The 288,358-nt window shown below is 44.2% G+C and overlaps 1 protein-coding gene, 4 long non-coding RNA genes, 1 other non-coding gene and 1 pseudogene across 14 annotated transcripts; 6 read left to right on the forward strand and 1 right to left on the reverse strand.

Annotated features, from left to right (window-relative positions):
- Window positions 1-7,068: 7,068 nt before the first annotated feature.
- Window positions 7,069-8,202, forward strand: LOC105466748 (H/ACA ribonucleoprotein complex subunit 1 pseudogene; annotated as a pseudogene).
- Window positions 8,203-18,560: 10,358 nt separating this feature from the next.
- On the forward strand, window positions 18,561-86,050 carry LOC105466580 (uncharacterized). 4 transcript variants are annotated; one of them, XR_011620761.1, is made up of 4 exons: window positions 18,561-18,713; window positions 33,935-34,088; window positions 35,358-35,459; window positions 84,939-86,050. It is a non-coding gene; the product is annotated as an uncharacterized lncRNA (long non-coding RNA). The 4 variants fall into 4 exon arrangements; XR_011620759.1 differs by lacking the exon at window positions 18,561-18,713 and adding an exon at window positions 29,434-29,526; XR_011620760.1 differs by lacking the exon at window positions 18,561-18,713 and adding an exon at window positions 29,535-33,608.
- On the forward strand, window positions 52,776-61,318 carry LOC105466579 (uncharacterized). Its single transcript, XR_011620763.1, has 3 exons — window positions 52,776-56,101; window positions 57,738-60,148; window positions 60,326-61,318. It is a non-coding gene; the product is annotated as an uncharacterized lncRNA (long non-coding RNA).
- Window positions 86,051-86,116: 66 nt separating the features above from the next.
- On the forward strand, window positions 86,117-172,822 carry LOC105466581 (interferon regulatory factor 2). 6 transcript variants are annotated; one of them, XM_071092782.1, is made up of 11 exons: window positions 86,117-86,315; window positions 104,297-104,398; window positions 131,891-131,983; window positions 141,442-141,541; window positions 142,302-142,478; window positions 142,797-142,843; window positions 152,746-152,863; window positions 161,858-162,022; window positions 169,032-169,308; window positions 169,834-169,880; window positions 171,492-171,673. In XM_071092782.1, the coding sequence occupies exons 2-10, from the start codon at window positions 104,363-104,365 to the stop codon at window positions 169,847-169,849; spliced, it is 1,029 nt and encodes a 342-aa protein (XP_070948883.1). In that variant the 5' UTR covers window positions 86,117-86,315; window positions 104,297-104,362; the 3' UTR covers window positions 169,850-169,880; window positions 171,492-171,673. The 6 variants fall into 6 exon arrangements, with proteins under 6 accessions (XP_070948883.1, XP_011713938.1, XP_070948881.1 ...); XM_011715636.3 differs by lacking the exon at window positions 169,032-169,308 and having other exon boundaries at window positions 86,120-86,315; window positions 161,864-162,022; window positions 171,492-172,822; XM_071092780.1 differs by lacking the exons at window positions 104,297-104,398; window positions 169,032-169,308 and adding an exon at window positions 86,437-86,584 and having other exon boundaries at window positions 86,122-86,315; window positions 171,492-172,822.
- Window positions 128,951-129,034, reverse strand: LOC112424047 (small nucleolar RNA SNORD79). Its single transcript, XR_003014695.2, has one exon. It is a non-coding gene; the product is annotated as a small nucleolar RNA SNORD79 (small nucleolar RNA).
- Window positions 172,823-200,685: 27,863 nt separating the features above from the next.
- On the forward strand, window positions 200,686-205,833 carry LOC139362141 (uncharacterized). The gene is made up of 3 exons (XR_011620470.1): window positions 200,686-201,966; window positions 203,965-204,069; window positions 205,737-205,833. It is a non-coding gene; the product is annotated as an uncharacterized lncRNA (long non-coding RNA).
- A 44,723-nt stretch (window positions 205,834-250,556) lies between these two features.
- LOC105466583 (uncharacterized) lies at window positions 250,557-252,076 on the forward strand. The gene is made up of 3 exons (XR_978287.2): window positions 250,557-250,722; window positions 251,458-251,740; window positions 251,843-252,076. It is a non-coding gene; the product is annotated as an uncharacterized lncRNA (long non-coding RNA).
- The last annotated feature ends 36,282 nt before the right edge of the window (window positions 252,077-288,358 follow it).

Genomic DNA, 288,358 nt, shown 5'->3' on the forward strand with positions numbered 1-288,358 from the left:
GCACACCATAGTTATTATCTGATTATCTGAGGAATTGGAAAGGAGCAAACCAGAAGTGACTTTATTTTCCCCCATGGACTCCGTTGGACTAATTTTTAAGTCTTGATTGGAAATCACTGAGTAGGTTCATACTGTGCATGACAGAAATAAGCTTTATAGTGGTTTACCTTCATTTAGTTTTGGAAGTTTACCTTTGCCTTAGTTTTGGAAGTTACTTCTAGTTTGTCGTTCTTATTTGTGATGAACACGTTAAAGACTAGATTTAAAAATTGCCTTCAAGATCGTTCTTACTTATAAGACTTGCCCCTACTTCTATATGCTGAAAATTCTCTCCACCTGGAGAGAATACTATAAGATCATGAGTTAGCTGGAAAATGATCAGATTAATAAATGTGTATGGGTAGTTGAATTTAGCAAATAAATAGAGATAATCATGATTATACCTTTATTTTTACAGGGAGAGATGATGTTACTAGAGTATGTGCCTATGTGCCTACAGGAGTAATAATGGTTTCCAAAGACTATTTATTTATTTATTTTGAGATGGAGTCTCACTCTGTTGCCCAGGCTGGAGTGCAGTGGTGCAATCTCGGCTCGTTGCAACCTCTGCCTCCTGGGTTCAAGCAATTCTTCTGCCTCAGCCTCCTGAGTAGCTGGGATTGCAGGCATGTGCCACTACACCCAGCTAATTCTTGTAGTTTTTTTTTTTTTTTTTGAGACAGAGTCTTGCTGTGTTGCCCAGGCTGGAGTGCAGTGGCGGGATCTCGGCTCACTGCAAGCTCCACCTCCCAGGTTCACGCCATTCTCCTGCTTCAGCCTCACAAGCTGCTGGGACTACAGGCGCCTGCCACCACATCCGGCTAATTTTTTTGTAATTTTCCGTAGAGACGGAGTTTCACTGTGTTAGCCAGGATGGTCTTGATCTCCTGACCTCGTGATCCGTCTGCCTCAGCCTCCCAAAGTGCTGGGATTACAGACGTGAGCCACCGCGCCTGGCCTATAGAGTTTGTTTTTTTTTTTTGAGACAGAGTTTCACTCTTTTTTTTTTTTTTTTTTGAGATGGAGTCTGGCTCTGTCGCCCAGGCTGGAGTGCGGTGGCCGGATCTCAGCTCACTGCAAGCTCCGCCTCCCGGGTTCCCGCCATTCTCCTGCCTCAGCCTCCCGAGTAGCTGGGACTACAGGCGCTCGCCACCTCGCCCGGCTAGTTTTTTTTGTATTTTTTAGTAGAGACGGGGTTTCACCGTGTCAGCCAGGATGGTCTCGATCTCCTGACCTCGTGATCCGCCCGTCTCGGCCTCCCAAAGTGCTGGGATTACAGGCTTGAGCCACGGCGCCCGGCCCAGAGTTTCACTCTTGCTGCCCAGGCTGGAGTGCAATGGTGTGATCTCAGCTCACTGCAACCTCCATCTCCTGGGTTCAAGTGATGCTCCTGCCTCAGCCTCACAAGTAGCTGGGATTACAGGCATGTGCCACCGTGCCTGGCTAATTTTGTATTTTTAGTAGAGACGGGGTTTCTCCATGTTGGTCAGGCTGGTCTTGAACTCCCAACCTCAGGTGATCCTCCCGCCTCAGCCTCCCAGAGTGTTGGGATTACAGGCATGAGCCACCGTTCCCAGCTAAGGAGTATTTTTTAAAGGAACAAAATGAGCATGAATTAACTCTTCAATATAAGCTATAAAGGAATAGTTGGTTGTGAATTTAAATGGCACCAGCTAGCACCTCTATGTTTTAACGGTCTTCCAATGTTTCTAGAATAAGCCCTTATTTTCAAGGGTTTATTACAGACATAAAACTTCTTGTCCTGGCAAAAGTTGCTATGAAAAAAAAGCCTTAGCTTGGGAAGATAGATTTTTTTCCCTCCAATTACAAAATCTATGTATTTTGGCCCTTCATTTTGGAGGAGTGCAAAAGTTGGAAGTAAGAAGTTTTATTTTAAATACTTTCAGTGCTCAAAAAAGTGCAATCACGGTGTTGTGTATAATAGTTCATAGGTCGATCACTCGTAATAATTGACTCTAAGGTTTTTATTAAGAAAACAGCAGAAAGATTAAATCGTGAACTAAGTCTGGGAGGGAAATGGCCACTGTGCAGCTGGAGTTTTAGAGTAATAACGAAATTCTACCTAGAATGCAAAATTGGGTCTATGAATTACATAGCATGTGGTTGGGATTTTTTTTTTTTTTTTTTTTTTTTTGACAGAATCTCGCTCTGTTACCCAGGCTGGAGTGCAGTGGTGTGATCTCGGCTCACTGCAGCTCCCAGCTCCCAGGTTCAAGTGATTCTCCTGCCTCAGGAGAATCCCTGAATAGTTGGGATTACAGGCACGTGCCACTATGTCTGGCTAATTTTTGTATTTTTAGTAGAGATGGGGTTTCGCCATGTTGGCCAGGCTGGTCTCATACTCCTGACCTCAGGTGATCCTCGTGCCTTGGCCTCCCAAAGTTCTGGGATTACAGACGTGACCCACTGCAAGCGACCAGGATTTTTTTTTTTTTTTTAAATGTACAGAAGATCAAAGCTACTCGGAAGGAGTGCCCGTAATTTGTCAGTAAGCCACAGATTAAGATTGCATCTTATATACCAGCAGAGTAGCCTTAGCTTAGGGGGAGGGTAGGAAGTTTGAGGGGCTTTGAAGATTTAGGGGGACCTTGATAGAGAATTTTATAAGCTTCTTTCTCTTTAATTAAGACTTGTCTTATATATTGCTGTAATTAAAGGCAGTTGTTTCTAGAATTTCAATCACTTAAGTACACCCACAAGAGTAGGGAGATCTTCTTTTCCCTTCGACTTTAATTTGCCCAGTTATACCTCGGTGTTGTAACAGTACTATGATACCTGGCACAGAGATTTAATCTCGTGATACCCTCTGTACTGACCGGAAAGAGACCTAAGAGTCCCTTCTCTTTTTGAGTTTGAATCATAGGCTTGATGCGGTCTCTTGTTTTATGTCCTTGTTCCTAATGTAAAAGTGCTTAACTGCTTCTTGCTTGTATTGGGTAGCACTGGGAGCAGATTTTAACTGGGTATTCTTGAATTGCTTTTACAATAAACCAAGTCTATAATATTAAAAAAAAAAAAAAGAAAAAGAAAACAAAGCCTTATTGCTGGTCTGGAGAAAGTTTAAGTGGTCTGGAGAGAAGACCAAGCCAACCACAACATTCCCTTAAGCCAAAGCCTAATCCATAGCAAGACCCTAATTCTCTTCAATTTTATGAAGGCCGAGAGAGGTGAGGAAGCTACAGAAGAAAAGTCTGAAGTTAGCATAGGTTGGTTCATGAGGTTTAAGGAAGGAAATCACGTCTATGATACAACAGCACAAGATGAAGCTGCAAGTTCTGATGTAGAAGCTTCAGCAAGTTATCCAGAAGATCTGGCTAAGATCATCGATGAAAGTGGCTATACTGAATAATGGATTGTCAAGGTAGGTGAAACAGCCTTCTATTGGAAGAAGATGCCATCTAGGACTTTGGATAGAGAGGATAAGTCCATGCCTGGCTTCAAAGCTTCAAAGGGGCCAGCCACAGTGGCTCATGCCTATAATCCCAGCACTCTGGAAGGCCGAGGTGGGAGAATTGCTTGAGCTTAGGAGTTTGAGACCAGCCTGGGCTGGTAGGAAGGCACTAGACTCAAAATATCTATGAGCCAATGGACATGAATGACTGAAAGCGGGAGGATTATTACCTGAAGGGGTGGAGGGTTGGACCTCAGGATATGACCTGTGAGATCCTTCCTGCTGGCTCAGTGCTGGCTGAACGTGGGGTCAGAGAGTGCCAGGAACAACATATATCTGGGACAGAAGGAAATTCGGGGAGGAAGGCAAAGAGAAACAGGCCCTTTTTTGTTTTCATTGATACATGACAATTGTACATATTTCTAGGGTACACATGATATTTTGATACATGCATAAAATGTGTAGTGATCAAATCAGGATAATTTGCATATCCATTACCTCAAATATTTATCATTTATTTGTGTTGGGAACATTCCAAATCTTTCTTCTAGCCATTTTGAAATATATAATAAGTTATTGTTAACGATCGTTGCCCTCCTGTGCTGTTGAACACCAGAACTTCTTCTGTTCTTTCCATCTAACTGTATTTTTGTGCCCATTAACCAACTTCTGGGAAGGGTAAGGGGGTAGGGGGATGAAAAGGGCCGTTTTTAAGGCAGAGATAATCTTACCAGAAGGGAAGAAAGTTTAGGAGAAAGAAAAAAGGTGGACCATGAACTTAAAGTGGGGACTACAGAAATTGAATGGCAAAGAGAAAAAAACAACTTAGCAATGTGAAACTACATCTCAGTGTCATTCCTTTCACAGGTCCAATGTCTGATATTCTTTTGAGAAGCTGGATATGAAGTAGGAATCTTTCTTTGAGTCAATGTATTTTTATGATTATGATTATGATTATTGAACGGTAGCTGACAATTATTGAGGACAACAGCGCTTTGACGAGCTCTCTTCAAAGGCCTTTACATATGTTTTCTCCACTTCTCATTGTTAGTTATTCTTATCGTTCCCATTTTGTAGATGAGGGATGCACAGGCGTCAAGCCTATGTAGCAGGCAGAGAGCAGCTAGGTAACCTGACCATGGCCCAACAGCAAACAAATGATGGGGCCCACGTGCAAATCCAGGCAGAGCCCTTCTATTATGTGAAGCTCAATGTTTTCTTGTTTTCATCTTGTTGTGAATACACCTATTTGCAAATGGGTTTTGAAGCTACTTTAAAACTTTCTGTGGCCAGGCGCCGTGGCTGACCCCTGTAATCCCAGCATTTTGGGAGGCTGAGGTGGGCGGACCACCTGAGCTCAGGAGTTTGAGACCAGCCTGGCCAACATGGTGAAACTCTGTCTCTACTAAAAACACAAAAAATTAGCCAGGCATGGTGGCATGCACCTGTAATCCCAGCTACCCAGGAGGCTGAGGCAGGAGAATCGCTTGAACCCGGGAGAGGAAGGTTGCTGTGAGCCGAGATCGCGTCACTGCACTCCAGCCTGGGCAACAGAGTGAGACTCTGTCTCTAAATAAATAAATAAATAAACTTTTGGTCTACTTTTAAGATTTCAGAGCTTAGCTGTTGAAAAAGGGGTGAGAGAATTCAGCAAGCATTTGGTGAGGACCCACAGTCTGTTGGCACTGGGGGACACTTAAGGACAACACAAGGAACAGGCAGGAGTTTATGTATATCTAAGTCACTGGACAGATTATAACGTAAGGCAGAGAGTGACAAGGGATTTAAGAGAAGAGGTACAAAGTGCTGTGGAAACTCTAAAGTGGGGAAGATTATATCCTGGGGTTGTGGGAGGATCAGAGGAGTTCCAGGGGAAAATGTTGCATTGCACTATGGGTCTTGAAAGATGGATATGGTTTTAAATGTTGAAGACTGGATTTTGAGCTCTGATCATGTCTGTAGATTGGATTCATACGTATTTTTATGTCTACTATGATTTATTCTTAGTGCATTTTTTTTTCGAGATGGAGTCTCGCTTTGTTGCCCAGGCTGGAGTTCAGTGGTGCGATCTTGGTTCACTGCAACCTCTGCCTCCCAGGTTCAAGCGATTCTCCTGCCTCAGCCCCTGAGTAGCTGGGATTACAGGCACCTGCCACCATGCCTGACTAATTTTTTGTATTTTTAATACAGATGGGCTTTCACCATGTTAGCCAGGATGGTCTCGATCTCCTGATCTCATGATCCGCCCACCTTGGCCTCCCAAAGTGCTTGGATTACAGGCCTAAGCTACTGCATCTGGCCCGGGCATTTTTTAAGGTAAAGTATTTATTGAGCATCTACTGTGTATCATGTGCTGAGATAGGCACCAGGGGTGCAGGGAACATATGGCACAGTCTCTGCCCTCAATAACTTTCACTTTCACACATATGTATTAGGAAATCAGTATGTATGTGGATATAAGATAGTATGATAGACATTGCAGTATGATAGACATTGCAACAAATAATTATATGCTGTAAACCTATTTCATAGGATTTTAGACTTAAAGTACTTTCATCCTATTTCCAAAAAATCCTACTGCATAACCTTAAAGGGATTCTCAGTTTGAAATCATCATATAAACTGCAGTAGCATCTGCTGGTGAAATACCACTTTGTATCTTTTAGAATAGTCCAAACAATAGGGAGAGAAGTGCATTATAAGAGCTGTAAAAGATATTGTCCAGAAATCTTTGAAAAGAAGAGGAAGTTCTATGGCAGGTGAATAAGATGACATCTAAACTGTTCTCTTAAAGCTACTGAAGTTCCACGAATATCTCACAGCACAAAGCTCAAGTGTGTGCCAACAACTCCTCATGCCACAAGATGTGACATCCTTTCAACCCCTTTTTGCAAAAGTTTCCAATTCTGTCTCTTATAAGACTACTTTTCATACCCACATATTCCGGATTTTGTAGTGCAAGCAAAGACAAGATGGGAAGGGGCTTCCATTTGTTGATGCCAGCTGCTGTATGGACCAGGCCCTGCCCATGCATCCGTACTGGTTCTCTTTTATCCCCATGTCAGCCATAACATGTAAGCATTAACCTCCATTGTACAGATGAGGAAACTGAAACTCTAAGAGAATATGCAATCTACCCAGAGTCACGCAGCTTGCATATGTAAGAGCTGGAATGAAAATCCAATCTGTGTGAGTCCCAAGTCCCCTTCTACCATACGGTTTCCATTTCATTTTGCAATCATCCTGGCTGGGATATGTCTGCCCTAAAAGATAGTAAGGAGGAATACTTGTCTCTGTTCCTTAACCTAAATCCATGGGTTTGCTTTTTGTCTTTGGAGGTGTCATAACATTACAATAATTTGATTTTATTTGAATAGTGAGTATTATACTACTCAGTCTAGAGATTTGTGACATTCCAGTCTAAACTGGATGATAGCAATGAGGCTTCTTCAAGGTGACCAGTATGATTAATAAAAGTAGAAATAAGTGGAATTGCTATGGAGTTGCTACTCCTGAATTTAAAGCTAGTTGAGATTAAGCACATGTTCAACAAGATCTCTAGGGGTGTGTGTTCAAGACCAGGGCAAGAGGTGCATGTGGGATCGGGAAGAGAGAGAATGTCTTTTCAGGGCAGGGATCGTGGAGGCTTTGATCCAGGTGGTGGAAGTGGCGGTTTCCACCGCGGTGGCAGCAGCAACCGCTTCTGAGGTGGAGGCGGCGGAAATATCAGAGGTGGCGACAGGGGAGGATTTGGACGAGGGGGTGGCCGCAGAGGCTTTACCAGAGGCCAAGACCAAGGACCGCCAGAACGTGTAGTCTTATTAGGAGAGTTCCTGCATCCCTGGGGAGATGACATAGTTTGTAAACGTACTACAGAAGAAAATAAGGTGCCTTATTTCAATGCTCCTTTTTACTTAGAAAAGAAAGAACAAATTGGAAAAGTGGATGAAATATTTGGACAACTTAGAGATTTTTATTTTTCAGTTAAAATGTCAGAAAATGGGAAGGCGTCATCCTTTAAGAAACTATAGAAGTTTTATGTAGACCCATATAAGCTGCTGCCACTGCAGAGGTTTTTACCTCGACCTCCAGGTGAGAAAGGACCTCCAAGATGTGGTGGCAGGGGAGGCCGAGGACGAAGAAGGGGAGGTGGCAGAGGTGGTGGCAGAAGTGGTGGTTTTAGAGGAGGAAGAGGAGGCGGAGGTGGGGGCTTCAGAGGTGGAGGAGGAGGCGGAGGTGGGGGCTTCAGAGGAGGAGGAGGAGGCGGAGGTGGGGGCTTCAGAGGAGGAGGAGGCGGAGGTGGGGGCTTCAGAGGAGGAGGAGGAGGCGGAGGTGGGGGCTTCAGAGGAGGAGGAGGAGGCGGAGGTGGGGGCTTCAGAGGAGGAGGAGGAGGCGGAGGTGGGGGCTTCAGAGGAGGAGGAGGAGGCGGAGGTGGGGGCTTCAGAGGAGGAGGAGGAGGCGGAGGTGGGGGCTTCAGAGGAGGAGGAGGAGGCGGAGGTGGGGGCTTCAGAGGAGGAGGAGGAGGAGGCGGAGGTGGGGGCTTCAGAGGAGGAGGAGGAGGCGGAGGTGGGGGCTTCAGAGGAGGAGGAGGAGGCGGAGGTGGGGGCTTCAGAGGAGGAGGAGGAGGCGGAGGTGGGGGCTTCAGAGGAGGAGGAGGAGGCGGAGGTGGGGGCTTCAGAGGTGGAGGAGGAGGCGGAGGTTTCAGAGGGAGAGGACATGAAGTGAAACAGTTGACAGACATCACCAGTTGACTTCTGCATGAACCTGCATGATCTGTGTCTACTATGGATTGGAAACTTGTTTCTCGAGCAAGTCTTGAAGATCTTGGTCATTTTATGACAATGGATCTAAAATGTCAGCATCATGCAAAGTGCCATGGAATAGTGATTTTTGCTCTAAAAGAGCACTAACAAGTCTTTCTGATATTTTGTACAGTGCCTGGCACTCTGTGGGTGCTTAATAAATGGACAGGAGTTTTCATTAGAAGCATATTTGAATTTTTAAAATAAAGTGTTTTATTACCTTAAAAAAGGATCTCTATAATCTTCACTTGAATAATACAAACTTTTTTTTTTTTACATATTTGTTTATGGAACATAGTTGTAATTTTAAAACAGAATTTTTGCAAATTGTATTAAAATATATTAAAAACATACTACATTATGATCCAATGGAGTTTTTCACAGTAACTCAGTGTTAGTTTAAAATGTGAAATTCAATCAATATAATTCACCATATAATACGGTATGTATGTCAGTATAATGTATATTGAAATTGGAAAGAAGTAAATTTATCTTTGTTTTTTAATAAGATGAAATGAAAATTTTAATTAATTCTAGCCAGGCACAGTGGTTCACGCCTGTAATCCCAGCACTTTGGGAGGCTGAGGCAGGCAGATCACGAGGTCAGGAGTTCAAGACCAGCCTGGCCAATATGGCATACCCTGTCTCTACTGAAAATACAAAAATTAGCCGGGCGTGGTGGCATGAGCCTGTAATTCCAGCTACTCGGGAGGGAGAGGCAGGAGAATCGCTTGAACCTGGGAGGCAGAGGTTGCAGTCAGCTGAGATTGCGCCATTGCACTCTAGCCTGGGCGACAAGAGCAAGACTCTGTCTCAAAAAAAAAAAAAAAAAAATTAATTAATTTCAATGTTTATTTTAGATTCGGGAGGGTACCTATGCAGATTTATTACATTGGTGTATTGTGTGATGCTGAGAGTTGGGGTACGAATGACCCCATCGCCCAGGTAGTGGGCATAGCACCCAATAGTTTTTAAATCCCTGTCCCCCTCTCCCTCCCTTCCCCTCTAGTAGTCCCGGGTGTCTATTGTTGCTAACTTTATGTCCATGAGTACCCACTCATAAGTGAGAACAAGCAGTATTTGGTTTTCTTTTCCTGTGTTAGTTCACTTAGGATGGTGTCCTCTAGCTGCACCCATGTTGCCACAAAGGACATGATTCTGTTCTTTTTATGGTTGCATAGCATTCCATGGTGTATACGTACCACATTTTCTTTTCCCAGTCCACTGTTGATGGTATTTAGGTTGATTTCATGCCTTTGCTGTTGTGAATAGTGCTGCAATGAACATACCAGTGCATCTGTCTTTTTGGCAGAATAGTTTATTTTCCTTTGGATATATATGCAGTAACGGGATTGCTGAGTCAAATGGGAGTTCTGTTTTGAGTTCTTTGGAAAGTCTGAAAACAGCTTTCCATAGTGGCTGAACTAATTTACCATTCCTACCAGCAGTGCATAAGCGTTCCCCTTTCTCTTCAGCCTCACCAGCCTCTCTTACTTTTTGAATTTTTTTTTTTTTTTTTTTTTTTTTGAGACGGAGTCTCACTCTGTCACCCAGGCTGGAGTGCAGTGGCATGATCTCGGCTCATTGCAACCTCTGTCTCCCGGGTTCAAGTGATTCTCCTGCCTCAGTCTCCCAAGTTGCTGGGACTACAGGTGCACGCCACCACGCCTGGCTAATTTTTTGAATTTGTAGTAGAGACAGGGTTTCACTGTGTTAGCCAGGATGGTCTTGGTCTTTTGACCTCATGATCCACCCGCCTCCACCTCCCAAAGTGCTGGGATTACAGGTGTGTGAGCCAGCGCGCCCGGCCTATTTTTTGACTTTTTAATAATAGCTGTTGTGACTGGTGTGAGATGGTATCTCACTGTAGTTTGGATTTGCGTGTCTCTGATGGCTGGTGATATGGAGCACTTCCATGTGTTTGTTGGCTTCTTGTATGTCTTCTTTTGAGAAGTGTCTCCGCATGTCTTTCGCCTTTAATGGCGTTTCACTTTTTAATGGCATCGTTTTTTGCTTGTTGAATTTAGTTCCCTATAGATTTAGATATTAGACTTTCATCAGATGCATAGTTTGTGAATATTTTCTCCCATTCTGTAGGTTGTCTGTTTACTCTGTTGATAGTTTCTCTTGCTGTGCAGAAGCTCTTTAGTTAGGTCCTGGCCGGGCATGGTGGCTTATGCCTGTAATCCCAGCACTTTGGAAGGCAGAGGTGAGGGGACTGCTTGAGCCTAGGAGTCTGGGACCTGCCTAGGCAACATAGTGAAACCTTGTCTCTAAAAAGAAAAAAAATTACCCAGGCATGCTGGTGTGCACCTGTAGGGGGGCAAATCACTTGAGCCCAGGAGGCAGAGGTTGCAGTGAGCTAAGATTGTACCATTGCACTTCAGCCTGGGAGACAGCATGAGACTCTACCCTGCCCAAAAAATTTTAATTAGGTCCCACTTATCAATTTTTGTTTTTGTGGCAATTGCTTTTGAGGACTTAGTCATACATTCCTTCCCAAGGCTGATGTCCAGGATGGTATTTCCTAGGTTTTCTTGAATTCTTATAGTTTGAGGTTTACATTTAAATAATTAATCCATTTTGAGTTGATTTTTTAATATAGTGAAAGGTAGCGGTCCTGTTTCATTCTTCTGCATATGACTGGCCAGTTATCCCAGCACCATTTATTGAATAGGGAGTCCTTTCCTCAATGCTTATTTTTGTTGACTTTGTCAAAGATCAGATGGCTGTAGGTGTGTGGATTTATTTCTGGGCTCTTCATTCTGTTCCACTGGTCTCTGTACCAGTACCATGCTGTTTCGGGTACTGTAGGCTTATAGTATAGTTTGAAGTCAAGTAATGTAATGCTTCTAGCTTTGTTCCTTTTGCTTAGGATTGTTTTGGCTAGTTGGGCTCTTTTTTGGTTCCATATGAATTTTAGAATAGCTTATGCTAACTCTGTGAAAAATGACATTGGTAGTTTGATAGAAATAGCACTGAATTTGTAAATTGCTTTGGGCAGTATGACCATTTTAATGATATTGATCTTTCCAATCCATGAGCATGGCATGCTTTTTTGTTTGGCAAACATTTTTTACATCAAACGATGTGTGATATAGATGTTTACATATGAGCAAATAAAACCCACCCTAAAATGCTAAGGTCATTTTCTCTGCTATCTCTTGAGAAAAAAAATGATATTGAATAGCAACTGTAGGTATTAGGCAACCAGTATCATGTTTCAGGGAAACTAACTGACTTAAACAAGTAGATAAGATTTTCAAAGATGAATCAACCATAAACCTGCCTACAGCACAGACTAGCAATTAGTCTATTTAAACTCATCTACTTTTTTTTTTTGAGACAGGGTCTTACTCTGTTGCCCAGGCTGGAGTGTAGTGGCATGATCATGGCTCACTGCAACCTCAACCTCTCAGGCTCTAGTGATCTTCCTGCCTTAGCCTTCCGAGTAGCTGGGACTACAGCTCCAGAGACCAGAATGCCTGACGGTCTAAAATGAGCTGCAGTATCACTTAGGGTTCATGTCTTAAGTAAATTTCAGAAAGGGGTCAAACCCTTGTTTAAAGATAAATGTAAGCTGGATGTGGAGGCACATGTCTGTAGTCCCAGTTACTCAGGAGGCTGAGGCAGGAGGATCCCTTGAGCTCAGGAGTTTAAGACCAGCCTGGCCACCACCATGCCTGGCTAATTAAAAAATTTGTTTTTTTGTAGAGACAGAGTCTTCTTATGTTGCCCAGGCCAGTGCATCTCCATTTTGACACAAAGACTGAGGACTATGTAAAAGGACTAGCGTTTTGAACTGAATCTGATCTGGAAGTCCGAAGACTCAAGTTCCAGGAACAGTTTGTTTATTCTCCATATTCTTCCCCAAAATACCCAATATGATACTGCTCAATTTGTTTTTAACAGTGTGACTTTGGGGAAAAAGTTATACATCTTAGGTTTTCTATCTGTAAAATAAAAATCACAGTCCCGTACTTATTTTTTTCTTTCCTAAAAATATTGTAAATGAAGCAAAAATTCCTGGTAGACTCACTTGCATGCAATATGATTTATTATTTTTGTTGTTGTTTGTTTGCTTTTTGTCGTAACCATACGGCCAACCTTCATGCTTTTCTCCCTTCTCATGCTTTATTATTGCCTTCTCGAGAGGGCTTGACTCTGATTAAAGAAAAACAGACACCAGTTGAATTTGTATAGGATAGAGGAGCTGTGGGAAAGAAACAGGTAGGAGGGATATGGGGTTAAAAGCAGGGTCAGGAGAAGAGAGGTCAGAGGTTTGGATTTTGACTCTCTATAAAGGCTAAAACTCTCAACTAGAAACTTGTATGGTTTACTAGGCTGGTACCACCTCCCTCAGTTCCCATCATGCTGGCTACAAGGAAGTTTTGCTAGAAGGAAAAAACAAAAATCAAATTATAAAATTGCAAATCACAGATGATCTGCAACAGATTGATTTTAGTGAAGTTCATGGCTTCCAGGTGTCCTCACTTAAATACCGTGATGAATGCTTTTCATACCAAGCATCTCACTCTCCCTGCCACTCAGTATCCCCACCACCACCACTTCTGCCCAGGTGGCCGCATTGCAGTTCCCGGCTCATCACAGAGCCTGGCGCCCTCCACTGGTGAAGCCGCCTCTCTCCTGGTCTGGGCTTTGGAGCGGAAGCTGTTAGGAGCACCCAACCCATGAGCAGATCTGAGCAGCAGGCAGACGGCCCTTCTGAACCAGGTTGGAGACTTAACTTGCAATAAGCTCACGTCAGGCAGTGCATCCTGTCCTTAGTGGAAACATTTCTCATCTCTCCAGGAGACTGGCCAGGTAATAAAGCCATGAGAGGCAATGATCAACTTATTTAGAGACCCTCAGAGGGGAACAGAAATCACTGATGATTTTCCTGCCATCTCCTATCCCAGGTGAAACTGTGTGATTGTGAAGCAGCAAAAAGTCTAGGCACCTTGGGAGCAGGCTTCACTTCTCCAAGGTCAGCACAGGGAGGGGGTAGTCTGGTCAGCAGAAATGACCAGGAGATATGGAGTGAAGGGACCAGACACTAGGGGAGACATGTCTTTGATGACTGTCTACCCAGCATCCGTGTCTTCACATAGGGAGGGCACAGGGCTGGGAAGAAATTCAGCGATTCAGCCCCAGGAGGAGGCCTTGCTCTGTCCTAGGCCCCAAGAGGGCCAGATTTGCCCTGTTGAATCTCCGGAGAAGTTGGTAGGAAGGTATGAGTGCCTCTCTTGAACTTGTACCCAGAGCAACCTCCCCTGATCAGCAGAGGGTTAACAAACTTGAATTACACTTGAATTTCTTAGGAGATCAGGTCACAAAGGGCAAATAGTGGTCCAGAGACCAAAGTGTCTGATGGTCTAAAATAAGCCTGCAATATCACTAGGATTCATGTCTTAACATAAACAAATTTCAGAAAGAGGTCAAACCCTTGTTTAAAGATAAATGTAAGCTGGGTGTGGAGGCACATGTCTGTAGTCCCAGCTACTCAGGAGGCTGAGACGGGAAGATCCCTTTAGCTCAGGAGTTCAAGACCAGCCTGGGCAACATAGGAAGATCCCATCTCAATTTTTTTTTAAAGGATAAACTTAAGCGTATTAGAATTTTAAAGAGTTTATTTGAACAAACAGAGATTCATGGATCAGGCAGCTCCAAAGTGAAAGTGGTTGGAGGACGCACTGGAGGTGTTTGTAGGGAAGGCTTTTATAGGGTGAATGTAGAAGTAGAGTAGAGAAACTATTTGGTGAAAATTTGGGCAGTTGTATTATTTGAACTATCCTGGTGGAAGGCCTCTCATTACACAGGTAATACTCAGCTGGACACTTGTGACTGGCTAAGCTTGTTTCATTTTGTCTGTGTAGGAACCCAGGCCATGGGAGCTATCTCAGCCTAACGGTCTTCCATTAAGTTATTTTACACCTTCTCTGTGTGTCAGGACAAGCAGAGGTCTTCCCCGCGAGGGTTCTTACCATCCTGTTTCCCTCAGCAAAGTGAAACTGTCCCTTTTGCCTCTGTAGGCAACCTTCTGAACAAAGTCTTTCCTAATATTCTTATCTCATCTTATTTTATTGTATCCTCTTCTCTGTACCTTGTTTACATGCTTCTGGAACACTTGTGTGTCTTGCACCCATCCCCTGCATTATTTAGGCAATCCTAAAAGAAGACTTCCAGGATGGATTGGTAGAGAACTGCTAGCATATTGAACCTTCTCTCTTTGTATCTGGAACTTTCATAATTACCTTAGTTCTCCATGCCAATTTTGCAATTATCTTTGTTCTCCACTTCAAAATACATGTACCTCTGACAGAAGCTGAGCACATAAAAGGGACCTTTTCCAGTGGTACATATGAGGCAGGAAACATGATATATTTAAAATTATAAACTAAAAACTTTCTGACACCAAAAACATGGGCAACAAAATAAAAAGATAAGCAAATTGGACTTCATCAAAATTTAAAACTTTCGTGCAATCAAAGGACAACCTGCAGAATGGAAGAAAATATTTCAAATAATATATTTGATAAGGGATCAATATCCAGAATATATAAAGCAATGGATAAACAACTCAATTAAAAAATATTCAAAGGACTTACATAGACATTTTCCCAAAGAAGATATACAAATGGCCATCAAGCACATAAAAGACACTCAACATCACTGATTAGTAAGGAAATCAAAACCACAATAAGATACCGCTTCATACCCATTAAGATGGCAATTATTAAAAAAAAAACCGGGAAATAATAAGTTTTGGTGAGGATGTAGCCAAATTGGAGCTCCTGTGCGTTGCTGGTGGACTCCACAATGTTATAGTCATGGTGGAAAAGAGTACAGTGGCTCCTTAAAAAAATGGAACATAGAATTACCCTATGAGTCATCAAGTCCACTTCTGGGTTTAAACCCACAAGAATTGAAAGCAGGGACTTTAACAGATATTTACAAATTCATTTGCATAGCAGCATTATTCATGATACCAAAATGGTGGAAGCAGTCACTGACAGAGGAATGGATAAACAAAATGTGATACAGACATACAGTGGAGTATTAGCCTTAAAAAGAGACATTCTGACGCATGCTACGACATGGATGAGCCTTGACATAAGGCTAAGTGAAAGAAGCTGGATACAAAAAACACTGCATGATTCCACTTATATGAGGTCTCTAGAACGTCATTTTCATAGAAACCAAAAGTAGAATGATGGTTCCCAGGTACTGGGAGGAGAGAGTAATGAAGGGCTATTGTTTAAGGGGTACAGAGTTTCAGTTTGGGAAGTTGAATGAGAAAAAGCTCTAGAGATGATGGATGGTGGTGATGGTTGTACAATCAGGTGATTGTATTTAGTGACACTGAACTATGCACTTAGAAATGATTAAAATGGCAAATTTTATGCTATGTATATTTTGCCACAATAAAAATTAAAAGCTTTTTTAAAATTAAAAGCTTTAGAAGAATTAAGATAAAAGTGATTAAAGCTATTTTAAAATTAAAGCTAAAATGAATTCTCCCTCAACCCCAATAACTATGTGCCAAAAGTGCTATTTCTGCTCTGATTATTCTACCTACTGTGAATATCCATGTGTGACTTTTTGGCTAGTTCATAAAATAAACTTGAATGAGCATTAATTTTTTCTAATACTCTTCCTCTATCCACAAGCTACATTCTACACCCCACAACTTGCAGACCACACCTGATACAGATGAATCATTTTTCTGCTCCCTCTCCCAATTCCCTCCAGTACTGGTGTTTTATATACTACCTCCTGCTGCTCTAGGTCCAATCTCTGTGCAGTTTGATGTCTTGGTATCGGTAACTCTTGACCTGGATAAGCAAAAAACACAGTGAAATTGATGTTTTGTCTTTGAAGATTACCTTGGAATAGGAGAATCTTTGGGTGGTCCGTCCATCTTCATTCATTCCTATTAACAATGTTAACAAGCATTTACTGGCTTAGGACTTTAAAGAAGGAGAATTGTATTAATTTATCAGCTGAATCAGCATTACAGCGGCTTAGGAAGCATTTGTCATTGTTTGGGGTTACAGTGAGGATAACATGAAACACTTAATGAAAAACTTTCACAAAACTTTGTCTCTTTCCAACAGCTTAGCTATGTGAGAAGAGCTTTTGTAACATGACAACTCTAAAAATAAAACCGTTTTCAAGTTAAACTGTCCTTCCAGTTGCTGTTTCAAACTTTATCCCAAGAACTGAGGTGCCATTCAGTAAAAGGCAACTACAGGCTTCTCAACCATAAGGCTAAGTACTTGTTTTATGTTTTCTGGTGATGAATTTATTTCTTGTCTTTGAGTTTACAATATCAGCTATAAAAGTGATTGTCAGTAATATTTGTATAATTTAATTTCTAATAGAGTGAGTTTTCTATGTATGTGTTAGAGCTACGATAATCTTATTTTTATTTTTTTTACTATTGTTATTTTTTTGAGATGGAGTCTCACACACCCTGTCACCTCGGCTCAATGCAACCTCCACCTCCCGGGCTCAAATGGTTCTCCTGGCTCAGCCTCCCAAGTAGCTGGGATTACAGGCACCCACCACCACACCCATCTAATTTGTGTATTTTTAATAGAGACAGAGTTCCACCATGTTGGCCAGGCTGGTCTCAAACTCCTGACTTCGTGATTTGCGTGCCTCAGCCTCCCAAAGTGTTGGGATTACAGGCGTGAGCCACCGCACCTGGCTGTAATTCTTCTGCCTCAGCTTCCTGAGTAGCTGGAATTGCAGGTGTGTACTACCACACCCAGCTAATTTTTGTATTTTTAGTGGAGATGGGGTTTCACCATGTTGAGCAGGATGGTCTCTATCTCTTGATGTCATGATCTGCCTGCCTCGGCCTCCCAAAGTGCTGGGATTACAGGCGTGAGCCACCGCGCCTGGCTGATATTCTTAATACCAGAATTTGTTTTGTGCTGTATGATGATGATACTAGTGAACTGTATTCTCAGCAATATTTTGCAATCTTCACACTGTTACTACACTTATTTGTGTTTTTAGCTGGGTGTGGCGGCTCACACCTGTCATCTCAGCACTTTTGCAGTCTGAGACAGGTGGATCACTCAAGCTCAGGAGATCGAGACCAGCCTGAGCAACATGGTGAAAGCCCATCTCTACTAAAAATACAAAAATTAGCCAGGTGCGGTGGTGCACGCCTGTAGTCCCAGCTACTTGGGAGGCTGAGGTGGGAGGATCGCTTGAGCCTGGAGGTGGAGGCTGCAGTGAACCGAGATTGCGCCCCTGCACTCCAGCCTGGGCAACAGAGTTGGACCCTGTCTCAGAAAAGAAAAAAACAAAAAAACAAAAAAACAAAAAAACATCAACGATGTGCCATGCACTGGGAAGACAAAAAGAAACAAAATCACTCCTGCATTTAAGAGGCTCACCTCTCTCCGAGGGAAAAGATAGAAACGATGAGAGGTAATGACTATGGACAATGGGAGTGAGACAGGCCTGTGCACCGGGGTGGACCCTCGGCAAGTTCACGCCCTTCGCACTGGGGAGGGGCTCGGCCCCATCTCTTTCTGGGTGGAATGTGGGATTCAAATTGGCAGACAGGAAGGGCACGAGCAGGGACTCTGGTTTCGCAGAGGGTTCCTTTTCCTCCCTTTTCCCTTTTCACCCATTAAAACCCTGCTTTACTCATCCTTCAAGCCTCCGTTTTCGTGGCTGTGGGCCGGGCAAGGAGCCCGTCGTCAGCTGAACTAAGGGAAAGTTCTGTAACAGGAGCACGGAGGGAGGTCTCTGCTGAGGGTCCGGAGATCTTGCAGCTGAACTAAGGGAAAGTCTGTAACAGGAGCATGGAAGGAGGTCTCTGCTGAGGGTCCGGAGATCTTGCAGCTGAACTAAGGGAAAGTCTGTAACAGGAGCATGGAAGGAGGTCTCTGCTGAGGGTCCGGAGATCTTGCAGCTGAACTAAGGGAAAGTCTGTAACAGGAGCATGGAAGGAGGTCTCTGCTGAGGGTCCGGAGATCTTGCAGCTGAACTAAGGGAAAGTCTGTAACAGGAGCACGGAGGGAGGTCTCTGCTGAGGGTCCGGAGATCTTGCAGAAGAGGCAGGGCTTCAGGACAGACCTGTAGCATGAGTAGGTGATGGGCAGGGCGTGGGAGTGGGGAAGGGAGCATTCCAGGAAGTGGAAACAGCCTGGACCCAGGAAAGAGGCAGAGGGCAAATGGTGGGAAAAGGCACATCATTCCCTAGGGCTGGAGGGAGAAGACCAGCACACAAGAGGTGGAGAGTACAAATGGGAGGCGAAACGTGTGCTGGATCCTGGTCATAAAGGAACTGCTATTCCCTTCCAAGGAGGGGACACTACCCTGAAAAGCTACTGAGGGATTTCAAGCAGAGAAGAGCTGCAACCCGATGTGTCAATCTGAAGAGCACTCTTTGTCATTTATGAATAAGGAAACGTTGGAACTTTAAGAGACACAGAGTGAGTCTGCATACTTCCTTTTCTATGACAACTTCCTGTATTAAGGGTGAGAAACACCCTTAATACAGATTCTCATGATTATGTGTATTGTGGGGTGGTGTTGGGGTTCTCAAAGGAGATGGTTATTCCTGGTTGTTAGTTGTTTCTTAAATTTTCGTTTCTTTTAACATGATTTGTTTTGGGGCCGGGTGCGGTGACTGTAATCCCAGCACTTTGGGAGGCCGAGGCGGGCGGATCACGAGGTCAGGAGATCGAGACCATCCTGGCTAACACGGTGAAACCCCGTCTCTACTAAAAACACAAAAAATTAGCCGGGCGAGGTGGCGGCGCCTGTAGTCCCAGCTACTCGGGAGGCTGAGATAGGAGAATGGCGTGAACCCGGGAGGCGGAGCTTGCAGTGAGCTGAGATGGCGCCACTGCACTCCAGCCTGGGTGACAGAGCGAGATTCCGTCTCAAAAAAAAAAAAAATTTGTTTTGGTTTTTCTGTTTTTTGTTTGTTGCTGGTTTTTTAGACATGGGGGTCTCACTGTGTTGCCCAGGCTGGTCTGGAACTCGTGGGCTCAAGCCATCCTCCCCGCTCAGACTCCCGAGTAGCTGGGCCCATAGGCCACACCATCGCTCGTGGTTTTGGTGCTGCTTTTTATTATGGAGATTTTCAAGTGTATACAAAATCAGACAAAATTGAGTAATGTACACTTACGTGCCCCTCACCACTCCCAACAACCAGCATCCTCTGGCCTTTACACTGGAAACTGTAAAGATAAAGTCTCCTCGGCAATGCTTAGAATTATGACAGGTGAAGTCTCTCAGGCAGTTCCCCGGGAATCAGATAGAATAAACTCTGCATTTCCCTCGTAATCAGATGACCACCCCCTGCTACCAACAGCCCCACCCAGCTACTACTTCCTAGAGTGCTATACTTGCCCTGGGATAGGCAAAGCCAGGCTTCCAGAGCCCATCAAAACTTCCTCAGACACCACAGACTTCCTCAGAAATGCTCTGTGTTCTGTCTTGACCTTTCACATTTGTTGTTTCCTCTCAACATGAACATTTGCTTTGGTCAGGGGTGAATAAACCATGGGTGAATTCAGGCCTCAAACTCCTTGGGAGGAAGCAGAGTTCACACCAGACGGAGAGGAGGCAGGAGTTTCCCCAGTTCAAGGTGCACACAGCAGGGACCTGGGGTACAGGGCACCTCCCTGGCTCCTTCTCTGCCGTCTCCGCAGTCGGACCTGGCCAAGAGGCTCTGCCACTGGACTCTGCACTCTGCACTCAGCCTCCTGATTCCAACCTCCACACCAGGGAGTGGCCACCACAGCTTGATTACTGTCTATTGAGTGTTCATCATATGCCAGGTATTGTGTCAATGCTATCAATCCTCATAATTGCCCTTTGAGTTAAGTTTTCTTAACACCTTTACATGGATGAGGAAACTGAGGCTTTAGAGTTTAAGCAGTTTGTACCAAGCTACATAGACTGTAAGTGGCAGAGCTGGAATTTGAACTCAGGTCTGACTGATTTCAAAGCCCAATACCTCTCTGGTGGATAGAAACAAGAGGAGAGGTTCATTGGCCAGGCATGGTGGCTCACGCCTGTATTCCCAGCACTTTGGGAGGCTGAGGCGGGCAGATGATGAGGCCAGGAGATTGAGACCATCCTGGCTAACGTGGCGAAACCCCATCTCTACTAAAAATACAAAAATTAGCCAGGCGTGGTGGCACGCACCTGTAGTCACAGCTACTCGGGAGGCCGAGGCAGGAGAATTGCTTGAACCCGGGAGGTGGAGGTTGCAGTGAGCAGAGATTGTGCCACTGCACTCCAGCCTGGGCAACAGAGCAAGACTGTCTCAACAAAAAAAAAAAAAAAAAAAAAAAAAGGAGGAGTGCAGTCTGTTGCCCAGCCTGGAGTGCAGTGGTGCAATCTTGGCTCACTGCAAGCTCCACCTCCCAGGTTCATGCCATTCTCCTGCTTCAGCCTCCTGAGTAGCTGGGACTACAGGCGCCGCCACCACGCCCGGCTAATTTTGTTTGTATTTTTTTAGTTGAGACAGGGTTTCACCGTGTTAGCCAGGATGGTCTCGATCTCCTGACCTCGTGATCCGCCCGCCTCTGCCTCCCAAAGTGCTGGGATTACAGGCTTGAGCCACCGCACCCGGCGCGTGAAACCAAGTTTTTACAAAATTATTTTACTTTTGTAGATTTGGGGGCTACAACTGTAGTTACCTTACGTGGCTATATAGCATACTGGTGAAGTGTGGGCCCTTAGAGAAACCCTCACTAGAACAGTGCATGTTGTCCCTACAGGTAATTTTTCATCTCTCACCCCTGCCCACCCTCCTACCTTTTTGAGTCTCTGATGTCTATTGTCCCACTCTCTATGTCCATGTGTACATGTTATTTAGCTGGCACTTAGAAGTGAGAAAATGTGATACTTGACTTTCTGTTTCTGTTATATTTCACTTAAGATAGCGGCCTCCAGTTCCATGCATGCTGCTGCAAAAGACATGACTTCATTCTTTTTTATGGCTGACTAGTATTCCATGGAGTATACACATTTTCATCACTCGGTCCTCCACTGATGAACACTTAGGTTGATTCTCCATGTTTGCTGTTGTGCATTGATTGCATTTTGACTGCTACCCATCCCATGAAGGCGGTGTGATTTTCCCCTTGTGTCATGTTGACACTCAAAAAAGGTTTCAGATTCTGGAAGATTTTGGATTTTGGATGTTTGGACTAGAGATACTCAACCTCTATTTACACCATGTGTATTAGTTTCCTAGGCTGCCATGGCAAAGTACCACAAAGTGTGTGGTTTAAAACAATAGAAATGTATTCTCTTCTTGTTCTGGAGGCCAGAAATCTGGAACCAAGGTTAGCCGGGCTATGTTTCCTCTGAGATCCTGGGTAGAAGTCTTCTTTACCTCTTCCTAGCTTCTGGTGGGGGCGTCAATCCCTGCCACTCCCTGGTTCGCAGACGCTGCTCTAATCTCTGCCCCCAGAGTCACATGGCATTCCTGGTGGGTGTGTCAGTCTGCGTCTCTTCTCCTCCTCTTATAAGGACACTAGTTGTATTGAATTAAGGACCCATCCCACTACAGTGTGACCTCATTTTAACTAATTGTATCTGCAGTGACCCTATTTCCAAATAAGGCCACATTCGGAGCTTCTGGGAGTTAGGATTTCAACATATCTTTTTGAGGACACAATTCAAATTATAACACTATGGAAATCAGCAAATACTACAAATCAGGGCTTTTAAAAAAAAAAAAGAATTAAAATGTAAAATTTTTTAGAATTGGTTTCTAGCACATCAGTGTGTTGGTCTGTCACATGACATCACGACAGGGCCACTCACCTGAAATATCACTTTTCCATGGGGATTTTTCATCAGAAATTTCCACATACTCCAAATGGACTATATGCTCTCTGTCAGAGTAAGAATTAAAGGTGACAGCATGCTAGTTAGGATTTACCAGTCATTTTTTAGCCTTTTAAACATTTCTTATATGTATTTCCATTATAGAAAACTTTAAAAATATGGGAGAGTAGAAAGAGAAGTTTAAAAAAAATCATTCATAGTTCCAGCATCCAAAGAGACAGCTCTTAATAATCCCTGAAAAATTTTCTTCAAAAATATTTTTGGAACTTTTTCTCACTTTTTCTTTTGCCATTTATATTTTTTCTCTTGTGTTGAACCTGTTAGAGAACTTTGGGTTTTTTTTCCTAATGCTTTTTATTTTATATATATGTTTTAAATGTGTGAGCAATACATCAATACACTTTCAGTTAAAACAGTAAGATGAGCAAAATCCATCTTGACCACCGCCTCAATCCCAGTCTTTCCCCCTGGACGTAGACACTGTTGTTAGTTTCAGGTGGATCCTTCCAGACCCTTTTCAATGAATTTTATGCATTAATATTTTTGTTCATACATAAACCATATCATATGATATATTTCTATCCCATAGTTTACTCCTTCCCCCACCCAATAAATTGTATGTCCTTGACAGCTTTTCATATTAGATTTAACTTGTTCTCTTTAACTGCTGCAACATATTTCATCCTATAAATAAGTCATATTTTATGTCATTGTTCTCCTGTTGCTGCTTTTTAGATTGGTTTTGATCTTTCATGATTGCAATTATGAAGCAATGAATGTCCTTTTACATGCCTCTTTGTGCCCATGTACAAGCGTTTCTCTAGGATAAATAAGAAGCAGAATTTTTAACTTGAAGAGTATTTATAATTTTAATATCATGCTAAATCTCCTTTAAAAGAATACCAATAAACCTTCCCACTGTATCCATTTCTCCGCATCCCAACCAATACAAATATTCTTTTAAAAGTTTGTTGACTGATAGGAAAACCATGGCATTTTTCTGTTGTTTTGGTTTGCATTTTTAAGAGATTGCTAGTGAGGTTTATTGGCTACTTAGTATCTCTCTCAGTTTGGTCAATTTCAGTGGGTCTTCATGCATGTAGAACCCATCAGCCCCTCTTAATGGTCTAATCTGCAGTAGGTTTAAAGCTCAGGCTCTTGAAAGAAAACTTCATATGTTTAATAATGGGTGCATTATGGAAATAAAGCTAGTGTTTCATCTGAATTCAGATGGTCTCTCAGTTTATTAATGAATCCATTTCTATCACTGATGCTCTTTTAAGGAAGTGTGATAATGTCTCAGGATTTGAAAAAGTACGATTGCATTTTTAAAAAATCTGTTAACTTAGAATTCACCCCGGAAAAAATTTCTGCAAAGTCAACTAGAGAATCAAAAATTGAGCAAATCATCCAATATAGTCATCAGCTTCGCTGCCTAATCCAGGGGGAATTTCAATCCTAATTTCTAAATTCCTGAAGATTATTTTCAGTTATGTCAAAGAAGACAGCAGAAGCTCTCTTCTGTGATTTACATTAGTAGGTAGTTGTATAATTATAAGAGTTAGTAAAAGCGGAGAGTTGAAAAATAGAAACAAATGTTAAACATTGTAACTGAAAATAAAAATACACTCATTTATCCATCTTTTATAGGCAGGGGCCGAGGTGTTTTCCCTTTGTATAGATCTGCTGACCTCATTTCGATGTAGTCTTTTTTTTTTTTTGAGACAGAGTTTTGCTCTTGTTGCCCAGGCTGGAGTGCAGTGGTGTGATCTCGGCTCACTGCCCGCATCTTCTGCCTCCTGGGTTCAAGCGATTCTCCTGCCTCAGCCTCTCGAGTAGCTGGGATTACAGGCATGTGCCACAATGCCCGGTTAATTTTTTTGTGTGTGTGCGCACGGCTGTTTTTTTTTTTTTTTTTTTTTTTGGTATTTTTAGTAGAGACGGAGTTTCCCCGTGTTGGCCAGGCTGATCTCGAACTCCTGGCCTCAAGGTGATCCGCCCACTTTGGCTTCCCAAAGTGCTGGATTACAGGCGTGAGCCACCATGCCTGGCCCTATGAAGTCTTTCTTGCGTAAATCACCCCCATATGTATCATCTCCAATTTCCAGGGTCTGTTTCTTTAAAGTGGATCAAAAACTTTAATTTTTTTTTTTTTTTTTTTTTTTTTTTTGAGACGGAGTCTCGCTCTGTCACCCAGGCTGGAGTGAGTGACGCGATCTTGGCTCACTGCAAGCTCCGCCTCCCGGGTTCCTCCTGCCTCAGCCTCCCGAGTGGCTGGGACTACAGGCGCCCGGCTAGTTTTTTGTATTTTTAATAGAGACAGGGTTTCACTGTGTTAGCCAGGATGGTCTCGATCTCCTGACCTCGTGATCCACCCGCCTCGGCCTCTCAAAGTGCTGGGATTACAGGCGTGAGCCACTGCGCCCGGCCACTTTAATGTATTTGAAAAGTATTCTGTGTATAGTCTAATTAAACAGTATTTCTCAGCCACTTAGCTTTCTTGCCTTTCCTCAAAGCACTCAATGATTATCATTGAAATAGCAAGTCACTTTTGTTTTGGACTCATAGCTCCTTACCTCGCAGGCAGCTTAATTAAATTACATGTTAACAGTAAGTACAAATGGTGCCAGTGGGTTTGAAGACAACAAGTAACTCTGGAAAACTAACATCTCAACTAATGGAAGAAAAAGGAAGCTGGCCTATTGGAGAAAAGCCTCCGTGCGCCAACAGCACTAGTCAGATACATTATTACTGAGGTTGTGGGTAGTACAGGTCAACTGGAGAGCCCACGAAATGGAAATCTTTTAAGCAGGGTTCACTCTGTTACAAAACACACTAAAGTAAATGTCTCAGTGCACAATTAGTTTCGAAAAACTCGAACTGAGAAAAGATAAAATTGAACTAGGCACAGAAAAACGGATTGGGTAACGTGGTCAAAGTGCTTTGATTTCTTGGGTAAAAAAGATAACCATGAGGTAAGACATTGAATAGTTTAGCGGGAGAAAGGAAAACTAGACTTAAGTTAGTAGAACTGAGCCTTAGTATGTTATTGGGAGATTATTTAGTTACACTGGAAAAATACAATTATTTAACCTATTTGTGCCTCGGTTTCCTCTTGTTAAATTTGAAAAATCATTCCTAATTTACTTAATAGCATCATTATGATAATCAGAATATATATTAGTGGATGATGGGCTCCCAAAGGCAGAGACCACGCCCTGTTCATTTTTTGTGATCCATGGCATTTGTGAGGTGATGACCCCTTCAAAAATAAAATGTGAACAAGATAATACTTGTCTTTGAAGTATCCACTGACTGGGAAAATCAACCCATGCCTAGGAGGGTTCTCAGGGCTCCCTGCAGTGGTGCCTCACCCATGAGGTGTGAGCTGCACTGGTTGGGAGTTGCATTTTCTTGGCACTCAGCACACAACCCCTTTCTGTAGTACACATTTCGCAAGTGTTTGCTGCTGAACTTTCAAAGGCAAAGGCACCATAGCAGTAGAAATTTTTTCTTTTTTTTTGAAACCCAGGCTGGAGTGCAGTGGCATGATCTCCGCTCACTGCAACCTCCACCTCCCAGGTTCAAGCAATTCTTGTGCCTCGGCCTTCTAAGAAGCTGGGATTATAGGTCCACACCACCATCCCCAGCTAATTTTTGTATTTTTAGTAGAGATGGAGTTTTGTCATGTTGGCCAGGCTGGTCTCGAGCTCCTGGGCCTCAAGCAGCCTGCCTCGGCCTCCCAAAGTGCTGGGATTACAGACATGAGCTGCCATGCCTGGTTATAGTAGTAATATTTATATTAGACCCAAACTTTGCTGTTGATATACTCAAAACAGAACTGTTTTTATTTGAAGTTTCTTTTTCACTATATATACATATTTTGAGAGGGAGTCTCACTCTATCTCCCAGGCTGGAGTGTGCAGTGGCATGATCTCAGCTCACTGCAACCTCTGCCTCCTCCTGGGTTCAAGTGATTCTCCTGCCTCAGCATCCCAAGTAGCTGGGACTACAGGCGCGTGCCACCACGCCCGGCTAATTTTTGTATTTTTAGTAGAGATGGGGTTTCACTACGTTGGTCAGGCTGGTCTCGAACTCCTGACCTCATGATTTGCCCACCTCGGCTTCCCAAAGTGCTGGGATTACAGGTATAAGCCACCGCACCCGGCGTTTCACTAGATATTTTATTTGTGATGGAAACTATCTCAGCAGTTCAGATGCCTGACTGACAGCTGGGTCAGGATTGAGGTGCCATTGCCACTAAAAGCAAGGACCATGACTTTCACCCAGCTAGAGGGATTAAAGCTCTTAATGATTTGTACTCGGCCTTCCCCTCCTTTAGTACAGAAAACTGAGAATTGACTGTTACTATTTTATGTCTTTGTTACCTTTTATGTAGTATTATTTGTTATTTATTACGTAGTATTACATAGTATTATTATCTTAATCAATATAATACTCAAATAAATCCAAATAAAACAAATAATAGTATAAAGATAGTATCAATAATATAAATACTACTAACAGTCAAATCTTAAGTAATTGAAGAAATAGAAATCACAAAAAAAGATGCTGTATGCTGGACTCCATATTTGCTTATTTATACCTAACTTTTAGAAAATTCCAGCTTTCCCTCCTCTGAATTTCCTGGGTTCTATCTAAGTTCTCTGATTAATAACCTCATCTTTTGGCTCCAACTATAGATTCCTTGATTGTAGATTTAAATTCCCAAGTGGTTGTCTCACTCCCCTCCCCTAAAAGGAGCTGATTAATTAGGTTAAAGCACAGTCCCAATAACTAATTTAACTATGTTCTATTTAAGTAGTAGCTCTCTCTCTCTCTCTTTCTCTCTTGTGAGATCCTTCTATTTAATGTAAAGAAAAAAGGCCTTCTTGTCAAAATTTATTAAGACGTTACATATACCATATAATCTTCAACCTCCTAGTTCTGCTCTGATATGTATTATTTCTTTCCTTCTACTATTTCTGGGTTTGATTTATTCTTGCTGTTGTAGTCCTTGAGGTGCATCATTAAGTTGTGTATTTGACATATTTTTCTACTTTTCTGATGTAGGCATTTATTGCTATAAACTTCCCTCTTAGCATTGCTTCTGCTGTATCCCACAGGTTTTTGTATGTTGTTTATATTTTCATTTAAGAAATTAAAAAATTTTTTCTTAATGGTTGTTCAGAAGCAGGTTGTTCGATCTCCACGTATTTGTAGTTTCTGAAGTTTCTCTTTTTATTGATTTCTAGTTTGATTTCATTGTAGTCTGATAAGATACTTGATATGATTTTGATTTAAAAAATTTGTTGAGCTGGGCATGGTGACTCACGCCTGTAATCCCATCACTTTGGGAAGCTGAGGCAAGCAGATTACTTGAGCCCAGAAGTTTGAGACCAGCCTGGGCAACATGGTGAAACCCTGTCCCTACAAAAATATACAAAAAATTAGCCAGCCATGCTGGTGTGTGCCTGTAGTCCCAGCTATTTGGGAGACTGAGATGGGAGGATCACCTTAACCCCGGGGAGGTTGAGGCTGCAGTGAGCCATGAGTGCCACTGCACTCCAGTTCTGAGCGACAGAGTGAGACCCTGTCTCAAAAAACAAAAACACACAGACACATGCATAAATACTCTGCAGAATCTGTGTAAGTATGTATGCATTTCCCTGCAGAGGACAAAGGGCTACATAAGGGACACTATTTGTAAAGTGTGTTTGTGTGTGTGTTTGAGATGGAGATTTTCTGAGACTGGCTATCTGGCCAATTTCAAAATTCCAGAAGGATGAAAATTAGGTGGCAGGCATTTGACTTGCATAGTTATGCATTTTATTTGGTTACCCAGGTCTTCCACACAACCCATTTCATTAGTCATTAGTCAAATTCTTTTTTTTTTTTCTTTTTGAGACAGAGTCTTGCTCTGTCACCCAGGCTGGAGTGCAGTGGCACAATTTCAGCTCACAGCAACCTCTGTCTCCCGGGTTCAAGCTATTCTTCTGCCTCAGCCTCCCGAGTAGCTGGGAACACAGGTGCGTGCCACCACACCCAGCTAATTTTTGTATTTTTAGTAGAGACAGGGTTTCACCATGTTGGCCAGGCTGGTCTTGAACTCCTGAGTTTGTGATCTACCCGCCTCCGCCTCCCAAAGTGCTGGGATTACAGGTATGAGCCACTGTGCATGGCCATAAAGGTTTTTTTCTGTAATTTTTTTGGTTTTATTTTCTTTTCTAGAAAGAAATAGGGAGGAAGGAAGAGAGGAAGGATCTGAAGTAAATCTGATAAAACAGCAGATACCAAGGTGTTTAAAAATTGCTATGTGTTTTTCTTTATACTTAAAATATTTCAAACCAAAAAAGTATTTCATCCTTGTAAACAATGGGGAAAATACACGTAAGTTTTATAAAATGCAACCCTCTCATCCAAAGAAGATTAATTTTAACATTTTGATGTATATGATTCCAGACTGTGCCATACTTTCATTTGCCTACAAGTCCTATATATAATATGGGTTGGTGCTTTTTGTTGTTTTTTTTTGGGGGGGGGGATATTTTTTGAAGAAGCCAACATTTAAAAAAAAATTCTGTTTATAAGTGGATGACTTTGAGGTTTGTTCTTTCTCTGAGTCTGCGTTGGCTGACCTTCCTTGATTTATGACGTTTTGTCACAGTTCCACAGTCCTGTTTGCAGATGTTGTGGGTTATTCTTCACCCCACTCTGTCCACTTGGGGGCTATCTCAGTCCATTTCAGATCTGAGACTGGACGGAGGCCGACACCCGTTTCCAAGCCAAGTCTCCCTGTGCGGCCGACGTTCACCAGATCACCCTCCCTCTGTGAAACGAGGTCTCCTAACGGCATCCCCTGACTTTCTGCCACCCTTCATACATTTGTCCCTTAGTATCCACAGTATTCCCCACCGGTGGATTCAATCAACCAGAAATCGAAAATAGCCTTTAATCAATTGCATCTGTACTGAACACGTACAGACTTTTTTCCTTATCATTATTCCCTAAACAACACAGTATAACAATTATTTACATTGCATTAGGTATTAGAAATAATCCAGAGAAGATTTAAAGTACACGGAGGATGTGCGTAGGCGATATGCAAATATTACGCCATTTTATATTAGGGACTTGAGCATTCCGGATTTGGTATCAGCAGAGGTCCTGGAACCAATTCCCCCAGGCATGTGGAAGGAGGATTGTGTCATTCAGGAAAAAGTACAGTCCTCTGTGGTGCTGCCCCCAGCTCCCCGCCTTCACCACTGCGCCTGCGCCTCCGAGAGTGGACTACAACTCCCAGGATGCACAGCGCCCGCCACCGCCCTGGCAGCCCGACTTCCTGCCGGGCGTTTCCTGTGACTTAGGGCTCCGCCCAGTATGGGGAAAGTTTAAGGTGGAAGGGCGGTTGTTTGTCGGCTGCTTGGGAAGGTATTGGGAACAGCTTATGTTTTTCTTTCACAAAAAAGCAGCAGGCACCACAGAGAGAGTCGGCTGTCTGGGTTTTTGATGTGCACAGACCTTGCTTCTCCGAACCGGGAGAGAGATGTTTGCCCCTCACTGCGGGGGCCCAGCACAGGTGGTTCCTGCTGGCTCCTGTCCTCGGTCATCTCGTCCTTGGAGTTGTGGGAATCCCTCCTAGAGTGTGGGATAGGCTGACAATCCTGCATGTTATTGTTGTGGTGAATGTTTTCTCTTTAAGGGATTTCAGTGAGAAATTTAGAGGAACGTAGAGGAGGCTGTTGGGTATTTTACCCTGCGTGCTTCCTTTAGAGGCTGTTCTGAGCTATGGACTTTGTAATCCTTGAACCCGGGATTCTTACCATGTCCTTTTCAACTGGTTTTTTGTTACTGTGTTTGTTCTGAAGACAGTGTCCTGGGGGAATGAGACTTCTCCTTAACGCGCCGCTTGACTGACAGACACCCTTAATGTATGTAATTCATGGAAAACTACAGTCCCCACTTCACCCACCCCAAATAAGCAAAACTTCCGAGTTAGGGGTATGTCAGATTGAGATACAACAGGTTGAAGAGTGAATGGTGGCTGGAAGGTGAGCAGTTGGAAATGATTGTGAATTCCTTTCCAGTATATTGTTAAGAAGGATAGGATGGTGGCTTGACACCCATCCCTGCTATTTATTAATTGTTATCTCTTACGGGTTAGTTTCCCTCTTTGAGTCTCAGTTTCTTGTCTGTAAAATAAGGGTGATATTGCCTGTCCTCCCTGCTTGACAGTTTTTGTGAAGGCAGTTCAAAATAAAGTATGTCAACATAGTTCCTAAATGCCACAGACTCCCAAAAGTCAGTAAGTTGGTAATCAGTAAAGTGTCCAGTGTAATGAAAGGCCAGGGCCGCTAGAAATGCCGTTCAAAAACAGACCACATCTACAAAATACCTTCACAGTAACACCTAGATTAGTGTTTGATTAAATAATTGAATTAATAATAATAATTAATAATAGCCTAGGCAAATTGACACATAAAACTAACCCTCATACCCCAGAAAGTCTTTGCTCAAATATTATGTTTTCATAACATTTAAAATTGCAGTCCTACACACGTGCACACCTTCCCTAATATTCTCTCTCCCCCTTCCCCTATCTTGTTTTCCTTTAGCATTTGTTATCTTTGAGCCATCCCTGTATTTCTTATCTCTGTGTTTATTTTCTCTGCCTTCTCTGGAATGTGAGCTCCACATGGGTGGGGAATTTTTGTCAATGTTGTGGACTGATGAATCCTCAGCACCCAGCACAGTATCTGGCACACAGTGGGCTCTTAAGAAACCTTTGCAGATGACCGAATGAAGCATTAATGTGAGCACTCAGTAAATATTTTTTTGAATGAATTTAGAGCTGGAGTTCATCATGAGATATTCCTGAACAGCCTCAGTAGAAGAGAAGTAGGAAAAGGGTAGAAAGATGGCAGATTATAGGAAAAAAGAGAAAAATTTCAGAGTTTGATATCTAAGAAGTCGAAGAATTAGCAAAGAAGGAGCACAGACTTAGGTGTCAGTTCCCTTTACCCCTTACTTAGCTGTGTAACTTTGGACAGGTTGGCTGATCTCTTTGAACCTCAGTTTCTTCGTCTGTAAACTGGGAATAGTAATACTTAGCATGTAGGGTTGTACCAGTGGTGAAAAATTGATGCATATAATGGGCTTAGCATAGGGCCTGGCCCATAGTGAGTATTTATTTAAAGAGGTGGCTGTTACCATCATCGTCATTATTCAATATCAAAGTGGGGAAATTTATAAGAAATCATAGAAGTGTACTAAAAGTAAAATTTTTGTTTTTGTTTTGTTTTGTTTTTTGTTTTGAGATGGAGTCTCGCTCTGTCACCCAGGCTGGAGTGCAGTGGCGCAGTCTCGGCTCACTGCAAGCTCCACCTCCCGGGTTTACGCCATTCTCCCGCCTCAGCCTCCCGAGTAGCTGGGACTACAGGCCCACACCACCACACCCGGCTAATTTTTTGTATTTTTAGTAGAGACAGGGTTTCACCGTGTTAGCCAGGATGGTCTCGATCTCCTGACCTCGTGATCCACCTGCCTCAGCCTCCCAAAGTGCTGGGATTACAGGTAAAAGTTAAATTTTTGAATTTAAGTCTAGCCTGTGAAGTTGGGATGTTAAAACCTGAAACAATGTTAATACACAAGTTTGGATTGTACAGCGTCAGGGCATAGTCACTTTCCTGCCGGGTCCTTTTATTTTGTTTCAAAACAGAATGAAAATCTTTTCAGCATATATAGCCCATAAAACAGAGTAATTGACATCAAATCCTTCAGTTTGCCCCAAGCTGCCACTTAAAGTGCAGGGTTAGTTGGTTCCAGGTCAGAGGTGCCATTCATTTGCTTTCAACTGATACATGAGCGAAAAAGTACACTCTTCGCTGCTGATGTTCTGCTCACCAGGATTTTTGAGATTGTTGCTTTGGACAACAAGAGAGATGTTAGGTTCCTGCAAAGTTCCATAAAGACACTGACTCAACTCCACCATAAGTCTAACCTGTCACCATAAGTAAAGCTGAAAGTATAAACCTTCTCACCATACTATATACTATAGTATATACCTTATCACCATAAGTATAGCTCAAAGGTTTCCTAAAAGATCCAAAGGAATATACACTCACACAGAACCCTCGATATGTCATGTTGCTTGCATATCAATACAATTTCTGGTGTTCTAACAGAACTTTTAGGATTGGTCCCCTCTGATAAATGGTAATTTTCCTGATAATGTGGGTTGTGTGTTTATGTGAAAAATGCAAATTCTGAAAAAGTGTGAACCTGGTCATTCTGCACTGCATTATGCCCAATTTTAACTTCTTGCAAGGAGGCATTTGCAGTTAGGAAGAAAAGTAGATTTCATGTAGAGGAAAGATGAAGGACGGATGTTTGAGGTTTTTCTTCTGGTCTTTCTGTTTCCTGTAGTATCTGAATATAGCTAGTTACAATATTTCATGTTTATTTAAGAAGTGGGCAGATTGTGAAAAAATAGCTGCAGTGTTCTGAGTTATGATCTTGTTTCTTGGTTTCTGTTTTGCTCTGTTGTTATGAGAAATAAACGGGAGGGAGAGCCATAGTTTAAGAACGATAGATTCTTCCAGCAGTTCTTTTGTGACTCAAGGCCATTTCCTCACAGAGGGCTGTGGAATGTGTAGTAACATTCTTTGAGTGTCATTCAATCTCAGGATGGATGGACTTTGGTGGAGGACAGCGGTCACCTCAACCTTACTTCAAGAGTACAAGATATTTTCTTACCTAAATGTTACTGATGGAATCGTGAAAGTACCACTATTTTGTACTCTGTTTCTCAAATGGAAAAAATACTGATTTAAACTGAATTAGTCCTTGTTCTTCTGTGTATTTAGGTTTAGGCATGCTTATAATAAAGAATTAAAACAATACTTTCACATTTATTATTTATTTATTTATTTATTTTTTGAGGCAGAGTCTCACTTTGTCACCCAGGCTGGAGTGCAATGGTGTGATCATGACTTACTTCAGCCTTGACCTCTGGGCTTAAGTAATCCTCCTGTTTCAACCTCCCAAGTAGCTGGGACCCACAGGTGTGTGCCCCCATGCCTAGCTGATTTTTAATTTTTATCTTTTGTAGAGGTGGAGTCTTGCTATATTGCCCAGGTTAATCTTGAACTCCTGACCTCAAGTGATCCTCCCACCCTGGCCTCCCAAAGTGCTGGGATTGCAGGCATGGGCCACTGTGCTCAGCCCAAATTTATTGTTTTCAAATTAAAGATGTACCTAATTGATGTCCTGTCCAAAGCATTAACATATCTTGATAAATCCTTTCAGGAGCAGTCCAGGATAAAACTGGGTATGACTCTACCCCTCGCTCTTTTTGTTTTGAAGGTAGCATGTCCAAGTCTACGTTCTTTCTGATAATGAATGCATCTGGCAGAGATGGAAGCCTCATCTTCTGTTATTAACATTGTTTCACTGCACAACTCCAGGGGGGCCTACACATCAAATCGTGATTTTTTTCAAGGAAGAGGCCATGAGTATGTATTCTCACCAGGTTCTTTTTTTTTTTTTGAGACGGAGTCTCCCTCTGTCACCCAGGCTGGAGTGCAGTGGCCGGATCTCAGCTCACTGCAAGCTCTGCCTCCCGGGTTCACGCCATTCTCCTGCCTCAGCCTCCCGAGTAGCTGGGACTACAGGTGCTCGCCACCTCGCCCGGCTAGTTTTTTTGTATTTTTTAGTAGAGATGGGGTTTCACCGTGTTAGCCAGGATGGTCTCAATCTCCTGATCTCGTCTCACCAGGTTCTTAATAGGAGAGGGGGATAATTCAGGTTCTATTTAAACATTGCTCTTTTTGTTCCTGAGGTATGTCAGCTGAGGTCACTTTGTAAGGAAAATTGAGATTGTGTTCCCAAGATTCCAGCCACTTCCCAGGGACACTGGCTCGGTTCTTGTTCTTACCCAGTTCACTGTCTCAGCTTCCAGAGGACAGAACCTTACCTCACCGGATCCTTAACAGGTATCTTTTTCTCCAACTCTAGCTTCCTCCCACATTGCTTAGTTTCCCCATTTTTTCCCAACTCGTCCGGAGTCCCGATTTTTTTTTTTTTTCTTTTTTTGAGGCATGGTCTCACTCTTGCCCAGGCTGGAGTGCAGTGGCATGATCTCGACTCACTACAAACTTCGCCTCCTGGGTACCAGTGATTCTCCCGCCTCAGGCTCCCAAGTAGCTGGGTCTACAGGCGTGTGACACCACGCTTGGCTAATTTTTGTATTTTTAGTAGAGATGGGGTTTCACCATGTTACCCAGGCTGGCCTCAAACTCCTGAGCTCAGGTAATCTGCCTGCTTCGACCTCCCAGAGTGCTGGGATTACAGGCATGAGCCATGGCAATCATAGATACAGGTATAGATTGAAGGTCTTTTTTTTCATTCAGCAAATGGATATCTAATTGTTTCAGAATCATTGGCTGAAAAGATTATTTTTTCTTCAGGATTTCTGCAGGATTTCCTTTGTCAAAAATTAGTCATCCACGTATGTGGAAATAATTCTGTTCTCGCTGTTTCATTAGCCTATTTGCCTACCTCTATGCCAAGATAACACTGTCCTGATTACTATACCTTTATAATAAACCTTCAAATCAGGTAGTGTTAGCTCTTCAACTTCATTCTCCATTTTAAAAGTTGTTTGGGCTGTTCCAAGTCCTTTCATTTCCCTGTGAATTTTAGAATTAGCTTTTCAATTTATATTAAAAACCTTGCTAAGATTGTAATTGAGATTCTCTTAAATCTGTAGATCAGTAGATTTAATTGACATATCAACAATATTGAGTCATATACATGCATGCCCATGAATAAAGTGTATTTCTCCATTCATTTAGGTCTTTAATTTCTCTGGTAAAAATTTCTTCACTAGGACATCAAAAGCACTATGCATAAAAAGAGTATTGATAAATTGGACTCACCCAAATTAAAAATTCTGCTGTTAATTTTTTAAATTAACTTTTTATTACTAATATTATTTTTGATGGACAAATCATAATTTTATACATTTATGGGGTGCAATGTGATACCTTGTATGTGTATACAATATGAAATGATTAAATCAAGCTAATTAAACATGTCCATCACCTTGCTTACTGTCATTTTTTTAGGGTGAGACATTTGAAATTTACCGTGTTATTCTGAAAAATATAATACATTATTATGACGATGATTACCTTGCTGTGCAATAGATCTCAAAGTCTATTCCCCATCTCTATCTGAAACTTGTGCGTTTTGATCAACAGCTCCTCATTCCCTGCCTCCTCACCACCCTACCACCTCAGCTGCTGGAAACCATCATTCTATTCTCTATGTCTATGAATTCAACTTATTAGATCCACAAAGAGGTAAGATTATTCAATATTTGTCTTTCTGTGCTTGTTAATTTCACTTAGCATAATGTCCTTCAGATTAATATATTTTGCTGTAAACAACAATATTTTGGGGCTAAATAATATTCCATTGTGTGTATATATATATACACACACACACACACGTATATATGTATGTATATATGTATATATATGTGTGTATATATACATATATATATCTCACTTAAAGAGACACTCTCAAGAGAATAAAAAGACTGGGAGGTAATATTTGAAAATCATATCTGTTAAAGGATTGGTATCTATGATATTAAGAAAACTCTCAAAAGTCAACAATAAGAAAGCAAACAACTCAATTAAAAAATGAGCAAAAGATTTGAACAGACACTTGTTCAAAGAAAGCTTCTGGATGGCAAATAAGCACATGAAAAGATGCTCAGGCCGGGCGCGGTGGCTCACGCCTGTAATCCCAGCACTTTGGGAGGCCGAGGCGGGCGGATCACAAGGTCAGGAGATCGAGACCACGGTGAAACCCCGTCTCTACTAAAAATACAAAAAATTAGCCGGGCGCGGTTGTGGGCGCCTGTAGTCCCAGCTACTCGGGAGGCTGAGGCAGGAGAATGGCGTGAACCCGGGAGGCGGAGCTTGCAGTGAGCCGAGATCGCGCCACTGCACTCCAGCCTGGGCTGGGCGACAGAGCGAGACTCCGTCTCAAAAAAAAAAAAAAAAAAAAAAAAAAAGAAAAGATGCTCAACTTCATTAGTCAGTAGAAAAATGCAAAATTTTTTATGTGTATACAATTACAGGCACAAATGCAATTTTGTTATATGCATTGATTGCATAGCAGTGAAGTAAAGGCTTTTACAGTAACCATCCCCGAATAATGTATATTGTACCTATTAAGTAATTTCTTAGGGAAATGCAAATTAAAACCACAATGAGAAACCACACCTACTGGAATGATGAAATAAAAAAATCTGACTATATGCCAAGTGTTGTTTGGATATGGAGGATCTGGAACTCATACACTGCTGGTGGGAATATAAAATTGTGCAAATACTCTGCAAAACAGTATTGCAGTTTCTTAAAAATTTAAATGTACACCTGTCATCTGATCTGGATATTCTGTTCTCATATTTAGCCCAGACAAATGAAAGCATGTGTCTATACAAAGACGTGTACCTGAATGTTCATAGAAGCTTTATTTGTAATAGCCCCAAGCTGGAAATAACCCAAATGTCCATCAGCAGGTGAATGGATAAACGAACTGTGGTATATTTAAATAGTACTCAGCAAAAACAGGGAGGGAACTATTGGGGCATGCTGCAACATGGATGAATCTCAAAATTATTATGCTGTGTGAGATGAGCAAGGCAAATAAAAACATACATATTGTATGATTTCACTTATACAGATTCTACAGAATGCAAATGCATGTATAACAACAGAAAGGTGCTCGGGAAAGGAGGGGCAAGAGGGAGGGATTTCAAAGGGACCCTAGACAGCTTCCAAGGGTGATAGATATGTTCATTATTTTGAATGCGATGATGGTTTTACAAGCATCTTCATGTGCCAATACTTATTAAATTGTACATATGATATACTTTCATCCCTCAGTACCCATGGGGGATTGATTTCAGGACCCTCAAAGATACCATTTGCATATAACCTACACACATCCTCCCATATACTTTAAATCATCTCAAGATTACCGTATTAGTCCATTTTCATGCTACTGATAAAGATATACTCAAGACTGGGTAATTTATAAAGAAAACAAAAAGTTTAATGGACTCACAGTTCCATGTGGCCTGGGAGGCCTCACAATCATGGTGGAAGGTGAAAGGCATGTCTTACATGGTGGCAGACAAGAGAGAATCAGAATCAAGCAGAAGAGGAAACCCCTTATAAAATCGTCAGATCTTGTGAGACTTATTCACTACCACAAGAACAGTATGTGGGAAACTGCCCCCATGATTCAATTAACTCCCACCAGGTCCCTCCCACAACATGTGGGAATTATGGGAGCTACAATTCAATATGAGATTTGGGTGGGGACACAGCCAAACCATATCAATTACTTATAGTACCAAATACAGTGTAAATGCTGTGTTACAATACTGGATTGTTTTGGGAATAATGACAAGGGAAAAAATCTGCACATAATCAGTATAGATACAACCATCCATTTTTTTTTTCAAATACTTTTGATCTAAATTGGTTGAATCCATGGATACAGAACCTATGGATATGGAGGCCAATTGTATTTAGTTTATTGTATGTCAATTACAGCTCAATAGTCTTTCTAAATTAAAAAATGTAGCAAGAATAATATACATCTTCCCATCACCCAGCTTCAATACTTTTCAGCATCCTGCTATTCTCTTTCAAGGAGTTTTTGTGTAAAGGGGAATGGAGAGATGGTCTGTATCTAGAAAGAGATGTGGAATCACGCAATAATTTTTGTTTTTTATTAAGGTGGGAGACATGACAGCACATCTATATGCTGAGGAAGGGTGAGGACAAATTGATGTAAGAGTAAGAGGAACTTCTGAGAGTCCTTGTGTGGGCAGGACCAGCAGGGATGGTGTCCTGTGTGCAAAGGCAGGAAGGGCCTGGGGGGAGAGGACAGCTCATCCAGACCAGCAGAGAAGACAAAGACCTGAATAGCGTTTTCTTAGTATCCCACACAGACTCTTTGTTAATGATGGTGATAATATCAATGACTACAACCATAGAATAGTTAATAGGCCTTTGTATTCATTCACAAGATGAGTCACACAAATCCAGCAGTACTTGAGTTTCTTGGATGAAGTTCTCAACAAGGACACTGGGAGGATCTTGTAGGTACAAATTTCTCTGTATCTCGAGCTAGGAAGGAGTGATGGACCCCCAACCCAACTCTCCTTTGAAGCAATGCTCACTTGGTCTGAATTGGAGTGATCAATTGGTAGAGATGATAGAAAGTCCTCTGTCTGTGTGTTCAGTAGAAAATTATACTGCCATTCTATTTTTTTTCAGTGTTAATGGTATTCTCATAAACAAAAGCTTCCATTCCCTGTCCCCTTGTTGGTACCACCACCATCACTCTAGTTACCATTACCTATGCAACAAAAATAGCAGTAACTACCGTTTAATAAGTGGTGCTGACTGAGGCCAGGAAGTCGAGGCTGCAGTGAGCCACCACAGCACTCCAGCTGGGTGACAGAGTGAGACCCTGTCTCAAAAGAAAAAAAAAAAGGAGAGCTGGGCTCCACCATCTCACTTCTCTTCACAACAGCCCTGTGTGGTAGTGTATGACTGTATCAGCCCCTGTTAACAGTTGTGGAAAATTAGGCTTACAGAATTAGGCTACTTCCTATTGTCACATCTCAGAAGCATCAGAGCCAGAATTGAAATCTAAGTCCAGGTGACTCCAAAGTCCTTGCCCTTAACAATAATTTTCTATCATACCACTTCCCTTTCTGAGTGAGAATTTTTCCTGGCAAGAGTGGATATATGCATGTTTTCCTTCCAATTCTCGTTTATTATGAAGACCACGGTTTGACAATAATAAAGGAACTCAGAAGAATGAAAATAATTCACAGTTCCAACATCCTGTTGCAGCGACTGTTTTCATTTTTCTCCCTTTCCTTTTGACCCTTATCAGTTCATACATCGTTTACATAGTTGTAAATGCAATTTTATTTTCTGCTTTTATGCTTAATGTTATACCAAACATTTTTCTTGTTGCTATTTAGTCTTTGATAGATGAACAATATTCCATTTTGTTAATGTGCCACAATTTATACAATCACCCACGATGGACGACATTCGTTTCCAGTTTCTTAGTTTTTAAATGATGCTGCAACGAACCATTTTGTTTTCCTCTCATCTTTTGTCAGTTTTTTCTTAGAATAAATTCCCAGGAGTGAGATTACCAAACAAGAATTTGAACATGTTTATGGATTTAATACTTTAAAAGGCAGTGAAATTAGGAGAGTTTGTATCTTTGATCACAGTGGATAAATTTCGCCGCTGGCAAGAACAGATTAACTACATGAATTATTGTTTAGGTGGACAAAATTAAAGACGAATGGGGAGTGACTGCTAATGGGGACAGGGCTTCTTTTCGAGGTGATGAAATGTTCTGGAATAAGATAGCGATCATGGTTGCACGACTTTGGCAATGTGCTAAGAACACTGAATTGTATGTATACTTTAAAAGGATGGGTTTTGTGGTATGTGAATTATATCTCAATAAGCTGTTATTGAAAATTAAAGAAAAAATTTCAGACACTCCTAGTAATAGTTTTAACCATTGCTATAGGAGAGTTCTAGATTTGTTTATATATTTGGAGGCAGCGTATCAATAGTGTTTAAGAGCATAAAACCATCAGTTTGAATTGTGGGGTTATGACTTGTCTGCTGTGTGGCCCTTGGCAAGTGCTATAGGTTGGGTCCTCCTAAAGCCAGTGCTGAGACAAAGTTTTGGGTGCAGGGTGTTTGTTACGGATCAACACAGGGCAGGCCAATGGCAGAAGCAGGACCGGGCAGAGAAATGGGGTGGAAATGAGATGCAGGCCCAATGCAGCTGGGCCAGCCCTGCAGGAGCTCCAGACAGTCAGCGCTCCTGCACTGGACCGAAATGGCCAGACCTTTATACACTGGCCTGGCTCTGAAGCCTGCTGTGGTGTGGCCTGGGAAGGGCGTTAATGAGGGACACTGTATCTAGGGCTGACCTGAACAGCTGGCAGCAGAAGGCCCACTGCGTTGGTCCCCTCCCCACAGCCAGGCAACAAGGCCAGGTCTGACCAGGGTCCTGGGTGGCACTTCTTTGTGTCTACCACAGCAAGTTGCTTTCACAGCTTTTGCCTCAGTTTCCTCACCTGCAACATTGAGATGATAACAGTATCTACCACTTAAGATTGTTAGAAAATTAAATGCAATAACACACATGAAGTACTTAGAGCAGTGCTTGTCATATAATAAATATTCAAAACATACTAGCTATTGTTGTTTTACTTTATTCATATTTATTTATTTATTTATTTTGAGATGGAGTCTTGCTCTGTTCCCCAGGTTGGAGTGCAGTGGCATGATCTTAGCTCACTGCAACCTCCACCTCCTGGGTACAAGCGGTTCTCCTGCCTCAGCCTCCCTAGTAGCTGGGACTACAGGTGCCCACCACCACGCCCGGCTAATTTTTGTAGTTTTAGTAGAGATGGGGTTTCACCATATTGACCAGGCTGGTCTCGCACTCCTGACCTTCTGATATGCCTGCCTGGGCCTCCCAAAGTGCTGTGATTACAGGCGTGAGCCACCACACCCAGCCTGCTATTATTACTTTATTATTACTCTACTGAATAATATAGTCAGCTTTGCCCTGTCTATGCTAAAGAATTACCATGCAGCATATATACTGAGAAGTCTGTGAAGACTTAAACAAAAAGGCTTTATTTTTTGAAGCAGTTTAAATGCACAGCAAAATTGAGCCCTTGCTCCCACATGTGCACAGCCTCCTTCACTCTTCTGAAGACTTTTAAGAAAAGGAGTGACAGCTCTCTGAGATGGCTTATGTGTATGTTGAGGCCAGAATTGGCAGGACCTACAAGGAACGAGGTGAATGATGTTGTGAAAGCTTCCCTTCCTCCAATTCTCCATGATCTGCCTATTCCCGACAGATATTTCTGTCCCATTCAATTATTCTTGGTTATTGACAGCTTTACATGGTGAGGATGGGTTTATTGAACTCTTCCTACTGTCACAATTAACTGAGAGCAGAACCTCATGTTGAGGAAGTGAGTTTTGATAAATAGATTAGGGTTCTAGAATGGGAGGAGCTGCCTAGTGCAGGGATTAGGGGCAGTGGGCCCAGGGGCAGTGGGCCTGGATGTCACAAAGAACAGAGCATGTGCATTTATGGTGAAGGCAGCATGGACCCATGCATGCCCTGTCTGCAGAGCTGTGTGGGAGGATCCAGAGAGGAAGGGGATGCTCAGAAAGGGTGTTGGCAGGTAGTGAGGGGCCTTTACTTAGTCACAGCTTTGCCTAGGGATGACCGAATACAGTTCTAGAGAAGAAAAGATAGCCTAGATTTTTACTTTTAAGTTTTTGGGTCAATTTCAATGTCATCCACATTGGATAGCAGAAAATTTTTCTGTTGAAGCAGCTGTTTTTTAAGAAAATACTGCAAAATGGATTTTTCATGGGGGTGTGCTTTCTATGAATTTTAATACATGTGTAAGTTCATCCCCACAAATGGGATACAGAACAATTCCAGTACCAGAAAAAATTCCGTTCCCTATCCTTTTGGACACACTAACCTTTCATAACCATGGATCTCTTCTCCATCACTACAGCTCAAGTCAGCTCTGCTTTTAATAATCTTGCCTTTTATCTTGATGGAGTTTGCAAAAAAGAAATGTGGGCTTTGTCCCCAAACAACAGAATATACATTTTTCTCATTGCCACATGGCACTTACTCTAAAATTGATCATATAATTGGAAGTAAAACACTCCTCAGCAAATGCAAAAGAACTGAAATCATAACAAACAGTCTCTCAGACCATAGCACAATCAGATTAGAACTCAAGATTAAGAAATTCACTCAAAACCACACAACTGCATGGAAACTGAACAATCTGCTCCTGAATGACTCTTGGGTAAATGGTGAAATTAAGGCAGAAATCAAGTTATTTGAAACTAGTGAGAACAAAGATAGAACATACCAGAATCTCTGGGATGCAGCTAAAGCAGTGTTAAGAGGGAAATTTATAGTACTAAATGCCTACATCAAAAAGCTAGAAAGATCTCAAGTTAACAACATAACATTACAACTAAAAGGACTAGAGAAACAAGAGCAAACAAACCCCAAAGCTAGCAGAAGACAAGAAATAACCAAGATCAGAGCTGAACTGAAGGAGATAGAGACACAAAAATCCCTTCAAAAATTAACAAATCCAGGATCTGATTTTTTGGAAAAATTAATAAAATAGACCACTAGCTAGACTAATAAAGAAGAAAAGAGATAAGATTCAAATACACATAATCAGAAATGATAAAGGGGATATCACCACTGATTCCACAGAAATACAATTATCAGAAAATACTATAAGCACCTTTATGCACATAAACTAGACAATCTAGAAGAAATGGATAAATTCTGGACACATACACCTGCTCAAGACTCAACCAGGAAGAAATTGAATCCCCAAATAGACCAATAACAAGTTCTGAAATTGAGGCAGTAATAAATAGCCTACCAACCAAAAAAAGCCTAGGACCAGACAGATTCACAGCTGAGAATTCTCCCAGAGGTACAAAGAAGAGCTGGCCCATTTCTAGTGAAACTATTCCAAAAAATTGAAAAAGAAGGATTCCTCTTTAACTCATTCTGTGAGACCAGCATCATCCTGATACCAAAACCTGGCCGAGATGTAACACAAAAAGAATACTTCAGGCCAATATCCTTGATGAACATCGATGCAAAAATCCTTAATAAAATACTGGCAAACCAAATCCAGCAGCATGTAAAAAGGCTTACCCACCACAATCAAGTAGGCTTCATCCCTGGAATGCAAGGTTGGTTCAGCATATGCAAATCAATAACTGTGATTCATCACATAAACAGAACTAAAGGCAAAAACCACATGATTATCTCAATAGATGCAGAAAAGGCCTTTGATAAAATTCAACATCTCCTCATGTTAAAAACTCTTAATAAGCTAGGTATTGAAGGAACATACCTCAAAATAATAAGAGCCATAGATGACAAAACCACAGCCAATATCATGCTGAATGGGCAAAAACTAGATGCATTCCCCTTGAAAACTGACACAAGATAAGGATGCTCTTTCTCACCACTCCTATTCAACATAGCATTGGAAGTTCTGGATAAGGCATTCAGGCAAGAGAAAGAAATAAAACATATTCAACTAGGAAGAGAGGAAGTCAAACTATCTCTGTTTGCAGATGACATGATTGTGTATTTAGAAAACCGCTTTGTTTCAGCCCAAAACCTCCTTAAACTGATAAGCAACTTCAGCAAACTTTCAGGATACAAAATGTATGTGCAGAAATCACTAGCATTCCTACACACCAACAACAGGCAAGCAGAGAGACAAATCATGAATGAACTCCCATTCACAATTGCCACAAAAAGAATAAAATACCCAGGAATACAGCTAACAAGGGAAGTGGAGGACCTCTTCTAGGAGAACTATAAACCACTGCTCAAAGAAATCAGGGAGGACAGAAACAAAAGGAAAAAATTCCATGCCCATGGATAAGAAGAATCAATATCATGAAAATGGCCATACTGCCCAAAGCAATTTATAGATTCAATGCTATCCCCATTAAACTATCTTTGACATTCTTCACAGAATTAGAAAAAAGCTATTTTAAAATTCACATGGAACCAAAAAAGAGCCTGAATAGCCAGGACAATCCTAAGCAAAAATAACAAAGCTGGAGGCACCATGCTACCTGATTCCAAACTATACTGAAGACTACAGTAACCAAAACAGAATGGTACTGGTATAAGAATAGATACATAGACCAATGGAATAGAGAACCCAGAAATAAAACTGCACACCTACAATCATCTGATCTTCAGCAAACCTGACCAAAACAAGCAGTGGGGAAAGGAATCCCTATTTAATAAGTGGTGCTGGGAGAACTGGCTAGCCGTATGCAGAAAATTGAAACTGGACCCCTTGCTTACACCATATAAAAAATCCACTCAAGATGGATTAAAGATTTAAATGTAAAATTCCAAAACTATAAAAACCCTGGAAAAAATCTAGGTAATACCATTCAGCACATAGGCACAAGCAAAGATTTCATGATGAAGATGTCAAAAGCAATTGTAACAAAAGCAAAAATTGACAAATGGAATCTAATTAAACTAAAGAGCTTCTGCATAGCAAAAGAAACTGTCATCAGAGTCAACAGATAACCTGTGGAATGGGAGAAAATTTTTGAAATCTATCCATTTGCCAAAGGTCTAACATCCAACATATACTAGGTACTTAAATAAATTTACAAGAAAAAAACAACTTAATTAAAAAGTGAGCAAAGAACATGAACAGACATTTCTCAAAAGAAGACATACATGCAGCCAACAAACATATGAAAAAAAGCCCAACATCACTGATCATTAGAGAAATCCAAATCAAAATTAAAAAATCAAATCAAAATTCTCACTGGTGTGAGATGGTATCTCACACCAGTCAGAATGGCTATCATTACAAAGTAAAACAAAACAAAACAAAAAAACCCCACAACAGATGCTGGTAAGGTTGTGGAGAAAAAAGAATGCTTTTTACACTGTTGGTGGGAGTGTAAAATAGTTCATCCATTGTGGAAGACAATGTGGTGATTCCTCAAATACCTAAAGGCAGAAACACCCAGCAATTGACCCGGCAATCTCATTACTAAGTATATACTCAAATAAATATAAATCATTCTATTATAAAGATACATGCCTGTGTATGTTCATTGCAGCACTATTCACAATAGCAAAGACATGGAATCAACCTAAATGCCCATCAATGATAGACTGGATAAAGAAAATGTGGTACATGTACACCATGGTATACTATGCAGTCATAAAGAGCAATGAGATCATGGCCTTTGCAGGGACATGGATGGAGCTGGAAGCCATCATCCTCAGCAAACTAACACAGGAACAGAAAACCAAATACTGCATGTTCTCACTTACAAGTGGGAGCTGAATGATGAGAACACATGGACACATGGGGTAGGGGAAACAACACACACTGGGGCTAATCAGGAAGAATAACTAATGGGTACTGGGCATAATACCTAGGTGATGGGATGATCTGTGCAGGTAATCACCATGGCACATGTTTACCTATGTAACAAACCTGCACATCCTGCACATGTACCCTTGAACTTAAAAGTTGGAAGAAACAAAAATATGAGCTTTGGAGTTGGAAAAGAAGTACTCCCTCCTCCCCTGCTATGTATGTGTATGTGATTCTGGGAGATTAACTTAATGAGAAGTGGAAAGAAAAGGTAACATATGCATAGGGTCTCCTCTTCTGAGGGTAAGTCTGTCTTCGCCATCTTGCTAACTGGGATTTGCTCAGCAGATCATGGTAAGGCTAAGGAGGTGGGAGGCGGTTAGACTAGTGTGCTTTACAATGGAAGGAGCCCAATATTACTTGGAGAAAGAAAATGAAAAAATTTTACAGGTGAAATGAGAGAGGCAAAGTGAAAAAGAGCCATCATAGGCTGAGTAACTTTCCTAAGGTTATACAGATATGCACTAGCAAATGGAGGCCGGGTGCCGTGGCTCACAGCTGTAATCCCAGCACTTTGGGCCGCTGAGGTGGGCGGATCACGAGGTCAGGAGATCGAGACCATCCTGGCTAACATGGTGAAACCCTGTCTCTACTAAAAATACAAAAAAATTAGCTGGGTGTGGTGGGGCGGGCTTGTAGTCCCAGCTACTCAGGAGGCTGAGGCAGGAGAATGGCATGAACCCAGGAGGCGGCGCTTGCAGTGAGCTGAGATCCCGCCACTGTACTCCAGCCTGGGTGACAGAGCAAGACTCTGTCTCAAAAAAAAAAAAAACCAAAACAACAACAACAACAACAAAACAAATGGATAGCAAATAAGCACATGAAATAGATGTTCCACATGATTAGTCATTAGGGAAATGCAAATAGGAATCGTAGGGGGATACTACTATATACATATTAGCCTGGCTAAAATTAAAAAGACTATCAATACTAAGTGTTGGTAAGGATGTAGAGCAACTAGAACTCTCTTTCGTAGCTGGTTGGTATGCAAACTTATATAGCCACTTGGAAAACAGTTTGACAGATTCTTATAAAGTTAAGCATACACATACATTTTCTATACAACCTATGTCCCATTCCTGTGTATTTATTTACCCAAAAGAAAGAGAAATGTGTTTATATTAAGACTTGTATGTGAATGTTTCTAGTAGCTTTATTCATAGTAGCCCCAAACTGGAAATAACTCATATGTCCTTCATGTGATGGATGGATAAACAAATGGTAATACATCCATGCAAAGGAATACTACTCAGCAATAAAAAGGACCCAACTATTGACACTCACAACAATATGGACAAAATCAAAAGCTCCCTGCTAAGGGACAGTAGCCAGACACCAAAGGTTCTGTATTGTATGATTCATTTACATTTCATTATCTGAAAGGAAAAAGTAGGGAAAGAAAAATAAGATTAGTGATTACCACAGTCAGGAACCAGGGAAGGGGATTGACTGTAAAGGATCATGAAGAACTTTTTGGGGTGATAGAAAAGTTCTATATCTTTTTTTTTTTTTTTTTTTTTTGAGACGGAGTCTCGCTCTGTCGCCCAGGCTGGAGTGCAGTGGCGCGATCTCGGCTCACTGCAAGCTCCGCCTCCCAGGTTCACGCCATTCTCCTGCCTCAGCCTCCCGAGTAGCTGGGACTACAGGCGCCCACAACCGTGCCCGGCTAATTTTTTGTATTTTTTAGTAGAGACGGAGTTTCACCGTGGTCTCGATCTCCTGACCTTGTGATCCGCCCGCCTCGGCCTCCCAAAGTGCTGGGATTACAGGCGTGAGCCACCGCGCCCGGCGAAAAGTTCTATATCTTGATCATCGTGGTAGTTACACAACCATATACATTTGTCAAAACTTGTCGAACTATACTTAAAAGGAGTGAATTTTACTTTTGTATATTATACCCACATAAACTTGACTTTAAAAAACATAATAGGCCGGGCGTGGTGGCTCAAGCCTGTAATCCCACCACTTTGGGAGGCCGAGACGGGCGGATCATGAGGTCAGGAGATCGAGACCATCCTGGCTAACCCAGTGAAACCCCGTCTCTACTAAAAAATACAAAAAACTAGCCGGGCGAGGTGGCAGGCGCCTGTAGTCCCAGCTACTCGGGAGGCTGAGGCAGGAGAATGGTGTGAACCCGGGAGGCGGAGCTTGCAGTGAGCTGAGATCCAGCCACTGCACTCCAGCCTGGGCGACAGAGTGAGACTCCGTCTCAAAAAAAATAAATAAATAAAAAATAATAATAAAAAAAAAAACATAATAAATGGGCCAGGCGAGGTGGCTCATGCCTGTAATCCCAGCACTTTGGGAGGCCGAGGTGGGCAGATCACAACATCAGGAGATCAAGACCATCCTGGCCAATATAGTGAAACCCATCTCTACTAAAATATAAAAAATTAGCTGGGCATAGTGGCATGTGCCTGTAGTCCCAGCTACTCGGGAGGCTGAGGCAGGAGAATCACTTGAACCTCGGAGGCGGAGCTTGCAGTGAGCCAAGATTGTGCCGCTGCACTCCAGCCTGGCGACAGAGTGAGACTCTGGCTCAAAACAAAAACAAAACATTATAAATGTTGAAAAGCCACTAAAAAAAGTGAAGGCAGCGGGCAGAGGAACCAGTAAGGAGACTGGAGAAAGAATGAGGTTTACATTAGGGCAGTGATTGCTGAATTAGAGACGCAGCGCTTCAAAATCCTCCTCTTTAAATTCAGAAAGACTTGAGCTTGATTTTTATTATTTCTTTCTTTCTTTCTTTCTTTCTTTCTTTCTTTCTTTCTTGCTTTCTTGCTTTCTTGCTTTCTTGCTTTCTTGCTTTCTCTTTCTTTCTTTCTCTTTCTTTCTTTCTCTCTTTCTCTCTCTCTTTCTCTCTCTCTATCTCTCTCTTTCTCTCTCTCTCTCTTTCTCTCTCTCTCTCTTTCTCTTTTTCTCTCTTTCTCTCTCTCTTTCTCTCTTTCTCTCTCTCTCTTTCTCTCTTTCTCTCTCTCTCTTTCCTTCTTTCCTTCTTTCTTTCCTTCTTTCTTCCTTTCTTCCTTCCTTTCTTCCTGTCTTCCTGTCTGTCTTCCTGTCTTTCCTTCCTTCCTTCCTTCCTTCCTTCCTTCCTTCCTTCCTTCCTTTCTTGCTTTCTTGCTTTCTTGCTTTCTCTTTCTTTCTTTCTTTCTTTCTCTCTTTCTTTCTTTCTCTCTTTCTCTCTCTCTTTCTCTCTCTCTATCTCTCTCTTTCTCTCTCTCTCTTTCTCTCTCTCTTTCTCTTTTTCTCTCTTTCTCTCTCTCTTTCTCTCTTTCTCTCTCTCTTTCTCTCTCTCTCTCTCTCTCTTTCCTTCTTTCTTTCCTTCTTTCTTCCTTTCTTCCTTCCTTTCTTCCTGTCTTCCTGTCTGTCTTCCTGTCTTTCCTTCCTTCCTTCCTTCCTTCCTTCCTTCCTTCCTTCCTTCCTTCCTTCCTTCCTTCCTTCCTTCCTTTCTTGCTTTCTTGCTTTCTCTTTCTTTCTTTCTCTCTTTCTTTCTTTCTCTCTTTCTCTCTCTCTTTCTCTCTCTCTATCTCTCTCTCTCTTTCTCTCTCTCTCTCTTTCTCTCTCTTTCTCTTTTTCTCTCTTTCTCTCTCTCTTTCTCTCTTTCTCTCTCTCTCTTTCTCTCTTTCTCTCTCTCTCTCTTTCCTTCTTTCCTTCTTTCTTTCCTTCTTTCTTCCTTCCTTTCTTCCTGTCTTCCTGTCTGTCTTCCTGTCTTTCTTTCCTTCCTTCCTTCCTTCCTTCCTTCCTTCCTTCCTTCCTTCCTTCCTTCCTTCCTTCCTTCCTTCCTTCCTTCCTGTCTTTCTGTCTTTCTGTCTTTCTGTCTTTCTGTCTTTCTTTTCTTGATGGAGTTTCCCTCTTGTTGCCCAGGCTGGAGTCTAGTGGTGCAATCTCAGCTCACTGTAATCTCTGTCTCCCTGGTTCAGGCGATTCTCCTGCCTTAACCTCCCTAGTAGCTGGGATAACAGGCATGCACCACCATGCCTGGCTCATTTTTGTATTTTCAGTAGAGATGGGATTTCACTATGTTGGTCAGGCTGGTGTTGAATTCCTGACCTCACGTGATCTACCCACCTCGGCCTCCCAAAGTGCTGGGATTACAGGCATGAGCCACTGTGCCCAGCCAAGCTTGATTTTTAGCTTTGCCATATACAGATTGTGTGATCTTAGGGAAGTTATTTAACCCCTGCAGCCATGTTTATTCGCCTGTAAAATGAGGATGATAGCAATAGTATCCATCTGTGTTGTGCCTACTACAGCGTCTACAGAAGAGACTATTATATTGTTTGAGTTGTGTCTACGGGGTAAAAGTGATATGATGTGCTGATTGATTGGATCTTGAGTGTAACGGAGTAGAAAGGGGCAAGGGTGATTCACAGGTCCTGATTTGGGTGATTGAGTGCCACCAACTGACATATAGATTTGGAGGGAAGACAATGAGTTCATGTGTAAACATGCTGAAGTGAAAGAGCTGCTCTGAGAGTTGCATGGAGATGTCCAGAGCTGAGTTTAAAGTGAAAGGCCTATTATACATTTTAAAAATCACAATATAGAAAATTAGTTGTATTTTTAATTCAGGATCGTGTTGAATATGTCTCTCAGGGGTTCCCAAAGATAGTCCAATGGTTAATTCTATTGGGCTGATATCCATGCCAATTATTAGTGACTGGAATGTGGTAGGCACTGAACAAATATTGGCTGAATGACTCTGTTGAATATTTCCTATTTTCAAAGTTTTGGAAATTCTGGATTCCCTGGACTCTGGCTGGGAATTCAAGACAATATCTTATTGACAATATCTTAGGTGGGCTTAAGATGCAAACTCTGTGAAATGACTGCATGACTGGAGACCACTTTAAATTAATGGTGTCTGATGGGAGGATGGGAGGAGTTGGTGCTACTTGCTTCAGTGACTTTGCACCAGGCTGCTGGTTCTTTGTGTCCATTCTTCAGAAAGTTTCTCCGAAATCCAGCTGCAATCCTCCTTCTGCAGTCATTGCGTTTTTATATCACACAAGTAGTTGGAACCATGCAGGAAAGCTCTAAACCTTCTCTGAAAATTGGTTTCTTGAGCTTCTTTTGTGACTTTGCCACAGGGCCGGGAAGAGTCATGGGGAGAATAAGCTTGAGCTTCTCTGCCTCATGGCAGGAAGCCATTTCAGCTCATTGTTACCAGCTCAATCTGGCCTGGGCACCAAAGTATTATGTTCCTAATCATGCAGAAGCCTGTGCATTCAATTAAAATGTTGTGTGGCTTTCTGAAAACCACCAGTTAGGATGACTGCATTCCCTTAACTCAATTGGGCCTGATGGCACATGTCCTAAAACTTGCTGTTGTCTCTTATTAGCAGTTATTTCTCATCACCCAGCATCCCAGAAAACAGTTCTCACTCTGGCCATTATTCCTTCTGTGAACCCTTAATTCTCACTGTGTGTTTTCACAGCATCCTGTGCATGGAGCATGTTGGGTTTGAATGTCATAGTTATTGAGCAAATTTGAAAATAAGTGGGTTTGTAGGAGTCAGAGCGAGAGGAGTAGGTCTAGTGACAGGAGTGGGAAGTTAACGGACTGTAGGAGGGATGAGTCATAGCTGCTCTGAGCTTCAGAAACAGCTCAGCCTGGCCAGCTGCAGGCACTCACTTCGCCATTTCAGCAAGCGAATCTGTCCACACTCCTTCTAGTGGGGTGGTACAGGAATGACTTGGGAAGTCCTGACTAGAAAATTCCACATTTAGAAAATGTACCTTAATATATCAGTTACACTCAGGGACAATCTTTGAGGACTAGTCGTTAGGCTGAGCTCACAGGGGGACCTGGGAAGGAGCTACCAAGACGGCGGAGGCATGCATGCACAAAATCACACCCTTTTTTGGGAGAGTTGCACAGAAGGATGTGCTGATATTGCATATTCAAAACTAGGACATTCCTGATGCTTTGTCATTTTCTCAATTCAAACAAGCAAAAGTTCACATGTACACTTTTGCACCGCCCCCTTAAATGTGTTAGGAGGAAAGGGTTCATAATAAAAAGAAGCTAAAAAAAGAGGCATAAGCAATGTGGTTGGGTTTCATCTGTACCACCCTAAGATGAGTGATGTCACTGGAAAGAAGCTCAGAGACGTCAGAGATGAAGGGAAGGGAAGGGAAGGGAAGGGAAGGGAAGGGAAGGGAAGGGAAGAAGTGTCAGATTGGAGCAACCATTCAGTGTATCAAGGACATCTTTAGGCAGGAGTTGTGCAGAGAGACTCCTGGGTGTCACAGCTGCCTGAAGGACTCTGTGGTCTGTGATTTGGGTGAGGCTGTCTGGTTAGGTTCAAAGGAGGAGAGTGGATGGAGGAATGTTCTCTTCCCCTTCTCCATGGCTGTTCCTGCTTCCTTTATCTTCTTAGTGTACCTTACAAGGGTTTTAAATGATCACTCCCTTCCTGTTTGAAGGGCTTTATTGTAAAAGTCCCTTCAGCTCTTGGGCAAATGCAGCGAGATGCGGATTCCCTACAGATGCCTCCAAGTTACAGCTCCGAGTTAAGACATTTACTGTTGGGGTCCTGACGTCCAACTCTGGGAAACTGTAGGCTTCAATCCCACCTTGTCTCTAAGCTGCTCCACACACCAGAAAGACACGCTATCGAACACCTACGTGACAGTTGGCTTTGTCAGGCATACAGCGTGTTACCTGTAGAAATTCCACTATGACAAACCACAGAACCTCAGGTTTGAAACAAGGAGAGGAAGGGAGTCAGATGCAGCACCTCTATGCACCAAATCCTCTTGTGTAACCTTGTGTCCTAGACCCCAAAGGTCACCCCTGTCAAGGACCTCTTGGTTCTGTGGAAAGTATTTTGCTGAAAGTTGCCACCTTGCCACCTGAGTCTCATCTGGGAAGGGAAAAATTAAATGACTATATATGACAGCCAACTGGCATAAAGCAAGATCTTGACACTTTGCTTCTAGTCCATCTCTGACAGAAACAAAAGCAAGACAAAAGAGGTTGAATACATAACAGAAGACAATGGCAATCATGCCATGACTACTTTTTCTATAGATTTCCCAAGAACCTAGAATCCCGACTCAAATATTCCTCTGGAACACAACTAAATACCACGATTTGACATTTGGTGTTACAGATAATTGGTGCAAGTATTTGAGATGTGGCTAACTTGCTGTGGTCAATTCCAAATAATTTGAAAAGAAGAAAAAGTGATAGCTGGGCAATAAACCAGTGTTTGGCCAATAACTGTTCCTGAAGTGCATGAATAGAAGAGGTCACGGGATCTAAGGAAAGCCCGCCAGGATCTCTCATCCCATTAAGTGCCAAGTCTCATCCCAGTAAGTGCCAGGTTTGGTGCAGCTAACCTGCCAGGTAGACTTCCAGGTGAGCCTACCCCTTCTCCCTCCATCTGTCTACAGGTGTGAGTTGTGCTACAACTTTGCAGCCATGTAGTTTTAGAATTGTAAAGAACAGCTTGAACTCAGGCTGATGGAGTTTTGTAAAGAAAATCTCCTTTAAATCTAAAGTGTTATGCGTTATGCATTTTGTGGTATTCATTGACTCATTCCTTCAATAACATTTATTGCCTACTGACCACTTACACTGCTTGTGAGTTAGGCATTCAGTTCTTCTGGATGTTCAGCATTAGATAACAACCCTGACAAATCCAAACTATTCTCTCTCCTTTTGCCTAGAGGGAGTGAGGGCTTTGCAGTCCTCCTGAAAGCAGGTGTTTTCTTGTTCAGAAAGAGGACCGAAGGCTGCTCTGAAGAGAGCTTTGTCTTCTCAAGAACAGCTTTTCAAAGAGCAACTCTGCTAACTTGCTGCCCCTTTCTTCTCATATTCAAAGTGGACTCTGTAGGTATGGAGCTTAATTGGAGAAATATTTTAAATTCCTCTGATAGGTGGCCTTCACCAGTTCTTGGAAGCAGAAAATATTTTGCTTTTGGTCTAAAGCAGCTCCAGGGACAATGCACAACATTCAGCCTCTTGCACAGAGTGGCCAAACAGCTGCAGGTTCTTACGGAAGCTGGAGCACATTCTGTATTTAAAATGAAATCCCTACACCTTATAGCAGCTGCAGAAGCATCCTTGCTGTGGAGAAAAGCGGCTCTCATGAGCTCGGGCCTTTGAAATGTTACACACCAGGACAAAGCCCTTCTGCTGCAAGGCAGGGGAAATTTGCCTGCATCTCACAATCATCTCATGTGAGATCGCTAATTAAATTTACTTATTTGGGTTTCCAAATTTCCTTCTCCAGGGACTTGCATGACATCCACATCCTCTTGCTTTTGAGAAGGCCGGTCATGTGATGAGCCATAACTATTAATGAAGATGCTTATGAAATAAAGTACTAGATACTTAGAATTTCATCCTTGCTGAACTTTTCTTCATTAGCATCAAAATGGCTGAAAGAATACAAAGCCATAACAATTCCAGATAAGGCTTTAATTGTGGAGCACAGGAAAACCAAATTAACTATATGCCCAAGGCACTTGAGGGCATATTTTTCTTGCCCAGCAAAAACAAAACCCTGATCCCTAAGAATTCTACACCTGACATTTCTCTTGATTTAATTAGATGCAAGAAAGGAACAAAGGCCGCATTCGAATGAATGAAAGTGAATGCCTAATTATTTTTGTAGGAAATTATCTGCATGTTTTCCTGGCATTTGTGTGGCTTGCCAAGCCTTTCACAGTGTTCTCACCCACATGATCTTATTTGAATCTCATGGTAATTTTGGGAAGAAAACAGGTGACAATAGTGACTGTTGCCATTTTGCAGATGAGGAAACTGAGGCTCCAAGAGGTCACATATCTGAGAACTGACAGTAAGTTCTGCACCAAAAGTAAGGATTTAATCATTGCTGCTTCCCTAAAAGAACTGAAGCAGTTTGTCAGCACAGCTTGTACTTGTGTGAGAGTGCCATGGTATAAGCGTGAGGGGATTTAAAAAGGAGAAAAAGGAACAGAAAATTGAATAAAAGGGTGAAACTGACCCTATAAACTTTATTTTTACTTTATTTTATTTATTTATTTTGAGATGGAGTCACGCTCTATCGCCTAGGCTGGAGTGCAGTGGCGTGATCATGGCTCACTGCAACCTGTGCCTCCCGGGTTCAAGCGATTCTCCTGCCTCAGCCTCCCGAGTAGCTGGAACTACAGGTGCATGCCACCACACCCGGCTAATTTTTTGTATTTTTAGTAGAGATGGGGTTTCACCATGTCAACCAGGATCGTCTTGATTTCTTGACCTTGTGATCCGCCCACCTCGGCCTCCCAAAGTGCTGGAATTACAAGTGTGAGCCACTGCGCCTGGCCCAACCCTATAAACTTTATAAAATTAATCAGATAATATGAAAGAGGGAGACATGAAAATAAACCCAGCTTGCATCACCTTCAGCATTGATCTTGAGGTCAGCCAGCTCAAATCTGCTTCCTCAGAGTTGTTTGAGGAACAACTATTGTTGTCCTAGGATCATGAAGACCCTGTTACAAGATTATACTTCCCCTTAACTACTCTATAGAAAACAACTTGAGAATTATGAAACATTATGTTTTCCCTTTGAGCTATTCCTTCATTTCCTGCATACCGATGAAACTACTGACTCAACCCGTCCACAGGACCCCACAAGAGCCTGGCTCACCAAAGAATGCAGTTTTCACATCCTGATGATTTCATCCCCCTACCCTGACCAATCAAGGACCCCAGTTATCCAGCCTCTTCCCCTTCATGATCCCCTTAAAAGCCCCAGCCACGAATTCCTTGGGGAGATGGATTTGAGGGTCTCTTCCCATCTCCTTGCTCGGCACCTTGAGATTCTTAAACTTTCTCTGCTGCGAACCCTGCTCTCTCTGTGGAATGGATCTGTTACTGCACAGTGAGCACATGAACCTGTTGGTCCTATAACAAGGGACTGAGAGTAACCCAAGGGGTTATGCCAAAGTGTGGCTCAGTGCAGCCAATCAGCCCCATGTTCCTCAGAATGAAAATATTAGATGAACAACTACGTGTGCTAAACTTCATCGTTTCTCAAAATATGGTACATGAGCACCCTTTGTTCAGCACCCAAACAAGTCATTAGGCATTGCTTTCGGTGGATAGGTGGGAGTGACCATGTATATCAGTCCGTGGGATAACACTAAGACAATCACAATTTGGAGATAAGTTAACCTCTCAGACTGCAATGAAGAATAAAAAGGTAATGGGCGAAGTCAGACTAATGAATAATCAGTAAACTACTGACTGAGGAGTGGTGCCCCTCATGAATCAATGTGGTGTTTTTATCAGGACATCTATAGTAACATCTGTGACACTGAACGTAGTAAGTATATTAACCTGGAAGAAGATGAATCTGTTGTGTTTGCTTTACCTGGGAAAGAATGACTATTAATAGCAGGAGATGGTTGGACATAAACCCTCTCCAGCAGGAATGAGAGAGCGAGCATTGGGGGTGGGGTGGGGAAGGGAAATGACAGTCACTGGTGGACACAGCTTGGGGCAGAAGCTTCAGTAGGTGTCACCAGGCCTGTGGGTCTCTGCGCTCTATTTTCCTATTCATCCAGTAGCCTCGAAGGGACCTGGATACCTGGAAGGGGCTGCCGAGGATGGAGTAAGTAGTCTTTGGAAAGACCTAATCTTTCTTGTAAAGTAATATATTGGCTTCCTGGTTTACAGTTCGGGTCTTTGGGGATAGTTATATACCTATTCCTTTATAACAAACAATCGCAACTTTAGTGGCATGAAAGAACAAAAATCATTCATTCTTATTATCTCCTACAGTCTGGGGATTACTGGGGCTAGGACTTCAGCTGGGGCTTCACCATGTGGTCTGGGCTTCCTGACAGCATGGCCACTGGGTTCCAGGAGTGAGTATCCTGAGAAAAAGCCGGTAGGAAACAGCATTGCCTTTTATAATCTAGTCTTAGAGTTACAGAGTGTCACTTCTCCTGTCCTCTATTGGTTAAAGCAGGCACAAAAGCCCTCCCAGGTTCAAGGGGAAGGGATGTAGACTTCACCTCTTGATGGGAGATGACAAGATCACATTATGAAACCAGCCTGTGGGCCGAGGGGTGCTCCTACACCATCTTTGGATCATGTAGTCCACCAGCCTGTCCTCTGGCAACAATAGCTCACACCCTTCCCACATGCAAAATATACTCATCCCCTCCCCAAAGACCCCTAAGTCTTACTCTTTTATGGCATCAGGACAGGTCGGGATGGAATAAAGCCAGGTTTCCCTGACTCGCTGTGCCATGCAGGGACCCCGTTCCTATTCCATTGATTGCAAAGAGAGAATTTCTCTTGAAATGTTTCCTGTCCCTGCCACTTAAGCAGTTCTGGGTTTGGCCGCCCTGAATCTATGTCAAGAGACATGGAAGGGGAAGAAGAGGAAACTCACCACCTTACTCATTTTTCTTGGAGTTTGGCTCTCCCTCTCCAAGCCACCTGCTATTATTTCCTTGCAGAGTCCCTATTAAGTTGCTTTATGTGTCCACTCTGGGGTTCTTAGAAGTAACCCATTGGGGAGCTCCCATGGCGTCGGCTCCCTCCATCTTAACTGGAACCAGATCCACAAGCCATTTCTTAATTTTTTGAGGTGTTTGCCATTTGGAGAGGCTGGGAATGATAAAACATTTTTCTTTTCTTTTTTCAAATCTTGCAAGTCCTGCCACCATTGGTTCCTTAACTCATCTCCATTCTCTCTTATTTTTTATTTTATTTATTTATTTTTTTGAGATGGAGTCTCACTCTGTTGCCCAGGCTGGAGTGCAGTGGCGCGATCTCAGCTCGCTGCAAGCTCCCCCTCCCAGGTTCACGCCATTCTCCTGCCTCAGCCTCCTGAGTAGCTGAGACTACAGGCACCGCCACCACTCCCGGCTAATATTTTTTGTATTTTTAGTAGAGACGGGGTTTCACCGTGTTAGCCAGGATGGTCTCAATCTCCTGACCTGGTGATCCACCCGCCTTGGCCTCCCAAAGTGCCGGGATTACAGGTGTGAGCCATTGCGCCTGGCCTATTTATTTTTATTTTTTATTTTAATTTCTTTTTTTTTTTTTTTCGAGACGGAGTCTTGCTCTGTCGCCCAGGCTGGAGTGCAGTGGCACGATCTCGGCTCACTGCAAGCTCTGACTCCTGGGTTCAAGCAGTTCTCCTGCCTAAGCCTCCCAAGTAGCTGGGACTACAGGCGTCCGCCACCAGGCCCTGCTAATTTTTGTATTTTTAGTAGAAATGGGGTTTCTCCACATTGGCCAGGTTGGTCTTGAACTCCTGACCTCATGATCTGCCCACCTCAGCCTCCCAAAGCATTGGGATTACAAGTATGATCGGCCCATTCTCTCTTATTTTATTGTGGCAGCTAGAAGTTAGGTGGCCCGTGTGCCTGTCAGTTCCCTCCACTCTGTCATGTAGTTCATTGAAACATTTTCTATTTTCCAAGTTATCCTGGGTTTCAGTGTTGCTAAACTTCCCACCACTACACAAACCTGTCTTCCCTCTTCCAGGTTTCAACAATATTTTCGTCATGTTTATTGAAGCCCTCACTGACAGACTTCTCAGGGCCCGTCTGCCTTCTATTCACTGCCTGGCCCCAAAGCCAGTGCCACACAGTTTAGGTTTTTACTGCAGCAGCACCTACAAGGGTTCCAAACTCTGTATCATTAAAGTTTGATCAGAGAAGCGAAACCACCTTGAGCAAAACGAGGCATTTATTGACCATATTAGGATAAACATTGTTATGAGAGCTGCAGCCTGCTGCCCCGTGTCCAGAAGTCAGCAGGGCTGGCAAATGGATGTGAAGTGGGAGAGGGTAAGCGTGAGCTGCACTTGCAGGGAGGAGATGGAACTCCTGTGGATGGACTGAAACTGATGTCTTCCACATCAGCCTCTTGGGTCTCCAACACTCCAGCTCTGATGCTGAAGATGACCTGTAGAAGAGCTAGTGCACTTCACCATGGAATTGCTCACAAACCCAAGGTTCAGTGAAGCTGAAGCAGCAGTTCTGGTGGGAGCTGGAGGAACTGCAGGCACGGCTGCTGCCCTGTACCAATAAATTGAGCCAGTGGGTGCATGGCATTGTGTGTGAGCCACCATAGTGCTGGGCCCTACACAGACTCTGACTGTAAATATTACTGCTGTTTTACTTCTGCCTTCCAGATTTTGCTCCGATTTTCTGAGAAACATAGTTCCAGCTTAGGCACATTGACACAGTACAAAGCCACCGCAATGGCTGGCCAGGGAGGGATTATGAATGCAGGCCGAGAATGCATAGGAAGCGTTTGTCTATTTGTAGAGTAGGTACCATTCAAGGATTTATGTGAATCAGGTGCAAAGAACTCACACAAAGGTGGGGAAAGTTAGTGCTTAGAAATCAGTGATACTAGATAACCAATAAATACAAATAAACACATAGAAAAGCTTTAATAAAATAGTATTGGGCCGGGTGCAGTGGCTCATGCCTGTAATCCTAGCACTTTGGGAGGCTGAGGCGAGCCGATCACCGGAGGTCAGGAGTTCCAGACCAGCCTGGACAACATGGTGAAACTAAAAAAAACACAAAAATTAGCTGGGCATGGTGGTGCATGCCTGTAATCCTAGTTCCTCGGGAAGCTGAGGCAGGAGAATTGCTTGAACCCAGGAGGTGGAGAGTGCAGTGAGCCGAGGTTGCAGTGAGCCGAGATAGCGCCATTGCACCCCAGCCTGGGTGACAGAGCAAGACTCTATCTCAAAAAAATAAAATTAAAAATAAATAAGTAAAATAGTATTGGAATGATGAATAATACTATTTCAGCACATCTTAAACTGATCGTGCAGATAGTCAGAGGTTTTCTGCATGAGTTTGCTAGGGCTGCCATAACAAAATACCATGGACCGGGAGCTTTAACAACAGTAATTGATTTCTCACGGTCCTGGAGGCAGAATGTTCAGGACCAAGGTATTGGTAGACTTGGTTTCTCTGAATCCTCTCTCCTCGGCTTGCAGGGGGCTCTTTTCTTTTCTTTTCTCTTTCTTTGAGACCAAGTCTTGCTCTGTCACCCAGGCTGGAGTGCAGTGGCACAATCTCAGCTCACTGCAACCTCTGCCTCCCGGGTTCAAGCAATTCTCCTGCTTCCACCTCCTGAGTACCTGGGATTATAGGCGCCTGCCACACCTGGCTAATTTTTGTATTTTTAGTAGAGATGGGGTTTCACCATGTTGATCAGGCTGATCTTGAACTCCGGACTTCGTGATCCACCTGCTTCGGCCTCCCAAAGTGCTGGGATTACAGGTGTGAGTCACCACGCCCGGCAGCTTGCAGGTGGCTGCTTTCTTGCTGTGTGTTCACATGGTCATTCAGGACACCAGTGATACTGGATTAGGGCCCACTTTCATGACCCCGTTTTACCTTAATTCCCATTTTCAAAGCCTTATCTTCAAACACAGTCATATTCTAAGGTACTGGGGGTTAGAGCTTCAATATATGAGTTTTAGGGAGACACAGTTGAGCTCATAACACTTTCTATAGAACAATCAAGTTTGAGACATGCCACATGCTATATTTTCTTCTTGGAAATTTGCAAAGTATATATGCATATGAATGACTATGCAAAGTTCTGGAAAACATCCAGTATTCATCTTTCACACTCTCACTGTTTGAGCCATTATTTATTGATAACCTTCCACTGGCTTCCTTTATGCATTGGCTGAGCGCATTGAGCTGCCGCGTGGAAATAGGATCTGCTGGCTGCCGCTGGCAGTCAGGAAGGGAAGGTGGACATGGGGAGAGCAAGCAAAAGCTGGAGTCTCAAGGAGATGAAGTGGAACCCGGGGCTGTATCTCATTAGAGCACATGTTGGCCTCTCATCACTTCCAGGCCTCCGGCTTTGAAGATGCTCAGGGAGTTGCTCTGGAGGGCTACGTGGAGAGAATGGGATTGGTAAGTGGGCAAGAGGGTTGGCTCTTGCCAGATGGAATTGCCTCTTCCATCTGTTCCAAGGGGACTTCTGGATTGCCGGGGGCCTGTCCTGTCCTGCCTCACCCATACGTGCTGGCCAGGGTGAGTGGCCTCTCACCTGGCCTAACCTTGCTACCCTCTTTGTTTTGCTCTTTGCAGGCGAGGAAAAGAGCAGAGCTGTAGATACCACTGGAGCGTGGCCAGACTGGGTGAGGACCCACACAGAAAGGTGTGGGCAGGCATGGTGGGTGGGGGCGGGGGATAAGACATGCGCCCTGGGTAGTCAGCCAGTACCCCCGTCACGCCCTGGCTGCAGGTGTCCAGCATCAGCCGAGTGCACATCCCACCTTGCAGGCCTCTCCTGGCTCATGGCCCACTTTCTGCATGCTACTCCTACCTCTCTGACCTCCTGCTGAGCTCAGCTATCCTAGCTCAGAGTTTCGCCTTTCTTCTTGAATACAATCAGGGTTCTCTCTGTTGACCCTGGACCCCCATTCTGAACAATTCCCATGGTGCTGGCCTTCTCTCAATTATCTGAATTAAACCCCAGAGTCACTGCAAGTCTTCAGCCAAGTGAAGACTTCCGGTGGCCTCTGCCACCCTGGCACTCGAGGAAGCAGATGTTTCTCTCTCTTCCTATAGTGCTCTTGTCATGAATCATCTCCAGGTCCTCCCAACAGGAGCAGTCAGCTCCTCATCTCGGCTGTGCTGTAACACTGGTATCTCTGCAGCCTGGGGAAGATGACGGTGTTTTAATGGAGCGTACATCTCTACAGTAACTGGCCTGGCACATGAGAGCAGGAACAGCAGCTTCCTTTCCTGCAGGGTATGGTGCAGATTGCTTTCCACGCATTATTTCTGCTCCTCGCACCACCCTCCCCAACCCGAAAGATAGAGCATATTGTCCTAATTTTACGGAGCAGAAAACTGGCTCCCAGAGAGCAGCTCTGCTCAGCTAGGGCATGTCAGAGCACTGCCTGGGACCCACATCTCCTGACCCCAGGGCCAGGGCACCTCCGGGCCCTCACACGGGTCTTAATAGAGATACATTTTATATTTAAACCAGCCCTTGGGCCAAGCATCGTCCTCAGTCTCTCAGAACTTACTGCATTTTTTTCTAAATCCCAATTCAAAATTCCTTTAGCATGGTGGTTCACGCCTGTAATCCCAGTGGGAGGCTGAAGTGGGGGGACTGCTTGAAGCCAGGAGTTTGAGAACGGCCTGGGTAACAAAGTGAGACCCCATCTGTAAAAAATAAAAGAAATGAAAAATTAGCTGGGCGTGGAGGTGCACCCCTGTAGTCCCAGCTACTCCAAAGGCTGAGGCAGGAGAATTTTTTAAGCCCAAGAGTTTGAGGCTGCAATAAGTCATGATTGTACCATAGCACTCCAGCCTGGGTGACAGAGAGAGACCCTGTCTCTAAAAAACAAAATAAATAAAAAACTAGCTGAGCATGGTGGCACATACCTGTAGTCCCAGCTCCTTGGGAGGCTGAGGCAGGAGAATTGCTTGAGCCTAGGAGGTCAAGGCTGCAGTGAGCCATGACCGTACCACTGCACTCCAGCCTGGGTGACAGAGCAAGACTGTCTCAAAAAAAAAAAAAAAAAAAAAAAAAAAGTCCCTCAGTGGTCTCTGTCATAATACTCCCCTTGGTATTCACTGCACTCGGTAACCCTGAAACAATTCCTACAGTGAACCCCATTCACTGAATTGCTTTGGGAAACATACACTTTCTAAATTAAAGCTGGCATATCAATGTGAGAGTTATGCTTACCCAGGAGGTCTGGACGCGTTTCTCTCCTGGTTTGGCCTTGATCTGTTATCTTGGCAGCTTCCTTTTTCAGAATTTCTCTCTCTCGTCTCTGCCTCCACGGTCGGCCCCCACCCCACATCTCACAGAATGTATTTGCATTCTAAGCAACACCCCTTCAAACCTCACACATATCTTTTTCTCCTATATATATTTAAAAGTAATACATTTAAGGACGTGACAACTTAATACTCTTGAGATACTCACAAAATCATGGAAGTTGTCCATGGTGGTATTTTCTTTTTTTCTTTTCTTTTCTTTCTTTCTTTTTTTTTTTGAAATGGAGTCTAGCTCTGTCGCCCAGGCTAGAGTACAATGGTACGATCTTGGCTCACTGCAACCTCTGCCTCCCGGGTTCAAGGGATTCTCTTGCCTCAGCCTCCCGAGTAGCTGGGATTACAGGCGCCCCCCACCACACCCAGCTAATTTTTGTATTTTTGGTAGAGATGGAGTTTCACCATATTGGCCAGGCTGGTCTGGAACTCCTGACCTCAGGTGATCCACCTGCTGCAGCCTCCCAAAGTGCTGGGATTATAGGTGTGAGCCACCGTGCCCAGCCCCATGGTGGCACTTCTTAAGCAGAATTTTCTGTTCATGCTATCGAGAAAGGGCTAGTAAAATATTTTGTATTTCTTTAAGACTTAGCTTAAAAAGCATTGTAAAAATATTTTCTCACCAGATCCTTAAACAGTCTCTAAGAGGATTAGGCCGGTTGGTATTTTACAGACGAGGAAACAGGCTCAGAGTGGGTGGGTGACTTGCAGCACCCCACAGCTGATGTGGAGAGAGGTCTTCTGAGCTAAGGTCCATGCACATCGTCTGTACCACACCACACTACACGGGCTGTAGACAACGTGTACTGACTTTAGCTCAGAAGACCTCTCTCCCCATCACGGATAAATGTAGCTTTTATCCAGAGGGTCTATGGACGCCCTCTTTGGTGGACCAGTGCCCTGTAATAAAAAGCACACCTTATCCTCTGTTGGAAGTTCCATGTCCACAATTCCGTTAAGAATTCTGGCCTGTTCTTGCTCCCTTGCTGGCTGTAATGTGATGGAGATGTGGCTGAAACGACCATGGGGAGAGTTTCAGCAACATCTCGTTTGTTCCCCCAAGTCTGGGATACAGAACAGTCTCTTCCTTTAGCTTCTTAGTCTCCTGGGTGCGAGAGGGGAGGGACATCCATTTACATCAGGGTGTCCAATCTTTTGGCTTCTTCTTCCTTGGGAAGAAGAAGAATTGTCTTGGGTCACACATAAAACACACTAGCGATAGCTGATGAGCTAAAAAACAATCACACACACACACAATCTCATGATGTTCTGAGAAAGTTTACGAATTTGTGTTGGGCCACATTCAAAGCTGTCCTGGGCCTCTCGCAGCCCATGGGCTGTGAGGTTGGACAAGCTTGATTTACACCAATTGCAGGAGAAATCACTAGGTTGATGGAGTTCAGAACCAATCGTGGCCTCAAGAAAGCTTCCCGTTCCCTCGCTACTGCCAGATAAAAATGAGAGAATTTGAAACCAAATCTCTCTCTATGCAGGGTTTGGAAACTGGTCATTATGGAAGGAGATACAGTCTGATAGTATATGACCTTCTGCTGGTTTTGTCCAAGTTAAGCCAGACTTTATGAGAACAAACCAGTCACGTGAAAAGCTAGAGAAGAACATACCAGGAATAGAGACTAGGAAACAGGGAGCCCTGAGGAAGGAATGCACAGAGTGAGTTTCAGTGGCAGAAAGGTCTTCAGTGTGGCTAAAGCAGAAGTTGGCAAACCTCTTTTGTAGTGGGCCAGCTAGCGAATATCTCAAGCTTTGTGGGCCATTTAGCCGTGGCTGCAACAGCTGAGCTCCAAAAAATAAGAGCTGCTGCTTTAGCCTAAAAGCAACCCTGGACAATGCCCTATGTTGCCACAAAACTTTATTTATCAACACTGGAATTTGAATTGCATCTCATTTTCATGTGTCACAAAATACTGCTTTTCTGTTTTCTTTTTTCTAGCCATTTAAAAATGTAAAGATCATTCTTGGTTCAGCGGCTGTACAAAAACAGGCAGGAGACTGGCTTTTGCCTGTGGGCTGTCGTGTGGAGACCTCTATGCTAAGCATTGTGAGCAGGGAAAAGAATAGTTGCAGATGAAATTAGAAAGTTAGGCAAAGGCCAGACCATATGCCGAGAGAGGTTTGTAAGCCATTGAAGGGAGTGTGAATTTTATTCTAATTGCTGTGGGAAATGTGTGAAGAACTTTAGGCAGGAAAGTGACATGATATATTTGAATCTGCTCTGGTGCCTCTGAGCAGACTGAACTATTGGGAAAAAAAAAGTAGAAGCAGAGATACTGATGAGGAGTCTGCTCCAGCAGACCAGGCAAAAATGATAAAACATGACACTGGGAATTCCATCCCCAGCCTCAAAAGGGATGACGTCTTGGGGTGAGAGAGTGTTTTTAAGTATCCAAGAGTGCCTGGCATATACTTTATACTCAGAATGTTAGCACCATGTGCTTTTTTTTTTTCCTTTCTTTGGTGGAAAAAGCTAAGGATACTTGGCTTTGTCCAAATCTCTAAAATGGGTCATTGTACTTAAAACTGGTGAGATAATGTCATTACAAACAAGTAGACATATGTTTAAGTTCTATTAATGACTCTGTGACAGAATTCAGGCACACATGCACACACACACACACACACACACACATGCATATGTATGTTAATTTTAGGTGTCAGTGACTGGGCTAAGGGATACCCAGATAGCTGGTAAAACATTACTTTTGGGTGTGTCTGTGACTGTATTTTAGGAAGAGGTTAGCATTTGAGTCTGTACGCTGAAAAAAGAAGATCTTCCCTCATCCATGTGGGCAGGCATCATCCATTCTTTTGAGGAAGTGCCAGAATAGAACATAAAGCCAAAGGAAAGGTGGTCAAACATTCTCTGTTTGAATGAGAACATCCATCTTCTCCTGCCCTTAGACATCAGTGCTCCTGGTCCTTGGACCTTCAGACTTGAACCAAGACTTACATCACCAGCTCTCCTGGTTGTCAGGCCTTCAGACTTGAACTGAATTATACCACTGGCTTGCCTGCTTCTCCAGCTTACACATGGTGGTGGGACTCCTTGGCCTCCATAAACGCATGGGCCAATTCCTGTAATAAATTGCTGTCTCTCTCTCATAAATATATGGGGTGTGTGTGTGTGTGTGTGTGTGTACACAGACACACATACCTATTGATATATGGTATTAGGGTTCTCTACAGAAATAGAACCAATAGTTTAAATACCCCTGAGGGTCATGGGAATCTAACCATGTCAATTGAGTCTTTTTTTAACACTATTAACTGAAGAAAAATGGGTGCCCTTTAATGATTTTTAAGATTATGGAACAAAAATAAGTCTGAAGGAGTCACATCAGGACTGTAAGGTGGATGCCTGATGATTCCCGTTTAAACTCTTGCAAAAATGCCCTTGTTGGATGAGCAGAATGAGCAGGAGCATTGTCTGGGTGGAGAAGGAGTCTCTGGTGAAGCTGTCCTGGCAATTTTCTGCTAAAGCTTTGGCTGACTTTCTCAAAATATAATAAGCAGATGTTATTGTTCTTTGGGAATCCACAAGGTCAACAAGCAAAATGCCTAGAGCATTCCCCGAAACAGTCACCTTTGCTCTTAACCAGTCCTCTTTTGCTCTGACTGGACCACTTCCACCTCTTGGTAGCCATGGCTTTGATTGTGCTTTGTCTTCAGGATTGTACTGGTAAGGCCATGTTTCCTCTCCTGTTACAATTCTTTGAAGAAATGCTTCAGATTCTTGATCCCTCTTGTTTAAAGTTTCCATAGAAAGCTCTGCTCTTCTTTGCAGCTGATCTTGGAGCAACAGTTTTGGCACCCATTAAGGGGAAAGTTCGCTCAACTTCATTTTTTAGTCAGAATTGTGTAAGCTGAACCAATTGTGATGTCTGTAGTGTTGGCTATTGTTTTTGCTGTTAATTGTCAGTCCCCTTTAATCAGGGCATGAACAAGATTTTTTTTTCTTTGCAAATTAATGTGAATGGTCTGCTGCTGTGGGCTTCATCTTCAGCATTGTCTCATCCCTTCTTGAAACAATTTTTTGGGGCTCCTGGAGGCAGCAGAGGCTGAGGCCTGGAGGCAGCAGAGGCTGAGGCCTGGAGCCAGGTGGCCCTAGGAGGTGTCTTAGCCACAGCAGGTGTCCTTCGGGGGCCACAGGCCGCCCACCTCCCTCAGGCCCTCGGCCACCCCTCCCCTCCCTGCACCCCGTCCCCAGTCGTGCCAGAGAAGCCACGCTACTGCCTGGTGGGAATGGGGGGAAGGGAAGTCGAGAAGAAGGTCCTGGGGAAGAGCTTGGGCCTGCTGCCCACACAGACTGCCGTGGCTGAGGAAGTAGGATCCTGGCCATCCCTGTACCTGTCTTCTTGGAAGGAGCAGGGCTGGAGTGCAGGGGCGCCTTGTAGCTGTGCCTGGGAGGAGCAGGATTCCGCCGCAGGCCCTCAGCCAGCAGCTGCAGGCTCTAGGTTGTTGTTTTCACACCAGTGACAAATGACATGGCCAGACACACTGCAATGTCTGAAGAAACCTCTGTAGAAGAGCAGGATGCTTTGGACGCGCTGTGGCCCACACGGAGGCTGCCAAGCAGATGGAACCTGCACCCGGCCGGTTTGGCCAAAGAAGCCCCCATACTCTCCGTGAAGGAGTTCCAGCCAGAAGCTGTTGTGTCAGTAACAGTCAAACAACAACAACAACAACAAAAAACACACACCCACCAACACTAAAGATGAGTTTTGAGTCTGGTTTGGAAGCTGGGATCCAGTTCTGCAGAGGCGTTGAAAGGGTCAGACGCCACCCTAATAGCTGGACCTGCAGGTCCCTCCATCATGCCGGGGAGAATGTGCTCCGTTCACCATTCCTCAGCTTCTGGTTCTGGTTTCCGAGTTCTCTCTGTATTGCAGGGGTGTTAAAGCTAGAGGGGACTTTACCCACTTCCTCTTATGCCTAGATCTGAATATGGAGGTCAAGAGGGGAAACTGACATGTCCTAAGTCCGAGTAGAGGGAACACCCTGCAGAGAGGCCTGGCCTGCTCGCTCATCAGACTCTGGGACTCGTGCTGCGAATTCTTTACCCCTTTATAGGTTCCTTTTTTTTTTTTTTTTTTTTTGAGATGGAGTCTCGCTCTGTCTCCCAGGCTGGAGTGCAGTGGCGCGATCTCGGCTCACTGCAAGCTCTGCTTCCCAGGTTCATGCCATTCTCCTGCCTCAGCCTCCCGAGTAGCTGGGACTACAGGCGCCCGCCACCATGCCTGGCTAATTTTTTGCATTTTTTTTTTTTTTTTAGTAGAGACCGGGTTTCACCGTGTTAGCCAGGATGGTCTCGATCTCCTGACCTCATGATCAGCCCATCTCGGCCTCCCAAAGTGCTGGGATTACAGGCGTGAGCCACCGTGCCCGGCCTACCCCTTTATAGGTTCTATACCTACTTCATTTTGTGTACTTACAAAGATAAAAGCATTTAATCATTAGTTATTAATGTTAAGTACACAGCAAAAGCATAAATACGACCTTTATTCTTGGCTTCAAACCTGATCCGACTTACTGAATTTCTTATGGGGTCACAGATTCGGGGAGATTCAGGGTGAATGACTGATTGTATTTGTTTTCTAGGGCTGCTGTAAAAGATTACCACAAATTTGGTGGTTTAAGAAAAAAAAACAAACAGGAATTTATTCTCTCACCGTTCTGGAGACCAGAAATCTGAAATCAGGGTGCCATTAAGGCCCAAATCCTTGCAAAGGTTCTAGGGAGAATGCTTCCTTGCCTCGTCCAGCTTCTGGTGGCTCTTGCAGTTCCTTGGCTTGTGGCTGCATCACTCCAATCCCTGCCTCCATCTTTACATGGACTTCTCCTCTGGGTATGCCTCTTCTCTTCTATCTCTTATAAGGACACTTGTCCTTAGATTTAGGGCCCCACCCAGGTAATCCAGGATGATCTTCTCATCTTAACATCCTTAATTGAATTATATCTGCAAAGACATTTTTTTTTTCCCATAGAAGTTCACAGGTTTTGGGTGTTAGGACATGGACATATATTTTGAGGGGATCACCATTCAACCTGCTACAACTATAGACTTTGTCTTGGACAAAAGGTTACTTTAGGAAATGAGCAGCATAATTTGTCTACATATAAGATGCAAGTTGATGCATTGCCCTGGAATCATTTCCTAATTGTTTCCAGTATGCAAATCTTACCTCTTTGATTAAGTTCTAAGTTCTATGTCCAGGGCTTTTAAAATTGAATTCCTTAATCTAATTATGAACTAGTATCATCCCATTGTCTTGGCTTACAAGATTCTGATAAGTTTTCTGTTAACTTTATTTTTATTCCTTGTATATAATATGTTCTCTTCTTCTCTGGCTGCTGTAAAAATTTTTCTCTTTATCATGAGTTTTCAGAAATTATGATATGCCTTATTGTGTTTTTTATTTGTCTGATTACCTTGCTTAGGGTTTGTTGAGCTTCTTGGATCTGTGATCTTAATACTTTCATCAGACTTGGAAAAATTTTATTCATTATTTCTTCAAATATTTTTCTCTGGCCTCCGTTTCTCATTCTGAGACTTCAGTTATATGTTTTTTTCAGACAGCTTTGCATTGTCCTGAGAATCACTCAGTCTCTGTGCCTTTTTTCTTTCAGTCTTTTAAAAAAAGTTTTGTGCTACCTGTGTGACCACAAGGTAAGCATCTGGATATTAGATATTGTCTTTGTTAGTTTTCACCAGATGTTTGGTGTTATGGAATAGACACACAGGCAGAACACCTGTGCACTAAAGTAGTATTCTACTTATTTTCTTATATCTTATATGAGATTACCTTCTGTATGAGTCTGTTTTCACATTGCCATAAATAACTGCCTGAGACTGGGTAATTTAAGAATGAAAGAATTTTATTTGGCTCACAGTTATGCATGGCTGGGGAGGCCTCAGGAAACTTATAATTATGGCAGAAGGTGATGAGGAAGCAAGGCAGGCCTTACATGGCAGCAGGAGAGAGAGAGAACAAAGGGAGAAGTGCCACCCCACCCTTTCAAACCATCAGATCTCGTGAGAACACCATCACTATCGCGAGAACAGCATGTGGGAAACCACCCCCATGATCTAATCACCTCCCACCAAGTCCCTCCCTCGACACGTAGGGGTTAAAATTTGAGATGAGATATGGGTGGGGACACAGAGCCAAACCATATCATCTTCCAATTGTTCTATTGAATTTTAAATTTCTATCATATTTTTATTTCTAAGAGCTTTTCTTTGTTCTCTTATTCATTTTTATATTAGTTTGCTCTTCACAGATGCAATATGTTCTTTCACATCACTAATGATATTAATTAAAGTTTTTTTCAGTCTTTTTCCTTGTATCATCTTGCTTTTTTCTGGTTCTTCTATTCTGTTTGTTTTCATCTTGGTCATGTAAGAGTTTTTCCTTGAGTGTCTCTTCACCTGGCGGGGGTTCACTTTTTAAAAGTAGAGCACCAAGGGCCAGTGCAGTGGCTTATGCCTATAAACCCAGCAATTTGGGAGGCTGAGGTGGGAGGATTGCTGGAGCCCAGGAGGTTGGGGCTGCAGTGAGCTGTGGTCGTGCCACTGCACTCTAGCCTGGGTGACAGAGTAAGACCCTGTCTCAATAATAATAATAATAATAATAATAATAATAATAATAATACATCAAAAAGGCTGACCAGAAAGCTCTGTGTACATGTGCTGGGCTTATGACGCTGGTGGCCTTCGCTGAGGAAAATTGAGGGATCAACTCCACTGAGGAAAATTGAGGGTCTCCAAATATTATGAGTTTGCAAGTATTTTCTCTGGGATAGCATCCTGCAATTTCTTTTCTGAGGATTTTCCTCTGGTGGCTTTTCTGGGTCTGAGCAGCGGGAGGGGGATGGAGATACCTCAGTATTTACTAAGCTGACTGTTCCTCAATTCTTTTGCCTAGAAAGAACTCCATTTCTGTCCTCTTCAGTATCTGCAGGGAGAGGAGTCAACCAGCCACTTGAGAACTGGATGGAGGCTGAGAATTGGAGTGATCTAACTGTTCCTTGTTAGGCTTTAGCTTAATCCTGCTGTCCTTCTGTTTAGTTTCCCCTATTCCCGTGCCTTTTGCCTTTGAAGGTTCTATATGGAAAATTAACTCACTTCCCATAGAAAGCCCTTCAGCTCCCTTTGTGGGGAATAAGGTTTGACTTTCTTTCTCTCTGCTAAATCATTTGTCATTCCTTTTTCCAAATTCTTTTTTTCTCATTGACACATAATAGATGTACATATTTTGGGGGGTACATGTGATAATTTGTTGCATTCATACATTGTGTAAAGACCAAATCAGAGTAACTGGGATATCCATGACCTTAAATATTTAACTTTCTTCCAAAATTCTGTCTTCGCATTTCATGTTTATAGATATTTCTTGGTTTCCTAAGGATGGGGTGTATTTCTGTGACTTGTTCTCCTTGCTGTTTCTGAGTTATTTTTGAGAGAAGGCAGCCAGTGACTATGTCTTTACTCTGCCATTCTGAAACCAGGTCTCTTACATTTTTATAGCAGAAAACATGGCCCACCCTGTCATGGATTTCTATAGTTCCTTTGTTTTTTAAAGTTTAAAGCCTAAAGTTAGAGATAAACAAACTTTTAATCTAATTTGGGCTTACATTGGCTAACTGGAAGAGATGAATTCTATAGAGAAAAGGCTATGGACACATACCACCAAGCATCGGGGTAGAATACTACTTCAGTGCACAGGTGTTCTGCCTGTGTGACCACAAGGTAAGCATCTGGATATTAGATATTGTCTTTGTTAGTTTTCGCCAGATGTTTGGTGTTATGGAATAGACATAGCCATGTAATTAAATTAACTCATGAGTGAAACACTGAGTTAACAAATAACTTGAAGCTACTCTTCTGTACATCCTGTGTGTGACCATGAATGAGTGAGCCTCTCATTACGTCAGCCCATCCACTGATGAATGCTGTAAGAGGGGCCAAGAAATTCATGTCTGCGGGCACTGATCTGGTAACTGTAACTTTTCAATTCTCTTTCATTCCTAAGGAATCTGTTAAAGTATCACAAGGAGATGGTTTCCATCTATGCTTTCAGAGGCTGAAGAGCTGCCTTAGAGAACTGATTAAATGCACATATTTCTTCTATATATTGGATGTAGGATTCCTCCTACCATCCCTAATTTAACTGGGAAACAACTCTTCTTTTATAACTCTACTGATATCTTGAATATATAATTCAGCAAAATCCCCTTGGCTTGAAAACTGAGCTGGATTGGACTAGAGGACTGAATACATTTGTCAGATTGGTGCTCTTGGTGGAGTGAGATGTTTAAGTCTGAAGGCTATGTCAAGGCTTTTTAAGGCTGGATATGAGCAACAGATACATATACACACATAAATCGATTTTCAATTACTCTGCTCTTTATTTTCAACCTGTTTTGTAAGGTAGACCTCAAATCCCACTCCCTGGGGGAAGCTTTCTGCACCTTTCCTTGGGTGTCCTCACTGGCTTCCTTGTTTACGATTGGCAGTTGGTCAGCTCTGTGCTTGACTGATGCCAGTGTCACCTTGAAATGAGGGACCTCTATCTCCTGTACCTCAGAAGGGTACAGTGGAAACTGGATGAAGACACGTGCTCTTCCCGAAGCCTCTGAGCTGGCGCTGTGGGCTTAGAGTAGTGTTGAGCAGAAATGTACATAGCACTTTGTTCTCCATGCACACTCAGTGCACCCGGCCCCACCAGCGGCTTCCTTCCTGGGGATGCATCCAGCCGGCCTGGAAGGTGCCAGGTCAGTTCTCTAAGGTGATGTAGGCGAACTCCATGGTATAAGGCAAAGGACTTCCAGAGCAGGTGCAGGACTCAGGCCAGCATGAGAGGAATGTCCCTTCACTCCTCACAGTTCTACACGTTAGGAAATTCTCATCCTTTAGACAGCAGAGATACACAGGAAGGGCTAAGATGGGCCGCTGTCACAGGGAGAGCCGGCAGCCTCAGAGAGAACCGAGATGATTGCTGGTTAAAAGTCTCCGTGTGGATCTACTGGGTGGCTTTGGGTAAAAGGACTCCTGCAGCCGGGCACGGTGGCTCACACCTGTAATCCCAGCACTTTGGGAGGCCGAGGTGGGTGATGACTTGAGCTCAGGAGTTTGAGACCAGCCTAGGCAACATGGTGAAACTCTGTCTCTATGAAAAATACAAAAAATTAGCCAGATGTGGTGGCACACGCCTGTGGTCCCAGCTGCTCAGGAGGCTGAAGTGGGAGGATCACTTCAGCCTGGGAAGTCGAGGCTGCAGTGACCTCAGACTGCGCCACTGAACTCCAGCCTGAGCAACAGAGTCAGGCTTTGTCTCGAAAAAACAAGCAAAAAAAGGAACTTCTGCCAGAAGGCCCTTGGAGTGATATAAACATAGTTGGCAGTAAAAAAATATTTATAATTAATTACCCAGGGCAGGTCACACACACAAATACACACACACACACACACACACACAACCTAATAAAACAGAAATCAGAAACTAGTGATTTTATCTTTTTAATTTTTTCATTTTCACATTTTCATTTTGTTTTAAAAATTTCACTTTTTTCAATATAAAAAGAATAACTGACCTATCGTCAAGGTAACCAATATTAATAGCTTGGCATGTCCACCTTTTTATCTTTTCTTAATTCAAACTTTTTGGGGGGTGTCACTGTTGCTTTTGCAAAAAGGAGATTATAATATGAACATTTATTTGCATCTTGACTTTCATTCTTTACACTACATCCTGTCCTCTTTCTAGATCAACAGATTTTTTTTTCTTTTTTGAGACAGAATCTCACTCTGTCACATAAGCCAAAGGGCAATAGTGCATTCTTGGCTTACTGTAACCTCTGCTTCCCGGGTTCAAGTGATCCTCCCAACTCAGCCTCCTAAGTAGTTGGGACTACAGGTGCACACCACCAACACAGCTAATTTTATTTATTTATTTTATTTTTTATTTTTGTAGAGACGGGATTTCACTATGTTGCCCAGGCTGGTCTCAAACTCCTGAGCTCAAGCCATCCACCCACCTTGGCCTCCCAAAGTGCTGGGATTACAGGTGTAAGTCACCGCACGCAGTCAACACATAGTCTCAATTTGTTCATTTTTGTTGGTGCATAACATTCCAGAGAATGGATCAACCACAGTTAATTCAATTATTTAGTTACAAACAGACATTCAAGTTTTTTCCAGTGATTTTATCATTACAAATAAGTCTGTAGTGCTCTAATGTTCTACTATAATTATGTATTATTTATTTTAGAAAAACATTTAAAATATATTGATGAAAAAGAGATGAAAAGAAAGATAATTATACTATGAAGCTGGGAAACACCATACTATGTAATGCTGTAAAGTCAATGATTTGGAATGAATACATAGAAGAATGCATTAAAATGTTACCTGGGAATGAGCTCCATGCCACTTCTCTCTTGCAATAATGATCTTTTCATTGCAGTGTATGTCTCCCAATGCACACTGCAAACACCTTAAGGTCATAAACCAGGCCTTTCTTCCTTGGCTCCTCCAAAGCTCTGAGCATAGCCTTGCCAAAGGCAAACAGTCCCAGGCCCACACATCCCACGGTGCCCTAACAGTTTCTTCTAAAAAAATAGCAGTTTAGACTTCAGAATGAAAATTTCCCAAGTATACAATGTTATAAACTGGTATAGTCTCATGCCAGCCCACAAACCCTTCTTTTAACCCATAATGAAGCTGAACTATGTACTTATAATATTATAGTTTCTTATTATTTCTGTGGGAAAAAAATGTTCTGAATTCCAAATGAGGATCTGGGCAGAGGAGCCCTACTCTGTGTGTGTGTGTGTGTGTGTATATGCGTGTGTGTGTCTCGTGTGTGTCTGTGTGTGTGTGTCTGCGTGTGTGTGAGAGACAGAGAAGGGGAAAGTCCTTTCCCTCACTGCCCTCAAACAAGATGTTCTTGTCTTTCCTCTTCTGCCGATCTGATTGGGTATGGACATGGAGCGAGTGAAATAGACAATATGATAAGTAAACATGAAAATGCCAGAAAGAAAGCCAAAGAGCAAATTTAACATAGATGTCTGATATTTTTCTTTGAGTCCTCATTCATTTTTGAGATTTAAGAATTTGAATTTGATTGCTAAGAATATAGTAATTGAAATTTAATGTCAGTGAAATGAAATTTACAGTTAGAAAAGACATTTAGTTGTTACAGATTTCTTGGAATTCTTAAGCATATTTAAAACATGATAGTCATCAAAACAAAATATTATTTAGATATTGATGATGAGCATGGGATGTATCATTTCTTAATAGCTATTGAGCTGGTCACACGTTAATTGATACATTATTTTTATACTTTGGGAGCACTGAATCCCAGCAAGTTTGTTCTTATATGTTATCATAAGTTCCTTCGGAGAGTCAATATTTGAACTGCTAAGATAAAAACAAATGCTTCTAAAAAGGAAGTATCTTGATGAAATGAAAGACTGGGAGAAACTATACAGCACTTGTAGAAAAAAATTTTCATCTATGTAACTTGAATACACACATAGATTTAAAAATTCTTAAAAGATGTGTTAATCAGTGCTTTCTGGTTTGAAGCATGGTAGAAAAACCAGCTAAGCATTACAGACAGATAATATAAAAAATCGTAAGCGTATCAGGAAATAGGTTCTGAAATCACCTATAAAATTATGTAATTTTTTTTTTTTTTTTTTTTTTTGAGACCAAGTCTTGCACTGTCGCCAAGGCTGGAGTGCGGTGGTGCAATCTCGGCTCCCTGCAACCTCCACCTCCCAGGTTCAAGTGATTCTCCTGCCTCAGCCTCCCAAGCAGCTGGGATTACAGACACCCACCACTATGCCCAGCTAATTTTTTGTATTTTTGTATTTTTAGTAGAGATGGGGTTTCACTGTTGGCCAGGCTGGTCTCAAACTCCTGACCTCGTGATCTGCCCTCCTTGGCCTCCCAAAGTGCTGGGACTGCAGGCATGAGCTACTGTGCCCGGCCAGCATTTTGTCTTAACAAAAGTCAAATCTATTCTCAAAAATATTAACTTTTCAATAGGAACAAGAACCACCCATAGCCCATCACTCGGAGACACCCACTGTTCATGTTTTGATGTACTTCCCTGTGGTTTCATGTATGTGCCCATCTTTACGGTGGTCATACTCTTCTCCTCTTACTCTCAATGTATAGCAGAAATATTTCCAACTAACATGCTTAAGCTCATAATCAGCAAAAGTATCAACAAATGAAAATGTTATCTATGTGGTAAGATATTTCTAAGCATTGTGAGAGATGATAGAATGAGAGATAACGTTCCTCTAATTTCTCCATCAGCAAAAAAGGTTTGTCAGAAACTGTCTTAACAGTGTGACACAAGTGGCCATAATGCTGTTGGTTCTGTGGAGTCTGGATAAGTAAGCAACGAGGAAGGGGCCCCATGGGGGGTGGGGGCTCATGTCGGGGAGGGCCCTAAGTGGGGAAGAACAATGAACAGTTGTAAGAGATGGCTAATCACAAACATCTGTGGGCACAACGACCTCTGTTTTGCACGTAGCCCCTCCAGCACGACCCTATTAGATTTCCCTCCAGCCCGTTTCTTTGCAGACAGCCCCTTCTCTGCTGTGCTGCCTGTTGCAACCTTGCAACGTATTTTCACACTTTCTCTAATCAATCTGCCTTTTTTTTTTTTCCTACAACTATCTTGGTAAATCCTTTACCAACTGTGAAGCCTGCCCTGGTAGTAGCACCCATGACACATTCTGCATCATCAGAAAGACCAAAAGATCTTATCAAGATAGGAAATAAAACTAAAGAAAACTGGAGGCATTTTGAGCATAATTTGACGATGATGGCCCTGTAATGTGGGTATCTCACAAGTGACTGCCTCTGCCTGGCTGCCCAACACGAACTTGCTAACTAAGGTGATGCTGGCCAAGCCGTCTGCTGTTTGCAGTACTGTTTCTTCTCTCCTTCAGTCTTACAGCATTTCAGTCATGTTTGGCTGTGTTTTCTTTCTTCTCTCTATTTGAAATGAAGTAAAACTAATAGTTGATATTAATGATTTTGATTTTTTTCCTATTTTTTTAAGAAACATTATCTTTTTCCTAAATGACAGTCTACCCAGAACTTCAATATGTAAGACAGAAAAAAGCAGACCTTTGTTTGGAAAGGAGCGGTGCCTAAAGCCAGGATCCACAGTTTTAGGTTGAGAAAATACATGATGGGCTGTTGAAACCAGTATTTTCTTTCAAATTTCAGCGCATTCAAATTTTACTTATGCTGATTGTTTTGCCAACAAAAATTCAGTTTTGCATAAACCATTTATCACACAAAGAGTTTCTGATGGAAATATCTGAAAATTTTTAGAAATCAAAAAAGTGAATACATTTGAAAAGTTTGAAATGAATGTTGGTTTTGTGGTGACACAATCTCTGAAAATTATTACTGTTCATTCAAGATGGAATGAGGAAAACTGTGTGTGCCTGAAATCCACAGTTGAATATACTTCTTCTTATTTTTTTTTGACACAAGATCTTGCTCTGTTGCCCAGGCTAGAGTACTGTGACACCATTGAAACTGACCCAATAGTCCCATAGACAGTTTTTTTTTTTTTTTTCTTGGAAAACCATATACATTGATCCTTCTGTTCTTAAAGCTTGAAATTTATATTTGTTTTATCTGAGCTTCTTCCTCAGGAAAGGACCTCTAGTTCTGGCAAAAAGTACCTAAGAACTGAAACTTACCAGATAATCGTATCCAGACAATGAGATGCCAGGCCCTCATTCATCATGATTGCTTCCTTGCTCCTCCCTAGTTTCTGCTTTCTTACACATTATTATGCTTCTTCCCTGCCACATAAACCCCTGATTTTGGTGGTCAGGGAGATGGATTTAAGACTGATCTCCCATCTCCTCGGCTGCAACACCCCATGAAAACCTTCTTTCTTGGCAATAATTGTTGTCTAGTGATTAGCTTTCTGTGAGGTGAGCAGCGGGACCTAGACTGAACCCCTGGCATTTTGGGGACATGGTCATGGCTCACTGCAGCTTTGAACTCCTGGGCTCAATAAATCCTCCCATCTAAGCCTCCCAAGTAGCTGAGACCACAGGCTCGAGCCACCATGCCCAGCTAATTTTTGTATTTTTTTTTTTTTTTTTTTTTTTGGTAAAGACAGGGTCTGTTTGTGTTGCTCAGGCTGGTCTCGAACTCCTGGGCTCAAGCGATCCTCTTGCCTTGGCCTCCCAAGTACTAGGATTATACACGCGAACCACCACACACACCTGGCCTAGCTTTTTTTTTTCTTTTTAAAGTTGTTGTGTATTTGTGTGGGTGTGTTTCGTAAAATAACATTAATTAACTTTATTTGTGGAAATGGAAATTGGAGAGAAAGTTAAAGGGGAATAAATATTTTGAGTTAGGAATTCAAAAATAGAATTAAAAAGACTGAATTATTTTAGAGTGTTATAAATGTGTCATGCAACAGACTGAGAGGGCAATAAAGAACAGTTGGAAATTCCTCTAAGAAATCAATGATTTGTCAGGTGCAGTGGCTCATACCTGTAATCCCAACATCTTGGGAGGCTGATGCAGGAGGATCATTTAAGGCCAGAAGTCTGAAACCAGCCTGGACAACATAATGAGACCCTGTCTCTACAACAATTATCAAGGCCTGGTGGTGCGCACCTGTGGTTCCAGCTACTCAGGTGGTTGAGGCAGGAGGATTGCTTGAACCCAGGAGTTCAAGGCCGCAGTGAGCCGTGACTGTGCCATTGCACTCCAGCCTGGGTGACAGGGAAAGACCCCAACTCTAAAAAACTTAAAAAAAATCACAACTGAAGAAATCCTTGCATTTCATTGATGTTGGAGAGACAATTGGGAAATATAGTGTCAATTTTTAAAACCACAAGTTGATCTTATTTAGAACCCTTCAAAATCTTCCTGTTGCTCTTAAAATAAAATGCAAACCCCTTATTCTGGTCTCTTCCACCTATTCACCACATCCCTGTCCTCTTTCTGTCACATAACTCTGAAGTCAGTCATTTCCTGTCTGTTCTCAGAATATTGCCAGGCCCTCTTGCTTCCCAGACCTCTGTCCCCACTCTTTCCTCTGCTTGGGTGCAGTTGGTATCTGTGGAGGGTCGAATTGTGTTCTCCTCCTGCAAATTCATATGCTGAAGTCCTAACTCCCAGTACCTCAGAACATGGCCTTATTTGGACATAGGGTATTTGGAGATATAATTAGTTAAAATGAGGTCCTGTGGGAGTAGGGTGGGCTCCGTATCCAATATGATCAATATAAGTGTCCCTATAAAAAAAGGAAATGTGGACACAGACACATGTGCAGGGAGAACACCCCATAACCATCAAGACAGAGAGCGGGGTGATGCATTTACAAGCCAAAGCAAGCCCAAGCTTGCTGGCAAACCACCAGAAGCCAGGAGGTGTGGAAGTCTCCCCCAGAGCCTTGAGAAGGAACCAACTCTGTGGATGCCTTGTTCTCAGACTTCCAGCCTCCATAACTGTAAGACAATACATTTTGGTTATTTAGGCCACTCAGTTGTGGGGCTTTCTTATGGCAGCCTTGGCAAACTAATACAGGACCACATCATTCTTCACGTCTTGACTTAAATCTCATTTCCTCAGAGTGAGCTTCTTGACCACCTGGTTGGCACAGTATTTTCTACCAAAGCTCCTGTTGATTTCCTTCAGAGCACTGAGACAACCTGTGACTATTGTGTTGGTTTGCTTGTTTATTTGTCTGTTGCCTTCACCTTCACTAGAGCATCAGGGGCATGGGCGTAGAGGTCTTGTCTAGCTCTTGCTGTCTTCACAGCAGCTCTCAGAGTGCCTGGAGCATCCCAATGCTCACTAAACATGGATGGTAAATGACGCCAAGATGAATCAAAGGTTAAGGAGACTGTGCCAAGAGTTGTGCATGTGAATTGCCATGCACATTTGGTATTTAGCAGAGATAAAGTTCTTTAAGGAAGTGAGAACTTTTAAAATGTTCTCAATCCTTTGTTTTATGACACTCTTCTGTCTTTCTGATTGGCAAATTTCCAAACATTTTCAAATAGAATAAAGGTGTATTATTCAGAATGCTATGAAGTTTGGGAAGGAAGAGAACACACTGAACATCATCACGCTTCATATGCTGAGACCAAAGGCTTACAGAGAAATAGTAAACGTTGTAGCACATGAACAAAGAACCTGAATAGACATTTTCCATACAAGACATACAAATGGCCAACAGGTGTATGCAAAAGTGCTCAACATCATGAATCATCAGAGAAATGCAAATCAAAATCACAAAGAGATATACCTCCCTCCTGTTAGAAGGGCTATAAAAGGGAACCTTTGCACACTTGGTGGGAATATAGAGAGTTGCAGCCATTATGGAAACCAGTATGGAGGTTCCTCAAAAAATTAACATGGAATTACCATTTGTATGACAGTACCAAATGAAACCACCATGCAATCCAGCAATCCCACTTCTGGGTACATATCAAAACGCAATCAAACCAACATCATGCGGAGATGTCTGCTCCCTTGTGTTCACTGCAGCGCTATTTCCAGTGGCCAAGATGTGGAAACAACCGGGTGTCCACCAATAGATGAACAGATAACAAATTGTGGTTCATATATACGATGGAATATTATTCAACCATAAAAAAGAGAAAGAAATCCTATCTCATCTGCAACATGGATGAACTTGGAAGACATTATGCTAAGTAAAATAAGCCAGACACAGAAAGACAAATATTGTGTGGTTTCACTTACATGTGGAATTTATAAATGTTAAACTCATAGAAGCAGAAAGTAGAATGGTGGTTGCCAGGGATTGGAAGTGGAATGGAGAGATGTTAGCCAAAAGATAAAAAACTTAGTTATGTATAATATCGTAAGTTCTGGGAAGCTAATCACAGCAGGGGGTTCGCGGATGTTTTAATTCATTTGTGGTAATTGTTACACAATATATGTATCTCAAATAATCATGTTTACTTTGAATATGTTCAATCTTTATTTGACAATTACATACTTTATTTTTACTTACTTAAAATATTTATTTATTTATTTATTTATTTATTTATTTATAGACAGGGCCTCCTTCTGTCACCCAGTCTGGAGTTCAGTGGCATGATTACAGCTCACTGCAGACTTGAACACCTGGTCTCAAGGGAGCCTCCTGCCTCAGCCTTTCAAGTAGCTAGGACTGTAGGTGCACGCTACCACACCCTCCTAATTGTGTGTGTGTGTGTGTGTGTGTGTGTGTGGAGACTGTCTCGCTATATTTCCCAGGCTGGTTTTGAAATCCTGTCCTCAAGTCATCCTCCTGCCTTGACCTCCCAAAGCTCTGAGATTACAGGAATGAGCCACCATGCCTGGGCGACAAATATTTTAAAATAAGAAAACAAACATAAACACTATTAAAAATTTCTTCAAATATACAGATGACCAGTGAACCAAGTAGTCTCCTAAATTTAGGTTACAAATTTGAAATGTATTCTTTAAACTATCTTTAATACCCGAAACTATTCTAGTAATTGCTCCGCAGGACGTCAAGGCAAAGCTAGAGACACTGTGTCCCTCTGTCTTTAAAGGTAAAAGGACTACTTTATAGTTTGTCACCAGAGAGAAATAATGAATATTTCACATATTTCACAGCCATTTGGGAAATTATGCCAAAAAACACTTCAGGAAGTTTTCAAAGTTGAAAGCCTTCCTTTGGGGAGGGAAAAATGCACGCACGCACGCACGCGCACACGCACACACACAGACACACAGACACAGACACACACACAGAAATCCAGGCAATTTTAGAGAATGTGTTTTCCCTTCAGGGCAGAATGAGTATTACCCAAAACTGGGCAATATATTACTCAATGTAAACTCATGATTTTCAGAAAACAGTTGCAACGAAATGACCCCACTTCCCGGTTTCTTATAAAATGGAAGGAACTATTACATAAAGTAATAGTCAAACATGCTCAAGAATGGTTCGACTTGAGGCCAATGACCTTTGAACTTTGACTGATGGTTCTTTCAATCCCATCACTGTTCTACTGTCACACAAAATTTAACTTGACTTTGTGTTTATTCAACTTGGACTTCACAATAATGTTCTTTGCAAGGCAGGACTGTTATCTGTGGCTTTTGTATTGGCGACTGCTCTGGCAAGCGTGGAACTCTCGTTTTCCATGACTTTCTAATCCCCTGAATTGCAGCACCTCGGAGGGGAGCCCCAGTGGCCAAGACAGAAGTGGTCCTAGTGATCCTGGGGAGAAAACTGAGCATCAGCTTGCAGACCTAAAAGTTCCTGATTTAATCATAGTTATAAATACTTAGGTTTTCACGCATATGCCTTCACGTTACGCATTCCTAGGTTGAATGTACAGTTCTAAAGTCTGTGATTATAGGTGGAGATGATGTTGGTGCCATTACTCGGATGCTACGGTGGAAATCAACATGTCAACCTACCAGACTGTAAGCAAACGGCTTAGAAGGTTGGGACTTTCATTCATTTCGTTCACTGCTGTATCCCTAGTGCTGGGAAATGTTCCTGAGCGCTCAACAAATATGACTTGAATGATTATTTTCTGAAACTTTGTTTCAATTTTAGGAAGCTAAATTAAAAACCCATTTGAAAGGGGTCAACTTTGAAGTGTCTTTACATTTCTTCCTTAGTTAAGATCTAGTCGGAGAGATCCGGCACTATTGTGCTCAAGTAATACTGTCCTTACCCGACTCCGCTGAAAACAAATGAGTCCTAAGGCAGCCAGGCAGATCTTTTAGGATGTTCCATCCCACAAGTGAAATAGAAACATGCTTCACCCAGGAGATGACTCTAGTTTCACTATACAAGACCCTTCAACTTTTTTCACATTAGACTGAAGTGTTAGGTCAGATTTCCTCAGTATGGCAAAGGTGACTCTTTGTTTTGAGACGGAGTCTTGCTCTGGCTCTGTCGCCCGGGCTGGAGTGCAGTGGCACAATCTGGCTCACGGCAAGCTCCGCCTCCCAGGCTCACATCATTCTCCTGCCTCAGCTTCCTGAGTAGCTGGGACTATAGGTGCCTGCCACCACGCCCGGCTAAGTTTTTGTATTTTTAGTAGAGATGGGGTTTCACCGTGTTAGCTGGGATGGTCTCGATCTCCTGACCTCGTGATCTGCCCGCCTCAGCCTCCCAAAGTGCTGGCATTACAGGCATGAGCCACCGTGCCTACTTTTTTACACAGGCTTCCAGAAAGGCTGTAGTTTCCACAGAGATTCATTATTATATGCATCTCATCAAAGGGCTAAGAAATACTTCTTGACTATATCAGTACCATGCGGCTGTTTTGGTTCATTGGTACATATTTGGTTTGCAGTGATATGTCATCAAGGGCCTAAGAACAGAAATTCATTCTATCTTATGTTTTATGAGTTTAGGGGCCTGGAAAATTGCAAGCAACACCCATGCTTCAGGGAGGCCCCGGGACTAAGGAAAGGGGGCAGTCTGTGAGTCCTCCAGTTTCCCAGCTAATCAATGAAGTGAACAGTGCAAGGTTGTGGAAAAGATGTTCTCTCTGATTTGGGACATATATAATTTGTTGCGCCTGAGGCATGTGTAGGAGTTAATGTGTCCAGAGCTCAGAAGTTACAGATTTTGGAGTCATCAGCAAATAGTGATATCTGAAGCCCTGGGCGTGGAGGAGAGCACCCAAAGATAAAGCATGTAGAATGAGAAAATAAGAGGGTTGAGGATAGAATGCCTGGAAACACCATAATTTAGGGGGCTGGCAGCAGACGAGGAGCCGGCCAAGAACTAGAATAGGACAGCAGGCTGTCACATGGGCATCGCGGAGAGCAGGCTGCACAGTCAGCATTCTTAAATCCTACACAGAGACGGAGGAGATGAGGATTGGAAATGGTCCCTTAGAAAGATCACTAGAAGGAAATACATAAAAATATCCACAGGTCTATTCCTGACTAGTGAGATGTCAGGTGGCTTATGTTCTTCTTTCACCATTCTTGCATCTTCCAAATTCTGTACAAAAAAAATTTGTTACATTTATATTAAAAAGCTATTAAAATATAATACAAGGCTCTGATCAAGTCTGAAATATTTTATGAGAGCATGATGAAAAGAGCAAGTACTTATTAATTCACAAGTATTTCGGTGCCTGTGTGCCGGGCACCATGCTAAGGATAAAACAATGAACAAGAGGACAGCTCTGTTGTTTGACAAAAAGGAAGGGAGGCTCGTTTGGCAACGGAGGGATGCAGGGCTTGTGGGGCACAGTGGCAGGAGATGAGGCTGGAAAGGTCGTTTGGTGCCAGATTACAATGGACTTTATGTGTCTTGTCAAATAATATGGCCTTTATTCTGAAGGTTACAGAGAGGCTTTTGAGGGGGCAGTGTTAGGTTTGGAATTGTGCTTTACCTGAAGTTAATTTTCTACTGAATTTTGGCAGTAGTGTGGCTGCTGACCTGAGGGAGTCCAAACAGGAGACCAGGAGCACAGGCAGCAGGCAAGTGCAATAACTGAATGAAGGCAGTGCCCTGGGCATAGGCCAGGCCCAGAGATATTTAGGGGTAGTGTCAATAGGATATGACTGATTGGATGTATGTTGCACAAAGTAGGACATTAAGAAAAAAAAGGAGTAACAAACTTCTTCCTGCTTATCAAAGACCATAATTAAGGCAATTGCCTTTCCTGAAACATGTTCCTTTGGAAGTCAAGCATGAGCATCACAGAAGCTATCTGTACCCAGCAAGTGAGTTTCCAGTTAGCCTCATGCATGGATAAGTGGTTAGGATGCAGGATACAGGTTCATGGCCCCAGCTCCGTCTGGCTCCCCTGAAATCACACCACAGAGACAGCTGCCTTTTATAAACACAAGGCAGGCGGTGTTAGCTGGTCCAACTAGAACTCTATTTCTTTCACCTGGGGCCTGTGCATGGAGGCTGATGACATGAGAGTGGAATAAGTTCAAAGTGACACCTTGCATTCCTCCCTTCCTCTCAACTCTCCTCTTCCCGCTCCAGGGCAAATAAAGGAAGATGATTGTTTTGGTACAGAAAAAAAAAAAAAAAAAAAAAAAATACTAGGTTTTTAACTTGTGTCCCCGGGTTGGGTAAAGAATGACAACTATTCTACAGTTTGTATAGACTTTACCTTAGTGATCATTGCTATATGACATAAGGCAGTCAGTGGCTGGGCCAGGCGCTGTTGCAGGCCTGTAGTCCCAGCTACTTGGGAGGTTGAGGCAGGAGGATTGCTTGAGGCCAGGAGTTCAAGGTTACAGTAAGCTATGATATAGCACAGCCTGGGTGACAGAGCAAGACCATCTCTCTCTCTCTTCTTTTTTTATTTGTTTTTGAGACAGAGTTTCCCTTTTATTGCCCAGGCTGGAGTGTAATGGCACCATCTCGGCTCACCACAACCTCTGCCTCCTGGGTTCAAGCAATTCTCCTGCCTCAGCCTCCCCGAGTAGCTGGGATTACAGGCATGCACCACCATGTCTGGCTAATTTTGTATTTTTAGTAGAGATAGGGTTTCTCCATGTTGGTCAGGCTGGTTTCGAACTCCTGATCTCAGGTGATCCTCCTGCCTCGGCCTCCCAAAGTGTTGGGATTACAGGCGTGAGCCACCACGCCCAGCCTACCCTGTCTCTTAGAAAAAAAAAAAAAGTGAATATTACAATAGAGGGGATAAGGAATAATGTGTATGTGAGGTCTGTTTCTGAGACCAGAGTCACAAAACAGAATCCTGAACCCTTAGCTATTTCCTTACCACACAGGTGTTGGATACTTCCATTTTTCCAGTCTATATAATTCAATACTTTTGTGACAGAGAGGTGTTGGAGTTTTTTTCTCATTTTTTTTTTTTTTTTTTTTTTTTTTTTTAGGCAACTGTTTACATACAAACAGCTATGGTCTCCCAGGAAGGAACTTTCTCTGTTGAATACAGAAGTCTGGGAAAAGACTGATGAAACTGCATGCGAGGAAGAAACAGGTCTAACTAAATGTGAATGTATACTTTTTTTAAAGCAAGGAACCACAAAGGGTAGGTCCCAAGGAAGCTGCATTGCTTGCTGCACCTGTCACGCGGGCTGTACCTTCTTCTCTCATTTATTTCCATTTACAGCCTTGAAAACTGAGGCCTTAGGCTTTGGTTGAAAACCGAGGCTAAGGGTGCCCAGCCGGTGAGTTAAGGAGGCCCAAGCTGAATTTTGCTGGAAGTGCTCCAGTATAAAGCCTCTCTCAGAACCAGCCGCCACCAAGACGTCTTGAAGTCAAAGTAACTCACACCCTTGTCCACCTCGCCCTGCAATGAAGAAACTTCGGTCGCACAGGCTCCATAACTCATCTTGGCGTGAGCTGTGACTTACTGGGGGATGGGCCTCCTTTTCGTTCTAGCTACCAAGTGGAGCGGAGTGCCAGGTGGTGTCAGAGGGCGGGGCGGCCCCTCCAATGGTGGCACCCTCAACCACGGATAAGGTTCCAATTAGGTAAGGACGCAAGCAATGCTGTCGTTTCGGTTGACTGCTCCTTTCATTCCTTGGAAGTGGTCAGCGTCACAAAACGAATTTTCATTCGCTCTAAGCTGTCACACCAGCCTTGCTAACCGGATGGTCGGAGCCCCGTGCTTTCGCCGGACGCCCTCTTGGAACCTTCAGGCCACCCTGAGGATGGGCAGTCGGGTGCCCGCCCTCCTCCCCTACCGCCGCGGGCCTGCGCCCCCCACCCCGGACCGCGACTCGGGCGCTCTAGCGGCGCGTGCAGGCGCCCCTGGGTGCGAGCCACCGACTCACGAGCCGCTGCTTGTTGCTCCCGCCGCCGCGACCTGGGGAAGCGAAAATGAAATTGACTTTTCCGAGAAATGATGAAAGCGGCGCTGCCCGCCAATGAGCTGCGGCGGCGAACTTCCGCACCTCCCGGCCGGGCCGCTCGCGCCCTCCCTCCGCCTCCACCTCCTGGTTGCACAAGCTTGAAACAAACACTGGGGAGGAAGGGCGGAGGGAGGAGGGCGGAGAGGGGAGGCGAGGGAGGGAGCGCGGCCGGAGGAGGGCGGGGGGTGGGGGGATTTCCAGCCGCGGCTCTTCGCAGTTTCCTCTCCTTGTTTTGCTTTCGATCTGGACTGTTCTCAGGCAAGCCGGGGAGTAACTTTTAGTTTTGCTCCTGCGATTATTCAACTGACGGGCTTTCATTTCCATTTCACACACCCTAGCAACACTTATACCTTGCGGAATTGTATTGGTAGCGTGAAAAAAGCACACTGAGAGGTAACATTTTTCAAATAATAGTTGTGACTGTGCGTGTGTTTCTCTCGAGGGCATGTTTCTGGGGACTGTGGGGGGCCGTGTGTGTATGCGTGTCCTGATGCCTTGACACGATGTTTTGCAGACGGAAAATGCCGGGGTTCATAAATATTAATACCGATTTTTGGAGGAACAGTCGGCGCAATTATGGATCGCCTGATTTTAGGGGAAGCAGGTTCTGCTGCTGTTGCTGCTGCTACTGGGGCTGCTGAGGCTGCGAGGAGGAGGAGGAGGTAGAGAGGGAGGAGGAGGAGGAGGAGGAGGAGGTTGGTGGAGGTTTAATTTCACTTTTGGATTTGCAGATGCGGAGAGGTGGCTCCATGGACACAGACCTGCTGTGTGTGCTTCTGCGCCCCAGGTGTTGTGTGTGGGGGTGCAGGTCCGCTGGAGTCGGGCCTCATTTAAAACAAAATTGTGTGTATGTGCGTGTTTGTGTGTGCGCGTGTGTGTGTGCAGCCACCGCCGTCAGCGGATCCGAAGGAGGGGAGCGGGTCCTTCTCGGTGCCCGCGGCGGCGTCTCTCCAGGCTGCCTCCAGCGTAAATAAGCAGGCACCGCCGCCCGCCCGGCTGCCCGCGCCCGCGCCCCGGCCGGGAGGAGCGCCTCCAGCCACGGCCAGAGGAAACTTGCTGGGGCGCCCCGCGGCGGTCCCGGGGCTCGCCTGCCTGCCGGGCTCGGAGTCGGGTCGCAGGCGTCGGGTGCCAGCGGCCCGGGCGGGACGGCGGGCTCCGAGCCGGGCCGGGCGCCGGGCCTGGCCGACGCGCCCTGCTTCCTGGGGGCTGGGCCGCCGCCGCCGCCGCTCGGAAGGGACGCCGCGTCCTCCTTCCCGCCGGCCAGCGCCCGGTCGGGCCCTGGGGCTTTGTCATTGCACTTGTCCCGGCGCGCGAGGGGCTCGGGCGGCGCGTCCCGGGAGGGCACCGCGCCGAGGGGTCAGCCGCCCGGGCCGCGGCCTAGCGCCGTGCGCCCCCGGGTCCCCGCAGGCGCCCCCGGCCGGCCTCGCGCGCTGGGCCTGACCCGCCTCGGCTACGGAGCGGGCGAGGTGGGGGCGGGGAGCCTCCGGGGACCGAGCGGCGCCGTGGGGGCCAGCGTCCCCTCGGGGTCCCGGGGCGCGGGCCGCGGCGGGGTGGGGACGCGAGTGCCCGCCCCGTGCCCTCCGACCCGGCTCCGGGCGCCGGGTGACATTCGCCCGCTGGCCGAACATGGTTGGTGCAAAGCCGCGGCGGCCGCCACTTCCTTTCCGCCTCGCCGGTAGGGCTCGCCCACCGAGTGAAGCCGGCTGCGGCCAATCGCGGCGCCCGCCTGCTTCCAGTGGCACCGTCTGGGGGCCAGCGCCCGCCAGGGCTGGGGAAGCCGTTCCAAGTTCCAAGGGTCGCGGGTGTAACTCATGCCCCTCCCAGCACGCGCCGGCGTCTCCCCTTGGCCCCCGGTCTGGGTGCGTTTGCCACCGTCTCCTCCTTGTTCCCTAAGAAGCGGGGGAGGGGAAGGAGGCTGGCAGCCTGGGCCGGGCGCCAGGGCCGTGGTCGGGCACCAGGTGAAACGCCCGGGTCAGTCTGTGTAGGCCGGACCCTTGGCGATCGGCTGCGGATGTGATCCCGGGGACTGGCAGCCGAGGTAGCTCAGAAGAGCGAGGTGGCTTTCGCTCGTTTCTAACCCGCTACTGTCTGAAACTTGGGGACATATTACCCGCCCCCTCCCTCTTCAACCACCTCCCTCCCGTTGCTCCTTGTCCTTGGTTATGGAAGGAGAAAACTCAGTTCTAAATGAGGAAAAGTGGTGCTGGCATTTCGTCTTCAGCCACCGGCCTCCCTATGGCTGTGACTCGTCTGCTTTTGATGAATGGCCAGGAGGGATGGAGGATCGTTAGATTTCCTGTTGTGGATTTTCAGGAATCACCGAGACTGCTGTCGAGCCTGCAGTCAGTTACTAGTTTTCCTATCTACTGTAGGTTCTCTTCGAGCAGTTCAGTTTTTGGTGCTTAAGGGCAGGTGCACAAGGGGGTCTGGGGTTAGACCAGGCGGTGGATAACCTTGATGCCAGGCAGATGCAGTTATCCCCACCAGGCCCAGAGGGTGACTCTTTAACTTCACCGGGCACGAAGATTCAGGATTCTCTGATTTCCCCAACTTTCCTTTATTCTTCTTTTAGGGGGAGAAGGGGCAAAAATAGAAACCTAAAAAACCCTGGGAAAAGGAGCCTTTTCTGAGGAAACTTCTGCAGATGAAATATTTAAGACTTGAACTGGGATCTCTAGGGGGAACGTTGGAACATCTATTGATTGATGTGTCAAAGTCCGGAATTTCACGTAATTAGTGAACGATTATAACTTGTAACTTTGTTGTGTAAGAAATTACATTTTGGTCTCTTAGATCCAAGAGTTCTTGTCTGTTACGATTTGTAACTGCTTGTTAAAATTAAACATTTACATATTTCATTCTCAGTGAGTTGTCATTTTTTTGTTAGAGAAAGTTCCAGTTATTTCAGATTTACTTACCTGTAAAAATGTCATCATAATCAAAAGCAAGGATTTGTAGTCAAACTGGAAGCAAATTATGGCAAACACATGTGTGCCATGAAGTTCTGACAGCCCTATGAACAATGGTCCCACCTTTATCCCACTTTCTGAAACACTTTATTAGGCAAATAGCGCACCAGAGCGAAAGATGTTTAAACTTACTGGAAAAATAGAAACTTTGGATACTCCACATTTGATGTGCATCAATTTTCTCATGTTACCAACGATGTTATGTTTTTATTCTTAACCTCATCTCGTACAAAACTCTGTTGTTTTCAGAGCATTTTCACATAATATGCTTTTGATAGTGAAAAACCACTGTACTCTATCTAAATTGAGTATCTGGGTTATAGTTCCCTTATCTACCTTATACCAAAAAGGGCTTAACACAGACGAGATAATTTAGGTAGACACTCAATAAATATCCTTAGCACATCTATTAAAAGCCAGACACAGTGCTAGCCTCTGTGTACTCAACTGACAGCGAGAAAGACAGTATCTTTACGCTAGGTTGTGTTCTGGTTAGTGAGCTGATCATTAACAACAAAAAATACATACAGTTATTACCTTTTGGGGTTACCTGTAAGGAGGGTAATAATAATTCTTAACTATGTCTCATAGTGTTGCTTTCATGCACAATTGAGATACTGTATATGAAAGAACATTGCATAAATTATGGCAGTCTACAAATGTGTAAGGCGTTAACTTTCAAAATTCTATCAGGTTATTCTTAATGTAAAAGGGCCAGATAATCATGACTGGATTAGACACTGTCTTTCTCATGGAATTTCCAGCAAGGAGGGATTTTACTTCTGAGCGTATATAAATAATGATAAAAGATTAAACATGGAATAACTGTTTTATGTAAAGTATCAAAAAATATTTAACAGTGAAACCTGATATTGTCAGTGAATTTCTTCCTTTCAGAAGAAAAGTTAGGTGGTATCCATGGAGACCAAATGATATGGAAATAATAGTGATTGGACCAATGTATTTTCCCTCTTTCTATCAGATAAGAAAATCTTCCCAAGCCTCTCTGTGGTTTAGTCTGAATCTTCTTCACTCTCGTGTCAGCTTCTTCATTATCTGCCATTGCAGGTGTGCACTGGGCTGATTTTAGTATTTTGCTTTTACCATCTTTTTTTTTTTTTTTTTTTTTTTTTGAGATAGCGTCTTGCTCTGTCGCCCAGACTAGAGTGCAGTGGCACAATTTCAGCTCACTGCAGAACTCTGCTTCCAGGTTCAAGCAATTCCTGTGCCTCAGCTTCCTGCGTAGTTGGGATTACAGGCGTGTGCTACCATGCCTGGCTAATTTTTGTATTTTTAGTAGAGACAGGGTTTCAGCATGCTGGCCAGGCTTGTCTCGAACTCCTCACCTCAGGTGATCTGCCCACTTCAGCCTCCTGAAGTGCTGGGATTACAGGTATAAGCCCCCGCACCGGCCTGCTTTACCATCTTGGCTCATGTGCATTTATTGAATGCTTACTGTGTGCCCAACACTGTATATGTGACAACATACATGAAAGTAAATATAACTGATAGTATATATTTATAACCTATATTAAAATACATAATATATGCAAATAAACAAAACTGTGGTGAAATGTCAGTTATTAGTAAAAATTAGTTCTTCTTTTCATCTGTATGGGACATGATGTTCCTTTCTGCACAGGCATAGGAGGTCAGGACCTTCCGTCTCTGCCTGCCCCGTTGGCCCCCTGTGTTTGGCCTGAGTGTAATCAGTGGTCGGTGCACGATGCCAGCTTAATGCATAGTGTGCTGAATTGAGGAGTGGCTCTGGTGGCAGGAATGACTGATGGAAAAGTGGGTGAGGAGGTTCCATCAAACTTTTATCACCAAAGAACAAAGAATGATGAATAACATATAGGGTCCAGATTTGAACATGAAGCCAGTATTTTTTATAGAGTACCAAGGAAAACACACAAGCAGGAAACCCAGCTCACAGGTCCCCTTTGTCCCTGGGACTCCATCTGGGGCTCTTTGGATTCAGAGCAAGCAGCAGGCCTGAAGTCTTGGCATTGACCTTCAAAGATCCCCTCAAAATAACCTTTCCCCTCAGAAGCTCCATCTTATGACAAACTGTCTCTAAAACAAATTGTGTTTATTTAAGAAGACTTCATGTACCCTTTTTCTTTTATTAGAGTCAAAGTGTCACTCTGTCGGCCAGGCTGGAGTGCAGTGGCTCGATCATAGCTCACTGCAGGCTCAAACTCCTGGGCACAAGTGATCCTCCTGCCTCAGTCTCCTGAGTAGCTGCGACAACAGGCATGTGCCACCCCAAAGCCCGACATACATTTTTGTGTAGAGACAGGGTCTTGCTATGTTGCCCAGACTGGTCTCAAACCCTTGGCCTCAAATGATCCTCCCTCCTTAGCATCCCAAAGTGCTGGGATTATAGGCGTGAGCTACTGCACCTGGCCCTTGTGCCCATTTTTATTCCTCAGAAACACATATGACTTTCAGTCAGAACTCCTGAATGCCTTGAGAAAAACGGGTGTTATCAAATCTAGTTGATCTTGTTTAGCCAAATGTAGAGACCCGTGGTGTGTTGGACAGGCTGGCCAGCTCTGTGTAGAGAAACTCACCATCCCGTGAGGCTTTCTGAGGCACTGAGACTAGCTGGGGCCATCCATCAATAACTTGAGGTCTGCTTGGGGATCCAGGGACCCCAAGCAATTATTTTAAATGAATGATTGATTTTGTTAAACATAGTAACACATTCAACAGTTTTCTTAAATGCAGACATTGTGTTATTATTTCATTTGTTTATTAACTATTTGTTGACAGCCAGCAGTGTACAAGGCTCTGTGGTGGAAGGTGCATGAACTCAGATGCCTAGAGTGGCCTTTTAGTAATCCAATCACTTCCCCCTTTGGAAGTTTTCACTCTGTAAAACGTGGCTGGATAGTTCTGTCTTCCTTAGGAGACAACCTATGTGTGTAATGAAAATTGCCTGGGGAGGGGACTTTTAGAAATTACACAGGACCCTTTAGATTTGAGATTATCTATAGCCCCCTTTCCCCTCCTTCCCCTTCCTGCCCTGAATAGCGAGCCTCTTATTCACCATTGGATCCCTGTTCCCTAGTCTCCCTCAGGTGTGTGGCCAGAGCAAAAATGGAAAGCCGCCGAATCAAGGGTCTCTTCCCAGGGCCAAATAGTTGGTCTCTTCCTTGGCTCAGATTAAACCTCTTTCCACATTTTAAAGAGCTCTTTGGACAGGGGCCTGTGGTCACTGTGTTGGCTCTGCCCACTCGACCTTGCTTGCCCTACAGAAATGGGACTCATGTTAAGTTTGTGATACATTGAATTTTCCTTTTTTTTTCTTTTTTGAGACAGAGTCTTGATCTTGTCTCCTGGGCTGGAGTGCAGTGGTGTGATCTCGGCTCACTGCAACCTCTGCTTCCTGGGTTATACTGATTCTCCTGCCTCAGCCTCCTGAGTAGCTGGGATTACAGGTGCCCCACCACGCCCAGCTAATTTTTGTATTTTTAGTAGAGACAGGGTTTCGCCATGTTGACCAGTCTGGTCTCAAACTCTTGACCTCAGGTCATCTGTCTGCCTCGGCCTCCCAAAGTACTGGGATTACAGGTATGAGCCACCACGCCCAGCTGAATTTTCCATTTTGAAGAGGCAAGAAGGACTTTATTTTATTTTATGTATTTGCCTCTTTGTCCAGGAAGGCCATGGATAATTAGGTGTTTGGTTTGGTTTTGCTTCTGTTTTGGTTTATAACTCCTTTATCAGTTTAGTGTTCCCTTCTGATAAGCAAGAAAGAGCAGAGTTGACAGAGAATGGCTGCGGATGAGAAGCAGGTATGTGTGGTTCTTTCTGATTATGGATTCTAAGTATTTTTATCCCAGAGGCAAGACTAGTTCAGCAAAATACCTTAATTTAGGATTTTGTGTGATAAAAGCCTGTCCTGTTTTCATTAAATGAAGATTTTTTGAGAATTAACTACTTTCTGTGTAATTTTCATAAATAATTTCGTTTGGGCATACTTAACACTCTGTTGCTATCTGCTGAAGGCATTTGATACTCGCACACCTAATGCCATCAAAGGAGAGATGAGCATACATTTTAATTTGTTCTTATTGAGCGTACATTTTAATTGTTCTTATGAATGTCAGATTTTGGGAAGATCCAAAGAAGTACTCTGTAGATAGAATATGCTGTCCTGGCCCCCTAACCTTACAATCCTACCGATTTTCCCATTTCATGAGATTGACCTTTCAGATGAGGAGGAACTGCATACAAATTGCTTTATTTCAAGTAATATCTACCTTGTTATTTTTGAAAGAGTTCTTTTGTCCTTTTATCCTAGATCTATTGGAGAAGATGAGAAAAATTACAGTGGTGATAAGAGAGCGTCTTAACACCTAGATATGATGGGTGTGTTGGGTGGTGATAGGAATGGGAGGCTGTTGGAAAGTGAGAGTTGGGGGATGGGGTGATGAAAAGGAAACGGGTGACTAGTGCCTCCTGGATTCTTGAATGGGAGAGAGTGAAGAGAGAATCAGGCAGGAAGATTTTCTGCACAAATGTCACTGAAAGAGTGTTAGAGGTCGGAGGGGTGAGTTGAAGTTGGTTAGGTAATTAGTAATAACCCAAGGACCAGTCAAAAGACTGGAGGACCGTCTACTGCTGACTTTGGGGTTAGACCCTTTTATCCTGGGGATGATAAAGGCTGATGGGAAAACTGCTAGGCAGCTGCTGACATTATTCTACAAGGAAACATGAAGTTGTGAGTAGCTGTCACTTGGAGACGTGGTTGAAGTCACCTTAGGGGTACAGTTATGTTGCTGCATCATGACATTTAGGTCAACAGTGGACCACATGCATGACTATGGCCCCATAAGGTTATAATATCAGACTTCTACTCTACCTTTTTCTATGTTTAGATACACAAATACTTGCCATTGTGCTACAGTTGCCTATAGGCCTCAGTACAGTAACCTGCAGTACATGTTTGCAACGTGGAAGCCATAGGCCATACCATAAGCCTGGGTGTGTAGGAGGTTACACCATCTAGGTTTGTGTAAGTACGCTCTGTGATGTTCACACAATGACAAAATTGCTTAATGGTGCACATCTCAGAATGTATAACTGTGCCGGTGTTGATGCATTGTTTGAGGATGGGGAAATTGATACTCACTATGTGAGGCCCCAAACTCAATCTAAAGTTGCCTTTGGAGGCATCCACGGAAATACCGTAATGGCTCTCTTAGGCCCTTCTCCCCCCATACCAATCTTCCTTGGTACTGTTTTTATTTTATTTTTAAATCCTTGAAAGAATACATAATAGATGTACATATTTTCAGGGCACATGTAATAATTTAATGCATTCATATTTGTAGTTTGTAATGATAAATCAATGTAATTGTGCCATTCCGATTATGGGAGTTAAATATGGAATCAGGGACATAGAATGGGCTGATAATGTGTTTTCCTAAAGAACAGATGGGACAAGTTAAAACTGAACTGTGAATTCCATAACTGGGTAGTGTGGGTCACTGAGTTGGGCACTCGGTACTCCACAGTGACTGTAGTCGGGATTCTACATTGAAATAAACTTTCTGGAATTTACCTTGGTGCTATATACTTAAAGTCTTAAAAATATTAAGCTCTCTGTTCCAGTAATTCTGCTTCTTGGAACCTACTTACGTGAAGTAACCAGAGATGGGAACAAAGATTTATGTACAAGGATGTTTATTGAATTAGCTTCTGTTATATAAAAACTTGGAAACAACTTAAATATCCAACAGTAGGGATACATTTGAACGAATTACGAATTACGGCACATCCAGACAGAGTATAGGTAACTTACAAAGCTCGTGTTTTCGAGCAGCATTTAGTGACGGGAAAATATTTATGATCTATGTTGGTTGGGTGGGGAAAAAGAATGTGAAATTGTGCTTCTAATTTTATTTTAAAAACATGTGTGTATATTGGTGTATTTAAAAAAACCTGGAAGGAAACATACCTTTTTGATGGTGGAATTGTGAGTGTTTAGCTTTTTTTTCCTCCTTGAAACATTTTTGTATTTTCCAAATTTAAAACAGCAAGCACAATTACCAATTACCCTTTTAACCAGAAAATATTCTCAAGACAGTGCTCATAGGGCATCTCTGCCCTGACCTCTGGTCCACGATAGGTTAGGAAGAACACACTGGGTGCTGCTGAGGAGGAGGCTGTGCAGGGACGGGCCATTCTCGAGCCTTTCTGCCTCCACGTGTGGACCAGGCTCTAGAGCCAGGGCTTTCCTAGCGGGGCTGTTGGAAGCCCTTGTCCTCAGACAGCTGTGGCTACTTGGAGACACTTAGATGGGTGGCTTTTTGGTGAAGTTGGGACATAATGTTTTGTCAGTAACTGTGAAGGGCTTGAGATATGATCTCACTTTACAGTTAACATTCTTTATACATATGAATACTACAGAAACACAAAACACCTGGGTAGGAGAAGAGAGTGCCTTGTTGATATTTACAACTGGGGCAGCAGTCTCAGTGACACTGCTGTGTCAGGCCCCTAAACCTGGACCCTTAGGTGACACTGAAAACTGATGGAATGTACATGTGGGCTGCACTCTGTTGACAGGGACAGAGCAGCTGTCCCTCTCCCGTCCCAAAAGGAGAGAGAGAGAAAAGAAAGAAAAAGAAAAAGGAAAAACAAACAAACAAAAAACACCTTAGCTCCCCTGACATGGGATGAAAAGGTTCCAGGGGTCTTATCCTGACCTTTTAGAATGTGAGACACTTACAACCTGGGGATGTCTCCAAGGTCTGTTTTTCATTCCTTTTGAAACACACATGCCTAGGGAGATAGGTCTTCCTAGCACCTTGGGAACCAGTCCAGGCTGAAACTATTTGGTCCTCTTGAGGAGATTAGAGGTTTTATTATCCTTTTGGAAAAGAGCATTTAATGTACACAAATGGCTACAGATCTAATTCTCATGGTAAGTGAAGTATCAAATGTTTGTAGGGGAAGTGAGAGTGAACTTTCCCTATCTTCACATCCTATACTTTCCCTGTCTTCATGTCCTATATAGTCCCTATCTTCATGTTCTGTACATTCCCTGTCTTCATATGCTATACAGTCGCTATCTTCATATCCTATATGGTTCCTATATTCATATCCCATACATTCCCTATCCTATACATTCCCTACCTTCATGTCATATATGTTCCTACCTTCAGACCCTTTATGGTCCCCGTCTTCCTACCCTATACATTCCTTATTTTCATGTCCTAAACAGTCCCCATCTTCATATCCTATACATTCCCTATCTTCATTTCCTAAACATTCCCCATCTTCATATCCTATATAGTCCCCATCTGCATGTCCTATACATTCCCTATCTTCATATCCTATACATTCCCTACCATCATGTCCTAAATGGTCCCTGTCTTCATATCCTGTACCTTCTCTATCTTCATGTCCTATGTAGTCCCTACCTTCATGTCCTATACGGTCCCCATCTTCATGTCCTAAACGGTCCCTATCTTTGTATCATATGCATTCCCTAGCTTCATGTCCTATACGTTCTTTCCCTTTGTATTGTATTCATTTCTGTATCTTAGGAGGTGAAGGCATTTTATAGGAACTCTGAGGAGTCTGGAAAGAAGCCTGGGAAGCTTTATTTTCCCCTCACACCTGCCTTTAAAAGACCTCTGTTGGAGAATGACAGTAGAACTTAATCAGAGTGTGACCTCTGACTCTTCACAACTGAAGACCTCAAATCTCCAATTTTTATCTGAAAAAAATATTAGAATAGTTTCACTCTCTTTATGAATGTGGAGACGTTTTTAGATTGCTATGGAAGTAGGATTGGGCGTGACCATTATGAGTTCAGAGGCTGAATGCCGTAGCATAGCCCATCAAAATACATATATATACACACATATATATACACACACATTACACATATGTACATATATACACATATGTATACATATATATACACACACATTGTCCAATACGAATATAATGTGAGCCACATGTATAGTTTTAATTTTCTAGTAGCCACTCAGAGAAGTAAAAAGTATGTAAAATTAATTGTAATATTTCTCATTTAACTCATTTTATCTAAAATATTTCAGTATGTCATTAATGTAAAAATATTAATGAGATATTTTACATTCTTCTTTCATACTGAGTATTTAAAATCCTATGTGTCCTTTACACCCATAGCCTGTCTTACTTCAGCCCAGCCACATTCCAAGTGCACAGTAGACCCATCTGGCTGGTGGCTACCATCTTGGTTGGTGCAGCATAAGGAAATGAATCAAGGTGTGAAGAGAATACAGGGGGAAAGTTTTAGTGCAGTCCTGAAAGGACTGAAGGAAAGGAGAGTTGGAGTGGTTGTTTTGATCACAACTGTTTGAATCTCCTTGTGCGTCTCCCCACAAACCGTACCTGATCTCTTTAGCCTGAAACAATGAAATGCTCTGAATTTCTGTAGAAGCAGCATACTATACGTCCCATTCCTAGGGTAGTTAGCTATCTGCATCTTGATGAGATGAATGTTTTCTAGACTCTTGAACTGTTAAGAACATCTTTGATTATTTGGATTTTTCCATTTGTATCACCTATGTGGTAAGTTATTTGAGAGCCGGGATCCAGTCCAATTTATTTGCATTCCTCACCAGTGTTTGACACCTTTAAGACCTAGATAAATATTAGTTTATTTGATTTTCAGCTGTAAAGCAAAGGTTAGCTTGAAAGGCTGAATTCCAGCTCAGGAAGGATGGCATCTAGTTTGTACTGGAAACCTAATGGTATATGAATTGAACACATAAACATTAGGATTTGTCACTTTGCATTAGGATTTGTCACTTTGTATTAGGGGTTCCATACCCAGAAGGTGAAAAATTGTTTGGTTTTTCTCCTTTGTATCCAGACCTTTAAAAAATCTTATCAGTTTATTCCTTTGATATTTAAGTTCCAATGATGATACTAGTACCTTCTTGTAAGTATAAATAAGCTATATTTGGTGATGAACCAGAGATAAACATTTGGAAGCTGCAACTTTTTCCATGGGTTCTTTGTTAACAATAACTTTGTTATTAACAAACACAGCCCATGACATCTACGCCATGAAATTCTTTTGAAATCAAGTATAGTATTTTACAGTTGCCTTCATTTGTTCTCTTTGACTGTAATTGTTGGGTTGAAGCAACAGACTTACCAGAGAGCCAAGGCAATTTATTTTTACTGAAGACTACCTAAGAACTGCTTAGGTAGCTTTTCTCTGCAAGATTAAATGCAACCTTCATGGAATCATGTTAGCAGGGCCAGCAGCTAGAAAAATAAAGACTAAACCAAACCTTCAGCAACGAAATTCCCAGCTGCTCAGTGGCTCAGAGCTTTCCTGATTGCTTTCTTCCAATGAAAACACTGTAGATTAGTTTTAAGTGAATTCTAGTAGGTTTGGGGATTTGCAACTGACAGAAGAACAGCAAAGCATAATCTCACTTTAAAATAATAGTCCTGAAGGTAAATCTTTATTGGCTTTTTCTTGGGATGCTGGGATTTTTGTTCATATGGGAAAACTTAACTCATACACACTGTTTAGCTGACCTTTGAAGGTAAGGCCCTAGAAGGCAGACAGAGGCTGGACACCTGGGGATGTGCGTCAGGACTGCTGCTCCTCTTTCTTCTCTCCATTGTAGAGGCTGGAAACTTGCGGAGCCTGCGAGGAAGGCCCCTGTAGGGAATGTAGATGACCTGCTCTTTCCACTTTTGGGTGCCGTCATCCTGACGATTGGTGAAGTCAGGGCGAATTGAAAATGTTATAGGAGAGGATTTACTTAACTTACAGGTGCTTTTAATGCATTACGATTTTTTTTTTTTCTTGAAAGTCGTTGCAGTTTGGGAGATGGGGTAGAGGAGAGTGCTCAACTGAAACAGTTGACTATTTTGATCATGCATCCATTCAGTCATTTATTTAGCGGGTGTTTATTCCGTGCTAACTGTATGTAGAGGGAGATATAAAACGAAAGAAAAGTAATCCTTTTGGATTTGAGGTAGCCAGGTAGGTAGATGGTCTGCATTCCTTAGAGTGAGGAGCCTAATTTATCCAGATAGAGAAAACACAATGAGGCAAGTAAGATGACAGTTCCAGAAACGATTTTACTTCTCTGTGAATCCCTTTTAGAGTTCTTCCATGGGCCCTGTGGGGTTGTTTCAGATTGTAGGGGAAGCCACAGTGCTAATGTGACAGATTTTTTGCCAAGTGTATACATTTTATTTTATTTTATTTTAAGAACAGATTCTTAATAGACTGTAAAATAGGCATAAAACAATGTATTGTTTTGTTGTTCTTTCTGTTTTCCACAATTGTCTCACATTGAGTTTGGAACGTGGAACTATGGTCTGGTGTCTTTTGTCATTAAGGAAAACTGATGCGGTTAAATCCTGATAATTATCTCCCCTCTCTACTTCCCCTTCCCTTGTGGGGAGACGCTGTAACCAGCAGAGCTGCAGAATCAGTACTCCTGCCCCCCACGGTAAACTGAAGGAAGCTGATGAAAGATATCCAGGAACTCTTGGCACTATTTTTGAAATTTTTATGTGGATTTGAAATAATTTCAAAATAAAAAGATTTTTTTAAGGCTTCCCATTAGTGCTCTAGAGTTACTGTTGCTTATTTAAAATAACAGCCTAATAGAGTATATTTGTAAGTTCCTTTGTTTGCTTCCCCACATGGATCTAGAAGGGATTTTATGTAGCTCTTTTTCTAGGTAGGTCCTACTTTCACCTTGAAGGGAAAAGTGGCCCTTACTTCATTTTGAAAATGCCTTATTTTCTCTCTTTGCGTGTGTGTGTGCGCGTGCGTGTGTGTGTTTGACCATAGTGAATATTTAAGTTGCCTGAAATTAAGGAATAATTGTCATCCATAAAAGGACTGAAGGAAACAGTGGCAGCAAGTAGGGAAGTCATAAATGCATGTTGAAGCATTCTTTTTTAAACTGTGGTAAAATTTACATAACAAGATTTACCATTATAATCATCTTAAAGTGTATAATTTGGTGACGTTAATGACATACACAAGGTTGCCTAACCATCACCACCATCCATTTCCAAAACTTTTTCAGTATCTGGATCAGAATCTCTATACCCATTAAACAATAACTCTGCTTCCTGCAACCCCTGGCAGCCAGCATTCTACTTTCTGTCTGTGAGTAAGTGGAATCATACAGTCTTTGTCTTTTCATGTCTGGCTTATTTCGCTCTGCAGAATGTTTTCCAGGTCCATCCATGTTGTGGCACGCATCAGAACTTCATTCCTCTTTAAGACTGAGTAATATTCCCACATTGTGTTCGTCCATTCATCTGTTGATAGACACTGGGGTTCTTATTAATTTGGCTATTGTGAGTAAGGCTGCTGTGATCATTGGTATAAAAGTATCTGTTTGAGTCCCTGCTTTCAGTTATTTCAATCTGTAGAATGGCTGGGTCATACGGTAATCCTATGTTGACCGTTTGAAGAGCCACCAAATTGTTTTCCATAGCTGTACCATTTTGCATCCCCACCAGCAATGCACACAGGTTCCAGCTTCTCCACACCTATTGCAAACATTTGTTATTATTATCTTTTTTTTTTTTTTTTGGATAGGGTCACCCTAATAGGTATGAAGTGGTAGCTCATGAAGGTTTTGATTTGCATTTCCCCGGTAACTAATGATGCTGAGCACCTTTTCATGCGCTCCTAGCCATTTGTCCATCTTCTTAGGAGGAGTGTCTCAAGGGCTTTCTTCATTTTTGATTTTCTTGTTGTTGTTGAGCTGTAGGTTTGAGTCATTCCTTTTGTGGTTTTGAAAATGACACACTAGTAAGTCTGAGAAACTAAGATTCTCCCCATTACAATATATGTAGCATGTGGCAAAAAGTTCTGTTTTAGAATTTTGAGATGCTGTAAAGCTGATGAAGCACAGTGTGGGGAATTCACTTATGCTGGAGTGAAGTAAATCGGAGCGCATGGGTAAGCGAGAATCCGATAGAAAGTACCTTCCCTTCTTGCACCATGCTGCAATTGGGAGTTTCCGTAGCAACGATTGCCAGCCCCTTCCCTTCATTTTTTCAGCTGCAGAAATCAAGTAACCTGCTCAGTGTATTGTGACCAGGTTAAGTACTCAGTATGTTTTGTCGAACTGTGCAGTAAATAATTTTTTTTCTGTTGTATTTTGAATCCAGAAATGTCTTGTGAGAGGAAAAATAGCAGTGCTTGAATATGGTAGTGAATTTATTGTCGCGGCTGCCCTTGTGGTAACCGCTCTGCTTGGGACTCATGAAAAAGGCCTTAGGGTTCTTCACTTCTGTGGTATTTCAAGATAAAAATTAGTAAAAGCAGCCTCAGAATAACATTTGGAGGCTTAAGAATTTAAATATAATCCATTCAATAATGGTTCAATAGTATTACTGAGTAGATGAAAAAAAATTGCCATAATGACAGATCTGTTAAGTAAAATGAATAAAAGCATTTGTGTATTTATTGTGAATTGTTCACAGCATGAGAAGCCATTCATTTGTTCTTACAAGAGCTATAGTAGATAAAGAAATTCAGTGAAATATCACAACTGTAAGGAAGCAAATTCATTGTTGGTTTAGTTTTATGTCCTGTGGAAATTTTTCATTTTACTCAATCCTTTTGAAAAGTTGAACTTTATTGAATAATATAACCCGGCAAGGTCATGTGTGGATTATAACTGAGTTGTAAATAATTGGAAGAAGATGCATAATATATGTGTTTTGAAGCAGAGTGGTAAGAGGAGTTGCAAAAATTTTTGTTCTCTTTAGGTTTGGGGCAAAGATTTTAAAAATCCTTAAAATTAGTTTTAAGTACTGTGAAAACAAACATGATAATGATGAAATTAAATTGAAGACTCTCTTCTGCAAACAAATATCTTAAATAAAACCCTCAGAGGAATTCATTCCTTCAGCAGACATTTTTGAACAGCTGTGTGTGAAGCCCTATGCTGTGAAGATGTAAAGCTGAAAATTTCGGATCCATGCTTTCAAAGAGCTTATCGTTTGGTTAGAGAGACAAGCAGGTAAATAAGCATTCCTGGTCGTGAAAAGAATGAAAGATGGGCTTCATGGAAGCATAGCAAGCCAAAGGCTAAGGGAGAGAAGAGGAAGAAGCTGTATCTTCTTTTTATTCTTTTTAATTTACTGGAGTTACCCATCATGAACTAAGAGCTATCTCTTTGACCAGAGAAACTGGGGCGTGCCTCACCACTGACTTCTGACTGGCCGGAAGGAGGGAGGCGATGTCATCTGGTGGCCAGTGGGTGAACAGGGCATTTTTGGTTGAAAGAACAGCAAGAGCAAAGACATGAAGGGTTGACAGTTCCTTCCGCTCCTGGTGCATGGACTGCTCTCCAGGGTGGCTGGGACAAACAGATGAAGGAGGGAGTGTCAGAGCCAGTTCCTGGTGGCTGCAAATATCTCACTCAGGGCATGTGTTCTTGTTTCCCAGTAAGAAACGGTTTTGTTCCGAGGATACAGCCAGCTTTTTTCTTTTTTCTTTTGGAAGGTTATTGAGGATTTGGAACATTTTCCCCTGTGCATTTCAGAAAATGATAGCTAATGACTGCGAGCAGCAGGGCGTGTCGCAGCTGTGCACCTGCAGTGTTGGAGAGGAGCTCTAAGGCGTGTGCATTTGTAGTCTGTGGTCCATTGCGGGAAGGACTGGGTCGTGCCTTTGATAATAGCCAGGCCTGTCTTTGAGGTGCTTTTATATAAGTTTCTAAGAGGAAATGATGAATAGGTACAAAAATATTTTTTGTACTATCTTTTGTTTGGTTTGAATCGGTTTGTGAAGAGAGTGTTTATGGATAAGTTTATAATCCCCAAGTGAGGAGGAATTCAAGACAGTGGGCTCCAATTCAGGTAAGAAACCCAAGTTAGAGAATCAAAGATAATGGCAAGACCCCCCAGAAACAATGCCTTCATTGGGCAGAAGTTAAGACAGGTCTTCCTATCCGCCCAGAGTGTCCCCAGGTCCTCCGAGTGACGCCACGCCAGGCCATGGAAGGGCTGGGAGAACACCTAAGGTGCAAACGTTAGCCAGCGGGACTCAGGAGCTGGAGGGAGCCCCGGAGCTGGCCATGCCATACTGAGGCTTCTTCCCTGCATTGTGACCACATGGATGATCCAGGAAAATTCACCTCTGTCAAGGTCAACAGACAACCTTTAAATCGACTGCCTCCTTCATTCCCATTTGTCACATAACACAGTCTGTTCACAGGTCGCAGAGGCTAGCATGTGGTATACTTGGGATGCATTATTCCACCTGCATCGTGTTTTAACCAAACCACCTCACACTCTTCATCCCACGCAGCTACAGAGTGGCTGGGGAGGTGTGACCATCAGGTGCCGAGGCCCTCACAGCTGGGGTGACTGGCTGCGGTGATGGCATTGATTGGACGTTTGCCAGACTCTTCACTTCCCTGGGGGGATAAATTGGAAGGTGTTATTCAAAGGCCTAGATATTTCTGTGGTTTATTTCGGTATTTCACCGTCTCCCCTCTATTGTCAGTAACTGCCTGTTTTGAACCGGTTATGTGTTGTGGAGGGCTGAGCCACATGACTCGCGTGGACTCGGTACCCTCATACGCCTTAGCTGAATTCAGTTGCAGTGATTGACTCGGTCCTCCTACTGTTATTTCCTGTCCAGACACAAAGACGCCTGCAGGACATTGGTGCCTCTGGGCTCAGGCACTGGTGTTTCCCGGTAGGGAAGGCGGACCGGGCAGCAGGAGGAAAGCGCGGTCAGCGGGTGTGTGCCCTGGCTGGACTGGGGGATTTCCTCCACTTAGTCGGCAGGGACCCTCGCTAAGGTGCAAGGACACATGGCTGACTGTGAACTAGCAGCTTGCAGGGAAACCTTCCAGCATTTTCTCCACCGCGGCTCTCATGTTCCCTGTGGAGCAGCTTCTTTGTATCACCAATGGCTCAAACATGTGGTCGTCCCCGGTCATTTGCCCTTGTCGTTGTTCTTCCTTTTGTTGGGAATGTTCTTTCTTCTCTTCCACCTGACGATCCCTCGGCTTCCAGGCCCAGTTCAGATGTCCCCTCTTCTAGGAAGCCTTCCAGAGTCCTCTCTTTCTTCTGGGTTTTTACATAAAATATTAAAACTCCCCCATAGGCCTTTGAAAAAATTCATCTATTTAAAGTGCAGAGTCACGTTATTGTGAGGCGAATGAACCAGTGGGGGTGAGTCTGATGCAGAGAGGGAACCCAAACCGAATGTGTCAGACGCCCGTAATCAGTGTGAGCAGTGGCGGTGGGTGCGTGGCCGCAGGGCAGCCGCCCGCTCCAGTGTGCTCATCCCGGGGGCTTCGACTCACCTCCAGGACACCACGTCTTGCTTGAAAGCTTGCTTTAATGCTGACGTGCCTGCCTTCGTCTTTGCAGGGTAAGCCCTTGGAGGCCAGAGATCATGTCTTCATCATCTTTGCATACTCCACACAGCTTTAGATAATGCTTGGCACACAGCGATTTTCATGTGGTTGGCTGGTAAGGTTTTTGGAATGAAAAGTTGAACCAACGTAATTCAAAAGTGTATTAACATCCTTAGCTGGATTCACCCGGAAAATGGCATGTACATAGTAAAATTGTTTTTTCAGTTGCATGCTTTTTGTAGTCATTTTGTTTTCCTTGATTATCATTTGTTCATAAATTTATCCATCACAACATATAGTTAATATCATCTGCTTTATCCTCCTCAGTCCTTGCCCTCAGTGAGTTTTCCCAAGAGGAATTCATCCACTTTCTTATCAGTGAGTGATTACTACATGTCATTATGTGCAAGCTACTGTACTTGATGTTTTGGGATGAATGAGATGGGATTCCTCCTTACAGGACTTTATACAGAGATAAGCCTGTTGCCAAGTACGTGGAGCTGTAAGCTTTGGTTGCATCAGAAGGTGGAAGGAGGCTGAGTGCAGTGGCTCATGCCTGCAATCCCAGCACTTTGGGAGGCTGAGATGGGAGGATCACTTGTGGCCAGGAGTTCGAGACCAGCTTGGGCAACATGAGGAGACTCCTTTCTCTACAAAAAAAAAAAAGGGAAAGAAAAAGAACAAAAAGAAGAAGGAGGGGAGGGGGAGGGGGAGAAGGAAGAAGAAAGGAATCAGTGGGATAAGGGGTTAGAAGAAAAAGGTGGAGGGAATCAGTGGGATAAGAGGCTAGAAAGGTGGGATGGGGATGAATTATGGTGGCCAGGAGTCTGTATTTTATTCAGTGGGCATTGTGGAACCATGGAAGGATTTTCTGCAAGGTGAGGAGCCATTTGGGGAGATTAATCTGGCCAACAATGTGCAGGGTGGAGAATATGCTTCTATTACAGAAGGTGGACCCTGGACATTGTCTTGTTCCTTGTGGAACACTCTGGCTTAGTCAATGCTGTTAGGTGGAGCACGGGCCCTACTGTTTGAAATTTCTTTGAGGAAGTCTTAGGGGAGACCAAGGAAATCTCACCTCATACTTTTCCTCCTAACATAAACTATCCTTTATCTATTTCTTCTCACGGTAGCTCTGCTAAGTTGCTATTAAGATCTCTGTTTAGCGACGAGGAAACTATGGCTTGGACAAGTTAAAGGTTATGAGCAGTGAGGTTCCAGTTCAGGTGGGCTTGAAGCCAAATCTGAGCTCCCACCACCGTATTATGCTTTAACAAGGAGAGGGAAAGAAAAGAAACCACTGTGGTCCTGGGAGGGGTTGGCAGAGAGGGGAAATAGTGACCATCCGATGGATGCTGAATCCGACCCTCCAACCTCTGGCCACCATTCGGAAACTGGTGAGAGGCAGTGGGTATCTTCCAAAAATATTCGAAGACAGTTCTGCAGCTTGCAGGGGAGACGTGCATTCTTGCTTCTGAGGTATTCCTGTACTTAGAGTGGGTAGCAGTTTTGGCTCTTTTTCCAGTTGGAATTCATTGGTGATTGGGATGGTTTATCCCATGAATAGAATCAAACTATCGGAAACTGTAGTGCGTGAGTTTATAGTTTGTGTGCTGGAGCTTGACCAGATTTGAACATAAAGAGTTAAATTGGATATCTCCATAATAATTAATAGTGATCATAGCACCAAAAATAGCTGGTAACCGTTATGGAGAGCTTCCTGGCAGAGGGGACAGCTCAAAGGAAATCCTCAGAGGAAAAGTGGTAGCAAGAAGCAGACCGTCAGGGCCAGCCTGTGCATGTGGAGTGTGGGAGGAAATCATTTTTTGTCATCCAGGGGAAAAGATAGTGCCCTTCAAAATCAACCTTTCAGAACAAGTTATTTTCAGGCAGCTGGTTTTTGGGAAGGTGTTGGTTTTCAAGGTAGTCTGCTAGTGATGTGATTGAAATCAAGAAAGCAGCAATTTTGTTGCTCAGGTTCCGGTTCCAGTATGCTGGCTCTTTGAGTTTCTGTTATTTGACTTTTCACAAATACTGACCACACTGACATCTCCTCTCTCTTGTCCCCTTGTCTTTTCTGTGTTCCTGAAGGGGCAAAACACACCTTTTGAGGTCTGTGGAGCTTAAAAATGAAGTCAAAGGTGACTGGGTGACATAAACAGCTCAGGTAATTCAGGTCCTGCTGCTTCTGCCATGCTCCTCCTCCTCAAGCCAGCATGGCTCAGTTATCCACTTTGATGTCTACCCTTTTCCCACGTGCCTCCTCCTATTGAACTTGTTCTGTATACTGTTACCTCTCCAGTGTCTGCACTAGAGGACGGAGCGGTCTTTTCCGGCTTGCATACTGCAGGCTGACACAGTCTTAAAGGAACTCCCCACCGCACTCCGAGGAGGAGGAGCTGAGCCTTCCCGAGGTCACGTTACTTCTCCTGTACTGCAAAGGCAGTGCTCAGAGGACGTGCTGATTAAGGGAAATATAGGATCACTTCTTTTCCCATTTTCCATATGGAAAGAAGCTTTGAAAATGCAGTATGTGTTCGAGTCCATATGCTTCGAAATCTGTGCATGATTCTTGCTTTGCTGAATTGCAGAGGCTGATGCCATCTAGATGCTGCGATCCAGGGCCAGACACACCTAAGGGTCCCAGCATGAGTTTACATTTATGAAAACTTTTAAAAGTCAGTCTACCCTTTTAGGTCTTAATGGCCTTGCATAAATTTTTCTAGAAAATGCTCTTTAAAAAAATGATGGAGTAAAAAAGACTCTTAGATTTTCATAATTTAAATGTATCTGGAAGGTAATTTATCTGCAATTCACAGTTCTCTCGTTATCTGTTTTTTTACAGAAAAGAATATTACATTTGTATCTGCATCAAATTTCATGATCCTTGTAGATTTTTTTTTTTTAATTTTAAGACAGCATGTTTCACACATGATTAGATTACTTGGGAAGCATTCCTAGAAGTGATATGGCTGGGTCCAAAGGTGTGTTTTTAAAAGTTTTGATACCTATGGCCTAGCTGCTGTTTGGAAATTTTGTACCTATTTTATACTCCCACCCATAGTGCATGTAAGATGCAAAACACTATTCTAGATATTTCATATGTTTATTTGCTTTTTTCTTTTCTTCTCTCTCTATTTCTTTCTTCTCTCTCTCTCTCTTTTTTTTTTTTTTTTTTTTTTTTGAGACAGGGTCCTGCTCTGTTGCCCACGCTGGAGTGTAGTGGCATGATCATAGCTCACTGCAGCCTCTACCTCCTGGGCTCAAGTGATCCTCCAAAGTGCTGGGATTACAGGTGTGAGCCACCGCATTGCCTTATTTTACATGCTTCTTCATTTAATCCTCACAAAGCCTGATGAGAACAGAGAAGGTCAGTAACCTGCCCAAAGTCACAGCTAAATGATAGAGCTGGGGGTGAAAGCAGGCAGTGCAGCAGAGCTCCACGGTCCATGTTGTTGCCCACTCTGCACTTCTATGGCAGCAGACATGAGAACATGAGCAAAGAGAGGCTGTGATGAGACGCCTTCCTTTTGGGAGCCCTTAGATATGGATATGGCCTCGACTTTCACTCTCCTTGATTCATCAGATAGGACAGGTGCAGAATGCTTTTCCTGGGCCAAAGCCTATGGTCTTCACATTCTGTGTGCAGCGGTGTAATTTGGAAAGAAGCAATGGTCACTTTGGAGAGCCAGCCCCTTTCCTCAGCTCTCCTGTGCCCCTGTGCTGCTGTCATTGCCCCGTCACCTCTGCTGGCATCATTTCCCATGACTGCAGTGCTGGGGGGGACTTGGGCCTGGCCTAGGGTCTCTACATCACCTGAGGAGGGTCTCCAAATAGAATTGTGAAGGTTTCACAGTGTTTCTGTAGGGATTGCAGGCGTTAGACCCATGCTTGTCTCTGCTGCTGCATTTGGTGTGATGGATTTTGCAAAAAATGTGCTTGTTTTCATCGGGGCAGCGTAGGGTCATATTGGGTCAAAAGGCTTCCTCTTTTAGGAAAAGTCCCAGACAGCTGCTCACTTATCTTCTTGTTCCCTCCCTGCTTGTGGGGGATTTGTATTTTTAATTGTCTTTCATTCCGAACAAAGACTGAGCAAGCAGAAAGTGTTGAGAAGGGCCCCAGGGAACATTCTGGCTTTGTGTTTTCTTTCTGATCTGCCGGCCTGGCCTGCGGGACTTCAGTGCTCACGTTCCTCAGAGGAGGCGACAACCTGGGGACTAGTGTGGTGTCCAAGGCCAGCTGGGGAAGCACACCAGTTTCCTAGCAGTTCTGTTTGAGGATCAACGGCACATGTAGAAAAATACTGTTTCCCAGGGGTTTTATATTGCCAAGAATACCCCTGAAGATGAAGCCCATTTTTGGATCCTCAGTTCTCATGATAATGGAGTTTGATGACCTAGAATCAGCTTTGGCATGGGCTAAGCCAGAGCACCCTTTTAAAATGAGGATAGTAATGAGACCAACCCCATCGGGTTACTGTGAGGGTTACATGAGATAATGTATAGAGTTTAATGCTGGGTGCACCATGGGTGCTCGGTAAATAGTCATTGCTGTCATGATCCCCACCACCACTGTTATCTCCTAGACATCAGGAGAACATTTTTGTGAAGCCACTTTGGACTTTTGCATGTAATAAATAATTCAGTGCCTGCAAATGTAGACGCTGATTTAAGTACCTTGGCCGTTATGGTAGGAAGGTCTCGGGGCTCCTTCACCTTGACCCTCAATACCTTTAGTGTTTTTTCTTTCTTCACACTTTCATGGGGAAGTATGTGCCTCTCTGAACTGAGTTTTTGGCCGTTATGGTAGGAAGGTCTCGGGGCTCCTTCACCTTGACCCTCATTACCTTTAGTGTTTTTTCTTTCTTCACACTTTCATGGGGAAGTATGTGCCTCTCTGAACTGAGTTTTTCCCAAGCACCACAGAACCTAAACAGTTCAGTGCTTTTTATACTTCTCACGTTGCATGATATTTGTCGTTTGATTCAACATTACGTGATAAAAGAAATGGAGGAGGTAAACTTGCCAGACAATTCCTGTGTATGGTTTTGCATTTGTGCCTCTGGGTATTGAGTCTTTTCGGTTTGCACCGAGGCTTCCGCGGAGGAGTAGGGCATGTTAAATGGAGCAGTTGCTTATGTGCTCATCTCAGTGGATGACGTGGATGTCATTCATAGTGCACGCACAGCAACCAACAAATAAACAAATGTCATTTAACTTGATACTTGGAAGGGTATTTTTACAATAACTTTAGTTTTTTTTTTTTTTTTTTTTTTTTTTTTTTGAGACGGAGCCTCGCTCTGTAGCCCAGGCTGGAGTGCAGTGGCCCAGGCTGGAGTGCAGTGGCCGGATCTCGGCTCACTGCAAGCTCCGCCTCCCGGGTTCCCGCCATTCTCCTGCCTCAGCCTCCCGAGTAGCTGGGACTACAGGCGCCGCCACCACGCCCAGCTAATTTTTTGTATTTTTAGTAGAGATGGGGTTTCGCCGTGTTAGCCAGGATGGGCTCGATCTCCTGACCTCGTGATCCGCCCGTCTCGGCCTCCCAAAGTGCTGGGATTACAGGCATGAGCCACCGCGCCCGGCCCTAAATAACTAGTTTTTAAATCAAATATTTAGAATGTCATGGAGAAAGAACAATGATATTACAAATGCCATCATAAAGGAACCTTAGGGAGACTATTTCAAAGAAATTTTGAATCTAAATATTTAAAGCTTTTCTTATTTTATAAGTAAATATTTTATGTATTTGATTGGTAAGCTAAAGCACATACACATTGTTAGGTAAACCTGATTTAAAGGAAATAATACTTGTAAATGGCTGCTTAAGATATCAAATTTTATAAAAATGTTCAGGAAAAGTATTTTTCCACTTTCTAATAAGCAGAAATAGTTTGCATTACACTTTTTTTATTTCAGAACTAAACAGTGCTATTATTCACTACATTAAGCATAGTGTGTGCCAGATTAATTTGTAATATAAATACAGTTTAAGGAAAATGATGCTGATTTTTCTGTATAGCATGATAACAATAATATATTCCAAGGATTGAAATAACTTGAAATCTACTGCAAGCCCCAAATCCCTTATTTGCAATCCAAAACGCTGTGAAACTGAAAGTGATTATCGTGACTCATTTGGCAGGGTAGTCTGCCCTGAGTTGACATGAAGCTATTCATAGCTTTTATTTATCCCAATCAATGTGAATGTTCGTGTTTCGCTGCAGAAATATTAACTGTGTTGGATTAAGGGGTTCCGCCCTAGATAGTTTCCGGGGTGTTATGTTCCTTGGGGTATATGGTATATGTGCTGCATTATGTTGCTAACATCCACACACTTCTGAATTCTGAAGACTTTATCTGGCCCCAAGATTTTGAATAGAAGATGGCGAGCCTGCGTCAGTACACCTGGCCCCTACAACTAGAGGCTTCTCACATCCTGGTGTTTCCAGGAACAGTCGCTCTTTATATCTGTTTCAGGTGTTAGTATTAATGAGACCCCATTCACGGTCAGAAGTGCTGCATTTTGGCTTGGTCACCATACTGACCACATACCATAGTTCTTGGTAACGGCCAACGCGGTGTTGGTGAACATCAGTACGTTTCTAATGAATTCCCATGTATAAAATAAACAAGATCTACATAAACAAGATTCCAGATTGTATCTTGAAAACCTAAAATAATTTAAAGCATTATTGATAAGGTATCCCCGACTGCCTGTCTAGACAGCATTTCCCATGCATTGGTGCATGCTTCCTTTGATGGCAGTTCATCCTTCTCCTCACTGTGATTGCCTGTGTCCCTGTCTTCTCTTTCTAGGCTGCAAGCTCCTTCTCCCATTGCATATCACTATGCTGGGCGTGTATAGCAAGTTCATTATTTAGTCAACTAATATTTATTGAGCATTGGCCTCTGCCGTACTCTGAGCGCTAGGAATAGCATGCTGAACAAAACAGAATTGGCTTTGGTTCTCATGGAGATTCTTTTTTTTTTTTTTTTTTTTTGAGACGGAGTCTCGCTCTGTCGCCCAGGCTGGAGTGCAGTGGCCTGATCTCAGCTCACTGCAAGCTCCGCCTCCCGGGTTCACGCCATTCTTCTCATGGAGATTCTTGTCTACAGATTTGGGGGCCTGGCCTGGCGAGATGGAGAAGGCTTGCTGTCGAGTGACTTTGAAGCCAAATCTGAAAAATGAGTAAGAGGTAGCCTGTGAGAGGGGATGCTGTTGAGGCTGAGGGGTGACAGACGCAGAGCCTTGGGACAGACCCCTCGCTGGAGGCTTGTGGGGTAAGGAAAGGCTTTAGGCTTGTGGAATGACGAGAGTCTGTTTTTGCTTTTGGAAGGGTGTTCCGGCTGCAGGGCAGAGCTGGGTTGGGGTTGGCGGCCGAGGAGAGCAGTCTGAATGGCTGCCTGGTCCAGGCTTTGTGGAAGGAAGGAGCGGTTCTTCACCCCTGGTTTCGGTTTCTGTTCTGAGTGTGGTAGCTGTTCTTGGACAGTGCTGTGTGCTCTTCTCCGGAGTCTGAGGCCAGGGGAGTGACTGCAGTGTTCAGCCAAGTACGAGCCAGTGGAACTGCTGGTTATTCAGGCTTCCGTCTTGCACACGTCGAGGAAACGTTGTAAACAAGAAACTAAAAGCAAAGCCCTCACTCATAGTAGGTCTTCTCCGAGCCAGGTGCTTGAAAAGCTGTGGGAGTGGGAACTGTTGTCGTGACAGTGAATGAAACTAAGCTGGGAATGCCAGCTTTGGGGCGCTGGGAACCCTGAAGTGTCCTGCAGAGAACTGGGGGTGGAGGGGCCTCTGGAGGATAAACATCTAAAATTTGCAAATCTATCAGTGACCAGCGATGGCACTTCTGGCGCTTTTCTTCCACCTTAACTTTGAGGTGAGGCAGTGTGACTTGGAAACCAATTCTGGGCTTTAAAATATAAAATATAAATAACGTCTATTGAATTCGCACAGAAGTTTGACGCCTAAATCTGAGCGCTTTCTCTCAAATACGCAGGAGAGCTCTTCGGTGGTCTTGTTTTTCCTCTTCTACACAAGCGAACAATTTAAATGAATTATGGACCATCACTCCTCGTCTTCCCCAGGAAATGAAGCTTAGAGGCTCCTTGTTCAGCTAATTGTTGCTTGATGAAGCTGCCCCTTATGGACGGATAAAGTGATTGATGCATGTGCTTATTAATACCGTCCTGGTGCGCGGATGGAGAATAAACCGCCAGCAGCTTAATTTAAGCACCACAGAGGGGGTTTCTAGAGTTTGTTGTATTTGCAGAAAGGCTGTGGTCTTTCCCTCTGTACTGGAAATTACTTCCCTACCTGGCACTGTCTTTCTCGCCAAGTCGTTTTCTTTTGAGCTAATTTCAGACTTCCACCACGGTTCAACAACAGTACCAAAAATTATTTTTCTGCACCTTTGGAGAGTAACTTGCCAGTACTGATACCCCATCACTCCCGAGTACTTCCATGTATCTTTGCTGTGACAAAGACACTCTCCACTGAGAACCAGGCATGGCCATCAGAATCAGGAAACCAGCACCACTGCGTGAGCCACCCCCCACCTGCAGATCCCGTTCCTGTTGGAATGTCTCAGTCACGTCCCTTGTAGCAGGAGAATCTGATGCAGGGCTAGGGGTTGAATTTTGGTGCCCTGCCTCCTTCATTATTCCTTGACTTCCATGAACTTGACACTTTTGACAATGATAAGGCAATTATCTTAGAGAATGTCTATCCGTTTGGGCCTGCTGACGTTTCAGGTTATGCATTTCTCACAAGAATATCACGGCGGTGAGGCGTTCATCTTCTTGCATCCTTATAGGTGACACATGCCTTTGATTTGTCCCTTAATTGGTAACGTTCATTTGATCTTTTAATTAAGGAGCCATCAGTCAGGCTTCTCCATGATAAAGTTAGTCTTTTTCCCTTTGTTGTAAAAAATATTTTGTGGGACGTATTTTTGAGGCTATGTAAGTATCCCATTTTTCACCAACCTTTTACCCACTGGTTAGCATCCACTGGTATTTCTTGGCTGAGTATACTTTGATAGCTACCAAATGTCGACCTTCTAAGTCCATCATTCTTCCTGTGTTTATTCGTTTGCATTCTACTTGATGGGAAACTTTCTCATCCCCCTGTATTTATTCATAGATTCCAATTTTGTTCAATGACAAATACATTTCAGTGATGTGTTTAGGTGCTCAGATTTTCTTAGGTGTGGCCAGTGGGAGCCCCATCAGGTTGGCTTCTGTGTCTCTTTTCCTTATGTTGCTATTATCTTTTGAGCCCTTCCTTGTTTTCTGGCCCGGTCTTATCTTTTGCTTTCCCTGCCCCAGCTCTGGAGTCAGCCGTTTCTCCAAGGACCCTTGATTCCTTTTGGTGGAGGATGGTGTTTGGAAACCAAGATTTGGACACTGCCTGTGCTTGTTGCTGTTGGGGTCTTGCTGTTCCCAGGCCCTTTTAGTGGCAAGATTAAAGAATATGTGTATTAGTTACATACATACTTACACATATGCATGCTTTTTTTTTTTTTTTTGAGACGGAGTCTTGCTCTGTTGCCCAGGCTGGAGTGCAATGGCACGATCTTGGCTTTCTGCAAGCTCCACCTCCCGGGTTCAAGCAATTCTCCCTGCCTCAGCCTCCTCAGTAGCTGGGACTACAGGCGCGTGCCACCACGCCTGGCTAATTTTTTTTTGTATTTTTAGTAGAGATGCGGTTTCACCATGTTAGCCAGGAAGGTCTCGATCTCCTGACCTCGTGATCCGCCTGCCTCCTATGCATGCTTTTTTTACCTCTGTATTTATTTCTGTGTTTATTGAGATAAATGAAAAAGCACAAATTCCAATGAAGTCCTCCTCTTCTAGTGCCACAGCCTGGGTTATTATAGTTTTCTTTCTTTCTGTATTTGTAGCTTCCTTCTCCAGTAGTCAAAAGTCTGGCTTCCATTACCCTGGTATATAATATAATTTACTCAGTTGCCTGTGTGTATGTGGTCTTGTGTCCCCACTGCTGCCCCACCACAGTGATGATGCCCTCCTCACCTCCCTGCTCTGGCTCCCAGCCCCTGCACAGGGCTGTGGTCTCCCTCCTATGTCTATCCTCACTGCCCACATGGGCTTTCATATTCTGTGTGCTGGGTGGCTGCTGCCCCAGCCACCCTAACAGGTGCCCTCTTTCTGCCAATACCTACCCTGGCTGCACCTGCCCCTCCACCCCTAGTGTCTGTTAGTTTCCTGTGGCTGCCATAACAAATTACCACAAACTGGGAAGCATGAAACAACCGAAATTTATTCCCTCACAGTTTTGAAGGCCAAAAGTTGGCAATTAAGGTATGGACAAGGCTGGTTCCTATTGGGGACCCTGAGCGGGCACCTGCCCCAAGCCTCTCTCCCAGCTTCTGGTGGCTGCTAGCAATCCTTGGCCTTCTTTGGCTTATGGAGGAGTCACTCTAATGCCTGCCTCTGTCTTCATTAAACATTCTCCTTTCTACTATGTGTGTCTGTGTCCAAGTTTCCCTCTTCTTATAAGGACGCCAGTCATATTGGATTTAGGGCCCATTCTAATCTGATATGACCTCATTTAATTTGATTACATCTGCACAGACTCCATATGCAGAAAAGGTCACACTCACAGGCTCCAGGTGGACACGAATGTTGGGGGGCCACTGTTCAACCCAGTATATCTTTGCTGTGTTGCATCGAATGGACTTTTGGAGTAAATCATTCATAAAGGAAGGGTGGAGGAAGGAAGGGTAGAAGGAAACTCAGTTGTTTTGAGAAGAATGTTCTCTATTACTATATTGTTCTTCTTCTTCTTCTTTTTTTTTTTGTGATGGAGTCTTGCTCTGTTGCCCAGGCTGGAGTACAGTGGCATGATCTCAGCTCACTGTAACCTCTGCCTCCAGGGTTCAAGTGATTCTCCTGACTCAGCCTCTCAAGTAGCTGAGATTACAGGCACGCACCACCATGCCTGGCTAATTTATATATATTTTAGTAGAGACGGGCTTTCACCATGTTGGCCAAGCTGGTGTCGACCTCTTGAGGTCACGTGATCCACCTGCCTCGGCCTTCCGAAGTACTGGGATTATAGGCGTGAAATACTGTGCTGGCCTATTGTTCTTATTTTCTCATCTAAAATTAGGGCACCCTGCTGACATCAGGACAGTCTTAGAAAACTCAGGACTTAAGAGTGAGCACAGGATGGCACTTAGTGTGATGACATTGGGCTGTTCAGGAGACATGTTCACCTTCTGTTCTGTGCCATCCTGGCGTTGGGGCACACCCCCGACTCCCGACCCCCAAAGGCCCAGTTCCAGGTCAAACAGCTGTCTCTTGGTGCATGTTGTCAGCCCGGTGCAGGCTCTGAGTTCTGTAAGTGTGAGTGAACGGGGAACTCTGACTGTCGTTGGTGCTGTGGGGGAAGAGAGCAGTGTATCAGCACGTGGACTCAGCCGTGGGGAAACCACCATGGTGTGGAGGGCCTGGAAGTTTGTGCGTAGTCCTTGATTGCCCTGATGGTTAAAACCACCTGCTTCCCTACTTTTTTTCACATGATGTTCTGTGCATTCCTGCACAAATTAAATATTCTAGAGGGTAGTTCTCCCTTATCTGTGGTTTTGCTTTTAGTGGTTACAGTTATTCATGGTCAACTGAGGTCTGAAAATATTAAATGGGAAATTCCAGAAATAAACAATTCGTAAGTTTTAAATTGTGCACTGTTGCAAGTAGCATGATGGAATGTAACATCCCACCTTTTCCTGCCCAGGACATAAATCATCCCTTTATTGAGATAACGGGATCTGCTGTAGCCCCCATACTCCATTATTTGACTCTATTACATTTTCTTTCCACATCTTCCTACTGTCTGGTATTTGGGTTAGTCTTGCTATTATAAATAATGCTCTTTGAGCATCATTGACTATAAATTTGTGTCTGCAGAAACTATTATTTGTTAAATATTGACTATTGATGGATCAGGTACCAGGCTAGGCACGTCACACATCTTATTTAATCCTTACCACAAACTGTGTGGAAGTTATCCCGTTTTACAGAGGAGAAAACTGAGGCATAAGGGTCTTGGGTTCTGTTACCTTCTGCATTTGGTTCCTGAAGCAGTTCCCTGGGAAGTGGCTATGGTTGCCAGATGGAGACCTGAATGGCTTCTACAGATGTGGAGACGGCGACTAATACTAGGGGATTTCTGAAGCTTTAGGGCAATGGCTTGTTGATTTCTCATTTAAGGTCTCATTTTTATCACTACACTGTACATGAGATAAGGATAGGGACCTTATCTCATGTACAGTGTAGTGATAAAAAAGCGTCACTAGCCAAGGCTGGCTCCTGCCCACTTGTCATGGATGCAGGAGCCGCTGAGGTCTTCCCTGTTCTCTGCCCTGCCCTTAGGTGGCTGTGCTGTCCTGAAGTCATGTGGCTGTCAGACCTCGGGTGCCATCCTGCATCCTGCATTGCAGCTGCCATCCTACTCCATGATGAATAAGGATAGGCCTGTGAAGGGCCTAATCAACTCATTGGGAAGTTGCATGTTGCCAAATTAATGAGCTAAGGGTCAGACATGATTGATCATTAATTTGGCAACATGCAACTTCCCAGTGAGTGATTAGGCCCTTCACAGGCCTATCCTTATTCATCATGGAGTAGGATGGCAGCTGCAACAAACCATTTCCTAGGGCTGTCATCTGAGCAGGAGTTGTGGTCATAGACGAGTCTACACTGGCTAGGGAAAGCTTTCTGGGATGGGTAGATTTAAAACTGTCTCCTGGATTTCTCAAAGAACTAAAAATAGAACTGCCATTCAACCCAGCAATTCCATTCCTGGGTATATACCCAAAGGAAAAGAAATCATTCTAGCAAAAGATACCTGTACTTTTATGTTAATTGCAACATTGTTCACAATAGCAAAGATACGGGCTTAACCTAGGTCCTCATCAGCAGTGGACTGGAAAAAGAAAATATGGTATATATACACTATGGAATACTATGCAGCCATAAAAAGAATGAAATCATTCACAATAACAAGCATGGAGCTGGAGGCCATTATCTTAAATGAATTAACACAGAATCAGAAAACCAAATACTAGCACATGTTCTCACTTATAAGAAGGAGCTAAACACTGAGTACACATGGACATGAAGATGGGAACAAGAAACTGAGGATTCCAGAAGGGGAGAGAGAGGAAGTAGAAGTGGGGCAAGGGTTGAAAAACTACTTGTTGGGTACTATGTTCACTACTTGGACAGCAGGATCATTAGGAGCCAAAACCCTGGCCAGTATCATGCAATACACCCATATAACAAACCTGCTCATGTACCCCCTGAATTTAAAACTAAAAGCAAAAACAAAAACAACCTGTAATCCCAGCACTTTGAGAGGCTGAGGTGGGTGGATCACCTGAGGTCAGGAGTTCGAGACCAGCCTGGCCAACATGGTGAAACCCCATCTCTACTAAAAATGCAAAACTTAGCCGGGCATGGTGGTTGTGCATGCCTGTAATCCCAGCTACTCAGGAGGCTAAGGCAAGAGAATCGCTTAAACCTGGGAGGCGGAGGTTGCAGTGAGCCGAGATCACGCCCCTGCACTCCAGCCTGGGCGACAGAGCCAGACTCCATCTTAAACAAAACAAAACAACACAACCTCCTCCCCACCAACACACACACACACACACACACACACACAGTTATCTTCTGAAGACCAAGAGAGAAGTACTTGGTATCAAGTGGTAAAAAACAAACAGGGCTGAGAGATTTAAGTAGGTTGGAGAAAGGAGTTTTGGGGCACAGGGGTTTTGTACTTCTTAGAGGTCTTGATACTAAAAATGAGGTCATTTTTAGAGTGGGAAGCAAAATGGCCCCATAACGAAGTGTTTGCTCTTCATATGCGCTGAAATGGCAGGAGGTGGAAACTGACAAATACTGAAGATGCTTATTAGTACTTCAGTGGTTTTCAGCACCTTAAATAAATGCCCGTGTGACATTAACATTAAGATAGTGGAGTGTTTGCCTTCTGTGGGACTTACTTGTGCTTCTGAAATAGTTCTTCAAGTTAATCAGGTATGGGCTGGGCAGGGCACACTTTCCTCCCCTTCTGCCTTCAAAAGACCCTGTAAGCACCCAGGTGACCCTGCTTTATGGCAGACGCAGCAACTAACATGAAACAACTGGAGAATACACCCAGGTGATGCAAAGCTAGGAAAAAGCAGTTCTCTCTTGTTTTCTTAAAGACAGCGTGGAGGGGAAGGGGTGGCGAGAGGGCGAGTGTCTTTGTTCTGGAGTATGGGAGTGTTTTCCTGGTCCGGACGACAAGAGGAAAGCCCGGGTTGGCCACAGGAAACGCAGCATGTGTTGTTGATGCCAACTCGCCAGGGAAGTATTGAACGGGGAAGGAAGTGTGACTTTAGAAGGGGTTGCATAAAGGAGGCTGGGAAACTGCTTCCTGTGCACCAGGGCCAGCTCAGGGGCTGGAACGGTGCTTGCCAGGCTGTGGGGATCTTGCGGCCCTGGCTGTGTCCCCTTCCACACAGGCTCCCAGTGCAGATGCCAGGTCAGACGGAGGTATGGGGCCCTCTCTGCCTCTTGATGTGAAGCCCGGTTTGGCCTGCCTGTGCGAGCCTCATATCCAAAGGCTAAGTAAGGGCCTAGGACTCCAGTTCAAATACAAGTTCTGCCATTCAGTAGCTCTGTGACCTTGGGAAGTTACTTAACCTTATGTGCCTCAGTTTCTTCATCTATAAAATGGGGACCACAGTGGTACCCACGTTCTTGGGACGCTGTGAATCAGGCGAGCTTATCCTCTTAACGTGCTTAGAACGTGCCTAACACTGTTCAGCGTTTAATACTTCTTAGCTATTGCTAGTACCCTCATGGTGGAGGTTACTGACAATATCCTGGCAAGTGGGACACTCCCTTCTGGCCAGCTGGTATCATTTCCAAGGGTTTGCAGGTCTAGACCTGGATCAGGCAGTTACTCACACACACGCTCCCTTGCTTACCAACAGGTTGTGTTCCAAAGGTGATGAAGTTTGCAGAGTGTGCATCAGGCTTTTTAAAACGAAGCTTTTCTCAAAACAAAGCAGTTTCAGTGTCAGGCGCTCTACGGGGGTGTCCCCAGCAGGTATTTTCTTTCCACCGGACACCTGACCACTCCCTATGATTTGGAAAGATTGGAACTGGCCTGGAAACTATGTTTCCATCTTTGATGACAAAGCTTTCCTCATCATGCTAGCCACGTTTCAGGCATTCAGGAGCCACCTTGTTGACTGCCCTGATAGGTAACAAGCCAATTGTTGCAAAACGTCTACTGGAGAGTGCTGGTCTACACTCACTGGGTGTTTGCTGGGTGCAGAGTACAAGGCCTGTTTAGGCCTAAGGAGCGTTGGTCTCAGTGGATTAAAGCACATAACAATGAACCGGTGACTTGAGGGCAGTGTGAGATGCGTGCTAACTCACTGTTAGAGGCAGTGAGTTTTCTGACTTCAAGGGAAAGGGGCATATATGTGTCTTGTGCTGGCCAGGCCAGGTGATGTGGAAAAGATGACGTTTGAACAATCTTTCAAGGTATGGCTGGACGTTTCCAAGCTGGGCCTTTCTCCTGAGCTCCAGCCTCGCACAGCTAATAGCGCAGCCACCACCTCTTTTTGGGAATCCCAAAGATCTCCAACTCAGTAGTCCCCAAACCACTCTCAGTATCTCTCCTCAAACATTCCGCATCTTCTCTTGCGGAGTGGCACTCCCACGCGTTATAGTCTAAGAAAGGGAAAAAGGTCACACCCAGATGCGTGTAAAGAGGGAGGGGAGGCAGACATTCAGAAAGGAGAGCCTCGCAGATCTCTTTTCTCTGTGAAGCTGGCGGCAGGGAGGGATCTGAAATTGCACCTGTGGAAAACGGGAACCGCACCTGAGGAGAGGAAAGCGGGAAGATCTGCAGAGACTCTGAGAGCTCAGATGAGGCGATCAACCGTCCATCTGTTTTAAGGTGCTCCAGCCTATCACAAATGTTTGCAGTGTGAGCAAACAAGACGGAGGCGTGAGGCCCGTTTGTGGTGGGAAAGTGGTCAGGCCACTGTGTGGGAAGCAGAATGGGGCCAGGGCATGGGCATTCTAGGGAGCAGGGCAGGAGGCCTCTGTAGCTGGAATCCATGTTAACATTGCTGCCCGTGTTAATATATGGGCCTACATAGTCTGAGTAAGTATAGGCCTCCACTGTGTGGAATGTGGAAGGGGATTGCAGGGAGGGTGGCCAGGACAGGGATGCTGCAGCAGCTCGGGGCAGAGTGGAGCAGCCCCTGAACAGGCTGCAGTGGGAGCATGGAAGAAGGCCATGGGTAACAGGGATGGTCCAGTGGATGGAGACTGCACCCCTTGGTGGCTGACATGGCAATGGGTGGGGGGGCCAGGGAAGTGGCTGCTGAGCCAGGGAAAGTCAAGAGAGTGTCAGCAGAGAGGTCTGGCTGCTTTCCCATTCGTGTTCTTGCGCTGTGTTTCTTATATCTGCCTAGGGAACTGCCTTTTGAGAGTTTGTGGGGGCCTTTCTCAGAAGAGCACACATCTGGGTGAACGTAACACATTGCATGTATTTTCAAGGCTTGATCTCTGGATGAAGATCTGCTGTTCTTGTTAGTCTGCATTGAGAACTGTTCTCTAGAGTGACCACTGGGTCGTCTGCAGAACCAAGAGCCAGTGATAGGCAGGTGACTTTTGTGCACACACACATAGGGGCCCCAAGTCAGTTGGCTCGATTGGGGTTGTGATGCAGCCCACATTTCAGGTACCAGAGGAGTTTGTGGTCAGAGACAAGGTAAATTTTAGAAAGTAGCTATGGGAATAGCTTCCAAAAGGATATAGAAAACGCACCTTATAGGAAACTTGTGCATAGAATGGCAAATATGTAAAACTATGATCTGGATGATTTTCAGCCTGGAAAACTAGTTTTGTGGTATTTAAAAGCATTTTAGACTTTTAATTTCATATACATTTATATTTCATTAATGATGAAATCTATTCACCACTGGCCTCCTGTTTTCCCATGACTCAGCTGGAGATGTTTATTAAACATCTGGAATCTGGAAGTCCATTGGGTTAATGGATACTAAATAACAGTGAATTGCTTATCAAAATCACTCTAGGATAATAAAAAAAATCCGGTTCTTATTTCATTAGAGTGGGGTCAGGGACTTATTTTTCCCCCCTGCCTTTTTTTTTTTTTTTTTTTTTTTAAAGTTTTAAGGTGATAGCGTTGCAAGACAGTTTTGGGCTAGTGGTATGACCAGAACAGAAAAGAATAAAGGTGGGTTATGATGTATTTGGAGAGCAGTCCTGCCCCATCATTCATCCTGAGAAATCTACAGAGTAGGAGAATTCGTGGTTGAATTGCTTAAAACCTTCTGAGGAAGACTGGCTGGAGACTCCCGTTCTTAAATGAATCTATGACTTTCTAAAGTTCAACAAAACTTATAAAAATCAGTTTTGCGTTGGTGCAGATCATATGTACACTGAGAGGCATGCTTTTTACCGTATCTGGCCCTCCATCTAAACGTTAAACGTCTTTCTGATTTCAGGACTGGCAATGGCTGACTTCAGCCTTCAGGGTTCCATCAGAGTCTGGAGAGTGATTTGAAAGTCACAGGCAGAGCAGGATTAAGCATGGCCACATAGGAAGGTCTCAGGCTACCTCTCTAATATACAGGTCCTATTATCTTTGCTCTGAACATGCTATTTTCATGCCATGAAGTTCTCGTCCGTTTTATTTCTACCTCTTAGCACTCAGTACAGCTCTTAGGGTCTGCTTCTCCTTGTTTTCACATATCCTGTTTTCCTGCATCCTACTTCCCACAGCGTCCCCTCCCTGTCTGCACCATCCACGTGCTTACACACACCTGCACACACACCCTCGGGAGGCAGTCCAGCCTACTTCAATGTTTTTATACCCCTTTGACCCCAGGACCAGTGTAATATAATGTGATGTGACATTAAATGGAAGCAAATGTTTTGTAGAACAATGCTTACTTCACTTTGTTTGGGGTGCTCCCTCATTTTCCATTCTATCATATTGTAGATTAAAATTAAATTAAAAGTGCTGATCTTAATGCAATAAACGATCCCATGACCCTCTGATGGGTTGTTAACAGAGACTTGCAAAGCACTGGTCTAGAGGTTTCTGGCATATTCTTTGAAGTCAGACGGATCTAGATTTGAATGTTTGCTTTACCACTTAATGGCTGTAAGTGGAGCTTTGTAAGTAGCTTCATTTCCTCATCTGTAGAATGGAGAGTAGCTACTCTGCCTTATGTAGCTTGTTGGAAGATTAAATGAAATAATGCATGAAAGGCATTTGGGCTGAGGGTCAGGCTCCTAGTAAGGGCTGGAATGGTATTAGTGATGGGGATGACGATGATGATGTTCAATTTCTAACTCCAGCTTTCTCTCAATTTACATAACTTTCATGGAAATTCTTACTTTTGCTGAAGAAGCACACAGAAGTCATTGTGAGGGACTTGCAAGAAGAACTTGCATTTGGGAAAAGACTGTTGTGTGCCCAGGAAAAATTACTACTAAACACTGCTGTTAGATTCCTATACGCGCGTCATCGCGTGTTTTTTTTTTTTTTTTTTTTTTTTTGTACATTTCCATAGCCATTGTCCTGACCTGGAGCAGTAGTTTCTAGCTCCCCTCCTTCCCTCCATTTGGCTCTGTATAGAGTGCTGGATGGCTCATGAAACTAAGCATGGTTTTTCCCAAGTCACGCACTCAGAAGCTGTTAGCTGCCTGCATAAACAAGCTCAGACTCTAGCTGGGCGTCCAAGACCCTCCTGAGGTTCAAATCCTGGCTCCTAATCTAGAGGCGTGGGTGTCTTGGACATTTTCTTTTCTTTCTGACTTCTTCTTTTTTGTGGGGGCTGCCTTTTTGGTTATGCTTTTCCTCATCTCTAAAATGAGGATAATAGGCTGGGCATGGTGGCTTATGCCTTTAACCTTAGCACTTTGGGAGGTTGAAGTAGGAGGATCGCTTGAGGCCAGGAGTTTGAACCACCTGAGGCAACATAGGTAGTGAAACCCCTGTTTCTACAAAAATATTTTAAAAATTAGGCCAGGCACAGTGGCTCACACCTTTAATCCCAGGACTTTGGGAGGCCAAGGCAGGTGGATCATCAGGTCAGGAGTTCAAAACCAGCCTCACCAACATGGTGAAAACCCGTCTCGACTAAAAATACAAAAACATCAGCCGGATGTGGTGGTGGGTGCCTGTAATCTCAGCTACTCAGGAGGCTGAGGCAGGAGAATTGCTTGAACCTGAGAGGCAGAGGTTGCAGTGAGCCGAGATTGCACCACTATACTCTAGCCTGGGTGACAGAGCGAGACTCCGTCTCAAAACACAAAAACAAAAACAAAAAATTAGCTGGGCATGGTGCATGCACCTGTAGTCCTGGGTACTTGAGAGACTGAGGTGAGAGGATCTCTTGAGCCCAGGAAGTCAAGACTGCAGCGAGCCAGGATTGCACCACTACACTCTCGTGTGGGTGACAGAGTGAGACCCTGTCTCAAAAACAAAATGAAAAAATAAAATGGGGATACTAGTATTTAACTGGTTAGAGCTGTTATGAGAGTTAAAAATGATTGATGTGAAATACCCAGCGCTTGCTTCTCACACACCAGTGACTCTTATATAGAAGACACACATGTTGGTTCATAAGACAGTTGCTCTGCTCACATCAGCAAACACATCTTCAGTCCTGCTTTGGCCGCCGATACCAACCTTTTACCTCCCCTGGCTTGCCTGCCACCTTCTCCCTGCCTAGACAGCACCTCCCCATCCATTAAGGTCTTCCTTTGCCATAAAGCTTTCCCTTACCATAAAGCTTTCTCTTACAAGCCCATTTAACAATGATTTATGTATTCCTTATGAACTAGCTAACTTAGCTGGCAATTAATAATACACTACCTTCTGATCTTTATTGCATAGTCTTTGATTATTATAATTATAGGATTATTAGTTAGCTTTGTGTGATTTATCTCTCATATCCTTAGTTAACTTATTTGTTCCTTGAGGGTAGTGATCATATCTCACCCATCTTTGAATCCCCCACAGCACTCAGCACAGTTCCTTGTGACAATGTGTGTTTAATGAATTTTTGCTGATCCACTGGGTGACTGGGTACCAAGAAAAGGCGTTCCATGGCCGGGCACGGTGGCTCACGCCTGTAATCCCAGCACTTTGGGAGGCCGAGACGGGCGGATCACGAGGTCGGGAGATCGAGACCATCCTGGCTAACACGGTGAAACCCCGTCTCTACTAAAAAAAATACAAAAAACTAGCCGGGCGACGTGGCGGGCGCCTGTAGTCCCAGCTACTCGGGAGGCTGAGGCAGGAGAATGGCGTAAACCCGGGAGGCGGAGCTTGCAGTGAGCTGAGATCCGGCCACTGCACTCTAGCCTGGGCAGCAGAGTGAGACTCCGTCTCAAAAAAAAAAAAAAAAAAAAAAAAAGAGAAAGAAAAGCTCCAGAGATAATATGAATCCTAGGATAATGTTATGTTCCTCAAGATTTGATTTATATTTGCTTTTGGTAGTTCCAGGTCATTTTCATTTGATCAGGGATTGAGATGATTCAAAACTGGGTTTCAGCCTTTGATATTAGTTTATTTCTACTTAGTTGTATTACTTACAAAGCTTGTGGGGGTGTTTCCAGGAACCCCTTTTCCTAGCTGGGTCCTGTCTTCGATTTTTGTCTCCTTAGTCACCTGAGTGTGTCAGACGCTCTGCTCAGTTTCAAAGCCCCGCAGCCTCCTCTTCAGAAATGAGCAGCTGTCCCCGCGCTAGGATTACAGCAGCCCTGAATGTCAGGTTCACCGTCCTGGGGTTCTTTTTCTCCCAGATTTTGCCCCCCTAATTTTTAACTACCTTGTTAGCTCTCTGATGCATGTAAATGGATTTTAAAAATATATTTTGTCCATGTTTCTTAGCTAGTCAGCCTGAGAGTCAGGTCTGAATTACCTATTGCACCATTACCAGAAGCACCACCCCCGTCTCAGCTAAGGAATTTATTACCTTAAGTCCAGCAGGCACATTTAGAAGTCTCTGGAACAGAGAATTAACATGATTAAATGGTATTTTAGGAAGATGACTGTCAGTGGTATGCAAGACAGAGAGGAGTTTGGGAAGTCTCAGTAAGTAGAACAATTAAGAGGTCATCATAACTCAGTGCTTTCTAAAGTAAGATGAAGGCAGAGGTTAGAGTGGATAAGCCTGAGCTTTTCATGTTAGACAGGCCTGAATTTAAATGAGAGTCTTGGCTCTCTACTTACTAGCAGGTGGGAAAGGATAATAAAGTCCCTACGTCCTAGGGTTGTAAGGGTTAAATGACAAAACTTGTAGAAAAGCCTAGGTTTTTTATTTTTAGAAAGGGGCTCTTTCTGCCACCCAGGCTGGAATGCGGTGGTGTGATCATGGCTCACTGCAGCCTTGAACTCCTGGGTTCAAGTGACTGTCCCACCTCAGACTCCCAAGTAGCTGAAACGACAGGAGTATCCCACCATACCTAGCAAGAAAACCCTAGTTTTAATGCCTAGCACATAGTTAAGTGCTCTATAAGTGGTCACCGTTGCTCTTACTATTCCAAGAACCAAAATTCAGTTATTTGGGTGAAAATTCAACTTCATTGTTAATAGCACTAATCATGGCCATAGTACTGTCAACTTCATGGAGGATCAGTCGTGACTTACGAATCACAACGAATAGCTTGCATGCCTTATATAGCAGGCTTGGCACCAGTGATATTCTCAGTACCCACCGTGGGCTGAATTGACTTATGGCCAGATGCCACGGTTTTGAAACCAGTCCCAACCTCAAATCTCAAAGGTGATTTTTTTTTTTTTTTTTTTTTGAGACGGAGTCTTGCTCTGCCACCCAGGCTGGAGTGCAGTGGCCAGATCTCGGCTCACTGCAAGCTCCACATCCCGGGTTCACGCCATTCTCCTGCCTCAGCCTCCCGAGTATCTGGGACTACAGGCGCCCGCCACTTCGCCCGGCTAGTTTTTTGTATTTTTTAGTAGAGACGGGGTTTCACCGTGTCAGCCAGGATGGTCTCGATCTCCTGACCTCATGATCCGCCCGTCTCGGCCTCCCAAAGTGCTGGGATTACAGGCTTGAGCCACCGCGCCCGGCCTCAAAGGTGATTTTATAGATTGCCTCTCGTCAGGCTCCAGGGTAGATGCTTCAACTCTTTTACCTACTTTGAAGTACAGGTTGCTCATATATTAGGTTTGTAGGACCATAAAATTTTAGCATTTTACTTCTAAAAACAACCTGATGTACAAGAAGAGAAGCTTACAAAAAAAAATATCAAATTATGATTCATCGTATCATGGATAACCCCAGGAATCATCTGTTTAAAACGTCCCATTTTTCTAGATGATCAAAGTGTGGACAGAAAGATGGAGTGATTAGCCCAAGGACACACACCAGCAATGGCAGAGTCAGGGCCGTGGCACAACTGTCCTGACTTCTGTGCATTTGGTTCTTAGACAAACATAGCCGCTCTGTGTCATCTCCACTGAGTTACCTGCCTGCTCTAACTCGGTTCGAGGTTCACATGGCCTGGCTGTTAGTGCCTGTGGGAGGCTTGCCTTACAGAAAGACCAGCACGTCACCCTGACTTTCAGTAATGGAAGCTGGATGATACCTACCGAGTAAGCATCTTGCTTTCCAGTCCTCAGTCCCCTGACCCTCTGTGCCTGTCATCTCAGTCTTTTAATCTCTGGAAGCATAATTAATCTATTTTTAGTGTCCAACTAAATGATCCGTTTCTGGTGCTAGGCTTGAGGTAGATTCTGCCTTTGCTGTTTTTCACAGAAGTAAAGATGTATGCTCACCCTCTGCTAGTCTAGAGAAACCTATGTCAAATGGCAACCTTTATAACCTCTCGCATGCCAAGCGCACTGGTAATGCACTACCTTCCTAGGGTGGGAGATGAGTCAGGGGAGAAAAAAATCAAGTCACAAAGGAGAAGGGCCTCCATGTGACTGGGTGAGCTTTTCATTGCGTCTCATTGGAGATATCCTACCAACAAACAAACACAAACAAAACCTGAAATAAGTACAGACCTTTTTAAGTTTTTTTTTTTTTTTTACTCTGATAAAATACTTGTTTGATTTTTTGCCTTTTCTAAAAGTTACTTATAATTAATAACAGTCCTGATTTAAGATTATGAACTTTTCCAATAAGCTTGAGGTTTGGCGGAGCTGCATCCTTACTAGACAGGCACACTGCGCAAGTGAGGAGCGGACCCAGCCGGTGGATGACAAGCCCGGCAAGCCGACCAGCGGAGGAGTCTATCAGAATAGCCAAAATGACCACACGGCAGGAGCATGGGAGATCCAGGCCATTAAGCATGGAAAACAAGGGGACTCTGGAGCTTTGCTTTCAGAGTGTGACCCAAGGACCTAGGGGCTTGTCAGAGATGCAGACCACAGGGGTTGCCTGGAATCCACTGACTTGGGATTCCTGTGTGCATTCAAGTTGGTGAAGCGCTGGTCTGGATTTGACAGTCAGCTCTTCCCTTTACTATTGGCCAAACTGACCCTATCATTCTTTTGCTAAAATCCTTCGGTTTCCTCTTTAGTCTTAGGTCATGGTCATGACCAAAATCCTAGGCATGGTCTTCTGGGTGAGCTGGGTCTCTGGGCCCTCCCTGTCACTGACTGCCGTTCACAGGGGCCACCTTGCCTCGGGGCCTTTGCAGCTCTCCCTTCTGTGTTAGTTGCTCAGGGCTGCCATAACAGATGGTTTTCACACAACAGAAATGTATTCCATCACAATTCTGGAGGCCGGAAGTCTCAGATCGAGGCATCAGTAGGGCCCTGCTCTGCCTCACGGCTCTCAGGAGAATCCTTCCTTGCCCGTTCCAGCTTCCAGGCATGGCGGGCTGCAGCAGCCTCACTGCAGTCTCTGCCTTTGGCTTCATGTGCCCATCCTCCCTGTGTCTGTGTCTTCACGCGTCATTCTTCTGTGTGTCCGTGTCCACACTTCCCTCTTCTTATGAGGACATTCGGTTCCTGCGAGCTACTGGTCACAATATTTTGTCAGCTGATCATTGTATATAACCTTGTCTTACGTGTTTCTGTTTGAAGATACCCTCTGTAATATTTACTGTTGATTGATGAGCACTGAACTCACAGCACTATTAATGCATGCCTGAGAAAGCTTATCTAATATACATATTTTCCCTGTAAAGCACATCATAGCCTTCTGGTTCTTAGGAACCTGGGAAGGCATTTCAGCACAATGCTTGGGGGCCATTTGAAACAACAAAGTCACCAACAAAAAGCACAAAGATGCAAAAATGTCGCACTCCGTAGCCTGTGAAAAGGACACTTGTTTGCCATAGGAGAGCAAGAGCAGGAAGGCAGAGTGTGGCCTTGTCCAGCTTCAGCTGGGAACACGTGCGTCAGATGACTTGAATTCAGCACACGTCCGCAAGTGACCACAAACGCACCAAGTATTGATTTGGGGGTTGCGGAGATGTTTTAGTGAGTAGGCAAATTCACAGATACAGAATCTGCGAACGGCGTGGATCGAATGTGTCTTCACACACAGGCTTTAGTTTTAAAGACAGAAAGTTGGTTTTTTTGTCTTGGTGCTTTGCTTTACCTGACAATTGGACTTTTCAACTACTGTTTCCGTTTCAAACTGATCTTCATTGTCTTTCAGAGAGATTCTCGTCTGTGTGAACTTTGAAAGCCATCACTAACATGAGAACAGGAACCACCGTGGGCTGGTGGGGGCACCTGAGAGGAACCATACCATATGGCTTTTTGAACTATTTCAGATGGGACTTCCCCCCCCACCCCCCGCCCCCTGCCCAACTGGGTTATTTGTGAGAAAGATAATGGAGGAAATGTGATATTATTCTGAGTACTAGCTGGAAGCAGGGCCACTTCCACACTCCGCTCATGTTTCCATATTGCTAGGCTCAGGCTCAGCCGCAGTGCCAGGGACCACACACAGCGCTTCTGCACATCGGGCTGCCAGGAGAACTGGCATCTGTTGCTCTCCACTCGTGACCACTGTACCTACCCCTATCCTGTAACTACTCTTCCCTCGCTCTTCCCTCTACTTTCTTGACTGCTCTGGATTTAGTGGTTTCCAATCTGTGTCTTGAGGTCTTTTCCAGAGGGAGGATCAGGCTGGGCTGGTGGTCACCACCCTGGCTGGCAGAGCTCTTGCAGGGTAAGCCTCTGAGGGGTCGCCAGTGCACTCCTCTGTGCACAGCTTTCCCCAGCACTCCCCAGACTTTTCTGAAACTCTTTATCATCTTGTAGCCAGGAGTCTTCGTGGAGCATGGTACCTCCCTTCTTTCCAGTGTCCTGTTAGATCGGGAGTTCCTAGACGGTAGGGAATGTCATCTTTCCCCGTTCCTGGAGCATCATTCTCAATACATGATCTTTGAATGAGTGGGTGAACAAATGAATGAATGGAACAAATGAATGAATGGAACAAATGAATGAATGAGACCAAGAGCAGCAGTATCTGCAACTCCTTGCGGCCATTCCATGTCCTCGTGAAGTGTCTCTAAGGTTCCTGTTTGTGTCTCAAAGATTGGTGGCTGGAGCCTCCATATGAGTGGATGAGGCCAGCCTCTGACGGCACCCCACCTAGGCTGTCATAGCGATCTTCAGAGCTGGCCTGAGCCTTGTAGTGAGTGTTTCCTGTGGCAACATTTGGGCTTTGTAGGACTAGTAAAAGACCTAGAAGAAGGCGGAGCATGGGAGCTCATGTCTGTAATCTCAGCACTTTGGGAGGCCAAGGTGGGAGAATTGCTTGAGCCCAGGAGTTGAGACCCCATCTCTACAAAAATTTAAAAATAATTAGCTGGGCGTGGTGGCTCACACCTGTGGTCCCAGCTGCTCGGGAGGCTGAGGTGGGAAAATCGCTTGGACCCAGGAGGTTGAGGCTGCAGTGAGCCGTGATCATGCCACTGCACTCCCATCTGGGTGACAGAGTGAGACCCAGCCTCCAGAACAAAAGAAGGTGATGTTCTTGCTATGTAGAACTTAAATTTGGTTAGGAAAAGAGAGTGGAGTGTACACAGCTGAGAAGTATATAGGTAAAGCAAGGGATAAGATGAAAGACTTCACTTAAAACAACTGCCCTAAAGCAATGTTTGATTTTTCAGAGGAGCAGTGTAGGATTAGTGAGTATCGTAGGAGCTGGAGGCAGAGGGACTGCTTTAGGCAGGAGTGGTCTCGGAAACCCCTGTGGAGGAGGAGGCTGGGTCTTAGAGGGCGGATAAGGACCTGCAAGGCCAGGGAATGAAGAGCAGAGGGCATGGGATGAGCACGGAGCAGGAGGTGTCTGCAGTATTCAGTGGGCCCGACTGCGGGAGGCGTACAAGGAAAAGGCTGTGGACTCCTGCAGGCCCGGGGTGAGGCCGGGGGGGTCATGGAAGGATGCTTATAACTCTGGCATGTTCAGGGCACAGGGAATAGAGGAGAGAGGAAGTTCATGGCAAGCTGGAAAGGAGAGTTATTGAGACATCAGCCCAAATGCCAATGAATAGAATTTTCAGAGCTCAGTTTTGGAGGAAATGAACCAAAGAAGGAAGGGACGCATCAGGATCGAGAAGAGGATTACAGTGTCACACTGTCCGTGAGGTCCTATAGAATGGAGGCTTGCACCGGAACCGTCTTCACTTTTGGACCCCAGATTAGAAGTAAATGCAGGCATAGATAGGGTGAAGATGGGTGGGGGGCAGTGTGGAAGGTACTTTGTTAGTGATTCCCCTCTGGATCTATTCCGATGGACAAGGGGAAGTCTATCTTAGAAAGGCATCTGGAAGCAGCGGGGGGCATTGTGTGGGCTGGCGGAGGAATGGCGGTCAGACTAGGAGAATGATTTTCAAAGGGAAAGTAAGTTAAAGGAAAAGGGGGTGATGTCAGGTCAGAGGGGAGGCTGGCATTGAAGAAAGACACTTGGGTGAGAGATTGCACTCGGGTAAAAGCAAAACCAAAGGAGATACCTGTGCAGGGTGCCGGGGGCTCTGGAAATAAAGTTGGGAGGGATGGGTAATTGGTGGAAAACTTTGGGAAAGCCAAATTAACTGATTCCTTTCGAGCTTTAAATGTTAATATTGGGGGTTGAAAGCGTTTGTATAACCCAGATTCTCAAAAGGAATGGCTTGACTGTCAGTGCTTTCCCACAACTGCTTTGCTCTGCCCACCCCTGGCTCTTGGAAGGATAATCCCCAAAGGCATTGGGGCCTCCGAGCAACTGAAGCCTCAAAATACGGCCAGGGTAGTGGGGATAAAGCCCCCCTCGAGGCAAAGTCCCGGGGAGGAGTGCCGGTCCTCGTCTCCAATGTCCATAGGACCTTCCCAGTGGAGGGCAGGCCTGGACCGCCCTGTGTCCCCAGATAGCCTCCTGGCCAGCACGAGGGCTGGGCTTGCACAGGTGGCTCTAGGACACAGCCCCTGAGTACACCAACCCCCCAGTTCGCCAGTCCCCACCCCAGGAAAGGAGAGAAGGAAAGGGTCAGGCGGGGTGTAGAACTCTGCAGCGCGGACACCACACTGAGTGGCACCAACGCCTGACGCTGTGTTTCTCTCCCGCAAGGGCACCATGCCGGTGGAAAGGATGCGCATGCGCCCGTGGCTGGAGGAGCAGATAAACTCCAACACGATCCCAGGGCTCAAGTGGCTTAACAAGGTGAGTGGATCAGGATGGGTGTATGTGTGAGAGAGGTCCTGGCTGAAGCACGCCCAAGCAGACTGCCGAAAGTAAAATTGTTTGTGTTCAAAATCTTAGGCTCATTCATGACAAAAAACAGCCAATGCAAAATGATCATAAAACATCAAGTTATCATCTCAAAGGCTTTTTTTCTTTTAGAGACAGGGTCTCACTATATTGCCCACGCTGGAGTGCAGTGGTGCGATTGCGACTCACTGCAGCCTCGACCTCTTGGGTTCGAGTCATCCTCCCACCTCAGCCTCCAGAGTAGCTGGAACTACAGGTAAACGCCACCACACCTGGCTAATTTTTGTATTTTTTTTTGTAGAGCTGAGGTCTCACCATGTTGCCCAGGATGGTCTTGAACTCCTGGGCTAAAGTGATCCTCCCACTTCAGCCTCCCAAAGTGTGGGGATTACAGGCATGAGCCACTGAACCCGGTCGCAAAAGGATTTGTATCCTCTCCGACTATAGCCTCAGCCTGGAGTCTCCAGTGTCTGCTCACCTTTGGTGTCTTGGCTGACTGCCTATGGAAAGCTCCTTGCTGTGTTGTTCTTTGAGGATTCTTACCCTCTTCCTTCTCCAAATTCCTTTTTTTTGCTTCTCCTGGCCTTTTAGGACTAGAGGACATGGGAACTCCAGGGTTTTATATTAGGAATGGAGCATTTCCTTTTCAATGTTCTCTATTTAAAGAAAGCTTGTTTTTGTCTTTAAGAAAAAACCTTCTTTTTACCTCTGTAATGAAGCCCATCTGTGTGCCCACCTTTCCTGAAAAAGCAGCCAGTCCTTTACAACCTGCCCCTTCCATGCACAAACCCTCCCTTACTTTGCTAACCTAAACACTCTGAATTTAATTGATCCTAGCTATTAGGGGTGAATCAGAAAGAGATAATGTAGGTAAAAATGAAAAACTTCTAGAACTATATAATCTAGAAAAACAACTAAATATATATCATGCCTTCTTTAAGGAGGCCCAGGAGAGAAGTTCCTCTCCTACCAGGGACACTTCTGAGTAAATGCCTTTTTCCTCTTCTCCACTCCCTCCCCTTTTCTTTTTTAATCTTAAGGACACAATGAATAATTTAGCTGGCCAGGCTTTATCTTTGTATCAGGTGCAAGAGCTTAGAGCCAGATTGCAGTTTGTAGCTTGCTTCCAACAAGGGAACAGGATATTGCAGTATAATTTTTTTTAACTAATATCATTCCTGGCCTTATTGGGTCTTTTCAGATATCTTTTAAATCTTATTTCTTTTTGTCCTTTTCCTTTTATCCACTTATTTAGATTTTTTTTTTTTTTCTTTAAACAAGGTCTCCCTCTGTCGCCTAGGCTGGAGTGCAGTGGCACGATCTCAGCTCACTGTAACCTCTGCCTCCGGGCTCAAGCAGTCCTCCCACCTTTGTCTCCCAAGTAGCTGGGACCACAGGTGCACTCCTGGATAATTTTTGAATTTTTTTTGTAGAGATGGGGTTTCACTATGTTGCCCAGACTGGTCTGGAACTCCAGGACTCAAGTGATCTGCCTGCCTTGGCCTTCCAAAGTGCTGGGATTACAGGCATGAGCCACAGTGCCCAGCCTTATTTTGAATTTAATGTTACTGTGTTGAATAGCTCTGTTTGAGCCTTTCTGAAACAAGGTGGGGCACTAAGTAAATAGAAATGAAGAAACCATATGCTTATTCCCTGTGACCTGTCACATATCTCAAGGTCTTAACGCAAACAATGTATTTTTCTAGAGTTGCTCTATCTATAGTGTTTTAGATTTACATATGTAATCAGCTTCTTCCAAAGAAACAAGAAATGGAGGTGCTCCTTGGTCAGCTCAGTTAGCAGGGGTGCCATGGAGGTATAAGGAAGCGGGGACCAGAGTAAAGGGGAGCTGGGGAGCCAGGGTAGCAAATGACACTGAATGAAAGCTGACGAGTACTCAGCACTTACTGTGTGCCAGGCACCCTTCTAAGCAAGGTACATGCATTAACTCACCTTCTGCCACCATGGGGTAGGTACAGTTAATATTTTCCATTTTACAGACAAGGAAACTGAGGCACAGAGAGGTTAGGTAGGATTCTGTCTTGAGGAACAGGTAGCATCACTGTTTGATGTGGAGTGGAAGAGGAAAGCCTATGCTGCTGTGTTCTAAAGAGAAGTAAGTTGTCTGTTTTTGCTTTTCCTTTTTTAAAAATACCTGCACCAGTTTTGGTTGGCTTGATGCAGTGGAGAACAGACAGTGTCTCACACCAATCGTGTTGCACAGGTGCCTGGTATGTTGACCTCTGTGATTGGTTTAGACTAACCATTAGTCCCTTCTTGGTGCGGTAGTGGATGGAACTGTGGCTCCCCGAGAAGATATGTCCACATCCTCACCCCCAGAACCTGTGGATGTCACCTCATTTGGAAAAAGGGTTTTTGCAGATATGGTGAAAGACCTTGACATGAGATCATCCTGGATTTTCTGGGTGGGCCCTAACTCCAATGAGGAGTGCCTTTATAACACACGGAAGAGGAGAAGGCACACACAGAGGAGAGGGGCGTGAGGACTGAGGCAGAGACTAGAAATAGGCAGCCACAGCCGAAGGAATCCAAAAAGAGGCGAGGAAGGAATCTTCCCAGAGCCTCTGAAAGGAGTGAGCCCTGGCTGGGCACGGTGGCTCACGCCTGTAATCCCAGCACTTTGGAAGGCCAAGGTGGGCAGATCACCTGAGGTCAGGAGTTTGAGACCAGCCTGACCAACATGGTGAAACTCCATCTCTACAAACACAAAAATTAGCTGGGTGTGGTGGGGGGTGCGTATAATCCCAGCTACTTGGGAGGCTGAGGCAAGAGAATCGCTTGAACCCAGGCGGTTGAGGTTGCAGTGAGCTGAGATTGTGCCACTGCACTCCAACCTGGGCAACAGAGCAAGACTCCGTCTCAAAAATAAATAAATAAATAAATAAAAGGAGTGAGCCCTGCAGACACCTTGATTTTGGACTTCTGGCCTTCAGGACTGTGATGGAATACATTGCTGCTGCTGTAAGCCACCCATTTTGTGTAATTTTTCACGACAGTCTTAGGAGATTGATGCACCCTCTAAGGGTCACCTCCTTACTGGGACTCTCGGTTGAGATGCCTTCTCTTCCATCTATTTTGTCCATGTTTTTCTGGTACAGGACCAGAAGGCAAATGGATTTCTCTTTGTGCAAATGAACACTTGGCTCCTTTCAGGCAGCCCTTCCCTGCGGAGCGTCGCTCATCTGACTCTTGGCTCGAGAGTTCTCTTCCCGAGGCAGGGAAGGAAAGGAGACCTCTGTCATCTCACTGGGCTCCTCCGCTAGAGCTGGACGTGAGCCAGGCTGATGAAGAAGAGCGTGCCCGTGGCTGCCGGCCCGTGCTGCCTCTCAGCACCGCCCTGGCACAGAGGCCAAGGCCTGCACTGTGGCCCCGAGGCCCTGTCAAGCTGCATCCTGCTGAGGCCTAGCCAGAGTGGGCACGTGTGCTGCTCGTGCACATGGGCACTGCCATCACTGTCACTGCAGACCTCGGCTGGGGTCAGGATCTCTTCTCTCCATACCTACACTCCCACAGGGCGTCTTTTTATAGGTTTCCGCTAACTTAGGCTTGTTGGCATTCATCCGTCCATATAAATACTTAACGGAGAGCCTAATGTTCTTCCCTCCCATTCACAAGCTTTCTGCCTGGAAATCCTTGTTTATATTTTGAGTGGTTTGAGATCATTCCAAGATACCTTTTGCCACTGAAGACTGTTGTGACTGTTAGAAAACACTGTCCCTGGGGCTGTGGGACTCACTTCTGCTTCAGTCGGCATTCAGGATGTGTTCGTGTTTACCGTGAAGTGCTCCAGGCTGGAAGCCGCATGCACTGGTGCCTTGGCCGTCTTTATCGTGTCTACGTGCTCAGGGCCAGGCCTAGTGCCTGGTAAGTGGGAGGCCCTCTGTCAAAATTGTTCTGGGAATACGCAGATGAATGTCGTGGTCTTGAAGGGGAGCAACGTTGGTGGTATTTTTGTTCTGTTAAGATAATCAGATTTATGGACACTGGGTTGGCAGTTGTCACATGGCTCTCAGAAAGTCCGTTCAACCTACTCCATTTTTAGTACGAGAGAAAGAGTTGGTTCGTTAACGCCTTACATTTGTTTCCATCCCCTATTGTCTTAGTCTGTTCCCTGTTGCTTATAACAGAATACCTGACTCTGGATAGTTTGTAAAGAAAAGGAATTTATTTCTTACAGTTATGGAGGCTGAGAAGTCCAAGGTTGAGGGGCTGCATCTGGTTGAGGGCCTTCTTGCTGGTGGGGACCCTCTGCAGAGTCCTGAGGCAGTGCAGGATATCACCTGGTGTGGGGGACGAGTGTGCGAACACAGGTCTCTCTTCCCCTTAAAAAGCCACAATCCTACCCCCATGACAGCTCATTAATCCATTAATCCCTGAATGGATTAATCCATTCATGAGGGCAGGGCCCTCGTGACTCAGTCACCTCTTAAAGGCCCCACCTCTCAGTCATGCCACATGGGGGATTAAATGTCAATATAAGTTTCGTAGGGGGCAAATATTCAAACCATAGCACCTACTTTTAATAAGTTTGAAGGAGGGTGGGAATGGAATGGGTCCCTTGGATTCCTCTGAAGGAACAGCGAGGAAGTTTGGAAAAGTGCTTTATAACCAGCTTATGAATGAGGCCTTGGCTGGGCCATTTGCCTTTGGTTATAGGTATTTGCAAATGTGCATAGCATATTTGAGTAGCCCAATGACCAAAAAAAAAAAAAAAAAAAAGAATAGGACAGCAAATTTTCATATGCCTGCATCTAGATGTATGAATATTTTGCCTTATCTGTGTGTGTGTGTGTGTGTGTGTGTGTGTGTGTGTCTGTGTGTATCTGTGTGATATTTTAAAGCAACTCCCTGACAGTGTACATTGTAAGACATAAGGACATTTTCTTATATATCCACAATATACCATTGTTAATTGGACAAAATTAATACTGTTTAATATCATCACTGCTCCATTCATATTCAAAATGCCTTGAGTATTCCCAAATAATCTTGTTACAGTTGATTTGTTCAAATCAGAGTTCAAAGGCTGTCCACAGGCTGTGTTTCGTGTTTATGACTCTACGTCTCTGCTGACTGTGGGCAGTAACCTCTGTTTTTTTCCTTCTTGCCATTGACTTGTTGAGACCAGGTTAGTTTTGGGTTTGTCCACGTGCTTGCTTGTGGTTCCCTGGGCCATTTCTTGAGGAAGGAAGGAGGCAGCCACATCCGGGGTCCCAGTTTCTCTCACACCTCCGTGTGACCCCCAACACTGGTGGGGTTATTGATTTCTTATTTCCTGGGGGAGATCCTCCTGGATCCATGCACTAAGGCAGGGGAATCATCAGACCTTTCCCTTGTTTTCACTTTGAAAGTAGACTTGTGTTTGTGTAAACATCAGGCTGTCTCTGACTGAGGTAAGGAGTCCAAACAAAAATAGCACAGTAATTGGAACATCTTGCAAATGCTGGGGGGGAGAAGAGGCAGAGGAGATAACAGAACTAGTTTCCATGTGGGGCCAAGGAACATTTTTGTTCTACATTGCTCAAGATAATCTCAGATGCTTTTCTGAAGTCAAGCAGTGCTCATCTCTCCTGCCTTCCTTCAGATGGGCAGAGTTCTGCACACATGTACAAATGGTGGGCCCTGGCATGGGGCGTCTATCCATGCACAGCGTGTACCACCACCACATGTGCAGGACTGGTCACTCGGGGATGGGACACCTAGCACGTACTGACGTCATAGGGTCTACACACACATAGCAACACCGTCATGTCCCGTGGAACACACAGCTTGTGACCAGAATGTTTGCTGGTCAGAATCTCTTTCAGTTTTAAGATGAATCTTGCTTTCTCTTACCTTTTCATATGGTCTTCTTCAAAAAAAAGAATCTGTGATACGATTTTAAAGATATTTCTGATAAGTTTATTAGTCTTTTCTTTTTTTTCCTGAAATATGAAAAACTAGTGAAAAGTGACATGTAGTTTAAAAAATATGCAGCCATCACCACTGTCCAGTTACAGAACATTTTATCCCTCCAAAAGGAAATGCTATATCCATTAAGCAGTCACTTCCCATTTCCCTCCCCGCTAGCTTGTGGCAACCACTAATCTCTTCTCTGTCTCTATGGATTTGCCTTTTCTGGATATTTCATGTAAATGGAATCATTCAATATTTGGCCTTTTGTGTCTGGCTTTTTTCACCCAGCATAATGTTTTCAAGGTTCATCTACATGGTAGCATGTGTCAATACTCTATTCATTTTTGTGGCTGAATAATATTCCATTGTATGGATATACCACATTTTGTTTGTACATTCGTCAGCTGATGGACCACTCGGGTTGTTTCTCTTTCGGCTCTTGTGAGTAGTGCTGCTATGAGCATTTGTGTATAAGTTTTGGTTTGAATGTTGGCTTAGAATTCTTTGGGTGTATATCCAGGTGTAAAATTACTGGGTCATCAGGTAATTCTGTGTTTCACTTTCTTGAGGAATGGCCAGACTTTTTCTGCAGAGTTGGCTGCACTGTTTTGCATTCACACAGCAATGTATGAGGATTCCAGTTTCTCCACATCCTCACCAGCGTTTGTTATTTGTGTATCTGTTTTTGGAGACATGTCTGTGGGTTAGTCTGTTTTGTGTTGCTATAAAGGACTACCTGGGGCTGGGTAATTTATAGAGAAAAGAGGTTTCTTTGGGTCAGGGTTCTAGGCTGTACAAGAAGCATGACCTTGGCATCTGCCTCTAATAAGGCCTCAGGATGGGAGACAAAGGGCATTACATGGCAAGAGAGGGAGGAAGAGAGAAAGGTGCAGGCGCCAGGCTCTTTTGAATAATCAGCTCTCACAGGAGCTAATGGAGCGAGAGCTTACTCATTACCATAAAAGCGACACCAAGCCATTCATGAGGGATCCTGCCCCATGACCCAAACACCACCCACCAGGCCCCACCTCCAACACTAGCGATCACATTTTAACGCAAGATTTCGAGGGGACAAACATCCGAACTCTTCCAGTCTACTCAGGCCTGTCACACATTTCAGGAGGATCCATAGTGGGTAATTGCTAGGTTCGGTCAGCGCTTTTGTAGTTGCAAGACTTTTGCGGTTTCTGTGGGACTAGGTTTGGTTGTGTGTGTGTGTATGTATATGCCTGCATGCGTGCAGATGCTTAAAAAGATCTACTTTATCGGTATCAATTTTGTGTCTTGCAAGTTAGATTTCAGATTGTGTCACCCTAGAACTCCTTTGATCTAGAAAAAAGTGCAACAGCAAATTCTTAAGAATCTTGGTGTTTAAGCATAAAGCTTTAGATTCTGGGCGTGCACTTCAGGAAAAGTTCTTTCACTGAAATCAATTTTCACTTGTATTCATTTTCATGTGAACATCAATAAATGGCATTAAGTGATTTTGCTGTCGATTTCATCTACATTAAAGCATCAGATGTCACTCAGCCCCTTTCTGATCACTGTCTTTTGAAATTGGCTAACCTGGAGCCCTCTCTGTGGATGGTACAGAATGAACACCAGGGAATTTCTCAAAGAGTCTCTCACTTTCAGTTCTCCTTTAATAACTGACTTTTTAGAAGATGGTAGAATTTTCCTTTTAACAGGTTTTGGGAAACTCTCCAATGTTCTGAAATAGTCTTAGTTCTGGCTTTGTGATTGGTTCTGTGGAGAGGTGCTGAGTCTCTTTGGGGACAGCTGGACCCTTTCTGCATGTCACTGTGTGAGACCGAAGAGGTGGAAACCCCTGCTGACATTTCCTCTCCTTCCTCAGCGTCTAGTGCGGGGACCCGCATACCTGGCAATTACCAGAACTGCCTTGAGAGCTTTAAAAGAGTACGGCCTCCTGGGCTTTAATCTACAGAATCCAGGTCTCAACCGGTCTGTCATAGGACAGGGACTCTTCCAAATCTAAAAGCTGGGAGATAATGAGTGGGTGATTAAGTAATAGTATATGGAGTTGCATGACCTGGAGTTTGAACTTAGACACTTACTACCCTGCAAGTTCCTTGACCAAATAGTTAAAATCTGCTTCTCGGTTTCTTCAGCTGTAAAATGGAAATCGTAACATATACCTCGCTCAGGAGGCTGTAGGAGGAAAACAAAGCTGAGGTCCATGTGGACGTGTAGGCAGATGCACAGTGCCAGTGGGACCTTAGTACCTGAGGTCCATGTAGACGTGTAGGCAGATGCACAGTGCCAGTGGGACCTTAGTACCTGAGGTCCATGTGGACGTGTAGGCAGATGCACAGTGCCAGTGGGACCTTAGCACCTGCCGCTACCGCCACAGGAGCTGCTTGGGCCAGGTTCCTCATCTGTAGCTTCACTCAGAAGACGGCTTTCTTAGTAAACCATGCGTTTCCAATTTCCAATCATTTGTTTTTCAGGGTTGCTTGAGGCAGTTTTGAATTACAAACCTCAGTTACATTGAGAGAGATGTAGAGATAGTCTGATATAAGGATTGTATTGAGAGATGTTTCTTCAGAAAATGTGTCATCTCATAACCGCTACCTCTTTGTTTGCACTCCTTGCTATTTCCTGCAGGCGGTGGACCCGCGGGGATTCCAACATTACTTTCTATTTCTGTTGGATGCATAGGCAAATGGAGATACTCGGTTTCTGCGACAGTGGCCCAGATACACCCGACTTCTCTGTAGCAGCATCAAGGGTTTTGGAAAGTTGTCTCATTTTTAATTTACTGAAGATAGCTGGAGTTACTATTTACCAAATGATGAGAATAAATTATAAGAATAAGCATTAGAAGTTTCAGTAGGTGACCATTTTTCTGTGGTTTTATAAAAAGAGGCACAGGGTCGGGTGTGGTGGCTCACACCTGTAATCCCAGCAGTTTGGAAGCCTGAGGCGGGCAGATCACTTGAGGTCAGGAGTTCGAGACCAGTCTGGCCAGCGTGGTGAAACCCTGTCTCTACTAAAAATACAAAAAGTGACCAGGTGTAGTGGCGCATGCCAGTAATCCTAGCTACTCAGGAGGCTGAGGTGGGAGAATCTCTTGAACCCGGGAGATGGAGGTTGTAGTGAGCCAATATCGTGCCATTGCACTCCAGCCTGGGCAACAGAGCGAGACTCTGTCTCCAAAAAGAAAATTAAAAAACAGAAAAGTGGCACAAATAATGGAACACACTGGCATATCCCAAATCATCACCTTTGACCTTGGAAAACATTCCTGCTCTGCAAGACTTCATGGGACTGACTGTCACTTGGGGTAGGCTGTCAGGATTTGGGATCCAGCGGGGGAAGTGGGTTTGGTTTACGGTAGATTTTCTTGTCAACAGTCAACACATTCAGTGATGCTTGGTGGGGAATCTTGCTGGCTAGACCTTCACAAGCTTTTGCAGTGGTGGGTCAAAACCCGTGACTGCGGTTGTTCTTTACCTTTTTTTTTTCCCCTTCAGGAAAAGAAGATTTTTCAGATCCCCTGGATGCACGCGGCTAGACATGGGTGGGACGTGGAAAAGGACGCACCACTCTTTAGAAACTGGGCAATCCACACAGGTACCTAAACTCCCTGCGGCGTTTATAGAGGCGGGCACTCTTGCTTAGTTTTGTTTTTATTACACATAAAATATCCTGGCTTATGACCTCATGAAGATGGCTGTGAAAAACCTGTGACTTGTTGCTAGGCACATCCAGGACACATGGGGTGCAAACTACAGCCGTCAGAAGTAATGCTTCCCTCATCTCGTAGACTCTTAGTCCTCCAATTTCCTATAAATGTGGTATTCTAAGAAGTTCCCTAGGTGTTACCAGGGGAATAGAAACTCATTTGTTCTGATGCTATAAACTTTGATCAAATTTATCTACCCTACAAAAGGTAGTCAGAAATACATTTATTTATTACAACATTTACATAGGGAGCTATTTACAGGAATGGACTCTATTGGAGCGTCAGATGAAAAAGAGGCACTCAGGTTCCCTCTGCCTGTTGACTTTGCAGCCTCTCGGTCTTCTGTATTTTTCTTACGCTGGTGCTCCATTCTTCCAGCATTTATAGTTTCCTCAAGCTGTTCAGTAGAACCAGGGTGACCAGCTTGTCCCAGTTTGTCTGGAACTGTTCAAGTTTTAAAAACAAAATTCCCACATCCCAAGAACCTTCTCACCCCCAGGTACACCAGGACGATTGGTCACTGGAGGTATAGCCTGGAGTGAAAAGGTTTCCTCATACTGCCTGACCAGCAATACTGTGTTTCCAGAAATTTCTTCCTCTGTATCTAATGTTTTCTCTCTCTTTCTTAATCTTTATCTCTTTTGTTAGGAAAGCATCAACCAGGAGTAGATAAACCTGATCCCAAAACATGGAAGGCGAATTTCAGATGTGCCATGAATTCCTTGCCTGATATTGAAGAAGTCAAGGATAAAAGCATAAAGAAAGGAAACAATGCCTTCAGGGTCTACCGAATGCTGCCCCTATCGGAGCGGCCTTCTAAGAAAGGTAAAGGCATTTACAGACTAAAACAAGATCACTCAATTTATGTCATCGTGCCTTCGTGACCTCTTCATTTCTACATCTGCAGTCACTTCGCAGGTAGAATAGCCTGTTCATGCTGTGGGGGATCATTCCGCCCCTACCTGGCTTGGAAACAAGACTCTCAATTCACCAAAGGCAGTAAAAGATACATGTGGAATTTTGATCATGTACAGAGTAAAGCAACAAGTTCATTGAGAGTTTCAGAAAGAATTTAATTTGAGGGAAATGTTTCTCTGGAGGCCCTTCATGAATTAATACAAAACTACATTTTTGTTGCCACAGGAAAGAAACCAAAGACAGAAAAAGAAGACAAAGTTAAGCACATCAAGGTAATCTTGGGTGTTTCAGAGAGAAAGCCAAAGTTGGGTTCCTATTAATGACTCATACTCTGCCTCGTAAAGACGAGTCACAGGACCTCTGCGGAGTGTGTCATCTTTCTTCCTTTGCTTGTGTCTTCTGTGCTTTACATGTTTGCTCTTCGGCATGTATCCACTTGCAGACATAGGTACACAGGGCCCTGCCTCATCCCGTTTCCCTGGGAAATTTATGAATGAAGTCACAGATTCTCACTGTGCTCGGCAGGCTGCGGCCTCCATCTGGCCACCACGGCCGTTGCCAGCGGTCATTCTGTGCCAGCTAAGCTCCACAACAGCTTGTGGCTCATACTATTAAGCATATTTTCAGGCTATTAAATATACTTTAGTATGTATTGAATGTTCTCTACCTCTATAAAATGTGTGAACTGTATGTTACAGACATCCGCCACGGGCCCTTCGGTGGGGGACACAGCGGCTAGCTTCAGCACTCCATCAGCACAGCTCTCAATGACTGCCTTCTGCCCCCTGCATCTCTCGCACCGCACAAGGGTTTCCCGTGGGATGTGCGTGTGTGTGTGAGTTCTCACGAGGCTGTGTGGTCTGAAGTCCCCTGCGGTCTGAGGGTCTCTGTGCTCAGATGAGGTGGCCCTTGGTAAACAGTGAGAATATGCCCCGCAAAACTGGGGACAAACCTCAGTGGCTGAGCAGAGAGCAGACACTGCAGCCACAGACCCAGGGATCTCAGAGAGATTGTCTAGCTCGCTGGCCTCCGTTTGCAGATGAAGAAATTTAGGCAGCGTATTTCTGCACTGATACTTTCAGTTTCACTTTCACTATTTTTTATTTTTAACTAAATTTAAATACTGCACTGTATTAAAGGCCTGATTGTGCTTTAACTTTTCATTGTGGAAAGATTTTATGCACATAGAAAGGAGACAAATGAGTAAAATTTACTCCATAGGCCATCATTCAGGTTAATTTTAACCTTAATCAGCTCCCGGCCAGTTTTGCTTCATCAATAGCTCTTCCCATTTCCTGACGTCTAACATGAAATTGCAGCCCTTCAACCATTTTTGACTTACAAAAATAATTTGTGTATTTATTTATTTATTTTCTTTTTTAATTGAGACAGAGTTTTACTCTGTTGGCACAGGCTGGAGTGCAGTGGTGCGATCTTGGCTCACTGCAACCTCTGCCTCCCGGGTTCAAACGATTCTCCTGCCTCAGCCTCCCGAGTAGCTGGGACTACAAACGCACGCCACCACGCCTGGCTAGTTTTTGTATTTTTAGTAGAGATGGGGTTTCACCATGTTGGCCAGGCTGGTCTTGAACCTCTGACCTTAAACGATTCTCCCACCTCAGCCTCCCAAAGTGTTGGGAATACAGGCGGGAGCCACAGCACTCGGCCCAAAAACAATTCTTTATAGTTCAGCTTAATATAATGTTTGAAGCAAATCCCAAATCTCGTAGCATTTCTTCCATAATAGTTCAGTATATATATTTAAAAGATAAGTGCTCTGTAAAAATACCATGATGTCATTATTGTACCTGAAATAGTGCACGGTAATTTCTCAATATCAGTGAATATCCAGCCAGTGTTCAGAGTTTCAGTTGTTTCATACATGTTATAATTTTCATGTGGTTTGTTTACTTAAGACCCATATACAATTCACATGTGGTTTTTGAATGTCTTTTAAGTATTTTTTAAGTGTATATGTTTCTCCTATATTACCTCTTAAAAAATATATATATTTTATATATATATATTTAATATATATATATTTATTATATATATATATATATTTTTACAATTGAACAAACCTAGTTGTTAGCCATATCATTTCTCACAGATCTTTTTTTTTTTTTTTTTTTTTTTGAGACAAGGTCTTACTCTGTCACCCAGGCTGGAGTGCAGTGACGCGATCATGGTTCACTGCAGCCCCAACATCCCGGGCTCAGGTGATCCTCTCGCCTCAGCCTCGCTCTAGTAGTCGGGTCTACAGGTGTGTGCCACTAAGCATGGATAATTAAAAAAATTTTTTTATAGAGGTGAGGTCTCACTCTGTTGCCCAGGCTGGTCTCAAACTCCTGGCCTCAAGTGATCCTCTTGCCTTGGCTTCCCAAAATGTTGGAATTACAAGTGTGAGCCTGGCCGACTTAGTATTTTTAAGGCCTACATTTTGATTCATGTTATTTAGTCAGAAAAGTATACCTTTCTCACCAATGTGCGAGAATTTGCTACAATTTCAAGTGTGACTGAATCGTATTTACTACTGTTTTCCCATCATCTAGCTCGGTGTCTGGCCCAGAACAGACCACTAATATGTATTTGATAACTGAATAGATGCATCAGCGTTTGTTGACTAAATAGATGCATAAATAAGTAGGATATGTGGGGTGGGAGTGAGGGGTTTTCCATTAGGATGCAGATTTAATTTCCGAATCACAGTTAATGAAGAAATATGTTGCCTTTTCAGCACACGTTGCTCACATGCATCCACTGTATTCCATCGAACGCCAGATGCCAATGATGCTAAGATGCACTGTTATTTTGTGTATCTCTTAGAAAAATTGCTTCCAATGAAACCAGGACACATACTGGATTGAAAGGCACGTCCTCTTTCAGGGATGTGGCAATGCGAGGAAATGTCCGTCTTAGTAGTTCCTGCCACGTGGTGGTCCCGTTCGTCCGGGATCTCTGCAGCCACATCGGCACCAGCAGTGTCTTCACATGGCCCTAAAATGAGCAAGTTGTGGAAGGTACAGTCCTAGGTGGGCTTGACCATCCTGGCCCAGGGAAGTAAGTGAGAGATCCCCTTTCGTGCAGCCATGTGGGTCAAGAGCCACCTTAGCCAAGTGTGTTTCATGAAATCCTTGTGCCATGAGGATAGGATTGACACCTGAAACTTTTCTTTTGAAAGGACCTGATTCCTTCAGCAGAAGGCAGGTGATTCATTAGGCCTACACACAGCCTAACTTCGGAATTTCGATCTACTTGCATTGTGCTGTATGGTAAAGCAGGGAAGCTCGGAAGAGGCCAGTGGGCTTCCCGAGTTCTGTGCTTCCTGGCTGTTCAAGCCATCGTGTGGACTCTGTCTCTGTAGAGTGTTTGAAAAGTGAACTCCCCAGGGCGTCTGGAATTGGAAAGTCAGAGGACAATTACTAGCTATTAATATATTACCTTTTAATTGTATATCAAAACACCCAGGGACTGAGTTAATATACCCTGTGCAAATATACTAAACCTACTTAGTCTATCCAAATATGTAACCGGATACACTAAGCAGGTTTCTTCTGAGGAAATTTGTCTTTCATGTGGTAACTAGGTATGAAAATTTGCTGTTGAAGCAAGCTCTTCCCAATCTTCAATTCAAGTTGAAGTTTTAATTAGCAAACTGTTTACAACATGTAGGCCAAGTGTTAGAATTTTCTTGGGGTCACTCATGATTCATCTCCATGCTGTATGTCCCCCAACAAATAGTCTCCCCGAGACTGGGAGACCCAAGGCCCAGTAGCCATGTGGTATGTGCAGAAATGGCCTCAGCATCCTCTGACATTTCCTTTTGTGAGCATATCCCTGCATACTCAGTGAACCATGTTTTCCTTGAGCTAAGCCCCACCTGTGCGGCAGTAACTGGATATCTAAGGAAGTGAAAACAAGAAAAACAGCTGGGTACAGTGGTACATGCCTGTAGTCCCAGCTGCTCAGGAGGCTGAGGTGTAGGAGGATGGCTTGAGCCCAGGAGTTTGAGGCTGCAGTGAACCATGATTGCACCACCGCACTCCAGCCTGGGCAACAGAGCAGGACCCCTTCCCCACCTCAAAAAAGAAAGAAAAACAATAGTGAGAAATCCTGGATGCTACATCATCAGTGCATACATATGTTTCAGAAAATATCATGGAATGGTTTGCTCTGTGAGACTTCACACAAGGCCAAGAACAATAAGGATAGAAGTAGTTAAAACAGAGGGGTGCTCGTTGATATTTTTCAGCTGATTCCAAGTTCCCAGCTATGATTATTGTCTCATTGAGTTCTCCCTGTGATGGGCAGGTCGTTTCCCTTGTAGACATTTAGGAAATGGATGCACAGAGAAGCTGATTCATTTTCCCAAGGCTGCATTGCTTTACAGAGCTGAGATTTGAATCCAGGTTTGTCCACCGGGTGCCTTGTAGCCTTTGGGGCCTAAGCCAGGCCTTGAGGGGTGGACAGGGTCAAACCATGGTCCTTCCCCCACACTAGGGGCATCAAGAATGAAGGCCTGGAGATTAGAGTTGGTTTGTCTTTCCTGGATGAGACAGGAAACTGGCTTAATTAGAGCAGAAGTTTGTGCGAGGGGACAATGGGAAATACAGGCGTGTAGGTGAGGCGAATAGAAATGGGTACTTCCTGCTTCGGAGGGTTGTTTGCGGCTGAAACATACGTACCTTGAAACTGCAAAGTGCTTCCAGATCAAAGTGTTAGTGTAATGAAGGAGACAGAATTGGGAAGGGCTGCCAAAGTCGCTTGGAAAAGATTAGGCCTGGTCTGTATTCGTTCTGAGCGCAGACCTATGGGTGGAAGTTATAGAAAAGCAGATAGGGGTTCGGCTGCTCTTTCTCATAGAGTTGTTGGCTCTAACAGTGACATGAGCTGGATTAAAACACGGGACACTCCCTGGCAGGGCTGCTACTGGAGTGATCCCTTCACTGGTTGGAAGAGGTCTTCAGTTTTTAAATTGTAATCAAATGAAAACACACGCCAGCAACTCACTTGAAAAACAGATAAGATGAGAGATGCCCTGGGTGAAGCGGGTTATCAGGCTTATTCTGCCTGCCCGGGATCCTCCCTTCCCAGTGGTGGCTCAGAACGGGACCTCCGAGCCCAATTTGAAAAGTTTTATGGGATGAGATGCAGTTGAACTCCTTCGAGCACACTTAGAGCGGGAGGGAACTGGTGTGTAAGGGAGGCCTTTCTCACCGGGATAGGAAGGAGTGGGGGCGGAGACACTGCTGTGGAAAGGCTACGTAGCTGGTGCTACTGGCATGGAGGGAGGAGACGTTTCTCCAGAAAGTGGAAGAGGGTACGGAGGTTGCAGATAAGAGTGGCCTAAAGAGGAGGTCCCTGCGTCTTGCACCTTCAGACGGGAGTGTTGGGAATGGAGGTCGTTTTGTGGAGAGGGTGTTTCGCTTTGGACATGCTGCCTTTGAAGTGACAGAGAGCCCTGAAAGTAAACGCCAGCTAGAAAGCTGGAGAGCATAGCACTTGAGTGAGTGCCCAATGGGCAGATGTGTGGTCATTTACTTGAGAATGGCGTTGGTAGCTTTGGACACTGATGGCTTCTCCAGGAGAGAAGCTGTGTGAGATGCAGACAAAGGCCCTGCAGAGAAGAGGCAGAGAAAAGCGAGCTAAGGAAAAAAGTCAAGAGGGAAGCTGCAGTGAGAGAAGGGAGGAAGAGAATGACGATGGCCTCATTCTAAGGAAGGAGTGGAAGGAAGGTGGTTCTGGGACCGGGCAGGAGGCCCCAGCCTGTCTTACGAGAGCTTCTGTTCTCAGTGGCGTTGCAGCCTCTGTGCTGGGTGCGTGCACTCGCCAGGGTCCAGTTCCCTGACCTACTCGTGAAGTCCAGCTCTCAGCCTACATGTTCTGTTAGCAGAGACCTAGAGATGCCCTTAAATTTGATGTTCTTAAATCTGGCTTCAAAGAGATTGGCTTTGCACAGATGAATTAGAGCATTTTGGAAGGTGGGAGGTGGGCTGGAGGCCCATTAAACAGGGCTTCAGGGACAAGGGGCATTAGCACAGGGTTGAGACAGCATAGGCTTGGAGCAGAGGGGAGTCCCTCTGCTGTCCTCTAACTCTGGTCCATCCCCAAGCCCATTCAGCTTGTGTAGCTTCAAGACCAGCTAAAGGTGTATTATTTTACAGGTCTAAAGAAGCGTGCTCCTGCCCCTGAACTCTCTCTTTTGCCAGTTTGCTTCTGCTTAAAATCCCTTAAACCATAGACCAAACCTTGGATTCTGTAATTACAGCAAAAGTTCTTGAGCATCAGTGTTTGGCAGAGTTCATGCCCCCGTGTAGACCAAACCTTGGATTCTATAGTTAGAGCAAAGGTTTTGAACATAAATGTTTGGCGGCGTTCATGCACCGTGGAGGAGTCTGGACCCAAGCAGGGTCTTTTATTTCTTTTTTTATTTTTTATTTTTTTTAATCTTTGGAGTAAGTTGAGAAAATTAAAAGTCAAGAAAGCTATGGGTTACTTGATTTACAGAAGAGCCTCTATCTAAAGTGAGAAAGGGAGCAGAAAGAGGAGACATGAATCCTGGCCAGGATTCACCAGGCCAGGTTATGGTGCAGCAAAGCAGGAGGCAGTTGAGCCAGGGCAGGAGTGGGGCATCGGGGGTCCAGGAGAGGCTGCGGGTGAAGGCTGTTCAGGGGCTGCAGGATCTCTATGTTCATTTTACATACAGAACTCCACACCCCTTTTCTTCATTTGAGATCCTTGGATTTTTAATATAGCTTAGATTTAGATGTTTCTACCTCCAATCATGTCAAAAATTTTGACCCTGTTTCGTGAAGATCCTTCTCTCCTGGGCCTGTTCTGCACTCTGGATGGAGGCGTTTCAGGAGGTGCTGGCTCCATTTTACTGTGCCATTGACTGTACTGTCCGTCCAGAGTGACAGTATCAGTGAGATGATAGCTTTGAAATGACGGTTTCTTTTGAAGTGGGGTGAAGGGAGTAACACAGTGTTTGGAATAGTCTCTCCCAGCCTCCATCGGTGGAATATATGATGCCATTATAGAAGTGGTCAGTGCAGGATACAGGGTAAGAATGGAGAGAGTAGAAGTGCAGTGGTTCATGCCTATCATCCCAGCACTTTGGGAGGCCGAGGCTGGCAGATCACCTAAGGTCAGGAATTCGAGACCAGCCTGGCCAACGTGGTGAAACCCCATCTCTACTAAAAATACAAAAAAATTAGCCAGACATGGTGGCAGGCAACTGTAATCCCAGCTACTTGGGAGGCTGAGGCAGGAGAATCTCTTGAACCCGGGAGGTGGAGGTTGCAGTAAGCCATGATTGCACCATTGCACTCCAGCCCAGGTGACAGTGTGACTCCCGTCTCAAAAAAAAGAAAAAAAGAAAAAAGTATGGAGAGAGTAGAACACTGTTCAAAAGAGTGTCTCAGTCTCCACTGGAATTAGGGCAGGATACAAGGGCTTCTTAAGACAGAAAGCTCCTGGAATTGAACCATATTTCGTGACCAAGGACAGAGTTCAGTTCCGGTGTCTCTGCAGGCTAAAAGTAGCATGATCTTGGAAAATTAATTTAGACTCTGAGTCATCGTTTTCTCAAGTGATAAAAGTATCACTTGTCACTAATTAAACTGTAGATAATGTGTAACATTTAGAGGTCTTCAATGGAGAAATCAGAATTAATTTAGCTTTTTAAATATATGCAAGCCTGACTGCCTCATTAGTTTTATAAGAAACCTAGAAACAGAATGAATAAAAAAATAAGGTCAGACAGCAAAGGAAACCCATACAAATGAGCAATTCTCTCGTCACTTCTTCAGAGGCCTGTGCTTAGTTCTTTTAGAGGGAGTTGAAGAAATGGAGGTGGAAGAGTGAAAGGTGGGGCATGACTTGGGGGAGGGAAACTGACCAGGGTCATTGAGGACGCCATTGAGAAAGGAGGCTGCTGTCGGAGAAGTGGAGAATTGCAGCAGTGTCAGTCCAGGCGGCCATGGAGGGACAGCACGGTCCATCAGAGGTCAGAGTATGGGGCCGGGGGAAGGGATTTGAGAAAAGGCCATTGGATTTGGGAGAGCAAATCCAATGTTGGTGACCTTTTGGTAATGGTGAGTACTTATTTACTAATAAGTGCCATGTACATGGTTAGCTCATTTAATCTTCACCTTATCCCTATGACGTGGGTCCTATTATTGTCCTCAGTTTACAACTGTCCGCGGTGCCCTAGGGTGGCTTACAGAGGTTCAATAAGGAGCCGCAGCTAGTGAGGAGGGGAGGTGCCAGACTTTGCCCCAGGCCCTTCTGATTCCAAAGCCTGAGCTCTCAAGACCCGCTGGGAGCTTGATTCTGGAGGTGGAGGGGAAGCGAGACCGCAGGAACTAATGGGGGCCCAGGTGGAGAGGCCAAGTCCGGAAAGGCAGACGGGGGATCGGAAGTTTGGCTGTGAAGGAAGGGAAAACCTGCTGACTCACCCACGTCACAGGCAAGTGTTTTTTTGTTTTTTTGTTTTTTTTTGTTTTTTTCCCAGAAAGGGCAGGCTTTTTTTTCACCTTAAGAATCAGGCTCTCACTCTGTCACCCAGGCTGGAGTGCAGTGACATAATCATAGCTCACTGCATCCTTGAACTCCTGGGCTTAAGAGATCCTCCCAACACGGCAGTTTCCCAAGTATCCGGGACAAGAGGCATGCACCACCACACCTGGCCAATGCTTTTATTTTTTGTAGAGACAGGGTCTTGCTATGTTGCCCTGGCTGGTCTCCAACTCCTGGGCTGAAACGATCCTCCAGCCTCGGCCTCCCAAAGTGCTGAGATTCCAGGGTGAGCCACTGTGCTTGACCCAAGAAAGGGCAGACTTCTTCTTTAGAACTTGTAAGAGAAGAGATGCAAGATGCTGGGGGAGGAAGGAGTAAAAATCGTGCCCGGTAGGGATGGATGTTCTGGGCCTGCCCTTACGTTGGACCTTCGGGACATCTGGTAAAGCAGGCAGCGTATCGTTTATTTAAAAACCGAGCTATACAGTGGAGCGATGCCTTTGAAGTCATGTTATTGAGGTGGGAGTTTGCCAGGTGGGATTATGAAGGAGGAGGTTATTTCCCCTCCTTCCGTTAGTGACTTTTTGAGGATTTGGGGGGGATTGATTCCAGCTAGTGTATAAATAAACTGATGAGAACACCCACCATGTTTCAGAGCCGACCACTGTTGACTTTTCCAAACGCAGTCACATCTACTTGCATGATCCTCTGCTTCCAGTCCTGTGTTCCTTCTGCTCTCCACCCTCTTCTTCCGCTTTGGATTCCTTGGGTGTTGTCCTGTGTGGCTTTTGTCTGACTTGATTGCTATCGTAGCAGCAGAGGCAAGCTTACCTTGAGAGCTGAACGGCAACAGGCACCTCAGGGCTGGCTTTTGCAGAGCTGTTTAGTACAAGGGAATGGAGGGTTCTGGTGCACTTGAAAAAAGCACACATTCAGAGCTCCAATAAGGGGAAGGAATTTGTTCTCATTATTTCATTAGTGCGCGCGCAGAATTCTTGGGCTGGATGGGATATTCAGCCACCTGAAGGGCAGTTACGTAAACCCCATGGTATGGGGTAGCCTGGCTGGGCTCAGGCCAGGGTACGGCCCTTGTGATCAGCCAACCATCCAGTGCAGGGCCTCAGGTGGCCGGAGGCCATGGCAAAACTTATCTGCAGAGAATTCATCTACAACTTCCCCTAGGCTCCTGTTCTTGGGCCAGTCATTGGGGCAGAGCTTTTCCTAAGAAATAACTGTGAAAGAGGTGGCATGATTCCCCCCTTAGGAGAAAGCCAGGCATTGATTCTTTTGAGCACTCCCTCAGAGGAGGAGAATGTGGAATCCACACAGTGCGGCATTTTACAGAGACAGTGATGCAGCTCTGCGCAGCCCCAAAGCTGTTGTCTGCAGGTGGAAGCACTTCCTAAAGGCGAGCCAGATGGGCCGGTACCGTTTCCTTGAAGGAAAATGGAAGGAGCTGAATACCCAGCAGTGTACCGTGTGCAGAAATGTGCTTTAACACAGGCCAGCTTAAAGAAGCAGGGAATGAATGTATTCGGCAGCTGAACATGAATGACCCTAGCATTAAAGAAAGTAGGCCGAGGGTAGAATTTCAGCTAAGAGAAGGGAGGGGAAAGGAAGTGTTCTCAATTCTTTTTTCTTTTCTTCTTCCTAGCAAGAACCAGTTGAGTCATCTCTGGGGCTTAGTAATGGAGTAAGTGATCTTTCTCCTGAGTATGCGGTCCTGACTTCAACTATAAAAAATGAAGTGGATAGTACGGTGAACATCATAGGTAAACTGTTTTGACATCTCATTTTTTATACATACGAGCAGCCCCCTGGGGCCTAAAATTTGTAAAACAGTGAACTTCAAATAACATAGTCAGTGGGAGGAGGTCTTGGAATCATCTCAGAATGCAAGTTCCAGCCCCCGGATTTCAAGGCTGAGAAACGAAGGCTTTTGAGGATCAGATAAAGGAACTGAGACGGGTCAGTCTCCGTGGAAGAAGGCTGGGGTGACCTCCCAGGAGAAATGTTTGTTTCCCGGCGGCTCGTGGCTAGCAATCCCAGTCTTTCACTATTTGGTTCACATGGACAAAAGAGTATTTCTTTAACTCGGGAACCAAGGAGAGGGAAGACGGTCCTCACGAGTCCTCTTGGCAGCTGCTTCCTGGCAGACAGAGAAACTGAGGCACAGAGACGTGTTGCCAAAGGGCCCACTCTGATTCAGCAGATGTTTTTGAGCACCTTCTGTATATCAGACTCAGTACTAGGAGCAGGAAATAGATGGAGGAGGCCCAATTTCTTTTTTCATGGAGGGACGCAGATAGTAAACAAAGACACCCACAGATAACTGCAGTGTTACCATGTGTGGTAGATACTGCAAAAGAAAAGAAAGGAGAGGGAAAAACCAAGGCACCAAATTTAGATTGGAGGTCTCAGAGGAGCAGTGTTTTCCCTCCTTCGTGACAGTTGAACAACTTCCAGATGTAGCTAGCTGTGCCCACCCCCGAGGAGGGCAGGGTCTTTACAATGAAGACATGTCTTCTGATGTTCCTTCTCTCCCGTGTGGCCAAATGCACAGGTGTGGTGCCCAAAAGACCTCAGCCTGCTTTCCCTTTAAGGGGAAGGAGAAGAAAAAACTCCTTTTTATTTTTACTTTCTTTTAGCATTGAATTTTTGTTGTGTGCGTGGCGACTTCTGTTTTTAGGAAACGGAAGAAGCCAGCAGCATACTGGATTGTCTGACAGGCCTCCGCTGGCCTCTTGCCGAGGTTAGCAGTGCTTTTTTGTATTGAAACCATCTCCCCGGCAGTGTAAAAAGTTTGCAGGTGCGGACATTCTGTCTGACCGGCCTAGGCAGTGCTCTGTAACCCTGTTGTGTTTCTCGATAAAACACAGCCCCACCCTTTAATAAAGCAAAGATTGCTATAAAACCAGAGAGTCTGTTCATTACTCTGGAGTAAATAGAGCAGTCTGTAGGGACTAGACATATGGCAATTAGGAAGTCACGGAGTTGGGATTTTTGTCTTAATTTTGGCTGCCCAAAGTGCCCCCATAGGATATTCTTTTTTTGGTGATTGTTTCCAAGCTTGCCTGTCGTTATCTACAGTAAAACTCAAGCAGCTTTTTAAGGCAGGCCTGCAAACCCAAGTATCAACATGGGCTCCCGAAGGCGCAGGAGAGCAGATCCACAGCTTACTGGCCAGTGTTAGGGTCCCTGTGAGGGCCACCCAGTTGAACTCAAGGTTGGCAGACTCTGGCCCCAGCACTTGCCATGGTTTCAGGATGGCCAGAGGTGACACAGGGCTGTGGCACTGGGTCTTCATCTCTTCCCATATCCTTTGTTTCCCCTTATTTTTGCCATGTTTTATTATGCTTCAGATAGAAATTTTATTTATAAGATAAAAAGTAGCTCTGGGGCCGGGCACAGTGGCTCACGCCTGTAATCCCAGCACTTTGGGAGGCCGAGGTGGGTGGATCACGAGGTCAGCAGATCAAGACCATCCTGGTCAACATGGTGAAACCCTGTCTCTACTAAATATATAAAAATTAACTGGACATGGTGGCAGGTGCCTGTAGTCCCAGCTACTCAGGAGGCTGAGGTAGGAGAATCGCTTGAACCCAGGAGGTGGAGGTTGCACTGAGCCGAGATGGCACCACTGCACTCCAGCCTGGGTGATAGAGGGAGACTGCCAAAAAAACAAAGATTAAAAAGTAACTCTGGGTGAGTCTTTAGATGGAGGGCACCCCCTCTAAGAGATCACCTATGCTGTCAGCCGTGCCCATGCCTTCCTCCTGCAAGCTGAGTTGTTCACCCCTTAGGAGAAGGGGCCTGAGACAAGGCATTCGATTTTATCCACACCCCTAGAACGCTCTTAGCAAGATGAAACACCATATGAGATGTGAACCCTTACATTGCAATATGCCCAGACACAGAACCCACAACAACATACTTTATTCTTGGCTGTATTGGACCTGGAGCGCCTGGGCACTGAGGTGAGACTGTGGGACCGCTCCTCAGTCACCAGGTGCCAACCGAGAGACCTGGGCAGTGGAGTTGGGCTGCTGTGTTTTCAGCCTTAAGAAGTTTTTATTTACTCAAGAAAGCTGTCATCTTTTTGTGATGCTATATATTGTTTTCTTCTTCCTTCTCTCCCTGGCTGCCACCACCTCGTTTATAATTAACTGTCACCTCCTCCTGTCTTCCCTCACCGTACTTCTCAAGTCCATCCCTTCTGTTGCAGACACTGTGTGTGGGCCTGCCTTGGCTGTCAGCTGGGCTCTGCTTCCATTCTGCCCCCCATTTATTCTTCTCACAGAATAAAGAATGCCAGTGTCATCATGTCACCACTGACCCCAAGAAAAGGAGTTGAGTTCCCCCAGGTCCCCGCGGTCTGGCATAACCTGGGCCCTGCCCACCGCTTTCATACGTGTCTTTGAACTTGAATTACTCTGAACAAGTTCAGCTCCCTGTGGCTGCTCATGGAGACAGTGAGGTTGGCGGTGGGCCTCTTTCTGGTGGAGCAGCTGCAAAGGCTTTGTCCACAGGGCACAGTGAGGAGTGGACATGTGGCAGTTCCAACAGGAGGTGTAGCTCTAGCCCAACACGTCTCATCCACACTTCTGCTCCCTTTGAGACATTGACCCTTGAGACATTGGTTACCTCTACTGAGTTGTTTTTTTTTTTTTTTTTTTTTTTTTTTTTTTTTTTGAGACTGAGTTTCACTCTGTTGTCCAAGCTGGAGTGCAGTGGCGCGATCTCGGCTCACTGCAACCTCCGCCTCCCGGGTTCAGGCGATTCCCCTGCCTCAGCCTCCCAGGTGGCTGGGATTACAGGGATGTGCCGCCATGCCTGGGTAATTTTTTTTTGTATTTAGTAGAGACGGAGTTTCACCATGTTGATCAGGCTCGTCTCAAACTGCTGACTTCAAATGATCCACCTGCCTCGGCCTTCCAAAGTGCTGGGATTACAGGTGTGAGCCACCACGCCTGGCCTCTACTGAGTTTTTACTGGGATACATCCTGTGCTTCCCTTCGTGTAGTAGCCTGAGATGCTGTTTTCTCACGGGGTGCAGGGTGCACGGTGCCCTGTCCTACTGTTGCCTACTACTGCACTCTGTCACCCTGGTGAGGTGTGTGCAGCCTGTAGTCAGGGACAGCATGGCCCAGGCACCTACAGATCCCTGTCTCTGAATCACCGACCCCACGGTGACTGTCTCTCCCACCATGGCTCTCGAGTGCCTAAATCAAATCATGGCTGTATTTTATACCAAAAGAGCACGAGATTGGAAGTCAAAAGATGTGGGTTCTAGACCTGCTTCTGAAGTTTTTTATTTACCATGTGATTTTGGGCAAACTCCTTAATCTTTTGAAATTCAATGTCTAGATAGATTGGAAATAATATATAATTATTTATAAAATGGAAAAATTTAAAATTATATAGAAAATGGAAATAATCATACGGATCTGGCCCATCTCACAGAGTTACTGTGAGGATGAAGTGAAATGTACAGATACATCACTCTGGGGCTAGAAGGGGGTAAAATGATATGATTATGATATTACCAAAATCATATTAAAATACATTTGATTAAGAAAGTAGCCTCCATCTGTGCTGTGTCATCAGGGCGGGTGTGAAGTTTAACTCCTGAAACCTTCAGAAGGGCGGGGGGAAGTTCCCTGCGTGAGGCCCTGCTGATGGCCTGATTTTATATGCGTGCTAATCAATTTCATTCTTGACTCTGCAGCTACTTGGGTGACCTTAGCAATCTACCTGACTTCTGGGTTTCAGCTTTTTTCAGCTGTAAAATGGTAGGACCAAACCCCCTCCAAGGACCCCTCTGTTTCTAATAATCTGCTTTTAAGCACTTTCTCTGAGGCGTGGGAGCAAGCTGCTTTCTCAGGTGGAGACCTACATTAAGTCAACAATGGCTAATAAAGTAAGAATGACCTTTTAAGGAATCAAACTGGTTCATCGGTAACCAGCCATAAATAATATTGTTATAATTCTCAGCAACTAGATTCAGTTAAAATTGCATTCCTGTGGGTGACTCTTTTCAGATGTGCTGACTTCAATAAACTGGAGAAACTTGGTGGATTTCTCCTTCTTCTAACTGAGAGTTTTCCTAGCACACAACAGAGAACTGTTGAAAAGAAATGTCACTATTAGTTATGAGCCTGAAGACTCACTAAGGTGAGATTCAAAAGTTTTTTATGCTGATAGGGGCTAAGAAAGCCAACAGTAGCTCAGTTCGGACTTCATTAACTCTCTCTGTTAGGGAGAACATATTATAAAGAGTTGAAATTTGGAGTCAGGTAAGGCTAACATTGACTCCCGGTTCTGCTGCTGATTGGCTGTCTGACCTTGAATTAGTTATGTGGTTATGTCTCGTCCGGTTGTTTCAGCATGTCTGGAATGGGGATCACTATTGTGCCTTCCTCATGGGCTGTGAGGTCTTGGGAGGTGGTAGGTAGAGGCAAAGATAGGTGCTCAGAAAGTCAGGTTTTGTCATTATTATCAGTCAGGACACTCTTGAGTACCCAGAGGAGTGCCACTTCTGACTCTATTTGCTGTAGCAGGTAAGTTTGTTATTCATGTGTCTTTTCAGCTGTCAGGAGTCAGTGTTGCTGTGAGCGGTTCAGGGAAATCAGTTCACATGGCAGGAGACAGAGAGAGAGACACAGATAGAGACTGGTTAGTGATAGTGTTGATGCTCATCTAGAGAGCATTTCGATACTGGGGTTTCCCTGCTTCTCTCATGGGCTTTCACTCGGGAGCTGGAAAGTTTCTAAAGTACCCAGGATGTTTGGATGGAGAGAAGCCATTGTCCTTTACCAGGGCATCAAACAGCACACGCCTGTGGGGGAATTTGGCCTGAGAGATAACATCATTATATTAACTTGGTATCCAGATCCTAGCCCAGAAAACAAAGATTGACTTTTCTGTCCTGGTCACCCGCATTCAGGATACACCTAAAATCTGCGTGGACATGCTTATCTACTTTTTATCCCAGGTCATGTGTATTAAGTGAAATACAGTAGAAGTCACCCCTTTTAAGGCATACAGTCCTATAAATGTTGACAGATGCACTCAGTGATGTAACTACCACCATACTCAAGACAGAACATTGTCATCACCCCAGCACGCTTCCTCCCTGGCCCCTAGCCCTCGCACCCGCAGCCGGCTGTCTTTATCACTTCCCAAAGGCTTCAAGAGTCCGCTTGCCAGAAGTCTTGACGTTTTCTAGAAAACATTAATCGTCACATCTCGTAATTGCAGATCGTCACAGTCTCCTGCAGGACTCGACTCTGGCTCCAGTCAGTGAGCCTCGGCCCATTCATGTGTCCATTCTCTGGCTCCAGTCAGTGAGCCTCGGCCCCTTCACGTGTCCATTTATTCAGGGAAGAGTCCCTGAGTGCCTCTCTGGTGGGAGTTGTGAGTGTGTGTCATGACGACACAGAAAGTTCATGCTTTCATTGAGGAGAGATGCCATTGACCAGTTCAAAGTTCCATACGGGTATATAGAATTAACCAGCAACACAAGGCCGGAAGTCCAGAAGTGTCGCAAGGTCACGCCCCATTGTAGTTTCGGCCGAGCGACGGGGACAGTGAGTGAGAGGCACCCAGGGGACAGAGGCCGGTCTGTGCTGGCGGGTCAGGAAGGGACTCCAGAAGTCAGGGGCATGGTGCATGCTGCCTTTTGCTCACCCCCCACCCTTGTGCCACTGCCTCACTGAAGTCTTTGATTCCTCCAACTAGAAAAAACACCCCACTTCTCCAGCTTCCATCGTATGGCCCCCTTCTTTTTCTTTTCTTTCTTTTCTGTGTTCACGGCCTTAAACTTACTCTCTAGATGGTTAGTCGCTGGCCTATAGCCATGTTTATGAACTTCTTACAAGCCGGATGCTTGACTGCATCGATCTTCCGCTGCTCCTTCTAGCCCTGGGAGGCCAGGAGGTGCAAAGCAGGTGTTCCATAAATCTCTGTTAGTTGAATAACTGACTTGGATGTCATGGGGAAAAGCAGTGAGAGAAAGAATTCCTGGTTGGAACAAAGGGATCTGACTAGGGGGATACTTGAGCTGCTGCCATTGTTTGTAGTCCCAGCTAGCTTGCTGTCTTTCTATTAGGAGCAACATGCAAAGGAGAGATGAGTTTTGAAGTATTGGAAGTTTAAATGGCTTCGCCTTAAGTCACATTTATCTAAGGCCTTCATTGCCTTAGTATGCAAAGCATCACTGTGCCCTCCCTCCTCAAACTCACCCATTTGGGTTCTACCTCCACCCACCAGCTGCTTCTTAGGACTTGGGCTAGGGCAGGACGTTATCTTGTTTTCCTGCCATTTTATTTTACTTGGAGGGAAGAGGCAGAAGAAACTTGAGAGAGGTCAGTGTAGGTCAGCGTCAGTCTGTGTCTAGTGACCTGCATAATTGATGTCCTCACCCTCAAATAGGATAGTCCAAAGGATGAAATAAACAGGCTTGGGATCTGCCTGCCATATAGAGCCTGCCTGCCTTTTCTTTAATTTTATCCCCCCCAGGAAAACCTAAACAGGATCCGGTTTCCTTCCATTCTGTATGCTGTGGCTTTTGGACTCTTATCACAGCCCCAAATCCCCTTTCTGAGCCTCTTCTGTGCCTTTCCTTTCTTTCTTAAAGAACCTATGAATTGCCACTGCCCTCTAAAACCTTCCCTGCGTAGCAATCAGATAATGTGCTTATCACTCCACAGAAAGCAATTAAAACAGGAACCTGTTTATAAACAAGAATACTTCAGAAAATAAAATACTTGGAGTGATTAAAACAGGAGCCTCTCCATGACGCCTGGCGTCTCAAGGAGACTGGAATGCATTCTAACCTGAATACTTTGCCGATTGGTGAGAAAATGTCAGCAACATAGAGCACCGCATATACTCCAAGCTGTGTGAGTTTGGACAAGTCACTCTCCCTCTCTGTGCCTGAGTTTCTTCATCTATAACAGGATAACGCTGCTTTCTCTGTCATCCTTGTGGGATAAAATGTTAAAATAACATATACGAGGACCTTGGGAATTATTTCTTCACCTTTATTTATTGAAGCTAATTTTCAGGGACATTTCATCCAACTGACAGTGGTATGAGGTCAGTTTCGTTTAAAATTAGGGCAGGACCTTAGGGATCTTCAAATTGAAATGGCAATGAAATATCATTACTTACCTATGAGAATGGCCAAAATAAATAAACAGTGACAACATGAAACGCTGCCGGGGCTATGGAGAAATCTCATCACTCAGACATTGCTGGTGGGAATGTAAAATGGCACGGTCACTCCGGGAAGCAGTTTGGCAATTTCTTGTAAAATTAAACATGAAATTACCATATGACTCAGCAATTGCATTCTTGGGCATTTATCCCAGAGAAGTGGAAACTTGATGTTCATACAAAACCTGAACACAAACATTCATAGCAGCTTTATTTGTAATAGTCAAAGGCTTGTATCAACTCAGACATCCTTCGGGGGAGAATAAACACACTGGTACGTCTATACCGTGGAATACTACTCGGCAATAGAAAAGGAACCAATGACTGACACGCACAACTTGGGTGACTCTGCAGTGAATTCTGCTGAGTAAAAGCCAGCCCCAAAAGGTTACTATATGAGTCCATTAATATAACATCCTTGAAATGAACAAATTAATGAAACGGGGAACAGATTAATAGTTGCCCAGGGGTCCTGGACAAAGAGATGGATGGGGAGGTACTGAAGGAAGGTGGCTATGGTTACAAAGAGTCACATGAGAGAGACTGGTGGTGATGGAACTGTTTGGTGTTTTGACAGTGGTGGTAGGTACATGAAACTTCATGTGTGATAAAACCACTTAGTCCTGGCGCAGGTACACACTCACGCAAAAGAGTGCAAGTAAAACTGAGGAAATCAGAACAAGATGGGTGGATTGTTATTAATGTCAATACTCTGGTTGCGATATTGTATTCTAGCTTTGCAGGATATAACCATTGGAAGAAAATGAGTAACAGGCACACAGGATCTCTCTGTATTATTTCTTACAACTGTATGTGAGTTTACAATGATCTCGAAATAAACAATATAATTTTAAAAATTGAGGCAGATTTCAGAGCTAGGGTTGTCAGATTCCGTCTTACCAGTGTTCCGGGGAGCTGATGCTGCTAATGTTTGCCAGAATTGGAAATCTGACTCTATTCCACTGTGCTGATATTTCAGCCAGTTGGACATGTTGCCTGCAGAGCAGGAAGGGAGCTGGGAGCGTAAGCAGAGCACCCCACAGCTAGATGTGACACAATTGGGTGATTTTCATGGTCCTTCCTCTTTGGTAAGGTTTGATAATGTCTCCCTGGATCATAGAATCCAGAAAATCAGCACAGCGCCTTCTTTTGGAGCAAGTGCAGGGAGCAGAAATCGGTCAGGTTCAAAATACTGTCATGTCTGGCCCTGGGGCTGGGGCTGGATGCTCCCTCTGGTCCTGTGGCCTTGGCTGTGACGGGGTTGAGTGTGGAATTCTGCTGAGCTGGATAGGACATGGCTACGGTGCATGCCATTGGCAGGCATGCTGGAGACAGACCTGGGGAGCCAAGTGCTGGCCGGCTGCTCCCTGGGAGACATCACCTCAGAGCTACAGAGCTCAGGCTTGTTCTTCAGCCCCATGGCGGGGGACAGATAGTGATGGGAGCCTGGCAACCTGGCTCTTTTGGGGAAGACTTTCTTCCTTGAGAAAGTGTGCTAGAATTGTGAGGTCAGGAGACTTTGCATGATGGCTGTCTTTTCTTTGAAGTTGTAGGACAGTCCCATCTGGACAGCAACATTGAGGATCAGGAGATTGTCACCAATCCGCCGGACATTTGCCAAGTCGTAGAGGTGACCACGGAGAGCGATGAGCAGCCGGTCAGCATGAGCGAGCTCTACCCTCTGCAGATCTCCCCCGTGTCTTCCTATGCAGGTGAGCAACAGCGGGAGGCTCTGGGAGGCCTGGAAACCGGCTGCGCAGTGCTTTGGTCTAGGGTCACCCATCTCAGCACCCCACGGAGCATCTCTCCTCTGTCCTAGGAGTTATTCTTCCTGGAGTTTTTCATACTTTAATTATCTTGATCAGCATCTTCTTGGACACTTTTGTTCTCAGGTAGAGGACAGGATCACAACATTTCTTTACTCCGTTGGCCATAACATTTTTTTTTTTTTCTTTTTGAGACGGAGTCTCGCTATGTCGCCTAGGCTGGAGTGCAGTGGGATGATCTCGGCTCACTGTAACCTCTGCCTCCCAGGTTCAAGCGATTCTCTTGCCTCAGCCTCCTGAGTAGCTGGGATTACAGGCACACACCACCACTCCAGCTAAGTTTTGTATTTTTAGTAGAGTTGGGGTTTCACCATGTTGGCCAGGCTGGTCTCGAGCTCCTGACCTTAGGTGATCTGCCCGCCTCGGCCTCCCAGAGTGCTGGGATTACAGGCTTGAGCCACCGTGCCTGGCCTCCCATAACATTTTCATGTATGGTTAACAGATAAGATTTCTTTAGGGCAGTGGTTCATCAGAGTCTAATTTGTTAGTCCAAGTTACTAGAAATTTGGCAGTGCTTTAATGGATTCTCAGTTTGAGCAGACTGGATAGGACCTTAGAGGTGATCTCTTCCTGTTCCTTCATTTCTGAAAGGGAAGGGACTTACTCGGGGTCCTACAGTCAGCACGTGTCTGGGCCAGGACTTGACCTCAACCTTCAGACCCCAAGCTCATTGCTAGATCCATTCCATTCCAGCAAGCGTACTTGTCCTTTCCACATATTTTCTCTTTCTTTTTATATCTAGTACAGGTTCTAATTAGGCCAGATGACTGAGCCCATTGCCAATTCCCCAGGGAACTGGCGACATAATGACAGGAGTTGGCCCGGGCAGAGTCACAGGAGAAGGAACAGATCCAGTTGGTTCTTGATTCTTACAGAGTAAAAGGACGGCTCCTCTTGTTCACCGGCATGACTTCATCTTCTCCTCTCTTCCTGATGATCTCCGTTTAACTTTGTGGAAATCAACCATAATTAGGAAATATAAATCCTGAGTCAGTGTTACTGCTTGCAGATATTAAAAATAAAAAGCAGAGGCCCCATCCTAGGAAACTGCAGTTCAGTTCTAGTAAATTGTTCAGGGATTCTTCCCTGTGCTCTTTACACGCTGCCAAATGGGGTGTCCTCCAGTAGGTGCCACCCCCAACACTGGCTCAGACCCGCGCTGGAATTAAGGACTGTTGTTTGTGAATTATCAGCCACTAAATCTAATCTCATTTTCCCTGAATGCCAACTTTCTTGTTTTTTCTTTTTTTTTCACTTTTAAAAATTGTGGTAAAATACATTAACATAAAATTTCCATTTTAGCCATTTTTAAGTGCAAAGTTTAGTAGCGTTAAGTGCATTAATGTTGTGCAGCTGTCACCGGCAGCCACCACCAGAACGTTTCTCATCTTGCAAAACTGAAACTCTGTCCGCATTAAACACTAAGTCCTCTTTTCCCTCTTCCACCCTAGCCCCTGGCAACCTCCTACCTATTTTCTATCTCAATGAATTTGGCCATTCTATGTACCTCATATGAGTGGAATCATGGTGTTTATTGTTTGGTGACTGGCTTACTTCACTTAGCATAGGTTCTAGTGTACATTTATGCTAGGAATGAACGTAAGTGGGATGTGAGAATAAACCTTGGCTACAGGAAGACTATAATCTGTCAAACAGGATAAGCTTGTCATCAGTGATTTATTCAGCAAATGCATTTTGAACTCTTATACGTGCCAGTCCCTATTTGGTCCTTGCCAGTATTCAGTCACAAGAACCACCATTTGTTGCAAGTTTATCGTGCCCTGGGAACCATGCTCAGTGCTTCGGTACAGGGGACTATTTGTTGTTGTTATTGTTGTTGTTAATAGAAATAGGGTTCTGCCATGTTGCCCAGGCTGGTCTAGAACTCCTGGGCTCAAGTGATCCGCTCACCTCAGCCTCCCAAAGTGCTGGGATTACAGGCCTGAGCTGCCAAGCCTGGTATGATACAGTTGACTTGTTTAATTATAATTAGAGTAACCCTGTCAGCCAGGTATCATCATCATCCCCTTTTTAAAAGTGATGAATCTGGCTGGGTGTGATGGCTCACGTCTGTAATCCCCGCACTGGAAGGCTGAAGTGGGAGGATCACTTGAGCCCAGAAATCAGAGACCAGCCTGGGCAACATAGTGAGACCCCACTTCTACAAAAAATAAAGTTAGCTGGGTGTGGTGGCATATGCCTGTAGTCCCAGCCACTTGGGAGGCTGAGGCAGGAGCATCACTTGAGCCCAGGAGTTCAAGGCTTCAGTGAGCCCTGATTGCACCATTGCACCCCAGCCTGGGAGACAGAGTGAGATTCTGTCTTTAAAAACCATATATATATATATGGATCTACGGCTGTCGTAGGTAAAGCTGTGTGTCTGAGGGAGGAACGATTGGGAGCACAGCTAGAACCCATGAGCCGTTGATGCCAAAGGCTGATCCTTAACCCCCCAGCCTGTGTTGCTGCCCTGGACAGCTGCACGGGCTCTGCCATTCAGAACACAGCCACATCCCGTGATCTCATTTGATTTTCACAAGGACCCACCGAAGGAGGCAAAGCCGAATGTTTATGCCTTAATTTTACAGTAGAGCTAACTGAAGCGTGAAACACTCAGCCACTTCACTTATATTTACATAGTTATGGCTAAAAACCCATGACTTTCTTCTGTATCCTGTCGCTGCAGGCATCGTTACGCTCCATGTGGTTTTCTTTTTCTCTTCTTTTTTTAGGGGGTTGGAGCTTTAGAATAGACTTCTATGTTTCTCTGTTGAGTAAGACTTCTCTGAGGTCTTCCTGGGGATTCTGGAAAGGCCTCTTCTTGCCGTTCTGCCAGCAGTGGCATTTGCTCAAGCAAAAGAATCCGGAGAACAGCAGATCCATGCAGAGAAATGAAAATTTTGTTACTGTCTTCAGGACATTTGCATAGATTTGAAAGGAAGGCTTTCAGTGCCAGGATGGCCGTCAACAGGAGGTTTGGCTGGAGCCTGGCTTTTCAGCCTGGCCTTGGGTTCTTTCCGTTGTTTTCATTGTCTGGATTCTCCAGAACCTTGTGGAGGGAGGCTTACTGGATGGGACCACAGTGTTCCGTCGCTGCTGCTTTTCTAGAGCTCACACTGATATAAAACATTTCCCCGTTACTGACTGTGGCTAATTTTAGTTCCTCCGTCAGAAATTGCATAGCGTGCTGCCAGGAAAGGCGGCTTTCTGCGTGTATTCACCTTTCTTGCTTTGTGTTCTCCAGTAGAGCCGGCCATTTGCCTGTTTTTCATGATGGAGTTCCTTTGTTTGGGCTGTTCATCTGCATGTCAACCTCCTCTGACCATCTTTATTCATCTGTTTGGGAAACTGGTATTTAGAGGCTGCTGTTTGCTCGTTTTCCCCTCTACTATTCATTGAACTATAATCCCAGTAGTATAGTAGAAAACCACATTCAGTTTTGCAAGTCTGTCTTCTCCTCTATGGTCTAAATATTATGGTGAGAAAGAAAAGAGACAGTACTTGCATTGGATGTTTTAAGACAACATACACTTCTAGTGTGATTCGTAAACCTTTCGTACTAGGGAGGGACATTTCAAAGTGCCACTTTGGGAAGCTCCGGCGGAGAGACATGTCATGTTTAAAGATCCATCACAAAGGGACCGCTTGCCTGATCTGTGGCATCAGAATTGTATTAGGTGGTTGATGGTTTAATAAAAGAAAACCACAGTAGAATAATGGGGGAGGATGGGTAAGAGGGGCTGGAGAGTAGACTCGAGAAGAAAGCATCATCTGAAGGACTCACTGGCTATAATGAGAGAGTGGAGATCTTCTACTGACCGGCAGCCATCAGTAAAGGCTTTGAATCCTTCGGGAAACAACACCAGGCTTGCATTTTGTTGGGCGGAGCAAAGACACAATAGCTTTGAGATTAAGAGTACTCCGATTTGAAAATAATTTACTCCTGGTAAAAGTAATTGAGAATATGATCAATAGAAAGACATTCAAATCAAACTTGTTGAACAAGAGCCTTCCAGAAAATGTAGCAGAATGTCCGAGGGCAAAAAGGCTTTCAGGTAAAAATGTATCATCTCCCTTCCAGCAGTATTCCTGAGATGGTTAGACAATATGTGTGTTCTCAGGGAGGCATTAAAAACTGGTCTGGAATAGAGAGTTAACTACAACCAGCGTCACCCTAGAACTGGAAGAGCTTTGGAGATCATCTAATCCAAATACTCCCCTTCCCTCCCAGCCCAGATGCTTTCAGGAAAACTGAGACCAGAAAGGTTAAGTGAATTACTCATGTGCCTGTTGGTGCCGTGTAAACACCTTCAGCTTATTCAGCTTGTTTGGAGTTGCTAGAGAGGCAACTCCAGACTTCTTTATTCCATTATATTTGAAGTAAGTAATAAACAAAAAGCAAAAGGAAATTCAAACTAATCAAAAGGGAAAATGAAATAACAACTTAGGTTGATAGTTCCATAGTAGCACTGATCTGGAGGCACAGCTGCAGTCAGCTGCCTTGTGTAAGAAGTCAGCGTGGAAGTGGGAGTGGTGGAGTCAAACCAAGGAAACAGAGGACATGGGGCGCGGTGCATCCACCAAAGCACTTTGAGTCACTGATTCTGGGGTCGCAGAGAGAACTGCTGCCCTCAGCGGGAGGTTCAGGGTTCTCTGCTCCTAAGGTACTCAAGGCCCCTTTTTAAAAGTGTCGGTGTCCTAATATGGCGCATCTTCCTGACGACTTCAGATGCTGTGGACCTTAATCTAGACATGACACTCTTTAACTCGCATTTGTGTCAGCTGAAAACAGAAGTTCAGAGCGTGTGTATCTTTTCTTATCTGCAGCTATTTCCCTGAAGCTGAAAACCGGGTACTTAAAGGAAGTTAGCATCCCAGTCACATTCATGGGCTGTGCAAGGTCTCGCCCAGGAGCCTTACCCCAGGATCTGACTTCCAGCCCTTCCTGCACCTGCGACTTGGGCTGTGCTGGAATCCCAGCCCCCAAAGCATGCTTGGTGGCGTTTCTTTGTTTGTATTTGGAGGGGAAAGGAAAGAAGACCATGATATTTATGGAAAGTCATTAGGAGTGAAGAGCCTCTGAACCCATATGAAAGGAAGAGAAACCTTGGCTTTGGAGCACAAAGAAAGCTCAGCATAAAATGGAAAGCGGATCTTGAAATTTCGTCAGAGGCCAGAAGAGCAGGGAAGCAGGGCTGCTGTGTGCAGTGTGCAGGCCCCGGAGTCAGAAGTCCGGTTTTGTTTTCTCTCCTCTGTGCTGTCTCAGTTGGCAACTCTGGCAAGTTTCTCAACATCTCTGTTCCTCATTTTTCTTCTTGGGAGTGGCTGTTCCGATTCCTGCCTCCTCGGGATACTGAGCCAACATGAGAGTTCTGTGAGGAGGGGAATTCTGTTTTCTGTTGTTTTTCATGTGTTTCTGCGTGGAAACAGTTCTTGTGCTTAGCACTGTCAGCTCATCTTCATAGCTGGGATCTTCGTCAGCTGAGGCTGAGGGCTTCTCTGGGCCTCTGTGGCTCCCAGCATGGGATGTTTTGGGGAAACATGCCCAGTCCGAGGAGTGGAGAGATCTGCCTTCTGCATGCTCATGGCCAGCCCCCCGCGATCACTCAGGCTTGTGTGAAGTCACTGGAGAACAGTGGCTGACAAACAGGCCCAGAGACTCCAGGCTGGGACCAGTGGAGTCCACGTTCTTACTTTCCTTGTTTAAGGAATGCACCTGTGGCACAGTTTGTCCATTTGTTCTTTTGCCTTTAATTGATAGACAGCCTGGTCTGGGGCTAATGCTCTCGGTGGAAGAAAGGGCTCTATCTGGGCTGGAGCCATCTCATCCCAGCGCTGCCACCAGGAAGATGTGAGACAGAAGCCAGCCCCTCAGCAGGGACCGGGTGGAAAGCTGGAAGGCACTGGAGCATAAGAGCTCTTCTGCATAACGGGGGATAAGAGCAGCTGCTTCCTGACGTAGGACCCCTGTGAGACCTGCATGCAAAGCCTGTGGCATGGCATTGACCCGTAGTGCTCCCCTCTTTTAGAATGTTCGCTTCCTTTAGAACATGAGCTTCACTTTTGGATTTTCTCGTGTTTTGAAATATACGTCACCTAAAATTTACCATACTTTTGGGTATGGGGTTATTAAATTCAGAGTTGGAACTAAATGGGAGGAAAGGCAGTTAAAGGTTACCATCAGGAAGAGAAGCTATTGCAGTTACTCTTTAGGCCTTGTCTGTACAGTGAATGGCTCAGGTTAAGTGATCTCTAAATGCCTAAATATTGCACAAGCTCTGCCCTCTGTGATTTTATTTCTCAGTGGTTATGGACACTGGAAAAATAGCACACCATTGATATTTTATTTTACAAAATCAAAATGTTTTTATGTTTAAAAATATTTTTATAAGCATAGGTTGTGTATAATCACTAGACTTCAATTTCATTAATCCAGCCTGTTGTGCAAATCCAGGGTTAAGCAGTGCTGATGTACGGAGTGTGTGCTGTGTGCCAGGCCCTTGCTAGGCCTTTTCCATGTACCCTCTCACTCACTCTCCATGTAATCCTCTTAGCAGGTGGCAGTGCCCTCATTTTACAGAGGAGAAAACTGCAGCTCAGTGAAGTTGAGAAACTTGCCCAGTGTCTCACAGCTGGCAGGCCAAATGGGGATGGTAACTGATTGGCTGCCATAACCATGAAACCACAAACTTAGTGGCTTGAAGCAACACACATTTGGATCTTACAGTTTCTGTGAGTCAGGAATCCAGGCGTAGTTTAGCTGTGTCCTCTGCTGCAGAGTCTTGCAAACCTGCCATGGAGGTGTTGGCTAGGGCTGCTGTCTCATCTGAGGCTCAACTGGGGAAGGGTCCACTTCCAAGCTCACGTGGTTTTGGCAAAATTTCGTTTCTTGCAGGTTGTTGGACCAAGGACCTCAGTCTCTTGCTGGCTGTTGGCTGGAAGCAGTCCTTACTTCTTTGCCATGGGAGCCTTCCCAACATGGTTGCTGGCTTCAGCAAGGCCAGCAAGGCAGAGTGTTTCCTCTCCCAACAGGTTTCTGTGTTATGTAACATGATCATGGACACAGGATCACATCCATTCCATCCCCTTTGCTGCATCTTATTTATTAGAAGCAGACACACATTCCATCCACACTCAAGGGAGGCAATCCCAAAGAAAGTGAACCCGAGGAGGTGAGGATCATGGGGAGCACCCCAGGTCTGTCCACCTACGGTAACCCACATGGCAGATGCAACTCTAGAAATCCAGGATCTAAGTCCTGAAGGGGTGAGAGGTAAAGGAAGGATCTGAGTGTGATGGGGATAATGTAGGACAACCTTTTCAAAATGGTCAACTCTGCATTGGAACTTAAATGAATTGGTTGGCATGGATTGGAAGACAGGACCCGTGTGGGCATTGTGGACAGAGCTGCAGTGAGGAGGGCCCCAGGGACCAGTGCCCCTTCCTGGGAGGTAGTGCCCAGTGTAGACACAGCCCGGCCCTGGCCAAGGGAGCCTCCTCGCAGCTCTCAAGCCTGGTTCTCTGAAGATTACAGAGTGGAAATTCACTGTAGCTTCTTCCATGTAGAATGTTTGACTTTACAAAGGGAGGAGGTGATGAGTTTAGTTACTCAGTCTCCTTTTTATAAACACTGCCCGAGCCTGGGCATGGCTTGAGGGACAGGAATGATGGCCCTGTGTTTTTCTCTCTGTGAACAGAAAGCGAAACGACTGATAGTGTGCCCAGCGATGAAGAGAGCGCTGAGGTAAGCCGCTGCCCTGACCGCCTACGATTCTGCCGAGGAAAAGCCTCCCCACCAGCTCCGGGCTTTCCTTGCTGCTGGTTACACACCTTTCCTTCAGATCACAAGCTTCACTTTGGGATTTTCTTGTGTGGTGAAATATGCATCACCTAAAATTTACCATACTTTTGGGTTTGGGGTTATAAAATTCGATGTTGGAACTGAATGGGAGGAAAGGGAGTTAAATGTTACCATCAGGTAGAGAAGCTGTGATGGCAGGAAAAGGGAATGAAGTGGAGGCCAGGAAATACTGATGCTCTTACCACTTAAACATCCTACTTCACTGGCAAAAATAGAACAGCCTTCCCAGCCAAAAGCAGTGACCAGTACACGTCAGAAAATGCTAAGCAAAAGCCTCTTCCACGTGTGCGTGGGTTCCCTCCCTCTGTGACCCATCTTGATTCCGAGTGGGTCCCATCCCCTCTCCCTCCGGTAGATGGGGCATGCACAATGGCAGAGAGTGGCTGGAATGGAGATGGAAAGCATTCCTGCTGGCCACCTGCTGGGGGTCTGTGCTTGAGTGAAGGAGAGAGAGCAAGAGGGAAGGAGAAAGAGAGAGGGAAGCTCATGGTTGTTTGAATTAGTGGTTTCCCATGTACTAAACACTTTCAGAAAAAGTGCAGGCATTCTGAAAAGACAGATGTACACACTCACATACACCCTGGCCTGATTTCTTCAAGGTTGCAGGTCTAGTCCCTTCTCTGAATGAAACCAGCCCTTCATTCAGAGCTCCACACTGTGGAGCTCTAAACCACCCCCATTTGAAAGCAATCAAGGGGCATACATTGCAAATCACTAAGTTCCTCACTACCTTTTCTCTGCAAATGCAGGTTGGCTCAGGTTGACTGGGCCAGCTCTGAGGGACTGAGTCACTGTGCCACACTGGCTGTGGTGACCTGAAACCTATCGAGTAATCGGGCCGAGCGGCAGAGCATACGGGAACCAGAAACCAAGCTGCTGCCTTCTTTTCTTGCCTTCATAGAGTAGTCTGGAAAGTATTTCTGGGAGGTAGCAAATGGGAATTGATTTAAAAAAAAAAAAAGAAAAGGGAAGAAAAACCATTACTTGGCATGTGAATAGCTGGGTGCAATAGATTTCACTTGAAGGATATAGAAGTGCTAAGCCTTTGTTCATTCTGCAGTTCTTAAAAAATTCAGCTAAAGCACCAACACATGGAAACAGTGACACATTTTTCATTTTTAAATTTTATTTGTGGGTTGCTGTTTTGAGACAAGGTCTCATTCTGTTGCCCAGGCTGGAGTGCAGTGGCGTAATCATAACTCACTGAAGCCTTGACTTCCTGGGCTCCAGTGATCCTCCCACCTTAGCCTCCCGAGTAGCTGGGGCTAAAGGTGTGCACCACCATGCCTAACTAATATGTTTTGTAGAGATGAGGACTCACTACATTGCCCAGGCTGGTTTCAAACTCCTGAGCTTAAGTGATCCTCCAGCCTCAGCCTCCCAAAGTGCTGGGATTACAGGGATGAGCTACCACACCTGGCCAGTGATGCATTTTTTAAAAAGCCATCCAATAGAAGGAGAAGGAAATACGTATCTTAATTACTTTCTTTAAAGGGGCGGCCACACTGGCGGAAGAGGAATATTGAAGGCAAACAGTACCTCAGCAACATGGGGACTCGAGGCTCCTACCTGCTGCCCGGCATGGCGTCCTTCGTCACTTCCAACAAACCGGACCTCCAGGTCACCATCAAAGAGGAGAGCAATCCGGTGCCTTACAACAGCTCCTGGCCCCCTTTTCAAGACCTCCCGCTTTCTTCCTCCATGACCCCAGCATCCAGCAGCAGTCGGCCAGACCGGGAGACCCGGGCCAGTGTCATCAAGAAAACATCGGATATCACCCAGGCCCGCGTCAAGAGCTGTTAAGCCTCTGACTCTCCCCGGTGGTTATTGGGGCTTCTTGGCTTTGTTTTGTTGTTTGTTTGTATTTTATTTTTTTCTCTCTGACACCTATTTTAGACAAATCTAAGGGAAAAAGCCTTGACAATAGAACATTGATTGCTGTGTCCAACTCCAGTACTGGAGCTTCTCTTAAACTCAGGACTCCAGCCCATTGGTAGACGTGTGTTTCTAGAGCCTGCTGGCTCTCCCAGGGCTACTCGCTCAAGTTCAAGGACCAACAAGGGCAGTGGAGGTGCTGCATTGCCTGCGGTCACGGCCAGCAAGGTGGAGTGGATGCCTCAGAATGGACGAGATAATGTGAACTAGCTGGAATTTTTTATTCTTGTGAATATGTACATAGGCAGCACTAGCGACATTGCAGTCTGCTTCTGCACCTTATCTTAAAGCACTTACAGATAGGCCTTCTTGTGATCTTGCTCTATTTCACAGCACACTCAGCACCCCCTTCTCTGCCCATTCCCCAGCCTCTCTTCCTATCCCATCCCGACCCATCCCATTCCACTCTTTTCCTACTTTTCCTTCCCTCAAAGCTTCCATTCCACATCCGGAGGAGAAGAAGGAAATGAATTTCTCTACAGATGTCCCATTTTAAGACTGCTTTAAAAAAAATCCTTCTAATCTGCTATGCTTGAATGCCACGCGGTACAAAGGAAAAACTATCATGGAAATATTATGCAAATTCCCAGATTTGAAGACAAAAATACTCTAATTCTAACCAGAGCAAGCTTTTTTATTTTTTATACAGGGGAATATTTTATTCAAGGTAAAATTCTAAATAAAATATAATTGTTTTTTATCTTTTCTACAGCAAATTTATAATTTTAAGATTCCTTTTCTTGTTTATCAGCAGTTGTTATTACATCCTTGTGGCACATTTTTTTTTTTTAATTTTGTAAAGGTGAGAAAAGCTTTTATGAGCTCATGTAGCAATCAGATTATCCTGTGGATTGATAATAAATGAATATGATATATAGTTAAATTTTTAAGGGGCATCACTCCTGGCTTTGTCTGTGTCTGCTTTAAAAGAGCACAATCACGGAATAGGACTGACAAAGTATTGTTTCTTTTTGGGGACCAAAATGTTTTCCCTTGTTGACCACAAGAAACCCTGGAGGTTCCTACTGTGAGGCCACAGATGACTTCTCTTGAGTGCTCGCCTGAGCAGGGGCCTGTGCTGAGCGTTTTCCATGAGTTCCCGTCTTCATTCATCACACTCGTGCTGTAGAATAGGCATTCATCTCCGTTTCATGTGGAGGAAATGAAGACAACGTGAAGATGCCTTTACTCGGCTCACAGTGGCACTAAGAGGCAAAGGCACAAGTTGGGCACAAATTGAGCCCAATTCCCTGTGCTCTGAAGGGGGTCTTTTTTCTTGTAAGCATATCTGTTATCTCAAGTGTCTGTCTTCCTTTGTGTTGGGAACGTTCCCTAGGGAGGGGAGTATTTTAGCTACTCCACTGGTTACCTTCTCTGCTATGAGCGAGGTTCACCCACCTCTGTGTCTTTCCTGTTTTCATCCTTAGGCTTACACGTACGACGGACGTTTTGTGTTTATGTCACTTAGAGGGGTGCATGGATAAGACATTTTCCACAACAGGAATTATGTGTTGGGCTCCAACACCATGTCCGTCGCTATTCTTCCTAGGACCCAAGGCCTTGCACATAGACCCTGCCCTCAAAACTTGGGGTCTGTCTTGTGGAATAAAAGGGGTGACTTCAAGAACACCAGTCTTTATCATCCACTTGGTGTTTCAAGGTATAGTCTTGGCCTGGAGAAAGCCACAGCACCAGCCTCCCCTGCATCCCCAGTATCTTATTCTGTAAAATCAGAATATGAAAACTTCGCTACCTGCCTACTACCTCTGGAGGGTTGTGGAGGAGATTGCTAAGTTAATATTTGAAGAGGTTCCTTTAATGAAAGGACAAAAGGCTATTTCTGTGCCTCTCTCCATGTGTGGCAGCAGATATAATTAGCGGCCATAAAGTTATCCAGCCCTGAATGGAAATCAACTGGAGCATTTTCCTGGCGGATGCGTTGTAGTTGAAATGCCACACACACAGAGGCAGGGCTGCTTCGGGAAGGAGCACCTTCATTGACTGTCTCAGTTTCTTAGTGAAAGGGGAGTTACCAGGAGGAAAGGGATGCTCCCTGGCTCCTTGGCACCCTGCTTTTCAGTGAAGACCTGCTCTTCCCCCAGGTCCTAAATGGAGGAGTTCACTTTGAGACTTACATCTAAAACCTTTTACTGAGTCATCCTGTTTTTAAATAAATTAACAAAACAGTAATGGAAGGTTGCCCTGAGTCACATGACCTGGTTATCAAAGGGTTTAAGGTAGCTCAGGTCTTCTCCCCCTCCTCCCCCTTCCTTCTTCCCAACACAGGCTCAGGGCTTCTTCCTGCATCTCAGGTCCCAAATGCCATTCCTGCTGCCCTCCCCCTGCTTCTGTAGTGTAACCAGACTTCTCAAACCCCATCAAGTGGAATAAAATTCAGGACTTGAAAATGCATCATTTAAGCTCCAGAGATGATACTCCATTGCCAATAAGGCCATGAAAAACAGAATCATGTTTAAAATACTTCTGAGAAAGCCTATATTGTTTCTAAGTGATCCTTGTGAGCAACGTAGGAAAACAAGCTAGTCTCAGGGTGCCTAGGGTTGACAGGAAGAAAAAGGCGATAGAGCAGCTCATGGACCCAAGCCTCAGACCTTGTCGTCACTTACAGGAAGTACCAGGGACACATGCTTCTGGTTGGTATTTGTGCGAGCTGATAGGCTTTTATGATGGGCTTGGGTGTGTGTGTGCACGTGTGCACTTAACAGCAAGTTCAAGTTCAGTGTAACTGCCTTTGGAACAATAGTTTCCATTCTCTGCAGCCAGTTCCTGGGTCACTCCCTTGATAACGGGCTCGCTGTACAGCTGTGGACTGTGAATTCAGGGACGTGTACGTCTGCCCAGCCTTGAGGTTGCCAGCACCCAGCACATCCACATGCCTTGACCAAAAGGGCTTCTGGTATGCCATTTGCGTATCTAAATAAATCCACCCTCAGTTTTGTCCGTGTTTTGATGAACCACCGCCAAAGGTGATATTGAGTCTATTGAAAAGGATTTGTAAAAAAGAAGAGAGACATGGCTGTGGAACACAGATTCTTGAGACATCAAAACCCTAACACAACACCCTTTCCCCACCTGAATCCAAAGTGTACCATGCTATCATGTAGCCACCACTGAGACAGATTTTAGAAGTGAAGAAGATGAGTGATTTGATTTCAGGAGTCTGAGTTTTCAAACTTGTGCTTTTGGAAGTACTTTGCATATGAATGAAAAGATGGTAAGCCCCAAATGGCCTCCTGCCCCTAATTCCGAGAGATGGAACATGAGACGTTCCTTCTGCTTGAGGCCACTCTGCAGCACTGCATTCATTAGGCTGTAAAGGCCCCTGCTATTGTAGTTATGGACAAATAAGCCCAGATCAAAGGTGAAAAAAAAAAACCCCACTGTTCTGCCCGATTTCTCCTGATAAAAGACAAAAGCTAGGGAAAGGTTTACACACAGGTGGCCAAGATGAGTTCCTGGCATTCAGGGGTCAAACAGCTAATGGCTGAGTACCAGTGTGGTTTGGAGGCAGAAACTGGTTTTTATGTGGTACTGTTCAGCCACCTCCCTCACCCTGAAACTCCATCCCACAGCACAGTGACATGCCCAGGACCAGAGTGATCAGAGCTGGCAGGACATGACCCTGACCTCCCTCTGTCCCCAGGCTGCAGTGGACCCCTCCCAAGGGCAGTTGGGTGACACCATCAGCTTCTTGAGGCTGTTTCTCAATCTCATTTGCACCCCAACATGTGAATCAAGGTTGGGTACTACTAGGCTGTCATACCCGGGATCTCCTCCTTCCCTGAGCCCCACCATCCTGGTGTCAAAAGAACAGGACTGGGACTCTTGGCTTCATCCCTTAGGAATGTGTCTAACCACAGGCCTGGAGATGAGAGCCCAGCTGTGCGAAGCCGTCAGGTCTCAGGTCAGGAGATGCAGGAAGCTGGCAGGAGTCGGGGAGATGATTTCTTGTGAGGCTGCCTGGCCTCTGGGTCCCCACTGGCCCCATGGGACACCGGTACCTTCCCCATTCCCTGTCTGGGCTTGGGCATCACTGGTCCTGCTGTGCAGACAAATGAGGGTTTTGTAGAGGGTTTTCTTCTGTGGCCACACGAACAGCAGGTGCAGAGGCACTGTGTCTCTGCTTCCGAAAATAGTGCCTGGAAGGAAGTGGTCAGGCCTAATAGCTGGTTTTAGCAAAAATGTTAAGTCTGTCCAAGAACCTGGGTTGTGCTGTGGAAGGATCAAGATGTAGCACATTTCAGAGTTCACATAGTCTCTGAAAAGAGCACGCTCTGGAGTCTGACCAGGTTTCTTCAGAAGGAAAGCAGTGTGTGTGCTTCAGTTCCTGTAAGCACACTGCCCTTTGGAGGTTTGGTCAGTTTCCCCATATCTGCTTTATAAACACGTCCAGACAGAGGTTGCTGGTGCTGTGGAATGTAGTGCACTGGGATCGTGCAACTGCTGCCCAGTTAACCCCTTACATGCGTGGCCGGAGAAACAGCAATATCACGTGCAACAGCCTGTGTTGCGAAAACAGTTAATTTTAAAAACACAACTTTTTTTTTTTTCCTGCAGGTGCAAAATAACTCCACAGTGATAGCAGCTTTAAGTTTCACTTTTGGTTGAGAAGCACATTTTAAAATACAAATATCTCTCCACGTGAATCATCAGGGAGAGGATATCCAAGATGTTCTGGCAGCTTGGGTTGTGTATCTGAGAATACTCTTATGCTCCAACTCTAATGTGCCAGTTCAAAGGCATTGACATTTTCAAATCCACACATGGCGCCGGAACTGACTGCCTGAAGTTTCAGGATAATGTTAGCAGCGAGATGGGAGTGAGTTCCTTAATTGGGGGAAGGTGATGACTAAGCCTTTATTCATCCCCAGAATTAACATTGATCCATATTCTCTGCCGAGTTCACTCTGCTGTCTCCCAAGGGGACTTGCCCAGTGCTGGGACTCTAGAGCATATATTTATGCTGCAGTATCTTTTCTCTGGGAAGCTCATGTTTTGAATGTAACTGAGATGCAGGAAAGATGTCACAGGCTCAGCTCTGCAATACTCAGGGTACAAGCAATAGACATTGTAGTAAAAATCATAAAATACAGCCCAAAGCCATTGCTTGGATTTTACCTGATGGTTCCAGGGATCCTGTGCAACACAGCTGATATGGGAAGGAGACCACAGGTGGATTTGTGTTTTCAAACTTTTATTTGCAAAATTGATCTGAAGTAATGTAATTACAGTGCCTCTCTCAGCAACTAACATATTTAATTAGGGTAACCAATCATCTTCGTTTGCCCAGAACTGAGGGGATTCTCAGGATGTGGGGCTTTTAGTGCTAAAACCAGGAACGTCTCAGGCAAACTGGGAGGGGATGTCGCCTAAATGTAATGCTGAGTTACACAGCACAAATGACATTTTCTGTTTTTGGAAGATTTTTAAAACCCAGGTAAATGTTTCATGAGGAGGTGTTCTTGAGAATATCTTGTTGATGACCCTATTCATGCATTAATTTAAAGTAGTGTTTTGTTAAAAAAAAAAAAAAAGTAGATTTCGTTCATTCAACCCTAAGTGCTGAATTCCCACTATTTTCTAGTCCTGTTCTAAATGTCAGAGAATTGTTACAGAAGTGAACAAAACAAAGTCTTTGTTCTAATGGAGTTTAAATTCTAGTAAGGTGGACCGTCAACAAATAATAAAAATAATCTTTGGGTGACAATCAACTCTGTGGAGAAAAGCAAAGCAGAATATGGAGTGATGAAGATATTCAACGCTTTCATTTTAGAGCTTAAAGGATTGATTGCAGGGTTGGCGGTTGTGAAAACCAGCAGTTAGAGGGAAAGAAGGAAAACAGCATATATCAATGGGGCTTAGTTGCAGGAAACAAAAACCACGCCAGCTATTTTAAGCAGAAAGGCATTGTCTAGAGAGAAGCAGGTGTTTACAACTTTGTTGGGTAGGCTGGAGGAGCCGGCTTGCGGGTGCTTCCACATCTGCCACCACCGTAAAGGGAGGAAATCAGGAGCCTGTGGCTGGAAATAGTGACTCTGAAGACACATTGTCTTAGCTGAAAGCTGCTTATTAGAAAGTTCTGTCACCACCACTTTAACTGTCTCTCAACACCCATGCAATCAGTGGCTGAACTTTGAGACATGGCTTCAGAAAGCCCCAGTGTTACCACAATCATGCTTGCCAGTGTTTACAGTCAATCAGGAGGAGGTGGCTTCTGCCTCCATTCTGACTTCCAAATCTCTTGCATATAATTGGTTGAACCTAATTCACAGTTAGAACCCCAGCTGCAAGTGAGACTGGAGAAATGGCCCTCAGAGTTCCCGCCTCTGCAGTGCAGGAAGAGACTCCAGAAGGAGTTGAGAATGGGTGCTGAGTGCCTCTTCAGGATGTCTGTCACACCTCAGGAAACCTGCCAGGAAACAAAGGGAGTGAAAAATCCAAGTTAAGAATATCCAGAGAATGAAATCTGCATCCCATACCTTCCAGCGTAGATGGGAAAGCAACATATGTAGTGGGAAGAGAAGACGTTTTTTGAAATCAGATAAACCTGGGTTCAGTCTGCTCTTATTTGCGGACGACTTTGGGAAATCTCTTTGTATCTATGAGAAAAAGGTTCTTCACATATAAAATGGGGATATTAACACCTTACTTGCAAGGTGAGAATTAGATAAGATAACGTAAAGTTTGAAGGATGAAGTACATTATAAGCACTCAGTTATATCAGCCACACCATCTGCATATAAAATAGCTAAGATCCATATTTTAGAGCACTGATTCCAAGCTACCTATTCTCTCTCAGACTTACATGAATTCAAGATTTGACCACTGAGGATCTCAGAGCTCAGACATGTGACCCCAATTTCTATATAGCTAACATTAGTCTTTCCTTCTCTGAGCTATCCTTTTTTTGAGCAAGCCTAATTCTGTTGTCAAGTGGCATAGAAGGAGCTGAGAATTTATTCCTTTCTGGTAGAAGTTGAAGGGGATATAAACCTGATGGCAGTTAATTTAATTTGATTTTTGTTTTTTAAGACAGGGTCTTGTTCTGTCACCCAGGCTGGAGTGCCGGCCTACAGCAACCTCTGCCTCCTGGGCTCAAGCCATCCTCCCACCTCAGCCTCCTGAGTAGTAGCTGGGAATACAGGTGCATGCCACCATGCCCAGCTAGTTTTTTGTGTGTGTGTTTTCTGTACAGACAGATTTTCACCATGTTGCCCAGGCTTATCTCAAACTCCTGAGCTCAAGTGATCCACCCGCCTCAGCCTCACAAAGTGCTGGGATTACAGGTGTGAGCCACCATGGCTGGCCAATTTTATTTTTTAAACAACATAGATTCAAACAAACTTTTTAAGCTTCATAAAGCCACCCAGTGGAATTACATTAACTTTTGATTATTGAAGTGATTCTGATTTGCTTCATTCTGGCCATTGATACAGTTTCCCTTTGGACCAGTTGGCATTATAATTCCCACTAGATGCTGGGATTCATGACATTTTGACTCAACAATTTTAAAACTGGGAACATTTCAACATATTCATAAAACAGAGCCACAAACATTAAGCTCTTGTGCTTTCTTGGTATCTTTCTACCCTATGCTAGAATCTTACCCACACTCAGGACAGAATGAGGGAGCTTACATGGCAGGTGCTTTGTCAGAGCCTAACCTGTGCCAGACATGAGGGCAGGGCCAGGCCTTCTGTGTTATCTGTTTGCATAAACAGATTAACATAGGGGCTGAGGAGGCTCCTGGGAAAAGAGCTAGAAGAGAGTGCAGAGAATGGATCCCAGGAAAAGAATCTAGCCTGAGGATGTGACCAGCTGGGGCCAATTAGGCTCTGAAGGTGGTAGGAGGTGTTCTTGGTACAGTGTCTTGACTGCTGCCTGAACCTGTGAAGACACCTGCCTGCTTCAAGGGGTGTGCATACCTTGAAGAGAGAATGGCTGGGAGTGTAAAACTGCCACTTCCGGTCCCGGTTATCCTTTGTATTAGCCCGTTTTTATACTACTATAAAGAAATACCCAAGACTGGGTAATTTATAAAGGAAAGAAGTTTAATTGACTCACAGTTCCGCATGGGTGGGGAGGCCTCGGGAAACTTACAATCATGGCAGAAGAGGAAGCAGGCATGTCTTACATGGTGGCAGGTGAGAGAAGCCAGTGAAGGCAGAACTGTCAGACACTTACAAAACCATCAGATGTTGTCAGAACTCACTCATTATCTCGTGGACAACATGCAGAAACCACCCCTATTATCTAATCACCTCCCACCAGGTCCCTTCCTCAACAGTGGGGATTATGGGGATTACAACATGAGATGAGATTTGGGTGGAGACACAGAGCCAAACCATATCACCTCTATTAAGCAGAGGTTTCCATGGCTATTTCTCAGTGGCCTGAGCCTGGGTGGCAGATTAAGTAGAAGATGAGAACTTCCCCAGTAATGACAGAGGCATGTGTCCTAGTAAAAGTTACTAGACATCCTGGAATAGGACTGCATCAGTAGATGCTATAGTCTGAATATTTATGTCCCCTCGAAATTCATATGTTGAAACACAATCTCCAATGCAATAGTATTAAGAGGTGGGGCCTTTGAGAGATGATTAGGTCATGAGGACTCCACCCTTATGAATGGGTTAATGCCCTTATTAAAAAGGCCTGAGGAAGCTTGTTTGCCCCTTTCACCATGTGAGGACAGATAGAAGGTGCCATTTATGAGGAATAGGTCCTCCCCAGACACCGAATCTGCTTATGCCTTGATCTTGGACTTCCCAGCCACCAGAACGGTGAGAAATAAATTTCTATTGCTTATGAATTACCAAGTCTGAGGTATTTTGTTATAGTAGCCCAAACTGACTAAGACAGTAGGGAAAGCAGAAGCCTTAGCTAAGGAATGAAAATTGCCTAAAAGCAGAAACGCAGTAGGTAGGCCGCTGGCCCAAGCAGTGGCAGCTCCAGGGCTAGGGAGGGCAGAAGTGTACTTAGTGGATTGACACACAAAAGCAGAGAACCCTGGATACTAAAGGTGGAAGGGACCTCAAAAATGGTAGTGGAGGCTGGGTGCAGTGGCTCACACCTGTATTCTCAGCACTTTGAGAGGCCAAGGTGGACAGATCACCTGAGGTCAGGAGTTTGAGACCAGCCTGGCCAACATGGTGAAACCCCATCTCTACTAAAAATACAACAATTAGCCAGGCGTGGTGGCAGGTGCCTGTAATCCCAGCTACTCAACAGGCTGAGGCAGGAGACTCGCTTGAACCCAGCAGGCAGATGTTGCAATGAGCCGAGATTGCACCATTGCACTCCAGCCTGGGCAATAGAGTGAGACCAAAAAAAAAAAAAAAAAAAAAAAAAGAGGTAGCGGCAGGGAGTGCTGCTATTGATTTCCTGAGGTTTCATAGGCTGGGCTCTCAAGGTTAGGACTTGAATGTTTAGGACAGCTCATATAGTAGTAATATGACATCATGTGTACCTACAGGTTGGGAAGCCCTGGGACACTGAAATTACAACTGGATAATAAAAACAGAGTTTTTTCCTTGTGACGTGACCACTGTGATGTAAAGCTGTATCTCCTTCATTTCATCAAGAAATTGTTAACATTCCCCCCAACTTGCTTTCATCTTTCTCTTCATTGCCAACTCTGTAAGAAGTACCACCCCTTTTCTTTGAATCTGATTCTCCTCCGAGAAGGAATGCTTCTCTGAGGCTTTCGCCTTTGCTCACATCAAAGCCCCCACACCGAATAAATACCATCCTTACATGCCCTTCCAAAGACTCCCCTAATGAACGAGCTTCATCCAACAAAAGATTACTGGGAAACTTCAGCAAAAAGACTGTTGATGAAAATTTGCTGTATTTGATTATATAACTAAGACTAAAACGGGAACATAGTTGGAATTATACTAAGTAAATATGATATGTTCTCACCAAGTAGAAAGAATGCAACTAAATAATACAGAAGAAGAGGGAAAGTAAAACAATATTGTTTACAATTTTATAGGTATTGGGTGTGAGTTAAATTACACCACTTAAAATGAACAGGACAGTAAAAAGTGAAGAAAAAAAGACAAAGGTATCATAAAATATATACATTCAGAGGTATTGAAATATTTATGCATCAAAACAACTATGGCAAAATTTTACTGATTCAGTATTATGCCTATGAAAATTATTCAGTTCAGTGATTTGGAGAAGAGGGTAAAGAAATGTTTACACATCAGAATCTGTGGAGGGGAGAATGTGTGTCTAGAAAGAAAATGGTATTTTGTCTCATTGGTTTGATTTGTTTTTAGTTATAATATTTCATCTATTTTGAATTTTATAAAAATGACAGTAGTGTATGTGATTTTTATGCTGATGAAGAGAAAATGGATTCAAAAAGGTTAAGAAACACTAATCCAAGGGAGCTTCCAGAATAATTGTGGCCATCTAATTTAGACCTCCTCACAAAACCCTTAAATTCAACAGAAGCACAAGATAATCACCTATGGTCCATGCCTTCAGTATTAGTGGAAGATGGAGGATACCACAAATGTTAAGTGACCAATAAGTAGAGAAACAAACGCCATATTCCAAATGAACTCCCATCACTTATACCCACTGTAAGCTGTGTGCAGAGAGTGGGAGAAAGAAGACTTAAAATCCCCAGGAAAAAGAGTAAAGAGGCAGGGAAAACTTAGACATAGCATAAACAAAATCACCTCCAGAAAGTAAAAGTTTCACTGCTAAGTGACACATTCACAGCACAGTTAAAGGGAAGGGGATTGAAAATAAGCAGAACCAGAAATAGCAACTTCAAAGAAGCATTGCTTCTTGGGGAGAATCAGATAAACTAAGAAAGAGTAGTGCCCCTTAGAGACTTGACAGTGATGAGAAAGAAGGAACTAAGAGGGAAAAATGGAGGACCTTGCAGAAAGTAGAGAGAAATAAGACATGATGGCCCACTATCCCATTACTACCCATTTCTGCACTGCACTGACAGGAGAGGATATTCTTGAATTAGAAACCTGTCCAAAAAACTTTAAATTTAAAAAATCAACCTAATTCCATTAAGAGTTGCTATTAGAAGAACACATACACGCAAAAATGAGAATCATTACAGTTTAACTGATGAGAATTCTTAACCAAAACCAACCAAAGAGCAGAAGAAAAGTGTAACCCAACATTCCAAACTGAAGTAGTTATCTTCAAACAATGGGATATATTTAGGAAAAAAAAGAAACCCAGAATCAGAAATTTTATAACTAAGGCCATAATGAGCACAAAATAGGAAGACATGCAATGAGTTGATTGAGCTATGGAATGAAATTCAAGAAAAATACAAAATCATTTCAAAAATGAAGAATAGATTACAAGGTACTGAAGGATAATAGATTTGAACATTGAACAATTTCAGCATTGAAAAGGGGGCAGTAAAATAACGAAGAGAATAAAGAATGATGTAAACAGGGTTAAACACAAGTGATTGGAATGGAGGATGGGCAAATAAGATCCAACATACATATAATAGGAGCTCCTGGAGAAGAAAAGCAAAGCAATGGAATGGAACTGTAATTCAAGAAAACTTTCCAGAAAGAAGAGAAAATATAATTTACATATTGAAGAGGCCCACTGTATATCTAGAAAAACTGACCTAGAGAGAATAACTGAGATATTTTTAGTAAACTATGAGGCTTTAAAGATACACACACACATACACACACACACACACGCACACACACAGATAATCCTCAGGGCCTATGTTAGTTTCCTGTGGCTGCTGTAACAAATGACCGCAAACTTGGTGGCTTAAAACAACAGAAATGTATTATTTCACTTTTGGCCAGAAGTCCAAAATCAAAGTGTCAGCAGGGCTATGTCCCCTCCGAAGGCTCCAGGGAAGGATCCCTCCTTGCCTTTTCCAGCTTCCAGTGGCTCCAGGTGTTCTTTTGACTTGTGAGTGCCTGACTCCAAACTCTACCTCTGTCTTCACATGCACTTTTCCTCTTTATCCCTGTCTCTTTCCTCTATTGTCTCTCTCAAATCCCCCCTGTGCCTTTCTCTTATAGGAATACTTGTCATTGAAATTAGGGCCCGCCTGGATAATCCATGATGATCTCGTCTCAAGATCCTTAACTTAATGGCATCTGCAGAGACTGGTTTATCAAATAAGGTAAGATTCACAAGTTGCAGGGACCTAGACATAAACATATCTTTTTAAGGCCATTATTCAATCCACTACAGGGCCTCCAGGCAAAGAGCTCAAATTACTTAAAAGGATAAGAATACTAAACTGGCATCACACTTCTCGTAAGCAACAGACAAAGCAAGTCAATAATGGAACAGCCTTTTAAAGGACTTATGAACAGAGTGTGAGCCAATGTTTTTATATCCAGCCAGGCTCTTTCAAATATCAAGATTAAAGTAAAACAGTTTCAACATACAATAACTGAGGGATACTGTATACATGTACACTAGGGCTCTCCTAGAGAATGAGCTTTGTTTGAGCAAAAGTAGAAAAATTTTAGCAACAGGACTGGTGGTGAAAATATATTTTGTGGTTGATATGGTCTGGTTCTGTGTCTCACCCAAATCTCATCTTGAATGGCAATCCAAATTGTAATCCCCACATGTTTGGGGAGGGAGCTCCTGGCAGGTGATTAGGTCATGGGGACAGTTCCCCCATGCTGTTCTTGTGATAGTGAGTGAGTTCTCATGAGATCTGATGCTTTTATAAGGGACTTTTCCCACTTTGCTTGACACTTCTCTCTCTCCTGCCACCATGTCAGGAAGGACATGTTCGCTTCCCCTTCTGCCATGACTGTAAGTTTCCTGAGGCCTCACCAGCCATGTGGAACTGTGAGTCAATTAGACCTCTTTCCTTTATAAATTACCCCGTCTTTAAGTATTTCTTTGTAACAGCATGAAATGAACTAATAGAGTATATTGTGTGGTGAAAATTTAATATTTTTAATTGTATAGCTAAAACACAGGCGAGGACATGGATTAAAGAGTAGTATACATATATTATGTGTTCTGAAAAGCAAAAATTATGCAATCAAAAAGAAAAGAGAGGGGAAGAGAGAAAGAAAGGAGAAAGCAGAGAAGTAGAATTAAGAGTTACATAGATAAAGGGGGAAGGAGAAGAGTATAAATGGTCATACCAGACAGTAGAATGTTCAGTAAGAAGAAAAGGAAGTTAAAAGGGATGAAAATGGAATAAATACAACCACTGGAACAAACACACAAACATTCTGAAATGCCAAAAGAAATGAAAAAAAAATAGCAAATAAAATATGGTAATTAAAGAAGGAAATATGGTAAGTATGACACATGGAGTAATTATAAAATAATATGATACTTGAGACCAAATATATGAGTCATACCAATAAACGGATTGGGCTTTACTGGTTTCCTCTCTTTTCTTGTTATAGTGATGAATAAGCCCATTCTCAAATTGGCCCACAAAGCAAAACCTGACCTCATGCTATATTTAATAGACATATATCAAACATGATGATTCAAAAGGCCAAAAATATAAAAAACTGGTAAAGATATACCAGAAAAATACAAACAATAAGAAGATAGGATAGTGGTTATTACATCAGATGAGTTAATTCAGGCCAAAAAGCCTTAAATGAGACAATGGAATGTACTATGCAATACTGAAAACCAGGTTTCACAGTTCATGTACAATAATTATGACTATCTATGCACTGAATAACACAGCAACCACCAATATAAAACAGAAATCACACAAAGTGAGAATAGGAATAGAATATTAAACACATTGATAGGAGACTTTAACATCACAGCCAGTACAAGGCAGATTGAATGGGAAGAAAATAAAGTTGTTTAAATAGCTTAATAATAAAGTAGACCTTACGCATATTCAACACTGTGCCCTAATAATAGAGAATGTATTTTCTTTTCAAATATACATGATCATTTTGAAAAATTGGCCATATAAGGCCAGGTATGGTGGCTTACATCTGTAATCCCAGCACTTTGGGAGGCCAAAGTGGGAGGATCACTTAAGCCTAGGAGTTCAAGACTGCCAATATAGTGGGACCTTCACTCTACAAAAAAAATACAAAAATTAGCCAGGTGTGGTGGTGTGCATCTGCAGTCCCAGCTATTCGGGAGGCTGAGGTAGGAGGATAGCTTGAGCCCAGGAGGTTGAGACTGCAGTGATCTGTGATCACGCATTGCATGATTAGCCTGGGCAACAGAGTGAGACCCTATCTTACAAAGAAAATTCATCATATATTTGTATTTATGGTTGCATTAAATTAACCTGGATAGGCTTGGTAGACCTCTGCTTTTACTCTAACTTCTGCCATGGTCTTTTCTAGTATAGTCTGAGTTGCATGTGCAAGAAAAACAGTTCTCACTTCAATGTGTGATTAAATCCAAAAGTTGACAAGTAATGCTGTTCTTCTCTCTGACCTTTTCCAGACATAGCATAATGAGTATCTCCTTTTTAAGCACAGGATGTGGGATGATTGCAAATAAAATGTGCTTTCACATACAAGTGTCAAGGGATGGATAACTCCTTCACGTCTGCAGGCCTAGTTGGAAAGGTATTAATATTTGATGCTGCTTCTCCTGCAAGCCATTTGGCGTGCCAGTCAGCTGGGCTGTGTGTTCTGTGCTATGGCCTGCGAGATGTACGATGTCATCACATGGCTTTTCGGCAGGGTCAGTGGGAAACACGAGACATGATAGGTTAGTTGCATATGAAATAAGTGCAGAAAAGAAAAGCTGAGCAGTCCTTCCACAGAGCATACAAAAGTACTGCTGCTTCTGCTACAACGGTTATGTCGTTTATTATAAAGTATATGTGATGGCTAATACTGAGCATCAACTTGATTGGATTGAAGGATGCAAAGTATTGCTCCTGGGTGTGTCTATCAGGGTGTTGCCAAAGGAGATTAACATTTGAGTCAGTGGGCTGGGGAAGGCAGACCCACCCTTAATCTGTGGTGGGCACAGTCTAATCAGCTGTCAGCACAGCTAGGATAAAAGCAGGTAGAAAAACATGAAAAGACTAGACTGGCTTAGCCTCCCAGCCTACATCTTTCTCCTGTGCTGGATGCTTCCTGCCCTCGAACATCAGACTCCAAGTTCTTCAGCTTTGGGACTTGGGCTGGCTTCCTTGTTCCTCAGCTTGCAGACAGCCTATTGTGGGACCTTGTGATCCTGTAAGTTAATACTCCTTAATATATATATATACCCACATCATTTATTTTGTTATTTAGTAATTCCTTTTTTCTTTTATGATAAACAATTTTGGCAAAATGAGATTTTAAAAAATGCATGCATGCTCAATGAAAAAGTGTTACTGTCTTTTGACACTCAGGAAGTTAATGACAAACATGTAATTTGCACAATATGTTTCAAAACATTTGCCATCCAACAGGGACTGTGGCTATATTACTGACCTCAAGAAAACCTATGGACAAAATCTGCCAAAGAAGTACCAGCATCTATGTCAAAAGTTAGTCATTATTTTAAGAAGACTGTGCTGGAAGACAAGTATTTAACATAAGCAGATACAAAAGGTGCAGTTACAAGTCACTGTGAAGCAGTGATGGCTCCTTATTTAGATCAGACATCTGCTCTTCCAAATGCATTTTTTTCCACTTGCAATAGTGGTTCCCAGGGAAGGGCTGCAGGTACTGATGGGACTGACGGTGGGTGGAAAAACCCAGGCTTTCTGTGTGCCACGCAGCGATATTCGGTAACGTCAAAAATAATGCCTTTTCCTATAAAAGGGATCAACCCAGGTAAGTCAGGTTTATCGGAAAGCCTTTGTGCTGAGGGAGGGGTTACATGTGGAGGATTTCATGGCCAGGAATGAAAGGAAAGGGTTTCTAGCTGACCCAGTAGGCGGGGGTGGAGGGTGGTATTCTTTATTTTCTTTTGGAGGGGGACAGGATCTCACTCTGTCACCCAGGCTGGAGTTCTGTGGCACGATCTCAACTCACTGCAACTTTCGCCTCCCAAGCTCAAGCAATGCTTCGACCTCAGCCTCCGGAGTAGCTGGGATTACGATGCACACCACCATGCCCGGCTAAGTTTTGTATTTTTTGTAGATATGGGGTTTCATCATGTTGACCAGACTGATTTTGGACTCCTGGGCTCAATCAGTCCACCCGCCTCGGCCTCCCAAAGTGCTGGGGTTATCTGTGAGAGCCCCCGCACCCGGCCGGGGTTGCTGTTCTTCAGTCTCCAGTAAGCAGAGTGGCTCCAGAAGGGAGGGCGGGGGCTGAGGGGCAGAGGCCTGAGGTCCTGTTTGCTTTATCTTCTGGTTCCAGTGTGTGTGCAGGGCTGCGAGCGCTGGCAGGGGCCTCTGGCTGCCCAAGGCACACACAGGGCCTGCTCACCGTGGGCCCTGAGCAAGAGCGACACTGAGCCCAGACACGGTGACTCTTCCTTCCAGAGCTTTGAGTCAATTTCTTCCAGAGACATCTGCATCTTGGCACGGCTTGGCTTTGCCCTCCTGTATAGGTTCTTGTTATTTATTTCCAGAATTTCCGGAGTGGGGGATTTACTCTTCATTTTAAAGGACTGGCTGGGTGGGAATTGTTTCAGAGGTGGCAAGACACAGCTCTTACTGGTAAGAAGAAAGGGAGGAGCTTTTGTGTGGGGACTTTTAACCACAATGAAAAGGTTGTTTGCTTTATAACTATTGAAAAGAAGGGGAAAACCTCCCACCAAAAGCAAAATAACCACACACATGACCACACAAAGCTGCAAAATTCTTGGATAGGATTAATTTCAAATTCCTTGATTAGATTCAAGTTGGTGTTTCGCAATAGCCACGTCATTACTAATTTAAAGGCAGTTCAAGGCCTTGGGAAAGAAAGCCTCCATCTCTTAGCACAGCCATTTTCCTGTCAGCCTTCAGAAAATGACGTCTGAGGTAGAAGAAATTAACCTAATGGCAGTTCAGGCAGGAAGCTTAAAATAAGCTTAACTGTTGTCTTCTTCCTTTTTAGATTGGTTTTCCCTCCAAGCTGGGATTTGAACTCTCTTATCTCCAGGGTTAGGGTTGGAGACAGAGTTGTAAGGACAGAAAGGGAAGAGGAATACACAGATTTTTTGCTGACGGACTTGGCCCCAGCTTTGCAGGCTAACTGAAACTCCCAAGGCCTTGAGATTTTTGAAAACTGCCATATTTCCTCTAGTTGAAGACTCATTTTATATTTTTTCACGTTAACATTTATGAAATTGGGATGTGTAATGTATGCCCTGTCAAAAAAATTTCCAGCAGCTGTGCAGAGGAGTGACATGCCAGCGTGGCCTGCCTCGCCTGCGGCCACACCGCCTTCCCCAGCTTCGTGGAAGTATCTGTTCATCCATTGTGCCACTCTGTTTTGTTATTTTCATTGGTAGGCACAGCACACTGTTAACTTAGATTCATGTTCCTAATTGCCACTGAAAGCGTCTCTCACAAGATAACACTGCTTTACTGTATTGGAGCAAAAGTCATCATCATGCGTGCAAAAGATTGCCTGGCATATGCCAGGCATTAAGCATTGCCCCACTGCACAGAGCAAATGGTACAATTTTCAAAGCAAGGGGAAATTGGCATGACTACTTCATGCATCATTAAAAAAAAAAAAACTATTATTCAGGCTCCAAAATCTTTAAAAGCTTCTAGTGATTTTCAAAAGAAGTTACTTAATGTTTATCTTTAAAATAAGGAAAAACAGAATTATAAGTTTAGCCAAAGAGGAAATGCCAATAAACCACTAGGTTTCTCTATGATACCCTAAAATTACATTGTCAATCTTAAGCGTGCTGAAGAGGCCAAGCTCATAAGCATGGCTGGAAAGTGGCGTTCTCCATCCCGCTGTGAGTAACTGTGGGTGTCCGAAATCATGTGGAAGAATATTTAGTCTCTGATAATGAAACAGGCCAGAGTTAAACTTTGGTAATGAAAGCAGCATGTAATGGCATGGATAAGTGAATTCCAAAGTCATTTAAGAAGACACACAGTAAGATGTGCCTCTCTCTCTCTGTCTCCCTTTCTCTATCTCTTCCTTTCTTTTCCCCCCTTTTTTCTTTCTTTCTTTTTTTTTGTGGGGGGGGACAGAGTTTCACTCTTGTTGCCCAAGCTGGAGTTCGATGGCACGACCTTGGCTCACCACAACCTCTGCCTACTGGGTTCAAGCGATTCTTCTGCCTCAGCCTCCCGAGTAGCTGGGATTACAGGCATATGCCACCACGCCCAGCTAATTTTGTATTTTTAGTAGAGATGGGGGTTTCTCCATGTTGCTCAGGCTGGTCTTCAACTCTCGACCTCAGGTGATCCGCCTGACTCAGCCTCCCAAAGTGCTGGGATTACAGGCGTGAGCCACCGTGCCCGGCCCCTCCCTTCTTTGTTTCTAATCTCTCTTCCTTCCTTCTTTTCTTTCCTTCTCCCACTGAAATGCTGCTATTAAATTGATAGAGTATCTTATAATTGATGGCGTCTTAGAACTGGGGAAATAGAGTGTTTGTCAGCCTGCTTGATTTAGCAACTGAGGGTTGAAGGGATGGGGGTAATTTCAAATCAGTGAGATTACTGGATTTCTTTTTAAAAGGTGCTGAGGAGATAGAATCACCATAACAGAGTCAGGCACAGATGAAAAGATCAGCAAAGGCCAGTTTCCCTCGACTTATTTTGAATGGATGGAGAAACGGTGAATCTTGGGTTTGTGAGCATGACCAGTGGGTCATATGGGCAGAAAAGCAAGTGGCAGTCTCAAAAGAAGAGGGCATTTAGAATCCGAGGTTCAAGCTGGAAGAGATCTTGGTCACCTCCTTGCTGAATGCCTTAATTCAACAAATGAGGAAAATGGGCTCATACGGCAGGAATAATCTATAGAACTAGGACAGGATCCTAGGTGTCCAGCCCCTATTCTATGGATTTTCATCTGGAGAACTCAGTTATGTACCTGTCTCAGGGCCTTTGCACCTCTTTTCTCTTTGCTCAGATCATTCTTCCCCTAAATAGCCACATGGCTTTCTTCCTCATCTCCTTCAAGTTTTTGCTTAAATTTCAATTTCTCAGTGAGGTCTTCTCTGACCATTTAGACCAGAATATGCCATCTTAAAATATGACTATAGAAGACCAGAATATGCCACCCCAAAATATGCTTCTTGGGCATGAGGATTATTTTGAGCTGATTATTTTGAGAAACTGCAGACACAGGAGTTCTAATCTGAAAACAGATCCCTGTGCAGGGGAAATCTACATCTATAAAGGAAATCTCCGCTTGTAAGAGTATCTCCCTCTCAGTATCAGGGCAAGAAGGATGTGTGGAAGTCACTGGAATCTCTAGTCAATGAAGCAGGTGCTGACTTGATTCTGTATAACAAACCTTACCCTTGTCTACCATGAGTTTCCTGGTAATGCAGGAGAGCTGAGGTCTCGGCATCCTCATTCACACCTGGTATTGCCACTTCTTTCTTTTTAATGTTAGCCATTCTCATAGGTGTTTGTATTTTCAACTCATACTTCCTTAATTACTGATTATTATCTTTTCATGTTTAATAGGGCTGAAACCAAGTTAAACAGATTTCTCTACTGCAGCAGGACTCAGAGCTTTTTTGAATTGCCTGATGGGCAGATAGCTGGGAATTCTTTTTCTATGGTCAAGTAAAGATTGCAAGGCTAGAATTTCAGTGAAGATATTTTGGCAAGTACTGACCTACATGATTGAAGGGGTCCAGAATATGCCACCCCAAAATATGCCACTTTGACATATGGTTTATTTGGGGCTGAAAGCAATTGAAAATGAGCAGATGCAGGATGAATCCTCTGCTCTCTCTTTTCCTACCTGAAACAAGGGCATAGCATTCCCTTTGTGGAAGGTGTTCCTCAACTCCCACACCAGGAAGTGTAGAGCAACTCTTACCGTCAAAGATGGAGGGTCAGCATTGAGATGAGTCTGCATAAACAAGCTTTGTTTCAAAAAGTTTCCTCCATTAATCTCCCCTGTGTATTTCCTAGTCACTTTCCCTCAATTTGTCATCCCTTTCCTTTGTTAAAATGATATATAAGTCTCTGAGCCTAATCACTTTGCATTTCACCAGTTTTCTGTGAACTCCTAGGTATGTAAAAATATAAATACATTTGTATTCCTTTTCTCCTGTTAACGTGTCTTGCGTCAGTTAAATTTACAGGCTCCAGCCATTAAACTTACGGGACAGAAGAAAGTTTTTCCTCCCTAACACGCTCAAGCACCTGTTCTTCTAGAAAGCATTTCATCTGTTTCCAACCAATTCATTTCATATTACTTCCTTCTGGTTTCTATTCATAACAGAAACATTTTGGGGTTATCAACTATGCTGCCTTCAAGCCTTTGCTCACGCTATTCTACCTGCTTGGAACGCTTTACCCTTTTTCCTCCTCTCACTTAATCTACCCAGCCTTTCCAGCCTTCCTCCTGCCTCTTCTGTCAGAAATGAGGCAGGAATAATACAGGGTGGTCGCAGAAGAATAGAAAATTCTAGGCAGGCATTTCACATGACTAGCAAAAGGAAACTGTTGAAATAGCCACAGGAGCTAAGAGCTGATAGGACCCTGAAAAACTAGGGTGTAGGCCAAGCTGGCTAAGACCAGCTAGACCCAACATGGTGCTGGATTTGACCGAGGTTTCTCTTAGGACCTCATTATTCATTCATTAGCATACAAATCGCATAGCTGGCAGCACCATGACAGTTCCAGGAACACCCATATTTGGTGTAAAAGTGGGTGGCACCACGGTTCTGAGAAATCTCCACCTTTTTCGAGGAATTTTCATGAATATTCCACCCCTTGGTTAAAGAAACTCATACAAGTAGCAACCCTAAACACCCTTGCACACAACTTTCTCTTGAGTCCACCTGCACTCCCCTATCTTGAGTGTGTACTTTTCACTTTGCAACAAATCTCTGTACTTTCACTATTTTCTGACTCATCCTTGAATTTTTTCTCCCGATGATATCAAGAGCCTGGGCACCGGCTGGGGTCAAGGTCCCACTTGTGTTTGGGGACCTGCCCAGCCCACCAGTATCCATGACTGGGACACTCATGGGACTCATGATTAGACCCTCAGTAGCTTTTTTCTATATTTTCCCAAAGGGATTCTGCTCCATTTTTCTAACTAAATAGTTAGTGGAAGGCCCTAGTATCCTAGACCTTTTAAAAAGTCCCTTGATGCATTGAGCTGAGCATAGCTATTGCTTACAAACATTTATTGAATTCATATACAGTAAATCAACAGGCATTTATGTCAGTTCACTTAAATGTTAACTCTTCATTTAGCCCGCTACCAAGAATAAATGCCAAAAAAAGAACTTTGTTTGTAGTTCCTGGCTAAATGGGGAGAAGACATTTAATTGGAAATTATGCAGCTCACAGCTGGGTTTCTTGGAACTTGTGGATGAAACTAGAAGCGTATGGCCAAGCCTACCAACAAACCCCCAAACCGTGACTTCTCCTTTGACACATCATTCATGAAATGAAGGAATTAGAGAGGAGATCACCCAGTCCACACTTATCTCCAAACTGAATTGCACCCAAGGCTGGAAGAAACAAATGGAGCCCATGGCATTCAGATTTCTGTGCCCCGCTCTCCTCTCCTTGGTACTCTCACGTGTTTTGTCAAATTTCCCATACCCAGCTCCTTAACCAAAGGGACTGGCTGGGCCAGGCAGAGGTTGGGTTAAGAGTGCTCAGGTGTCCCAGGATGACTGTTGAGGGTGGTGGCAGCTCTCCTATGTCTCAGCCCCCCGGGAGCACCTCAGCCCTGCAGCAGCATCAAACTGGGTGGCACTCACAAGTATGGAGCCAGAAATCAGTCAGTGGGAATATGATGCACCCAGTTTTACAGTGACTGTGTCCTGAAACTCCCTGTCCTTTGTTCTTTCAACAAATATAGATTGAGCAGTCATTATATATCTCCTATCTATCAGGCACTACAAGAGTTCCTGGAGGATACTGGTCTGAAGTTAGCATGACCTTGACCCAAGAAACTTATAGTCCTGATAAGAACTTCCATCAGAACTCCAGATGTAAGTCATGCTTCCTGGGTTATGCTATTGGTGGTGATGGTGGGAGAGGGAAGGAGGGTGGGATGAAGTAAGAGCCTACTAGTAGTCACTAGTAGGACTACTGACTCCAATTCAGTTTGGAGATAAGTGTGGACTGGGTGATCTCCTCTCTAATTCCTTCATTTCATGAATGATGTGTCAAAGGAGAAGTCACGGTTTGGGGGTTTGTTGGTAGGCTTGGCCATACACTTCTAGTTTCATCCATGTGTATGGCTTTGACTGCCAGGCATAGGAGTCTGGTAGTATCAGTATATGAAGTCCTTTGATCTTCTTGGCTTCCAGAAGGTAGCATAGGCCTTGCTGTTTGCCCAGGCCCATGGGGTCAGTCCTCTTGGGTACCGTGGCATGCAGATGAGGGTGCTCACCCAAGACACCCCGTAGTGCTGATTACTGACTGAAGGCACTGAATATCTGATATAGTTTGGACAAATCTCATGTTGAAAGTAGATCCCCAGTGTTGGAGGTGGGGCCTGGTGGGAGGTATTTGGATTGTGGGGTCAGATCCTTTATGGCCATTTGGTGCCATCCTTGTGGTAATGAGCAAGTTCTTGATCTACTAGTTCCTAAGAGATCTGGTTGCTAAAAAGAGTCTAGCAGCATCCTCCGCTCCCTCTCCTCTCTTACCATGTGATATGCACACACTGGCTACCCTTCACCTACTGCTCCAGCGCCACGCTTCATGTACAGCCTGTAGAACTCTGAGCCAAGTAAACCTCTTTTCTTTATAGATTATTGACTTTCAGGTATTCCTTTATAGTGACAGGAATAGACCAAGACAAAATCTATGTATCATCTATCTATGTGTCTCCCTACTCCCACTTCTGTGACGGGAGACTTATCGCCTGGTCCTGCCCTCAACCCAAGCTTCTGTGACCATCTCCCACTCAAATCTGCCCCAACAGTAACCTCAAGTGGGCTTGAGTCCTTGTTACCCCAACTTGCACTAATTTTGTTTCCTATGCTTCAGAATTGTACTTGTTAATCTATAACAATATTCGGGCTACCCTAGTTCACGTAACACCTTTGAGAAGTGGCAGTGAGCAACTGCTTCCGCCAGGTGCACACAGCCCCACACCAGTGTGCAGGGTCTGGTCAGTGGAGGACAGCCTAGGTTGCAGCTGAATCTTACCTCATCAGGGCACAGCCAAGCCAGGTCCTGAAGGCATGGCCCCTGGCTGGATTATTGCGAGGCAGTGGACACCTTCACAGCTATTCGCTTTATCTTTATGACTGTTTCCCAAAGTTTCCCCTGACTTGAGCTCAAAGGAAGGTCTCTCAGGGCCGCCCATCCTGACTTTCTGGTCACATCACAAATGACCCTCCCAAGGGTCACATCTTCACTAAACACACCTGGCCTCTTCCAGACCCCACCATTGCTACAAGCCTGAGGCAAGAGGGTACCCACTTCTTTTCTCTGTCTCAACACATCCACCTGGGCCTGGCTTTCACTGATTCCTCACAGCATGGCCGAGACCACAGTGTAATGTTTAACAGGGTTTCATCAGAGGTCAAGGCTAAAGGAAGGAATGTAAAACCACATAGGGGTGTTCTGGCTACACGATAACCTCACAAAGACATAATATCAATATATTTCCCAAAGTCTGGTTTCAAAAAGTCTTGGGATGCAGCATTACATGTGGGCTTGCTGTGAGAAATACACATACTCCTGGACTTACGATGGGGTCCCATTCAGACAAACCTGTTGTAAATATCACAGTCCCTTAGCTCAACTCCCTTAAACATGCTCAGAACATACATCAGCTTCAGCTGGGCAAAGTCACCCAGTGACACAGGACAACGTAGAGTATCATCATTCACCCTCATGATCGTGGCGGACTGGGAGCTGCATGCAGCCCACTGCCGCTGCTCAGCATGGAGAGGGAGTATCGGACCACACATCACTAGCCCGGGAAAAGAGCAAATGGCAAAATTCATTCCAAGTATGGTTTCTATGGAACACATGTCACTTTTACACCATCATAACATCAAAAAATCGTAAGTTAGAGACCATCTACTTAACAAAGATTTCAATGAAATAGTGCCTTAAATTATGAAATATATATTAATTCATTGCATTATTAATTATGACTTAAAAACTATTAATGTGCCATCACAGCAGCCTCTCTTGGTAGAAGCTCTGTGGACTGGGCTAGAGTCGCTGTGCTGATTTGCAGGCAGAGCTGATCTTGTTCCTGCAGCTTCAGGATGGGTTGTAAGGAAGGGGTGAAAGAACATCATGCAATATGGCAGGTTGAAACATGGTCACAAATTCTTTGGCACTTTTCCCATCAAGAGGCAGAGGCTGTGTCCCATCCCTTGGAATCTGGGTCTGCTTTGGCCAATAGAGAATGGTAGAAGTGATACCATATGACTCCCAAGGTTAAGCTATGGAAGGCAATCTAGACTTGCATTGTCGCCTGGGAACATTTGCCCTTGGGGCCCTGAACTTCCCTGTGAGCGGTCCCAGGAGCCTGAGGTTGCCATGCTACAGTGACCACAGGTAGATGCTCTGGTCACCAGCCCCAGCTCAGCCAGCCTCCAGCCAGCCCAACTCAAAGACTGGACACAGGAGCCAAGATGTTGCCTGAGCAATGGGTCATCCAGCCCCATCCAGCCTACCCCCAGCCATGGGACTCATAGCTGTGGCCCCAGACACCTCGGAGAAGAGCCACACCTTCTGTTCTCTTTCCAGATTCCTGACCTGTAGAATCTGGGAGCATAAGGATGACATGGTTGTTTCATGGTTTTTTTATGCAACAATAGGTAAGTGAAACATGCAGCTTCTTCTTAATCATTTCCTTAGCCTTAAGAATTAAATCCCACATCCTTAGCTCTCCAAGTAGAAGTCTGGACAAGTCATGCTGCTTATTTTCCCTTCTTTCATTTCAGTTGCAGTGGGAACAAGTTTTGCAGGCCTATTCGTTTCCCAGGGCTGTTGTAAGAAGTTACCACAAACTTGGTGGCTTAAAATAACAAAATGTAAGGCCCGGGGAAGAGCCTTAGAATGTGTTCAAATGGTCATATGTTTATAAAATTTGCAAAAGTAAGACACTTAAACAATGGAGACTGCTGGTTCTTTCCATTTTTGCCTCCTCTCTGTTTCTGTGTTCCTTGCGTGGGTGTTGGGAGTGGCCCGGGATGTTTTTCCATACGTGCTTTAGTGGAGTTCAAGTCAGAGATATATTTAGTTTTGGTTAAATGGGACCTATTTATGTGGTTTTCTGACAATTTCACATATAGCTGAGTTATGAATAACCATCCTGATGAGCAATGACTTCCAGGAATACTCCCTGAGCCCACTGGGCTGATTTTCCTGAAGTCAAGACATAAATGTGCAGAGTCAGAGAACACAGGGCAATTGATACCAGCCCTGGAAGTGTGTGGGGAAGGGGAGGAAAAACAATGTTTGAAATATGTGGAACCAGCAGCTCGTCTGTGGAAAATTCTTCCAGCCATCACAGGATAAAACTGTTGGTAGAGGACTTGATTCTTAATGATGCTTATTCAAAAGTGTAGTTCTCCCCAGTTCAGAATAACCTTGGGGATATAGTTTGGATACGTGTCCTCACCCAAATCACATATTGAAATATAATTCCCAGTGTTGGAGGTGGGGCCTGGTGGGAGGCGATTGGATCCTGATGGCAGATCATGAATGGTTTAGCACCATCCCTCTTGGTACTGTCCTCATGACAGCAATGAGTTCTTGTAAGATCTGGTCGTTTAAAAGTGTGTATCACCTCCCCCTCGCTCGCTTGCTCCGGTTCTGACCATGTGACGTGCCTACTCCCCACTCGCCTTCCACCATGATTGTTAGTTGCCTGCGGCCTCCCTAGAAACTGAGCAGATGCCAGCACCATGCTTCCTGTATAGCCTATGGAACTGTGAGCCAATGAAATCTATTTTCCTTATAAATTACCCAGTCTCAGCCATTTATTTATAGCAATGTGAGAACAGAGTAATATACTTGGTAATGCAGAGTATACAATTGTAAGTTCATCATATTTATATTTTTAGCTTTTGATAGGAATTGCATGAACCAAAATTGACAGACTTTCCATATTTACTGGACAGAAATCTGTAACATTACTATAAATAATGAATATGTCTACAAAAGCTCCTGTATGAAAGAAAGGCCATGGAGATTTCCTCTAAACTTGACAACAACCCAAATATTTATATGACATCATTAAGAATGAATTGTGAAGCCAAAATAAACTTTTCCAAGCTTCTTGATAATAAAAAACAAATTTTGACCAAATATGCTGGATAAAAGGCTGCATTATATTTCCATTCTCCATACTTGGTCTTAGCCAAAAGTCTGAGCAGCAATTATATTTCTATTCCTTTTATTTAAAAAATTATAAAATAGCCAGCTAATAAACATATGGAAAAAGTATGATAGAGATATTTTAAGCAGTTATTTAAAGAAAAATCTTAACTGTTTGGACTTCATGTTTGTGTTATTTGCCAGTTTAAAAAGTTATTTGTCTTGTGTTCTTTTCTTATTCTAAATATTAACACTCATATATAATTTTATATTTATAATCTTACTTTTTTTCCTTAAACAGGATGCCTCAAATTTCATAAGCTTTGGGATCCCACAAATCCTGAATCTCCCCCTGCCTCTTTCTTTAATCTACCCAAACCTGACTGGAATTTCTATTATTCCCTCCTCTACTTGCCCATATTGAGGACCTGACCTGGGAAGAAGGTAGCCTGCACTGATATCTAACTTGATAGATAGTTGTTGACCAGGGCAAAAAGTTTATGCTAGGTTTTCTTTGGATTACTTTTTTGGAGCTCAAAGCTTGAATGAGCTTTGATGTAGCAGGAGAAATGCTACTTGGACAGGGAGTCATGCCTCATTCATTCTTCAGTGGGGAAAGGGCTGACGAGTGGGTTTGTGGATAACGGGGGAGGCAATAGCATGGGTTCCCAGACTTTAAAGAGGCCTGTTAAAATGAAAGTTATCCTGGGCTTTGAAGCAAGGGAAATAACACTTCCTTTCTATTTTCAAACAATTTCATGCATCCATGACAAAGAAATATTGAAGATGTGGCCTCTTGGGAACTGAGAACACCAGAAGTTGAATTTATGTAACATTTTCAGAAATAACTATGGAATAGAATTGTTCAGTGAATTTTCCAAGTCTATAATGTCATCAAAATATTTCATGAATTGAATAACGATGTTAAACTGTAGAAAGACCTTTCAAGATCCCAAGAATGGGTAAAATGATGTTGGATTCTCTTAGCCCTGCAATACGAAGTTAGGTGAATGAGGAAAGCAGCAAGCAGTTCAGACCCTGCCTCTAACATGATTTCCCCTGTGACTCTTGTTACACCCTAAAGACATGCGCGGGAAGGAATCCTAACACAGGCATTAACACAGGTGGGTATCACCGGGAAGGACAAGGAAAACAGAAAAGGGGCAGCACTTAAAACAGAAAACCAATGAGTCCCTGCTCCTGACATGTGCCAATCGCCCCCATGAAGTTGGGGGAGCAGAGAAAGAAACCAGTGTGATTGAATGAATCTTCAAATGCAGAACAGATGTTGTTACATGTTTACTTTTTCACAGCAGTATCTTTAAGTCTGAAAAATGGAAAGCTTCCAGGTCACAAAGAATGTGAAGGAACTCAGTGAAAGCTAAGACTCCTACGATGTGTGGAAATTTATGGGCAAATTCTCGAAGCTCAAAAGAGGTAGCTTACAGGCTGGTGAGGGTAAGTATTATCTGACACTGTGGAGAGGAGGCTCTGGGGACTCTGGCATGCGAACAACGTAGGGTAAGGAAAGGCTATGTGTGTAAACAAATAAACAACCTCTATGTACATATAATTATTTTTTACTACTCCCAAGGTTTCCTCAGATGCCTCAGAGGGAGGAGTAGGAGAACTTCAAAGTGATGCTCAGCTGTGCTAGGAAATGTGAAGTCTGTTGTTCAGAGAAATGAGAAACAGCCTGTCTTTGAAAGCAGGACCTGGGTTTGAATCTAAGCTCAGCCACTTACTACCGTCTGTGGACTTAACCTCCCTGAATTTTAATTTTCTTATCTGTAGCATGGCCATGAGAATCCTTTTCTCCACAAACTCACAAGATGTTGTCAGGATTAAATAAGATAATATGTGTAGGACTTGACAGACTGCAAACAGTCAATAGATGACATATCTTTTTTTTTTTTTTTTTTTTTTGAGACAAAGTCTTCCTCTGTCGCCCAGGCTGAAGTGCAATGGTGCAATCTCAGCTCACTGCAACCTCTGCCTCTCAGGCTCAAGTGATTCTCCTGCCTTAGCCTCTGAGTAGCTGGGATTATAGGCGCACACCACCACACCTGGCTAATTTTTTTGGTATTTTTAGTAGAGACGGCGTTTCACCATGTTGGTCAGGCTGGTCTCGAACTCCTGGCCTCTGGCGATCTACCCGTTTTGGCCTCCAAAAGTGCTGGGATTATCACAGTGAGCCACTGTGCCTGGCTGATGGCATATCTTATGAACTCATTTGCACCTATACCTTCTTAAGGCCTTTGTTACAAATAAAATATTATAAAATATGTGTATTTTTACATGTGAGCGTTTTCATCTGAAGTCATTGGTTCATGGCCTTGCTCTATTTATTTATTATGTATGAGGGGCATGCTGGCAGGGGTCCTTCCTGTAATTCCATCCCACTGCTACCCTCTAATGCAATCGCAAATCTTCCATTCTATCAAACCTTATGAAATTACTTCTATCAACAAATGTCAGCTTTGGAATTCTCCTTACGAAAGCTCATTTCAGGCTTCCTTGGAATTCTTAAATAACTAAGCAAGCATTTGAGATCTGATATGCACCGGAAAGCACTGGCATAGGAATAGATAAACTGCTTTAAATGCATACACACCCACAAAACAGACATTGTTCTCAGCACTTTAATATTTTGGGGGCCAAGCTACCTATCAAACGCTACCCAATAGGCTTCTTCTGAAATCAGCCTCCAGCAAGGCATTAGCACCAATTCTGAGAGCTTCCATTTATTTTGTTTACAGTCCCTGTGCAGTTTCAGAACACTGCGTTCCCCTTCTTGTAACGGCTAAACAGCAACAGCGCCACGTGGCACTGGACGGGCTCCCCACTTCGTGCTGGCGTTTCCTTTGGGCTGGCATTTTTTGCACACAACTTTGGGGCCTCTAGGTATCCGGTACAAAGGAAAAAGCATGGGCTTTAGAGGGATTCAAACAAACCAGGGCTCAGGTTATGCTGTCGTGTGCTATGTGCTTACTTAATCTGACTCTTAGTTGTTTTCGTTTTCTTCTGCAAAAGGGAAATAATAAAATTAATGTCTTTGTAGGATCAATGTGAGGACTGAATAAGACAATGTGTGTAAAGCATCCACTATAGTGTCCAGCAATGTGAAACACTCCAATAACTGAAGTAATTATTTTAATAATGGCGGTTAGGGAATGGGCAATGTGCTTTTCTTTGTTGTGATTTCCAGTGTCAAACTGCCCTGTCTTTGCTTAAAGAATTCAAAGACACGCAGAAAAATGTTTCACTGTGGAAGATTCTGCTCAATGGTATGACTCTTAGCAGTAGTAACTATCTTTTCCAATGTTCTGGTGGCCTGGCAAAAAGGCTGTATTGGTGACGAGTTGGTTACTCTCTGAATTCCTGCGGCCTTTTCAACCTATCTGGAGAAAGACAAGGCACACTTCCCTGGTTTGTTAACTCTGAAGAAGCAGAGGCGAAGAGAAGTGGACCTTGTACTTCCTGTCATGATGGTGACATGAACACTTACAGGAATCCGAAACAGCTGTTGTAACTCTGCAGCCCACCCTTGGCATGGCTGAAGAGGGGTGGGTGTGGCCAGATGATATGTTGTTCATATGCACAGTCATGTGCAATGGACACTCACTGTTCAATGAAGATGTTTTCTACAAACTTCTTGTACACGGGAGTTACTCTATCAAGGTGAGTGTACCATGCTTACTGTTAGTGTTCTGAGAAGGCTCACTGCGGTGAGTCTTATGGGGGGGATGAGCAGGTGGGTGTTTGCCGTGTGTGTGCTAAGCATTTACTCTAGGAGGCTGGTGGCAAGCATCCCGCAGCCTGGTGGTGGGGTATGCATCATATGGCACGTAGGAAGGAGAGCAGAGCTTAGAATTACATAGGCCTGGACTCCAGTCTCAGCTCGGCTGCTCATCAGTGACCTTGAAGGAGCTGTCTAACCTTGCTGAGGCACCTCATTTTAAAATAAAAGCAATAATGTCTACCTTGCAGAGCTGTTGTTATTATGATAGATGAAAACTGTATTGTATTTTGCACAGTGCCTAGTATAATGAGATAACAATAAATCATGGCTTATATTTGCCATTCCTTAAAAATAATCTAGATTTACATAGAGTGATGGGGCCACAGGGCAAGCTAACTCATTGTGTAGATAAACAGATCTCTGAGCAGGTCTGCTTACCTTCAGCATTGAATCCCGCCATTCTGTCATTGGTAGCTACTCACAGAGGAAAAAGAACACCTAGAGTTTATTACTGAGTGAAATCCTGGCCAGGGCCTAGTTCCACAGCAAGTCTTCTTGACACCTGAGCCTGCCCTGGGTGCTGCATACTCTAAGGTGGTCATCTATCACTGAGCACCAGAGGAACATGCTTCCCTTTCATAAGAAGCTCCCATGTTTGGTTGGCCTCCTTGGTGAAGGAGCACTGGAAACAGGGTGCGCGGGGCAGACCTAGCCTCATCCATCTTTGCTGCATCCTCACAGGAAGGACCATCTCCCAGTTCCAAAGCACTGCTGCAAACTAATGTAATACAGATCAAGACAGCAAAGCATGGTCTTACGGACCTGCTGGGACTAGGAGCGGTTTGATAATCTGTGGCGCTATCCCACAGGCTGGGGCTGGGCAGAATCCAGTGTAAGTGACATGGCAGCCAAAGGTTGGATGCTCATCAGGGAACTCTGCTCCCCTTCTCTGTTGCTGGGAAGCAGCTGCTCAGCCAGAGAGATTTTTTTTTTTTTTTTTTTTTTTGAGACAGAGTCTTGCTCTATCACCCAGGCTGGAGTGCAGTGGCGCGAGCTCGGCTCACTGCAAGCTCCGCCTCCCGGGTTCCCGCCATTCTTCTGCCTCAGCCTCCCTAGGAGCTGGGACTGCAGGCGCTGCCACCACGCCCGGTTAATTTTTTGTATTTTTAGTGGAGACGGGGTTTCACCGTATTAACCAGGATGGTCTCGATCTCCTGACCTCGTGATCCGCCTGCCTCGGCCTCCCAAAGTGCTGGGATTACAGGCGTGAGCCACCACACCCGGCCAGAGAGAGATGTTTTCAAGAGAGACCTGCATCTCCTTAATAATTTGGGCCAGGTGACAGTCCTGGCTGTGGGAAGCTAGGAGGAAGTGACCTATGACACTTCCACACCTGGCCCACAAAACCCTCCCGTCCATCCTTTGCTCTCTGATCCTGTCTGTTGGCAGCAGTGCTGGGGACATGCCTGTAGGATGGCAGAGCCCATCTCAGCACAGGCTGCACAGGATTGTGTGGCACTTCCCTCATTCTTGCCTTGTGCCAATTCCTGCGTGAGTGGGAAGTGAATTTCTGTTGTGTTTTACCACTGAGGTTTGGGGGCTTATGTGTGGTAGAAGCTACATTATCTTAATTCAAGGTGATTTGTGATTCACTTTCTCCAGAATGGCAGCCCAGGCCTGCAGGAGATTTGGCTGTGTAGTGACCAGATAATTGAGGGTATCTGATAGAGCATTACCTCAAGTAAGACCAAGTTACTTTGAGCCAACACTCAGTACCTGTTGACACATTTCAGGACAAGAAGGAAGCTTGACGTTTAAAATTTAATCCTGGGACCTTGATGCTGAGTAGATTTATAATGCAGAATAAGCCCCAGAAACAGACATCTATTTACTACAAATGTTTATTATTTACTTATTGTTATTATCTTTTGAGACAGGATCTCCTTTTGTGTGTAGTGGCACAATCACGACTCGCTGTGGCCTTGACCTCCCTGGCTTAAATGATCCTCCCACCTCAGCCTCCTGAGTATCTGGGACTACAGGTTGGCTAATTTTAAAACCTTTTGTAGAGACAGGGTTTCACCACGTTGTCCAGGCTGGTCTCAAACTCCTGGACTCAAATGATCCACCCACCTCAACCTTCCCAAGTGCTAGGATTACAGGCGTGAGCCATCGTGCCCAGCCTACTACAAATTTTTAAAGGCTCTTTCTTGGAATTTCATTATCCAAGGGAACATTTTGGGAGTTACCTGCTCCATAATTATTTACTGAGATTTCTTTAATTGGAAAAGAAACACCAAGGCCTGTATATTCCCCATCCTAGTTTATGCAAAATTGGTTAGATATCTTAAGCAAAGAAAATAATAGTCCCAATAACAACCACCTGGATTTCTAAATGCCTTAAACAATATACCTATAGGCTACTAAACTGGCCAGATAATATTACAAAATTGGCTGTGCTGTGGTTTTCATTTCAACCCTTTCTCTGTTAGGAGGGGTCCCCAGAAAAGAACAGTTCACTTTCACTTCAGTAACTGGTGGAGATGATCCTCCCTTCCTTTTTCAGACTGTCCCATAGACTTCTTGCACTGGGAAATTTGCCAAATTCCTCCCATTTAGCCACATAAGGCAAAACTCACCAGAAACATGCATTTCCCTTCTCTCCCAGCAACAGTGACTTTACCCAGAGTCACCAGGAAGTCCTGTTCACTGTCGGCTGTGCAGACTGTGTGTGTGTGTGTTTCACCCAAAATGTGGCATGAAACGGACTTACATAAAAAACAATAGAAAGGCCTTTTTGCAGCACTGCTTGGAAAGCCTTCTTCACTGTTTTACCCCTGCAGGGGCCACTCCTGCCTCAGCTGGGCGGTGGTCCCCCACCTCGCCTGTGGGCAGCTCATCCTGGCGGACACGGATGGGTGACGGGTGCCTATTCTCACTTGTCTCTAGGCACAAACATTCTGCTACTTTTCTTTTTTAGAAAACTGATTCCCTTCCAGAAAATATTTTTTTCTTGCTTCAAGTAAAATAACCTCTATTTTTTTTTCTTTTCTTTTCTTTTTTTTTTTTTTTTTTTGATACAGGGTCTCACTCTGTCACCCAGGCTGCAGTGTAGTGGCACAATCATGGCTCACTGCAGCCTTGGCCTCCCCAGGCTCAGGTGATCCTCCATCTCAGCCTCCTGAGTAGCTGGGGCTACAGGTGAGCACAACCACTCTCAGTTAATTTTTGTATTTTTTGTAGAGATGGGATTTTGCCATGTTGCCCAGGCTGGTCTTGAACTCCTGGACTCAAGCGATCTACCCACCTCGACCTGAAAAAATGAAGGCTTATAGGTTTGAGCCCCTGCACCCGGCCAGCACTCTCAGAATTGATCCTTGTCATGTTCCTCTCACCCATCACTGTAGCTGAAGTCCCGGAGAAGCCACTGATTACCCTCTAATTTTCCTAGGTGTTGGTTTCTCTGTTAACATAATGGCTATAATTAGAGCTCTTAACCAGGAAAACTTCCCAAATATAACTTCAGTGAACATATGTGCACTGCTCATGCCTGGTTCCCCTGGTACTGTTGCTGCATAAGAAGTCACCCCTTAATTTAGTGGCTTAAAAATGATCACCTTATTTATGCTCTCAGAGTCTGTGGGTTTGGAATTTATTTTATTTATTTATTTATTTATTTATTTATTTATTTATTTATTTATTTTTTAAGATGGATTCTCACTCTGTCACCCAGGCTGGAGTGCAGTGACACGATCTCCGCTCACCGCAACCTCTGCCTCCTGGATTCAAGCAATTCTCCTGTCTCAGCCTCTCGAGTAGCTGAGATTACAGGCATGTGCCACCATGACTAGTTTTTTTGTATTTTTAGTAGAGATGAGGTTTCTCCATATTGGTCAGGCTGGTCTTGAACTCCTGACCTTGTGATCCGCCCGCCTCAGCCTCCCAAAGTGCTGGGATTACAGCCATGAGCCACTGCGCCCGGCGGGTTTGGAATTTAGACAGCAGGAGTGGCTTGTCTCTGCTGCATGATAGCTGGGGCCTTGACCGCTGGGGGTAATGCAGCAGTTGGGGTGTATTATCATCTAAAGGCTCCTTTCCTCACATGTCTGGCCCTGGCCTGGAGCACTGGAGGATGATGTCTGCTGACTGCAGCGTCCATCCGGGTCCTTCCCAGGCGCTGTGGCCTCCCTCACGGCATGGCTGCCTCGGGTACTCGGACTTCACATGGAAGCCCAGGGCTCCAAGATCAAATGCCCCAGCAAGACAGAAGCTCAGCCATCTTTGATGACCTAGAAGCTAGGTAGCACCCATTGTACTGCCTTCTATGGGTTGTGAGTGAGTCTCAAACCTGCCTTGACTCAAGGAAACAGAATTAGACTCTAGGTCTTGATGGGTTGTGGCCAAGTTCTGGAAGCACATGAGTGGGGGATACTGTGACATTTTCATCTTTGGAAAACACCATCTAGCACACCTGAATCTGCTTTCAGGGGGTGTAAAGGGATTTCCACAGCAAAATTTGAAGCCACATGTGGTCAGCACTTTGTACTGTGGAAACAAAGTGCTCTGGGCATCCAGAAAGGGGCTAAGTTTTTTCTTACTGGGATAAATCTGGCTGCATTTTAGGTAATCCTGGAAAATTGATCGACAAAAGCAAAGGACCAAGAAAGCTGCTTATACCAGTGTCTCCTCCCACCCTCAGCCTCCAGTAGCATCGCTATATTTTTCCATTTTATTTGTGTCACTTTAAATAAAGTAAGCTCTCCTTTGCTGTTCTGGTGTATTTAGACATACACGTATCTTGCTGTCTTGGGTTCTCACGATTATACTCTTACATCTTTGCACACTTCATTTGGACCCCTTCCTACTACTTTGATTTCCCCATGACTTTATTCAAAATTTGGAGAGAATAAACCCACTTGGCTCTCCTCTCCCTGGTTGCTTTCTCTGCTCATTCTGGCATCTCTTTGCTCCATAAAATTATGCTCAATCAAGTATCACATTATTTTTATCTTTAGTTGTATATGTCGTTCCTGTGTCAAAGAGCTTACCCTGTGGGTGCTGTCCAGCCATCTTGAACATTTTGCAAGGCAAATTTATTTATTTATTATTTTAAGACAGGGTCTCACTGTGTCACCCAGGCTGGAGTGCAGTGGTGTGATCACGGCTCACTGCAGCCTCGAACTTCTGGGCTCAAGAAATCCTCCCACCTTAGCCTCCCAAGTAGCTGGGACTTCAGGCAGGCACCGCCATGCCCAGTTAACTTTTTAAATGTTTTTCTAGAGACGAGGTCTCACTATGCTGCCCAGGGTGGTCTTGGGCTTCTGGGCTCAAGTAATCCTCTTGCTTTGGCCTCTTAAAATGCTGGGATTACAGGTGAGGGCCCCTGTGCCCGACCTGGCAAATTTATAGAAAATTGGGGCAATATTGAATCATCTTTGTATCCCACTGACGAGCAAGAAGGTAAGATACCATGACTGGCTCAACACAGCTACTACCTGTAAATACACTTCTGTGTTATTCAAACCAGGAGTCAGGAAGGAAAACTGATTGAAAAATATCTTCTGAGTATCTGAATTGGGCAATTGCTGTGGGGAACAGAATGACAAAGAAGCAGTACCCTGCTCCCTAAAGGAGCTTCCCATCTGCTAGGGGTGCCAAAGCATGAACACATAGAAAGGTGAATAGCCACAGCATGGCAGGCAGGATAATGACACCCCTAAAATGTCCACACCCTGATCCCCAAACCTGTGAATGTTAACTTACATGACAAAAGGGATTTTGCAGATGAGATTAAGTTAAAGCTCTGAGGTGGGAAGATGGGCCTAGATTATCCAGGTGGGCCCAGTGTATCACTAGGGTCCTGATAAGTGGAAAAAAGAGTCAAGACAGTTGGAGTTATGCGAGTTAAGATCGGACATGGCTGTCTTTGGAAGACGAGAGGGGCCTTGAGCCAAGGAGCGAGAGCATCTCTAGAAGCTGGCCAAGGCGGGAGGGAACACAGCCCTGTCTACACCCTGATTTTAAAGGACTTCTGACCTTCAGACTGTAGGATAACACAGTTGGGTTGTTTTAAGCCACTAAGCTTGTGGAAATTTGCTATAGTAGCATTTGGAAACTAATACAAATAGCAAAGTTAAGTGAGATAAGAATCCGAAAAAAAAGTGTCATAGGTCAATGAGCCAGAAATCGCCACAAACTGGAGTTTCTTTCTTTTTTTTTTTTTTTTTTTTTGAGACGGAGTCTCGCTGTGTCTCCCAGGCTGGAGTGCAGTGGTGTGATCTCGGCTCACTGCAAGCTCCGCCTCCCGGGTTCACGCCATTCTCCCGCCTCAGCCTCCCAAGTAGCTGAGATTACAGGCGCCCGCCACCACGCCCGGCTAGTTTTTTGTATTTTTAGTAGAGACGGGGTTTCACCATGTTAGCCAGGATGGTCTCGATCTCCTGACCTCATGATCCACCCGCCTCAGCCTCCCAAAGTGCTGGGATTACAGGCGTGAGCCACCGCGCCCGGCCACAAACTGGAGTTTCTACTGCAATCTCATATGTTCATCTGCCTCATCGCCCACGAAAACTCTCATTTCTGGAAAATGAAGGGTGAAAAATAATTAGCTTATGGGAAAAGTAGAGGCAGACCATTCAAGACCTATGGAACTTATAACCAGAGCCTTGTTACTGTTACCAAGAACAGTAACGATGTTAACTGAAATATCAGCTGGCATCACATCTCCCTCCCACAGTACATCCTTTGCAGTTTTATTCCTTGGGCTTCTGGTTTCCTCCTTGAGAATGGAGCATTCTTTTTTTTTTTTTTTTTTTTCAACTTTTATTTTAGAATTAGGGGGTACATGGGCAAATTTATTACAAAGCTATAATTTCATGATGCTGAGGTTTGGAGTACAAATGAATCTGTCACCCAGGTAGTGAGCATAGTACCCAATAGATAGTGTTTTTAACCCTTAACCCCCTCTCCTTCTCCTGCCTCTTGTATTCCCCAGTGTCTACCATTCCCATTTTTTGACCATGTGTACCTAATGTTTAGCTCCCACTTATAAGTGAAAATATGCAGTATTTGATTTTCTGTTTATGAATTAATTAGCTTAGAATAATGGCCTCCAGGTGCATCCATGTTGCTGCAAAAGATGTGATCTCATTCTTTTTTATGGCTGCATAGTATTCCATGGTGTATATGTGCCACATTTTCTTTATGACATTTCTTTCTGAGACTGACCTGCTTCATTAAAATAAAAAATACAACCTGAAGGTAGCCTGTTTGCCCAAGCATTTCTTTTTAAACACTGGGGGATATGTCTTTGCAGATTCTTCATCTTCACTTACAACTTCCCCAGATTTAAAAAAAAAAGTCCAACTAAAAATTATAAAGCCAGCTCCTACTTGCATTAATGGAAGATACTTCTGCCAGTAGTCCAGTTTTTTCTTTTTTTTTTTTTTTTTTTTTTTTTTGAGACGGAGTCTCGCCCTGTCACCCAGGCTGGAGTGCAGTGGCCCGATCTCAGCTCACTGCAAGCTCCGCCTCCCGGGTTTATGCCATTCTCCTGCCTCAGCCTCCCAAGTAGCTGGGACTACAGGCGCCCGCCACCTCGCCCGGCTAGTTTTTTTTGCATTTTTTAGTAGAGACGGGGTTTCACCATGTTAGCCAGGATGGTCTCGATCTCCTGACCTCGTGATCCGCCCGTCTCGGCCTCCCAAAGTGCTGGGATTACAGGCTTGAGCCACCGTGCCCGGCCAGTAGTCCAATTTTTTCTTAAAGTTTTCATACAGTGCTAAAGTTTTCTATTTAATTCTGAAAACCCTATTGCTCATGGCATCAAAATATCAATCTGCTTGGGAAAACCGATGAATAGCAAACTGTAATCGGTAGATGCTACGAGGGCTGTTGGTTCAAATAAGGGTGGGAGCGGGTGGGGGAGGCCTCTTGCTGGAGGTGGGCTTGAGCTGAGCCTGGAGAATAAGTCAGATGGCAGCTTACAGCATCACTTTCCAGGTGGGGGGAGGAAAATATGGTGCCCGATCCAACAATGGGGTGTCCCTGGTGGGCTGTGTTTGGCTCAGACACCCCAGTTGTTGTGGTTCTATTGGCCAGAGCAGCTGCTCTCCCACACCCGCAGCTGCTGTTCTCGTGGTCCTGGGCTTGGGCCTGGAGAAGCCCCTCTCCAGGAGGCTGGGCCAGCCCTACGCTCACACCTAGAGATACTGCAGCTTCCTCTCTTGGCCTTCAAGCCACATGGCCCCTAATTTCCCCTTCAAAGCAGGCTCCTGGGCTTTTGAGGGATTGTCACTCTTGGAGGAAATAAAAATGTAGAAAAATATAGCAGAGCACTCTAGAGAATATGTACTTTCTCAACTTTCCTAGCCACCTTCCTTTAAGCAGTTATAACGCTTCTGGCTATCATAGGGCATTGAGAGGGAAAAGGCCTCATCGACATAGCAACTATAGGCTAGGTGGGCCTTTGGTGCACATAACCCCCAGCACCCACAGATATCCGGGCCTCCTGTGTATGAATGTGTGCCAAGAATTTAGACCTACTTCTTGCCTTCCGGGCTCTCTATTCCTCATCCTCCATCCAAGTGGCCGTCTTGTGCAGGTAATTCTTTTCTCTCCCCTCACCCTCTCCCCCTGCTTCTCCCTACTGTCTCTCCCCCTGTTTCTCTCTGAGTCTCTTTCCCCCTTCTGTCTTCCAGCGCATCCTCTGCAATTCGAGGTCATCCTCTTCTCCAGCTGCCGCTGCAGAGCCCCAAGTGTGGTCCCCACGCCCCCTCACTGTACACTTCGGCAGGAAGGTGCTTCTTTGTCCCCCGTCCTCATCCTCCACTGCATCTGTCCTGCTTCGTCTCTTCCTCCTGGACTCAGGTTGGCCTTAGGCCCTGCTCCAAAAGGAGGACATTCACCAGAGCTTCAGACTTCCTCCTGCTGCCGCTGCTCCTCGGAAGCCAACCTGGTGACTGCGGATGTCTAGGCCCAGACCGTGCCTGGCAGAGCAGCCACGGGGTGGAGAAACAAGTCCTCAAGAGGGCTGCGAGGAGAGCCACAGAGACGGGTCAGGGAAACTGAGGCCACACAACTGGGAATAAGAAGGTGGGGTGCTGGGGGGCTTGTCAATGTGGTTCTTCCACAGAGGATGGGAAGCCCCTTCCTTTCTGCCCAAGAAAGTATCTTCAGCATTCACCGAAATCTCCCCAAGGGGGAAGCGCCTCAGGAAGGGGAACTAGGAAGGAAATACAGGCTGGTGCTTACTCCATCCCCATCACAAAGAGGCTCAGAGAGAGACTTGGGAACGAGATGCATATGCAATTTTTTAAATCACTCATTCAAGAAATAATAATGAAAAATGAGTTACAGGCGATGGATTAGTAAGGGCTGATCAGATTGACTGTGTAAGTGAATTACATTTAAATTACACTTGAAGGAGCTCTATCAAGAGCAATTATGGGTCCTTCGGGAGGCTTTAAAAAGAGGAGGGATGAAACTTGGTTAAAATGGGGGCTTGTTAAAGGCAAGAAGAGTACAGAATGGTTGAGGTGACTTTCTCTGTGCCCCACTTTCAACCCTGCTCTGCCAAGCAGGCTTGCAGGTGGGAATATTTGCTTGCCCTGGGTTCAGCAAGTGCTGCCTCACCTAACCGGCTTCCAAGGTATCAGGTTTTAAGCTGGTGTGGCAAGAATGATATTGGCCTTTGTGTTCTAAAGGAGTGGCATGAAGCACAGTGGACCTTGATCTTCAGTTGACGCCACAATCTCCCTAATCCACTGATCTCCAGTCATCCCACTAGATTAGCCACCCTATCAGGCGGTATTTTTCCATGTCCCATGTGCTCAAGGACGAAGTTCTAAAAGCAAGCTTGGAAGCTTACGCGATGCAGTACAGTGTCAGGGGTGGGCAGGGGAGAGAAAAGCAAAGGATTTACATTTGTTTTAGAAACTGCTGCCTAAAGATAAGCTTGTCTGTGCAACTATATGACTTCTGACACCGAGGCAGGGAGGATTGTGAAACCAGGATAGAAAGAATTTCAGACAGCAAATAAATACACATTCGCTTTAGCCAGGGGGTGGGGTGGGGAGGTGGCTGGGAAGGAACTGAGTCTATGAAGAGGCCTAGAGTAATAGTTTTTGAAGCGTTACTTATCTAGTGCTAGGCGGCAGAGTTCATTTTGTTTGTATGCAGTGATTATTTGCAGTCTACATGCAGAAAACCAGTTTATCTAATGAAGCGCAGGGCTACAAATAAAGGTTTCTTAATAGACCCAGGCGACTGCCATGGGCCTCACCCTAACTGAGGGGACACAGGGCCTTACCATCAGGGACTAGGCTTTGGGAGGCACTGAGGCAAGTTGGAGAGTTAGAAAAGGAGTCAGCCATGAGTTATGTCCTGGTTATTACCAAGAAATAATCTAAAAAATGAAAATAAAGATGCATATCAGGAGTTGGAAGCAATGTTTTACTGAAGGGCAGTCCGGAGACATGCATCTGTCTCCAGGTGTTCAAATGCACTTTCCTCTCACTGAGGGGGCCTGAAAGCCTCCCCCTGGCTGCTCTGGGTCCCAGGTGCGTCCAGACGTCGCCAGACACTGCTCTGTCAGGTGAGGCAGGCACCAGGGGCGGAGGCCTTGGCTTTGTTAATTGTGCAGAAGAGCGGGGACTTTGATGACAATTTTTTTAATCTAATGACAAGCTATTTCCTTTACCAATAGCGTCCCGAAGGGCAAATTCTAAAACCAAGGCCATTTGATAAAGCCTGGGGAATTTATTGCAAGGCAGATGGACACAGCAGCAGCACATAAGAGTACGTGCGTGGGGCTCCAGCCCGGCCACGGTGGGAACTTTTCTCAGCAAAGGGCAGCACTGCTGGCTTTGCTGGGGCGGCCTTCCCAGGAAGATCCCAGGGGAGATGGTCTGAGGTGTGTGAACACTGTGAATGTCATGGACAAAGCTCAGCGTGGGACCCCATGGGACTTCAGGTTATTAAGATGTAAATGTTGGCCGAAAGCTTATGTGTGAATTTTATTTTTAAGTTGTGACTTCCTTTCTGCCTGGGCCAGTGCACAAGCTGGAGGAGGGAGAGTCGGTATCACTCTGCAAGAGAAGTTTCTTCAGGTTTCTGGGTGTGTTCTTGAGTTAATAGAAATCTGACACCACTGAGAAGTAACTGACAAAGGCTTTCCGGCCCCGAGGCAGGGTGTCACGTACTGGCCCTGACCAATCCCATTTGGAGGTGAAGACTCCAGAACATGGCAGAAGGTCATTTCTGCAGGAGTGTTAGCTGTTCTGCAGCTGAAAGAGGAACTACAATTGAAGGCAGGAAAGCAACGTTGTGAAAATGCCTATGGCTGCCACTGAGAGTTACCAAACAGCCTCAACAGTCTCCTAAGAAATGATCGCTGGAGACACATGTTTTCAGACTCTCATTGCATGCCCTGTATGTACCTGTTGTAAAGTCGAGAAATCACACCAGCACCAGCACTGCTTTCCTGGTCACCTGTTGAAAATGTAATGGACATGAAACACTAAAAACAGCATTAAATTCGGCGGCTTTAAGTCAGTGGCTTCCCAGTAGCGTTTTTTCAAAAAATTGTGTTTAAAAACATTTTTCTATAGGCAATATTCACCTAGAATGAAACACTTGGCTAGAATAGCTTATTTTATGATCTTAGATTTTCTCTGTGTTGCTGTGTCTCTCTCCCCCCATTTCTGAGTTCTGAGTTCTCCCCCCATTTCTGAGTTCATGTGTAATGATCTGACCACTGAGCTTTTTCACAGAACTAGGCTAGGAGGACGAAATATTGAGTTAGGAGAAGTTTTCAGCCAGCAATTTCCCAATGGTACATGATTTCCCTTTTTATCTCCTTTTTCTTCTTCAGAGGAAAGCAGGGTGCGTTCTGGAGTGAGGACATGACTGTAAGTTGTAGGCAGGAAATACTGTTTCATGACACCAAATTTTAAAAGAAAGAGACTTTAGAAAATGGTCATATTTTGGTCGGGCACAGTGGCTCATGCTTGTTATTCCAGCACTTTGGGAGGCCGACGTGGGAGGATCACTTGAGGTCAGGAGTTTGAGACCAGCCTGGCCCACATGGTGAAACCTCGTCTCTACTAAAAATACAAAAAATTAGCCAGGCATGGTGGCGGCGCCTGTAATCCCAGCTACTCGGGAGGCTGAGGCAGGAGAATGTTTTGAACCCGGGAGGCGGAGGTTGCAGTGAGTTGAGATCGCACCACTATACTCCAGCCTGGGGGACACAGCAAGACTACGTCTCAAAAAATTATAATAATAATGATAAAATAAAAAAGAAAATGGTCATATATTTAAAGTCTACTGTTAATATTTTGTTAGATGTCCCTAACTACTTAATGCTTTGTAGACACTTAAAATGTTGTTCACAAATCCCAATGTAAGCCCATGAAATTGACCTCAGTGCTTACACTTTTCCTAAAACCCTGGGGATTTTGTTTTAAAAGGTTAATGTGGTTTTTTAGTTAGTCAGAAGATAATTATAGATCCTTCCCTGGGTGCAAGTGATGTAAAGGGTCTTCGGGGATACGAATTAAAGAGCAGACTCTGGCCCTGATCTCTGTATTGACAACCTCCTGAGAAGGGAGGCCTTGCTCGTGCTGAAAGGAGCTTTTGCTACATGGGGTCCCACAGGTTTGGGTGCAGGCAGGAGGAGCGGCAGTAAGAGGGCCCACTGTGGGCCCACAAACATTGGGCTGGGACCTCAGATTCACACTTATACCTTGTTCTGGGGAAAAAATGAAAGCGGCTCAAGCCTTTCTTAACCCCTGGGAGACACCGGCAGGGAAGAGACCACAAAGAGCAAGACAGCTGTGACAAGTGCACAGTCACCCCAGGCCTCAGGGCTCTCCTGTTTCCACACACTGTCCAAACTCATCATCTAGCTCTTGGCCTGCTCTGCCCAGCCCTCTTCCTGACCTTTGATGCTTATGTCTCCACTCCCAAAATAGATCAGGAAACTGTTGATGCCACAGAAAGATCTGGCTTTGGAATAAGTAAGCCTGGGTTCAAATCACCTGCCTGTACACATTTATAACATTGGACTTTATGTTCCTACCCTGTACAATGGGAACACAGGACCAATGATTCAGGGTGCTGGGGAAGTCTAAAGTAGGTAACATGTGTCAGACACATAGCGCAATGCCTGGCGCATGACAGCTGATCCGTAAAGGTTACTTGTCCCTCCTGCTTGTCCTAGGAGGAACTACTTGTCCCTCCTGCTTGTCCTAGGAGGAGCTAGTGCCGGGATTCGCCTTAGGGGCATGTGGCTGTCGGAAACAGGGCATTGCGTCCAGGCTAAGTGGCTTGCCAGATGCAAGATCATCTGTTTTCCTGTTTCTAAAAAGGAGATAATGTCATAAGGTTACTGTCAGGATTAAAATGAAAAATGATAGAGCATGCCTGTCGCATCATAGGAATTTGATAAATGTTGGTTTCTGTCTTTAAACTTCTTTGAAATATGCCATCCCCCACCCTTGTGATGGCCTCATAGGCAGTTGCATCCCTTGAACTCTGTTCTGGACCACTGGCCACCCCTGCCTCTGCCTCACGCATCTGTCACTGCCGTGGGAGGGGTCTACGAGGCACTGGGTGACTCAGCCAGGTGCAGAGGCAGACATGAGGCTCCGTGGCAAGGCTGTGGGATTGTCCCTTGCAAAACAAGCCTCCCTTCCCTTTCTATCTTTATGACTATCCTTGCTGTTCTGTCACCTGATTTTATGTGAGAAACCAATTCTGGGGTAGGAACAAAGTTTCCTGCTGATCTCTGACCATGTCTCATTTGTTGGAGTGGTTCTGAGCTGTCACATCCTCCCACTTGCCCCCTCCCCAGGGCTGTTCTTGGAGACAGCAGCATGATTTGAGCCCACGAAGGAACAATCAGGCTCAATAAACCTAAGAGAAAATCTAAGAATAATCTAATGTTCTCAGTGCTCAGGTCTAAAGAGGAAGTGACCTCATTTCATGAGGGACAGTCATTGCTAGTTTAATAGAATAACCTTTCTCATTATCACAGATATAGCAGACTAGGTGTGTAATCATAGATAAAATAAAAAATTGTAGACAATTTTGAAGAAAAAACCAGGAGTATCTTTTGAGATTACTTAAGGAAATACAAGGAATCTATATATCCCTTGGCATAAGATGCCCCATACAGTGTGTCCAGCCCATCAGGTATTTCATGAAGCACTTTCAAGTGGATAAGAGGTAGGAGACCAGAAAGATTCCACTGGTATTCTGCAAAGTGGAGTGTGAAATGCAAAGTTGTTTTTTTTTTTTTTTTTTCCTGCCAGAATTTATACATCCGATGCCAAACCTAAGGAATAAAGGAGTAAATGGCCAGAAGGAAGAGGGATTTGATTGTCAGATGGTTAACTGTGGTGTGACAGTATTCCATTAAGAATTTTGAAACATTCAACCTAAGTTCGCTTTGCTTAAACAAAACCCAAACGGAAAGCATCTAGAGATGCACACACGCAGCAGCGCTCTGCGAAATGTCTGTGTTTCACGTGGTGCTGCCTATTTGCCTGACGAATCTCAATGCCACCCCACTCTCCCTGCCCTTCTCTGTAGGAGCTGGAAGCCTGCAAACTACATTTCCCAGAATACTCAGCCAGCTTACTTCCCAGTAGCCTCTGCCAATGGGAAACACTGGTGGGAGCTTGGAAGGAGGGTAGAAGGGAGAAAGAAGCTGATTTTATTTCTCCTTCTGCTGAAGTCTCTGGCAGTGGCAGCAGTAGCAGCAGTTGCGGCAATAGCAGTAGCGGCGGCGGTAGGTGACTGAGTTTCTGCTCAGGTGGAGTTTCAACAGCAGTGGGGGCAGGGGGTGCTCTTGCAGCCTCTGCAGCAGGGCATTCCTGGGCTCTGGCAGCATCAGCATCCGTGACAGGCAGCCCTTGGTGGGAGTTTAGTTTCTTGGCTTCCTGAAAGATTTCCAGTAATGGCCGTGGAGCAGCGAGTATCACAGCCGGCCCAGCCACAGAGCAGTCACCGACTCTCTCTGGATCGCACCATTTTTCCTTTCGTTCAGCCAGCCTTAGGATGGTAGTAGCTTCCTGCGGTTACTAATCTCGGAATGATCTCGGCTTTCCCCTTTTGTTCTCCTCCAGCCCTTCAACACATTTACAGACCATTTCTGAGGTTAACTTTCTTCTACTTGAAATTCCTAGAGTAGCATCTGTTCTGCTGACTGGACATTATCCAGTATACACATTTATAAAGTAAATGCAAATTTTAAGGCAAATCAAATACAATCTCATTTTGTTTAATTCCTCACCCCAGTTGCATTTGTGGGCTTATAAAAGGAAAGAGTAAGCAAGTCTTTCTCTCAGAAGTTTGACAACAAAACTTAGTTCCTTGTCATATACCCTGCAGCATCCACCGAAGAGGTCACCATGACAAGTATTCTTGAACAAGAGACTTTCTTTTGAGAGATCTCTGTTCATAACCATAATGACATTAATAGTAGGTACCCGTTCAATAAGTGTCTTTTATATATTAGGCATTTCAAATATGTTATTTCATTTAATTATCAGTTATAATAATTGTCTATCTATCTATCTATAGACAGGGTCTTGCTGTGTCACCCAGGCTGGAGCGCAGTGGCAAGATCTCAGCTCACTGCAGCCTTGACTCCCCAGGCCCAAGTGATCCTCCTACCTCAGCCTCCTGAGTAGCTGGGACTACAGGCATGTGCCACCATGCCCAGCTGATTTTTGTATTTTTTTGCAGAGATGAGGTTTCACCATATTGCCCAGGCTGGCTTTGAACTCCTAGGCAGAAGCGATTCACCTGCCTCAGCCTCCCAAAGCGTTGGGATTTCAGGCATGAGTCACCACACCCAGCCTAATGGCTTTTATTAGCAATTGATAAACTGGGCAGCACTTAGTCGATAAAATAGACAAGAGCTGCACTGGGAATGGCAGAACAGTAGGATTTTGTAAGGTGGTTTGAGCAGGAACAAGGAAACAGTATAGTACAAAAAAGCAGATTGGTTAATATCCGCTTACTTGGTTATTTCCGGTTATCTTGGTTGCTTCAGGTTGCTTTCCTTGTGTGGATTGAAGCAGAGGGAACTTCCTTTATCATGCTGACTCAGGTCGACTGGACCCTCCCCCCCCTTTTTTTGGCAACCTGGCCTGTTTTGGGATTTTCCTGTTTTTAAAAGTTTTAATTTGATTACGTGGCACTTAACATGAGTGACTCCATTTTGGGTTGGCCTCTTGGAGCCCAGTGCAGGAATTCAGTCCAAAACAATGGCCTCCCCCAAATTTTATTTAACAGTGGCTGTGCACCCCTCTCTTTTTAGTATACATACCTTTTGCCATGTGACTAAGCCATCCTTCCTATCTGGTGTTGCAGTCTATTTCTTCACTCCCCAGAGTTTAAGATGGTCTTGTGAATTACTCTGGCTTACAAAATGAGCCAGAAGAGATATGTGAGTTCCAGAGGCCAGACTCAAGAGGCCTGGCAAATTCTGCCTTCACCCACTTGGAACATTGTCCTTTAAAGGCCCTGAAAGCAGCAGATCTTGCCATTGGAGGATGAGAAGCCACATGAAGAAGAAAGAAGACGCCCCAGACAGCAGTGCAGTACCACCTTCCAGAGATGCGAGTGTGACCGTCTTTGGTCTTCTAGCCCAACTGCTTTCCCTGAATGCAATGCATAAGCAGGCCGGGCAAAAGTAGAAGGGGAAGCTGCCCAGCTAACCCACAGAATTATGAGAGATAAAAAGTCATTGTCTTAATTTGTTTGCATTTCCTAGAATTTTAAATAACTGAAAACATGCATTATGAACTCTTTTTCTCTGGCTGAGTATGGTGGCTCATGCCTGTAATCCCAGCACTTTAGGTGGCCAAGGTGGGTGGATTACCTGAGGTCAGGAGTTTGAGACCAGCCTGGCCAACATGGTGAAACCCCATCTCTACTAAATATACAAAAATTAGCCGGGCATGGTGACCGGCACCTGTAATCCCAGCCATTTGGGAGGCTGAGGCGGTAGAATTGCTTGAACCTGGGAGACAGAGGTTGCAGTGGGCCGAGATCACGCCACTGCACTCCAGCCTGGGCGACAGAGCGAGACTCCGTCCCAAAGGGGGGAAAAAAAGAACTCTTTTTCTCCAGCTTCTCCCACTTAGCATAATTATGTTGAAATTCAGCCGTGTTTTCCTGTGTATCAATAATGTATTTCTTTATATTGCCAAGTAGTAGTCCGTTGTATGTATACACCATAGTTTGTTTATCCATTCAACCATTGAAAGACATTAGGGTTGTTTTCTGTTTTGGGTTGTTAAAAACAAAGGTTTCGTGAACAATTATCTACAAGTCTTTCTGTGGATATAAGTTTCCATTTCTCTTAGGTAAGTATCTAAGGTCATAAAATAAGTATATACCTAAATTTTGAAGAAACTACCAAACTGTTTTACAAAATGGTTGCATTATTTTACATTCCTACCAGCCATGTATGAGGGTGTCAATTCCTTCACATTCTTGTCAAAACTTGGTTAATTTTGACCATTCTAAAAACATGTAATGGGTCTGGGCGCGGTGGCTCACGCCTGTAATCCCAGCACTTTGGGAGGCCGAGGCGGGTAGATCACGAGGTCAGGAGATCGAGACCCTCCTGGTTAACACGGTGAAACCCCATCTCTACTAAAAATACAAAAAATTAGCCGGCTGTGGTGGTGAACGCCTGTAGTCCCAGCTACTCGGGAGGCTGAGGCAGGAGAATGGCCTGAACCCAGGAGGCAGAGCCTGCAGTAAGCGAGATTGCAACACTGCACTCCAGCCTGGGCGATAGAGTGAGATTCCGTCTAAAAAATAAAAAACAAAAATGAAAACACACACACACACACAAAACATGTAATGGTATCCCATTGTGGTTTTAACTCACATTACTGTCAGAGGCATTGGAACCAGAGTGACTCCATCTTGAGCAGGGGCTGGATAAAATAAAGCTGAGACCTTCTGGGCTGCATTCCCAGGAGGTGAGGCATTCTTAGTCACAGGATGAGATAGGAAGTTGGCACAAGTTACAGGTCATAAAGACCTTGCTGATAAACCTGGATGCAGTAAAGAAGCTGGCCCAAACCCACCAAAACTAAGACAGTGATGAAAGTGACCTCTGGTTGTCCTTACTGCTCATTATATGCTAATCATAATGCATTAGCATGCTAAAAGACACTCCCACCAGTGCCATGACAGTTTACCAATGCCATGGCAGCATCAGGAAGTTACCCTCTACAGCCTGAAAAGGGGAGGAACCTTGACTTCCAGGAATTGCCCACCTCTCTCCTGGAAAACTCATGAACAAGTCACCCCTTGTTTAGCATAAAATCAAGAAGTAACAATAAGTATAAGCAGCTTAGCAGCCCATGCTGCTGCTCTGTCTATGGAGCAGCCATTCCTTTATTCCTTCGCTTTTTTTGTTTTTTGTTTTGTGTTTTGTTTGTTTGTTTTGAGACAGAGTCTCACGGCGACGCCCAGGTTGGACTGCAACGGCACGATCTTGGCTCACTGCAACCTCTGCTTCCTGGGTTCAAACGATTCTCCTGCCTCAGCCTTCCGAGTAGCTGGGAATACAGCTGTGCACCACCATGCCTGGCTAATTTTTGTATTTTTAGTAGAGATGAGGTTTCACCGTATTGACCAGGCTGTTCTCGAACTCCTTACCTCAAGTGATCTGCCTGCTTTGGCCTCCCAAAGTGCTGGGATTACAGGCGTGAGCCACTGAGCCTGGCCTATTCCTTTGCTATCTTAAGAAACTTGGTTTCAGTTTACTCTATGGACTCGCCCTAAATTCTTTCTTGTGCAAGGTCCAAGAACCTTCTCTTAGGGTCTGCATCAGGACCCCCTTCTGCCCTTTCTGGTAACAGTACCATAATGACAAATACTGTCGAGCATATTTTCATGTAATTATTTGCAACTTGTGTATCTTTTTGGTAGAGTGTCTGTTAGAATATTTTGCCTATCTAAAAATTGGGTTTGTTTTCTTATTATTGAATTTTGAGAGTGTGTTATATGTTCTGGACACAAGCCCTTTATCAGAGATATGGTTTGCAAATATTTTCTCCTAGTCTGTGACTTTTCTGTCTTAACAATGTCTTTTGAAGAGCAGGTGTTTTAGATTTTGATGAAGTCAGATGTATCAATTTATGATTTTAATAAATCATGCTTTTAGCATAGTATTTAAGATATCTAACCCAAGGTCACAAGAGTTTTTGTCTAAAGGTTTTAGTTTTAGGTTTTGCATTTAGGTATATGATCCATTTTGAGTTAGTTTATATATATTGTACAAGGTAAGGACTGTGGTTTTTTCTTTTTGCTTATAGATTACCACTTGTGCCAACATCATTGTTGTAATGATAGGATAGAAATCACTGTCTTTTCTCCACTGACTTGCTTTTGCATCTTTGTAAAAAGTTGGTCATGCAAATGAAACTGACCCAATTTTCCCTTAGAACTGATAGGAAAAACTGTATACAGTTTTTTGTTGTTGTTGTTGTTTTTAATAAACATTGAAATGGACTATCCTGGTTTTAAAACTTGCAAAACTTACGTTTGTCTTATCTGAGTTTCTTTCTCAGGAAACCAACTGTCAGGCCTCCCAGATAGTATCAGAAAGCTGAAGATTTCCAGATCACTGCATCCTAACAACACGGTGCCAGAACGCTGATTCAACTACCCGTTGCCTGTTGAGCAACTCCTACATGAACTCCTAACTTTATTTGGTTACAGAGACAGATTTTAGACTTGTCTCCCATATCCTGGCTGGCATCACCAGCAATAAAGCCTTTCTTCCTGGCAGTACTTGTTGTCTCAGTGATTGGCTTTCTGTGTGGTGAGCAATTAGACCTAAGCTGAATCCCTGGCATTCACCAACACATAAATGTGCAGTTCTGTTTCTGGACTCTCTCTTCTGCTTCATTCATCTGGTTTTCTAACTTTATGCCAAAATTGCACTAGTTTGATTACAGTTCCTTTATAATAAGCTTTGAAATAACGTTATATTAGGCCTCCAAATTTGTTCTTCTTTTGAAAACTGTTTTGGCTCTTTTAGGTCCTTGCATTTCCATAAAAGTATTAGAATCAGCTTATGAATTTCTCCAAAACAAAAAAGCCTACCGAGAATTTGATTGGGATTGCACTGGATTTATAGACTAATCTGGGGAGAACTGACATCTTAACAATATTGAGTCTTTCTCCCATGAACACAGTGTATTTCTTTATTTGTTTAGGTCTTCTTTGATTTTTCTCAATGATGTTTTATGGTTTTCAGTATATAGATCTTTCAGAGTTTTGTCAGATTAATTCTTAAGTATTTAATATTTTTGACCTAATTGTAAAAGGTATTATTTCTTTCCATTTCAATTGCCAATGGGTTATTGCTAGTATATAGAAATGCAATTGATTTTGCCTATAACTTTGCTAAATTTATTTATTAGTTCTAGTAGCTTTTTCATGTGAATTCCATTGGCTAGTCTACATAGACAATCATGTTTTCTACAGATAAAGATAACAGACATCCTTGTCTTATTCTGGATCTCTGGGGGAAAATTCAGTCTTTTACCATTATGTATGGTATTAGTTTTAGCTATCTGTAGAACACCTTTTATAAGATTAAGGAAATTCTTTCTATCTTTTTTTAAGGAGGGTTTTTTTTTTTTTTTGAAGAGAAATGGATATTGCATTTTGTCAAATGCTTTTTCTATATTCATAAGGATGATCACATATTTTATCTTTTTCAGTGGTGAATTACATGGATTGAATGTTAAATGTTAAACCAACCTTGAATTCCTGGTATAAACCCTACGTAGTCATGATATATTACCTTTTTTATATATTGTTGGATGTGATTTGCTAAAATTTTTGTTTAAAACATTTCCAACTTTGTTTATGATGAATATTGGTTGGTTGTTTTCTTTTCTTGTAATGTCTTTGTTTGGTTTTGATGTCAAGGGAATAGTAATCTAATAAAATAATTTGGAAACTATTCCCTCTGCTTCAATTTTTTGGGTAAGTTCATGTATAATTGGTATTATTTACTCCTTAAATGTTTAATAGAAATCATAATTGAAGCCATTTTGACCTGATGCTTTATTTATGAGAAATTAACTATAATATATTTAACAGTTATTTTGGAATGGTATTTTCTTTTGGAGTAAAGGACTTTCTTTAACATTTCCTGTACCGTGAGTCCTCTGATGAAGAGTTTTTCCAGCTTTCCTATGTCCCAAAATGTGATTACTTTGACTTTGTTTTTGGAAAATATTGTCACTGGATATAGAATTCTAGATTGATAGGGTTGTGGTTTTTTTCCTGCACTATATTTTTTCTTGTATATCTTTGATTTTAAAAAATCTGATGTCATCCTCATTTTCATTCCTTTGTTCATAGTATCTTTTTTTTAAGGTGCTTTTTGGTCTTCAAAAATCTGATTATGAAGTGTGTTGCTAAAGTTTTATTTGTGTTTCTTAGGCTTTTTTTTTTTTTTTTTTAACTTCTTGGATCTACGGTTTTATAGTTTTCATTAAACTTGGAAAAATTTTTGGCCATTATCTGTTGAAATATTTTTTCATGCCAACCTCTCTCTCTTCTTTTTCAGCAATTCCAGTTACATGTCTATTAGGCACTTGCAATTGCCCCATAGCTCACTGATGCTCTTTCATTAAGAAACTTTTTTCCCTCTGTGTTTCCTTTTAGGTAGCATCTTTGCTATGATTTCCATTTCACTTTTTTCCCCTTCTTCAATAGCTAATCTGCTAGTAATCCTATATAGGTTTTTTTTTTTTTTTAATCTCAATATTGAACTTTCCATCTGTAGATGATTGAGTCTTTTCTAAATCTTCCATGTCTCTATTTGACCTTTTAAACATTTAGAATACAGCTACAGTAACTGTTTTAATGTCCTTTTCTGTTTATTCTATTGTCTGTGTCAGTTCTGTTTTGATTTCAGTTTATTGATTATTCTCTTCATTATAGCTAATGTTTACCTCCTTCTTTTCGTGATGAGTAAGTTTTTATTTGATGCCAGCCACTATAATTTTATCTTTTTGGGTCTTGGGTATCTTTGCAATCTTATAAATGTTCTTCAGCTTTGTTCGGCAATACAGTTAAGATACTTGGAAACACTTGAATACTTAAAGTCTTGCTTTTAAGATTTTTTAGGTGGTACTACAGCAGTGCTCAGTTTAGGCATAATTATTCCCCACTACTAAGTTAAGACCCTTCTGTGTGCTCTATTTATTGCTTCAGGAATCATGGTCTTAAATGTGGCTGGTAAGAATAGGTACTATTTCTAGCTGTGTCTGAGTCTCAGACATTATTTCTTCTAACCCATTCACGTGGTTCTCTCAGCCTTGGGTAGTTTTCTGTCATGCATGCACCAACCAATACTCAGAGGAATACTTAAGGAGGTCCCTCTGCAAAACCCTAGAACGCTCTGTGCACAAATCTCTTCTCTCTGGGAATCTGCTTGTGAGTTCTCACTGCTCTGGTTTTTCCAACCCTCAGCTCTGTCTCCCCAACTCAGGGAGGCCTTGGGGCTCCACCAGGGTTCCCTCTCCCTATATCGTTGCCTCAAAACTCTTTCAAGGTAGTAAAATTTGGCCACTGTATGGATGATATTATTTATGTCTCATCTCTTAAGTATCAAAGTATCATCCTTAATTGCCTGGTGTCCAGTACCTTAAAATTGCTATTTAATGTATTTTGCTTTTTTTTTTTTAATTTCAGGGAAGAAAAAAAACTCATTCAATCCATCTTGAATGAGTGTATGTATTAGTTTTCATGCTGCTGATAAAGACATACCTGAGTCTGGACAATTTACAAAAGAAAGAGATTTAATAGACTTGCAGTTCCATATGGCTGGGGAGGCCTCATAATCATGGTGGAAGGCAAGAAGGAGCAGGTCACATCTTACGTGGATGACAGCAGGCAAAGAGAGTTTGTGCAGAGAAACTCCCATTTTAAAACCATCAGATCTCCTGAGACCCCTTCACCATCACGAGCACAGCATGGGAAAGACGAGCCCCCGTGATTCAACCATCTCCCACCGGGTCCCTCCAACAACATGTGGGAATTATGGGAGCTACAAGATGAGATTTGGGTGGGGACACAGAGCCAAATCATATCGGGGTAGAATGGTATTAAAGAAAAAGATTTTCTGACACTTATTAAAGCAGGAAGAAACATGTTATTCAAGATTATCGCAATAGGTATCAAGACTGTGGCAACAGGATAGAGGAAATGGTTGAGCTCAACTCTGAATACAGCAAAAACCACTGGAGATTTATAGCCAATGAGCAGAATGGGAGGAGAAGAGTCAGTGGATGGAAAATTACTAAGAGGAGAAATCAAAGGTGGGAGGATTTTCCCTAAACTGACTTAGCAGGACTCTTGTCACAACTGGACCAGGCAGGCTGAAGACAGGATGCAAGGACAGAGCTTGTTGAAAAGAGGCCTCAGAGGAGCTCATCTACAGTTTGGTCAAGGGAGGGTCTTTCCTGGTCCCTCCTCTTGTTCAAGGGAAAAAGAGACCTTCTTCTTTCCTTTGAACAATATAAGTCAATTTCTCATTTGGTGACCTTTTTTCCATTAAGGACAAGCTGAGCCCCCTGTCGAAACTTGGTAGCAGGGCAACCAGTTGAGAAGATTTCTAGATGTCAAAGCATCTTTTGATGATGGGGTGAGGACTACAGTGGCTATCCCATGGATTTTCTGGTTTGCAGTTTGAATGTCTTTGGCAATGGCATAGACATCAGTGTCACAGTCATGGTTATTTTTCCGAGCAGAGTGTAGAAGCATCCAACTTCATCTTGAAGGGCTTCTTTAGACAGTCACAATAAAGATCTGGGAAGTTAGGTTTTAGTTCTCCTTGATGCCAAATCAGGACAGTGGGAGAAAAATTTAAAACCTCAGTTTGGAGAGTGGTAGCCAGATAGTAAAGGGAACTAGAAGAACTGAGAATCTGATAAGGACTAACAAGCTATGCATGATGACAGCATCCCATTCAATTTACAAGTAGATAACAAAACCTGAAAGATAAGGACAGGACCAGAATCATAACCCGTAAGAAGCTGCTATAGTTTTTATAAAATATCTTTCTACTGTCATCCCCCTTTTTTGATCCAAGTTAACCAAAGTAAGATTATTCTTGTTTACAAAGTAAGTCTTGTCTCATTACATTTGACCTACTTATTTACATAATTGCAGCAAGAATGGCAACTGACCATATAGGCTTTTTTAAGTTTCCATTGCTGGAACTTTTTACAAGTAATCTCAGATTATGCTTTCAAGAGTTCTTGAAGCTATAAAGCCAAGTCAAGCACTACCAGGCCTTATCTGCAATGCCTAGAGATTCAGATGGGTTCCTCTCTTCTTGAGGTCCTAAAAATATTCTGAGTTTCTTTGGCCTGCCAGAAAGTCACCTTCCTGACTCAGCTGCGAGGTGGGGACCTCCATAAGCCAGGTTCCAGGCGGGCTTTCCAGGAGGCCGTCATACGCATTGGCTCCATAAACTTAACCTTAGTTCCTCGAAACTGTCTGTTCATATGTGATTTTATGTCTTCTTCTCAGTTGGAAATGCAGAAATCACCCGTCTTCTGCATTGATCAGGCTGGGAGCTGCAGACCGGAGCTGTTCCTATTCGGCCATCTTGGAACGGACCCCCATGTCTTATTCTCAAATAAGACATTTTAGTCAAAGCCTTGATTATCTAACCAATTTTTAAAATTATGTTCCGTTACAAAAAGGACAGATTCTTACTGAACCCATATAAAATATTATATCACCATTGATATGGTTTGGATCTGTGTCCCCACTCAAATCTGATGTTCAATTGTAATCTCCCAGTGTTGGAGGTGAGGCCCAGGGCTAGGTGATTGGATCTTGCCGACATTTTCTCACTAATGGTTTAGCATTGCTGACCCCGTAGTGCTGCTCTTGTGATGGTCAGTGAGTTACCATGAGATATGGTTGTTTAAAAGTGTGTAGTGGCTGGACACGGTGGCTCGTGCCTGTAATCCCAGCACTTTGGGAGGTCAAGGTGGGCGGATCACCTGAGGTCGGGAGTTCGAGACCAGCCTGACCAACATGGAGAAACCCCGTCTCTACTAAAAATACAAAATTAGCTGGGTGTGGTGGCACATGCCTGTAATTCCAGCTACTCAGGAGGCTGAGGCCAGAGAATCGCTTGAAACCGGGAGGCGGAGGTTGCCGTGAACCGAGATCGTGCCGCTGCATTCCAGCCTGGGCAACAAGAGCGAAACTCCATCTCAAAAGAAAAGAAAAAAGTGTGTAGCACTTCCCCACTCTCTCTTTCCTCCTTCTGCTCTGGGTACGTGACGCAGCTCGCTGCCCTTCTGCCTTCCACATGACCCAAAGTTTCCTGAGGTCTCCTGAGAAGCAGAAGCTGCCATGCTTCCTGTGTAGCCTGCAGAGCTGTGAGCCAATTAAACCTCTTTTCTTTATAAATTACCCAGTCTCAGGTATTTCTATATGGCAATGTGTGAACAGACTAATACAACCATGAACATAAAAATACTCAGTAATAGTTTCTGAATTATGGAAGGATTAGGAAAAAAAAGTTCCATTTTTGTTATAGAAATAGAGCTACTAAATTGTTACATATTATAGCTAACTTAAGAGAAAAAGAAAAGGGGTTCCTTATTTCCAGAAAATAGAACATTAAAAACAAGCAATGTTCCAAACAAAAAGCCATAAAAATTATAATCCTTCTTTAGTTGATTCAGTCCTATGTAATTAATTCTTGTTTTGCTTGATCATGGGTTAGTAGTTTCATGAATCTGTCAGCTTCTCAGCTAGAGTTTTGAAAGCCTCACTCAGTCCAGCGGTATGATATTTAAGTTTTTTAGGCCATATCCGTATCAGATGGGGGCTGGGGAGGTTGATGGGTAGAAAATTATTAAGAGAAGTAATTACCAAGAAAAATATCAAGGGGAGGGGAATTCTTGCTAAACTGACTTTAACAGGATTCTTGCTGACTGCAGACCAGTGTGATCAGAGGTCAAGATTGGGGGATTCTCACTAAACGGGCTTAGCAGGATCCCTGCTGAAACTGGACTAGGTAGGCTGAAGCCTGGGTCCAGGGATGAAGCCTATTAAAAAGAGGGCTGAGAGGGGCCTTCTAAAGTTTGGTCACTGAGAATGTCTTTGTCAAGGGCCCTCCATATGTAGTACTTATGATGGTATTTTGTCTGGCATTCATAGAGTTAATATTGTGTGCCTTTCATAGCAAATCAAAGAATATCAGAGCATTTAAGAGTATCAAGGTATCATGTTGACCTTGGAACTGATAGCTTGAAGCAAAAAAATAAAAAATTTCTGCTTAATTCCTCTGATAAGCGCTTGCAATAACTGAACTCTAAACCTGGTAACCGTCACCTCCATCACAAGGTTGATGGAAGGCACAGTTAAGAAGAGAAAGCCGTAACTGTTTGAAGATGGGCAGATTCTGACCAAGACTCCAGACCCTAAGGGCGGGAAAGAGACAGGGCTTTCCTAAGTCTTGAGCCCAGGTGTATGCCTGGATCCCCAGTCTGGGCCCTGCAAGAAACAATCAAAGATCCTAGCAAAAATGTTATACTGTTTCAATTCATGTTTAAGAATGCCGGCATAGGTAGTGGCATTTATCTCTGGGTTTTTAATTGACAACCGGGAGCAGCGAGTCAATATGGAAGGGCCCTATTCAGGAATGAATCCACACTCCAGGGATGGTCTGTTGGAATTCGAAAGACTATTAAGAAGCTCCACCTTCGGGAGGCCGAGGCGGGCGGATCACAAGGTCAGGAGATCGAGACCATCCTGGCTAACATGGTGAAACCCCGTCTTTACTAAAACTACGAAAAATCAGCTGGGTGTGGTGGCACACGCCTGTAGTCCCAGCTACTCGGGAGGCTGAGGCAGGAGAATCGCTTGAACCTGGGAGGCGGAGCTTGCAGTGAGCCGAGATCACATCACTGCACTCCAGCCTGGGTGACAGAGCCAGACTCCGTCTCAAAAAATAAAAAAATAAAAAATGAAAAAAAGAAGCAGCTCCTACTCTAGAGTCAGCTGTAAGAACTTCCTCTATCCTCAATGAACACCAACAGCTTTGCTATCTGGCATGATGGATTTTGGAAGTCATTTTCATTGGTGAAGTAAGAGTTGTTCAATATATTGTGGGCTGAATGGAAGCACCGTATCAGGTTGCATCTCCTTGCACAAACAGGGTGTTATGACCTAGAAAGCCTAGTGGGTAATGTATGCCCTTCCCAATGTTGTCTCTGGTTTGGGATTTGAATCAGGACTTGTATCCACAGCTCCTAGGAAGGTTCCTGCACCTGACCCTGACTAGACATGAAACTAAGTCATGCTGTTCGAACACTGTCACATCTGCCTTAAGTGAACCTGTTATGCAAGGCACCTGTCAGTGCGCCAGCAGAACAAAGCACCAGTACTTGGTTGAGTTTACAGAACTGGTTGTACCATGTTTTTGAGCCTGCTGGCTTCTAAATGTTTATTTTATGGCTGAATTCAGTCTGAGACTTGCTTTCATTGTAACGTACTGCCTGGTAATGAAGCTAAGGAGACCTGTAGCCCTCACCTACCTCTATTATGGGCCCACATACATGTGTTTGTGTTTTAGCTTAGGCAGGTTTCAGAAGCCCCGAGGCAGGAGTAAAGCATGGTTAAGGACTCTTGTTGTAGCAGAAATGTTGCTTACTATCTTTCTATGCCCCTTTGTATTTCTGCGTATTTGTTCTTCCCCACTAATAATAAACCGCCTCAGTTCTTTTCTTAGAAGGATGTTGAACACGAACTATATGGCATTGAGCGAGGGATGAATTAAAAGGGAGCTCCCTGGAACTCCAGGAACTGTTTTCAAAATGTGCCTGTTTGTGTTTATATGGTAATGTTTGGCTGAATCCATTTCACCTTTTGAGTAACACTTAAGGCGAGGCTGAAATTCTTGGAGTCAACAAAACCCCCAAGGCTACAATTTCTACCCAGCCTGAGTGCGGACTGTTTTTCTTTAGTTTCAAAAAGCATGGAAAACCTCCTGCATTCCAGCTTATTTTTGCATTGAGGCTGGTATTTCATGTGTTTGTTCTTTCACTTTCTTTAAGCACCACAGCCCAGTGTTGCGTGAGTACTGCTTTCTTTCTGCTCCCAGTCTCACATCTTCTGCTTCTTCTTCTTTTTTTTTTTTTTGAGACAGAGTTTTGCTCTTGTCACCCAGGCTAGAGTGCAGTGGTGCAATCTTGGCTTACTGCAACCTCCACCTCCTGCGTTCAAGTGATTCTCCTGCCTCAGCCTCCTGAGTAGCCGGGATTACAGGCATGTACCACCAGGCCCAGCTAATTTTTGCATTTTTAGCAGAGATGGGGTTTCACCATGTTGGTCAAGCTGGTCTCAAACTCCTGACTTCAGGTGATCTGCCTGCCTCAGCCTCCTAAAGTGTTGGGATTACGGGTGTGAGCCAGTGCGCCCGGCCCCAGTCTCTCATCTTTGTACCACACATATAACTTTGGTTTTGTAAGTAAGAAAATGCTTACTCCTTGCTGTTAACTACACTGTGAGATTCCTTTTGAGAACCCCACAAATAAAATCAATAAAACCATCAGGAATCCTTAGACTCATTAAAATTCCAGACCCTGTAAAAACAATATTTCCTGTTGAATCTTAACGTGAACAAAGTGATCAACCGAGAGTCAAACGTGACTGTGGGATGAGCGAGTTTGGACATTAACCACATGATGTGTGGAGGAGGCACATCTCTTGTTGACAGTTGCTTGTCCATGCGACACTGCTGCTTTCCTGACACGCACTCATGAATACCACGTGTGTGTGTGTCATGGCAAGTGCACACCACCAAGCAGGCTCGGGGACTGACCTGGCCGCGTCGCTGCAGTGAAAGGTCATGCGGAAAAAGCTACCATTCATTTAATTTTTTTCACTTCTCACCTTGAACTCAGCTTTGTGACCACTCTGTGAAAACAAAACCAACACAGATATCCTGCCACGGAATTGCCATGTGTTAAAAGATTCCACAGAGCTGTTATTGCACAGCAAACAGTGTTTTCAGAAAGGGCCTTTGCTCCCTGTTAGTGGCAAAATGAACATTCCCTTAGGAGGGCAGGTCCCTTTCCTCGAAAGGCCAGAGGATGGGAATGGGGAAGGGGGTTGACTGTCTGATTGGGATTTATGCCAGTGGAGTGCAGCCAAGTTGTGTTAATAAAGGCCTTATTCTTCCTCAGGTCAGAGTGGTACTACTGGGAGCGCCGAGGCGGTTCTCTGGATGCACTAAACTACAGGGATCCTTCTTTTGTACACGCTTGAATATTTATCATTAGGTTTGATGTAGTGGAAAGACTCGTGGATTTGGAACCGGAAACTCTGAACGAGAAGACACTTGTACAGGAGGAAATGTATGTTCCTCGCCCATCCCAGGTTCAGGGCTGAGGCCCATACAAGAAAAGACAGATTAAGAAGAGAAAAGTATACACATTTAGTTAATCTAAGTTCTACTTGACACGGGGGCCTTCATAAGGAAATGAAGACCCAGAGAAACAGTTCAACCTGGCTTCTTTTGTATAGCAGGTGTGATGAGGAGTGTCCGGGTGTGCGGAAACGTGATAGGGGGAAGAGTGTAATCTGATGGTAATAAACTGGGGGAAACTGAGCAAGGCCCGTTTGTTCAGCTTCTTCTCTCTCTTCAGAAATAAGGATGTTCTCTTTCTCCGGGTCTGGGGAGGGCATTCCTCAAAGGAGGGTCCAAGCCTGGGTTTGGTAAACAGTTTTCAATTCGATGACTGTTAATCATTCATTTACCTGCATGTTCAATGACATCAGTACTTGCTGTGTTCTTCCTATGTGCTGGTCACCAGGTTTTATAGATGAACAAAATGAAGCTCAGAGGATAATCACTTCTCCAGTGGCAGCTGCTAAGAAACAAAGCTGGGATTTGACCTTCTGGTTCAGGAGAAGGTCAGAAAATCCTTCCTAGGTTTTATGACCTGATTCAGGAGGAAAGGTGAGGGGAAAGGTGAGAGGGAGCTTCTTGCACGTGCCGTCTCTCAGATTCTTTCAGCTTAAGATATTCAGTGTGTCAAGGTACCACAGTTTGGGGTAGCATGTCCTGAACCCTGTTGTTACTTAACCATTCTGAACCTAGAGCTATCTTTTGTAAAATGCAGATAATATCTCACACCTTACAGGACAGTTTAATCAGAGGAATAAATAAAAGTGCCTTTGCAGGTACCTGGAGCATAGTACATGCTCAATAAATGTTTTTGCTCTCAATCTAATTTTAAAATTAATTATATCGGTATAATCCTTGCGTGGCTCTTATTTAATTTTTATGTTTGACTCCCCAAGGAAGTTGTAAATACATCCTTGAGGGAAGGGACCTTAGATTGTCTTTTTTTGAAAAGTCAACAGCAGTAAGTGAAACAAATCACTGTACGTTGAATTTTTTTGTCAAATGAGTGTCACTGTTTTCTAAAAGTACTTAAAAAACACTGGTATTATGCAACTTCCTCCTAGCTCTGGAGACATCCTGGAGGTCACCGTTATGACTCAACTAAGAAAGCCCCTCAGGACTGAGGAGGGGACAACTGGGATGTAGTTGGAAATTGAGAGGGTGATGGAGAAATCCACTCTGCATACTGTTCTCTAGGAACAGCCGGGGCACACATGCTGCTCTTGTTCGTCACCTCGTCAGCCATGAGGCTGCCCCTTTGCTCTTGCTTTTAATACACTAGCACCTGTGCAGGAAAACAGAAGAAAAGAACACACATTCTTCAGGCGTTTGTGATTCCTCCTGTGTTCATTCGAGTGAACTAGAGAACCAGAGCTGGGAAAACCCCTGTGGCTATGCACGCAAAGGCACACACACAGGTGACTCCTGTCTGGGTACTAGCTGGAACAACAAACACAATGTTATACGTTCTCTGAGGGCCACGTGGGTGAACTTGAGTCTGAGAAAGCATCTTGTCTGATGGGTTCACCCAGAAGCATCTCAGGTCAGGACAGAAAAATCCTGACATCAGGAGCGTCCATGATGCTTTGCCCTGACCACTGGTCACCCTGAGTGTGGTGGAAACTAGATTTACTCTGGCTATTGAGGCATGGTTTTTCTCCTGCTCTCTTTAATAGACCTTCCTTCTTTCACTAAAAATGAGGTTGAGAAAGTACGTTGAGGCTTAAATATTTCAACAAGACAGAGCGTCCAAAGCCAGGAGCTTCCCAGTATTTCTGAAGCTCTTTCCGCTTTTCCAGAATCAACCCCCTTTTTCTATTTACTGTCATCCGTTAAAACATAATGCTCTGTCAACACCACTCTTTCTGTTTTGAATCTTCCAAGCCTGGGTTTGGTAAACAGTTTTCAATTCAATGACTGTTAATCATTCATTTATCTGCATGTTCAATGACATCAGCACTTGCTGTGTTCTTCCTATGTGCTGGTCACTGGGTTTCATAGATGAACAAAATGAAGCTCAGAAGATAATCACTTCTCCAATGGCAGCTGCTAAGAAACAGAGCTGGGATTTGAAAGAAACTACTGAGACTTTAAGTCCCATGCATTTTATTCAATACACCTAATTTCAACATCTAGCAAAAATAGAAAACTGATGATAACCTACCTGTAATTATGGATCCTTTCACTCTTTTTTATTTTAATTTTTTTTGAGGCAGTCTTGCTCTGTGGCCCAGGCTAGATTGCAGTGGTATGATCTCGGCTTACTGCAACCTTTGCCTCCTGGGTTCGAGCAATTCTCCTGCCTCAGCCTCCTGCGTACTGGGACTACATGCATGTGCTACCACTCCCAACTAATTTTTGTAGTTTTAGTAGAGATGGGGTTTTGCCATTCTGGCCAGGCTGGTCTCAAACTCCTGACCTTAGGTGATCTGCCTGCCTTGGTCTCCCAAAGTGCTGGGATTACAGGAGTGAGCCACTGTACCTGGCCTATCCTTTCACTCTTAAAGGAACTTTTCCAGCTATTTCACCCAATTGACTGCCAGCATTACCTTCCTAAATAACTTTGTCTTTATCATCTCTAGGCCAACATACCATCAGTTCAGGAGGGAAAAAATAGGTTTGAGATTAGAGATTGGGAATATTGGTTCAGAGGCCAGTTCTTAATTGCAAGATCTCCTATATTTTTAATCATACTTGTAGGGGAGGAAAAACATTTGTTCTCTACTCTCCTATATTCAGTGGTTGGGGGTGCTGTGAATTAAATTCGCACAAGACAGACCAACAAGAGAGAAAAACAGGTATAATTATGTCTGCTAGCACAGGAATTCACAATGAAATGTGACTCGAAGAGGCAGTTAGAATTTGGAGCTTATATACCATCTTAGACTGGACAAAGGCAAGGGGATTTTGGGCTTCTGAGATGAGAGGTAAGGTATGGGAAGGCAAAGAGATATAATGTGTAATAAACAAGTGTTGTTTAATAATGTTTGTTAAGCAGATAAGAGTCACCTCAGGTGCTAAAAGTTGACTCTGGAGTATTTCTCTTCCTGGTATAGGAAAGGGAGACACCCTTACAAATGGAAATTTATGTCCTGTTTTTAGACGGAATAGGGGATGCCTGACAGCTAATTGCCTTCAGCTCAAAACAATTCGTATGCCAAAGTGGCATATTTTGGGGTGGCACGTTCTAGTTCCCATCATACCCAAGACACATGAATCTGAAGCCCTAGTTATTTGTTTTAGTACACATTACTTCCATTGTTATTTAGCTCTTTTCCAAGGTTATAAGCAACTTAGGGAGAAGAGAAGTGGTTTCTTTAGTTTTGTGTCTGTGGCATTCCCTCTTAAAAGCTACTGTTTATTTGGCACCCATGATATCTCATGTGCTTTATGTACATTACCTCCGGAACACTTCCAGGTATTATAAAAATCTCCATTTCACAGATGAAGACATTTAGCCTCAGAGAGATTAATTGGTTTACTGAAAACATTCTGCAAATATGTAGCAGAGGACTCAGGATTTGTTCCTAGATTTTTGTATTAGTCAGGGTCTTCCAGAGAAACAGAACGAATAGAATGTGTATTTAGGTATATAGAGAGATTTATTTTAAGGAATTGGCTCATGTGATTATGGAGGCTGGCAAGTCCAACGTCTGCAGGGTGAACCAGCAGACTGAAGACTCAGGGAGGAGCCAATCCTGCAGTCCAAGTCTGAAGGCTGTCTGCTCCCAAAGTCCCTCTTGCTCGGGAGAAGGTCAGTCTTTTGTTCTATACAGGCCTTTGTGAACCCCCAACATTTGAGACAGGTCTAAATTAACTTTTAGAAAGTTTATTTTGCTACAAAAATTAGTCAGGCATGGTGGCTGCTGCCTGTAATCCCAGCTACTCAGGAGGCTGAAACAGGAGAATCACTTGAACCTGGGAGGCGTAGGTTGCAGTGAGCTGAGATCGCGCCATTGCACTCCAGCCTGGGCAACAGAGTGAGACTCCATCTCAATCAATCAATCAATAAAATAAAGTTTATTTTGCCAAGGTTGAGAAGGCATGCCCATGACACAGCCTCAGGAGTTCCTGATGACATATGCCCAAGGTGGTCAGAGCACAGCTTGCTTTTATACATTTTAGGGGGACACGAGACATCAATCAACATATGTAAAATGACCATTGGTTCAATTTGGAAAGGCGGGACAACTCGGAGCAGGGAGGGGGCTTCCAGGTCACAGGTAGGTGAGAGACAAATGGTTCCATTCTTTTGAGTTTCTGATTAGCCTTTCCAAAGGAAGCAGTCAGATCTGCATTTATCTAAGTGAGCAGGGGGATGACTTTGAATAGAATGGGAGGGAGGTTTGCCCTAAGCAGTTCCCAGCTTGAATTTTCCCTTAGCTTAGTGATTTTGAGGGCCCACAATATTTTCCTTTCACACCTTCAGCTGATTAGATGGGGCCCACCACATGGGAGAGGGCAATCTGCTTTACTCCAAGTCCCTCAGTTTAAAGGTTAATCTCATCCAAAAGACCCTCACAGAAACATCCAGATTCATGTTAAGCCACATATCGGGACACTGGCCCAGCCAAGTTGACAGAAAATTAACCATCAACATTTTCTGGTAGGAAATTTCACACTCACTTCTTTTTATCACATTAAGGTTCTTCTCAACATAGGTTAGTTGGTGACCTTGAGTCAAGTTCAAGCCACGCATGCTCACCTGGAGCAAAAGCCCCCACCCCATCTTACATGAAATGTGTAATCACCAATTTCAGGTCTTTGTTTACAAAAAAAATTTCTTTTTTTTTTTTTTTTTTTGAGATGGAGTCTTGCTCAGTCACCCAGGCTGGAGTGCAGTGGCCCGATCTCGGCGCACTGCAAGCTCTGCCTCCTGGGTTCACGCTATTCTCCTGTCTCAGCCTCCCGAGTAGCTGGGACTACAGGCGCCCACCACGCCCGGCTAATTTTTTTTGCATTTTTAGTAGGACAGGGTTTCACCGTGGTAGCCAGGCTGGTCTCGATCTCCTGATCTCATGATCTGCCCGCCTCGGCTTCCCAAAGTGCTGGCATTACAGGCATGAGTGGGTGTTTTTAAAGAGTAGAGACCTTCTCAGAGGATCCTGTCTTTGGAGCCAGCTTTAGGGACCTCTTGATTAGTTCTGGAAGACAATCTAATACAAGGAAGTAGAAGAGATGAGAAGAGAGATTAGGTTTTTATATTTAAGCAAAGCCACTTTATTCTTACTTTCTGAAATGAGAGAAAAGGGAAATATAGATAGATTGATCATGGGTCAGTAATTGATAGCACATGTAATTAAGTTTTCCTAAAGTTGCAGTTATATTTTAGCCGGCTTTAGATAGCAGTTTTGTTTTCAAGATATTTATTTATTTTTTATTAAAACCAAAAGCAAAGGCTTTAAGAAAGCTCATCTCTCAGAATGTGTTTCTGTGAGTCTGGAAGCTTTTCTTGGTGGGGCTGAGATCAGAAGCAGAGCCATCGGGTCAGCAGAGTAGTGGGGAGGGGCCGTGGAGCTGGAGGAGATGGGCTTGCGAGTGGTCTGGGATGGAAAAGCCTTGGGAATGTGGTCTGGTCGGTCCTTTCAGTCAAAGACTCCCCGAGGGAACTCTATGGCTCAAGGTGTTCCAAGTTTTCATTTATTTTAATATTTGTACTTTTTTATTGTGATGAAATAGACATGAAATTTGCCTTTTTAACCATTTTTAGGAGTCCGGTACACTGGCACTAATTACATTTACAATGCTGTGCAAACATTGTCACCGTCTATTTCCAAAAATGTTTTTGTTATTTTCATCATCCCAAACAGAAACTCCCTATCCAGGAAACAGCAGCTGTCTCTCCCCTCAGTCCCTGGTAACCTCTCTTCAACCTTCTGCCTCTATGAAGTTGCCAATTCTAGGTTCCTTGTACGAGTGGAATCATTCAGTGTTTCTTTTTTTGGGTCTGGCTTCTTTTGCTTAGCAGCATGTTTCCAATCAATGTTCATCCATGTTGTAGCCTATGTCAGAGCTTCATTCCTGTTTTTGTTTGTTTGTTCTTTGTTTTTTGAGACGGAGTCTTGCTCTGTCGCCAGGCTGGAGTGCAGTGGTGCTATCTTGTCTCACTGCAACCTCCATTTCCTGGGTTCAAGCGATTCTCCTGCTTCAGTCTCCTAAGTAGCTGGGAGTACAGGTGTGCACCACTACACCCAGCTAATTTTTGTATTTTCAGTAGAGATGGGGTTTCACCATGTTGGCCAGGATGGTCTCGATCTCCTGACCTTGTGATCTGCCTGCCTCAGCCTCCCAAAGTGCTGGGATTACAGGCGTGAGCCACTGCACCCAGCCCTTCATTCCTTTTTATGACTGAATAATATCCCATTGTAGGGATACATTTATTTATGCATTTCTTTCTTTCTTTTTTTTTTTTTGACAGAGTCTCGCTCTGTCACTCAGGCTGGAATGCAGTGGCGCGATCTTGGCTCACTGCAATCTCCACCTCCTGGGTTCAAGTGATTCTCTTGCCTCAGCCTCCCAAGTAGCTGGGATTACAGGCACTCACCACCACACCTGGCTAATTTTTATATTTTTAGTAAAGATGGGGTTTCACCATGTTGGCCAGGCTGATCTCGAACTCCTGACCTTGTGATCTATCTGCCTCAGCCTCCCAAAGTGCTGGGATTACAGGCATGAGAAGCTGTGCCTGGCCTGCATTTATTTCTTGATCCAACTTTTTATTTGAGAAAACTGTCACTAATTTATTTTAAAAGGAGCATTTTTTTTTCCCCTGATGGGTGTTAAAGTGGATATTCCTTTCTGTTGAACAGGATGTGGTATACAGGTATTAGGGTGAGGGTGATAACTAAGAGCATGCGGCATTTCTGTGAGTGGCACGAGAGCCTAATAAAAATCAGTATCTACCCTGAAATTCTAAGTGAATTTACCTTGTGCCCAGGGCTTTAACTTTTCCCTAGACTCTGGGAAAATCACACTCTCCATGGCCTAAAATTTGTGGGATGAGAAAGTTTTCACCTGGTGAAATGTTTGCAGCTGATTACATTTTGGGGGCACTGAAGTTTTTTTAAATCTAAAATCTAAAATGTGATACATATACATCATGGAACACTATACAGCCATAAAAAAGAAAGTGATCATGTCCTTTGCAGCAATGTGGATGAAGCTGGAGACCATTATCCTACATGAACTAACTACCACAGAAACAGAAACCCAAACACCACATATTCTCACTTATAAGTGCGAGCTAAACATTGAGTACACAAGGACACAAAGAAGAGAACAGCAGACACCAGGGCCTTCTGGAGGGTGGAGGGTGAGAGTGGGGTGAGGATCAAAAAACTACCTGTCAGGTACTATTCTTATGACCTGGACAGCAGAATAATCTGTACACCAAACTCCTGTGACACGCAAGTTACTTACATAACAAACCTGCATATGCGCCCTGAACCTAAAATAAAAGTTAAAAGAAAGAAAAAAATCTTTAAAAACTTGTTGGCATATTAAATATTATGTGTGTGTGTGTTATATATATTTTAAGACACTGTCTCACTCTGTCGCCAGGCTGGAATGAAATGGCACGATCTCAGCTCACTGCAACCTTCGCCTCTCAGGTTCAAGTGATTCTCCTGCCTCAGCCTCCCAAGTAGCTGGGACTATAGGCGCCCGCCACCATGCCCAGCTAATTTTTGTATTTTTAGTAGAGACAGGGTTTCACCATATTGGCCAGGATGGTCTTGATCTCTTGACTTTATGATCCACCCACCTTGGCCTCCCAAAGTGCTGGGATTACAGGCATAAGCCACCACATCTGGCCAAAAGTTATACTTAAAAAATAAAAATAAAAACAAAATAAAAAAACACAAACAACTAAAATCTACACAAATGATTATTTACTCCTTAAAAATCAGGTAGGACAGCCAGGCGCAGTGGCTCATGCCTGCAATCCCAGCACTTTGGGAGGCTGTGGTGGGTGGATCACCGGAAGTCAGGAGTTCGAGACCAGGCTAGCCAACACGGCAAAACCCCGTCTCTTCTAAAAATACAAAAATTAGCCAGGTGTGGTGGCAGATGCCTGTAATCTCAGCTACTCGGGAGGCTGAGGCAGCAGAATTGCTTGAATCTGGAAGGTTGAGGTTGTAGTGAGCTGAGATAGTGCCACTGCACTTCAGTCTGGGTGAGAGAGTGAGACTCTGAAAAAAAAAAAAAGATCAGGTGATTTGAAGTTTTAAACCATTTGTAGAGAGGACACACTACAGAAGAGGACATGCACTTTTCCAATTGCAGAATGTCTTAATCTGATTTCCCGGAAGCCCCATGACACAGCAGAGCTCTTTTCCTGCTCATCCCCCGGTTTTGTTCCACCTTTTGCTATAGCCCTTCTCAACCTACTTCATCATTCTGCATTAATTAATCCACATGGTAAGTTAATTAATAATTATCACTGATAGATTAGTAAGTATATTAAAAAGAATTATTTCATAATAAAATAAACAGTTCATGGTATTCATTAATAATTTAACAATTATGCTATAGGAAATTATTCAGTAATTAATAAAAATTAAAATGTTTTTCTTTTTGTCATATTTGTTCATGATTCTCCAAAAGGCCTCCCCCCAGATATTTCTGATTCACCACCAATTGGCCTTATTCTCTTGACACCCTGAGAAACTAGCCTTTTAATCCTGGAAACATTTATTAGAGTTGACAGCCATGCTGCAGAGGCGTGGACTGAATGTTCCAGGAGGATGTTTATGCTCAACTCACATGTAAGTAATCACCGCAAGTCATCTTGCAGAAACCCCATGCAGCCTTGGTGCTGGTTAATAACTAACTTTATGTGCAAATTTATAGGACTGTTTATAGGACTAAGTATTAATGGATCAGACAGGAGAGGGAAGTGAGCTGTAGAGAATTTAAGTTGCAGAGAACAACTTGACCCCAGGCCTCACCCCATAAACACTGCTGCTTTCTTCTCTGAATAGTCCATTGACACTGTGGAGTATGGCTTTAAGGAGGAGGAGGGCACAGGGCTTTGCAAAGTTTAGTTGAATTAGCTGATGAAAGTTCTTCAGAGGCTAGGCAGCCAGTAGCCATGTCAGGCCCCCATTTACAGGAAAGCTCAGACTAGCCCATCCACCTGGGCAGAATTTATACTTTTTCGTGCACGGGGCGGGTCTGACATTGTTGGAGGTGTGTGTTCCTGTTGCAAATAGCTGGGCTCTGTTGCTAGAGGCGATCATCTTGTTGTGGGCTGAATATTAAGGCCTAGGTCTGTATGTGCAGGTGTGGTCTTCTTTGACATGGATGGACTTTCCTGCTAGGAATTATATCAGGCGACAGGTCCTCAGACAGGAATGAGGACCAGAACTCCCAAATGGGACAGGAAGTCAGAATTCACAAGGTGGGCCCAGGCAGGTGAGAAGGAATGCTGAGGTTTTTTTCCCTGAGCCTCACTCCTTGGGTCTAAAATTTGAGGAACTGAAAAATGCTTAAAAGGAGGATTCTAGGTGGTAGGAGTTACGTATGGTGCCAGCATCTTGGAGGCAACGCGGGGAACTGGAGGCAACGCGGGGAACCTACACAGAAGACAAGAAAGCTGTGCTCCTGCCTCAGACTCCTGAGTAGCTGGGTCTACAGGCGCCCGCCACCACAGCCGGCTAATTTTTGTATTTTTAGTAGAGACGGGGTTTCACCATGTTGCCCAGGCTGGTGTCGAACTTTTGACCTCAGGTGATCTGCCCACCTTGGCCCCCCAAAGTGCTGGGATTACAGGCGTGAGCCACCTCACCTGGCCAAAAGCTGTATCTTCTAAGGCAGAAAATTCAGAATTGTCTGTGTTCATTTGCTGTCCCATAACATTGGCAACATTTTGGTTAAATGGGTCAAGGTTGCACTGGCTGTGTAGCTGGGGAGGTAGGCTGAGTGAGGAAGCAAGGAGGGGAGGATATTAGAAAAAGAATGAGGGAGAGGCACCTGTCCCTACAACCATGCTGAGGTCAATAGACCTAAAGGGACAGAGCCCTGTGACTGAGTCCACCTGCCCTTCTCAGCACTGGGGCATGAGGGATTTCCCAAAACAGATACCTTTTTGTGGCTCTTTTAATATTTCAAGGTCAAACAGCAGAGATGCACTTGTGCCTCTATGCAAAGAGAAATTCAATATGTGCAACTTTCATGCTCTCTTTTATGCCCACAGTGTGTCAGAGGTTCTAGTACTATGGAAATTCCCCAGCCCTCCCACCATCATTTCATTTATGACTGTCTGCGTGTGAAGCTTTGGTCTCTATCGGTTATCATGCTCCACCTTGCAGTCTATCGGAAACACCAGCAATATGATGTTAATAGGTGCTCAAATTATAAGGTTAAAAAAATAATTTTATGGAAAAATTTCTAGAAAATTGACTCCTTAAAAATGGCAAGCAGGGGCTTCCTAAAAGAGCTTAAACTGAAATTTACCTTTGGGTCAGACTGGTCCCGCTTGACTGGGTCCTCACCATTAACTAGATGGCAATTGTACTTGCTTGTGCAAGGACGCTGTCTCCACCAGCTCTTTTATGGTGCTGATGGAGGGTGGCACAAAGAGGGAAGGAATGATTCCTGGCCCCACATGGATTGAAGGTGAGTTCTGTGGCAACCTGCCGTGCAGCCTGCACTTAACCTGCCGGTTTCTCTTGCTATGAGGCTGTATTCTTCTTTGTGCAGGTGTTTCTAGGAGCTGGAAAGCTCACGGCAGCATTGTGCAGGAAGGACACACAGACAGAATCGCCGTCCCAGGTTGGAGGAGAGAATGGCACCAGAACGAGCTCAGGCCCAGCGCTCTGTGGAGTGGACCTTTGGGGCCCACTGTAGGAGCATGGTCCCACCAATTCAGATGGCTGCAGGGGCCGGGAAGGCGATACACAGGACTAAAAGAGACCGTGGGCATCAGCAAATTGGAGAATACAGGCTCCTTTGAGAGGAAGGAGCTGCGTCTTAAGCCATTTTGTGTTACTATAATGGAATACCTGAGACTGGGCAATATATATGTATATATAATGGTTTATTTGGCTCACGATTCTGATGGTTGGAAAGTTCATGATCAGGCATCTGCTTCTAGTGAGGGCCTTGCTCTGCTCCCACTCAGGGTGGAAAGTGGAGGGGAGCCGTGTGAGCAGAGATGGCAGAGATGGCATGGCAAGAGGAAGCAAGTGTCGGGGGAGGCGCCAGGGCCATTTTAACAACCAGCTCTCTTGGAAACTAACGGAGCGAGAACTCATTCATTACCATGAGGATGGCACCAAGCCATTCATGAGGGCTCCACCCCATGACCCACACACCTCCCACCAGGCCCCACCTCCAACACCAGGGATCGCATTTCAACGTGAGATTTGGAGGGACACACATCCAACTGCAGAGAGCTGCTGCAGAGCTCGCTGGTGACTGACATGCGGATCCAGAGGCTGAATGTTGTTTTCAAGAGAAGATAGAAATTTAGATTTTTTAAAATGTAAACTATCTCAATGGGAATATTGATAATAATTCATATATATTTTTTAAACTGCATGACCCAAATGAAACAGGTCTGTGTGCCTAATTTGCAGCCTCTGGACCATCATGTGCCAGTGGAATCATGTGGTGTGGGGTCAGGAAGCAGTGCTGCAGGCCCATGGGTACGGCCTGGGGACTTCCCCGAGTGCAGTGGGAATTCCCACCGCCAGTCCTTCTGGAAAGTGGCCTGTCCTAGGACAGGAACTGAGGAACAGGGAGGCAGAGTTTGCCTCCCATGGGTGGAGGAGCTGCTTCTCTCACTGAGTCTCTGGAGGGCTGCCCTGCATGGTGGGGGGCAGGTGTGCTCATAGCATCCTGGTGGGCAGGCCCTGCTACAGGGAGGCAAGCTCTGGGGGACTGACTGAGCAGTGGCACTAGCAGCCCCAAGTCCCCCTGTTTTGAGCATCCCTTCTGCTGACATTTCAAACAAGGCCTAGTTAAAGGTTATAGCCCAGCTTAAGCTGGGTGCGGAGAGGAATGAGGTGGAGCAGAGGAGAAAGTGGGGAGCGTGTGCTCCTTTTGCAAGGCCTGAGTGGGGGGACCCAGTGGCACCAGAACAGTGGTGATATCAGGAGTGCCAACAGCGGGGAAGGCAGTCCTAGTCGCTCAGGAGCGGGAAAGAAGAGCAGACACTCAGGTACTTGGGAACCTATTCCTATTCCAGAACACGTGTGACACAGCCCAGGGGGATCCCCAGAAATAACAGAAAGGTGCTTTGAGGGGTTTAACTTCCCGTGTGGGCAGATGGGAAATGCATGCAATTGGTTGTAATTAGAGTATTGATGGAAACTTGCCCCTTTTTTTTTGTAGCCACAGGGGGTTGAAGCTGGGCCCTTTGTTTGAAGAAATGACAACGGATGTTTGCCTGGAGTTTTAGATTTACAAAGTGATCCACTAACACCGTCTCAAGGAATCCTCACATCAGTGGTGGGGAGGAGGTGTTGTAGGCATTCCGATCCCTGCTATAGACGCGGAATCTGGGGCTCACTGTTCGGGCAACTTGTCCGAGGTCATGCAGCTAGTAAGACACAGAGCTGAGATACAAACGCAGGTCTCAGAATTCTAAACCCAGGGTTTTCCTCTCTGCCTGGCACTCGGGGACAAGGTGAGGGGATGAGCTACTCTAGCCCACTGTTATGGCTTGAATTTTGTCCCCTTAAAAGATAATGTTGAAGCACCTATGGATGTGGCCTATTTGGAAACTGAGTCTTTACAGATGTAACCAAATTAAGATGAGGTCATTAAGTTGGGCCTTAATCCACAGGACTGTTTTTCTTGTAAGAAAAGGGAAATTTGGCTAGGCATGGTGGCTTACGCCTGCAGTCCTAACATTTTGGGGGTCCAAAACAGGAAGTTTGCTTGAGGTCAGGAGTTTGAGACCAGCCTAGGCAACATAGGGAGACAACATCTCTATGGTTAAATAATTTTTTTTTTTTTAATTACCAGCGTATGGTGGCTGGCATATACCTGTGGTCCCAGCTACTCAGGAGGCTGAGGCAGGAGGATTGCTGGAGCCCAGGGGTTTGAGGCTGCAGTGAGCTATGATTGTGCCATTGCACTTCAGCCTGGGCCACAGAGTGAGAACCCCACTCTAAAAAGAAGAAGATGAAGAAGAAGAAGGATGGGGGGAGGTGGAGGAGGAGGGAGAAGGAGAAGAAGAAGAAGGAGAAGGAAGAAGGAAGAAGGAAGAAGAGGAAGAGGAGGAAGATGAAGAAGGAGAAGGAGAAGGGGAAGGAAGAAGGAAGAGGAAGAAGAAGAAGAGAAGAAGAAGAAGAGCAGAAAAGGAAGAAGAAGAAGAGAAAGAAGAAGAAGAAGGAGAAGAAGAAGAAGGAGACGAGGAGGAGGAGGAGGAGAAGAAGAAGAGGAGGAGGAGGAGAAGAAGAAGAAGATGAAGAAGAAGAAGAAGATGAAGAAGAAGAAGAAGAAGGAGGAGAAGAAGAAGAAGAGGAGGAGGAGGAGGAGGAGGAGGAGGGAAATTTGGACACAGGTGCACACAGGGAGAAGAAGGCCACGTGGGGACAGACACAGAGGGAAGAAGATGTGAGACAGGTGAGGGCGACGCTCCTAACAGCCAAGGACTTCCTGGGGCTACTAGACACTGGAGGAGGCGAGAAAGTGTCCTCCTTTGAGGACTTTGGAGGGAGCACCGCCCAGCTCACACCTTGGTTTTAGACTTCCAGCCTCCAGAGCCGTGAGGGAATGCACCGGTGTTGTTTAAGCCACCCTGTTGTGGTATCTGTTATGGCAGCACAGGCAGAAATAGGGACACAAGTGCAGGTTCAGGGCAAGGTGTGAGAGCACACTCAGTCCCTGGCCTCGGAGTCTCTCTGGATGGCTTCTTGCCCAGGGTGCCTGAGAGAGGGAGGGATGATACCAGAAGGCAGCTGCTCTCCTCACGACCTAACCCCAGTTCTTACTCCAAGGGTTCATGACAGCCCATTCTGCTGGAGACTGTGTCTTAAACCTTTCTCCCCTAATTTCCCTCAAGTAGCCCTCGTGAGCTGTGCTTTCACTGGGCTTTGAACTCTTAGGCCATTTTCTTTGTGCCTTTCTACCGATGCTTTAATATCAACTCAATTAAACCACGTCTATAGTGGTTTTCCATTTTCCTTTTCTGTCTTTTTAAATTATTGTAATTTTTTCAAATGGATTATGTATTTTTGTTTTTTTTTTCTTTTGAATTTACTTCTTTTTTAAGAGCCATGTTTTTTGTTTGGAGCAAAATTGAGCAGAAAGTCGAGGGAGGTCCCCGCTGCTCCCACACGCAGCCTCCCTGCTATCGACATCCGGCACCAGAGGGGGCTGGTCCTTACAAGTGAGGAGCCTGCGTTGATGCGCGACTATCGCCCAAAGCTCAGAGTTTACACGAGGGCCCACTCTTGCTGTGGAACCACATTTTTTTCCCTGCGTGTTTTTGCATCCCTTTTCTTTCTTCTGCCTTCCCAAACCCTGCGATGTTCGGAAGAGCTATGATCGCTATTCTGTAGAGAGGACACTCAAGGAAGCAGTGGGTAAGTAGAACCAGGACTCAAACCCGGATCTCAGAACTCTAAATCCAACGGTGGTAGGTTATGACACTCCCTTTTGAACTTGTGTTATGTACCTGCCGCTAACACACACACACACACACACACACACACACACACACACACACACCCCTTGGGAGGCTGCTGCCAATTGTTCTTTAGACGTCCCACACAGCCCCGGCACACAGTAGGGGCTTAACAGATATTCCTTACATCGAAGTTGAAAATCTTGTCTCAACACTGCTCTCATACACTCTCCTACAAACTCATCACATAATAGAGCATCGATGTTCACTCTTTCCCCCTCCCGTCCTTTTAAATCTCTTGGGGCTTAGAATACATGATATGTGGAATTCCTGTATTCCCACAGGTGTCCTGGGAGGGGGCAGGGGCAGCACTTCGGCAGCTTCTGCAGCGCGGCAGGCTCCTGGGCCCGATGTGCTGGCTGCGCATGCGCTCCGGGCCTGCGCTCCCCAGAAGTGCCTCTCTGGGTATGGGGCAGACACCCCTCATTGCTGCAGTGCAGCCTCTGCCGGAGCGAGACAGGATGCCTGATCTCTATTGCACCAGTAGCGACACTGCCCAGAGGTCTAAGAGAGGAAGTCAGAGCAGAGCCCATCAAAGCCCACCCAGAACAGCCGAACAGCAGGGAAATTCCAAGTCATGGGTTTCTAGTTCTCCCCATGCGTGTGGTGGCCCTGCTTTGTGGTGAGCCGCCAGGACTGTCCTGCTGTGCCTCTGAAGCACCTGCTCACAGAAGGGTGACCCATTGAGGCATGCGCTGGGTTGATACAAATGTCAGCTCTAGCCCCTGTCATCAGCTAAAGGTCAGCAAATGAGTTCTGTGGCATTTGGGGTCTGCGGGGGCAAGTGAATGCCGTGAACACCTGCAGTGTGGAGACCACGTCCATCTAATTGGCATCTATGGGGCCCATTGCCACGCTGGGCCCAAGTGTCGATTCAGGAAGGGTGTCTCAGGATGCGGAAGCCCCCTGAGGCGTGCAGAGGTGGATGGGCCTTTAGCCTGCTCTCCTCCTCTGTCCTGCAGACCGAGTGAGTTCTGTTAGCCTCTGCTTTCCCTTCCTGTCCTGAGCACAGGATTCAGGACAACCACACACAGGACAACCTCTGAGAGATGATAAAAACAATGAGACCAAGAAGACTGGACCCAAATCGATGTTTTTTTCTCTTTGCCCAGACCCCATAGTCCCATAGTTTGTGTCGTGCTGCAGAGGGAAGCACCTGGGATCTTGGAGCCCCCTCTCGGCCTCCTCCCCGCTTTGGGGCGGGGTTTTGTCGGGGGCAGCCTCCATCCTTTGGAATCCTGTCTGCGCTCTGATTCTCCCTGATGGTCTTTATAACTTTGCGTTATTTTGCTTTCAGAGAACAGAGAAACATGAATAAGAACAGAAACACGGCACAGATGTCCTCAGCTTCTTCCCCAGCTTCACAGAACTGCTGCTGCAAACTAGTAGTTTTGAGAAATTATGAAAAACATGGTTTTCCCCAGCTTCCAAGAATCAGAGGCAGATTCTAGGAGGGTGAAGGTGGTCTGGGCTTACAAATAGTCATGCAGCACACCTGCTGAGGAAATATGCTGCCCCTCAAAAGGACAAAACAGGAGTTGGTGTGCGGGCAGTTCCTACATGGCACATAAAGGCTTCACCAGTGAGGCTCAGCCCGGGAACTGCCTGCCCTTGGGCTCACGAAGAAAGATTTCCCCCAGTTTCTAATGTCCATGAAGAGCAGAGAGCATGCTGGTAGTGATTCATAACCCCCTCAAATGTATCCTCAGTTTGCCAGAGAAAAATTTCTAGGACCCCCCCTAATAAGTTCATCCATTGGTTCCCAGACTCGGCAGGTTTTCCCAGATCCCTCACGACTGGTCCCAGCTTCTCTCCCAGCACATTGCTCGAGGGTACACAAATCGTCCACTGGGCTTTGTTTCCTCTGTTTCTTCCAATTCTCTTTTCTGCTTGACCAGCTTGTACTTGAAGATCTGGGTTTTGGGAGATTCCCGGGATTGCTGCCGGGCACTGCCTGCCCCCATCTGAGTAAGGGGTGTAAACCTCAAGAGTATCTGAGACAAGTCTCAGTTAATCAGGATTGTATTTTGCCAAGGTTAAGGACATGCCCAGGACACAGCCTCGGGAGGTCCTGACCACATGTGCCCAAGGTGGCAGGCCTACAACTTGGTTTTATAAATTTTAGGGAGACATAAGACATCAATCAATGTAAAATGCACATTGTTTTGTCTGGAAAGTTGGGACAGCTGGAAGTGGGGGCTTCCAGGTCACAGTCAGATTCAAAGATTTCCTGACTGGCAGTTGATTGAGTTCCTCTCTCAAGACCTGGAATCAAGAGAAAGGAATGTCTGGGTTATGGTAAGGGGTTGTAGAGACCAAGGTTTTCTCATGCAATGAAGCCTCCAGGTAGCAGGCTTCAGAGAGAGTAGGTTATAAAGTTTCTTCTCAGACTTAAAGAGGCTGTTCTATCAGTAATTCCAAAAGGAAGGAGGGTATCATGAGGCATGTCTGGCTCCCCCTTCCCCTCACGACCTGAACTGGTTTTATACGTTAACTTTGGAATGCCTTGGCCAAGAGGCCATCCATTCAGATGGCTGAGGGCCTTAGAATTTTGTTTTTGGTTTACAGGGTCTAACCTGGCTGTCTAACCTGGCATTATGCACACACTTTGAGTTATCTTATTCCTTCTCTGTGTTCTCACTGCATGAGATCCTTGGATGCAGGAACCATGTCTCCTCCTTGTTCTCCAGAGTACAAATTCTTCTTTCAATAGCTATGCACTGAGCTCCAATTTTGTTCCAATTGCTGTGCTAAGCTCTGTAGATGAAGTAGAAAAAAATAAAGTGAAGACATGATTGCTGCCTGTGTTAGTTTTCTAGGGTAGCAAAGCACCATACATAGGGCAGCTGAAATCACAGGAATTGGTGGTCTCACAGTTCTGAAGGCTGGAGGTCCCAGATGGAGGGGTCGGCAAGGTTGGTTCCTTTGGACGGCTGCGCCTTCCTCCAAGCTGGTGGTTTGCTGGTGATCTCTGGAGTTCTTCGCTTGTAGAAGCCTCACCTTAGTCTCTGCCTTCATCCTCACGTGGCCTTCTCCCTGAGTGCCTTTCTCCACATTTACCCCTTTTAGAAGGACACCAGGTTTTTGGATTAGAGGGCACTCTAATGACCTAATTTTAGCTTGATTTGCTCTGTAATGACTATGTCCAAAGAAGGTCACACCCTGGGGGACAGGACTTTAAATACGAGTTTTTAGGGGACACATTGTCCCGAGGCTTGTGGTGGAGCCAGGTGGGGCCGTGGTGCCCCAGGACGCACAGGTGCACACCGCATGTGCCCACCTGGGCAGCACACCTTGCCTGTGCCTGGTGAGCAGGCAAGGCTTCCTGTGAACCGCGAGAGACTTCTGACGCCAGAGGGACAAGTCCGAATTACCCGAGTGGTGGGAAGGAAGGGGTGGGGAAGGATATTTGGAGCTGGAGGAAAGGCATGGGGGAAAGTCCTGAGGTGGGAGAGAGTGTGGTTCCTTTCAGAGACCTCAAGAACATAACAATGGACGCAGCACAGAGCAAGAATGGGGACTGGCAGGGCTGAAGTTGGAAGGAAAGGAAGGCCCCAGTTTCAAAGGGAGTGCCTTTGGTGCCATAATGAGGAAAATTGGACTTTGTCCCAAGGGCAGGGGAGACTCTCTGAAGGGTTTTAAGCAGTGGAAGAACACGATTCATGGCAGCCTTCCAGAAGCTCACGGGCTCCTGGGAAAAACTGGCCTGGGAAGAAATCAGTAACGCTGGGCAGTGAGGCCGACTAGAAACATTCCCTGTGCCCAGCGAGCACAGACTCCAGGGCAATGCCTGTCCTTGGGAGGGCTCCGCCAAAGCTGGGTAGTTTGGTTCAGGCCCTTCTGCCTGCAGCAGAGAGGCCCAGCACGCTGCTCCTGGGGGCCTTTGCTGGAGGAAGCTGGGAGGCCAGTGCACACCTGGGCTGCATGCATTCTTAATGTGTTTTGGCTTCAACAGGGAGTTCATGTTCTCACTGCTTGTTGCTGCTGTTGTTATTGTTGAGGGAATATGGGGCTGGACTGAGCACACCACATGCTGGAATGACCCTAAAATCCCGCCACGAGTCTCTGGAATATCCCTAGTGCGGGACTCAGGGAAGGGCATGTGCTCCCCCACACCAATTAGAAAGTTATCACATGAACAGAAATGGTGGCGGGGGTTATGAGGAAGAGACAAGGTGACACTGGCAAAGATCCAGAGGAAGCTGGGGTGGGTTTCATGCCTGAGGGGCCTGTGCACCTCCCTACAGCCCCCAAGAAGGTCACAGCCCCTGAATGGGGAGCAGGACAGTGTAACCAGGGAGGCAGAGGTGTACCCAGGACGTCACAATTCATTGCATGATCCTGAGAGTGAGTGCCTCCTTGTGACTAGGGACGACACACTTCCTTTCCAGCACCCAGGGTGGCTGCAGGGCAGCTGAGGAAGGGTCTGGGGCAGGTTGCGTGCCCACGTGTGGCCATGGCCACCATTCACAGCCATTTCCTCTCCTATTGTTTCCTGGAAGCACCATATCAGCCCTGAGGTTGGTGGGGCAGGGACTGTTGACTCTGCTGCAGGTGAGAAAACAGAGTTGGGCTGAGCCGCTGCCCAAGGGGGCCAGTGGGGACAGAGCTGGCCCGGCTGGGCTGACCTCTCCTTGACCTCTACCTCTCTTCCCAGGGCTCAGGGCTAAGGAGATGCAGGGCCTCCTCTTTTTCCAATCCCTGGAAATAGAATTGGTTAACCTGGCAAATTACTGTCAGTTGTACCTTAAAAAACCAAAATGGGGAGAATAGATAGGCGCAGGTGTGGCTGCACCAAAGGATTGCTTAGAAACCTCGGGCCTCCTGTGCACACAGCAGCGTGGGTGGATCTGAACATTTCAGTGCTGAGTGAATAGGGTAAGAAAAGCAAGAGACGCGTGGCACAACGCTCCTTAGGAAAATTAAAAATACACACATGAAGTCACTGTATTTTAAAAGAATTGGCACAAATAAAAATACATAAACACATTCCAGTGGTTACCCATGAGGAGGTGAGGAGAGTAAAAGTCCACAAGAAACAAACCACGGGAAGGGCCTTGCCCAGCCCTATAGGGACAGTGTGCCATCGAGAGAGGGCTATATGTCCTCCACCTCTGCAGCCAGAGGTACCAAAACTCCAAACAAATGAACAGACAAAAACCAAGACAACACCCTGAAAACACCACAGCAGCAGATCGTGTGCATCCTGTGCCTTAGGCATTGTTGGCAGTAAGTGGCAAGGCAAAGCAGGCATCCCTAATGCTTTGCTTTTGTTTATTCACTTCACAGAGTGAAGCTCTTGATGCTGCCTTAATGAAGATCTATAACATCCATTTATCCACGCATCCATCCATCCACGCATCCATCCATCCATCCATCCATCCATCCATCCATCCATCCATCCATCCATCCACGCATCCATCCATCCATCCATCCATCCATCCATCCATCCATCCATCTAACGAAAACATATCAAACATTCCTAAATGTAAGACACTCGCCTTGGTGCTGGAAAGGAAGATGAGATAAAGACATCATCTCCTTTCTAGAGAAGTTTTTAATCCATCTAAGGGTGAGGCATTAGGGACTCTGTACAGTTGGATTTTAGAGCTTGACTATAAATACAGCTTGCAAAAATAGCACTAAAAATGCTGTTTGGATCTTCATCTTTTAGTCACAATGAGGGAGGAGCAAGAGAGAAATAGTACAGTTGACCTACGAACAACACGGGTTTGAACTGCACAGGTCCACTTACAGGAGAATTTTTTTCTGCCTCTGCACCCCCGAGACAGTGAGACCAACCCCCTCTTCCTCCTCTTCAGCCTCCTCAACGTCAAGACCAGGAGGATGAAGACCTTTACATGAGCCATTTCTACTTAATGAATATAAATACATTTTCTCTTCCTTATGATTTTCCTAATGATGTTTTCTTCTCTCTAGCTTACTTTATTGGGAGGACACAGCATATACGCATAAGGATGTTTCAGTGAGCGACACATCACATATATGACAGTGGTCCCACAAGATTTTTTTTTTTTTTGAGACAGAGCCTTGCTCTGTCGCCCAGGCTGGAGTGCAGTGACACGATCTCGGCTCACTGCCACCTCTGCCTCCTGGGTTCCAGCGATTCTCCCACCTCAGCCTCCCGAGTAGTTGGGATTACAGGCATATCACACCATGCCCAGTTAATTTTTGTATTTTTAGTAGAGACGAAGTTTCACCATGTTGCCCAGGCTGGTCTCAAACTCCTGACCTCAAGTGATCCAACTGCCTTGGCCTCCCAAAGCGCTGAGATTACAGGCATGAACCAACGTGCCTGGCCCCATAAGATTTTAATGGAGCTTAGAAATTCTTGTTGCCTGGTGATGTTGGAGCTATTGTAATGTCATAGTGCAACACGTTGTTCATGTGTCTGCGGTGATGTTGGTATAAACAAAGCTGCTGAGCTGTCAGTCATCTAAAAGTATAGCACATATAATTATGTACAGTATAGGATACTTGATAATGATAATGGACAATGATGTACCTGGTTTATGTATAATATTGTACTTTTTATCATTACTTTAGAGCGTACTCCTTGTACTTATATTTTTAAAAGTTTGCTGTAAACCAGCCTCAGGCAGGTCCTTCAGGAGGTATCTAGAAGAAGGCATTGCTATCATAGGAGATGATAGTTACGTGGGTATTACTGCCCTGAAGACCTTCCAGTTGGACAAAATATGGAAATGGAAGACAGTGATATTGATGATCCTGACCACAACCCTGTGTTGTGTCTGAGTTTTTTTTGTTTTTGTTTTTGTTTTTGTTTTTGAGATAGAGTTACACTCTTGTTGCCCAGGCTTGAGTGCAATGGCATGATCTCGGCTCACTGTAACCTCCACCTAACAGGGTTCAAGTGATTCCCCTGCCTCAGCCTCTCAAGTAGTTGGAATTGCAGTCATGTGCCACCACACCTGGCTAATTTTATATTTTTAGTAGAGACAGGATTTCTCCGTGTTGGTCAGGCTGGTCTTAAACTCTTGACCTCAACTGATCTGCCTGCCTTGGCCTCCCAATGTGCTGGGATTACAGGTGTGAGCCACCATGTCTGGCTGTGTCTGAGTTTTTACAAAAAAGTTTAAGAAGTAAAAAATTAAAAAAATTATAAAAATAGAAAAAAGCTTATAGAATGAGAATATGAAGAAAAAACATTGTCTAGCTGTACAACATGTTTGTGTTTTAAGCTGTGTTATCAAAGAGTCAAAAAGATTTTTTAAAAATTTAAAATATTATAAAGTAAAAAGTCACAGTAAGGTAAGGTTAATGTACTATTGAAGAAAGAATGTTTAAAGTAGATTTAGTGCAGCCCAAGTGTGCAGTGTTTCTGAAGTCTGCAGTGCAGTCATGTCCTAGCCCTTCACATTCACGCACCGCTCGCTGACTCACCCAGAGCCACTTCCAGTCCTGCAAGCTCCACTCATGGTAAGTGTCATGCACTTTCCCCAAAGCAACTGAGAAATGTTCACTTCTAAATAATAATAGCTACCCCAAGCCCCTTTTTCTTTAGTACTTTCTATATTGCCAGTTAGAGCTCAGAGCACTGTCTGTGTTTTACTTCATGGAACCTTCTGTATGAATGTATGAAAGTGGTTTTTTTTTTTTAATCTCCATTTTTACAGGTGAGAAAAGCTGAAGCTTAGGTGAAATAATTTACCCAAGGTCACATGGTAATGAAAAAGGGATTTGAACCAGGTATTTCAATTCAAAATTATTCTTTTTTTAATCTACTAGATTAGGGGTCAGCAACCTTTTTCTGTGAAGAGCGAGATAGTAGGTAAATATTTGTGGCTTCATGGACCACACAATCTCTGTCTTAACTACTCAACTCTGTCTTGTACTGTGAAAGCAACCATAGGCAATAGGTAACCAAATAAGCGTGACTGTGTTCCAATAAAACTGTATTTACAAAAATAAGCGGTAAGCCAGGTTTTGGCCGGAGGGCTCTAGTTTGCCAGTCTTTGCCCTAGACAATGAAAATAGCTTTATTTTTTTTTTTTTCATGGTTCTATATTTGCCCCCTTCTAAAGGAAATAAGCTCATATGAGGTGGTATACAATTCGATGTTATATAGTCACCTGTAAAAAAAAAAAAAAAATCGGCCCAGCGCGGTGGCTCACGCCTATAATCCCACCACTTTGGGAGGCTGAGACAGGCGGATCACAAGGTCAGGAGTTCGAAACCAGCCTGGCCAATATGGTGAATCCCCATCTCTACTGAAAAAGTACAAAAATTAGCCGGGCGTGGTGGCACACGCCTGTAGTCCCAGCTACTCAGGAGGCTAAGGCAGGAGAATTGCTTGAACCTGGGAGGTGGAGGTTGCAGTGAGCTGAAATCATGCCACACTGCACTCCAGCCTGGGCAATAGAGTGAGACTCTGTCTCAAAAAAACAACAAAAAAACATCATTGCAATCAATAAAACAAACATACCCATCACTAGTTTCCTAGTGCTCCTTTGCAACGTCCTCCCTTTCCATGATTCACTTACCATCCCCAAGCAACCACTCATCTGCTTTCTGTGCTATTGGTTGGTTTTCATTTTTACAGAATTTTATATAATGGAAACATGCAGTATGTACTGTTTCTGTGTCTGCCTTTTTCACTCAACATAATTATTTTGAGATTTATCCATGTTGTGTGTAGGGGACTTCGATGAATTCCGATTTATTGCTTTTCTGTTCTCGTATGTTCTATGCTTTTTGTGTTGTAGTTAAGAGATCTTTGCAAACCTAAACTCATTAAGATTTTCTCCTGTCTTCTAGAAATTTAGTTGTAAAATTCTAGAAAATTTGTATTTTTACTTTTCTTATCTAGTCTATAATCCAATTCAAGTGAATTTATTATGTATGGGATGAGTAAAAATCAAGATTCACTTTTTTTTTTTTGCATGTGGCTAATTTGTCCACTACCATTCACTGAAAAGATTTTCCTCTCCCCAGTCAGTTGCCTTGGCACCTTTGTTAAAGATCAGCTGACCATACGTGAGACTATTTATGGACTTTCTATTTTATTCCATGAATCTATTTTTCTGTCTTTATGCCAATACCACACGTTCTTCATTATGGTAGATTTTAAACAAATCTTGATATTAAGTAATGTAGTCCACCAACTTTGTACTTTTTCAAAGTAGCTATTATATTTGAAGTCCTTTGTATTTCCATGTAAATTTTAGAATCAGCTTGTCAATTTTTATGAAAAAGCCTGCTGCAATTTTAAGTGGGATTGTATTAACATATAGATCAGTATGGGGAAACATGTAATCAAGTCTTTGATCTAAAAAAGAAATGATACAGTCTTTCATTTATTTACATGTTTTTAAATTTCCTTGAGAAATGGTCTGTAGTTTTCAGGTACAGGCCTTGCATGTCCTTTGTCAGATTTTTCCCCTAAGTATTTCGTATTTTTGGATGCTGTTTAATTGCATTTTAAAACCTCAATTACAGATAGTTCATTGCTAGTACATAAAAATACAATTTGTTTTGTATATTGCTTTCTTATCCTGCAACTTTGCTAAATTTACGTATTCACTATAGTGGTTTTTTTTTTTTTTGTAGCTTCCTTAAGATTTTCAACATGGATGATTATGTCATCTATGAGTAAAGATGATTTTATTTCTTCCATTCTAGTCTGTATGTCTTTTATTTCCTTTTCTTGCCTTATTGCACTGGCTAGGACCTCTAGTACAATGTTGCATAGACATGGTGAGTGTGGTCATGCTTTCCTTTTCCTAAACTTAGATGAAAGACATTCAGTTGTTAATCATTAAGTAAATGTGAGCTGTAGGTTATTCAAAGATGTCCACATCAAATTGACATCCATAAAGTTGAGAAATTTCTCTTTTATTCCTGATTTGCCAAGGGTTTTTTTTTTAACCAGGAATAGATGTTAGATTTTGTCAAGTGCGTTTGCTCCACTTATTGAATAATCATATATATTTTCTTTTTAAGTCTGCTTATGTGATTAATTACACTAATTGACTTTTGAATGTTAAACCAACCTTTCAAGTTTGTTAAACCAACTTAGGATGAACCACACTTGGTCACAATGTATTATCATTTTCATAAATCGTTGTATTAGATTTGCTAAAATTTATTAAGGATTTTAACAAATCCTTATGGGAGATATTTGTAGTGTTCTTGTAATGTCTTTGTCTGGTTTTAGCATCAAAGAAGTGCTGGTCTCAGAAATTAAGCTGGAAAGTATTTAATTCTTTGTAAATTTTTGGAAGAGTTTGGATAAAATTGGTATTCTTATTTTCCTAAATATTTGATAGAATTCACCACTAAAGCCATGAAATCTTATGGATCTGGATCTTTACGAAAATCTTTTAAATTACAAATTCACTTCCTTTAGTAGATAGGAGGCCATTAATGTTATCTATTACTTATTGAATGGTCTCTGGTAGTTTGTGTCTTTCAAGAAATTTTAAAATTTTATCTAAATTGTTGAATATACTGACACAAAGTTGTTCAAAATATTTCTGAATTGCCCTTTTAATATTGGTAGACTCTATAGTGATCTAATTATCATTCCTAATATCAGTAATTTGTATTTCTTTTCTTTTGTTCCTGATCAGTCTTGCTAGAGATTTATCAATTTCATTCATCTTTTTAAAGAAGCAGATACTGTATTCATTGATTTTCTCTATTGTTTTTATTTTTCTATTTCATTGATTTCTACTCTAACCTTTATTGTGTTATTTCTTCTTCTTTGGATTTCATTTGCTTTTCTTTGTTTAGTTTTTTAAGGTAGATAGTGAAGTTCTTGATTTGAGATCCTTCTTCTATTCTGTAATAGGCATTAAGTGCTATACATTTCCCTTTAAGTACTGCTTTTGCAGCATCCAGCACATTTTAATATGTTACCTTTTCATTTTCATTCAGTTTTAAATACTGTTTAAAATACTCCTAATTTTCCTTCTGATTTCTTCCTTGAATGTAGGTTATTTGGAAGTATGTTATTTAGTTTATATTAATTTGAAGATTTTCTAGACATATTTCCAATACTGACCTCTAATTCAGTTATATTCCATTCAGTTTAATGAACATACTTTGTATGACATTAATACTTTTAAATTTATTGAGATTTATTTTATGTTCCAGTATATGATCTATCTTGGTACAAGTTCAGTGTTTACTTGGAAAGAATATGTATTCTGTTGTTGCTGAGTGAAGTGTTCAAAAAATGTCAATTAGGTTCAATTGGTTGATATTGTCATTTAAATCTATATCTTTACTGATTTTCTTTCTAGTTCTTCTATCAACTGTTGATAGAGAGTTGTAGACATCTCTGACAATACTTGTGGATTTCTCTTTGCTGTCTTCTTCATTTTGTTTTATGTATTTTGAAGTTCTGATGTTAGATGCATAAATATCTATGATTGTTATTACCTCTTGATTAGTTGACCTCTTAATCATTATAAAATGATCTTCTTTATGTCTAGTAATAATCTTTGTTCTGACATTTGCCTTGTGTAGTAATAGTCATTCCAGTTTTCTTTTGATTAGTATTATCAGGTTATATAATTTCCCATGTATTTTCTTTTCACCTACTTGTTTCCTTGTATTTAAAGCATGCTTCTTATAGGCAGCATATTTGGGTCTTCACATGACACTAACTTTTCAAAAGTGTTTCCACATTCTGAATATTATTGTACTTGATAGTGAAAATAATCATAATTTGTTGAAACTTATATTAGTTCCCTATTGTTACTGTAAGAGATGATCACACATTTAGTGGCTCAAAACAACACACATTTATTATCACAGTTCTGGAGGTCAGAGTGCCAGAAATAGGCCTTACAGGACTACTATTAAGGTGTTGGCAGTGTTGATTCCTTCCGAAGGTTCCAGGGGAGAATTCATTCCCCGCCTCTTCCAGCTTCTAGAAGCCATCAGCATTCCTTGGCTTGTGGCCTCACCCTCCTCTGCTACTCATGCTGATCTCCTGCCTCCCCCTTCTAAGGATCCTCGTGATCACACCAGGCCCACCTGGCTAACCCAAGATAATCTCCCATCTCAAGATTCATGTTTTCTTCACACCTGTGAAGTCTCTTTTGCCATACAGGGTAATATTCACAGGTTCCAGAGATTGAGGCATGTGTTTTTACATCATGAGTGTTGTGGATTGAATGTGTGTGTCTCCTCCAAGAGTATGTATCACAGTCCTAACCCCCAATGTGATGGCGTTCAGAGGTGAGGTTATTCACCAGGGTTCCACCTACATCACGAGGATGGAGGCCCTGTGAATGGATTAGTGCTATTATAAAAGAGACCTTAGAGAGTGCTTTGGCTTCTTTCAGCCACAGAGAAAAGCTGGTTGCCCATGAGCCAGAAAACAGGTTCTCAGCGGACACTGAGTCCTTCAGTGCCTTGACTATGAACTCCCCTGCCTCCAGAAGTGTGAGAAATAAATACTTATTGTTTAAGCCACTCAGTCTATAGTATTTTGTTATAGCAGCCCAAATAGGCTGAGACAGTAGGTTTTATTATTATTCGGGTATGGTGAGGGAAATGGGTCAAGAGATGACTGCCATTATGTAGAGAGTGTGTACTCACAGTTCAAAAGCGGAGGTCACACCATGCCAAGCAGGGCCACGTGGGGAAGCGCCAGGATGAGTTGGGAGGCAGAGGGAATGAGAAGAAAATGTGGGCAAGAGACTTTATTATGGATTGTGAGGGGGAAATGTAGGGCAGGCAAGCAGGTGTAGTACTATCCATTTTAAGTAATTTCACCGGGGTCTAGGGCATCGTGGCTATTTCTAGTTGTTTAATATCTGTCCCTGGGGTGATTAGGGCAGGGGGATAGTGGCTCTGCAAGTGAGAGCTAGATAAAGGGGGTCGCTGGGGGAATGGGCTTTGGATTGGTGGCTTGCATACAAAAGGCATACTTACTACTACTAGGAACTGACCAGCCCTGGGAGGGGGAGTCTCTCCAGGATCAGCAAGACCCCAGAAGTCAAAACATCAGAGAATACAGAAACTAGAAAGGCACGATTAGAAGAACATGGACATCCTGTAATGTAAGCATGACATTCAGTGTAAGTGTTATGTTCAGTTTACAGGACGAGAAATTTGAGACTCAGACATTAAGTAACAATTGTCACATAGTCTCTAAGAGGTAGAGACAGAATTCAAAGCCAAATCTGCCCAAATACAGCTCATTCTCCTTAAATAAATGTCGATATCTGCAATTTTACGGATCACAACCATTTATCAATGAAAACAACTCTATACAGGTAAGGGAGGCATCCTTCATGAATTCTTCCTCCCATTGCCACAATTCTTGCAGTTAATCAAACAATCTGAGCCAGTCTTCACTTCACCAGAAAAGCTATCTCCAAATGCCGAGGACGTAAACAACTATAGAATATAATGACTTTATGGCAGAAAATCTCCTACAATGTGGAAGAAAGGAGACCTTCGTCATCTTTCCCTGTCGTGGACGTCTTCTCAGTGTGTCGAGGTGTGTTCTGTGACTTCCGTGGAAAGGGCATGGCTGTGTCCTTCTATGCATTTTGCAGTCATTCCCATCTGCAAATACCATTCCTTCCGTAAATAACAGTCACTTGTTAACTCCAGGAGCTATTGACTTCCCTTTCTTCAATACACACTTCTGTGGGCTTGCTGTCTGCTTCCTCCTTGCAGCCATGGTAACCATTGTTGGGTAATGCATGGTTGCCAGGCTCCTGAACGGGAGTGAGATTTTTTTTAAACTTGATGTCACATCCAGGACAAACAAGAGAAGTCCTTTTAGCCATATAGGACTCCTATATAACCAGAGTCTTTTAGAAGAAAGTCGTGTGACCTAAGGCATCCCCTCCAACTACTTTGGTAAGGGTCCTCCACCCGCAGAGATCTGTCTCTATTCTGAGATGGAGAAAAAATGATTAGAGACATTATGCATAAAATGCCTGCTGTGCCAGCATCCACAGGTGGACCAAAATTCAGTGAATGCTCACAACTGCCTTAAACATAGGTACTAATATAATTGCCGTTTTACAGATGAGAAGAGCTAAAATTTGGAACATCAAGCCCGATGTCCAGCAATGAGAGTGAAGCTGGGATTTGGACCCGTGTGAATGATTCTAGGTCAGAGTGTGTGCTGTAAAACGCTCTTGCTGGTTCACCTGAAGTTTAGGGCACATACCATTTTCATTATGTGTATTTTATTACCCACTAGCTTTCTTGTTCTAGAGGTGAAAGGATAGGCTCTCTTCTTCTCAGTGAGTGAGCTTACACCCAGAAAATGCAGACTTTCAGGAAACTGGCAAAACCAAGGCAAACTTTCTCTAACAAGGAGAAAGGGAGAACCCTTGACCAAAAGAGAAGGTAAAGGGCAGCTGTGACCAACTGCAACACCCCTCCCCTCCACACACACACACACACATACACACACACACACACACACACACACACACACACACACACACACACACACTGTGGGAGGTGCACTGCCCTGATTCCACCTGGTGGATGGCAGGGGCAGTGCTGGGCCTCTCTGGAGTCTCTGAGCCTTTCCATTTCCTATAAGCTGGGATGGTCCTGCTATGGAGGCTGGCCGGACATTCTGGCCTGTGATGGCATAATTCACCTACCAATGATTCAACAACACACAGCTAGAGTCTAATCACACTCAGACATTCAAAATCTACCACTTCACTGCAATGCCGCATCAGCCAGCTTTACAAGCAAGGTGTCAGCATGCAGACTGTGTTAGTCCATTCTTGCATTGCTATAAAGAAAGAAATGCCTGAGACTGAGGAATTTACTTTAAAACAGGTTTGATTGGCTCATGATTCTGCAGGCTGTACAGGAAGCATAGCAGCTTCTGCTTCTGGGGGAGGCCTTAGGAAACTCACAATCATGGTGGAAGGCAAAGTGGGAGCAGGTGTCTTCCACGGCAGGAGCAGGACCAAGGGAGCAGAGAGGTGCCACAGACTTTTAAATAACCATATCATGTGAGAACTCACTATCAGGACGATAGCTCCAACGGGGTTGGTGGTAAAGCATGAGAAACTGCCCCATGATCCAATCATCTCCCACCAGGCCCCATCTGCTACACTGGGAATTGCAATTCAAATGAATCTGGGTGGAGACACAGATCCAAACCATATCAGAGACCAAAGAAGGACAATCTTCCCATAAAGTTATATTTGCTTAAGGGGTTCCCAAAGTGGATTTTCCTGGGGGCCTCTTCTGTGGCAGCATGTCACTACACTGTGTCAGCACGTCACTACACTGTGTCAGCACGTCACTACACTGTGTCAGCACGTCACTATACTGTGGCAGCACATCACGACGCTGTGGCAGCACGTCATTACGCTGTGGCAGCACGTCATTACGCTGTGGCAGCACGTCACGACGCTGTGGCAGCACGTCACAACGCTGTGGCAGCACGTCACTATACTGTGGCACCACGTCATGATGCTGTGGCAGCACATCATTACACTGTGGCAGCACGTCACGACGCTGTGGCAGCACATCACGACGCTGTGGCAGCACGTCACGACGCTGTGGCAGCACGTCATTACACTGTGTCAGCATGTCACGACACTGTGAGGCATTATTCCCTGAACTATCTGCACCTTATTGACACTCAGATGTAGGCTGACATTCTTAACCCGTGTGAGAGTTTTTAGATTGGCAAGAACAAAAATAAACGTGAACAACCACACACAGAATTAGGAGAAATAAAAAATAAGCTGTTAATCAAAAGAAAAAAAATGAACTGCCAAAAAGGATATGAAAGTAGCCAGTCTTATTCTTAATGAAAGAAATGTAAAATCAATAAGATGTTATATTTGTTTATCTGCCCTAGAAAAAACAAAAGTAAAACTCTTCTGTATACAGTATAAGAAAACATTTACATATGCTGTAGTGAGAGTATAAATTGGTTTAATTATTACGGAAAGACATCTTGGAAAAAATACCACCTTAAAAGCAATAGATTAGATAGTTAGATAAGATAGGTAGAGCTAGGTAGGCACACACACACACACACACACACACACACGCACACACACACGGAGTAAAAAACATACAGTAGTTCTCCCTTCTTCGCAGTTTTGCTTTTCCGTTACCTGAAACCATGTTGTCCAAAATATTATAACTGTGTTCAACTATGGTCCAAAAATATTACACACAATAAGGTACTTTGACAGAGAGAGACAGAGCACGCCCATATTCACATAACTTTTATTAGAGCATATTGCTATAACTGTTCTGTTTTATTATTAGTTATTGTTGGTAATCTCCTACTGCGCCTAATTTATACCTTAAACTTGATCATAAGTACATATGCATAGGAAAAGACAGTATCTAGAAGGTTCTGAACTACGTGGTTTCAGCATCCATTGGAGAGCTTGGAATGTACCTACGGCAGGTGAGGGGAGACTACTGTGTATATACTGCATGTCCTTTGACCCAGCAACCCAACTTTCAGGCATGTAATCTGCGGTGATTAAGAATGTATGACCAGGCTGGGTGCAGTGGCTCACGCCTGTAATCCCAGCACTTTGGGAGGCTTGCAGGTCACCTGAGGTCAGGAGTTCGAGATCAGTCTGGCTAACATGGCAAAACCCCGTCTCTAGTAAAAATACAAAAATTATCCGGGTGTGGTGGTACATGCCTGTAACCCCAGTTACTCAGGAGGCTGAGGCAAGAGAATTGCTTGAACCTGGAAGAAGGAGGTTGCAGTGAGCTGAGACTGTGCCACTGCGCTCCAGTCTGGGTGATAGTGCGAGACTCTGTCTCAGAAAAAAATTAAAAAACAACAACAAAAGGAAAAAAGGATGTATGACCAATATACCTGAAAAGATGCTTAACCTCATTAGAAATCAAAAACATGCAAATAAAACACAAAGTTCCATTTTTAATCAAAGTGGCAAAAATCAAAAGTTTGATCATATAAAGCGTGGGCGAGGCTGTGGTGGCATACGTGCCCTCAGCCGCTCTCGGGTGACAGCGTTATTTTGCAGCTACTTTGGTGGGCAAAATGTTTTTCCTCTACGACCTAACATTCTGAATCTCCCCAGAGAGACATTTGCACACGTGCACAAGGTGAAGATTGAATGCAGCATTGTCTGTCTCAGCAAAAGCTAAATACGACCCAAATATCCAGGGATAAGAAAATAGCTCAATAAACGTCGGCTTATCCTTATTATGGAATCCCACACAGCAGTTGCAGATCTTCGTGTGTTGACATGGAAATGTCTCCAAGACATACTGCCAAGTGAATGTACAGCATGTTAACATCTGTGCACCACTCGGTGTCACAAATGAAAACGATTCAGCATATCTATCTATCTATATCTCACTTAGGTATCTGAAAATACACGTACGTATGTTTCAAAAAAGGGTACACATTAACCAATAATAGTGGGTGTCTCTATGATGGCTGTAACAACTCGATTGAAGCTGGTTAACGAGGACTTTCGTCTTACCTGTTTTCAGTAAGTTTTTATCAAGAACACATGTTCGTTTACAGTATGTATAATTTTAAAATGTTTTAAAAAGTAACTGTGAAGATTTCACTACACTAATACTTACCAAGGCATTATTTGGTATAGTGAAAATTTGGAAATAGCTTAATTGTCCAACTACAAAGTATTTAGTTAAATATATTATGGGAGATCTCGATAGATTACAACACAACCATCAGAAAAATATTTCGAAGTCCAGTAAACAACTGAGAGGAAATGTTCAGAATAATGATCAAGAGAAAAAAGCAGATTATGCGACAGAGTGCACCTCATCAAACACCTGTCAACTCCAGGGTCCAGGGCAGAGATGGCAGATTCCAAAAGCAGAGCATGCTGGCCCAAAGGCTCAAGGTTCAGTAATACCGAAGTCAGCAATGTTGGTGACTAAAGTCACCATTGTGCAGAGACAACAGAAAACTGAGGGCCAAAGAAATTGAGAAGAAAGCCGGGCCGGATGGCTGGATCAAGGATGGAGGCAAAGTGCTAAGGGTGTTGCTGCCTTTGACAAATCCCATCTGCGCCTCTCCTCCTTCCACACCCTTCTGGAGTAGGCCCAGCTGTGCCCAGGGTCTGATCCCAGGGACTGATAGTCTGGAGTCTGCAGGAGGTCTGGGCCTTGCCCTCTAACTGCTTGAGCAGGGACCGGGTCAGGCAAAGGACAACGGCCTCCACCTGCTGGGAGATCTTTCCAGACCAGAGAGCGGAACGTGCAGACTGCAGAGGCCTTCTGGTTTGCTGGACAGTGGTGTGCACTCCAGGCTCAACTCTTCATTCCTCCATGGAGTAAAAAGCCCCGCTCCACCTCCTGAGCAAGGCTAGGTTGTGAATACCCTCTCCTCTGACATATTGAGAAACGGGTCCACATTCATTCAGTCACGAGAAATGTCACTCAAAATGGAAGTTTCCTCCTTGAAAGTCAAGAATGAATGTTAGAAAATTAAGTGGCGGAATTAGTCAAAGAGCAACCCCTTAGTGGAATAGATTTGACATTACGGAAAAGGAATAGAGAGAAGGAGAGAGAACAGAAAAAGGGGGTGGGTGGGTAAAGGGGGGAGAGAGACAGCGAGCTTGATTTCTGCGTTTGTAAAGGACAATGTGGTTTTGTCTAACCACCTGCTGCAGCAGGGCTGGGGCCCAAGGGAATCTGTGCCCTCCCATGCGGTGGAGGGTAGGAGATCAGAAAGACGAGAGGCTGGGGAGAGGGCGAGATCTGTAAATACAGCTGAAAAATGATCAGGCTTCTAAGCACAAGGAGGTTATGGTTTAAAAAAATTAAAATTAAAAATTTAAATAAGTTAAAAAGTTTAAAAAATTAAAATAAGCAACGAAACCAACCACCCAACGCGTTCGAATCCCGGCATGAGTTTGAGGATCCAGAAGTGGAAGAACTGAATGGAGAGAAACAAGGAAGATGCGTTTCTGCTGCAGGAGCCAAATGCCAAGTGTCAGACGTGATTCCTGAAGCTGGGAGCCTCTGAGTTCAACTCATTATTTCCATTCGTTCTTTTTTTTTTTTCTACTGTGTTTCAATACCTTTTCCTCCTCCGGCTTTTCTACCTGCGTGAAATACTTACTGGTGGTGAAGGGGAGGAACAATTCCAAGCCTGTTGTTTGTTTTACAAGTGGACTCTTGCATGGAGAGGAAGCTCAGGAACTGGGTGGCTGGGCAGGAGGGCCGCTGTGTGCCAGGTTCCAGCAGACTTGCAGACCTGCCCAGGGCAAGCGGAAGAACTGGTGAAACCTGCACGCCTGCTTTGAAGATCTCAAGAACAATTTGCTTTGCTTCTATGGTTAAGCCAGCAAACATATTAAAAGCTTTTCTGGGTGATTTGTCAATGGATTTAGTTAAACAATTTAGAGCCTGACCCTGGGAATCAGTCTGTGCTTTAGAGCAACACTGACACCACGTGTTTGAATCTTTAGGACTGAAAGGAAAGTAAGATCATGAATGGAGGAGCAAGGAGAGGATCCCAAATATAGCAGCTCTCATTATGAGGACGCACTCATTTTACCCACTGAGGCTCTGAAAGGGTCAGCGGTGATGAGCTGGTCTGGCCTCTGCCTGCTGCACCCAAAATTGAATGTGGGTGTCTGTGATTCTTGGAGTCCTTTTAGGTAGAAAAGATTATTCAGGGACTATTTTGATTTTAAAAATTAATATTCAACATATTGAAGCTAATTCTTAAGTTTTTAAAGTTCAGCTTCTAAACTTTATTACTTTATTTATTAGGAAACTGTATGCTCAACATGCACTAAGTGTAGTATTTGGGAAAGTCTGTCGATCAGAAATGAAAATATTCAGAAAGAAACCTGAATATAAAAAATGGAAAAAGTACACTTACAATATTTAAGGGGCTAATTAAATTTGCTATGGGATCCCTTCAAATATTGACATTTCCTTTACAGATTTATTATATTCAGATCTTTTCAAGGGTATCTGACTGAGAAGTTTCCCCAAATACTTAGATAACTTTTAAAAATCATATAAAATAAACATAAAAATAAAGCAGCATGTTAAGTTGCTGAAATGACCACATATTGTTTTCAAATTTTGAAAACATCCTTTCAATTTAATATCATAAATGTAAATAACTAAAAAACATGTAACATTAGAATCATAAGACTCATAAGACTTCCAAAGCACTGTGGGAGGCCGAGGCGGGCGGATCACCTGAGGTCAGGAGTTCAAGACCAGCCTGGCCAACATGGTGAAATCCCATCTCTACTAAAAATACAAAAATTAACCAGGCATGGTGGCATATGCCTGTAATCCCAGCAACTTGGGAGGCTGAGGCAGGAGAATTGCTTAAACCTGGGAGGCAGAGGTTGCAATGAGCTGAGATCGCACTCCAGTCTTGGCAACAGAGTGAGAAATCCATCTCAAAACAAACAAACAATTAAACAAAAGCAGTGCATTCCATTAGAGGACAAGTGGTCTATCAGACATTGAGAGGAGGTGTGGCCCTCCCTCTGCCTTATTTCTAAGTTTTGGCTAATTTTTCCTAAAATTGTTATCAAAAACTTTGCTGATGCAGCATTTTAAAAATAATGCATTGAGAAACCAAAACTTATGGTTCTGCCTCTTAAACTGGCAGAACAATGATGGAAAATCAGCCAACTTTTGTCTCTCCCTTCAGAAATGTTGCTGAGCACAACTGGTTCATCACTTCCCTGGCCTCCTCCTCATAGCCATTTGGTTCCTATGGCCTAAAAGTGTGTTGTGTAATTACTGCTAGGACTTTCTATCTAGTCACTGTAAGTTTTGCTGCTGGCACTTTTACTTGGATTTTTAATTTGGATTTGCATTTATTTGACTTGCTTGTGTACCAGTGCCAACTAAATTATAATACAATGGTTTCTCATTACTTAGAATTTTTATTTTAACCTTGCTTAAAGTTCTCTTTTGGACTTAATTAGATTCTTAATTATATAATCATGTTTACAATCATGTTAGCATCTCTGGGCAGTCACAACTGTGTCATGATGGTTACTTGACAAATATTGATTGTAGGGGACTGCTGATTTGCACATGTCCTCAGTTTCAGAGATGTCAAACTGTGGGTTGGTGAGGAACATGTCTCAGATCTGAGGAAACATGGGACATCACAGAGTATCTGAAAGATTAAATTGAGAGTCTAGCATACAGAACACTCATAGCATCTATTTTTTGGTTCTTCATAAATGTTAATTCCCCTTTTCTTCTCCCAATACTAAACTTTAGGTGACTCGACTCACGTACATCTTCCTCCTGCGAAAAGCAATGCATTGGGGAATAGTCGACTATTGTAAGGCTTCCCCAACTGCCAGCTTCTATAGACCCTGGTTCTTCCCTTATTCTTACCTTTGTGGGCATCTATCTGACAGGGCTGGAGGAGGGTCTGAGGTCTACCTGCTGCCATGAAGTCATGAACATGTGAATCAGAATGCTATTCGGTTTAGGTCTAATATTGCTTCTACTGACGCCCTAACCTACAGAGTAACAGTTGACACAATCTCATTTTTGGGGGGATGTATTCCTTTTCCTTTTTAAAGAAATGTGTATAAATGTATGGTGTACAAGTGCCATTTTGTTACATGCATAGATTGCCTAGTGGCCAAGTCAGGGCTTTAGGGTACCCATCACCCAAATAATGTACATTGCATCCATAAGGCAATTTCTTGTTATCTACCCGTCTCCTGCCCCCTCACTCTTCTGAGGCCCTATTGTCTATCATTCCACTCTCTACATACATGTGGACACAATTTTTAGCACTCACTTATGAACGAAAACATGAGTTATTTGACTTTCTGTATCTGGCTTGTTTCACTTAAGATGATGACCACCAGTTTCACGCATGTTGCTCCAAAAGACATGATGTCATTCTTTTTGATGGCCAAATAGTATTCTATTATGTAAATAACACTTTTTCTTTATCTAGTGGATTTTCTTCTTCCATTGATGGACACTTAGGTTGGCTCTATAGCTTTACTACTGTCACTGGTGCTACAATAAATATATGAGTGAAGGTATCTTTTTGATAAATTGATTGTTTTTCTTTTGTGTAGATAACCAATAGTGGAGTTGCTGGATCAAATGATAGCTCGATTTTTAAGTCTGAAAAATCTCCATACTGTTTTCCACGGAGGTTGCACTAATTTACATTCCCACGAATAGTGAATGAGTTCTTTTGTCTCTACATCCTTGCCAACATCTGTGATTTTCTGTCTTTTTAATAATAGCTATTCTGGCGGGGTAAGATGCTCTCATTGTGGTCTGGATTTGCATTTCTCTGATGATTAGTGATGTTGAGCATCTTTTCATATACCTGTAGGACATCTGTAGGTCTTCTTTTGAAAAAGGTCTATTCCTTTTTTTTTTTTTTTTTTTTGCCTACTTTAAAAAGTACATCGAAATGGGATTATTTGTCTTTGTTGTTGTTGAGCTGTTTGAGCTCCTTGTGAAGTCTGGATATGAGTTCCCTGTTGGATGAATAGTTTGCAAATATTATCTCCCATTCTGTTGGTTGTCTGCTCACTCTGTTGATTATTATTTTTTTTTTTTGCTGTACAGAAGCTCTTTAGTTTAACAAGTCCCATTTGTCCGTTTTCGGTTTTGTTGCCTGTGCTTTTGAGCTTGCAGTCCACAATGCCATTTGGTGTGAAATAGTACTAGGGAGTGCTTTCCAATCTTCTCCATGTCAGGGCACATACAACAAATGACACATTCGGCCAGCCGCAGGGGTCAGCGCGGAGGCTCCTGGAGACGGATTCTCCTACCTAGGCCGCAGGAGGACGCCTCTCACACTGCAATCCCCCCGCTCCCGCTTAGGGCGCACAAGAAACTCGCGGTGTTTTTTATTGGAATCACTGGAATTACTGGACCTAAGGAAGGATGTCTATCCCAAGAAGCCGAGAAGCAGGGGCGGGGGCATCCCTGGCAAGGGTGGCGTTTGAGGAAAAGCGGCAGGCTGATGTGGTCAAGCTCCTGGGCAGCCCTGGTCTACGCGGCCCGGGGAGCATCAGGAGCCTGGCAGAAGGGACTTGGCAGCGGGCGCCTGGACGGCAGAGGGAGGCGGAGAACAGTCCCGGGACAGCGCGCTCCCATCTCCTGCTGTTCTGAGAGCCTCCTCCCCTGCTTCCTGCCCCAGAAAGCCCCATGCTTTCCCCCACGGGCAAGCTCAGCATGGCTGTGACGGGTCTGGGTCCGGTGATGCTCAGCTTGGGAGATGCCAAAGAATCCGAATGTGAGGCCTAGCGCCCGCAGACACCCTTGAGGTGGGGGGTACTGTTTGCTCTCCAAGTCACCAGCCAGGTCGTGCACCACGCCAGGACAACTCCGCAGGGCTGAGACACGTGGCTTCCCTGGGCCCAGCTCCTGGGCAGCACGTTCCATGTGTATGCCCTGAAATCACACCAACACATGCAGCCAACCCCGAAACTCAACCCCAAGGCCAGGACACGGGGCCGGTGCCTGGAGCAGCACAACGGGGTGCCCAGCTGTGACCCTGCCTACCTGGCAACCCTGAGTCTGGTGGCACTGGAGGCTCAGCGCCACAATGATCCTTTCTTGAGTTACAAAAAAAAAAAAAAAAAAAAAGAGTTTAACAAATGAAGGCCATTGTTCTTACTTTTTTAAAAAAGGACTGACTGCTTAGGGAGCTGCAGCCACTTAGCCCTACCTGACCTCCAAGAGTGAAGGGGCAGAGTCCCCACCTGTCACCATCTGCAGGACAGCCATGCTCCGCGGCACTCTCATTGGCTGGGAACCTCCAGCACTGGCTTTAGGCCCCATTGTGGACCCAAAGCGAAACTCTGAAAATAGAAATAAAGCAGCTCATGCTCCAGCAAACAAATACTATGATTTATGTCTACTGGAAGAAATGAGTAAGCAACCTCTCAAAAGTCAGAATCCAACTACAGCATGTGCACAAACCACTCACCCTGCCCCCAGACAGGCACAGATGTCGACTCTGCCTCTCCTTTGCTGTTCTAGTTTTCCTCACGAGCCCATGCCCACTGGGTAATAGGAAAAGCAAACTGAACTGCGTTTAGCATGAGCTGGTAAACTTAGTCTGTTTGCAATAATAGAAACTACTCTAGTGTCAAACAAATGCTCAGCCCCTTAGCAAAGACGTGCAGATGTTCAGATTTGATTGCCCTCCCTGGCTCCATGGCAAGGTGATGCCTGCGCTCTGGATAGAGTGGCCATTATAAATCATCTTCCAAAAAGGGCACTTTTTTCATTTTTAGAAACAAGTGCCTGGTTTAGCATGCAATGCAAATAAAAATAACGTGCCACTGTCCGTGTGCCCAAACCATCCTCAGGTAACTGCGGTTAGCAGTGTCCTTCCAAATATGCTCCCTGCATAGAGGAACCTTACACACGTAGGTGAGCTTTCTCTCGTTATTACTTGGAATTACAGCATGCACCTTGTTCTACAGTATTTATTTTTTAACCACTCACGTCAGATCCATCCGAGATGTGTTTGAGAGAGAAAGAGGACACTATTAATAATTACGCCAGGACAGCAGGCGATGTTTGTTCACTCTCGTTAGAGAGGAGAGGTGTGGCTTAGGCAAACTCATGGCAGAGCAGACAGTGAGGCCCATTTTGTGTCCTGTATTTACACGCCAGTCTGTGCAACCGAGTGGCTGGGTTGGTCCCCTTCCTGCACTGTGGTTGCCCTCTGAGGTGTGACTGGCCTCCTCTGGCCTTTTGGGGTGATGCTCTGCAGGCCGCGGTGGAGTCTGAGGACCTGGAAACTGTTTTCTGGTTTTGGTGTCTGATTCACTAAGGCTTGTTTGAAGCCACCCGAGATCTCTGTGTGCCAAGGCGTCTCAATATGGCTGTGTGCCCTTCATGTGGCTCAGGGGAACTGTCAGGACTCCAGGGTGCCACATGCAGGTCCTTGCACCCTACAGCCCCGCCTTGGACTTAACTGTCATCCACTTGCACCATTTTGGGTGTGGTGCTGAGCTGGAATTCTCTGGAACCAGAAACTTCCCCTTCCTCTGCCCAGAAAAGCAGAAAATCAAGGTTCCCAGGCTCACTGATCTGGGTATTTCTAAAGCCTCTCTCCTTCTGCTTGAGAACTGTCCTGAGAGAAGGGATAAACCGACATCCCAGATTTTGTCATCCTTGATTCCTCTCTCTTTCCCTTCCTCGTGCAACCTCTCAGTTCCAGAAAATGCAGGCTGTCCATTTCCTCCAAGTCAGAACCTCCTGCTAAGGATGCCACTGAAGGACTGGAGGGATTTCTCTACACTGATCTGGGCCTATGATCTGGGTCATCTAATTTGGTTTTTGACTTACTAAGAAAACCAGAAAACCCTCTCAATAGCAATCTGCTTTCCAGCTGATTATCTTCTACAGACAGAAATAGAAATTCGACGTGACGGTCAGCGCTGAGCAGAGATGCCACAGTGGTGGTGGGTACTGCTTTCCCCTGAAGCACTCCACTCCAGCCTGTCAAAGCCAGCAAGCCTTGAGTAGTTACAGAAATGGTAGCATTGCCAAGATCTGCTTCATTCTCTGGCTGTTGAATGGGTGGCTTATGGCCCCTGAGCTCACCACAAGGAAAGAGAGAAAGAAAAGTGAAAAAGAGGGCTCCCACCACCCACCTACCTGCTGCCGTTCCAGCTCATCAAAAACAAAAGTCTAAAACAGTTGCTGGAAAGTACCTTGCATGATTCCCTTCACAGAAACAGCAGAGAGGAGCAGCTGCACAGCGACCACTGGACACCAGGCAAACATTCTCCCATTGCTTCTCCTGCCTTTAGCCTCCCTTTATCTTGCTTCTCCCGTAAGCCAAGCATCAGATCTCATTTCCCTCTGAATTCTCCTACTTCTCCCGGCACTTTAGAAAACCAAGTCCTGTCCCCAGAGCCCCTGGTCAGTGGTCCCGGCACACCCAGGAGGAAACAGCAGGGTGGGGGCCAGCCAGTGGGTGGAAGGGGCACAGGAGTGGGAGAAGGCAGGCCTGGGACTGAATCTCAGTGCAAATGCGTGACCTGCAACAGTTTATTTATTCCAAGTCTCGGTTTCCTTATTTGTAAAATAAGAATATTATCGTCTACTTAATGGGCTGTGGGAGTTAAATATGCTCAGGAGTGTATAATTGATTCTCTGTGAAGAGACCTGTCCTTGTGTGAACAAGCCAACCATGCTTTTGTGAACAAATGTGCACCTGAAAGAGCCAGTCCTTCAGGATAGATCCCGAGCTGCTAACTGGGCCCACATTTATAACAGAGCCAAGTGGCCCTTCGCTGGCTAGAGGTCACAGACGTACTCTGAGTTCTGGGAAAATCTACACCTATGTTTAACTGTGGACTTTCAGAGCTTGCCTGAACCAGCCAATCAGAACTCCCCCACCTTGGCCAATCAGGACTTAGTTGTGTCAACCAATCAAAACTCAGCTGCATTGATCAATCAGAACTAAGCAAGTTTGAATCCTTTATTTGCATAAACAGACCTGATTTAGAACCTACAAAAGCCAAACTCTCTCTTTGTTCTCTGAAATGCACACGTTCCTTATACAGGAAGACAGTGTCTCCCGAGTTTGCAAACTGTTCACTGTAATAAAGTGTCTTTCCTCCAAATTCCTTTTCAGAGAACTTTTGTTCAAACTTCAAACTACGTAGCTGCACCCAGGTGCCACAGCTGAGCTCTGGGGACATAGCTATGACCTTTATTGCTGATTTTTTTTTTTTCCAGGGCACTGCCTGCACAATTTCAAAAACAGAATTTAAATTAATCCATGGGAACAATTTTTATATCTAATTAAACATGTTAGAGTTAATTAATGCAACAAACAACAAATATGTTCAACTGCAAAGAGCTTGGGACCACGAGTTCAAAAGCCAGCTAAAAGCCCTACCCAATATTATGACCTTGAGCAAGTCATCCAACTTCCCGAATGTTAATTTCTTTATCTGCAAACACAGGGTCAGAACCAGAGGGTCTCTGAGCACCCCTCAGCTATACAGGCCTTGATTTCTAATAACATCTAAGAATGCAGCTGGCTGCTGTTTTTCCTTTTCTAATATTCTCTGGTCATTACTTGGATCACTGACTTTTGAGTCCTTTACTGAATATGAGACTCTAACCCCTGGTCCTCAGTTCCCCAGGTCCCCTAGTCCCTTCCATAGACACAATCCTCCAACTTCCTTTTTCAGTTCATACCTATAAGGAGGGTATGCTAATGAGAGCTGGGCAGACTCAGCTGAAAGATTAGCCAGTGGCTCCCTATTACTTCAATCCCCTTGCTCTTTTTCTTCTCCTGAAAAGAAGCCATTCATACTCTCCCTGCCTCATGCTACAATCATGCCATTTGAGAACTGTTCCAAACAGAGGCTCCTTGGCTCTTCCGACAAACCCATTCAAGACACTCTTTTAAACAGTAACCAGATTCTTGATTCATTAAAGACCCATATAGAAATGTTCCAACTAGTGTCTCTCTGTCGCTGTGCCCTTGTCTGTCTTAGAAAGGGCCCCATGTGGCACTGTCTCCAACAGAGCATGCACTGGGTGGATAACTCCAACCCCATCTTCAAAGCTAAGAGGAGGTGAAATCATCAGCCAAGCAGGATTCCTGAAGTTGCCTGTATGTAACATGAGAGTTGCAACAACAAAAACAATTTTAACAACTGCACTGAAGTGTTTTGGGGGCAGTTGGAAAAAAATGAAATAATATAAATCTTGCCATTCAAAGTGAGGTCTAAGAACCAGTAGCATTGGCCATCATCTGGGAGTCTTTGAGGAACACAGACTCTTAGGCCTACTCCAGAATTACTGAATTGAAATCTGTATTTTGTCAGAATCTGTAGGAGATTCCAATGTACATTAACATTTGAAAAGCAGTGATCTAAAATACTATAAAAAAACTAGAGAAACTCTGTGTTGAAAAGTCAAGAATTTATGTTGCCAGCTCTTAAGTAAAACAATCTCCAAGAAAGGTATCATTACATGTGAATTTAGATTCATTTTTTAAAAAGGTTTATTTTATTTTTCTAGAGACAAGGTCTCACTATGTTGCCCAGGCTGGAGTGTGGTGGCTATTTACAGGTTTGATCCCACTGCTTATCAGCACAGAATTCTTATCTGTTCTATTTTAACCTGGGCAGGTTCTGCCCTCCTTAGGCTACCTGGTGGTTCCCCACTCCCAGAAGGTCACCATATTGATGCTGAACTTAGTGCAGACACCCAATGGGCATACCACACGACAGCCCAGAACTCTTGGGCTCAAGCCAACCTTCCTCCCTTAGCCTCCTGAGTATCTGGGAATATACGCGTGTGCCACCACACGTGGCATACATTCATATACTATATGACTGAGACAAGTATACAAAGATCCTCCTCTCTTCCTCTTGCGTTCTAATGGTAATGGGAAGAGCTGTAGACATGAAAAAGCTTAGTGTAGGCAAAGAGATGCTAGAAGGTTTCCTTAGGTGGAAAAGAAAAAAGTCATAAAATTGGAAAGGAAGAAAGGAAAAAGATGAAAAATGTTGGAAGAGCAGCTTCTGGGATGAATGGAATTTAATAAAACTTTGCTGAGATGGGGTATGACTTTGCCGTCTGCTTTTGGAGTTGGTTTTATTTTATTTTATTTTTCAGATATAATGGCACATGGAAGTGTGTCATAAAGTGGGAGAAAAAGTGCAAGAATTCCCCAAGACCCATATGTAAGGTTTTCTATAATTCACTTTGTATGCTACAACTGTTTGCCCTGCATAGTGCCAGGAAAATATAAAAATGTGAAATGAAAAAATTTTGTTTTAGAGTTTAAAGATACTTTGGATGTCATGACTCCAATAATACTACCTTACAGATGAACATTTGTATTAGTCCATTCTCATGCTGCTATGAAGAAATACCTAAGACTGGATAATTTATAAAGAAAATAGTTTTAATTGACTCACAGTTTCACATGGGTGGGAAAGCTCAGGAAACTTACAACCGTGGTGGAAGGCACTCTTCACAAGGCAGCAAGAGAGATAATGAGTTTGGAGTGAAGGGGAAAGCCCCTTATAAAACCATCGGATCTTGTGAGAACTCACTCATGGTGAGAACAGCATGGGGGAAAATGCCCCCATGATTCAATTATCTCCACCTGGTCCTGCCCTTGACACATGGGGATTATTACAATTCAAGGTAATATTTGGGTCGGGACCCAGAGCCAAACCATATCATTCTGCACCGGCCCCTCCCAAATCTCATGCCCTCCCATTTCGAAACAGAATCATGCTCTCCCAACAGTCCCTTAAAGTCTTAACTCATTCCAGTATTAACCCAAAAGTCTAAGTCCAAAGTTTCACCTGAGACAAGGCAACTCTCTTCTGCCTATCAGCCTGTAAAATCAGAGGCAGGTTAGTTACTTCTAAGATACAATGGGAGTACAGGCATTGGGTAAATGGTCCCCTTCCAAATTGACCCAAACAAAGGGGCTACAGGCTCCATGCAAGTCCAAAATCCAGCAAGGCAGTTATTAAATCTTAACGCTCTGAAATGATCTCCTTTGACTCCATGTCTCACATCTAGGGCACACTGATGCAAGAGGTGGGCTCCCATGGTCTTGGCAGCTCTGCCCCCATGGCTTTGCAGGGTACAGCCCTTCCTGCCTGCCTTCACAGGCTGGCATTGAGAGTCTGCGGCTTTTCCAGGAGCACAGTGTAAGCTGTTGGTGGATCTACCATTCTGGGGTCTGAAGGATGGTGGCCCACTAGGCAGTGTCCCACTGGGAACTGTGTGTGGAGGCTCCAACTCCACATTTTCTTTCCACACTGGCCCAGCAGAGGTTCTCCATGAGGGCTCCACCCCTGAAGCAGACTTCTGCCTAGACATTCAGGCATTTCCATACATCCTCTGAAATCTAGTTGGAGGTTCCCAAACCTCAATTCTTGACTTCTATGCACCTGCAGATTCAACACCATATGGAAGCTGCCAAGGCTTGAAGCAATGGCCTAAGCTGTATCTTGTCCCCTTTTAGCCACAGCTGAAACTGGAATGGCTGGGATGCAGGTCCCCAAGTCCCAAGGCTGCACAGAGTAGCAGGTCCCTGGGCCAGGCCCAGGAAACCATTTTCCCCTCCTAGGCCTCCAGGCTTGTGATGGGAGGGGCTGCTGTGAAGTTCTCTAACATGTCCTGGAGACATTTTCCCCATTGTCTCAGTAATTAACATTCAGCTTCTCATTACTTATGCAAATTTCTGCAGTCTGCTTGAATTTCTCCCCAGGAAATGGGCTTTTCTTTTCTATCACAGCATCAGGCTGAAAAATTTCCAAACTTTTATGCTCCGTTTTTCTTGAACACTTTGTCCCTTAGAAATTTCTTCTGCCAGGTATCCTAAATCATCTCTCTCAAGTTCAAAGTTCCACAGATCTCTAGGGCAGGGGCAAAATGCCACCAGTCTCTTTGCTAAAGCATAGCAAGAGTGACCTTTATTCCAGTTTCCAACAAGTTCCTCATCTCCATATGAGACCACCTCAGCCTATACTTCAATGTCCATATCACTATTAGCATTTTGGTCAAAGCCATTCAACAAGTCTCTAGGGAGTTCCAAACTTTCCCACATCTTCCTGTCTTCTTCTGGGCCCTCTAAACTATTTCAACCTCTGCCTCTTACCGAGTTCTAAAGTTGCTTCTACATTTTTGTGTTCCAGTATAGCAGCACCCCACTCCTGGTACTAATTTACTATATAAGTCTGTTCTCACACTGCTATGAAGAAATACCTGATACTGGGTAATTTATGATGAAAAGAAGTTTAATTGACTCACAGTTCCACGTGGCTGGGGAGGTCACAGGAAACTTACAATCATGGCAGAAGGCACCCTTCACAGGGCAGCAGAAGAGAGAATGAGTGTACTGGGAAGAGGGAAGCCCTTTATAAAAGCTTCAGATCTCGTGAGAACTCACTCATTATCATGAGATTGGCATGGGGGAAATTGCCCCAATGATTCAATTATCTCCACCTTGTCTCACCCCTGACACATGGGGATTATTACGATTCAAGGTGAGATTTGGATGGGGACACAGAACCAAACGATATCAACACCTTTTAGTCTTGACACTCAAAGTACTTGCCCAAATCCACAGGGAAAAGCTTGGCTCAGTTGCTGGGGTGTGCCATTCACACATTCATCACAAAGTAAAATAATGCCATAACAAAACTGAACACGTGACTCTTTTTCTGAAAACTTTTAAAGCATTAGATCTATCAAGCATCATGCACAGCTCAAGAGGAAACGCTATCTGGAAATTCCCCAACTCCCTTGGAAATTCCCAGCTGGCTCCCTGTACACTGCAGATACCTGAAGTGGTTTTGAAGAGTGGGCAGCTAAGACTTAAATGAAGAAGAATTTCTCCCCTGCAAGGATGACCGAGAACCCAGCCACTCTGTTTCCTTCCTGACTAGAGTCCTCTTCTCCACTGGTGGGCACTGACCCCTGCAGAAGCTGCCCTAAGCTTCTGGGACCCAGCAGCACCTTTGACATGGTGGTCGGGGCTCCCAGTAACATCTCCTTTCTCTGCAGCACCCAGCTCTTAGACTCTGAAAAGCACAGAGCTTTCCCCACTTCCTTTAATAAACTCAGGAAAGAGTGCGGCTTGCATGGACTATTTCAGCAATCTGGAACACTTAACAGGCCCAAATACTTTTCTGTTTCATGCCTCAGCCCAACTCAGGCAACTCCTATTTTCCTCCTGGAAATGAGAAGTGGACATCCAGGAAGGGCTGTGGAAGAGGCAGAAGTCGAGAGGCCGCGGGTAACTGGGGCAAGTCGAGTGGTTCTGAGGACCAGTGTTAAGGTGTGGGCAGCAGAGCAGGAGCGAGGGTGGGGTGGACAGTGGAGTAAAAAGAGGGATGGTCACTGAGGGGCAGCTCCACCTGCCCCAGCTGTTGGTCTCAAAAATAAACCAAGCCAGATGCTAGTTAAGTGGTAAAGAAAGACTGTAATATCTATTGCAATAGGGAGAAGGCCCAGTGTGAACTGAACTCCAGTTTGATTTGTGCAGTACAGACTAGGCATTTCAAAGGGAAAGTGAGAGAATTGGGCGGGGGTGACCAGGGCTCAGTGGGGTCAGGGAAGTGGAAAATTACAAAAAGCAGAGGGGGCTTGGTCCATGAGAAACTCACCTGGGTTTGTTAACAGCCTCCCTCACAGAATGGCGCACAGGGCCCGATCTCCAGGTGTTGGCTGGAGCAAATGGCAAACTTCTTTGGCAGCCTTGGGTGTCCTTGGGAGGCACCTAAGGGGGCTGGGGCCACCTAGGGATGCGACCCTGAGCTGTGAGAAGCCATGCTAGTGTTTGTCCAAGTCTTCGTAGGCCAGGGTTGAGCCTGAGGTGGTCTCCTTCATGCTGAGTGTCTTCAACAGTAGCTTTGATTCTGGGGCCAGGCCACTAAACACACAGAGCTGACAGGGCTGTGCTGAGCTGGGAGCCTGAGCACACGATTCAGTGTTCTTGGGGTAGAGCTCAGGAGGGTGATCCCAGATTTCACCCCCTAACTAGTATGCCCAGAAGGGGACAGGGGCGGCCCACTCAGGAGCCACGGCCACATCCAGGCTTTGGGGTGGAGTTGGGGCTGGCTCTTGGTTCTGCCGCTCCCGGGGGGAGGGTAAACTCTTTCCTCTGAGCCTCCATTTCCTTGCTTGCAAAATGAGGACAGGGTCCTTCTCCTGGGGCTGGTGGATCAGAGAGAAGCATTCCAGTAACGAGAGTAGCACCTATTTAGCATTCAATAAATGCTCATTCCTCTCCTCTTCCTTCGGAGGAAAGTTCAGGCAGTGTCTGATTTAATAAATAGGTTAAAGACCAAAATGCCCCCTGTAAGTTGGTTTGTAATTTGGAAATGTATTTTATTTAGATTCCCATGACCACTCATAAACACTCATTTATGTTGTGTGTAACTTAGAAACATGTTATATTTAGATTCCCAAGACCACTCACATTCGTTTATGCCAAATATGGACACTTCACCACAGGCTTATAACAAAAAGTACAGAAGCAAAAAACCAACCTTTTTGCCAGCCTGTTTTGATGTGCCAGGTTTGTGAGTGAGGGGCCCAAACTGTGGAGGGTGCCCATGCTGGCGCCTCCCCGCAAGAGTGCCGAGGCCGAGAACCTGAGCTCAGCTCTTGTCGCCTCACCCGGGTTCCTGTGAATGTTAAGAGAACACAGCTTAGTGTCAGCTTTGAGTTCACATTTTGCCTCCCCTGCTGAGTAATTTTGTGGCATGGGGCAAGTCATTTAACCTGTCTAAGCATCGGCTCCCTCATCTGTGAAATGGGCTAAGAACAGTTACTCCTCAGAGGGTTCTTTCGAGGGTTAAATGAGAAAACTCATGAAAAGTGCTTGGTGGAGTATCTGGCCAATCACTAGGTCAAGTGTCCCCTTGGGGCATTCATCTTTCTGCTGCAAGAGTTTGCTGGGTTGGCATGGTGGCTCATGCCTCTAATGCCAGCATTTTGGGAGGCGGAGGCAGACCGATCTCTTGAGCCCAGGAGCTCGAGATTAGCCTGGTCGACATGGCGAAACTGCATCTCTGCAAACAATCCAAAAGTTAGCCAGGCATAGTGGTGCGCTCCTGTAGTGCCAGGTACTTAGGAGACTGAGGTAGGAGGATTGCTTGAGCCTGGAGGTCAAGGCTGTAGTGAGCTGAGATAGATTGCACCGCTGCACTCCAGCCTGGGCAACAGAGAACGACCCTGCCTCAAAAAAAAAAAAAAAAAAAAAAAAAGAGAAAGAAAGAAGAGCTTGTGCACAAGTGGTGTTCAGGGAATGTCTGGAGACCTGATCTCAAGCGCTGCCTTGGTGTCTGGGCTGCCTCCCGCCTGGAGGCATGAAGCTCAGGAACAGAAGGTGGGAGGGGAGCAGGACTCCCCCAGACTTCACGACAGCCTCCTTTACAACAGCCACAGATAGGGATGGGATGGTGTGGTTTCTGCTGAGCAACTTTTATAGACTGAATAGGTGTGGAGCCAGAGGAAACAGAGCTCTAGAAAACAAGTGGCCTCCCAGTTGCTTCTGGAAACCCAGGTAGGAAACCGTATCAAGCTTTGAGGCTTCCTAGGAGTCAAAACTCTGGTCTTGGCTCACAGTGTCTGAGAAGTGAAGGGTAGCTGAAACTGCACAGTCACAAAGGACATTCTTATTTCATCCCAATGAATGCTTTTTGTTGGGGAGGGACGAGATTCTAGAACCAAATTGCCCATTGTTGATGCGTCTGTGAGGCCAGGAGACCCCTTGGGTTTTGACCCATAACCCTGGCAAGTATTAAATATGATGATGGTGACTGTGTACCCAGGCAGCTAGCCTCCTCATTGATTGATTGAGTGACTGATTCATTGATTGATTCATTCATTCAGTCATTCACCAAACGTGCTCCCACGGTATGCTGGACACTGTTCTAGTACTGCAGGCACCACAGGGACTGAAGCAGGAAAACCCCTGCCTGCCTCAGGGGACCGAGCGGACACAGATACGCTCCTGCTCTTTGGAAATAATTCCAGAGTATGGAGTGCAGGAAGGAATCAAGAAGAAGGAGGAAAAAGGACAATAAAAGAAACATACAAGCAGGAGGGGAGTGCAAGAGATGAAGACGCCCGGGTCAGAGCCCAGAGGAATCCACCACGTGGCTTGAGTGTGTCTGGTTGTTACCATGGTTACTGGCCCTGATGGCCACCCCTGAAGCAAAAAGCCCATTTCTGTAACATTCATAGATGACAGTTCCAAAGCCTCTGTGTGGGTTGATTAAAATCTGCTAGTGAACGTTTAGTGCTGAGAAAATGACCCAGAAATTCTCAACATTTGATTTTCTCTCCAAGACTGGGCATATCTATAAAAAATTCAAACATTTTACACAAAGGGTGATGGGGATTTCATTTGACCCTGTGATGCATTTATCAAAATACAGTTGCAGATTAGAAAGCAAGTCATGTATGTGGAAAAACAGGGAAGCCAGAGGGTTGAGGGCCTAGGAAAGTCTGAACACAGTCGTTGCTGGGTCAGGCCTTGGGGAGGGGAGCTGCCACATGAAGACGCCCAAGTCAGCAGGAAGCCTTGAGCCTGTGGGCACTGGATGGCCACAGTCTCAGGCAGAGAATGATTGTGTGTGACAAAGGTTAACCTACCCCTTTGCCATTTTCCCAGGGACCAGCTGTACCCACCCGACCTCCAAGAGCACTCTCCATGCCATGCACAGGGCATTGAGTGGATGCCCGCCTCATTTCTCCAGCATGGAAAGTCATTCCCAGGATTCTGGGGGCAGCGGAGAGGCCCTTCCCCTTCCAGCATAGGCAAGTCAGGCTGTTTGGGAAGCAGCTCAACTCAAGCTGCGCCTGTCACAGGTGCCCTCTCCCAGCCCCTCCCTTGTTCCCACCTGCATTTCACCTTACTTTCTATCTAGATACATGTCAGATTCTCTCAAATCCAGCAGCCACCATGCCTGGCCTCACCAAGCGCTTGCATCATCTGAGCTATTTCAGTATAAATATTGAAAAAGAAAAGTATCCTTTTCCACTGATTTCAGCCAAGGCAGTTGATAATTTTTTAAGAAGATTGCTCAGTAGAGTAAGAAGGAAATGGGAAGAAAAATTCAAAAGTTTAGATGTGGATGAGCTTACAAAGCATAGGCATCTCTTACAAGCATCTAAATTCTCCTTCCAGGCTGACTTGGGCTCAGGGCACCAGCTGCAGGCAGTGGTAAACCAGACTAAGCTTTTTGCCTTTTAAAGTAAATTTAGTTGACACTGATTGGACTTCATGTCCTTTCAGAACCTGCTTGGAAAGTTAGAAGAATGGGACTGGGGTAGTTTTCAGGCCATCCTCCTGCTTTGTAGCTATGCTGTAGTTTTGATCCCCCTGCCCTGGTTCTGTCCACTGGATGAAGACAATGCACTCTACCTGACCTGCTTGTCCTCCTCAGAGCAGTGTCTTATGCCATGCACCCCGCTCCCACACAGAATGAGAGATAGATGGACGGATGGAAGGATGGATGGATGGATGGATGGATAGAGAGATGGATGTATGGAGGGATGGATGGACGGAGAGATGGATGGATGGATGGATGGATGGATGGATGGATGGATAAACAGATGGATCAGTGGATGAACAGATAGATCGATAGATTGATCGATAGATAGATGATAAACAGATGGATAAATAGATGGATAGTGGGATAGATGGAAAGATAGATGGGCAGACAGATGGATAAATGGATGCATGGATAGATGGATGGATAGAGGGATATATAGAAAGATGGATAAACGGATGGATAAATAGACAGATGATAAATAGATGGATGGATCAATAGGTGGATGGATAGAGGGATAGATGGAGAGATAGATGGATAAATGGATAGATAGATAGATAGATGGATGAATACATGGATAAACAGATGAATGGATAAATGGATGCATGGATAGATGGATGGATAGAGGGATATATAGAAAGATAGATGGATAAACAGATGGATGGATGAATAGACAGATGATAAATAGATGGATGGATCGATAGGTGGATAGAGGGATAGATGGAGAGATAGATGGATAAATGCATAGATAGATAGATAGATAGATGGATGAATACATGGATAAACAGATTAATGGATAAATAGATGATAAATAGATGGATGGATCGATAGGTGGATAGAGGGATAGATGGAGAGATAGATGGATAAGTGGATAGAAAGATAGATAGATGAATACATAGATAAACAGATGAATGGATAAATGGATGTATGGATAGATGGATGGAGGGATAGATAGGCAGGTGAATAGGGGGATATCTATATGGATAGATGGAAAAATTGATGGATGGATAGATGGGTAGGTTGATGTATGCAATGGATGGATTAGATAGATAGGAGAAATAGTAGCTGTTTGAATATTCACAATAATAACAACTCAGCGGAGACCCTGGAGAGCATGTAGGAACTGCTGGAGTGGTGTCCCTAAGTAGGTAAGAGGCCATGGATTTAGCACACAAGTGAAGCAGCAGCCTTTAGCAGGTGTGTGTTCAGGGAAGGAGGTATGGTTAAGGCTGATCAGCCAGCATTTGTGGAAGTTTTATTCTGATAGTTTCCAATTTATGGTGAAATGATAAGCCTTGTCAGGGGCTGGGCTTTGTGCTGGTGGAGATGCTGGTGGTTTGTAAAGAGAGAAGGGGTGAAATCAGAGTTGGAGAGTGACTGGATTAGGGAAGGGGTACAAAAAGTGCCCATCTGAGATTTATGATGATGAATTAAGGGGAGGCCTGCCAACAGGGCTTGGGGATTTCCTCCAGGCCCATTCGGCTGCAGGGTATGTGTAGAGTTGGCTTTAGTGAGGGTTGTGGTTTTGCCTAGAGTGTGACAAAGCCAGGGGACAAGGCAGTTGATGGTGTATGGGTGGGGGGGGGTTACAGTGAATTCCCATGGGGTTAAAAGCTGTGGGAGAGGACAGAGGACAGAGGACATCAGGCAGAGATGGCAGGAGCTGTGGATTGAAGGACCTCACAGGGTCAAAGGACTATGTGAGTCTGGGTTCTAGAGGGAGTGAATGAAAAAGATTATAAGTGGAGGCTCCAGAGTGGACAGATATAACTGAAGTCATCGGGGGTGGCAGTTATTGATAATGGTTCGATCACAGCTCAGGATATGAGTGTGAGAGTGGCCAAGGCAGGGAAGGGGGTGTGATCACTAGAGAAATAAATTCTACAAACTGAGGGGACTGGTTTGGAAGAATCAGCTAAATCAGTGGTCGGCAAACTGTGGCCCACTGGCCAAACCCCGCCTGCCACCTGTTTTGAAAATAAGAGGGAATACAGACATGCCCATTCATTTGTGTATTTCCTATGATTGCTTCCATGCTACAGTGGCAGTGTCAATGCCAAAAATATTTATTATCTGACCCTTTACAAAACAAGTTCCCCAACTCCTGACCTAAGTGGATATTGCACTTACCATTGTTTGTAGGTTTAGGTGAACAAACAATGTTCTACAACAAAAAAAATTTAACTAATCTAATTTCTTATAATAAATACTCCTGGTGTAATGGCTATAGTCCAGCTGCCCTTGAAATTATGAAAACAAACTTTTCAACACATAGGAAAGCTCTTTGCCCTGCTTTGTATGCAGGTATTTTGTTCGGCTTTGTGACAACAAGATACAGAATAAGTATCGACTTAACTGCGTTATATGCTAACAGTTTTGTAAATAGTCCCTAAACGTTCCCCTATCTTACTATGAGATACAGGAGCTGCCTGCTCTATCTTCTGTGGCTACCTGTGTATCACCTAAAGCTGAATGAAGGGATAGCCCGCTTTTAATTTCCAGATCAATATTGGTATTTGATTCAGCCCAACTGTGTCAGTACTGGACCTAATTAAATACTTTTGGATCTATGTGTAAATGGTTTATCCGTCTTTCAGAGAACCTCAGCTCCACCCACGAGAGTCAGGAACGTGCAGTTATTTAGAGAGACCTTCCCAGACCTTATTTATTTAAGTAGGTCCCCCTGTTGTTCTCAAACCATCACCCCACTCATTTTCTCCATAGCAATTATGCAGTTATGCAAAACAAACCAAATATCTTTACTTACTATCAAAATTTTTCATCCATTTTTCCAATTTTGTAGCTATTCCAGATTTTTGATATAATTTTTATTAGTCGTATGTTATATTTTTACACTGTATAATTTTTTTTAGTATTATTTACATTTCATTTGCTTAAAGTCTCTTTAAAAATTTTTTTGACTTATTTCTCTAATTAAATCTAAGATATTCTTACCAACTCCTTTTATGTCATAACCTTGTTCTGGAGTCGCCCTTGTTAGACAGAGTTGGGTAAGGACACGTAGATGGTACATTTTCTTAGTTCTTGCAGATGTGACAATATCTTTTTGTTGCCTGCTCACATGAGTAACAAGATTGGCTTGCTGTAGAATTCATGAGTCATACTTGTTAAGCTTCAAAATACAGACACAGTTCCATTGTCTCCTGGTAAGTGCCACACTGACTTTGCTTTCTTCTCTACGGATACGTTAAAACTGTTTTTTGATTATTCATTTAGGAAATTCAAGCATTTCTGGATGAAATAGTCATATTTTGGATTCTAATTTTCCTTGGCAAAGGGTGGACAATTTTAGACGCAGGTGTTCATTTCTGGGAACTGCATGTATATTTCCGACTGTTGTTTTTCTTCAGTTACTCTGGTTTCTTTTTCAGAAATGCCAATCTGGTTCACAAGGCATCTTTGCATTCTCTGCCATCTTCTTTCTCACCACCGTCATCTCCGTTCCTGTTTCCCTGTGTGGTGGGGACTCTCTGGTTTGCCCTCAGCATCGTAGTTCTGTTTTCTGCAACTGCAGTTCTGCCTTCGCTGCCTGTAATGAGGTTTCGGTTTTGCTATGGTGTTGTGAGCCTCTCTGACCATCTTTGATAGTCTCTGCCATGCTGCTCAAGCCAGAAACCCAAATCACACCCAATGTCTTGCTGCCTCTTATGCCTTCCTCTCGTCCATCCATGGCTGTGGTTGCTTCAACCTCCAGAATATTTCTCTCAAGGTCATTTTTGTCTCCATCTTTACTGCCATCACTTCAGTTCACGGGGCCACCATCTCACCCTTCTTTTCGCCCCGCCCCCCATTGCTCCTCCTAGTCTGTTCTCTATGCAGTAGTTGGAGTTATTGATGTCTATGCAGACATTTAAACATGTGTATGCACAGTTGACCCTCAAACAACATGGGTTTGAACTATTCAGGTCCACTTACACATGGATATTCTGCCTCTACCACCCCTGAGATCCCAAGACCCAGCCCTCCTCCTCCTCCTCCTCCTTAAATTTTCTCCATAACATTTTCTTTTCTCTGGCTTACTTTATTGTAAGAATACAGTATATAATGCATATAACACACAAACTATGAGTTAATCAACTGTTTATGTTATCAGTAAGGCCTCAACAGGAGGCTCAATAGTACTTGAGGCTTTCGGTCAACAAGAGTTACATTTAGGAAAGTCAAAACTTATGGGCGAATTTTCATCTGTCGGGTGGGGGTTGGCACCTGTTCAAGGATCAACTGTATGCATGTGTATGTGTGTACAGATGTATACATGTGCATACACACACACACACATATATATACTGAATACACACACACTCACACTCGCATTGGCTTTCTTTTGTACTAAGAATTCAAAGCACTTTTCCCAGCTGTGAAGCTTCTGCATGAGCTGACACTGCCTATGTCTCCAAATTCAGCTGTGCCATTTACCAGGCACTGGGTCTTTTTTCAGTGCTTCAGGTATGCGGAGCCCTTCTCACCTTAAAGCAATTTGCTTCCTCTGCTGGGAACACGCATTACTTGCTTTCCATATCGGGCTCAGATGACATACTACAGAAGCCTTTCCTGCCTATTTTATCTAAGTAGGTACTACCCGCCCCCAATTGATTCCTTAATAGCAATTCTCATTACGAATTATTTATTTATTAGTACATCATCTGTGAACCTCACCAAAGTGTAAACTGCCTCAAAGGTGGCATCTTGTCCATTCTGCCCGTCTCCGGATTCTCCACCCCAGCCCAGTGCCTCATAATGGGTTCTCCTTTTTTTTTTGAGATGGCGTCTGGCTCTGTTGCCCAGGCTGGAATGCACTGGTGTGATCTCGGCTCACTGCAAGCTCCAACTCCCAGGTTCAAGTGATTCTTGTGCCTCAGCCTCCCAAGTAGCTACGATTACAGGCATGTACCACCACGTCCAGCTAATTTTTCTATTATTAGTAGAGACAGCATTTCACCATGTTGGCCAGGCTGGTCTCGAACTCCTGACCTCAAGTGATTCACTTGCCTCGGCCTCCTAAAGTGCTGGGATTGCAGGCGTGAGCCACTGGGCCAGGTCTTCATAATGGGTTCTTAATAAATATTTGTTAAAAGCATTGGTTCATCACATATCAGTAATTTTCATCTTCACTTATTCCTTATGGTTTCTTGTTTGTTTAATATAGGTTATACCTTTTGATATCCTGTAAGAGGATTCCAGGGTGTTGGATCTCTTGGGTCCTCCTGTAGATTATTTTTAGAGTCTTCTAACGTCTTCTAAACCATTGAGATGAAGTCTCTTTCCTATTTTCTGTAGCTTTAAAAAATTACCCCCCAGGCCCCGCCCACCCCATAATTTTTCCTCCTTTATTTACTCATCCTTAAAGGAAGTGACATCTGTAGAGAGCCAGTGCTTGTTAAGAGCAAGGGTGAGCTCATCGTCGAGGTCTGGTCCTCGTGTGCGGAGTCCTATCCTAGTGCTCTCGGTGGAGGACAGGCGGGCAGTGCCCGCTCCCAGCCTGTTCCTGATTCCTCACAGTTGCCTATGGAAGCTCTATTTCCCCAAACTTCTAACTTCTCCTGCCCTATCTGATTGTTCTCTGGTATTGTATTCTGAGTCCAAGGAGGGCACGAGAAACTTCAGTTTCTAACATGCTGCTGTGCGTGTTTCTTTCGTACTCTCTCTTACTGAGACAGCTTTGCTCATGTGCACTGTTTTTCCTATGACGCGATGAGGCAACAGCAGTTTCTTCTACTTTCTGCGCAGGTGGTTTTTCTTTGCTTGCTTTTTAAGCTCTTGTCTCTGAATGAATATAGATTAAAAGAAGGATGGGACGAGGGGTGGACAGCACTAAGGGTAACTGCATAGCACGAAGAATGACTCACGTGTGTGTTGCTGGTAGTTTCCGAGTTCAGGTCCTGGGTACTGGGAGGAGACAGCTGCTTGCAGGGTGGTGAGAAATTCTTCCCATCTTTTCAGATGCTTTCCCTTTTCTGAAGTAAAGCCTGAATATGCCCTTAAGAGAAGCCGTGGCAGGTTTTCCTCCCACCTAGTTCTATCTGCCATGTAGTTAATGAAACATCTTTCCATAGTTTCCATGTGGTTATTCATTAAGCCTCGTTTTGGGGATGGTGTGAGTTTTGTTTTGTTTTGTTTCCTTCTGGGGGGTGAGAAACATTGCATTTTAGGGTTGCTGATAAGATCTAATTAAAACCCAATTTAAAAAATATTAGACACTGAGAGAATTTTCCTCAGAGTAGCATAATAATGGCCATTAAATATGTGCTTCGCCCTTGCCTTAGTCAGCTCTATACTAGGATTTAGCACTAAGAATATTAGAAGAGAGATGTTATATTTACATGTTTGGTTGAGACTAAAGAATTTCTTCCTCTTAGCTGCAA

Source organism: Macaca nemestrina, chromosome 3 (genome assembly GCF_043159975.1).
Source record: "Macaca nemestrina isolate mMacNem1 chromosome 3, mMacNem.hap1, whole genome shotgun sequence".
Taxonomy (NCBI): domain Eukaryota; kingdom Metazoa; phylum Chordata; class Mammalia; order Primates; family Cercopithecidae; genus Macaca; species Macaca nemestrina.

What these genes read in the sequence shown, in the direction of transcription:
- LOC105466581 (XM_071092779.1), top strand. Translation starts at nt 104,363, where the DNA reads ATGCTTGGCACACAGCGATTTTCATGTGGTTGGCTG. An exon ending in GGCTCAAGTGGCTTAACAAG is followed by an intron (nt 131,984 to 141,441) that starts GTGAGTGGATCA and finishes TTTCCCCTTCAG; the next exon opens with GAAAAGAAGATTTTTCAGAT. An exon ending in GGAGCGGCCTTCTAAGAAAG is followed by an intron (nt 142,479 to 142,796) that starts GTAAAGGCATTT and finishes TTGTTGCCACAG; the next exon opens with GAAAGAAACCAAAGACAGAA.